Source organism: Aptenodytes patagonicus, chromosome 7, assembly GCF_965638725.1.
Source record: "Aptenodytes patagonicus chromosome 7, bAptPat1.pri.cur, whole genome shotgun sequence".
Classification (NCBI taxonomy): Eukaryota; Metazoa; Chordata; class Aves; order Sphenisciformes; family Spheniscidae; genus Aptenodytes; species Aptenodytes patagonicus.
The window spans coordinates 22,755,360-23,043,717 of NC_134955.1; the positions used below are offsets into that span (position 1 = coordinate 22,755,360).

The following is a 288,358-nucleotide window of genomic DNA, read 5'->3' on the forward strand; positions in this document are numbered from 1 at the left end:
TCAAATCAGATAAAAACAAAGGAAGCATATCTTTGGCTCTGAGTTTCTCAGCTATCAAGCTGTACATTCTAGCCTGTGTGCTTTGGAAAAAATATTTCTAGTAGTGCATCTATTTTACAGTCCTTATTGACTTTTTTGCCGCATTTCTTTGTCAGGGTGGCTTTAGTCTAGAGCAGGATGTCTTTCTTCTTTTAATGCATTATTATCCAACACTACAAGTCAGAGCAGGGTTTTTCCTTCATTGATTTTCTGTTGTTAAGGCATATTTTTATAAAGCCAAATGTTTCAATGTTTTCTTTTTAATTATGGATTTTCAAATATAAATGTGATAATGGCGAAGTCCCAAAATTCGCGTCTACGTTCTCTTTCGCTTGAGCCCATTAGCAGGTGCAAGATGAAGAAGTTTTTTCAGCTTGCTGTGGATGCAGCTGCTTTGAAGTTAGCTATAGTAACCCTACAGAATCTTCAGGTGTTTCCCTGTCTAGTCAATCATGCAAGTCTGTGGTTATTTTTTTATGCTCTCTCCACTATCTTCTTTTCTGACACCTGTCTTTGATTCCTGACAACTGGGTCTGTTTCCAGAACTGCAAAGCTGTTCTCATTCAAAACACTGTTTTCCTAATTCTGATCCACAGGAAATGGTTAGCAGCCTTCCGCTGTGTTGTAACTCACCCATGGTCTCAGTTAAAAGCCTGATGCAATGATCTGCCTGCTGGTCTGCTGGCAGGTCTGCAGACTGATCAAAAACTGCAGGTGACCTTCACCTACATGACACTAGACTGGTATTCTGTCTGGTTTCTTCTGTGGCTCCCAGCCTCTGAACATAAAGTTAAATTAAGTTATCTTTGCAGAGTCTTTTCAGGGTACAAAAATATTCAGGCACAGAGAGCTTAAGTTCACCGGGACAGGAGCTCCAGTCTCTTCTTTACAGTCTAATGATTTAACCTGGCAGGCAACAATTCACCTCTGCATCCCGTTTTCAGTAGTGTTGTGTGATAGACAAGCTAAAGTAAAAAAGGAATAAGACACATGAGGAATCTATTCAAAGTTAGACACAAAGGTGGGGAGAGGGTGGGAATTTTCCAGTGATTACACCCTGGCCCATGAGACTTAATTATCCAAAACAGTCTGATAACTAATGACATTTGTTTGCATAGCTAACTCCCCTGATTAGTTCTGGGGAGGTGTGTGGCTTTCTTTCCACTTCAGGGAGTTTCCTGTATAATTTTCTTCCAAAGGTGACTAACATCATATTTCTCTAAATGCAGCTGGCTCTGAGAAATCAAGCTCCGTGTTCAGCAACTGAATTTTCAGTCTCAAATGGTTTGATGGTTGCATCTGCTACAGGAGTTTCTTTCTCCTTTTCAATATGTACCTTGTACAAGTTGCTAGCTCACACTTCAGCCTATGCCATAATATCTTTAAAGTACACCTTTTTTAGAGTAAACCCATTCAGATGTGACACCTCATTCCATAATTTATCCATGTAAATCTCTGGCAGTGTATAAGAAAAGACAGAATTATCACAACCACTAGTTTAAATGGCAAAAACTCTTTTGAACACCAGTGTGTCCTTTTTGTCCAGAAATTATTTGGATTGTCATCTTACCTTGTTTTTGGTTTTTAACAGTTCAGCAAATTGTAGTGTTCATGCATGGTGATCTAGCCTATAAGTTGTTCTGTACACAGAATAGGTCATCAGTCGACAACACCAAACTCTACAGGTCAGTTAGTGTGAGATCTCTTCGGTAAAGTAATTTTCAGGACCTTCTTTTTTGGTGTTTGTTTTGATCATCTGGACACATTTCTAAAGACTTAATGGAAGAATTATTTTTTTTTTTTAAAGCAAAGGCCTCACCCTGCCATAGCATGAAAGTTAGGTAGGAAGGGAAGCTGAGTGAAACCAATAAGTTTTGCTATAAGCAAAGAAAGTAGAACATTAATAGTTCCTCTTTATGCATGTCATGTCTCCTTTGAAAGTAACTACTTGAAATGCTGACTGCAGCTCAGTATTAACATGGGCACAGAAATAGAGATGAGTTAATACTTCCACTGGCTTAATGTCATGCTGGACTAGCTGCATTTAAACAAACAGAACTCTTACATTTCCAGGATGAGATATGCTGCCTCAGTTCACCTACTATTTAGCCATGGACAGTAATGCAACATTTGCTGATGTCTCTGCATGTATATTGTGCTTTTTGCTGCCATAATAGATCTATCAGGTCATAATCAGGAGATCGTGCTCTAGTGATGTTATCTAATTTCTAACCTGAAGCTGCTGGTAAATGTGGATATGAACCCAAGAGGGAAATAGAGTATTGCATAGGAGCTGACAAAGCTCAGGAACTCTGTTTTTTTCCTTCTCAAGACATAAAGAGGAAGAACCCAGTCCTCATGAGGACAACAGCATGTGAGGTTTCCCAGACTCTGTGATCAGAGATGCATGCAAGGAGGTTTCTCATTCCAATGAAATCTTGTCGAGTAAATGTTAGCTACCCATGACGGAAGAATACAGGTTTTCATCAGGTTCTTATTATGATTGTAATGGTCTTGCCCAGTGAACTTTGAATTCAAAAGTAATTTTTTCTTGGCAGCCAGTATCTGAACATTATGAAGAGGCAAATGAGGCACCCCTTGACTTGCAACACTCTGCCTTACAGATTTTGAGAGAATATGTGATTCCAAACAGGGCAATCCAATTCACTGTTTCTTTCAGAAGGAAGAGAGAGACTGAGAGACTTTGGTGCATGTTTTAATGAGAGATTTTCCCACGTATCTTTTGCATACAGCTGTCCCAGTACCAGCATTTATATTCCTAATTCATGCCCTGGGATTTCTGAGTCTTTTAGGCTGTCAAAATTACTGAAAAGCTTGGAAGCTAATGACAGAAGTCTAAGATGAAAAAAGGAACCTATGGATGTTAAGCATCTTGCAATGCATGGAGAATTGGGCTAGAAGCCAGCCTCGTTGTTCAAGACACTGATAGAGGCCAATAGAGAATAATTCTTAAATCTGGCCTTTTTCCTGGGCTTGGAATTCTACTTCAGTCATGACTTGAGGTATATGAAAACCTGAATTTCCAAGTAAGAAACCCCCTTCTAGTGTTCAGAGGCCAATTTGTCCTTCAGTCAAAATGCTGGCTCAGTGGTGGCGGTGTTTTTAGCATGCGTTCCTCTGAAAGGAAGTCTGACAGTTGCGCAGAAAGTAAAAGACCCCGGTTCAGTGCTTTCCTCTGACAAGGATTCACCCTTCCAGGAAAAAAGCCATAGATAGACGAGAGGGTAAACTGGCACCTGGTTATCTTTACCTATATCATCAGAGTGAGCCACTATGTAGCCAAGAACACAACATTCAGAAGGAAAGACAGTCAGCCAGAGAGGCTAATGTGGAAGGGTGTCCTGGAGTTGTCGTTCTTGGGAGTAAGTCTATGCCATATTAGTTATTACTTAGAATCATAGAATCATTAAGGTTGGAAAAGACCTCTAAGATCGTTGAGTCCAACCATCAACCCAATACCACCATGCCCGCTAAACCATGTCCCTAAGTGCCTCATCTACGCGTCTTTTAAATACCTCCAGGGATGGGGACTCAACCACTTCCCTGGGCAGCCTCTTCCAATGTTTAACCACTCTTTCAGTGAAGAAATTTTTCCTCACATCCAATCTAAACCTCCCCTGGCGCAACTTGAGGCCATTTCCTCTCGTCCTATCGCTAGTTACTTGGGAGAAGAGACCAACCCCCACCTCACTACAACCTCCTTTCAGGGAGTTGTAGAGCGCAATAAGGTCTCCCCTGAGCCTCCTCTTCTCCAGACTAAACAGTCCCAGTTCCCTCAGCCACTCCTCATAAGACCTGTTCTCCAGACCCTTCACCAGCCTCGTTGCCCTTCTCTGGACACGCTCCAGCACCTCGACGTCCTTCTTGTAGTGAGGGGCCCAAAACTGAACACAGTATTCGAGGTGCGGCCTCACCAGTGCCGAGTACAGGGGCACGATCACTTCCCTACTCCTGCTGGCCACACTATTTCTGATACAGGCCAGGATGCCATTGGCCTTCTTGGCTGCCTGGGCACACTGCCGGCTCATGTTCAGCCGGCTGTCAACCAGCACCCCCAGGTCCTTTTCTGATAGGCAGCTTTCCAGCCACTCTTCCCCAAGCCTGTAGCGCTGCATGGGGTTGTTGTGGCTGAAGTGCAGGACCCGGCAGTTGGCCTTGTTGAATCTCATACAGTTGGCCTCAGCCCATCGATCCAGCCTCTCCAGGTCCCTCTGCAGAGCCTTCCTACCCTTGAGCAGATCAACGCTCCCGCCCAACTTGGTGTCATCTACAAACTTACTGAGGGTGCACTCAATCCCCTCATCCAGATCATTGATACTTCCCACAAATAAAGTTTATATTACTGTTCAGTGTTAGGTGAACAGTAATCAATATTTTCCATCAGTGGTAAGAAATCTGATCACACTTTTTAGCTCTTGTGATCTTGGTGAATTTTGCATTTGGGCTTTCTGAGCATATTCAGTAGCAGAAATCAAAATCATTTTACTGACGCAAATCATAGATCTACATGGAATCAAAATATTGAGATAAGATTGTTGATGATCACAGCCTTGAGCTGAGACCCCCTGAATCCTTCCTGGTTTGTCCTTGAGGTATGTATGAATCTATGTTTTGGTCTGGTTCTTTGTAGGCATCCATTTCTTGGTTTTGCTGTCTCACAATGAATCAGCGCTCTGCCTTTTCAAGGCTCAGAGAAAGGAAGGGCCAAACATTTATCAGTGAAAGTAGACATAACCCTCCTGCCTGCAGCATGTTTTGCAGAGGAAAGTAATGTCTCCTGCAAATGAAACATGGAAATATCTTATTTTCTTCCTTTCAGGCATAACACTTGGTGGGAGAAGGTGAAAGTGCTGTCTTCTGAACAATTGATGTAACTTTCTGCACTTTCTACACTTTTTAAGAGTAGCATTAGAGAAGTTAACATTTGAAAGTGCCAAGGGAATTGCAGTACATTGTGGCTTCACTATCTGTCTTTCTGGGTGGAATAATCATGGCCAGAGATGCGATATGTGCCAGTGAAGGAATTTGTCATATACTGTGTGTGATAGTTCACAGCAAGTGAAACCAAGGGAAGTGTTAAATTGTGTAGAGCTAGACTGAGATAATAGCAAAGCCTGTATGCATGAGTTACACGAGCATGATTATCCCCTTGTCACAAAGTTTTCCATGATTATACTGCATAGCTACAATGCATGCAAATGTTGTCCTGCTATAGCAACATGACTCATTTATTCTTTTAAAGACATTTCTATTACATCAGGGGGATCATTTTTGGAAATCTGATCATTTTCACTGAGTCAGTTAACTGTCTTGTCTTTTCCAAATGTGCCTGGTTATCTTCTAAGTAAGCTTGGAGAATGTGAGGCTGAATGACTATTGGTGGGGTCTGTCTGTCTACAGGCAGAAGATACCCTGAATGAATACATGGCTTGTATGTCATGCCAGTATTATTCATACACATACTATCTAAGAAACAGAGCAATTTTAGCAAACCAGTAAATATTTTTTCTGATAGTAAATTGAAGAATGCACACTAAGGAAGAGATAACTCCTCTTTCTCAGAGGACTTTCCTCGTTGTTTAGGCTTGCAAAAATAATTCTTAAATTGGTACAGAATAACTCCATAAACAAAGCCCAAATACTTCTTCGTGTTATACAAAATATGCTTCATGAAACAACAACTTTGTATCACAACTAATAAATCATAAGTAGTAAGATTTTAGAGGACTTTTTAAATGTTGATATAATAAAAATATGAGGTTGTCTATTGTCATGTTGTCTATTTCAAAATTATTTTTGTTTAGACTATATGGTCCAACGTATTTTCACTGAATTTCTGGAAACTTCTTAACTAGAGGTTTTTACCTAAAGTGATCAGAAGAAATCAGGATTATATCTCCTTCTATTTATGTATCATTTTATTGGAAAAGTTTATAACAGAAAGGTGTGTCTGTGTGAGAGAGCATATTGATGTGTGTGCTACTTAATAGAAGAGACAGAATTTCTTGCTTATGAAACATTAAGTCTGAAGTAGTCATTTGATATAAACCAGAAGGGGAAAAAAATAAAACCACTGGGTAAGTTGAAAAAAAGCCTGCCTGCATACTGTCCATATGATTTTTGTGTAAATGGACAATGATATACCCTTGTCACTTGAAAATATGAAAATTAGAGCAAGGCAGAGCTAGGTTTATAAAAAATTAAAGCTTTTCTTAAAATGGCCATAAGGAGAACATAGGCATTAGTTTTTAAATACTGTTGTGGCTTTGTTGTTTCACTGACATAACTATTTTGCCAAAAAAAAAAAAAAAAATATCTGAATGTTTACTATAGTCATGGTGTGCAAATGGCTCTTGACTGTCTTGAAGCTAGTGAGAGTTACTGGATGGAAATCCAAGAGCAGGGATTTTCCAGGCTTGGTGCTTGTTAACTTAGAAACACTGAATTTCTTCATTTAAATTGCTTAAACATGTCTCCTCCATCTCTGGAAAACTGAGTTACGCAAGTTTGAAGGCTAGCAGACCACTGCTGTCTTTACATGTAGTCTGCTCTGCTGCCAGTCCTGTAAACACTCCTGTGACATGAGTGGAGAGTTACAGAGTAGGAGGTATGCTCAGCGTCACAGCAGGCAGAGGGAACCGAATTAGTAACTTCTCGGTTATTAATTCTACTCTTACGGGATCATCATAACCAACTTGTAAGAAATAACAAGCCTCAGCTCGCTGGGTTGCCTTTAGTTTTACTTTCTTGCTTGCAAAGGCGGCTTTTTTTGCAGCTAACGGGAGCATTCTGGGCTTTGTATTAATCATAAAGTACTCATAAATTTTGTAATGAAATGATTCAGGAGGCATTGACATAGAGACTTAGAGTCTTTAAAGCTCTTACTCTATTCTAGGACACTTTCATATTTTTATTAACACCATTCTCTGTTTGCTTTTAGGCAAAATGAGATGAACCAAACACCTGTGTGAACTAGAACAGAAATTGCAACAGCACACAGTTATACAATATATGCCTGGCATTACACTGCAGGTATGTCAAGGTTAAAAATACCAATATAGAGGTCCTAATTAACACATGCACACTGTTTTGGCAATGAGCAGCTTTTGAAATATGAATTCACTGGATCAAACTCTCAAATCTTGTCTCCTCTGTACTCCAACTGAAAGACACATCTGCAGTTTGTTTTCTGCATTTATTCACTTTGTTTTAACATGTATTATGCCTATTCTCTCCAGAGAAGTTTGCATGCAAATCATCGTCTAAGATTCTATTTTTCTAGGCACTGATTGATTACTTTTGGCTGGTGTTTGGACATAGAGCAATTGAAAGAGCAAAGCAAGAGTTACATCACCCTGGGTTTTGTTCCAAGGAAGGTACACATGCTTTAACCCTGCTGATGCAGGCCAAAAAACAATGTACAAGCCTACAAGAGGACACAAGAACAGCCTGGAAAAAAATAGCATAGGGACTGCAGGTACCAAAATGTCTATGCGTGTATCTGGGGGCTGGTTTTTTATTTCTGCAAAGCAAACTTTATTTTAAAATACTCTACAGCAGAAAAAGACCAGTTAGGATCTTTAGCACTTGAGGAAATAATCACTTGTTTCCTACATACTTTCTTTTTTTCCCCTCAATGCATCATAAACTTGTTTTGGAAAATTTTTTTAGCTGGAAAATTATTACAGGAACAGCCAGAACCAAGCAATAATTATAGTAATGTATTACAAAATAAGGTATTGTTGGAACCAGAAAAGCAGCAAAGCAACCTGCTTGTGGCTTATTTCATGGGTGAGAGAAAGAGCTCAGGGTGTGACTGGGAAGAGGAGGTTTATGCCATGGAAATGTAGTAATCACCACCCACGAATAAGGAGCTGTTGACTAACGGGCAGTAAAGTTTTGGGGTGCAGATGACTAACAGGGGACCTAGTTTCATTCTCTACATCCTGTCCATGACTCTGAGAAGGGTTTTCCAGCTTTTTTGCCATCTGGCTGTGCATTTGGCTTTAGTCAGGATTAAATCAACTGCATACAGAGTGCTGATGACTACCTTGCTGTAACTATGCCTATGAATGTTCTTTTGCATTTAAGAACAGGCCCCAGAATTCTGGTCAGTTTCCAAGTCACTGTGTTCTTCCTCCTTAAATTCTCATGTATATTCATCTGAAATAAACAATTATCAAAACAATATGCTTTCAATGAATTGCTGTATTGTAGTGACAAACAAATTTATCTTTAAATGTAGCCTGCAGTTAGAGTCAATTGATAATGATGGACTGCTAAATAAATAGCAATTATTGCCCATTATAAGTACCCATATAATAAACATTGACTAGATATTGCTGTGTAAAATCGGTGGATGGAGGAAATGAAATTGATGTCTCTTGTATTTTACTTGGTAGTTTTAAAGTTGAGATGTAAATTGTACAGTATATCTGATACAAAAGCTGAACAGCATCATAAGATCATTTGTTTCATGCCAGTCAAAAGATAACAGCAGAATCATGTGAATCATTAGCTATCAGATATGAAGGGTATTAAAATAAAGTTCCTGTCTCTTAAAGAGGCAAAACTGGCAGTGCTTGGAACATAGCGATCAAGAAAAAAAAAATGTTGCTAGAATGAAAAGTAAACCTAACAGAAAAGTGAACTTCACTATTAGAGGCTACTATGTTAATTAAGTTTCTGTTGAATAATGCTGGATTGGCAGCTTGGAATATGAAGGCCTTTTTAATTAAGGAAAAAAAAATCACACTCACTTGAAAAGTACTTTAGAAATGGCATTAGATGAGTTGTCTTGAGTTCTTTAAGTAAAACAGCTAAATAGCTTGATTCCTGGTATTTGAAAGAGTACACGTTTCCAGGTTTTCCTCTCTTTCCTATTAAAGTGTCACATCTTGCTCATTCAAGGACGAGATATTACGCTGGATGGTCCTCTAGCCTAATTCCTTAATTCCTTTAAAACTTCTAATTTTTATATTCCATTCAGGATTTTATTTGAAAGCCCATATATGTGTGAATCACAGGAATCTTTACTAGTTCATATTTTGGGTGGGTTGTTACCAATATGTAACATGATTGCTCTGCCTTTAGTGGATGCTAATTAAGGGGAAAAACATTTAAAACACCTGCAGAAGCTAAGATTTTCCCAGATGGGTGTAATTTCCCATTCTGAGCTTAAGAGAATGCTGGTTACAATGTGATGTGGTGTAGTAACTATTGGCTGTATCTGCACTCAGATGAAATTGTGTCATTAACAGTCTACAGAGCCTTCCTTAGTTTCTCTCTCTCTCTCTTACCCCATGTGATCTGCTGTTTCAGTCTCCTTGTGACTCCCTGAGATTAAGCTTCCCGCTAATTGTGTTAGGGCATTCCCCAGTTGATATGGGAGGCTGGAACTGGAAAATGTCCTCTGTGGGACAGGAGTGGAAAATCTTCCACAGTGAGCTCCAGGAGTTTTAAAGCACAAGTTTTTTTCTTTGGCAAGGATTTCCTCATCATACTGAGTGGTACAGGAGGAATATTTTTACTGGATTTACATTTTAAAGAGCCCAGAAATTGTCTAAAAAAGCTGTAGCTGAGATATTAAAGTTGCATTTTAATTTGAAAGGGTCTCTGCTACTCTGCCCAGCAGTGGTGCCTCAGAGTGAAATTGGTCTTTGTAGGAGAAAATCACAGCAGAATTTTCTAAGCTTGCTTGGAGATGGTTGAGTGCAGGCAGAGCAGTTTTAGCCCTTTAACAAGAGGCCGTACTACACTCAAGAGGGGGGAGATAAGAGATTTTTTTGGTGAGAGATGATCCAAAGGATGAAAGTGGTGTCCGTTCAATTCTATCTTGCCAGCACTGAGGTTCTAGAGGATGCAGCCAGTTTGGCTGCTATATGTTGTTTGCTCAAATGTGAGCTTGGTAAATAATTAGGAAATTCCAGGGGAAATGGGGGGGTTTGGGGTGGCTTTTTTTTCTCTCTCCTTACCCTAGGTCATCTGTGAATATGCTCATCTCAATAGCTTAACACTGAGTGCTCTCTCTCCCTGTTGCTTATTTGCTGTGGCTTCCCCACAGAGCCACTGTCTTTAACCTGGCCATAAATATCCCTAGGTACCCCACTAAGTATCATAAGAAACAATTAGATCAAACCATTTGAAATTAATTAAGGAGAGGAAATAAACTGATAATTACATAGACATACAGTTTGAAGTGAACAGTATGACAGTCCCAAAGTCAAACATTCAAAAAATAGGAAATAGCAGAAGCAGGTTTGTCTGTACTTCTGTAATTTTGGCTTCTTTATACATCTGATTACAATGCTTTCTTCAATGCATGATCACATGCTTCCTCCTCTCGTCACCCTCCCAGGACCCCAGACTCACTTAGTGCATGACATAGACAGTGCTCACTTAATGAGCACCTTTTCAGTGTTTTGTTTATGCCTCATTATTCTATGTTTGGCGTTTAGGGACTGTGTCTGATGACCAAGAAGCCATGTGCTTTGAGATGACTCGTGCTTTTCTATAGTGCCTGAATGCTTCAAAAGCAGTAGTTTGACTTTACAAAGGCCCCCAAGACAAGCAAATCTTATCACCTCCAGGAGGTTTTACAATTAAAAGAAACAATTAGCTTGATTTGAGACAGTACAGTTATAGAACTGTTAACACCATGTGCAGTTCTGACAAAACTGAGACATGCAGGAAATCATGTTTTAGAATATGTAGGAGTAAACTGAACTTCATACCTTCAAAGTGTAGCACTCTCTAACTTCACTTACAGTTGTGAACCAGTGAGATTTCTTTTACTGGAGCTGAAGAAGCTTCAGTTCAGACACGCAGAAGTTAATATGCAGGCTTCACTTGTTTAAAAAAAATAAAATATTAGTTGAAGTAACTTCTCCAGTTTCAGCTAGAAAATACGTGGCAGAGAGAGGAATTCAGTTTAGTCTTTAAACTGAATTTTATTTTAATTTTAATTTAAACTTCAGGTTGAGTTCAACCCTGACCACACCTTTTTCTCCTGCAGTCCCTTATTCTAACTGCTATACACCTCCCAGTCTCTATGAGGATTATGGGTGCTACCAACAACAATCACTTTTACTTCAGAACTTTCCTGCCTTCCCGGAGTGTTTTGTAGCATGCATGCTAAATAAGGTATTGTGAAGGAGGAAAATACCTGATTGTGAAATTGTGAAGGTGGCTTCCTTATGCATATAACAGGACTGAATTATGATTATACACTGATGAACGCTGATATTTCCTCATACTGGAACCTTAATCTTGCAACCAAAAAAAAAAAAAAATGTTCTATGCAACCTGCTTGGTTTTCAAAAAGCAAAATGAAAAAAAGCCTCCAGAAGCACTGCCTTGTAGAGAACTATCTTGAGTTGTTATCACAGTCTTTGCATCAGTTAACTGTGATGTTTATCTGTGGTAGACTGATGCTTACAACCAGACCATCACTAGTGGAAAAATGAGGGAGTGGTAGATGACAGTGAGGCTCTAGCATAAAGTGACCATATTTCTGGAATGCATTTACTGTACATCCAGTGGGACAATGCTTCTGGCAGGAGAAAGGGATATGTCTTGAGAGAAACAGTATGAGTGTGGACATGGCTGCCATTTTTATTTCTTTCAACACAAAGCCGAGCTTTTCTATTGTTTCTATTCTATGCTGCAATTTCCCTCTTCCTTTCTGGCCTCTTTCCTTAGTGAGTCAGCCCAGGTCTGCTTCTCTTCCTGCCAGGTCTTTCAACAGGCTTCTTTCTGCAGTCCACTTGTATATGGGTCAACTCTTGTCCTCTCATTGACTCTGACAGCTTCTTTATTTCTCTGGGTTTTGTGTGGCTATATGAAATTTGGCAGTTTCAGGGATAGTTGTGCTTAGCCCCGTGCTTGGGCGTGCCCTGTGGAGGTGGAATATTTGATAATCATAGCTGCAAAGAGCCACTGGGTGTATATGAGATGCAGTTACTCTTAGAATTTTAGCAGCACTCATAGGATTGGAATATGTCATGCTCCTGATGCAACAACCACTCCCATGTAAAACTGTAAAGTATGTGGGTGTTAGAAGAATTGAAAGAAAAAAAGTGCCAGAAGTATGGATATTTGAATAAAACAATATATTCTTAATTTTATGTTTTGAAAAGACCAAACTATTCTGGTTGAAATTTTCCAAAAACTGAATTTACCTTAACACAGCAGACACCCAGAAAAATTTTGTTTCGAAATTTAGCAGACCTTTAAAATACGATTTTTTAAACAGATATTGTTACATGGCTTTAATAGGTGGAGCAACCAATAGTAGCTACTAAGCCATCAGCAAAAGGAAATATGTTTCTATCTACATAAGACTGACCTGGAACCCAAGCAACAATCTAAAATTATAGGACCCTGTGTTTTATTTCCAATCTCAGAGCCTTAAAACTTATTTATTTAAGGATTTTCTTTCCTTACTAGAAGACATTTCCCTACATAGCTAGTCTCTCCCTCCTTTCTTCCCCTTTCCCTGCATATAATAAAATGTTTTTCTTGATCTACAATATTGAAATGAAATTGACCCCTGTCTGGCATCCTTTCAAAAAGAGAGAGATGTAGGGAGGATATTTGAGCTATTAGCTAAACCTTGTATATAAAATTTTCCATTCTCTTTTAATAATGCTTTGGCATTTCCTTAGTCCTTTTTATTCTTCATAAAAACATGACCTAAAAATACTTCATGAAAAACTGAGCTAGATCCTCAAATGGAGGAAGAAAAAGGAAAGATTCTTGCAGGGCTCTGGAACATACAGGCAGAGGAAATGAGCCAGACTTCACGCTCCTTCAGTAGATTTTGTTTCAAAATGGCTGGCAAAGAAAAGAAAAAAATCTTGGAACTTCTCCAGATTTCTTAGGATTTCTGTGAGCAGCCAATGTTTCCTTTGAATTGCCTGAAGTAATTTCAAGGGGGAGCTGTACACTCTTACAACAAAAAAAAGTCAAATATACAGTAGTGCTCATAGTGCTAGTGCTCTGGTATCTGTTGCATGGTTATTTGTACATACATGTACTCCAGTATCGGAACTCTCTGGAAAGATTTGATACTCTACTCTTTCTCCCCTTCATTTTTGTTTCCCTTCTCTCCTTCTTATACATTTATCCTTTTTTATTTTCACTCTCTCTCTCCCATAACTCTTCACTTCCTCTCTACAACTTATTTTTATTGCTCACATTGAACCCTAGATTAGGTTGCTGAGTTTCTATGCCATTACTTGCAAGCCAAAAGACTGCCTCTTTGTTAAAAAGAAAAAAAAAGAAGAAAAAAAAGAGGGAAAACCCCCCCAACTCTCCACCCTGTAAAGATTCCATGTAGAGCTCTTGTAGGATTTATATTGTCCTCCATCACATTCACAGAGAGGCACATGCCAAATTTGTTTTCATGCCCATGAAGGAAAAGTTGGACTTTTTTGGAAGAAAAAAATTAACAATGCTACATTTGTATTTTCACAGCTGACGACCATACACTTCATGGTGAGTATGTTAGGATCTCCCTTTCCAGGTCTGTGTGCACAGTAATAAAACTGCAAGAAAATTCATAACATCAAATGCTGTGTGAGAAAAGGACAAAGACACCCTTTCTAACACTCTCCCTCTTCCAATGTCTCTGCAAAGGAAAATTAATTGCAATCTGTAGTCTGCTTTCTGAGACTAAGAAACTTGGAATGTTTCCTCTGTAAATCAACACTGCAATTGGAGGTTAATGCAAGCCCATAGGCCCTCTTTTTCTAAGCCAAATGGTCTTTGTCAAATGCTGCTGAAGGCAATTTTCTCACAACAGTGGTGACTTACTTTTCTTTCAGATACCTAGTATTTGTGCTTGAACCTTCATGATGATAATTATTCAGAACTTCATGATAAGAATGAGTCTAGGGTCAAAATTCTTTGCTTCTGAATGCAAATTTATGCAATTGTATCAAATTTGAGATTTGAAGGGCAAATTTAGAAACTTTGGATAATTGTACAGTAACAAACTGTTCAAGATTCATGGTACTTTCTTGGTTTCTGCAGATACCGTATCACCTCTGCTACCTTTTTCCATGTCAAGGAGTTGAAAAGAAAACAAACAAACAAACCCAAGAACAAAAAACAGTATTTTATGTTCCACATTCATACAAGATATTGTGCTGTGATCACTGTATGTTCTTTTGTGGTTAATGCTTGTGATCCACCTCATGTAGCAAGGCATCAGTTTATGATGTAAAAAAAAGATGTTTCCTCATCCCCCAAAGGTATACTACACAGTAAGAGACAAAGCATGAGTAAAGCCAGGAGAAACAATCAAGTAGTGGTTAAGTTAGTTGTCAGCATGAAGAGTATTATAATTCTATGACTTCATTCAGTAATGAGGTTGTAAATCATAGATATGACAGTGGGAAAAACTTCAGTGTTATTTTTAGATAATGCTTGTTCAGTAATGCAGGATGAATATTGTTTGTAAGTAAGTCGAGGGCTCACATAAAAAGCTGTTGATGAACTGCAAAAATTCTAGAGCAAGGCATGGCAGCAAAATGATTATGGTCTGGAAAGATTGACTTGGGAGGAAAATGTGAAATGATAACTCAGTGGGAATCGTGATAACAGTCTGCAAAAGCTGAAGCATGTGAATGCCAAAGAAGGAGAGGAATTTACTGTGATGCAAAGGAAGTACTACAAGAATTAATGAGGTGAAAAATTTGGAGGAAGTATAACTATGAGGCTGCAAAACGCTTTAAAGTAGACTTAAAAAATAAGACTGGACAAATGTCTAAAAAATATAGTGCAGGAACCAGCCTGCACATTGGAACTGGGTAATCTACTGTTATATCCGAGCCTTATAGACTTCCCTCTGCCACAATGTTTTTCTGCCAGTAACCTCAACACTTGTGTAGAGCTGGTATGTTGCATTTCTGACTGCTATATTACTGATTATGAACTGTGCTGTGATAGGCCATGTAAAAAACGTAAAGACCTAATGGGTGATCTACTTCAAATCATCTTCTATCCAATTACCCAGAGGAATCTCTGCAATGACAATGAGACATGAATTTTAAACTAGGGAACAAGGGAAGAAGGTGGGGAGAGACTTGTATGATTTTGAGGCTTAGTATTTGCTCATCAAAAGCATAAATCTGATAAATAAGTATATAACAAAACGCAAAGGAATATGATCAGTGGACAGAAAGACAGCAAAGGAAATCATGTACATGAAAATAGGGAACAGTATAGGTACTACTGAAGGAACTACACCTCATCTCAGAGACTGGGTGTGGTCAGTGAGAAACCAAATATTTATATACTAATACCGCATCCTGGTTACACAACGGAGGATGTTGAGATGGTAGGGGAAATGAAACTAGACGGGGTGGGGATAAAAGGAACATGGTGGAATAAGAATCATGACTGGACTGTAGGATTGAGGAGTATGCTATATACAAAAGCACTATTTATATATTTATCTGGTGTTAAGGGAGATGGATAATGCAACACACTCAGGATATGATCAAACATAAACAAACAAACAAAAGCCAAACAAAAAAGAGGTAGCATGGCTTAAGGAGAATAGGTTTGGATCAAAAGGAAATCTAATTAAGAATAGTAAAATAAGTTATTGTAGGACAATACTGAAACCTGTATAGATGTTTTCAGATTTCTAATGGTGTTAGGAAATACTTTGGGGAATTGCATGACTGTGAGATTTTTAGCTTTCTTGATAAGAGTTATAAAAGAAATGCCACTTACAATGACGGGCCTTAGACATTCCCAGATTTGACAGTTAACATATTTCTTCATGGATTGTTCCCTGAATTAGAAAGGGGTGATGCTATTTAGCTTGGTTTGGGTGCGTAATAAAACATGCTACAAAGATGATATAGAAGAGTTGGCCACAGAAAATACTTTTTACTTGAATGATGATCCACTTGTTCCACTATAAATTAAGGGAAGGATAACCAAAAGCAGATCTGTGAATAAGGCCTTCAGTTTCAAGAGAGAAAACCGAATAATTTTCTTGTATAAAGGATGGGGATTAGTTAGTCAAGTTACTTGAGCAGGAAAGCTGAGAAACTTGCATGTAGACAGTACTGACTCCTGCTTAATTAGAATGTTGTGGAACTATCAGGAATTCCTATCTCATGCAAGGGAAAACTTATTCAAGGCACTCTGTGCCTAAATAGATAATAGGTACCTCCATAGTAATATTACCATAAGTAGAGAGCTGGGAATGAATGGAAAATGGTCTGCTTCCCAAAAATACCCCATGTATTGGACATGAAGTATAAGGCTACAGTAAGAATCAACAGAAACCTAGTTCAGACAGACCTTGTTAAGAACATAAAGAATAGATTTCAAGAGGTCCTTTAGCCATATAAACTGAAAAGTTTATAAGGAAAAATGTTCAATGCAGTGAGGATGTGATCGGGAGTAAAGATATTTATCTATTATGACTCAAAACCTAAATCAGTGTCAACCTCTTTCCCAGGTTCCCAAGTTAGCTAGCATGCAAAAAATTGCGGGGACAAGTTGCATCTATTTATTATACAATGCTCAAATTAACGTTGAAGAAAAGCAAATGTTTTATCAACGCTTACAGAGGAAGGGTTATATCTACATATCTGTAGGTGCATTACTTCAACCTGAAAGAGAAGGAAGCCTTCAGAGCAAATTTGAAGGACAGGATCACTCAAAGATTGAAACAAGGATGCATTCAAACAATGATTTTGCAAATAGAAGGTTGTGCCACTCAAATCTTTTATCTTTTTCTCTAAAAAATCAGGGAATTACTTGGCAGTGGGGAAAATCTTATCTATTTGAATTAAATGCATCATATATAGGGCCACATTAGAAATTATTGATTAAGAAGGGAATGAGTGCAAGAATTGTAAAGTGGAGAAGGAGTTGGTAAAGGAGAAGAGAGGTAAAGAAGCACCTTGGGAGTGGAGGGTTGGACTGATGATGACAAAGACAATGATCCATTGTCATCACATGGTAGAACTGGATCATCACACAGGAAGGTTTGAATGCATTGAGGACTGCGGTAATAGAAATGAGATGAAATTCAGCAGTACAGTAGAGAAAACCACTTAATGGAGAGACTAATCACAAAACTATTCTGAATTGGGACTACCACAGGGGTAGGCAGCTTAGAAAGGAGGTGAATTTGGGTGAGAGAATGGACACATGGCACGTGAACAAGGAGGATAACCACTACCAAGAGACAACATCTTAAACCAAAGAATACAAGATCAAACAGATAGAGGTGCTGTGACTGTATGGAGTCTGAAAATGAGAGCAAGAAGGCTCTGGGGGAGCCCTCCCTTAGAAATAGTCCATAGTATTCATGGGACTTTTAAGATAGAGATCAGAATAACACAAAAAGTCACTTTTGTGACTAGGTGACTGTCTGAACAGGGAATTGCTTTGGGTGAGCTTGGAAAATCTTTCCAAACTTACAGTCTAAATGTGTATTCAATCTTTGTGAACAGTTAGTCCCTGGTTCCTCTCTCCAGTTCCCTTAATCTACAGTGCAGGAACTATTTAGGTCTTCCATATAAACACACTTCTCAGTAAACATTTCCCAAGACTCATCTTTCTGAACACAGCAGTGAACTTAGTCATAAATTGAGTGAGTTAAGTAGCATTTCCAGTAGTAGCCAAGGAGAAAAAAACTACTCTTTTTTCACCTCTATCAATCACTTTCATGGAAGAGCCTGCAGGTAAAAAACCCTTTCATTTTACTTTATTTAGGAGGTAAGATTAAAAGGTTAAAATGGCCTGTCATCATTTTAGATAGTATAAACCACCAAAATACTGGCTCCTCAGAGAACTGCTGGCCTGCTGTTTCTGAGGAACTGCACAGGTGAAAGTTTGAGAAAGAGGAGGTGACATGAAAATGTCACCTTATTCAGGTGACATTGTATAATAAATAAGCTATAAATGAGCTTATTTAAATTACAAGCAAAAAATGTCCATCCTCAGACATTAACTAGGTATTTAATTTTATAGTACTCTACTGCTGCTCATCTCCTTCTCCCCCCATCTCCCAACTGGAAATATTGGTTTACTCCCACAAGAAGTCACTATGTGGCACAAGAAGTCGCCATGTGGCACCCAAGCATAAATTGCATAGGTGATGAAATGGCTGACTTTTCTACACCAACATAGCTGTTCTGAGTGGCTGAAGTATGCAGAAATTATTCTCTAAACACTTTCCTCCACAGACCAAACTCTATCATGTCTGATGTACTTATCTTGCCTAGTCCAGGTATGTATATTATCTCTTGGAGACAGTTTGCCAGTCCTAGCATCTGAGCTAATGGCCTATGTGGAGTGGCTAAGTCTGCCTGGAATTTTGATGTGTAAATAGCATAAACAAAGATGCATCATATAGAAAATATTAAAATATACACTGTTGCTCTAAGAAAGTAACTTCTGTTCATTATTGCCTTGCATTTCACTTAAGAAAAAAACTTGCAGGAGATTCCAGATTATCAGTGCATTACATTGTCAGAAAGAGGACATGCATTATTAGCTACAGTTGAGTTTTGCTGTGGGGGATGCTGAATAGGGGAGAGAATTGTGTGTGACGTAAAACGAGAAAGTGGTAGAATTGCATGGTACTATCTAATCCCCTCAATGTAGGAAAATATGATCAAAGGGAAACAATCTAGGATGGTTGTGAGGAGGCCTGAAATAAGCAGGATAGATAAACAGGAGGGAGTACAGAACACTGTACTCAGGCTCACCTGCTCTGATATTTCACTTAATGTATCCTAGTACAGGGAGAGATTGTTTCAATTCACTGCTGATGTCTTCAGCTCAGTGTTCAAACTCCAGGTTAGTAAAAAAAAAAAAAAAGGAGGAAGTAGCTTCACTGTCACAAGGCATTGGACTTCTGCAAAAGTAACAACAGAATATATCTTGCAAGAAGTTTTGCAGGTTCGTTTTTTGATCATTTCATAAAGATTATGAATTGCCACAAAACTTGCTTTTTCTCTGTGAAAGTGAAAACCCTGAGATTCCTCAGGTTTCAGTGTAATAAATTTCATACAGGAGGAGTAATTAAATTTATATGTTTGAAAAGAGAGAAGCTGTGTCAAAAATTCAATCATTTTTCATGTAGCTACTGAAAATTTTCTAGAAAATGCTGGAGACTATTCACAAAATGTGACCGTTTTAGAGGTTTTGAATGATAAATCTAAGCCATCAACTTTCTGCCCATGGAAAACTTTCCCATAGGAAGAATGCATAATATCAGCTAAAATGATATAATTCTTGTCTGGAAGGAACATATCCAGGTCAATATGTAAAGCCCAGAAACTACTTTTTTACATGTTGCTTTGCTTTGGTAGATACAAAGTCCTATGCAAGGGTATTCCTAGGGGACCAGTGATGAATCAACTTGAGTGGAAGAAGTAAAAGTAGCAGTTCAGGCAGTGACAAAAAACAGTCTCTCCATTTTTTTGTCTCTGATTACCATTCTAGTAAGTAGTCTAGTGGTAGGACCAGATGGTGATTCTACAGAGGTGTGGCAAAAAATGGAGGAATGGAAAATTAAGTGCTTGCACATGTATGCATCTGATTCTCTCAGATTTTTCTAAGTGGAGAAGATTTGATGCAGTAAGAAAAATTTCCAGTCTGTTCATTTTATATTACTTTTCATTAAAAATTTCAGTTCCTTTTCTGGAAAACCTCCTCAACGCAGTTGCTTTTCATACTTATGCAAGTTGGTTTCATTGAGAGCAAGCAGTTGGACTGTATTGAGTGAGAGGGACACAAAAATAAATTAAATGTTCTTTTTGTGAACATGCAAGTTGCTACAATGGGAATTTCAGTGGTTTTATATTTATAAGTAGTGCCTAAATTCTTTGCATGAATCTGCATAGCAGGAGGATTTGATCATACTTACAGCTGCTGCATTCAGACAAGAAAATGTTTGTTGGTTTTGTTTTAAAAGTGATTGCTTTAGTTCTCTGTAGTACAAGTAAAAAGTTGTGTTTTAAAATTGACCTTCAGACACTTTATTAGGTCCAGGAGAAGAGTTGATAGAATTCTTTTATTATACATTTTGGATAGAATTTACCCATATCCTTTCTGGCCTATTTATGTCACGTGAACCTGTTTCTAAATCCAGGTTTAAACTTGCCTTGGTTAAATGCTATCTGATCACTGATTATGTCTGTGTACCTTTGGACTGCTCCATGGACAGTATCTGTTCTCCAGGTCATTTGACCTAGGACAATCAGGCACAATCCACTTTTGGGGTCGTCTCTGACTTGGTATCCTACAAGCCTTTGCACTTTCAGTCCTTTTAGAAACCTGGTTGAGTTTGGAAGAGACCTCTTGAGATCATCTAGTCCAACCCTCTTGCTCAAGCAGGGTCAGCTAAAGCAGGTTGTCCAGTTGGGTTTTGAAGACCTCTTCCTATGACCTACTGTTGAACCTGAGGTATTTTAACATTTTTAAAGATACTTCAAGTAACCATTAATATTTCTTTACAAGAAACCAAAGATTACTATAAGGCCACTTTGTTTGCTCTCCTAACGTGTCTCTGATGGTGTGTATTTGCATATAGAGAGATATGGCATAAAGAGGTACAACATTTGAGGGGGTAGCAAGGTGTGTCTTGATCTTAACTCATACTGCCTATTGGAACAGAGTTCTCTATTGGGCAGAAACCTAATTGTCCTACTTTGAAAGACATCTCAGAAGTGATGGCGCATAAGTGCAGTGTGGAAGACAAAGGCAACAGAATCCTTGAAAGAAACTGGCAGTGCAGATATCCCAAAATACAGCAGAAAAGACTGAGTAAAACGTGTAAAAGCTAGTGCTACCTCCTGCTGCTTACCAGTCTGAGATCAGCCTGAAATAAGTCAAAAGATTCAGCAATGGATTTGAGCCACAAGTGAGAGTGGTTTCTAGTTTCCAGACTATGTTCCTGCATAGTTGTTAAAGGAGAGCTTTCAGACAACTTCTAGTCTTGGTCTGTACCCAATTTTTAATATCATTTATTTGAAGGAGTTTTGCATGCAAACTTTGTTTTTTGGTAGTTGCAATAGTTTTTAACAGAACATTTTGGGATACTATTGAATACTATTTGGAATACTATTAATTGGAATCCAAAGCATATCTGAATTTTGGACATTTCCCCACTAGTCTAACAGATTTGGTAAACAATTATTACATGCTAACAATTCAGCACTTAACCCTCTGTTGTTTCTGGGTGGGTTTTTGGACAGAGGGGCAAATATTTTTGTTTTAATGAGACTGTGGCAAGGACTTCTCATCTGTTGCCAGAACATAACAGTGTGATCCTCTTTGGGGTAGTCATTCTTTAGGTTATATAGCTTATTATATTTTTGGATAAACAATTTGTAGTTGCAGAAGTGTGCAAGCATAGCTATTAAAATCTGGCTAATATAGGGCAATTTAAGTGTGAGGCTAAAACAGGTTGTGGTTACAGAAGATAACATAGATTGTACTGTACAAATGAAAGTGCAGCATAAAGCTTTATTTTTCCTTTGTCAGCTTCTTAGTAACCTAATCCCATTTAATCAAACCTGATAGAGACAGTAGCACTTTTCACTAGTTATTTCTAACTAGGAACAACTTCTACAGTATTTCTCTGTTCCTGAACTAAACAGGAAAATACAGTTTGAAGATTTAGTGTTTTCTAGGTAGCATATGGGAAGCAAGTGATGTGGTGAAGGGGAGATTTAGCATAAGTATTATGGTCCCAAACCACTGAAGGTCAAAAACAAGTATTACTTTCTTCCTTGGCACGACACCTGATACAATGAACAACTGTTTCATGCATTTGCAGAGTGAAAACAGAAAGACTACTGAGAGAATGCTGGAGCATTCTCTGTCTTCATTTGGATCATTGTCTGCCATTATTTAAATCTCAGCTGCGTCTTTGTACCCCTACTAGTGCTCCATGGAAAAGGACTTGTCAGTTCCCAGGATGGGAAAGACTGCAGTGATACAGCTCTGACCACTACATATCTACTGCATTTCTACATGGAAATCTGGGAGAAAGTCATTGCTGTTCAGGTGTGTCAGTATTGTTCTGCCTGCTGTAAGCATTTGTAAGTTGCTGCTAAGCATTTGAATCAAATAGAAACATGAATTCTGGAGCTGCTTTGGTGTAGAGGCATGAGAGGGGTGATAGGAACTAAACCTCAAGTTTTCAAGAATCAGGGATTATCGACCTTTTCATCTGTTAGCTCTAAAAAGCCTTTGGTTGCTATGGCAAGGTAGATTCTTCAGAGGAAACCTCATGGGTTTTTTTCCTCCCTAGCTTGGCTTTCTTTATAGTGGAAGCAAATGGCCTTTACGTAATTTAACTTCCTTTTGCTGGGTTCTTTCTGTCCAGCCTTACAAACCACAGAAGTCTTCAGCTGAACAAATGGGAAGTCCAAAATCTGAGAGCTCTTTGTTCAAGATAAGAGAGTTCTTTGTGAGATCATATTAAACATAAATACACAGTGTAAAACAAACCATCTGAATTATCTCCTCAAATGCATAACATATTAAGTTTGACATTTCTTGCAAGAAATTTTTAGTGGATTGAACAATTGAAGAGAACAAATAAGAAAAGGGGAAGGAAAGGGAGGGGAACTGAAACATAAAAAAAAGTCAAAGAGGAAAAGTTTTAGTTAAATAATCTCTGTTGCAGTTGAATAGATGAATTATACGAATGAAGAGGCTTGCTTTAATAGCTGGCGGGAAAAAGTTGATCTGCATTACTTTCCCATAAACAGTATTTAAGGACAATTTAACTGAGAACTTGGTGAAGGCCTGGAAGCATAAAAAAAGTCAAAAGTAGTTTGAAAATGTTTTTAATCTAGAATATCACAATATTTTAATAAAATGCCAGTGTTGATTTTCAAACTGATTTCTCAATCCCTTTGATAAAATTTGAATACAATCTTTGCTAACCTTTTTCCATTGGCTCTTAGAGTGAAAGAATCTGCTACGTCTTCCATGGATATGCGCTGAGTTTTCTGAGAGACAGCTGGGTCTGTCCAGCTCTTCTTATATTAGCAGCTGGTAATGAGTTTTGACAATAGCAGGAACAGCATAAAAGCATATAGAGTTGAGAATCTGTGGGAATCACTTCAGCAAAAGCTGGGAACACAAAGGAGAAAACGAACAGAAGAGATTTCGCACTTAGATGCAGCACATGCATGTTTATTGTATACATGGGTATTCTAACTGAAATCATACATGTTCAGTCAGTGTTACACCAGAAAATGAAACAAAATCTGACTAATTGAGAGATCAGAAAAAAGTAACTGTAAAAGGGAATCATTAGTACATGGAAAGGTTTCTAGAGGAGTCTCTGTTTTCTTGGCTCACTTGTTATTTAATATCTTCCTATTTAATGAGTAGGAGAATATAAAGTCATTTCCAACAAAGTTTATGTAAAACATGGTGCATTAAAAAAGTGGTCAGACAGATCAGTTATACACAGCAGTCTAGTTCACATGGTTGGCCTGTACCTTGTATTTTAGTACAGCTGCATGTAATATTTCACAACTGTGAGCAGAGAACAGTTTACTAGGCAGGAAACTGAATCCCATAAAGAGCAAACAGCAATGTGCATTTCTTTTTTTATGATTGATAACTAACTGGAAATGAGATTCTGGTACACACATATTATTTATGTCTTAGACCACTCCTAAATCTGAAATATTCTTCTCTCTTCTGGTTTTTGCTCCTATTGATTTGATAATAGGATCTTCTAAACCAAAAATATACTCAGTGACATTTTTGTTCTGTTTCTTCCTTCCAAATGTAAATATTTTCATTTTTTCCCATTCTGTTTCAACGAGTACATTGTTCCAGACTGATTCAGCTGTTTCATTTTCCTCAATGTCTTGCTCAATTAAGTATTACCTTTGCTTCCAAGGCAAAATCAGCACTTTGTTAGAAATGAGTCCATAACTTTTCATTATTAGGGCTGAACCATTAAAATTGTTTTTCCCTGATGGCTTGCATAGAAGCAAGACCAAAATCTTGGTAGCTTTTAAAGACCATCTACTAGTAATTGTTGTAGATGCTTGATGCACTGTTTGACAGTCCAGGTGGGATTAAGCTGACCTTTATACCATGTAATATTTTTTCTGGTAATTACAACAGAAGATAAAAACTGAAAATGCTGAGTGGACTAGGTCAATGACAGGATCCCTCTATCCTAACTACAAAATAAGAAAAATGTTATTATTTTCAAAGACATATTCAGGGCTAAATTCAAGAGTCCTGGCAAACTGCTTGGAATCTCCATTTGGAAGTTATTTTGTCTACTAGAAGGCATTGTCAAGCTTACACTCACCAGCTGCTGCACTTTATATTATAACTACAGTAATGAAATATGATCTAGCTGAGTACGTCAGACACTGAGTTAGACATTCTGAACCTCCAGTGCAAGGAGTCTACATCTCTTCCTTGCTGCAAAGTTACCAGCTATTTTCTTCCAAAACTTGTGCAATAAATATCCAGTGCGATGGAAAAGCCCATGATTATGCTATTATAAAAATAATGGCTAAAAAAGGCTGTGTAGATGTTCCAAAGTTAGATGTAAAATATTTATATGCTGGGGGCCACCCACCTGGAAAGCAGCTTGGCAGAAAAGGACCTGGGGGGCCTGGTGGACACCAAGTTGAACATGAGCCAGTAACGTGCCCTTGCTGCAAAGAAGGCTAATGGTATCCTGGGCTGCATCAGGCAAAATATTGCCAGCAGGTCGAGGGAGGTGATCCTTCCCCTCTGCTCAGCACTGTTGAGGCCACACCTGGAGTACTGTGTCCAGTTCTGGGCTCCCCAGTATGAGAGACATGGACAGACTGGAGAGAGTACAATGAAGGACCACTAACGTGATGAAGGGACTGGAACATCTCTCCTATGAGGAAAGGCTGAGAGAGCTAGGACTGTTTAGCCTGGAGAAGAGAAGGCTCGGGGGGGGATCTTATAAATTTATTTAAATACCTGAAGGGAGGGAGCAATGAAGACAGAGCCAGGCTCTTTGCAGCGGTGCCCAGTAGCAGGACCAGAGACAATGGGCACAAACTGAAACACAGGAGGTTCCTTCTGAATGTCAGGAAGCACTTTTTTTACTGGGAAGGTGACCAAGCACTGACACAGGTTGCCCAGGGAGGCTGTGTAGTCTCCATCCTCAGGGATATTTAAAAGCTGTCTGGACATGATCCTGTGCAACTGGCTTTAGATGGCCCTGCTTGAGCAGGGGGTTTGGATCAGATACCTCCAGAGGTCCCTTCCAACCTCAGCCATTCTGCGATTCTGTGATTTAGTTTGGGGACTGATGGGAGTTTAGTCATAACAGTATAGATTGAAAGAAACGGCTAAAAAAACTTACCTGAACTTTTACCCAACCTCCTGACATTACTGCCATGGCCAAGCTATTTCAATAGGCATAGGACTATTGAACCCTGGGGCTCGTGTACATGCATCCTAATAAGGCTGATATAGGTGAACCTCTCACAATGCATCTTTATTTCTTTATTTGCTTTCTCTGTTTTCTTCTTCAGATCAAGTGGTCTTCAACAAACTCTTCTTTTCACTGCTTTTGATTTCCCTCTTTACTCAAGCTGGTTAAATGGAGGCCTCAATATGAGTTTATTTCCTCATGTAACTTGCTGAAAGTAACAAATAGTGTTGATATGTGCTTTTTTCATCCTGTGCTCCCAGAACCAAGGGATTGATATTGTGTTCATCAATTAAACTGACTGATCTTGCAGTAAGGCTCAGTAATATACAATAATCTCCCAGCACTGCTTATTTTCAATGTCTTTCCTCCTCAGGCTCATCTGAGAGGCCATGATGCCTGGATTTCTTCCATCCTCATTGCTGTTGCTGGTGATATAATCAGTGTGAATTTCAATTAAGTTCATAATGAATGTCACATTTGGTGTGTGCATAAAATATGTATCACATTATTAACAGAGCCTGTGACCAAAATTACAAGATTGCTGTCCATTTTGTATGTAAAATGAAGAATCTGGGACAGTATGATAGATAACAACTTCTTAAGTATTGGACATCAGAAGGTGTTCTGGGAGAAAAAAAAACTTTGCTTTTCACAGCTGCTTCTGCTTATTTGCTTTTTGCATTTTACTTAGTGAATAATGAAAATACCCTGGATTCATATTTGCATTTACTGTATTTAAGACAATTTCATTTTTAGTCAGTTCTACAATGTTTTCTTTGTAAACATCAGAAGAGGCTGTTTAATTGCTTTTACAAAGAAGTTTTCTTCTTGTCATGTGAAAAGAGAGCAGCTGCTGTTAACGGCCTTGGTTTTATGAAAAACTATTCCCTTGCCCCAATATTTAATTCAGTGGCAATTAAAGCTGAACAAATTTTGTAAGCTAATATAATATATTTTCCCAGACCAACAGATATAATTAATGATGGACAGAAAATCAACATCTATATATCAAGACCGAGGAGCAATACATTATGCATCCAGTTTGCAGCGTGATGTGAAAATAAATAAAGTAGCATAAATTAATCTGAAGAAGAAATATAGAAACCCTGAAATCAAGCCTGTAAGTAGAGATTATTTTCATCCATATTATTTTTAAGTTCAAATAGATAGAACCTAATACTCCTTTGAGATCTGCTGCTAGAATGACTAAAGAAAACCTTATGCATTATCTCTTTCTTGTTTTATTATTGCTAATATGTTCTTTGAAATTGCTTCAGTTCACCTTATTGAAAGCAAAGATCATGCAATTACTGCAATTAATTAAACTTGTAAAACTTTAATAATTTTCTGGGAAAATGAATGTGTCAGTATCATGCACAAGTATTATTTAGCCAAACACAAGAGCGCTAAACAAACATAATAATAGAAAAGCAAAAATATAGCCATATAGACTATGAGAGCTACTTTGAGGCAGTAATTCTGCTGCTCCTGCCCTTCTGGGTAACTTCAGTACCTTGTGACTAAAACCATATGAAGCTTTGATTCTGGGATTCAAGAGCCCAGATGGATGTATATATTAAAAAGGAGTTGTTCTGGATGGCAACCACTTTACTTCTGAGATGACACAAGTGTGATGGAATTGGTGCATCAGATTTCCCTGTGAAACCTGCTTATTCTGGACTTAAGCAAGTTTTTGTGAACTTGTTTGTTGTTCTTCATGAAATGAATATAAGAAAAGTTATCAAGGGCATCAGTGGACAACATACTGAATTTCTGAATCATTACTGACTCGTTATTCAGAAAAAAATACCAGCTAACTCCAAGAACATCTTACTGTGGAAGTACCAGGTTTGTTCCTGAGACTTTTTTCTAAATAATGGCTGCATTCTTGGTCGCTGAAATAATTTGGGGCTTAACTTAATGTAGGCTGGCAGGAAAAGTGCATGAAGGTTGTCAGTGTTCCTGCATTAGTATTTATGTAGATAGTATTGTCTGTTTATAAACCCCTGATCTTCCCTTTCCCTGTACAAATATTTTTATTTATTGCCATGGAGGTAATTATGCACAAACTATGCAAAATTCCTACAAGCACTCCAGTGCATCTTCAAATCCTCTCAGCAAAGCAGTGTATCTATTTAAGCTCATATTTCAATTGTACACATCTGCATATGTCCAAAGCAATGTGGTTTAAACATAGAAATTAGTCTGTTGGTCCTGGCAAAGAATAATATTTTCAATATTCTGTGTTACCCACTGCTTTGCTGTGTTCTATTATTATTGTCATTCCCTCTGGGAGTGATTGTATAGGAAAACAAGCCTCATAATTGTTAGAAATTTTTTCTCACATGCTGTAAAATTCTGATTACTGTGTGCACTCCCTCTCAAGCCAATGGGACCACATACATCAGTATAGAGCACAAAATAATTTATTTGTTCCTCTTTAAAAGTGCTGTTGTAAGAGAGAACTGTGAAGGATTTTTGCAACACTGACTTAGTTATTTCTAATTACAGTAGAATATAAATTACTTTCTCTGGTCATCATAGTAAGAGAGAACTGATGAATAAATATTTTAACTTCATCTCTTCAAATGAGAAAATCCATTTTGGAGGAATTGTTTTGTTTGCATTGCACAGATGAATATCCAGTCTGACCCTTTGAAGGAGAAACTATTAGGCTCAACACAAACATTTCTGCACTGATTAGCACTGCTTCACTTTCTTGCTTAATCTAATAATTTCTTCCATTAAGATCTGAATATGCATAAATGAGAACATAAATGTAAACACATATTCTTATAAACATGCAATCAATTCAATTTCTAAATCAGAATTGCAAAGTTCTTTAAAATACAGAGTTCTAACCTGAGAGCTGGGAGGGATGATAACCACTTTGGTTAAAGTGCTGAGGGAAATGGATAGTTTATGCTCAGGTTTTGTGTTTTAGGCCAGAAGGATTGGGGAAGAAACAAAATAAAGGAAAGAACATCATATGCAATGGAAGAGGAAATTCTTTAATTCTAGTTGTGATCTCATTGGTGGTGGAAAAACTGACAGTCACTACTGCTTCGGGAGTGCACGTCTTCTTACAGTCTGCTACGCGTGTGGGGAAGAAAATGTCACCAGCATCAGTAACTCCCCCTCTGCCCATGTATTCTACACAAATACAGTAAATGTGTATGCTCTGAAGTGCAGTGAGAAAATATAGTGGGGAAAAAAATTGTCTTTCTAAAAAATGATTTTGAACATGGTGATAAAGTAGGGATCCAATCTCATATCATACTATGCAATGATATTTACAGGAATCAGGAGTCATAAAGATATAATCTTATGTATATCTTTAAAGAAAAGTGAGGGCATGTAAGAACATTCTTTGTTTTAATTTTTATTTAATCAAGAAGATAAAAGGGCAACAGACTAGGCAGAAAGTTTCTCTGAACTAACGTTAATTCAACTTCTTTTTTGTTCTCTTTTGACATAATTCTCATTAGTCTTATGAGTAAAACAGAATAAAAAGAAATTGTTCCTTTGTTGAATGAGTGGAAGTGCAGGTGAACACTTCTTGTACTAGGTTATATTATGAAAGATAGTAAAGAGTTATGTTTCAGAGATTCTTTAGCAGGTAAACAATTTTCTTTCTCTTTGGGAATTTCTTTTTGTCTTGAGCACTTTTGTTTGAACAAAATGTGCAGTCATCAATAGTTTCTGAGCAGCAGTTAGGAATAATTGAAGGTGCCTGGAGTATGAAATAGGCACTTGATGAGCCAGTATCATGAGCCATTGATGACTGTACAGTGACACAGGAACTTGCATTCAAGAGAGAATGTGATAGAACATGTCTCTTTATCCAGCACCTTCAACCATGTGCTATCAGTCATTACAGACATCCTGAGAATTACCACATGCTGAAGCTAGGCTGCTTACTGTGTGAAAACACCAGAGAATATGGCTAGAACACTGTCAAACACACCTTCTATTTAAAATTTTAAAGAATCTTTCAAAGAGAACTTATATGGACTCAATTTTTTACCTAACATCCTGCCAGAGAAAAATTGGTTTAACAAGAGTTTTGTAAAACCTAATTAAAGACTGAAAAAATGTGAAACACCTACTTCTTAAATTTAGGTACGAATCTTGGGTACTTTTCGTGATGGAAGAGGTGAGATTACTCGTAGCAGGGAGGAAACGGGGCCTTTTGGGGTCTGTAGAAAGGGGAAGTTCAAATATTAAAATAATGAGATGTCAGAAGTTTCTTCAGTGAGTTGTTAAGAGGAGATACTACACAAGGATGCAGGTTTTAGATCATGCACAAACGGAAAAAAAAACCCAAACATGTGCTTCTGCTGTAGTTAATATCGTCACTGTGGCATTATAGGTTCTAGTGAGACAGAGACAAGACCTTGAGATACCTGAAACCCTTTCACAAATTCAACTTTCTTACTTGCTGATAGGCTGGCAGGTAAATCTATCTTTTGAAATATTCACCTGAAATCACATTTTAAGTTGACTTTCCTTACTTTTTCTTTTTTCTTTTTTCCTTATAGATTTCTTTTCCTGTTTCCTTTAATTGCCAGTTTACTTTGCTCCCTCCCAGCTCAGCTCCCCATCTCTTTGTTGCTATAGTCTATCTGATATTTCCTAAGCAAAACAGGGTGTTCTCCATACCTCCCACAGTGCTAAACACTCAGTTTCTGACTGCAGGAAAGTGCAATAATGTGGTGTTATAGAGGAAAACTAATAAACTCAGGTATTCTGAGTCATTGGCAGAAATAAAGACTTTATTGTTATAATTACTTGACTACACTTTTGAGCTATACAGATCTGAAATTAGCTGAAAGCATGAACTTTTCATTCCATTTACGAGATGTCAGGAATCAAAGAATATTTTAATGATTTGGTTAAATAACTCTATATTTCAAAACATACTGCAGGTCCCCTAAGGATAACTTAGGATTGTATAAAGCAATTGCAATACACATTAAGCATGATAAAAGCTTTCATTTTTCATGCCTTAAACATGTAAGATTGATGTTTCTTAGCTTGGTGTTCCCCTGTAATAAACATTCATGTTTTTCCTAGATTTGTTTGGAAAAAAATGGAAGATGATCCCACAAAACATCAAAGAAATCTCCTACCTTACATATCAGTCTTCCATATCTTATTCGTTAAAAGTGTGATTTGGCTGGGCAGAATTTAGATTACAAAGTTCAGGAAAAAACACAGAAAACTTGTTTTGCCACTGCCTCACATCCTAAGTAGCCAATGTGGGGGATTTAAAGCAGTGTACAGTTATAAGCAAATACAATGGCAGCAGTTCAAATTAATTTTGCCCGGTTATAAGTAACAGAAACAGAAGAAAGTTGGTGTATGATAATGTCTCTGTGGTAATCAGTGATCAGCTAGCATCTCATTCAGCAAAATATCTAAACTCACAAATTTAAGGCCAAGAATAGTCCCACTGAAACTAGTCAGAATCACTGACATAATTTCTGAGGAATGTACTTTTTTAGATTAGATCCAGTACAGCACTTGAATACCTAATAATTAGGCGTGTCAGCCCTATGGCTCCCCAAATAGAAGACAGAACCTCACCCAGAGTTCCCTATAGTGTGGACAAGCCAAGTCAAGTATCTCTAAATGGGATCTATAAAGGGCATTTCCTATAGCTATGGCAGGAAATGTTGAGAGGAATAGGGCTGTTTCTAAAATCTCACATTCTTCTGAGGTTTAGGTAGATTTCTCAGTTTTCTAAGGAAATATTTCCATTCACACAGCATCAAAGCTCTGAACAACTGCTTGAATGTAGGTACCTAGCATCAAAAGTATATAGGTAGCTACCTATGTAAAGCAGTATCTGAAAGAATAAATTCCTAGTCTCCCACAGCAGAGAGAGAGCAAACTGGCTTGTTCTCTTTTAAAATACGGTCAAGCAGTAGCAGTAGTGGCTTTGCACTGGAATTTTCCTTGTCTTTAAAGAGCTGATCAGTTTTAGTACCTACCTGTCGTGGTTTAATTTCAGTCGGCAACTAAGCACCATGCAGCCGCTCGCTCACTCCCCCCCACCCGGTGGGATGGGGGAGAGAATTGGAAGAGCACAAGTTAGAAAAACTCGTGGGTTGAGATAAAAACAGTTTAATAATTGAAATAAAATGATAATAATAGTATGATAATAATAACAATAATACACAAAACAAGTGATGCACAGTACAATTGCTCACCACCCGCCGACCGATGCCCAGCCAGTCCCCGAGCAGCGGCCCCCCCGGCCAGCTTTCCCAGTTTATGTACTGAGCATGACGTCACATGGTATGGAATGTCCCTTTGGCCAGTTTGGCTGTGCCCCCTCCCAGCTTCTTGTGCACCTCCAGCCTTCTCAGTCAGTAGAGCATGGGAAGCTGAAAAGTCCTTGGCTAGTGTAAGCATTACCTAGCAACAACTAAAACATCGGTGCGTTATCAACTTTGTTCTCATCCTAAATCCAAAACACTGTACCAGCTACTAGAAAGGAAATTAACTCTATCCCTGCCAAAACCAGGACACTACCTTATTTAAACCTAATCAGGATTAAGAACCTCAAGGAAATCACAAAAGTCAGAACCAAGTTATTGCAGAGAGATACTAAGAAGTGGTTCTTTGATTTGGGTTAATGCCATAGCTGAATTCTACTGAAATCCTTCAGGAATCCCCTTTTCACATATTCTTGTAGTTTTGTTCTTTAAATATGTGATGAGTGATGCATAAATTTTCTTGTTTTACACACACACACACACACGTATAGAATATTATAAATATATATATATACACACACACAAGTGTCTGGATGACTACATGCTACTGTGGAGGTTTCAGCCTTCATTTGCATGTCAAAATGAAAATAGATACAAAGAAGCCTGATATCACAACTATATTTTTTTCCTTCTTTTTAAAAGCATACTTAAGAGAACCTGATGTGATGGACATTTACAACCAAATCAGAAATTATATTTCTGCTACCATTCCTCTCCTTTAAAAAAAAAGGCTCCACAAAAGCTAACACGATTAACAGTTGCATGAGAATCCAAATAGCAGAACAACTGTGCAGAAATACAGAGGAATATTTAAACTAAGCAATCCTTGAATGCCAGTTTGGTACTTTCTATAATCTGTTTGCACAGCTGAGACCTTTATTTCCCTTAAGAAGATGTTGAGGATTTCTGCAAGTTTAAAATAAATTGTAACTAAAAAAACCCCCAAACCACCACCAATGAAAAAAAACACCCAACAAAAAAACCCAGTGTAACAAACTGTGTAACTGTGTTTCCTTTTAATTAAGTTCTGCAGCTTCTCGTCTGATGTGCAACTTCTTGACTATAATAGAGAGAGTTCATTGCCAAGTACTTGGCAATTATGTCTTTCCTTCGCTTATCATGTAGCCACATGCAGAGGAAAGAAATGATTGGACTAAGGTGGATGTTGAGAAAAATGTGTTTGTTCATTTGGAAACTGGAGTTCACTTATAAACATCACAGATGGCTTCTGATTCCATTTAATAAGCTTTTGAAAATAATTAAACAAACGTGTTTGATGCTGAATTAAAAAATAAATTTAAGAAGTGAATTTCTGTTTATCCAGAATGAGTGTGAGTAGGTAGTGATTACGTGCAAATGATTAATGATTGAGACAATGCGGTCTAAATTGCTGGGTGGAAATGAGTTCTCTGTCTGTGTCATGGCTCATGTTTCCTCTCTCAAGCTTGTATCTGACTTGACATTATGGCTTAAAGCAGGTTGCTGAATTCTCTCCAGGCTCACCTTTTCTCTGCTGTTTTCACCTCTTTCTACCTCATAGCAATCTTCAGAGATGCAAATTCTGGTGTGTCTTTGATTTAACAGAGAAGGCAAGCTGAGGTTTATAGAAATTCTTGAGACTTTGGAGTTTCCTTTCCCCTTTAAAATCTGTTGGATTTTAGGGTATACATAGGGAGAAAAGTCAACATAGTATTTGGCCTAGTGAGGTGTATTGGTTTACGGGAAATAGTCTTACATTTGTAAGCATTCAACCTTAGGGATAGGTTTTGATTCCTAACCAAAGCTAAACTTTACAGCTGAAATGGGGAAATCAAGCTCCTTGATTTTAATACTTCAAGCATGGAACAGACCAAATTTCTAAGACTTTATTTTGTATCTTATTTTTCTTTTGTTGTACTGTTAAGTTTGAGGTCATTGAGAGATACATCCGAGTGCTGTTTGGATTGTATGTTGATCATAATTCTTCTGAAGACGGGCTGAACATCTGAATTCAGACTGCTTTCCACACAAACTTGCAGACTGGCTGATAGATAGTACTCAGATCTCAAAATGCTGAAAGGCTTGAAACTGTCAAAAATTGTGTTTGTCTTAGGAAAAGGTATTTTTACACTGATATGGAAAAGGAATCTTTACTCAGATCAAGAAATTACTTTTCTACCTCTAAGAGGACAAGTCCATCTTAAAGTTTTTATATTCAGGACAAGGGGCCAAAACCTAAATATACAGAAGATCAAACTGTGGCTCATGATCCTTTCATAGCTTCATTCTGGGACTACTTAGCAATGGGGAAGGCTCAGCTGGGACCAAAGCTTCTGGTGAATTTGAGTCTCTGCCTGTAGGAAAGAATGGCTGAGGCCAGTGTTGCTGGGTCCCCTTGTGTGTTCATCTCAATTCAACTCTGCCACAGAAAGGAAAAGGAGCCATCATCATGTGAACCTCTCCTGGAACTCCCCTCTTTTTCCCCAGTTTTCTGTAACTTGTCTTGTGGCTCTCAGTTTTATGAAGATATTTTTTTGTTGCTTGTATGGTCAGTGTTGCATGGTTAAAACCATGCACATGAATGAGCATTGTAAAGAGTCATCTGAAGGACAATATATAAGTACATTTTGCCTGAGATCTCTGTCTCTCTAGAGTTGATATTTTCAGTGACAAAGAATGTATCTCCCGACAGATCTTATACTTGTTCCTTACTCTACTAGCATATTTATAGGAAGAGGGCATTATATATTTCATGTTTCTGAGCTGCAGCTCAAAAATTATTCATTGACCACATTAAAATAATGCCAATTAGAAAAGAATGTGTTTAGCCCAGTCCTGGTACCCGTGTTTCAAATCCTGTATCCCTTTTTTCTATGATTTGTTTCCCTCTGTACTACTCCACTCATAAGAATTTATGAAACAATTCAGGGCCACACACTTATTATTTCCAATATTCCTTACGACTGCCTACCATTCTAAAAAGTGACCATTATTTGCAAAGTAATAGCTCAGTGTAGAAAGCACTGAAGAATTTGTAATAGCATGGCAATGAGAGTGTACTTGACCTGGAAGTTCACTATATTTCTCTTTAGGAGAACTCTTTTTTGTATAGATTTGTTTCTTTACAATGCCTGTGACTTGAATTCTCTGTTCAGTCAGGCATCAAACCATAGGTTTTCTCTTGTTTATGTTAAAAGCAATTAATGAATCTGTGAGGCAGTAGAAATTATTCTAAGATCTTGATCCTGTGAGGCTCTAATTGCATTGCACAGCCCAGAACATGGTGCTGTCTTTCCATGACAAAGGTGCTGAGTGGAGGAAAGTGTAGGTAAGTTGGTGTTTGTTTTGGAGCACACCATTACAAATGAACCTCATAAATTCATACTCAGATTATTCCTCATTTTTAACCTAGTAATTGGCTATCTACTGATAATCTCTCATCCATCACGGATGATAAAATGGATTCTTGAGGAATGTAAAGTCCAGGATGTCTGTGAGATGGCCAATAACACGAATAGAGATGAGATAGGTTAAAATACAAAAGTTCTTTCCCATAAAGTAATTAACTTGTGTTCCAAGAAACAGAGGAAGCTACTAGCTGAGTTTCAGCCTGAAAGCCGTGTGACTGAAAGCACCCCTTGTCTGCTGTAAAGTCTCTCAGGAGTGGCAAATCCCACCATGATGTGATTAATTCCTAGTGCTGGTTTCAGTGACTGTTCAGATGTTTCAAGTATAGCACTTGAGATATGGGATCCTCTTAAGTGAATCAGACTCATAGTTAAAAAGGTCTAGTCATCTCATCCATCATTCAGCAAGGATGAGCGTGTTCTCAGAAGCTATTCCACTATGTAGCTGGTATCATAGTGGGACCTTCCTAAAGTTCAGCTTAATTTTTGTCCTGTCTGAATTTTATCACTTACTCCAGTTGAGTCTCAGGAGGAATTTTTCGTAGTCTTGCTTGGCCAGACTTCCTGCTTGGCAAAGAGCTTCTTATTTGGCAAGGCCAAATCTGTTACTGAATAGGCTATTGCTTCAGCCTAAATCCATACCAGCAAAATCTGAAATCCTGCAGAGCCTTGCAAAAGAAAAAAAGAAGGGAGGTGGGCAAAGGACAGACTGTCCCAGACTTCAGTGGAAGATATCCCCTTTCTTATCTGAAAGGCCACAACCAGTGTTACTTGTGACTTATGACTAAATCCCGCAACGTGCTGTGTTCTTTAGGTAAGCTCACCTCAAGGGACTAGGGACATGATGTCAGCGTACAGTAGAAGAGGGCAAAGAGATGTACCAGCTGGTACTTCCACATGATGCAATGCCAAGCTATGTAGAGGCATGAGTTCCTGAAAGCCGTAGATCACTACCAGAATGCAGCTGGTCCTAGCTAGTTAGATTTATCTGCAAGGCTAATTAGCTCATATGCAATGCCGTACAACTGTGGCTACAATGTTTTCAGCTCTGAAGCAGGCTCAGCTGACAGCAGGCTAGAGCTTTCTTTGCTATGCAGATGTGTAAATACATGCTAAACTGCCTACTCCCTGAGGAAATAAGAGGACCTAGATTCTGCCACAAGAGTATCAAACAAAGCCATCCAGCCATAGGTTCAGTTTCTCTCTCTGGCCTAATATTTCCCTAACTGTCTAAGCAAAATGGAGCAACTTTAACACGAATGCTTGAGAGAGACACAGCTCAAGGGGACCAAACTGTCCACTAGCTAGTGCACACTCTTGGGAGAGCAGCTATGGTTGAAATGATCAAAGCAGGTAAAGGACTTAAATCCATGTCTTCCACATCCCAGGCAAAAAAACAGTACAGTAAAATACTCTGGTCTGACTCACTCATAGGTGTGTGTTTAGTCTTGGCTGCATTCTAATTCAGATCATCACAATCTGAATAATTAAGACTGTAACCTGTATTTGCAGTTAGAGAAAAATGATATTTCTATTCTCTGAAATTCTCATACTTAACAATATTGTGCAAAGGATCTGCTGTGCCCTCTACATGATGCACCCATATTTTGGAAGGAAATGAGTAATCTCTTGAGAGATGGAATCTGAATCTCCTCAGATGTTCAGTAAGAGTTTCTGGCTGCTTGTGACTAGCAGCGTACGGTGATCTTTACCTTTTTATTTCTCAGTTTTCTAGGAGTGCTTCAATTAGTTCTCTAATGGGCTAAGCTAGAAAAAGTGCAAAGTATTCTGGAATTGCTAAGTTTAGCAAAGACTGGGCCATGTGAACTAGGTTTCAGATATCTGTCTGTAGAGAAATATGTGATTAAGAGAGGAAAAACTAGCTAGGCTGGGATTGAAGAACTGAATTTGAATATGGGAGGGAGAAGTTAAAAAGGAATCCTTAAATAGTTGAGATAAGCTTTAGTATCCTTATATCTTTATTTGAACTAGACTGTTGAACATTCATAGCCTATCTCACATCTATGCCCCTTGAGATATGCCTTGTATAATTCATCACTTAGAGAGTAATACATTTCTAAGAGTTGATGTTGATGTAGATCTATCCTTCTTGGGCTAGCTAATACCAAACAGTGACTTTCTTCCTGTATAAGGGAAAGAAGCTTTTCAGGAGTGCACTCAACACATTCCATTTTGTTCAAAGACAAAAAACTGTTTAGTATGATACTCTTCTTGTGGTATTGGCTAGCAGTTCCTGCTTGCTAGATAGTGGTGTGCAGAGTTTATTATAGTATTAGATCTATCAGACTAACAGGACAGTTTTTTCTTCCATTACCTCTGCCTCTCCTTCCCATTCCCCTAGGGAAACTTTTCCTTAAATTCTTCTTTTTTTATAGAAAGCAAACTGGGTGGAGTATGAAGCCCAGCTAAATCTTTATGTGTATAAACATCTTAATCTTAATGTATCTTGCAAAAGATAGGAAGAGGGGCTTTTTAATGATGGGACTTCCAGGTACAATGGACAGCAGATAAACTGCAGACTCTCTTGCTAGTTCTCATATCCATTTGTATATCACTGAATTTGCTCTTGTATCATATCTTTGAAATCTCAGATGACTCAGACATAGATCATTTCTTGTAAATTCAGTGCAAGTTGGCTGAAACTTTAACATCTCAAGGAGTCTTAATAGCTTTCCAGATCTGACTTGTTCAAAATGCTGTTCAGACATGACCTGCTTAATCCTTCCAACACTTCAATAAAATGTTTAGCATATATAAGTAATGTTTTAGAGGTGAACAAATAACTCATAATACTTTATTTATTGCCGGTTGTACATTTCTGCAAATTAAAAGTTTGTGAACACATTGCAAATATTTTAGACATGCATTATTCAGAAGAATCTGGTAAATTCCTGAAAAAATGTTTTCTTCACCGATGAATTACAAATGATTGAAAAAGTAGTATGCAGGAATCAAAAAATGATATGGGGTTGGTTAGCAATGATGATCATATGATACTGTGTCATTTGATGATTAGTGTATTTATATAAATCACCATCATAGTGCAAATTTTGTAATTTACAATTGCATAAAACATTGAATTTCTTTTTTTCTGTATAGAATTTCTGTCCGGCTAATATCTCTTGCTGGTAGATCCTGTCACCTCAAACATCCCTCAAAAGGCAACCCAAAAGGAGTGCAACTGAATGCAAGCATATTTTCAAAATCATATTCAAGGTAATAGTTTTTTCTTAACTTCAGTAAGTTATTGTCACTCAATATTACTAAAGAAAAGACAAAGCAAATAAACTGCAAGTAATATCAGCTTTTGGTCAGTAAGAAACATACATTCTCCAACACAGCTGTGTTATTCTAGGTATGTAATGAAAGAAATAAACTTCAATACATAATTGAACTCTTACCAACTATGTAATAATATCCCAAATGAGTGTTTATTTTTCATTTCTAAAATATTGGCTTTCATTGTTACTTAAGCCAAGTTGTTAAGTAGGCAATGGATGTGTGGTCTAGTGTGACAATTCCCAGTTCTAAGATAAACTCACTGTGTTGTAATAGCATTCAGCTCCGCCCTTATCTATTTCTCTACCAGAAATTCAGGAACATGGAAATGTGCAAAAACAGACTTTCTGTCTCACTAATTTTATGAAATCTTATTATTTTCTGTGTCTCTGTCCCAGCCTCACACAAAACTCCTGCCTGCAGAGTCACCCAGAATTACCTTCTTTTGCTTATTTATATAGAGAAAGCAATTTCCCTCAGAAGTCATTGTTTATTTTCCTTGACAATGCCCACATAAATTATGTGGAGCTCAGAAATGAAAAATGCTTTCCTAACTGCCACCTCTACACACTCCAAGTGAGCTCCAAGGGGCAAACTGGGGGAGTTTCCTGCCTTGTACATTCTCCATCTGTGGAGGGGCACTTAGTGCTGTTTGGACCTGAGGCACCTTCTTGGGCTCCCTGTTTTCCACTTGGGCTCAGGGAGACAGCTGTCCTGGCTTTACCTGGGTATGCCCAGGCAGAAAGGATCAAATCTTAGTAAACAAGCTGCTGCTGTTGCACCAGGAGGAGCCAAGTTCATTGATTCCTGGCTATGTTTAACCTGCAGAACTAACAGCGTTTAAAATTTGGGGGGGGGGGGGATTGGAAAGGGGGAAATTATAGTTGCTGCTGATGTCTGCACATCCAACAAGGCAAAAAGCCTTTTGCCCGTTTGAGGAAGAAGATGCTACTGCTGTAGCAATGCGTTACCTAAAGCCATATAAGAGGGGCAGACTGCTTGATGTGTATTTTACCCAGCAAGTTTAGCAGTCCAAAACCTAGCACTGCTATGCCTGTCAGCCTCCTCACCCTGTTCATCGTATGATGTGCACACACCTGCACCTTCCCTCCTAGAGCCAGACTGGAACCAGCTATTATCTTTGTCTCTGAAAACAAACATGCCTATTATGGTCTAAAATTAGGATACTTTTCCTTCCTTTCCACCTTTCACAGGGGTCATAAACTGACTAACAGGGAGACTGATGAAATTCAGGAAGATTCTGTTTATACACAGACCAGGTCTGGTTTTAGTGTTCTTCGTAACTGGAAAAGACAGGCTTAACTATTCATTCCCACACTGCTATGTTTAGGGCACAGCCTAAATGTGGCTATGTTATATGTGGCTATGGCAAGACTGGCACAAACAGACCTGGTATGAACAGAAATTGTTCCATGAATGAATCCAACTAAAATTCACTTTATTTAGATAGGAATATATTTTATCAGTGGCTATAAATCTGGTGTAATTCCTCTATCCTCTCAGATTATATACATACAGGGAAAAAAAAGTAACAGTATGCAGAGTTATCATAATATAGATACTGGGACTAAACCAAACACTGTTCACAGCTGGCTTGACTCAAAATTCCGCAAAATCAGTAGAAAACTTCCCTTGACTTTGAAGGGCTCTGGTCAAGTCCATATTAGGCATAAGAGCCCCTAAGGAATTATCTGTAAGTACAGTTAACAATTTGCTTATGCAAGTGTCAAGTGTTTCCTGAGTCACGTGAATGTTCACATTTTGTAAAGTTCACCTGCTCTTCTGGAGCTTTAAATGTTTGATGTAATTATTCCAACATGCTGCATAGAAGGGAGAGTGGATGCTTCTCATCCATAGGATGAGAAACAAAAAGGAGAGAGGAGTGGAGACAAGAGAGAGAAGTCGAGGTAGAAGTCAAGAAGCAAAATCAAAAGGAAGAGAATGGAAAGACAGTGGGGGGAGAGCGAGGAAGATGAGAAAGAGCACATCCCAGAGATGGCCTGGTATAAGCTTGATTTACCTATTGTTACACTGCAAATGAAAGAAATGAAAGTGGGAATACAGAATGCTTAGCGCAAAGACGGCAGCTTATGCTCTGATACATTGATTTCCAGGTTCTTGTTGCGTGGTATGTGCTGGGAGGGCCGACAAGGGGGAGGGAGGGGCAGAGACAGACTGAAACCACCTACAGAGAAAATGTGTCTCCCTTTCTCCCCTCAGTTCCTGCTGTACTCCCCCCAGCCCTCTACACAGCTGCTTGTGGCTCAGTTAGTCACTAATGCAGTCAGCATGTCTGTGCTGCATGCTTGGACATCTGGTGGCAGCTGCTGTGTGCAGGTTTCCTGTCCCTCCCATCTCCAACAACGATGTAGTAACTAGCCGGGTATAGTGGTGTGAAAGTTGTGAATGGGGACTGGTACTGTCATTTCCTGACTGTGCTCTACTGGGAGCCATGTGGGTCAGCCAGGGACTGAGTGCTTTAAGACCGTGCTAGGAACCAGAAAGCTGGTGTGACCACATGGTCTGCCACAGGAGAAACCTTGCTGCAAAGAGTTTCTTATGGCCTACTTGAGCGATTCTGGCTGTTAAGATTTTTGCCTGTGTTGGGTTAGTGAGTTGTTTAGGGATCTGGGGCAAACCAGTAAAACAGGCTGATGAATCCACGCAGTAGGTGCCAGTCTGGGTTGCTGCCTTTTTCAGAAGTAAACAACTAGGAGCCATTGTTCGTCTTCCTAACTCTCTGCAGGACACAGGCTATAAATTACATCTAGGAACAAAAGGTTGATGGGAGTAGAACCGGGTGCCCAACTTCCCAAGGGAGTGCTTTGCCCTCCAGCCAAAAGAGTAGCTTTTCTGGCTTAAACCAGCACAGGCTCTTCTTACGCCTTCCCATCAGCACTCAGAACCCAAGAAATGTGTGCACTACAGGATTTGCTACACTGAAGCATTTACAACTCTTTCCATTACAAAACCTGGTTTCAGGGTTGATCATGGAAATTAAATCTGGTCTGAAATGCAGGAAACAAGGTTGCAGTCTAGGGACACAGGAGGAAATCTTATTAAAAATACCATATCTTATTGAGATTACAGTTAAATGGGTATAAAATTGTCCCTCCTCCCCCAAAACTGACTTACAGCCAGTCTCACAGACCAGCTGTAGTCTATGCAGAATGTACACTGCCATGACCAGAATTACCTAATGAGATTTGTGCTTTTTATATTCACCAAGACTATGTTCTTCAACTCCCCATAACAAGCTTGAAATTTCTACCAAAATATGTTCAGAAAAGGATTTTTTTTAACTAAAAAAAAGTCTTTCTGCTGATAATAGAAAAAAAAAGTTTCAAATTAGGAGCCTCCTTTTTTGAAGTTTCTGTTTTTTACAATAGAAATGCCAGCTATTTTGACAGAAACAAAATTCCATTCTTCCCCCCTTTCAATTGTTCCCATTTGATTGTGAAACAGATCTCCACTGGTGTCATTTTTTTCATCGTAAGTTCAGGTACATTCACTTTCTCGTCTGTCCACATAATAAAATCCAAATAAATATACATTATAGGGAGAGGCTGCCCCACTGAATTCAGTGGAATTTTGGCCCTTGACTTCAGCTAGGCCAGAATTTCATCCTCTATGGGGATTCCTGCAAAAACATCTTTTTATATCGCTGTATGCCATGCGTGTTCCTTTTCTAGGGCTCCAACACATGTACTCCCTAACAGGATTTTTATCAAAATTAATTGGTGCTGGCTACAGTTCACATATGTGATAAAATCACAAATGGCTTATTTTGGTGTTTCTGTACTATATTGCACCATCATAGATTCAGTATCCGCTGTGTCCATGGCTTCACAGAAAAACACTTTTTTAAATGCTGGGGTTTTATCCTCTTTAGTTGTATTGTTTCATTCTCTTGAAAACTTAACTCATTTGGTACCATTTATTATTTTACAAATTTTTAGTGCCAGTAATTTAAGTGCTTGTTGCCAAGGAGTAAGCAAATTCCAAAAGCTCAAACATTTAACTATGTGATTTGTGTTGTTAAAAATAATGTCATGGGAACTAATCCACAATGGGAATAAACTGATAGGCTCAATTTAAAGTGATGCTCTGCTGCATTTCCTGAGCTGAAGATTTGCTTTAGGATTTTTCTGTTCCTATATACTAAGATTATCCCAAGCTAAAGGAAAAGTTATGTATTTCTCACAAAGAAACCCCCAAAACCAAAAAAACTTTTCCCACAGCTGTACATCTCCTTTGACTAAATTTTCTGGGTAGCATCAGGCCCTGCACCCAGGCTAAATTTGAACTGCTGTCTACCTCAGGCCAATATATTTTAGGGGAGAAATTCCATGTTTGGGTGGGAAAGAAGGAAATATTTTTGTGTCAGCTTTATTATTTATTTGTTAATGGCAGCTCTTTGAAGTGCTCAGTGCATTGGAATGCAAGTGTGTGTCCTATGCTGGCGTGTAAGCAGGCAGACGGCATGTGCAATGGACAAACTTACATGTTATATACATACAGTTCATTAATTATTTCTGTGGTTTATCACATGAAATGACGTACTGTGATGAATTATTTTTCCTGTATACATCTGTCTTTTCATTTTGCATTAAGTATTAGCACATCCATGCACCTGGTCTAAACATGCCTAATCTTAGCCCAATTTTATAGGGCAACAAGCAAGAGAGAGGCTTTCCAAAGTGGAATAGCACCCACCCCTGCCAAACACATGCAGAAGTACTAAGAAGTCTAAGATGCACATCAAATAATATTTAGTATTGAGAAAACAACCTGTTCATAATCTGATGTCAGAAGGGCTAGAATTAGAAACTTCAGACCATGAAGAGACTACGAATTTCCACTCCTGGTAAAATAAGACTTCTGCCTCTGTACCACTTGCCCACATCCCTGAAATGGACATTATTCTCCATTTACCTGCGCCAAAGAAAACTTATTTTCATTTTTTCATTCCATGTAATTGTGAATACAGGACATCAACAGAGAGGTATTTTATGTTCATCAAGAAAATAAGACTCAAAGATACCTAATTTTTAATTAAATATTCCATTCTTTTGTTTCATACATGTAGGATGAATTTTAAAAGTCATTTAGCAATTGAAGAAAAAGATACGCTTAGTAAACTTACAACGTGTTAACTGTGCACTAGTGTTTTAAATCTCACTAAACTTCATTCATATATTTCGATGCCAAAATATCTATAGCTATAAACATACAGGAATTCACAGAACTATGTCTTTTCCACGACTATAAACAGTAAGGTGTATAGGAGATTATTTTTTCCTTGCTTTTAAAGCCATTTGTTTCAAAAGAAAAAGTAGCGTATTCACTCAATAAAACGTTTTCTCTGTAAATTCAAAGTTGCTAGCTTCTTAATAAAAAGATCCCCTGTGTTTTAAAGAAAGATTTTCACTTTAACCTTATCCCATCAGATATTCTAGACCTGTAGGAAAAGCCTGTTGGAACCTGTTGCTAAAATTTGGCTGATTGAGGAAAGGATAGCCAGCCATCTCTAAGTCAAAAGTCAAAGAAAAGGCAAAGTCCTGAAAACCTCTTTGTGTAACGTTCTTGTGCCTGTGGCTGGAAAGACCTGTCTGTATTTTTCCATTGTTTGTGTTAACAGAGATTAAAAATTAATGAGAAAATTCATTAAAAAGTGGGAGGATCGACAAAATGGTAATCTCATATAGAACTATTCATTTCAAATTTGCCAAGTGAAACTGAAATCAGGATGTTACTGGCTGTCAGTCATTGCCATATGTTGGTTGTTAAAGGTGGGATGTACTGGCTTTGGTGATCCCTGACCAACCCCTCATTCCACTGCACACAAACCACTGTTGCAATTCTGCAGCTCTGAAGAGAGGCTGGTGTATGGAGACACCACAAGAAATCGCTACGGCACACTAGAGACATGCCTTTCACTTATCTACAGAAGCTTTGAGGTTTTCACCAGGGATTTCATGTGGCATGTAGAGTCACACAAAACCCCACACTGCAATGAACATATGTACCTCAGGAACTGAGACCTTGTCTGAATGTCAAAGACTGTCATACGTTCTCATCCTGTTTCTCTGCTTTGCGAATTTGAAATAGGAGGAATAATTCCTTCCGTACCTCATACCATCAATACAATAAAATATCAACCTTAGTCCTCAGTATCACTGCTGGCACTGGCATTAGTTACCACTTTTGTTGGAGCAGCCTATGCAGAGAAGCCAAAGGTCAAATGAGCTGTGGGAGACTGAACCACCTCGACTTACCTTCTGCATGCGGTTATGCTCCAGGGACAAATAGAAACATTTTAGAAAGGTTCATTGCAGAGCAGGCATTTTGCTTGCTCTAAATTGAACTGCAAAAAGAGAAAATGGTGAGATGGGACAAAATAAGCAAAATATTTTGGGGAAACATCCAGGCAGTTGTAGATGCTTTGCTGGGGTTCAGAAACTCTAGTGCTTTATGTTCACCTGGTTTGCAATAATGAGGAGATTTTAAAATGCAGGAGGGGAAGCTTATAACAAACAGTGCCTTTCTGAGCTAATTCACAAGAGATTACACAAATTTTCCTGCAAGCGCAATAAGTATAACTTTAGACTGTACTTGTGTAAGAAGAGGAGGTTTAGTGCCTCTTTAAAACTCGAGTGTGGCTGCTTAGTCAGTACTAGCTCCCCTCCCACTCCCCTTCTTTCACTGCTGGGTAACTTTTGTTGCAATATGGGTGTGACTTTTGATGGAGCTCCCCCTCCCAGTTATGTCATTACTTCAGTTCCTTTGAATCAGAATAAAAAGTGCAGCAAAGTTCAGACTCATTGACTGCAGGCTTAACAACCGTCGGGGCTTTTCTTCTTTCTGCAGCTTGCAAGGATCTCTGTTTTTTGTAAAGCAGTTCCGAGGAAACAATGGCCAACTTCTCCTTATGGGCAACTTTTGGATTATGTTTGCTGAAGCTTTGTCTAACAGAAACACGTAAGTTTTTAATGAATGAAAACACTACGGTTGCTAACAAGTTTATGCTTCAGACAGCAAGAGCTCTTCTGCTAGAGAGCTAACAGCTCTCTTGTGTCTATCTTTATATAAAGTTTTATTATTTCTAAGAGTTATCAAGAGATGCTTTAGAACTGTAACCTCAGCTGTGCTGGTCTGTACAATCACGGAAAGCTGTGTATTGCTTGTAAAGGGCAATTCCAGAGCCATAAAAAGTGCATTGTAGGTCATTAAATTTAAACTAAGAACAGAAGTACATTAGGGAATATAGAATAGCTCTGGTAAAGCTCTGTTCAACAATGTGACTGCTGTTACGTACTTAGTTTGCTCTCCCAGCTCCGTTTCAGACAGTAGAGAAAAGAGGGGTGATTGGGGGGTGGGGATGGAGCTCCCCCAGCATACAACAACTGCATTCTTGAGTTTACCTGGGCTGAACTAACAGCTAATTCATACTGCATTTGGACACAGCCTTGCTAAACAGAAGCAAAACTGCAGTGATCTGTGACTGAGATTTGGAGAGCTTTTATGCCAAGCATGCTTGTTTCTGACTTCCTAAGGTTTCTTTGGGGTTGACGGATGAGATTTTGGAACAAAGGGGGTTAGAAGTGACCACAAAATTCAGTTGTTTATCAATTAACTTTCTGTAGTTTGGTTATCTGCTTCAAATATTTGTATTTTTAAATGAAATGTTAATACAGAGGAAAAAAATGTAAATTTTATGTCCAAAATGGCAAAATGCTTTTGAAATGTCTCAGGATGCAGGCTCAACCATGTTTGACGGAAATGTCCATGCTTTTAACAGACTCTCACTGTGACAGCAACTGCCTCGAGGCATTTTGTGGTTAGGGATAACAATTATGCTTCTACATTATTTTTCTACTCATCAGTTCCAGGAGTCTAACAATATACATTTTTCATGGCCATTGTCACCCAAGGGCTGTGTGTGTATATAATAATTATATATCTCATTTGTTTGAGCAGCAGTGGATACTTCTGTAATGGTTGCAGTGCTGCTGGGCTGTGAATGGGTGTGTCAGAGTGAACAGTTCCCAGGGCATCTGTGATAGCTGAAGAACCCTCATTGCTTTTCTTTCTAAAATTGTCTGTCTGTTGTACCAAAATGCTCTTGCTAAAATCAGGTATATGGATAAAGCCCTTAGAGAAAGGGCAGGAGTACTGTAGGCAAATAAAGTATGTCTGAGATGTGTTTAAAACCTTGACTTGGTCCAAGTCTGCATGCTGTATAAGTATTATAATTATTTGGTTACCGCCTGCTCAACTGATTTCTCGTTTTATGAGCTGCCAGGAGTGTCCTAAAGAAGCAGGGTCTGCACTGACTCTGCATGGGAGTAATGCATTTTTACAGTGAGACATAGCAGAAAACCCCATCACCTAGTCTTCAGTGTACTTACAAAAAAGTATGTCAAACTTCACATATGCCCCACAGGGAAGTTTCTTTAATGGCTTAGCAAGGTATTAGACTATAGCTACAATATATTTTAGCTGCTATGCAGTACATTCCAGCATGACTTTGTAGTCAGTAATGACTTCAAAACAGCAGTTGATGGTGGTTTTATTTTCCTTTTTAAACCAGTGATTTTGCTGCGTATCATAGAGTAGTGGCCATTGCTGTTAGGAAACACCTTGCTTGAGGACAAAATTCAGATCTGCTCTTGAATTGGAGTTTTGATTCTTTTAGTACAGAATTTGGCAAAATTAGAAAGGACCTGGGATTACTGTTAACATGATTACTAAAGGAAAGATGAGATATAGAGAGAAGCTGAAAAATTTATTCATCCTGAGTTCTGTGCTGTTGTGACCATACTGTCACTGACATGTGAGCGAGGTGTACTCATGGTATTGATGTGACTTTTGCTGTCTAAGGAGTCTGAATCCAGAAGGATATAGAAGCTGACATCTTGGTTAATGATGATTCTGGGGGAGATTTTCCCCTGTGAGCATTATATACTTGTAAAAATATTTCTTTCAAAGTTTTCCTTGATTAACACAAAGCAAATCCTAGAATTTTGACCCCCAAACTGGAAGAAGCTGGAATAGAAGTAGTAGTAAAGATGAAATGAAAAGAGGGAGAATGAGTCCACCAGTGGGAGGGAGGAGCTTAGCTATTAGCACTAGAGAGGTTGCCAGAGCCTCAGTACGAGGTAAGGCTCTGAGACAGGGCTACTATAACTATCAAGTCAGTCACAAAGGAAGGGACCTGCCTGCCTCTTAGCTTATATATCCATAATGTAAATTTGTAAATAAAGCAGTTTGAAGAAGCTCTTTGTGCTAGTTTATTTTCACTTAGTCCTTACAGTGTGTATCTTCACTATTTTCCCAAAACTGCAAAGTAACTAGACTTTATTAAAGTTCACTTGAACTTCCATTATTGTTTAATGGATAGGTTATATACCTGCCATTGAAATACTCTCAAACACAGAGCCAACAAACCATGGCAGAGGATTGTCATGCAGTCTTTGGAGAAATGTTTGTTGATTCTTTAGTTACTGGTGTTCACCACAATGCAGAACCATTACCTTGAAAACAGGAAGTCAGAGAAAGGCTTAATGAGGAAAGATAGCATCAAACGATTGAGGAAGAACTTTTTAAACTAAATGCTTTTAAAACCACTGGTAGCTCTAGCCAAGGTTAAATGAAATGTTCCCCCATACCTGGTGTGTCTTTCTTTCCAGAACAGTTTCCATTACTTTTATAGGCCAGGACTTGAAGACAGTATTAATATTGCAGTTATTCATATAGCACCTAAACATGCATGAGATTCTACTGTAGCAAGAATGTGCCAGCAGGATGAGATGTCCAGAGATGCTGATAGACAGGTATAAACAGCAGAGAGAATCATGAGCTCGCTGCTAAAATACTTGTAGAAAAGATGGGTTCTCAAGAATTTCATGAAGGGGTAAAAAAAATGCTTTCATTGAAGGACAACTGCCATTTCAAATGAAAGAACTTATGGAAGAGAGCACGAAAATATAGTGAGGAAAAATGTTGATCTCAAAGGGATGTTTGGTTGTATGGCAAGGAGCATGGTGGATTGCAGGAAGGAACTAAAATTAGTTATATAGACAGCATGAAGTCTCAAAGAATTTAAGCTAGAGAAGAAATCTGAAGTGTATCCAAGCAAGAACATAGTGTAAACCTCTGCAGACATTTCCATTAATTTGGATAGCAACTGTCAGGAACAGGGGAAAATAAGTGAGGAATAAAAAAAGATAGCAGCAGCAATCAAGTTAATATATAATAGGAGTGAAGCCTATAGATATGTGAAAAGTTAGAAAAAGTAAAAACTGCATTGCTGACATGGTGGAGGAAAAAGCTCTGGTGAGCTCTGTGGGATATGGGTTAATTAAAAAGCAAAGGGCAAACAATGCAAGATGGCAATGTTCTTGCCAGAGAATAGATGGTATTCAGAGGGAGTGGCTAGACAGCAGCAGTAATTAGGTTTGAAAATAGGTTGCTAAGAGACATTGTTTTTAAGGACAGATTAGATAAGGACAGACTAGATAAACACCTTGAAAGTGTTTATTTATTGTTTATTACCAGTTTGGGTATTGGTGATTGTGCTATTGGGTAAGAAGAGGGAGTAGAAGACCTCTGGTAACTCTATTTCTTCTTTGATAAAAGGATAATTTTAGTTCTGAATGTAGTTGACTGGTAGTGGAATACATTATAGAGAAGCAGGGAAAAATTATGTAGGGCTTCTTGTATAAGGAGGGAATAAGTCAGCCCAAGAACTTAAGAGTTTTTCAGAATTCCAGAGGTGCTGTAAGAAGGCTTCTACATTTGCTTTCTGGTTTTCTTGCCTCACGTTTCTGTTCCTGCATTAATGGATAAGTGTTTGAAAATACACTCAAGATAGAAGATGATAATTCTCAACCTCATATGACATGTATTCTGTTATTTACAAAACATTGATTATTTTTTTAAAAAAGAGAACCCTATGTGAGAGAGCAAGGGAAGGTGTTCTGCCAAACTCTCCTCTAAAATTGCTTTTTCCAGGACCAAGGCTAAATGTACGTAGTTACCTGTGAACTGTAACTTCACAGAGAGGATAATCATGAAACAAACATGACCCACCACAGTAATCTTCCCTACTTCGAAAACTACAACTTTGTACTGGAACAATTCACAGTGTTCAAAACGCATGTTATTTTTGCATCAGCTGGTAACTGAGAGCATGCTTTATCAAATTTCATTTTTCAGCACTAAATTGAATTCTTAGACTAGAGAAATTCAAACTTCCAATTGAAGGCCATCAAAGCGAGAGGAGCACGACAGAGGTTGGGTTTGTCACAACACATCTCTGAGACATAGATCATGGTTGCTACCAAGTAAAACCCACATCCACAGTCTATTTTGTTCTTTGCCTTTACCCGTAAGGGTTTCTTTGTGGTATATCTGGTGGTTTGGACTGTTCTCCATGGGTGATCAACAGCTATAGGCGTGAAGCCAGTTTGGTGTAGCTGCTAGTCATTTTCCAGACTAGACCAGAGGTTGATCAGCTGTTAACACGCAGCTGTCTCTCACTCCCAGGGAGGTAGTAATAATTTCAAAGCCATCAGACACTGTAATTATCAGTGACCATTATGGCTGCTGCTAATACTGGTGGCAGAGAGGATTGTGTCAGTCCTGAATATTCATCAGTTTCCTCCCCGCCAAATCACAGGCCTCCCTTCAGTGGCATCGGCAGTAATATCAGTAGCAGCTGGCTGTGATTTTCCTCCCTTGCTGCGGCTGCCGGAGCTGACCCTACCCAGCGGACGACAGAGCAGCTCGTCATATGAATTAGTTTGCAGGCAGTAATGTGAAATGGCAACTGAGAGAAAGAGGGGTTTTCCATGGAGAATCTTTTCAGTCAGACTGAAAGTTCAGCTAATGGCGATTTAAAGTTCAAACCTCAGTGACTGTTTCCTGCCTAACGAAACCTGCAGTCATTTTTGGAGTCTGTGCCTACAGTTAAGAACATAATTGAACTCTCTTTTGTACGCACTGGCTTTGGGACTTTCCAGTTCCTCTACATGACAACACTGGCTGCATTATATAATGCAGCAATCTTATTTCAGTACAATAACCTTGAACCCTCACATTGTGAAACAGAAAAAAAAAGAAGACAGAAAGGAGTTGAAGAATAATCTACAATTTTAGCAATTACTAACATGGAAGCTCAAGCAACCACACCAATTCAAAGTAAAAATCACAGAGAAGACCTAAATTTTACTTACATTTGCATTTTGAAAACTACATTGCTTCACTTTTTTCTTTCCTTCTATTGATGACTGAGCTAGGCTCAGTAGCTGGAAGCTCTAAGAGACTGCGTTGTGTCTTTGCAAAAAAAAAAAGAAAGAAAAAAATATCAGACAACCAGCAGCCATGGTAAAAATTCTGTCTCTGTTTCTGCTAATGATATGGTTCCAAAAGCAATGCGAGATGGTTATAAAAGAGATTGCTAGGGTACAGTACAGGCTGACAGCTGCCTAGGAAAAGGGCATTAGCCAGCGATCATCAACTACACAGTTAATGTCTGTTTTACTAAATATGTGCTTTCATAAATAAGAAGCTGCCCCTGACAGAATGTATAATAGTAAAAAAATTTCCTGTGACATAGCTTTTGTTGATTATATATGTCTCACAGTGGCAGCATGTTAGCAAAACAGGTTCTCAGAAGTATATTTCCCTAGGGGGCTTTTTTATTGTTATTTTTGTTAATGGATAGGTGTCTGTAAAGAAGCAGGGTGTGGTATGTGTGGGTAGATGTAACGAATAGTTTCTTGCAGCATTCCCATACGGAAGTGAAAGGTTAACTGGAGCTCAGCATATGGTCTATGACATCCAGGACCCTGTGGGCAGATGTGAGCGAGCTGTGGCCAGGCAGCAACCAAGCTGCTATCCAAATCGGGGTCTGAAAGTCAAACGCCAACCTTAAGTTGGCAGGCTCTCTGAGGGAACATACCTTGCTGCCAGGGAAGCTTATCAGCAAGGGATTGGTATCACGCTTGCCAGAGCAGCATGACTGCAGCCATTTTCAGAGAGCAGGCAGAGCGCACATGCTCACTCAAAACAGACTAAGCAAGCTGGCAGCTGCTCTTTCTACAGCATGTAAATGCAAGAGTTCAATAGTGCTGTAGGAATGATTGTGATGGTAGTGATTAGTCGTTTACCTACTCTTTGCCATCAGCCAATGCACATCTTACAGATAAGATGGAGTATCCCTATTGTGGAATGAGAAGACAAAGGCAGTAATACAGTACAACACTGCTAGGGGCAGCCGGGTCTTCCCAAGTCCATCACGGTGCTCTGGGTGAAGCTTCTGCACGAGGAATATAGAATAGTTAACTGGGCAGGTTCAAGGGAAAGTAGTATTTGCCAATTATAAAGAAACATGGATTCATTAATATTGAAGACACTGAGGGTGGGGCCTGAACTCATCTTAATGTTTTGCTTTCACTCACTTCCCTATTCTTCCTCCTCCTGCTTGATGAGGTGTCCTCCATTAATTTACATGTTCTTTCCCTTTTCCATCATTCACGCAGGCATGTAAGTGTAGAAAAAAAGCCTCTTTTGCTAATGAGTCTTCATATTTATAAATGTAGGGTTTTGTTCTCTATTCCTATATATTGTTTATGCATAAATTCAACATATAGGAACATTTAGAACATGGAAGTGAAATAACGTATTCTGTTCAAATCAATTTCTCCAGTAGCAAGGCTATAAAAATCAGATAAAACTTTTCTTTGTTGCTGTGACAGTTTTATCCTGTTTACTTCTGTGTGTGCTATCTATACACACACTGAAGACTGGTAGCTATTTTCAGTTCAATAGCACTTGGTTCCTGTTAGACAACAGCGAATGCGAAGCATAGTTTTCTTAAAAAGTTCTTATTCAAGACCTATCTTTTTAGGGATGTTTGAAGCTGTTTGGCAAATGAGAACTGACTTAAATCTTTTGTCCTACTGTCAAACTTAACACTTCTTTAGGTTCAAGAACTTTAAAATTGATTTAATAATTAACTTAATGTCTTAAATTTAGTCAAGTTTCTCTCCTGTTTGAAGCAATACTTCCTAGTGATAACTATCAGCTATCTTCTTGAGATCTTGGAGGTATTTGTACATAAAGGCTTGATACTCTGGGAAAGCCAAGTGCCGAAAGCCTAAAATGACCCAGCAAGTCAGAGCAGGAGCCAAGAACAGACCCACTGTCTCTAACCCAAAGGTGGGCCATCTGGTCACAATGCTGGAAGGCCATGTGGCCAGAACATTACAAGTCCAGAGAAGTCTGAGTGTCACTGTGCAGCAACTATGTGTATCCAGGTGGTACCCAGGTAGATCTTTTAAATGTCTACATCTTCTTTCGAACAACTTTTTCTGTTTCTCGCACCTATTTACTGTTTTCCCCACTAATCCATCTCTGTCTCTCTGGGACATCTGGCTGAAGCAGTCCAATAAATCTGATAGACTCTTGTCAGCCTGTGTCTGTGATAGAAGGTTATATCCATCTGATCCAGTAAAATTTCTGCTTAGCAGCTTAGTCATTCTCAAGGCAAACTGAAATGTAGAGGCCAAGTTCTTTTTCCAAGAGACAGGCCTCAGAGAAGACTCAAGCGACAAGAAAATTCTCTTATATTTTTTATGATTTTCTTTTGATTTCGGCCTACTGTGCTGGCAAGTCTGACTCACTGTCATTGTGTTCAACATCAGGCTAATAGGGCAGGAGCATCCAGTGACTTCAGAAGATCGGTATTAACAAAATACCATTCATATTGCACTAGCAAGAGTCACTTTGCCTTCTTGGGAGGAGCAAAAACTCTTCTAGCACAGAAAATAAAAATACTTTTCTTGAAATCTCATATTGAGCTCTAAACTCTTAAGCTCCTCTTTTCCAGAAGGTAACAAAATCATTTTATAGCCTGCAGAGAATAGATACTTGGTGGCTCCAGTTAATCACTGAATGGGCACAGCTAAGGTTTTAGACAGGCAGCTATCCAATTCACAATTCTTGTATTAAAAGCTGTAACAGGCAGACATTGTGAGCATGTGAGACACCTTCCCATGGTGACTGCCTAGAGAGAAGTTTCTTTCATGCTTTTGTGGCTTGCCTTAGAAAACCCTGTATCCATTTGCTCGCTGTTGTGGTGTAAAATGTTGCAGAGCTCTTCTCAGAGTGTGTATGATGATTTTTGTGTCTCCTGACATTTCCATTAGATCAGTCCTATTCATTCTTTTTCTTATGGCTGTATTTCCTGGCTGCTTGTTCGGAGGGAAAAGATTGCAGTAGTGTTGCTTTATTTTCTCAACATCTTGACCTGCCAAGTCTCACACGTTATCTAGCAGTAATATAGTTTGTGTTCATGCTGAACAGAGCACAGCATTAACTGGCTTTTAAAACACTGAAGCAGTGGCAATCTTAGAGCATCATGGAAGGGTAAGACCAGCACAGTTATTCAGTTTTTTCACAGCATATCTAGGCATAAGTGCTAGACAGCATTTTCTGTCTCTGTGGGTTCATGTGGATTAGAGAAAAGCCTGATCATCCAGTTTTCCAGGAGGAGGCATATCCTGTGACTTGGAGATTATTAAGACCAATGACTGAATCCAAATTTGTTTTCTGTTAACGCTTTGCTGAGAGTATATTTTTATCCAGGTAGTTTATATAACAAGTAGTTTGTGTTTCTTTCTGGAGCTGGAGATCTTTTTTCTTCTTCTTTTATGTTTCCTAACAACTCCTATTATTTATATACATGCCAGTGGGGGCCAGCCCTATGGTAAATTAGTGTAGAGTACACAATATGTTACATACAGAACAATGCAAGACTGGTGAAATGTTGCAACAGTGCCCTTAATGATCAGTGGAATTTCTATCCAAAATTTTGTATTTGCAAATGAATGAATTCTTTAATTAATTTCCTTTGCTGAGCAGAGGAGGAGAAGTTAAAAAAACTCTCTACCTGATGAGATTACCCTTCAAAATAAAATATGGGCAATATAATTTTCTTCAATTGCTTCTATATTGTCACAATCCCATATAAAAAATATAGCATAGCCACAGCATTGAAAGTCTTGGGCCCAGCAAGGGTGATATGCATTAATAACCTACAAGAGTGTTTGTTGATAACATCCGCATCTTCAAAGCTCAAGGTGGGAATTAGTAACAAAATGCAGTGGTCTCTCCTCGATATATCCTACAGCACCTTAAACATTTGAACATTTTGACATCAACATATGTCTGAGATGTATTCCTTCCACTTGTCATCTGCTCGATTCTTCCAAGTACTGTAGAAGAAGAACTTGAATTCTTGAGATTTAACATCTTACGCTTTCTCTCGGAAACAGGTGGTGTCTCTGATGAAATTTTGTTCTGTGTAGTGTTTCTTTTTCTTGCGTTACATGGAGTTCACATAAATATTACAACATTTGGTCTAGAGGGGGTTACTGTCTTATCTGGTGTGTTTCATCAACACATTCAACACAGTTGGAATCAGGCTGAATGTGTTTAAATTACTGTAGAACTTAAAATTTCAAGTCTAGATATAGTGTTATTTAACAGAGTAAAGATGATCCCAGTTAGTGAGAAAGAAGTGAACTGACAAATATGCTGATAGCAGACAAAAATAACTATGTTTTTTTGTAGCCCTTTGGAAGTCAGTGATTTTATCCCCACCTCACAGGTAGGGAAACAGAGAAAGCAAAATAAGTAACCCAGCAACATAGCTGTAAACAGAACATTTTCTCCTAAGTCCCAGCCTCGTGTTCTATCAACAAGATTAGTGCCTCTTTTGTTTGAATTTCAGAAAGCAGCTATGATTTCACATACAGGGCTATTTCAGCTGAAATAAGCATTATTATTATTATTCATAAGGAAAAAGTCCTTGCGCAAACATTCTTCTACTGGTGCAGAAGTGAACAAGAGTACAGAGGACTGGAGCATTCTCTAGAAAGCTGTTATCTTAAAAACAGGAAACTCTCTTCAGTTACTGTTTGGTAATCCATCATTTTGCCTGGCTATGCAATCCTTACTTCAGCTGGACAATCCATGTGAGAAAATACTCTTTACGAGCAAGAGCTAAGTATTTTCCTAATTTTTGAAACACTCTTACAACCCCTTGTTTGCAGACCTGCACTGAATTTATTAACAGTATCAGTCAAATACTTTATCTGACTTTATTACTCATACTCATAGCACTCAGGTCATGCCACTTCAACACCAGTCACAATCATATTACTGTTGACTCACAGCAATTGCAAGGCAACATATTAACACTTTTTTCCCATCCCTGACATGATACAGGTATATCCACAATGATAGTCATAGCAACATGTTCAAGTCCTAATGTAAGTCTGTGTTTTGCTTTTTAACTTACTGGTTTGGTATCTTGAATTGATTGCTATATTGGGACATATCCCAATATCTCCCATCCTTCCAGAGCAAATAGTTTTAAGAGTCAGCGGAATTAGCAGTGTTTCAGGGATCGATATAGTAAGGTGTGTCTTAAGACATGCTTTCAGACTGTTCAAGAAAGACAAATGGGATCTATACACAATGACTGGCAGCAGATCATCTGGAAAAGTGGTTCCACGCTGTGTCAGCTACTTCTGTTGTTCCTAAGAGAGATCTCTGCTTTGTTTAAAGAACTTCTTGCTTTTATTTTTTGCAAGTACGTGGCGAGATCTTCTTACTTCTGATTTCAGAGTCCTTTACTGGCTTGCTTTCCTTTTCAGCTCTGATACAAGCTTACTGGTCACAATCTATCTTTTGTACTGTATATAGCTCGCTGTTAATACTCATTGTCGCATGGTAATAATGGGTCACAAAAGATCATTTCTTTGCTTTGTCTAGTGTACTTGACAGACAACTCAATGAATTTTGCTACAAGAATGTAAGTAATTTCCTTGGGGGAAAAAATAATCTTGTGGTGCTTTATTAATAATAAGTTACTACCTAGGTAGGATTTTCTATTTATTAAGATGGCTTATTCCTGATTTGCTATTTGAATTGACTCTTGCTCAGAATGAATCTGACTTCGTGGTGCTTTCCAATGTTATGAAACTCACAGTACCTGAATTGAGGTCTGTCACTGTATCATTTGCCATTCAAACATTGATTTAATTCTAGATCTTTTAGTAAAATACACCTATATATCTCATTAAAATAGAAGATTACTAGTATCAACGAGCATCACAGAAAAATCACTGGCTTCACAATGATTCCAGCACTTTAGGGAGACAATGATGCTTCACTATTTGAGGATGATTACATGCAAACAGTAGTGCATTGCCCTTACATATCTCCACTGCCTAAATATATGTAGGATTTAATGTAGTATTTGAATTCACAGAATATCGAGGCCATGCTGCCAATGCCTCTTTCCCATTCTTCCCCCATCCAGGTGAATCTTCACTGCCTCTCATGAATTGTTAAGTTTAAATAAACTTAAATAAAAAAAAGAGGAAAAAATGTATTAAACCCAAGGCATATAATTATTCTCACCACATTTGTGATAGCAACAGCATTGTGTACATACTAATGTTAATTGCAAACTCTAGTTATTAAACATACGTTTTTACTAAACCAATTATAAAAGATTCAAAACTAAGACCGTAAGAATTATTAAAGAAATTTAACTGAACATCTAGCTTGGGATACAAATAACCTGTATGCATCTTAGGAAAGTTTCTTGCTAATCATTATTTTCAGTATATATCTCAAGATTCTTGAAACTGTAGTGTATGGATGGATAGAGTGATACAGAGTCCAGAAAATGGAAACATTTTGCCACCAAAAATTCCAGTAGAAGTTGCTGGCTGGCCTAGGCATTCTGATTACAGGCTACGGGATCCCTGCCCTTCTGGTATTAGGGAAAAAACAGAGTGAGTACTGGATGTGACAGTGTTCTCTTCCATCATCAGAAGCTTGCACTGATTTAAGGTAGTGTAAGACCTTTCCCATTGATTTCTATAGATTCTAGATGAGATTTGATTAAGTAGATTGTGTTAATCATTACATGTTTTTTACAAAGTGATCATTTCCAAAGGTAGCTTTTTGTTTGAACCATACTTACTTCAGATCCCAAGCCAAGTCTTTCTGCCAATGAAATTCTTAAGTTTGGGGGTTTTTTCACTCTTAGCCTGTCCTAATATTTCCAGAGTAAAATTTCAAGGTCTTCAGCAAGTGAAAATGAAATGTGCATTTTGTGAGTTTTATTTTTTTCAGTAGTGTGTAGTATGTTCCCCAGTGCTCCTAAGAGCACCATGGTTACCATCCCTCTATTGAAAATGTACTTATGGCTGGGTACTTCTTGGGTTTTTATGGAGAGGAACACATTGAGATCAACCCACTCTGCATCTCTGAAACTGCAGTAGCTTGTACACACAGCTGGATATGCAAATTTCATCTTTCATCATTTCCTGTGAATTAAGCTCTTCAGACTTCTTCCATGATCTGTTCTTCAGAGAACGCTTTCTTCCAAGATTGTTTCTTTACTTTCTCTTTCATATCCAGCATTTCTGATCTCTTCAAATCACACCATTTGTAAGGTCTTGTGGATAACAATGACCAGACAGCACTGCTAGCAGAAGTTACTCAAAATCCCACTGTGGAAAGAAAGCAGGGTTTCAGTGTAACATCACAAAGTGAGTCAGCTGCTTTTTGCTAACCGTTGATTCTAATAAGTAACCTTCTTCAGTGTTTTGTTTTGATTTGCTTATCATTCATCCGGTAATGTATTAGGACTTAGAACTCTTCCATATTCTGGAGACCTTCAGAATGCAAATGATACTATACTTTATTCCGTTTTTTTGTGAAAATCACAAATATTCAAAAGTAGTGTTTCAGCCATGTTTAAAACTGCAAAGTTACATACAAAGGTTACAGCTATATTCTTAATCTAAGAAATCTGAATTTAGTATGAGTCATTAAATCATGCATTACATGGGAGGTTTCAGTTCTCCAGTTTGATTTCTAGCAGGCCAAATTCAATGGATTATTGGACAATATTTTAATCAATATGAAATTAACAACTATGATCCCTGATTTAAGTGTTTAATATTGTGCTACTTTGTACTGTTCTGTAAGGTACGTCCTTGTAAATTCGTACAAGCAACTTCTACAAAAAGATTGGGTTTCATTTTAATTTTCCCAGACATTTGAAAAAAAATGGAGAGGTATTGTGAAAGGAAGTGGGAATGAGTTCATCTGCATTGTGGGGAAGCTGAGTTTGCCTCCTGTTTGGGCAGTCCTCTCCTGCCATTATTTGTTACTAGGAAGTCTGCATGGGTCGTTTGTCCTTTGACATGTCTTACATTGTGAGACAGATTCTTTTTAGTATGTCTGCCAGACTAATGTTGTCTTTGTTTTAACTGGCTGACTTTCAGAGCTTTTAAAAAGATTCTTGGGGTTCCTTTCTCTGCTGGTTTCTTGCAAAGTGGCCTTGTTAAAGTCAATATATGTTCTACTCTTATTCAATGTCTTTTTTTCTCTTTTTCAGTTTTGATCATTGCTTGCTTTTCCGTAATGAACTTACTGTACAAATGAGTTTAGAATGTTGAGAATACTTATTAGAGGTTTTCCTGTATAACTCAGAGGAACAGGGGAAATATAAAAAGCATAGTTTTTTAGTTTAAAAATTGTTTACCAAAAAATAATTTAAAAATTTCAATATAGTGAAAAATAGTTTCAAATCACACCTGGTATTATTATTGAGTAGCATACTGCAAATAATTAAAATTCAAAATCTGTCATTTAATTGGACTTGTTAATCATAGGTCTGATTTTGTATTAATTTCTTATCTAAATAACCACAGAACTTAAATCAGATTTGCTGTGACTTGTCAAAGCTTAGATGGAGCCTGAATGTAAAAGCTGTAAGAACACAATAAAATAACAATGTAATAGTTCTTTGCTCTTACAGCATTCTTTATCAATAAATCTAAAATTGCTTTATTAAGGAGGTTAGTTGCAAACTGAGGTAAAGAGATGAATTGTCTTATCCAGGTTATATCAGCAGGTAAATGACAGAGCAGGGAATAGGCATAAGGCGCTTTGAGCTCCAGGCTGGGGATCTGTCTGCTGAGCAACACTGTGTCTTACCTGCTTTTATCCCAAATGACTAAACGATTTGCTTTCAGTCAAACAATGAAAATCAGACTCCAACTATTATTCACCAGCTTTGTTTCATGTATGTTTCTTCACCTGGATTGCATGGAACTGATCCCAACTGATTTGCTTCACAGTCCCTGTTACTCAGCCTTTGGGATTAGACTATTCATTGTACAGCCTGAAGCTTTCCTAGTATCGACAATGATGATTATGTTTTCATCATCTCGAGGGGGGCATATCTGATAACTGTCTAATTCCAGGACTATGATTTCACTGCCTGCAATTTTTCCACTGAGGTGCTGCACAGCTGTATCGTGTTCTAGTGGAGTCTGAAAACTTTCAACTCACTATTGGGTGAAACTATTACAGAAAGAATAGTATTAATGTCAGCAGCAAGGAAGTTTACCGTAAGTGATGACACTGTATAGGCTCACTCAGGATGTTTACTAGAGCAACAGTTGCCAAGCACATAAAGTATGTTTGGAAGATGCATTAGCAGACTTTTTTTCTTCCCGCAGCAACTGCTGAGGAATGAAACATATTTCTTGTACTTACTTGCATTTTGAGTGACTCTATGAATGTTTGATTCATTAATAGTGCCACCCCCACCCCCACTTTTTAAAATTAGTAACCAGGAAAGCTATCAGAGTAAGAGACTGAAGATTTTTGCCCATCGGTGAACAGATACAGAGACAATGACTTTGGTGGCCAGTAGGCAGATTCGTTAAGAAGAACAATTTAGAAGGAAGTCAACAGCTTGAGCTTTGTCCCACATCCTGTTTCTAGTGTGCACTTACTGAAGTAACACAGAAATGTAAGGAATACTTACTAACGTTTGGTGGAGAAAGAAGATTCTCCTACTGCAGTGTATCCCTCTCTGGCTACTGTCTATATCCCCAGCCACATCTCTCCTTTTCATTTCAGAGATCCACTTGAGCCCACATGTATCACAGGGTTAGCATGGCTGTGTCATGACTTTTTATGTAGTTAACAGCATACAGGAGAGTGAGGAAGCTACTATCTTATTTGCCTTTTCATCCGGAATTACTAGGTACTCACATACAACTGGGTAGTAGGACCAGCTTTGGCACAACTTCAAAGAAAGGTCTGATTTTATACCTTTGAAACTATGGAGAGACATCTTCACTTTCTTGTCACCACACCCAACTACTAAGAATATGTTGTCTCTATTTATAGCAGGCACTCCTTGCAACATGCAGGTAAATTCCTTTTAAAGTGTTTTCCTGGACTTTATTGTCCTTAAAAAGGCAGGTGTGCAGAGAATTTTTTTCCCGCTGAATATCAGCAATCTATTAGGGTTATAACTATGTTTTTTTTCCCTCCCATGAAAATTTTCAAGACTTAGAACATTTTCCTATGCCAAACTGAAATGAAAATATGAAATTTTAAAAAATTCTACATGGAAATTTTGGACTGGGTTCCTTAAACCATCTATTTGTATTGCAACCATGTAAACATTTAAACTTAACTTTCTTAAATTGTTTTATTTTATTTTGTGCAAACTAATTAATTAAGTTTCAAAATGAAAGGCAGTTTCAAACTGAAAAACAAAACCCTTGTTTTGCTTTATTTAGCTATCCACAAGGGATACTTTGAAAACCGAACATATGGTTTATTCCCACTAAATCTGGAAATGTATTTCCTATAAATCATTTTAGGTTTCACAACTTGGCAATACCCCAAGGAAAGTATTTCATCTGACAACTCCAAAGAATTTGTAAAGACTTACTTTCACTGTCACTATTTGGAGAAGTCTTGATTATGTTGTAGGTGGCTTATTTCCAGGTTTGTTTCTCTACTTTCTATAGAGAATGGTGGCTAGCAGAGCAAGAATCTCATAACTGGGAGAACAGAAAAACATCACCCAGCCACACTAAATGACTCCACATGTTGCTTGATCCTTGGTGCTTTTTTGTTGTGATGGTAGAGGACTGCAGCCTCATAAACACATGCTTGCTTAACTCATTTGGATCCTGCAGAATTTGACTTCTAAATTTTGATCAGTGTGTGGTCATCCCAGTTTGGAGTCCAATTTTCCCAGCACAGTTTTCCCTTCCCCATCAATCCCTGAGGGATTCATTCAGGTATAGGTGTGTTTTAATGATGTCGACACGTGCCTATTAGTGACTGGGACTGGGATTAATGAATCATTTTACATAACCTAGCAAACAGCTATCCAGTGGTTTTCATCACTACTGACCTGGACTTTAGTCCAACTTCTGACATAAAGGTGGAAGCCTCTGTATCCTGTTACAGTTCTCTGGGCTGCGAATTGCTTTAGTGAATGGTTTTACCGATAGCCTCTAAAGAAATGGTGGAATACTCAGCAAATAATAATGCCATCCAGGCCCGTCTGTATCTTAGTGTTTTGGGTAATCACTGAATTATATTTTTGTACATTCAACTTCTCCCAGATGTCAAAATGGCGGTATTTGGGCTATCTTAGTATATCTGTTGACAAAATGTCTTGGATCCTGAAATGTTTCATGAATCCATTCCATATGAAATTTTGTATTCAGAGGGCATTTCCTCTAGTCAGGAGTAAAATATGCATACTTATTTAGCCATGAAGTAGTTTTCCTGAGAAACATTTAAAAAAACAAACATCAGCTGGAGATAGGTCTGAACTGAGAGCCGAGATCTGAACTGTCCAGACCTCCTCAGATCTTAGGACTCATAGGGCCCAATTTCTAGATTTGCCTGCAGAGGAACCATAGTTACTAGGAGTCTCTTTTAAACAGATGTTAATCTGTCTCCAACATGCCACTTTTCTCTACTTCATTACTAGCATGCATTAAAGCAGGTGCTAATATTCAAAATGTAGACATTAGTGCTAAGCTAATGGTTGTTCCTGTTCAGATTAAATAATCTGTGATTATAAGGAAACCTTTACCCATGGATATCTGCCTAGAGCTTGAAATCTGTTTAATAAATTTAGAACAAAATTTTTACAATAAATGTAAAAACTATATTCTATTAAAGCAAACAGAGAATGAAAACTATCTGCACCATCAAACCCCAGTTCTGTCCCTGTTTTCAGCCCCAATTTATCACATCCTGGTGACCTATCAATCATCTTGAACCACAAACCGAAAAGGAAAATCCCCATGAGAACAGCACACGAACATTTCCTGGTTGCCATACAGTGTAGACTGTGGTTTTACCAAGAAGTCTGTTAACAACCTTGTGTCTAAGTATTCTTCTACAGGTTTTTGTTTAAGAGGCAGCAGGGTTTTTGCAAATCTTCCACTTCATTTGCTTTGAGGTATCTCTGCAGTTGTTAAAATAACATTTTTTTTTTTAATATAACAGCATCCACCTTGAGAGTGAAACCTCTAGGTATTGTCTTGAAAACAATGAAAAGCAGGGAGTTTCAGTGCATGAAACATCCACACAGTGGATCAAAAATCTTTATGGAAAATCTACTCCAATGGGAAGAGTTTGCATGAGTCAGTGTTACTCATTATGCTTAAGGGTTGCAGAACCAGGGTGGAAATGGAGATTGCACCTGGCGTCTTATTGTGACAGCTTCTAACAAGCCTCTAGTATTAATAATCAGGGTGTAACTCACACTTTCATGAAAGGACAATACTCTTTAGTCTGTCTCAGCCAATTCTATCACACCAGTGGGCTCTAGGTAGCAAATTGTCTGTGGAACTGGAGTTAGTGATTTTGGCTGAAAAGTATTAATTGAGCCTGGTTTAGATACGTGAATGGCAATAGCAGAGAAGGGCTTGCATGCAGCTGCTGGAGACAGAACACCAGAAATCCCGGGAAAGACAGGGAGAAATGGCCTGTGTGAAAGTTAATGTTCTCCATGCTCATAAAACTCAGTGCAGGCTTAGGGGCATTCCATGGCTTTGGGTTGAGTCACCCAAGTCTCATGGTCTGGATGAAAGTAATGATGATGACAATTCAGGCATGTCTAGTACTTTTTGCCTTTTTAAAGAGCTATTATTAAACAATTTTGTCTTTCAGCTGTAGCAAATCATGTGGGTGTTGGGGAAAGATCATGGCCTGTCAGCCCTCAAAGCCTGCCAGCTGTAAGAGGAGGCAGAAGGGAAGGTTTGGGTGCTGTTTGTGATTCCACTGTGTCCCCACTCTGAGTCAGCTCCTTTGAAACTTCAACAGGGTTGAAGGGATCAGTGATAGTTTGGCACACAGTATGAGTTTTGCATTGCCTTGTCTCTTGCAACAGAGAAGAAAACCCCATCTTTTGCATAACTGTGTTAAAACCAGCTAAGTAACATCAACATAAAATTAATGGATTTGACCTTCCTGCACTATGGGAAAAGGTGGAATATGTGTTTAGATTTGGATTTGGCAATCATGTTTCTTCCTTAACTCAAAATTAGGCTATAAGCCTCAGCATGGAAAAAATAATTTAAGGTGTTAATTTAGTTTAGACTCCGTCTTTTATTTTTTATAAGTAAGTTTTGTACTGATATGACTAGAAATATTTTCATTAATTCAATTAAGGGTCCCCATTGTCTGGACGTTAAAATATGAGACCATAAAGTAAAAACTCTGTGTTCCCTGATAGCTCTGAGCAGTATGCTCTGCATCTGTATTTTGCCATTTTTAAAATGTGGTAATTACTGTTGTTGTGGTTTAACCTGGCAGGCAGCTAAACACCACACAGACGTTCGCTCACTCCCCCCGCCCCCTCAGTGGGATGGGGGAGAGAATTGAAAAAAAAAAAAAAGTAAAATTCATGGGTTGACATAAAGACAGTTTAATAGGACAGAAAAGGAAGGGGGGGAAATAATAATAATAATAATAATAATAGTAGTAATAATAATAATAATAATAATAAAGCAATATACAAAATAAGTGATGCACAATGCAGTTGCTCGCCAACTGATGCTCAGCCAGTTCCCGAGCAGTGGTCACCGCCCCCCGGCCAACTCCCCCCAGTTTATGTACTGAGCATGACATCATATGGTATGGAATAGCCCTTTGGCCAGTTTGGGTCAGCTGTCCTGGCTGTGCCCCCTCCCAGCTTCTCCCTGGCAGGGCATGAGAAGCTGAAAAGTCCTTGACTAGTGTAAGCACTGCTCAGCAACAACTGAAACATCAGTGTTCTCATCAACATTTTTCTCATACTAAATCCAAAACACAGCACTATACCAGCTACTAGGAAGAAAATTAACTCTATCCCAGCCGAAACCAGGACAACTGTCTTCACAGAGGACATGCTGGGTTTATGCAATTTGCTTAGACTGTGAAATGTCATGTGAATTTTAGGTACTGCTGTAGTCTATTTCCACACTCACTGCTTCACGAACAGCGTGTCTATACTACAGCAATGTTACAAACATTTTTAATAGTAGGTGTAGAAGATATCAAAATAAAAACAAAGCATGCTGTCACAACATTACTTTAGGGCAAAGTGCCAACTAATTGGATGGCCTCAAAACTGGTTTTGAGAATCGGATTGCCACGTTTTTGCCTGGGGTTTCCTGGACACCCACGTGATCTCCCATGCTGCTTGAGTGAGGCTTCCTGGGAGCTTTGGCCCTTCTGTGTGTTCGTGCAGTGCAGTTGGTCAGCACATGTGCAATAAGCATGATACTTCCCAGAAGTGTATGTGTATGTACGCTGTGTACAGTATGTACGCTGTAGAGCCAGGCTGAGCATTTCTGTGGAAAATGTACATGTGCATAACTGTAGCCCACAAGTAGTTCCATTAAGCCGAGTTGTGTAAATAAGCCTATTTATTTTCAACGGTTGGAGTTTAAGGAATTGGCTGCCTAATAAGTGGGATTCTGACTATGACTGGATTGCTGGGTGGTAATGGAGCAATGTATTGTAGTGTTTTAAAACCGTGAATGGGCTGAGGTTTGATGACAGCTGAATCAAATTCACTCTGAACAAAAGTGAACTTCACTTAATATTTCAGTGAATCTGGGATAAACTGTGAGATCAAATGCAACCCAAAGCAAGTGATGTGGTATCTGCTTTCATAGTGAAAGTTCTTCAGAAATTAGCCTAAAGTTATTGGAAGAGATGTTGATGTTCCAAACAAATCTAGTTCCAAAATCACTGAGCTTGTTACTTTTAAGTAATCGAATAGATCTTTGTGATCTCATCCCCAAATTTAATATTAAGTCTTGGGCTTCACAGAGTATGTTTAATTATTAACAAATTTAGGCCTGCCTTGTTCTACAGAGAAGGGAGAATCAAGAATGGAAAGCTAAAGAGAAGCCTTTTTCCTGTCTAGGTCATTTATGTTTAATACAGCTACTGACTGGACGACTTCCAAAATAATGTCAGGCTTTGAATATGGAACATTCGGAGCCAAAGTAGAAGTCACTCACGTGGCAGCTGTGAGAGCAGCTCCATCCCATAACAGTAGTTGTGGGCCACATCCTTCTGTGCAGAGTAGCTATTCATTGTGTTGTTGTAAGAAAACATCTACCAGGATCTGCAACCTGAACGTCTGTTGACTACATTTGTGACTTGTAGGTACATGTGAAGGTGTTTTTTGAGCATGCAGTGCTGTTCAGTGAGGGGTGTGACCGCAGAAGGTCTCTAGTCCATTAGCTGTCCCTACAACCAGTGCTGTGCACATCTGCATCTGGCACTCGTAGAAGCACTGCAACTATTTCAGAATCATGTGTGGGAACTTGCTGAGACTATCATTCTCTGTTAATCCAGTAGCTTCTCCTCAGACTCTGAAGCTCAGCCCTGTTGCAAGACATTAAGTCCTCCAGGAAAGAATAATGCATTTGTTAGTGGTCTCTTCCACACAGGTTCCTCATTCTTGCCTTCAGAACATCTCATGACATGGCTGTCATCAGAGAAATTTTAACAGAACTGTTTTTCCCTGGAAGAAAATAGCTGTGTCAAAATAAAGGCATTTTGAGAAAACACGTTAGTCGTGCATAAATTTTGCAAAACTAAAAATTATGTCCTCATGGTATTTTTTTATAACATATGATAATAAAAATGTTAAGAACTGTAATCATCAAGACTGTTAAACAGCTATGCAATGTATATCAATTTTGTCTACATTAAATGTTTTTCTCAGCCTAAATAGTTGGGGGGGCAGGTGGGAGAAGAGATATTTTTTACATTCTTTTTGTGGAAAGGCAATCCAAGTAATCATAATGATTAATTCTGTTGCCTATGGTAAAAGTATTTAAGATTGGATGCACAGCTTTTGAGCTCCTTTGGACAAGCAGTCATCAATACTATTGGACTCCTACCTATGCTGCAAATAATGGTTGTCTTCTCAAACACCATACAGTCTGGATCTAATCTGGTATTTTATCTCCTTGATTGTTTCCTATTACCTGTGGAAAGGAACATTCCTTGCAGTTTACACTGAGTAGATACAGTGTAGATAGAATAACCTCAGTTTACCAATGAACAAAAGCAATTGAAGGAAGAGTGCACGCCTTGATTACTATCATTTGCTTTCACAGCTATGCTATAGAAGAAAATAGACCATCAAGCAAAAATGACATTAGGAAAGCTGCTTGTTATTCACATAGAATGTGTCAATGCAAATGTGCCTGAATTGCATTTCGGGTCTTTTAGGTAAACAGTTATTATATAGCATCTTTTATTTCAAATAGATGGTACAGACACCCCCTTTTGATATTTGGAGAAGACTGGTCTATTTTACCCTTTCATGCACGTGAAACTCCCATTAAAATTAAGATAAAAATGAGTCATGCTCCTCTCTTCACTGGGAATAATAGGCTACTTCAATTAAGTGTGCTTTGCAGTTGTCATTCTAGTCTGGAGTTGCAACCACTTTTTTCTCTTGAGGGAAAGGTGGGGCAGGGCCAACGTTAATTCCCATTGCTTTGAACCATCCTGATCTTTCCCTGTTTTCTCCATGCATATGATTATTCTTATTCGTAGTAGTAGTATTAGTATTATTCCTTGGATTATACTGTTTTCCCACTGTACCTGTGGCATTGTGTAGGCAGTATCTTTCCAACATAAAGATGTACGGAGTGTGATCTCCTCAGAGCCTCTAGCTCTTACGCCTTTTGTTCAGTGTCTGTAGTGAATTGTATGAGGCGCTCCCCTCCCGTAGGCTTTGCGTGTACTGCTTGTTCAGGTTTCCCAGGCTGAAGGCCAGAAAACAAATTGCACAACATAACTATGGCACCTAAAAACTTTTTTTTTATTTTATTCATAATTTTTATCCTCATACTGCTTGCCATTGAAAGTTACTTCCGTGTGCAAACCTTTACAATAATATTAAATTAAAATCCATCTAAGACATCCTTTAACATTAAATAAGCTTACGACAGTACATATTGAAACTCTGACATGGGTTGGCAGTAAGATGTTTGTGTGTGAGCGTGAGCTCAGCAAGAGGAAGCCCTTCAAAATGGAGGGAAATACTGTCAAGATGAATGAATAGGGAGCAAGAAGTTCATTCATGTGAACTCTTATATAATGTGTATTTGATGCTTCTCTATCTGCCCCAGCAGGCTGAATAAGAAGAGCTTAAAGATTATCTTTCAGGGAGTATTTAACAGCATAATACTGTTCTTGTTCAGAATATCTGTGCGGCTCAGTTTTTGTCTCAGGTAGATCATGCAACATCAAACCAATGCAAGCTTTCTGCTTTTGTCTAGCTAATAATAGGAACACATAGCTTGAACTTGTTCTGAAACTGGTGATTGATGTATATGTTCATTTAAAAGGATTCACTGTGAAGGGATCACAATGAGATAATTAAGGAACCTTATGATCATAAAGGCTCCGATTATACGCCATTTCATCTTTAAAAAATTCTGTTATGAATGAAAAATTTTGTTTTCAAATACATTTGAATATTCAGTTAGTTTTGCAGTAATGTGGCTTCCAAGACTTTCACAATATATTTACATCTTCTGCACATTATTGTTCATGGTATATTAAAAGTGCTAGGTACTTCACAAAAACATGTTATATTGCAATTTTTGGGAAGGCTGAAGATTTGGCTTGTGTCTCAGCCCAAAGAAGGGAAGTATGAAAAACGTGATTGAAAGTGCTAGCTCTCTTTCTGAATGAATCGGTAGCTGCTACTTGTTGCTGGTTTGCATTGAAAGCACTATACTTGCAAATAAATCATTTCCAAGTCTTTAGTGAAGCATTAAGTACAACAATATGTAATTCCTTTTTTTCTTTTGTTTCAATAACAGAATTCAATGTAAGTTGCAGATATGGAGGAGTTTTTCATGTTGAGAAAAATGGTCGCTACAGTCTCACACGATCTGAAGCAGTCGAACTCTGCAGAGCTCTCAATAGTACCTTGTCAACGCTAGAGCAGTTGAAGAAAGCTCATGAACTTGGATTTGAAACTTGCAGGTAAAGAAATTCTTAAAAAAATAATATATCATGACAAGTCCATCCATCCATGCTATATTGTAATAATTACAGTTGACTTCATATAGCTGTTAATTAGATGGCCGTATCAGTCCTCAAGTAAGTTCTATTCTGTGATGAATAAACCATCTTTGTGCATGTGGATGTTTGCTCTGGGCCTGGTAATAAATAACTCCTTGCCTGCATATACTTTTTACCAATTATCTTTAAAAAATCAACCTCTTACAAATAAAATCTAAAGATAACAGAAGATTGACAGTATAATAAACTAATTAGGGAGATGTTCAGATCATACTGTATCACTGACTAATTGGTAAGATAAGTATGTGAAAAGTATTTATGATTTTTAATGACCTGATGTAAGGTCAAAGACTGAAGATGGTATATACAGTATAGGGAACTCTGTCTTGTGAAGAAACAGTAAAAAGCACCAAGTGGTACTGAGGGATGAACTCCTGACATCCCAGTGAAAAAATGGCCACAGTATTAGTGCATTCTTATAATCTGTGAATGGAGAATTTTCAGAAGACAGCCATAAAAATGATTAAAAAACCCAAAACCATGTTGTCAAGTGACTTAATTGTCCTCTGTAATTATTGATGTATAGGGCAACAAATGCGGATAATACAGACTCTTCAGTTTAGCAAAAAGCAGCTAGACCAAGAGACTGGAAGTTACTTACAGAATATTTTGGATTCAAAAAATTAAGTGAGTACTAATAAAACAAAATATGTAAGGATAATAATTATTGGCTGAAACAACTTACAAGGTTTGTAGTAGATTTTTTGTTACACCAAAATTTCATCAAGATGAAATATTTTCCCCAAGGATGCCCTCTGTTCAAACAGTAATCAAGTCGGGACAGTCCTATGGTCTGTAAATATGTCAGACTAGATGATCATGTGATCTTGCTTTACAAAATACATAACACACTTATTATGCAAGTCATCCTAAACATTCGTATGCAGAAAACAGATTGAACTCAGGAGCTGTAAATTTGAAGTTTGGTGGGTTTGGTTTTTGTTGTTTTTTTTTTAAATCAGATAACATAGATTCATGTTGGTAAACCATTATAGAGTTGAAATAAATTTCAGTAGATTTTCAACTTTATTAGTCTAAAATTAACAGCAAATATGCAGAAATGAAATTTATCTTCTGACTGACTGGAGTAGAAAAGTTCAGTGGACATTTCTCCAAAATTTTAAGACTTTCATTCTGGTACCATGAGAAATAGTACTAGCATCAATACTGCTTGCAACTATTTCCTGTGAATTATTTAATTTCAGTTTAGTCAGTGGTGCTTTACTTTTTTAACGCCTAGTGCATGAATGTTTTTCCCCACTGGCTTGCAAGCCCATAAGAATTGAATAAAGCTCCTTTCAAATTAATAGTATCCATACAAAGTAATTTGTAATCATGGAAAGCTACATGTGCAGTGCCTTGAAAACATTCTTATACATATAAATGTCATGCACTGCCATTGATGACAGCATATGGCACGTTCATTTTCACAAGCATTATGCCCTGCATGGTGGTGAAAGAGGTGGACAATAGTGCCAGAGAACAATGGACAGAAAATTCTTAGAAGATTCTTCCATGAGAAGTGGGAATGTCATTTAAAATAGTACCACGTGAAGACTAGAGGCAATTCTTTACTCTGAGGGAAAAGTCCTGCATAACATAGTAGGCATGTTCTTTCTCTAACATTAGCATATGAACATACTTAGCATTCTGAATTGTCCAGCACTACACAATATGTAGAGACTAAGGATCAAATCCTAACTAAACACCTAGGGATAGAGATTTCTAGTGCTAGTAATTATGAGTATTCTGCAATGTGGAAAGTCTTTTCTGAAGTTAAAATATAAAGATAACTGAATGAAGGAGTAGGGGGAAATGTTTTTTGCAGCGGGAAGCTGTAGTTTTTCATTAATGTTACAATTGTCCCTAATTCACAGTTTAGCAGAGGACAGATTTGGACATGTAAGGCACATAGCTAGGATTACTTCCTCCCTTCCTTCTGGCCAACCCTCCCACCCTCTTACTTTCATTTGTTGATCCTGTGCTAGAAGTCCTTGTCCGTAAGGCTAGGCTCTTATCAAGCTTGAGTAGGAGAGAAAAAATACTACATATAATCATCAAAATACATGTGGAATGGTGAGTGAATAAGATGAATCAACAGACCATAACACAAGTAGGTGATTAATAAAGTGTCAACATTGTAGGCTCAGTTGGAAGTGTGACTAAAGCAGTTTATAATTCTACCTACAAGAGAGTTTCAGAATTGCAAGTATCTGCACATTAGACATGTAACTGCAATGGGGCTCACAGATAAAAAACTGCAAAGCTATGAAATTTACTCCTCCCTGATAAATTGTACCTCTCAAGAAGTAAAACAAAACCCAAACCAAACCCCAGTTCTCGTTACCATTCTATCACACCTCCCAGCTAAATACATGGGAATTAATCAGGTGTTACAGGATTGCAAGATAGTAATAACGCATTGTGCATTATGTAGCTCTGTTAACCACAGTCTTCACTGAAATATGTGCACTCTGTACACAATAGCCGCATTGTTCGACTGAAAGATACAGTAAGAATTTGTGGATGAATGAGTGTTGTATCTGAATATTTTACTAAGCTGTCAGCTTTTGCAGAAAGTGATGTCTTACAATCATTCTCTAAATTTGCTCAGGTACTATAAATTGAGCCCTCAACATTTCTGTGTGAAATGTCACTGAGCACTATGTTATGCTCAAAGCAATGAAAATATGACTCCCTGAAGAAAAAAGAAGCCAGTCTTTAGTGTCAGATAATACAACCTCACACTGAATAAAAAGTGCACTTGCCTCCCAGTCCCTCACTTTCACTGCCTTGCTCTGGAACCGATCGTCCCAGCTAATAAGATGCTCACTTAATTAAAATGTGTTTACCTCTAAACATGCAAAAATAGTGTTGAGTGGCTGGAGACTGATGTAGCTACATGTGAGAAAGGAACACTCTTCATATACAAAAAGTATGCATAAACGCATGCACCTTTTAAAAATAATGTAAGATGAAAATAATGGCTTCTTCGTAGCTTCTTCATGTTTGAGATATCTGGAACATTTATGCCATCTGCTATAATATGTAATATGGTGTATTTTCCTCTGTTCTTCACAGGTATGGTTTTGTAGTGGGGAATATTGTTATCCCACGAATCAATCCCTATCATCTTTGTGCAGCAAATCATACTGGCATTTACAAACTTTCAGCAAACACAACTGGTCGGTATGATGCATACTGTTATAATGCGACAGGTATGTATATGCTTTTATGATGTATTTTAGATATAGATTAACTAACAATAGCATATGTAATCTCCTATTTAAGGTACTGGAATGAGGGCTTCTATATTAAATTCATCTGTTTTTCAGCTGAGAAGAAATACATTTTGTCAGCCTCTAGAAGTGTATCTATAATGCCAGCAATGAATTTGACCCATTTTGTCATTAGTGTGTTTTGAACTAAACCATTTTCTGCCCTTGGGACTAACTTAGTAGCTTCAGAATGGTTCATTATAATGGTTTAGTGCAGTGAACCACTGCAGCAGTGAAATCTAAAAGACAAAACTGTTGTAGGCAACAGTATTTGAAGATAAAATCTGGACTAACTTCAAGTGTCTTGAATTTCAGTAAATTATTACATTCACAGTGGAAACAGACAGATCTTACAGAAAGGTATAGGCAAAATTCATTGCTTATTTGAATGGCAGTGACTTTTTTTATTTTATTCTTGGTGGACATATCATTAAAAATCATCTTTGCATTGGCATAGTATCAGGTGAGCTGCCATCCTCTGTCACCCATGGATGACTCTTCTCCTGCTACAGTGATGTCCATCCCCACCAGAGCTTTATAACTCCTCCCGAGTCTTATACCCTCCCGGCACTATGAGCAGGTGGCTCACACACTGGCCCCAAGCGTGGCACTGCAGCCCGCTGGAGCAAGCAGTGCTCACCAGACCAGGGCACACTCTGCCTGTGCAGAGCCCTCCATGGAGGGGACAGGGTCCCTGCAGCTAAAAAGGATTAGATCTGCCACTGCCACCACAACAGTGGGGCTGTCTGCATTGAAACTGGGTCATAGGGCTATTTTAACTGACATTGATTGCAACCATTTTCTGGAATGGTTATGGAAATGGAGAATCTCGTCGTTAGCTGAGAGAACAATCTTGAAGTGCCCCACCTGTGAAGGAGCAAAAAGGGAATATAGGTAGAATAACGTTTGGTTTGGAAATTTGTTTAAAATTGTCCACATCTGAAGCTGACGTTTTGTGATTATGTACAATTAACATGGGTATACATGTAACTTTTTTCTCAATTTTCTCAAATTAATATTTTCTGTTTTCCTTATTTTACAGAAACAAGGGACAAAACGTGTGAGCCAATTGAAAGACTAGATACTTCTTTCCTCAGTAATCAGGGTGAAATAGGTACTGTATTAGATTGTAGGTACTGTATTACTTGATTAGAAAGACCTGCCACTTGTTTCATTTTTAGCATCTGGTTATCTTTTTTTATATAAACAATTGCTAATATTAAAAATCAAGCCAAACATAAGAAAAAGAAGTCAAGAGATGTTCAACAGCAATTAAAGCAATTAGTCATTTGTCTTCCCCTAAATCCTATGGAGCTGGGTTTGTCTCAAGGTGTGACCAAACATTTTTATATAGGTATTTGACATTTTTTAGCACCTCAGAGCTGCTAATGTTTCTTTGCCATATAGGACTTTGCTTAAGACAGCAACATTTCTACATCTCATTTGAACTGCTGGTTAGAAAAGCAGCTGGAAGTGGAAGAAAACTCTCATAATAAATTATTTGTCCCAATTCTAAAATTCTGATTGACTTTACAGAGGCCAAGGTTTTATGTTCAAAATCAAACTGTCTGATCAAAATATCAAAATATTTGATGTAGAGTAGGCCCTATATGTTTGACAAATATATATATTAGCATATATACATTAGATATAGTTTAGTGATGTATGATCTAGACAGATTAGATAGGATGGCAAAAATGGATGAACTGGTATTAATCCACAATTGTTTCTCTTTATTTTTTTGTTACAGGACTTAAACTGTTTAGCATTACTGAAATATAGCTATGTAGCTCCTTTATATTATCAGCTGCTTATTTTCCTCTTTCCAACAGTCATTGACAATGCAGATGGCTCACGTTATAATGCAGATGGCACGCGTCATAGTGGAGAGTCCTCAACCTCAGGTGCGGATGATGAAAATGTAGGTAGTGGATCAACACATGACACAACTCCCATGGATACCTCCATCAGGAGATCCAGCCCCTCATATTATGGAAGTGCTACTCCAGTCTCACAGCTGCCAGATCATTCTTCTGGAGGGGGTGAAAAAGAAATTCCTAGAAAAGATTCTGGTAAGGACAGTAGGTTGCCACTATATCCCCTTTAAAATAACTAAGTTAAGGATTACATTGCTAGTTAAAGGATATCATGAGGGAATGAGGAGCACCGTCTCTAATTTGTATCCTGGAGAAGTAAAAGGACAATGTGTGTCTTTGAAAGAAAACAGAAGCATTCTGAATTTCTAAGGATTTTTTTGATTGCACGGGAGTACAAAACAGCCACACATCAGCAGTTTCCCACATAAACCTTCCCAGGATGTTGAGAATAGATGGTTCTAAGAATTGATCTTATTCTTATTAAAATATTTATTTCATTAAAGGCTCAAAAACATGTCTAGAAGTGAACACAGAGAGGTTAGGGAGGCTGAGGGTATGGGTATATGGAGGTAAGGATAACATTCTTATCTTATCTGTTGTCTAAAAGGATGAATTGACATTAAGTAATAAGAACAAGGGAGGAATTTACAGTACAAGTGATTTCTCTTTGTACAAATACAGGGGTTTTTTTAGGATATCTTCTTACTATAGCATATTACAGAATGCAGAGAGAGATAAAAATGTCAAATTAAAATGTTATTAATACCTTCTTCCTTTAGTTGGTAAAGCCAAATTCTATTTTCATGAAGCCCTACCAAATACAAATGCCATACTCTTTTCTAGGGCATTCTGCAGGGTGGCAAATTAGTGAATTAGAGTGCCTTGCCTGTATCTTGCTTCCTTGTGAAAGTGGCATGTATTTTATTTCATCTTTTATGATGTCACTTGTGTGGCTGAAATTATCAGAGGTCTGAAAGACTAGTTCCCATTGAACCTAAGGGATACAAATATAATTCATCCTCTAAGTACAGTAAAGTTTACTGTGTGACCTCTGACTATAGGCTTTTTATCAAATCACCAGTAACTTACCAGTGAAGGATACCCGTAGTTTGCATCATTATCCTCAATAAATACTGAAATTAAAAAAAAAAAAATAGCAGAAGCATTAGGATTATAAAATGACTTTTCACTGGTGGTATACTCCTGACATGTTATGCTTGTTTTTCCATACAGTTAGCATCATGAAAGGTAAATCCTAACATTCTCTTCCTAAGGAACTAGGATCAGAGCCATTCCCCAAGGTGTATGCCATGTATTTCAATTGCTTGCCATGACAATTCTTATCAACTCTGCTTACATGTAGAGTTTAGATTTTTGGAGTAAAACTCAGAATATATCTCAGTAAAGAGGGGAATACAAATTTGTAGAGCATTCATTGCTCTAGAATCCCTGTCCAGATGGTATACAGGTACAATTAGAGCTTGAATCACATGAACAGATCATTGCCAGAATGTTCATTATCGCTGTAATACATACTCCTCTTGAAATAATCTGTTTTGGTGATATCCTTACTATGTTAGTAAAGTAAGGCTATTTGGGATTGAATTACATGAAGAACCTAGTCTGTATCTTTCTTCTCTCTTGGACCAATAAATGAAGGAATGAAACTTGCAGTATAGAATAATTGAAGTAGTTGCGAGTACTGAGTTGCAACTCAGCTAATGAAGTAGTAATGATTCATCCATCACCATACAGATGATGAAGTTTCTCCTGTATCACCTGACATCTCTTTGGTGACAGCAGCTGATGATTCCCCTGAAAAAGACGGTGGACAGTATCCTGCGAGTACTAGTAAGATTTATGTATTATAATAAGTACATCAAATATAGATTGCATTAAAACTGCTTTCTTCTTTCAGCAGGGCATTCTGGTAAGTGGTGAAGCATACGTATCTCCAATTTTGGAAAGACATTGAAAGACAGTACTTTCCAGACTGGTTAAGTCAGAAATAAACTTCACTCTCTGGGACAAGGGGAGCAAAAGCATTTACTGTATGTTTACTGCAATGCTTATACATGGGTTCAGAAAGATTGTTGTTTTGTGTTTCCCACTGCTTTTTTATCACAACTATTTACTCTATGAGGCACCACAAATTAGTGCAACCAATTATAACTTGAAGCCAATTTATTTCCGAGGCAGAAAAGGACATTTTTGTCAATTTGTGATGAAAGTGTCTGTGATTCTAATATATTTATGGTTATGAATGTGGGTAATCTACATCAAAAACATGGCCTTGCTCACCAAAGCAGTGCTTTAAGTGGCAGTTTCACTTGCCATGCCACTTGCAAAAACTAATTTTGTCCTTGTTGTTGGCAATATGCATGAGAAAAAATTGGGGCCTGTGGTGGCTCCATAGCTCTGAGGTCTCAAAAGAACAGTAGCCATTTTCTCTGCTTTGTCTTTAAATAGCTGTACTGCGTGGGAAAAACTGCTTGTGATGTTTTTATCAAATATGTAGTGCACAGCAGCTACAGCAAATAAAAAAATTTTAATGTCATCTTACATGTTTTAAAGTGGAACATATATATACATATATTGACTCTAGTTCTTAAGTTTAAAGTGATAAAGACCTTTGCCCCAGAAAATAAAGTGAACCTAAAGGGAGAACATTTTAATGATACAAAGGAGATCTACAGAGGCATGTTGTAGTAAAGATTGAACTGATAGAAATGAAAGTTTCTTCCTGCTGACTCTTTTTTACTCACCATGGAAGCCCGTGATAGTGAGGAATTTGCTTAATTGTTTGTTGGTTGCTGATAGATGGTCAAATGGTCTATGGGACGTGGAGGGACGGTGCCCTCGTTACTATATTTAGGAATCACAGGATAGAGTAAGAATGATTGTATGTCTTACACAGTTAGCAAAAGCTTTACTAAAAGACAGATACCATTCAACCAAGCATCTTGTCTCAGAGGATGTGAAGGTTAGTAACACCTTATAAATATGTAGATGGAAAAAAGAAATATCAGGTTGATTTTCCCAAAAACCTTGAAAGCAAGTAGAGAATTTTCTGGTGCTTGTTTCAAGTGAAAGATTTTGCTACAAAGTACTGCCTGTAACGGGTGGGGGTGGGGGAGGAAATCCCACTTGGTAACAGTGGGGAGTTTGTCTGGTTGACTCTGATGGTGATTTTTGCTCCATATTTATTTGCTTTTGTATGCATGTGTGACTTAGTGCTTCCTTGTACAGATGTTACTGTACCCATTGCAAAATCTGTGCATTGTTTCTAGACAGGAAAGCTTCCAGTTTTCCTTTTACTACTTGATTATCAAATGTACTGATCCTAAATATGTATGTCCCTTCCTGTTGCTAACAGTTCTCCCTCATGGGCATGACTATTTTACAGAGGGAAAACTAGAGGTATTTAAGATTTTAAAAGATCAAAATAACTATAGAGGTATGTAATAGAAGATGTCAATACTGATATATGTGTTATCACAGAAGTGATAGCATTGGCATGATTACTTATTGGTTTAGGGTTGCTAGATTGATTCTCTGGAAAAAAAGATTATGAAGGTACTGCACCTGGGCTTTTCTGATAGCTTTAGCTCAGCGACATCACTTTAAAGCCAAACAGACCCATTTCATTTAATTTTACTGCATTACAAATGAGTAATATAGCACTCCTTTCAGAAGTTAAGTATAAGCTATGCATCTCCATGAGAAGTCATCAAATATTCAGTAGCCTAGGAGAAAGTTACATGGAGAACAAACAAAAAAGAAGATAAAACCATGCCCCAATGTCTGCTATTTACATTGTGCAACAGTGCAGGCTCATTGGAATATCCCGGCCACAATTTAATTTCCCAGAGAAAAATCCCCCAGACAGGAAAGTAGAAAATTAAGAAATAAGTAAAGAAAACTATTCAGCATATATCTTCAGATAGATGGCTAAAAATATATCTATCTAATTCTATAGTGTGTGAAAGTGAGAAACAAAACCAGTGGCTCTCCATCTATACTACACAACATTTGTAAACTTCAAGTTTGGAGAAAAGGTGTCTAGCTTGATCAAAACACTTCTTTGCTATGGGTTTGAAGTGATCAATTGCCACAGCTCCTTGTTCTTCAGATGATCCCCTTTCATTATTGCTCTGGCTTTGGACATTATTGGTGATGTTCTCCATCAAGTTCACAGTTCAGATTAATACACTGCCGGCACTTTGCCATCAACTTTCCTCTCCTGGCTGAAACAAGTTTTTCTCTTTGTTATTAACAAGTTATGATTCATCTGTAGATGTGCCATGGATCAGATGTCATAAAATTCTGTTGCTGATTGATGAGATACTTCCCTAAGTTATCAGAGCAAGTTACTCAAACAGTAACTGCGACTGATTTTGTTCATCCATATATAATAGATATTTTTATGCTTTGGTGGATTTTCCTTTTATTTGGTTTGGAGCATTCCCTGAAAAAATCTCATCAATGAGAAAAGTCTTATGTCCATACTTTCGCTGATCTGACAGGAAAGCATCTGCATTGGTATTTTGTATGTGGAAGGAAGCCACGAATACATATTCATCACTTAAGAAAATGAATTCCTAAGGCTGGTTGTGGAAAGCAGGTAGAGGTGAGAATTTTGATGTGATTACAGCAAGTCAGATGGCAATTATTTAGTTATTCAGTTATTTTCTTGTTAACCAATTTTTTGGCATTATCTTTTTGTTCACAGTTCCATCCCAAAGCTCCAAATCTGAGACCACCTGGGTTTTGATGGTCTGTTGCTCAGAGATCAGATTTTGAATGTCCAGGTTTCCCATTTTCTGACACCAGTGTCGGAGTAGTACTATTAGTACTAAGTTTAGGGAGCAATTAGTGACTATGAGAAGAGACTATTTATTCAGGCAAGGACAGCTTTTCAGAAAGGCAAAATCTGTTAGGTTTTGCTGCCAAAATATCTTGAAAAAGTGCAGTTCTGAGTTTAAGTCCATACACTTTGTACACTTTGCAGTTTACAGATAGGCAAAACATAACTACTGCAGACTGAAGAACATCAGTTTATCCTGTTTGATCATTACAACTTTGATTCCTAGGTCTTGCATTTTCCAATTTTCCAATATGCATACTTTCATATATTGCACAAAAATTGATCAAATCTAGTGTCTTTGATGTTAGTCTTCAAGGTATTTTTCTAAATTAATTATTTAAAGATTTTATTCTGAATGAAAAAGAGTATGTGATATCTTTTCTTCATCTTCAAGATATAGAAGTAAGATGGTCTAAATGCTGATAAAAATATTGCTTGTGAGGAATTGCCAGAATAAAAATATTTCCAGAGAAACATTTTGAAGTAGATTTTGCTTTCTTTTGGTGAATATGTGTATGACTTGAGGTGCAGCTCTTCTTGCAAACCCTGCTTCTCAGTTTATTGATTCATAACTTTCATAGCAGAGAGAAAGGTTTAACTATCAAATGGCTTGCCTGAGGGATTTCAGTTTCTATGGTGTGCATGCTTCTATTAGCTTTGAATGCTTTTTGTCAAAATATTGGGGTGTATTTCACATACAGTACATATTTTGATCTGTCACACCTAAAAATGCTATGCAAAATTCATTGACTTTACTGGACCTTCAGAGCTGGCAACACAATCTTATACTTTAGTAGAATGTTTCGAACTTCACTTACACTAAAAGCATTGCATATTTTTGCTGTTTAAGGAATGTAATGATACCACGGGTTCATACATTCTCCTTGCACTCACATCCATCTCAGTGGCATGAGCGTGCTCAGGGTGCCGGTGCTGGTGGACTTGACTTTGCTGGAGGAAAAGTGCTTCTCAAGAAATAATAACAAGATCTGGGTTGAATGAACCATGTCCTAACAGCTCCAGGGCCTCATCATGACAACCTGGAGAAAGCCACCACCCAAGCTCGGTGGAATCTGTTCTCAAACCACTGGTGGTGGTCAAATCCTGGACAGAAGGTGCAAGAACCCACGCAAGCAACCAAGGGTAAAGAACGTCATGCTAAGAGGGCGCTTTGATTAGGGGCTGAATAACCAGAGCACCAGGGCAGCAAGCTTCAGAAGCATTAAGTGGAGTGGGGTTGAATGTGTGGTATATGTCCCTGCTTTTTGTTACCGTGTGTTTGAAGTGGGAAAAGCAAAGTACTGGGCTATCTCTCACTGACTGTACATTTGGTAGCAACAGGGCAGTTGTCCACACTGTTCATGTACTGCGGAGGTATTCTGCGTGTCTGAAAGGGATGAGTATGTGAGTCATTTTATAAAGGATGTACTTGGGTTTTTCTTTTTTCCTGTTTGGAGGCAATTTAGAAGTAGACTATTCCAATGAGAAGGACTTGTGGGAGAAAGGAAGAAAATGTTTTCAAGCCAGTACACTATGCTCACTCTTGCTAGAAGAGGACAGAGTATGGTTAGTGCTGCAAGCATGCATAGGGCACTGAAAGGTAGCTAAGAGCCATGTTGGGGCAGCTTCAGCAGGGCCATGGCAGAGTGATGAATCCCTGGTGGGTGGAAGAACCAGGAGGGGATATGGACCATGGGAAGCACGGTGCTGTACACTCTCCTCTGTGATTATAAGGCTGCATGTAGGGGAGACAGGAAAGCATAACTGCTGTCAGCAGAAGACCTTGTGGGTTAGGGCTTCATGGCAGATTTAACATCATCACAGCAGATGTGACCTCAAGTGGCAATGGTTCAGATGATGAAGACTCTTCAGAGGAGACGATTTACCCAACAGTGTTTCCAGGCTGGGACAGGAGTGTGGCCAAGGACGAGTATGCTCCAAGTACTAGTAAGGAACTTCCTTTCTCTTCGGATGGTTTCTTTCTTCTTTTTCCTGTCCTACCCGATGTTCCTCCTCCTTTGCCACCCATATATTGTGTGAAGATTGGATGCTCTCCCGATCAGCTCTTGTTTCAAACACATCTCCCGTGCCACAGGAAAACCCATTTAGATCTTGTGAGGTTCGTATCCTTAGAAGCAATATCTACCATTGCTTCTAGAATTGATGTCTTGTCTCCACTCATATCTGATTTGTGGGCTTCCCTCGTGGCATGTTGTGTCTCAAGAAATAATTCCTCTTTGGAGGAAGTTTCCAGCCTCTATACAAGTGGCACAATTATTTCTGTTTGCATGCCAATACCTATTTGGCTTGCCTAGCACAGTGGATGAAAAGGCTGTAGATTCCTGTAATTTTTCGAAACAAAAATCTCTTTCCATCCTTAAATGCCTGTCACAAACCTATGGAACATTACTATTTGAAATGCTAGGTTCTGAGAAAATATTGTGCATTGGTAATATGATAGGAGTAAAACTGCACCTCTCTCTCCATGCTATGCTGATGCCTAACTGGAAAGTGTTTCTGGTGTGGATTTTGCTGACAGCATCAGGCCAAGGGGAGTGCATGTGTCTTTCGAGTGGAATGGCCGTAGTTCTGAGCCCAGGTCCTTGGCAGCATTGGCTCCATGGGGTTGTCAGTAGAAGAGAAGGCTAAACCAATGGGTGTGCTTATCTCTGGGTGTCCTCTTTGCCCATCATGGATACTTCTTTCACCTTTTATACGTGGTTTTATGTCATTTTGGTGGTTGTTCCTCATTCTGGAGTCTATCTAAGGCTATCTGCTCTCTCCTGCTGGCAAAACCTGTGAGGAACTGATTAACCTTGTTGAATGTGAAGGGCTAGCAAACACCCACAGGGCTTTTGACGACTCCTCTCAAGGGACCATGTTCTTTCTTGGGACTGCCACTAGTGCTTGCATCTGGCTGTTTGAGGAATGTAATGATACCACGGGTTCATACATTCTCCTTGCACTCACATCCATCTCAGTGGCATGAGCGTGCTCAGGGTGCCGGTGCTGGTGGACTTGACTTTGCTGGAGGAAAAGTGCTTCTCAAGAAATAATAACAAGATCTGGGTTGAATGAACCATGTCCTAACAGCTCCAGGGCCTCATCATGACAACCTGGAGAAAGCCACCACCCAAGCTCGGTGGAATCTGTTCTCAAACCACTGGTGGTGGTCAAATCCTGGACAGAAGGTGCAAGAACCCACGCAAGCAACCAAGGGTAAAGAACGTCATGCTAAGAGGGCGCTTTGATTAGGGGCTGAATAACCAGAGCACCAGGGCAGCAAGCTTCAGAAGCATTAAGTGGAGTGGGGTTGAATGTGTGGTATATGTCCCTGCTTTTTGTTACCGTGTGTTTGAAGTGGGAAAAGCAAAGTACTGGGCTATCTCTCACTGACTGTACATTTGGTAGCAACAGGGCAGTTGTCCACACTGTTCATGTACTGCGGAGGTATTCTGCGTGTCTGAAAGGGATGAGTATGTGAGTCATTTTATAAAGGATGTACTTGGGTTTTTCTTTTTTCCTGTTTGGAGGCAATTTAGAAGTAGACTATTCCAATGAGAAGGACTTGTGGGAGAAAGGAAGAAAATGTTTTCAAGCCAGTACACTATGCTCACTCTTGCTAGAAGAGGACAGAGTATGGTTAGTGCTGCAAGCATGCATAGGGCACTGAAAGGTAGCTAAGAGCCATGTTGGGGCAGCTTCAGCAGGGCCATGGCAGAGTGATGAATCCCTGGTGGGTGGAAGAACCAGGAGGGGATATGGACCATGGGAAGCACGGTGCTGTACACTCTCCTCTGTGATTATAAGGCTGCATGTAGGGGAGACAGGAAAGCATAACTGCTGTCAGCAGAAGACCTTGTGGGTTAGGGCTTCATGGCAGATTTAACATCATCACAGCAGATGTGACCTCAAGTGGCAATGGTTCAGATGATGAAGACTCTTCAGAGGAGACGATTTACCCAACAGTGTTTCCAGGCTGGGACAGGAGTGTGGCCAAGGACGAGTATGCTCCAAGTACTAGTAAGGAACTTCCTTTCTCTTCGGATGGTTTCTTTCTTCTTTTTCCTGTCCTACCCGATGTTCCTCCTCCTTTGCCACCCATATATTGTGTGAAGATTGGATGCTCTTCTCATCAGCTGTTCCTTCAGAAATTTCTCTGTTGTGATTGGAAAAATCATATGCGGTCAATATTGATACAATGAATATGTCTTCTCTCACTACCTAAAATTAACTTCTCACTTTCATGCCTATTTGAATGCATGCATTCACTCATGATTTTCCAAGAAAAAATATTTACCTTTTTTTCTATTTTTTTCTTTTTGGGGAAAACTGTGTTATTTTAACATAATTAATTCAGGTTCATGTTATTTGTAATCTACATCTGTACAATAGTAGACTTCCTGTCTGTGGAAGATGATGTTCAGGCACAATTTGGGAGGCCAAACCCCAAGTGCCCTTTTCATTGGGAAGTGTCAGCAAAACAGTCTCATATTTGCTACCTTCCACACTCTTCCCATGCACTCTTCTAACATCATCTCATTTGTTTTGTGACCTCAGATGTTTAGGCATGATCCAATACCACAACTCAGATATTTTAATACATAGCCTTATTTTCCTGATATGAATAAGTCCCACAGTGATTATCTGATAGCTCTTTTTTAACTAAAAAAGCCGTCCATACCTAAAATAATCTTGTCTCAAAACCAGAAAACCACCACATATGAGGATCAAAGCCAAATGCTGTGTGTCACTGAAGCACACAGTCTGCTGTTTGGCCTTATGACCAGGAATGGCCCTGGCCCTGGGGGGTTTTTTCAGTGTAGATGTTGCCATTAATGACTATACTCTAACGCTCTTATTTGTACAACGATACTAATCTGTTCCTTTTTTGTAATTTAATTTAATTTAATTTAAGCACATCTTAATGTGTCTTTTTTCTGTGCACTTATTTACTCAGTAGTGTTTATAAATCACTGTTTATAAGCATTTTTTTTTTAAAAAGTTAGTGGAGTATTTGGTTTCTTTCAGCAGTGGTCTTCATTTTTAGAAGAAAATACAAAATGAGGAAGTCATCTTGCTTTGCAATTTTTTATTCTTTTGCCTAAGTTTTGGGTATTTTGGGTGTTAATTTATTTATCTTTGAGACTCTGCATTGGTGACATATTCCACATGGTGTATTGCATTCCAACTACCTTCTATGGCCTAGTGGTATCTGCATGCTTCATGGCTGAAAATGTATACAGTCTCTGATCATAGACTCTTATGGAAGCTTTATTTTATCTGTTCAATTGTATTATAACTTTCTTGACTAATATTGGCTTCCTGGTGGCTGTCAAGGTGCTTTTGTTTTTTTGCTGACCATAGCTTTTGAGCTCATTGGTGGATATTCTAACATGAATCTGAGTACTTCTTGAGTACTTAGCAAGCATGTTTTACATGTATTCAGACATCTACCATATTCTTTAGGTCCAGCATTATTCATCAAACTTGAGTTTAAATGTCTGTAACTGCTGTAATGGTTTTACACTACTTCTGCTATACGTTATTCTTCTATTGCTTGTTTTTCCCATTCTTCTTGGGAAACCTTGCATCTGTCCAATGCAAAGAAAAGAACGACTGGTTTGATGTAAAGGGATTTGATAAGAGAGTAGAGAGACTACAGTTAAGCTATGCATGAATTTCCATTTTCCATCACCTTTATGGCACACACTAACAGCAGAGTAATAGTGGTAGGTGTAGAGCATGGTCAGCATTGAATCCTCCATTGTCCTAACAGCTGTGGATTCGCAACACGAAACACTTCTGGAAATCTCCACACAAGATCGTTGGAACCCTGCCTATACAGATGAAGAGGAGCAGTATCCTAGCTCTGCTGGCAGGGGTAAAGCAATTAAGCATTTCAGATAATATTCAGATTTGTGACATAATTCAGTGAAGTATAACACTGTTATGGTGTAGCTGGTTGTAATTCTCATACCATTAGCCTCAGTTCAGTATAATACCTTTCTAATATTTGTACTAGAGCCCTTAGAGGTGACATCTATAACATTCATCTGTCATTCCAAGTCTATCTTTTGCATCTAATCTTCATTACTTGCCACTTTTCCTCTCGTCTCTGAGATTTTTAAACTTGCACTGCCAGTAGTGTAATAAAACTGAGCAGATTGTAACATTTAGTGACCCACCTTGGTGAAAAGAAAAAAATCTCTTTTTTCCACTTGAAAATTTCTGTTGTAAAATCTGAAGACAAAAGACAAAAAAGGGAGCTAGTGATTCAAATACATGAAACTGTGCTACAAAGGATAATATACTAACTCCAGATGAATGTGAACATTTTGCTACCAGTGTTAGTGCCAGTAGCCAACTGAGATACTGAAAGTGTGCTCATGTTCTTCAAGCCTAAAAACATCTGTAGGCAAAGGCTTACAGAGTACATTGTCCAGCTATTTTTGCTGTGTACCTAAATAGTTTCCAGTTAAAATTTTTTGAAAAGCATAGCTGGATATGAGCTTCGGTTTTAGGATGTTTTGGCTATAATGCAGAGCTTTTAGGAGAGGTGCAAAACTGAATAGCTGGCGGCACAGCTATATACGGCTGGATTGGGGGCCAGCCTTTTAATTGCATAAAATTAGATTGTACTTAAAAGAAATACATTTCATTGGGACTTCTGGAAAGCCTTCTTATCCCTCTGTAAAAAATTTTTTACATCCTGTGGTAGTTCTTTGGATTTATATGATCTGCCTCCAATAGCTAGATACCTGTCTTTCTGGTTCCAGGATTGTTTTGTACAGTGAAAGTTTATACAACTGGCATCAGAACAGGTGCTATAACCACCCAGAAATAATTTTTGTGATAACTTTCTTCTAGTTCTGAAGTATTGTTAGATCAGTTGTATTCATACATTAGTTAATTTTAACTTTTTTTTTTACAAGATAATCTATATGTATTAGGTTTAATTACAAAAATAATGAATTACATTTGCATGAGTGCCCTCTTTATGAACATTTCATTGCCTGAATGTGAAGATAGTTTTTCCTCCAGTTTTGCTCTATCTGGGAAATAGCGTAGGTTTCTCTAGCTTGTGACTTATGGCATATGTAACAGGTCCAGCTCATTCTTTGCATGCTCTGATTAAGGACCTTTGCTTTACCTTTAATATATCACTCATGGAAACGTTTGATACCTAAGGCAAATACATTTCAAACTGAGTTCTAATGCTTATCTTAGTGTTATAGGTATTCTTTTTTTTCTTCTGTATCTTTTCTAAGCCTTTTCATGTTCATTAGAAAATCTTTTATGGTGGTGGTATTTCAGTTGATTTCTGACTGTATCTTCTGCTATGTAAACAACAGCAAATTAAAGAGTGAGCAATGAATTTGTTTTATCAGTAAGAGCTTTAATTATTACTGAGTTCAAAACAAGTATGCTTTTCAACTTTGAATATATGAACCTGCTTATTTCATTCATCCAGTCCCAGAAGAAATGACAATTTCCTTGGAGCCAGCCTTGTAATTGTGTAATTGAGACATTAACTCAAAAGAGGAAGTTCATCATCTTTTTCACTTTTAAAAACCCGGAATACACAGACTCAACAGTTAAGTTAGTATTAATAAATATGCACTAGAGATGCAAGCTGTTGTTTCTATGTGTTCTTCCACTACTTCTCCTATAGCTTTTCTCTGCCATTGGTCATTGGGATACTTTCCAGCACACTTAAGTCTTCTTCCGATCCTGGTGATGTGGTTTCCAAAGGACTTTTGTTTTCTTTCCTCTTTCATTTCACATCAAATGCAACAATGAAAAGAAAAAGCCCAAACACAAAAGCTAAGCACCCTTGTTGCGTAGACCATGAAGATGAGAATAATATGACTAGTGTTGGGTATTTTGACCATTATTGATTCAATCGTCATCTTAGCAGCACTAGTTACAAGTGAAAATGAAAAACGTCAAGGACCAGCCCAACATCCACTATTACACAGTGTTCATTCTGGATGGATCAGTCAAGAACAAAATCCTGCAAACAATACTGGGAGTATTGAACAACATGAATTTACTGTTGCAGGTGAAAATGATATTGAAAAGGAATCTTCTCATACAGGTAATATTACAGGTCACATTTTAGTAAATTATCAGTGTTTACTAAAGGTTTAGGGTTTTTTTAAAATTATTCTGTTCTTCAGACCTGTTCCTGGAGGCTTGTTTTCTCTCCTATTTGGATTGCGTGTTGAGACCTGTAGTAGATAAATTCTGTAACTGTCTCCTATGTTTTGTGTTCTGTCATGAAGTTACAAGGTTTTAACAGGCTGTCTACAAGGGTTATATCTGTAGGAAACAGTGAATGTTTAAATGGAAAAATAATAATGTCTGTTGTATTTTTCACATATTTGGGAGCTGTGTTCACTCCCCTGTTGCAAGTCATTATTGGACCTAGGGTTTTTTGCAGTTTTTTGTTAATATGGTGATTACATCTAAAAATTTTTATCTAAAATATCTACTTACCCCACTTTTGAACTATGACAAGATGATACTGGTGATGAAGGGAAGAAAAAAATGCATAGTGTAGAATAAAAGAGAGGCTTCTCTCTTCCATCAGTTGAATCAATTGAAACATAAAATATCAAATTATACTATAAAGCTAGTAACTGAAAATTGACATATATTAGTTTCTGTTCCTGTGAGTGTACTAAGTTTACTAGTTAATGACTGATGTGCTGTACTAAGCACTGCCAACAGTGAATTTAACACAGTCATCATCTACTCTTGCAGATTATCAAATACAGGCCACTGAAAACAAGCATATCATAAACATTATTTGAGATGCTGTATAATGTGGATCTATTCCTTCAACTAAATGTAATCTTATTAGCAAAAGTTTTGTGTAGCTCACTGCTTCAGCAGTCCCTAAGCCCACATTCCTCTAAGATAGCAACCCCAGGTGTTTCATCAACATCCTTTAAAAATCTGGTGATGCAGTACAATGTATTACTGATACATATAAATGCTATGCTATGCTATGCTATGCTATGCTATACTATACTATTCTATACTATACTACTATAGCAATATAATTTGGCCTAGTCGCAATTAAAATTTTAACACACTGTGGCAATTTTCTTGGGTGTTTTTGATTGGATTAAGGGGGTTAAGGAGGGTTATGCTACTTATAAGATTTGGGTACTCTTTTGCTGTGACTATCTAATAAAAGTTACAGATTGGTTGATATGGACAATATAATATTTTTCTAAATAACTGCAATATCAAATATTCTCTAGTTGAATGTTGTCTTATTTATTGTGTGCACCATTCACAAATCTGCAACATGTGCTAGCCTTCCCCTCTGTCAGACTTCCTTGTCTAGTTTTCTGGAGATGCTGCAACTAATAAAACAGTGAGATTTTGAGGGGAAAAATTGGATATAGTCAATACACTCAAATTCTGTGATTAAAATCTTACTGGTGGGTCATATTCTTGCAGTTATTTCTGCCTCTGCTGTTCTTAATTCTGCATCAGTGGATATTGTTTTGATATTCAACCAATACAAACTCAACAGCATGATTTGGGGAAATACTTTTGAAAAACAATGAGATATCTTGATTCTGAAAATCATATGCTCAGTTTGAGGAAGCAGTCAGTCCTATTGGTGACAGTAGGCAGCTTTTCTAAACATAAACCAGAATGAGAAGCAAATTCGCTTTACTTCTCTTTGCCATTAAATGTAGTAGACATGTGAGCAAGGCCTGTCATAGAGACAAGAACCGAAGAGGAGAATAATATGAGAAATGGATCTTTATATACTGAGTTCATAATTGCTTCACCATCATCATAACAGCTATGGCCTCCAACCACGGGGCCAAACAGAACAACTCAGCGCAAGACCCATTGGTGTATCCAGGTTGGGACAAGGGAGAGGATTATGCCACACAACCTGCTATAATGGATAGAATTATTCCTTCCAGAGAGAATAAGCATGAAAAAGAGTCTTCCACTACAGGTACTAGTAATAATGTCAATTATGTATATTTCATCACTTCTGTCTCTTAGATGGCCTGTCTTGGAAAGATACTGCATGAACTTGTAGAGAGGAGTAACTTACTGATCTCTTTAAGACAATGACATAAATTATAGAGTGATTAATTTTCTCTGTGCTCTGCCTGGATGGTGGTGAGATAGAAGTTTTCAATTTTAGCTCTGTGTAAAACAATTATTTTTTACTTACCAACACCACTTTTAGTGCTTCTGGAGAAAGTGTTCTTCTTAGTTCTTCTTCTTAGTTTAGTGCTTCTTTTAGTCATCTGGAGAAAGAGTGTTCTTTTCATAGATTTTATCAAAACATTTGTCACTCTGGTTCATAGATTGATGAGAGAAAGGAATTTACAAAATTGGCATGACACAACATCATGATGCAGTCTCATATAACACATACCCTTTATACCATGAAAATAATGTTCTAAAAACATGATATGAGAAACACATGACTTATTCCTGAAATAAGAGGAGAGGTAACTTTAATCCTTTCTTAAACAGACAATGATCAGAACCTATTTTTGATTTTGTGACAACTAGTTAAATTTCTTTTATGGTTGTTGTGTGTTCCTCTGATGGTATCTCTTCTGTCTCATTGCTCCTGCCGTTATACAGCATTAGCCAGCTATTCTGAAAAAGCAGGACAGCTTAGGTTACGAAGCTGGAAAGCTAATGACAATGAAAATAAATAGAAAAGCCTGTTTCCTTTTCTTCTTTATGGTCTGATTAGAATAAAAAACATAAAGTCTACTCTGCATATAAGGAAGAGAAGAACAGTGTGGGTGGTGGGTTCAGTAAACCCCACACTGCAAAGTAATTCTAATAGGTAAAATCTTTCAGTAATGCCAAAATTTGAAGCTGATTCTGGGAGGAAACCTAGTCTTACGACTACCATGAACAGAACAATGAATTATAACCGTTTTCTGTAACTTGTCACCACTCACAGAGACTTGAGCAACAAAAGAGAATCAATGCCTGTAGAAAGGGTTCTTTACTGTCAGTACTGATATCTGTAATGTAAAACACACTGTAGCAGCACTTGGCAGTGTCCCTGAAGCTGAGGATCTGTGGTCAGCCCGGGATGCAGTTCAGGGAATTCTCCCTGACTCTCCCTATGTCCTTTCCCTGTGTCCACTGTCCTTGGGAATCTTTTGGATTAAGTAAAAAAAGTGGATGAGAATAGCAAATGAAAATGTCTGATCAATACATTGAGAGAGCAGTGATGATGTACAGGAGCACAGAAGGTCTCCCTTCTCTTCCCCTTTTGTGGTGAGAAAAGGGTAGCAGTGGTTTAAAGTGAACAGGAGACTTGAACATGGTGGGAATGGGAGGGGCATGGCAGCACACACATGGAATTCACAGCTGATTAAATCATTGTGGTAACAGCTGTTGCCTCTCTTGATGGTGCCCACCACGAAGACCCAACTCAGCCACCCCTGCCTTCAGATAATGAACCAGGACAGGGCACTGATGGCATTGCACATCCCACAGATGCCCCTGGGGATGAGGTCCTCCACAGGACCACAGCTAGTACAAACAAAGCTGGTGATGACTCTCCTCTGATGGGTACCAGTAAGAATAATGGATCATACTCATTTCTCATGCCTGGTGTGAAATGAGACATTGTTTCTTCTGAAATTGACTCCTTTCCCTATCTTTCTCATCCTGGGGGTCTCCATTCTCGGTGTGGACTTGCAGTGCAAAAATCTGTGGTGGGATCTGTGCTGTTGATAGAATTACCTTCTGGACAAGGCATAAGGGACTCCTTGCTGGTACACTTGGTGGTTTCTGTCCTTTGCTGAAGCATGTTTCTGGGTGGCCTCCTGACTGTTCTGCAAGACACGCACTTTGGTGATTCTGAATCTCCAGCCCCATCTTCCTTTCTTGTGCATCAGTGGGATCAGGCTTGATATGCTTTGGCACCATGACTGGTGTGGTGGAGGTGCTCTGGTGGGTTAATCAGATGGCTTGCTCCTGTGACTCAGCAGCAGCACCATCACCAGGGATTGCTGTCCTGGTGGTGAGGGCAGGGAAATCATAGAAGAATTACATCCCATAAGTTCTGCCTTCCAATCCTTACTCCTGCTCACTGGTGGATTGCCAGGCAAGACCGCCACAGATCTGGCTGCAGTATTGATGCTCGCTCCTGAGTAACAGGGTCAGGTTGTTGCTGCTGTGGTCTCTTCTTCTGAAGGTCTTCCCTCTCCATCTGTCACTGGGATCTGTATATGTAGCCAACATCTCCCTCCAACATGGTGAGCATGTATGTGGTGCTTAAGGGTTGCTCAGAAGCCAGTGACAGAGTGGAAGAAGAAGGGGAGGCCTTCATGTCTTCTCTCCTTCTGTGCTTTGAATGAGGAGGATGGACGTGCTTTCTGGCTTGCTGTGGTACAGGAAAGAGGGAAATAATGTGGGTGGTGGTTTTGTGAGCGCTCACTTTTAAAGCTGATCATGACGTCATCATAGCAGTCACAGCGTCTGTGGACGATGTTAACCGAGAGAAAGCAACCAAGGAGCCACTGGCACCTGGCACTCCACCTGGAAGTGAAAGTGAACAAGCAAACACCACAGACGGTTCCCATGTCACTTTGACACCTGGAGTTTTTCCAGACATTGAAGATCATCTTAACCAATTGCAGACCCCTCTTCCTACTAGTAAGAACTACAAATTATGAGCATTTTCATTTATCCATCAGTCAGTTAGTATTTTAGAGAATGGCTATCATCCAAAAACAGGTGTACTAACCATAATTGTAATTTATTGTCATATTATGATTTCCTTTTTGTTTATTATTATTGTTTATGACCTGCTTATAAGATGTCGTTAAAGGGAATCTCTTCCTGTGCAAAGCAGAGGACATTTGCAAAAAGGCTGAAAATAGTGATTTGCAAATAACCTTTTCTTATATTCTGTTATCTGTATGTGGTAACACAACTATTAAAGTGAACAAGTAAACTTTCTCCTCCTGCCCATGCATACACGATAGGATTTTCTCTTTCTTTTTTGCTGGGCACAAATGATAGCTATGTAACGCTTAACTGTCTGTCATTTTTCCCCCCATACGTATTCCCTCTGCACTAATTGAATATGTATCAAAAGAAAGGTAATTCTCTGTGAAACCTTTTTTTCTAGGTGTATTTGTTGTTGGTATCTTGCCAGTGATTACTTATAGCTATGTTACTGGGCTGTAACTGACATTTCTTTTGTGAACAACTCTTTTTTTTAAAGGTTTATTCTTCTGATAGAGGTAGTGAAGTTAACAGTAACAGTGTTTACTTATTACACTACATACAGCCTTTCTTTTTTTTTTATGTGTGGTCACATGCTAAGAGTACAGGAAATGAAGGGACTTTTCCTTATTCCCAAAAGCAGTTTCCATACAAACAATCATCCTAACAGTAAGGTTTTTCTCCAAATGCTACTTCTCATGCACACTAATCCAAATACTATTTTTATGCAGTTTCTTGGAAGTTGGTGGAACCATCCCAGGGTAGATTTTGGCCAATGCTCTGTGGACATTCTTTGCACATAAGCAAGATTATGTACCTATATTTTTATAGCATTATACAGCAAACACTTTAAAGATAATTCTGTTATTAATTAATTGTTAATTCATACATTGTCAGGTAGAATTTGGCCTCCTTTTTTTTTTCGGAATTTTATATAAACGCAGCAAAATCAACCCTATCAAAATTGCCTGAGATAGTATTTTGACATAGGCACAGCAATATAAATGCAAAATATGTATTTGATAGAATTTTATTGGAAAGATAAATCTATTTTTAATAAGGTTTCCTACTACAACAAACTCATTTCTTGACTTTTGCTGCCCTATTTACTTAATTAATCCAAGCTGCCTCCTTAATTTTATGTGCAGACATTACACAACATGAAAAAATGTTTGCTACCTTTCTGTTTTGAGCACATAAAACCTGTAAGAACTGGTTTGAAGATCATTTTCAAAGTGAATGTCTGCATCAAATCTTTGCATTGTCAGTGCCCTGGCAAAGGCTCATAAGCCCATATTCCCAAAACTCTTCCTTTTTTCATTTACCTTCTCCTGGTGCTTTTTAAAAACACAATACAAGGGAATTACTAGGACACTACCATCATCATAAAAAAGTTTATTTATTGAAGCATTCATTCATTTGTAACATTGCCCCATATAGCTCTAATGGAATGGAAAAGATTCATGAATGTATTGGCAGACTATAGTTACAGGCTTTTTTCTGAACAAATGAATGGCTTGATGTACTATGCTACTTTGTTTCACTTGCTCTTTCTGTACAGCAATGTTTAAGCTGTGGTCTGACATCACACTAATGACTGATCTGTTGTCAAAGTGTCCATGGAATAACAAATCAGTCCACTGAAGGAACCCAAAAAATAACTGTGAAAAAGAAAAAAATCTAGTATATCATCAAAATGAAATGTAGAGAGCTTATGAGGATCCCTCCCTGCCACTTGCAAGCACCTCCCCAGAGCCAGAAGAGCAGGGGACATGACTGAATCCTGCTGCTGCTTCTCAGTGCGCAGGGGAGGGGAAGGGTGAATTTAGCAGTTCTCGAAACACCCTAATTTTAATAAATGTCTGCATGCCTTTCTAAGGGGCTTTCTGGTGGAAAAGCTCTGACGTTTCTCACGGATGATATAAAGCACCTTAAAAAAAAAAATCTGCTGAGATGTAGGGTAGACAAGTGAGTATGTTCCTCTTGGTCAGCTTTCTTGGAGGCTAGATCAGGACCTCAGTTGCTGAATTAGTGCTCTGTCCTCTGTGGTGAGATAGCACAAAACAACTCACCAGTCAATAACTTTCTTGTTAATAAAAATAATGAAAACATCTGGAAGATTCATGAACTACTTGCTGGCTAAGCTTAACAGAGGGAAAAAAATGTGCTTCTCAGTTTTGTGTTTGCCAGCTGCTACTAGGAAATGAGATCAGAAATGCTGGCTAGAAATGAGTTGCAATGTGTGTTAAAGAAAAAGAACTTTACAGCTGATTAGAGTAAGTGCTTAATTTGCTCTATTAGAGTCTGGAAGAATTCAGAGTGGTGGAGATCTGTAATATCTTTTTTGTAGTGATAATGAAGTAGTAGCCCCAAATGAAATCACTATATCTATAGTCTGCTGGTAATTTTAGACTTGGGATACCCATATGGCAACAGCGTGGGCCAGAAATGTAATTGAATAAAATTTCAAGCAGTATGGCCAGCATAGAAAATACTTGAGACTGGAAGTATGCATTTTGATTTAAAATCTAATACCGTCTTAGAACCAAATTGCACAACTTATTAAAAAAGGACAAGGGGATCCACCTCTAAATTTACAGAGAGCATTTTTTCTATTAGGAAAAATAATTTGAATTTTTAAAGTTCCACTCTATGCATAGCTATGAAATTTAAAACCATTCAGAGAACTATCCTTCTATTTTTATGGAAGCATTTTAGATTTTTAGAGTTTCAGATTAGCGTTTTAGAAATTCAGTTTTAACCTGTGTAGGAATAAAATTAAAAGTTTCAAAATTTCTCCATATTAGTCATTTTAGGTTTAAATAAAAAAGTAAAAGTACTTTTTTTTTCTCTTCTCCTTCTTCTTTTCTCACTCTCTTTTCCGCATGGAACAAACAAGATGTTTGACTTGTATGACAAAAACCTCTTCAAAAAGTTGCCAACATTCACAGGCCTTTACATTTTCTCCGGAAAATTTCTAGGCAATTATAATTGCATTTTGGTTCATGAAAGTATAGCATAATCAAAACTGAAGCATGTAAGAGGGACAAGAGGGGAAAACCATGAGTTTTGTTATTCAAAATAATAAAACTAAAACTAGCCGTAGTTCAGGTGAGTATGATGATTATAGTCTATGTAATCGTTTTCAGTATAAATACTTTTTAATGACCTCAGCATGAACTTTCTAGAATATGGTTTTTTAATTGTGAAAGTCATAGTCTTTGTAGCTCGCTGTTATATATTCACTAAGCATATTTGGCCTAACAGATAGTTTTGTTCTTTAGGATCTACCTCCAGTATATATGGTAATCAAGGACCACACAAGGGACATGATGAATCCACTACTTTCCCTGGAGAGACCACAACAACAAAAATAGTTTCACAACCAAGGTCGGCCCAGGTACCAGGTAGGTTTTTGAAGCCATATGTTTTAACAGTTTAAGCACAGAATTGTATTAATATGAACTGAAGTAAGAGATGAAAATGTAGGTCAAGTACAGTTGTTCAGGCTTTGTTCTGAATCAGATAATATTCAGCATTTTCACTAGTAGTCTGAAAAATGGAGCATATTGTAACTCATAATTTTCTAGCAATATCAAGATGAGAGAAATCATGCATTTGGAGAATGGGATTAAGATTCAAATAACCTTAATAAATTAATATGAAATCAGGCAAAATTTAGTAAGGCTATATGCAAAGTATCATACGCATGAGAATGTTCGGTGAAAATAATAGCTGAGACGAGTGTTGCAGAATAGGGCTTGCAGATTAAAATGGAGTAGAAAGAAGCCAACACCATGATACCATTGCAAAAGAATGCAAATATATTCTGGGACATATTAACAGGAAAGTCATTTTTAAAGCAGAGAAAGTAATTATCCCACTCTGCTTAGGCCTAGCAAGTCCAGAGCTGAAGCTCTGTGTTCGGTTCAAGGCATTGCATTAATGACATAGAAAAAAAAAAAACAGAGAAGGGCACAAAGAAAATTTTGGAAATGTAACCTTTGAAGCACCTTTTGAAGAACTCATTATTTTCAGAGAAAACTGAAGGGAGATATGAGAAGAGTATGCTACAAAAAGAATGCTTATCAGTTTTTCACCATGGAGTAACAATAATTAACTAATTAGAAGAAGTAATTTGTTTCAAATGAAACATAGGAGACTTGTTAAACAAGGGAAACTTGTTTCAAACAAACAAAATAAAGGAGTTAGCTCTTAGGAGAGGATCTCTGTCTATAATGGTAGTACAGCATAAAGAATAGGCTACTGGGAAGGTTGTGAAATCTCCTTTACTAAAAATGTTAAGAGCAAATGGAATATTCCTCAGCCATCTTCTTATTGACCCTGTTTCACTGGAGTGAAAGGTAGCTGATATGACCTCTTAGGGTCCCTTCCAGTTTTGTAGTTCTTTTTTTTCTTAGAGTTTGCCCCAAAAATACCCCTTAAATTAAGATTTTAAATTAAAAAATGAACATTTCACTCTACCTGAAAGTCATCCTGCTTTTGTGTCTGGAATTGCAGGTGTATCATTGCTAAGCCTTTTCTTTTGCTTTTGGAGTAAATCAGTGATACAACTCCTCTTCACCTATGCCCACCAAAGTACAGTGCTGATAGGTGCTAACAGTGATGGGCTATTTCATCTGAGTTGGCCTGTGTATAGCTGAATGATGAAAATGTATTCGATTTGCACAGAAGCACTTTGTAAAACAAACAAACATTCATGCAAGCTAGGAAAAAAGTCTGACAGTTTAAAGAATGTAAAAGAGCTTGTTGTGTTCCTGCAGTTCTGCAAAGTGGCAAAACTACATGAAATATGTTAACACACTCTCCTCCCCTCCCTCAACTCTCCCCACAGAATGGCTGATCATAGTTGCCGCTCTTGTGGCACTTGCATTGATTCTTGCAGTGTGCATTGCTGTTAACAGTCGGAGAAGGTAAGGTAGCCCCTTTACTTTTTCAAAACACACTGCCTTGCTATTTTCTTCATCGAGAGGCTTCAAAGCTTTTTGAAAGAGCAGAGTAGCATAACACAGGAAAGAGCTTCCTCTGCGAAGCTCTGTGACTTGGGGTGTGAGGGCCCAGTCACCGTGTCCTGCACAGGTCACACATCAGCCTTCACACTCACGTGGAACCACGTGAAGTCAGTAGCTGTATAAACCATTTGGTCTTTACTTGTAGATGGAAACTAACTGTATATAGATCACAGATCGTAGATTATTCTCTACCTATTACTTATTAATAGGATAATTCTGTCCACTGAGAGTTAAAACTATGTGAGATGGACATAGACAGTAGCAACCACAGCATGAGCTGACTATAATCCTTCATCATTAACAGTGTTGTCTGTGTACAGTGTGAAGGGCTGTATTAGACAATCGCTGTCACAGGATTTATTTGTTCCTTCCAAAGAAAAGGCACCATCACAGCTGGCAGTCACAGGGTTATATTCTAACATTGCTATCAGAGCACTCAATAGCTTTATTTACTCCACTTTACAGATGAAGAAACTGAGGAATAGAAAGTTGCAGTGATCTGTGCAAAGTTAGCCAGGAAATTTGAAAAAACTGTAGCCTAAAGAATAGGCTATATGTTCTTAACTCTTTCTTTTCTCTGGGGCCTATACTGAGGTTAATTCTCAATTGTCTTAAACAGCTTTTTGCTACATGAATGTTAAAGTTGAACCCTTTAACAGAGTAACTATTTTCTACTTGAATGTTGAATTTGAACTTTTTTTGTCAGGGTAACCATATAATATGTGGAGATTTTTGTTCAGGAAGCAGTGAGCAAATTTATTCCTAGTCTGCTGGTTGCAGGAAAGCACATGTTAATGCTTCTGTGAAATAGTGTCAAGGTCCTCCAAAGCATGGCGTGGGTGCTAGAATAAAGCACTGACACCATGGTGAGGGAGCAATGCAGGCAGTCCCTGCCCATAATGCAGAAGGCTTCTATGAGACAAAACAGTGCAAACTAAATGCCAAATTGTCAGACAGAGTAAACTGATACAGTTTTGCTGAAGTCAGTAGTGGGATGCCACCTGGTATGTTTGCCTTATGACTGTATCCAGAGTATCAGTGCTTCTCTGAGAGTATTATCAGAGAACTGTTGAAATAAGAAAGCTATAAAGCACATGGTGAGACAGAAAACTCTACAACTTTCTTTCTGTGAAGTGATTCTGGAGTTACACAGCCTGAATTTGATTATTGATTTATATGTTTATATGTTACTCTGTTACGCCTTTAAAAGTAGAGACTACCATTGTTTCCTCCCTCTTAACACAGAGTCACCATAGCAACAGACAAACAGGGCCACTATGGCTAATTATAGATTGCATCTGACAAGAAATGAAACAATCTCAGAGCTGTAAATTATGCACTAGATACCATTAATGGAAACCATATCTTTTACTTAGAGCTTCCATGCAGCTGGGAGTGAGTCACAAAGAAAGAAAGTGCATGTGGGTGCATGTATGTGTACTAATGCATGGATTAGACCCTAGTAATATGTGTTAATCACTGTGAGGAAAACTTTTTGAAGCAGAGATGTACTCTGGTATGCTTGAAACAAGTGGAATTTTTTCTTTCACTTTAGCAGGATACAAATGATAACATGAATAAGTCAAGAACCCTTTTTTCATCTATTCTGCTAAGTGCTAATAAGCTGAAAATTCATAAAGAGGTAGTTGCTGTGCAGTCAGCACAGTGCACGTGAATGCCAACTAATCCGAAACTAACACTGCAGCAGTTCTATGAGAGAACTGGATAGCTGAGAAAGGAGGATTGAGCATTTCAGTGTTAGCTGAGCAGTAAGTTGAGAACATTTCAAGCATTAATTTATTTGAAAAGTGAAAATGATCTGTGGTTTTATTTGTGTAATCCTGTCAGTTACACCATTTTTTAAACGAATGCTAACTGCAGCAGCTCCAGTTTCAGTCTCATTCGGATTGTCTGAAAAAGCCTAATGAAGTGTAGGCCTTAGTTTCAAGGTAGTTAACTTCCTGATTCAGAAATCAATAGATTTAGCCTTTCTAGTTAGGAGGTCAGTATGGCAGAGATTTCAAGTATTTCAAACAAGCAATTGGGCCTTCTCAGTAAATAGCAAATTGCTTGGCAAATGGCAAAGTATTTCCTTTTTTTTTTTTTTTTTAATTGGTGTTGTCATAAGTTATCTTAACCAAAAAACAAATGGCCCAGGTTCAGTGTGGTCCTATTTAGTTAGTTATTCCTCTTGTTGCAAAGAAGACTGCCTCCATCTGGTGCCTGTTGTAAAAAGGGTTAGGATCTCCTTCCAGAGTCCAACAGAAGATGCTGCCCAGTCTGACCATCACATCAGGAAAGACACTCTGAACTGCTCTTTTGAGAGGCTGTGGAGCTCCACAGCGCCTCGCTGGCCTCTTTCGGCATTTCATGGCGGCAGAGCAGGTATCATTCCCAAGGGTGTGTGTAACTAGCACAGCGAACTGAGCTACTTCAGATAAAATAACCCTCATCTATCGGTCAGTAAGCATGAAAAAAGTAATATTTCAGAAGGATAATAGTATAATTAAACTGCCAAATTAGTCATTCAGGCAAAATATGCTTCATTTAAGAAGAAAGCACTTTAAAGTACAACTTCACAGAGACATTGTCCCTCTTAAGAAAGCTGTGCTTTGTATATTCAGTTTACACAAGGCTGTTCGAGGACAACACTGGGATGTTCAGCACTGTGTAGCCAAAGAACCATCTTAACAGTCTGGGGCAAATCTGACAGCTGTGTAACTAGTACTTTTTTACTACCCTGAAGAATACCCAGCCCATGTTGACCAGCATGCTTTCGTTTTGGGCTGGTGACTTTTTAAAAGAGAGTGTGCATGTGTGTGTTCATTCAGAGCTACATACAGAGTTTATTGCGCAGCACTGCAGTGAGTGTAACTTTAAAAGCACAGTAGCTATTTCCTACCTTAATATCATAAGGAGGTATGCTGTTGATAGTAGCAAAAGTAGTTCTCCATATTTCCTTGCTGTTGGCAGGCTTCTAGGCCTGACATGGTGTGTGAGCTGGCACAGGCAGGATGCAGAAACAACCACAAAACCACGGATGCAATGCAAAGAGTAAACTTATTTTTGTTACCTTGCCAACCAGGGGATCCCCGAAGCAGCACCCGGGCAGAAGCACACAAGTGGAGAAGCAGGCACCGCAGAGCTCGATCCTTACTAGAGGATTACCGAACCTGCTGGTTTTGCCTGTATTTCAGAGATTCCCACAGGCGTAGTTTACCACTCTGCTTTGATCTTTCCCACAGCAGGGCAGGAATTTCAAGCATGGTCAATAGGGTGCCTCTAAGTCTTATCACAGGCCTATGTTATCTAAACACAGATGTTCTACTTGTCCAACACACAAGGCCAAACAACAATTAGTATGATATATGTGTGTTTCGACACCCCAGCTGCAAGTCACTTGAGTGTGTTTACAGTCCTCCTCGCCAATCTTCCATTATTTTCCCATACATGCTAATACAAAGAAGGAAAAAGTTATCTCGTATAATGAGGTGAGAGCTTGATCCAAATTTTCTGCTATCTCAAGAACTTGAGCATTTTCAAAGGTGTCGTCCCAAGTCTGGATTTAGAATGACGCTGTCCTTATAGTGGGATATATACAAAGTTCATAAATGTGGATATATCCAAATGTTAGAAAATCTTTTCTAGCTTTCAGTAATGAATGTGATTCCTATCTGTAGTAATGATAGATACAAATCGAATAAGTGAGCTCCTGCCAAATTTTATGCAGATAATGGTGGATGCTTTAAAAAATACAATATGCAATATGGAGAAACTTTATACTTTGCATTGTATAAGTCTGCACTGGCAGACACAAGTTTCATTTCCAAACACCTTTTCCTAAATACTGACTTTCAATTTTTTTCTTATTTCTGTTAGTCTCCATTTCTAGTACTTATTTTCTTTTTATTTCTTTCTAGATGTGGGCAGAAGAAAAAGCTAGTGATTAACAATGGCAAAGGGGCAGTGGAGGACAGGAAGACAAGTGGATTAAATGGAGATGCCAGCAAATCACAAGAAATGGTGCACTTGGTTCATAAAGAACAGTCAAATGACCAAACAGGAGCATGTGACGAATTCCTGACCGTTAATGAAACACAAAATCATCAGGAGCTTGACATGAAGAGTGGAGTGTAATGGTACCAAGTTGCCAAGTAGATCAGAGCTGAGGAAATCAAAATCACATGGAACTTGGACAGGAATTCACAGATGCACTGTGCTACTGATGTCTTCTGAACATAATTAAACATAAGTTTTATTCATTTTTAATCACTTTAAAATGATGTCTGAGTTACAAAATTGACATTTGCTTTCTGCAATAAGCCCCCACGAGTTGCATAATGTTTTCAGTTCCCAGTTCCTACACAGGGGACACTCACTGTGTCCTGGGTGTCAGGAAGGATACAAGTTTACATCATTGTTCCCCAGATGGAGGGTCTTCGCTGTGCGGAGCTACAGAAGTATCCAGTCACTCCATCTTACAGGCATTTAAGGTACTAAACTTGCCATGGTACTAGAGTAAGTGAGGAACAAATGTCAAGAGCAAAAATCAAGTTTAAACCAAAAAGGCCTCCTATGCAATGTCTAAAACATCAGAATCCTTCAGAAATGCCTTCCAGCCAGGAAGAGCAGTAGGTGCATTCAGAGTCTGCCAGTATAAACAAAAAGTGACATATTATAATGATTTACAGCTTGGTCTGCAATGAGGGGAACCCAGAAGGACAAAATTTATTTATCTCTATTTTTAAATGTCTATGGGCATACAGCAAGTCTTCTTGGGAGGGGGAATAAAGAGATGAAAACATGAGCTGATAGATAATAAACTTCTATACTTTATTATCCTAACAATCTGTACAGTTATCCTTGAGTTTTTGAGGTGTTCATTGCTCTTCGCCCTCTCTCCCTCATTGGTCACAGTTTGTGCATGTTTTTAATGAGTCTGTTAGTTAGGATAATGAATAAAACAGAATGACCCCAGCTCTATCACATGCACAAATCAAGCAATTGGAGATCATTAGGGAAGATGACAGTATTTTATTCCTGAAAAATAGGTCTCTATCTTCTTCTGCTCCATTTTACTTAGGAGATGCTGAGCCTAGTAAAACTTGTTTCCCCTATAACTATTATGTTACACCAGTTTGCTGATATTTTAAAAGTTGCCTTTCTGTGATCTCGTTCACTTCCTCTGAATTCTATTTCATCCACGTTTTTCCCTCTGCTTTTTAAAAATACCAGATGAAACATTACTTGCTTATTGGTACCAGAAATTCAAATTCTACAGAAAAGATCAAAGAAAATTAAAGGAAGCTCTCCCAGCCATGTAATATAGTAAAGTAGCTGCTGCTGCATTGTTACATGCTTTTGTTTTGTCCTTATGTGTCTGTTATGTCAAGTATTTGTATTAAGCTATGATGCTGTGCATTATGTTGATATGAATTGTCAGAAAGAAAATTATTTACTACCAGTGGTCTGTGCCATTTTTAAGAAAGCGTATTGGAATGGAGGGAAAATGATAACTTCTAATTGGTCTGCCTCAAAAAAATGCAAGTAAAAACAATCTAAGGTAATTGCAACCAGTGGTCTGTGTCAGTTGTGGGATGGGGAATGTCCTGTAGCAGGGTTATTCAAGTGTTGCTGTTCACTGACCATAGCACCTGTCTTTGAAACTGTTCTGCTAAAGCATGTTATTTTATGTTCTCCATCTGAAGCAATTTGGAGGATGAGCATTCAGCTGGCTAAATACTAACATTAGCTAGCACTGATCTTTACTGGAACATAAAGCACAAGACAGTTGATTATATTTCTCAGTCACAGCTCTCCAGCAGTTTCCATGTGTTTCATCGAGTTGCTCAGTGCCCTGGTATCTGCAGGCAGATCTCCTCAGGGGCAATTTATGCCTGGGCAAAAGGTCCCAAGACGAAGTGTGATTTTAAAGTACAGATAGGATGTTTTCTGACTTTATGTAGGTCAGCATGTTTCATCTATGAACAGTCACACAGCTTGTGGTCCAAAGATGTTCAAACAAGCTGAAGCTAATGGGGTCAAGATGATTTACACTATCAGTACTTGTGGTCCACTGTCAAACTTCTCAGTCCTTTCATGTATTTTAATACCGAACTGTGTAGTGGGAAGTCTGTTGACTCTGTGCATTGATTTTTGTTTAATTCCTGTAATATTTTTAAGCAAGCTTTTCTATTTGTCATTATAAATCAAAATGATCTGCTGAAGGCTGTGTTTAAACTGGTGTTATGTACTCATTTCACTAAGTATGGAGATCCAGAGTAAGAATTATTCCTCTCTTTAAATCCTAATTGAATATAGGTCTCAATCAAAAGGAGATACTTCATTATTTTGAAGGCTAAATTTTTCTTTAAAAAAAGGAAAAAGACTGTGGCATGTTACTCATCTCCCTATTCAGATGTTTAATGGAGAAATCCACAAACATTTATCTAATGTTCAGTAGCTATAAATGCACAGACAACATTGGTTGACTTCTTTTTGTATTTTTAAATAGGGAGATGCTCAAGTTCTCTTTACAGAGGCAATGCCATTATTTTATATATGCTGATTCTTTTTAGATTATGTCATGTGATTCATGTGTAATTAAGTTTCATTATAGTTTCAAAACTAGATGGCCATTTCATATGTGTAATATAGTATATATTTTTATTAATCTTGGTTTTATTATTTGAGGGGTTGTTTGTTGTGTATACGTATTTTTTTCTATAGAGCACTTGATATATTTGCATATTTATTTAACAGATATGAAATTCTTTCAGAATGAAAGAAAACATCATCTCTAGATCGTAACTAGAAATAGTATTGCTAAAAACACATTGAACTGTAAAATAAGCTTCCAAAAAGAAACTTGATTCCACACTGAGGATAAAAAGTAAGACTGGCATTATTAGTGGGAGAGAAGTATTCAACAGGATAGTCATGTTTAGCACTGGTGAGCCAGGGGTAATTTTTTCTGCCTGCAAACTCTAAGCCAGGCTCAGCTGAATGCTGTGTGACCTTGTCTGCTCTGCCAGCCTCCCATAGGCTCTCCAAATGCTCTGGGAGTTAGCAATTAACTCAGCTTCCCCCTAGAAGCAGACAACTTGGTCCAATTTAAGATCAACCCAGTAAGATCTTGACGACTACTCCTGGCTCACTGAACCAACAGCATTTGGGAAAGCGCAGCGCCCAGCAAGATCCAGCCCTTCCTTCAGGGTGCTGACAGACAAGTTGGATCTTGGTCTGCTCTTGGTGCCTGAGAAGAATGAGGATCTCTCCTAAAAATGCTGAGGAGATCAGGTTGGACCTAGAAGAAACCCCGTGATTAGCTTGTGTTATTCCTTTGTCTTGAACAGTTTCAAATAAAGGTAATCCAGACCACCTCTCTCATGGAAATACTGTCTAAAGCAGTAAGCATATTTAAGAGAGGGATTGTATGTTTTATGAGAATGTAATATTTTCATCAAACAATCCGGGGTGATTGTTTCAGCTGTATTTTCTTGAAGATCTTACAAGGAATGTTTGATTAAAGCAGAGAAAGGATATGTGGCCATCATGACTACCTGCATGGATGTTTTAAACCCTTTCCACAACATCAGTTCAAAAATTATATTTCCGCACAATGTTTCTCATGTGATAGGGATGTCTTTTGTGTGTCCTTTGTCAGCAACAACAGCCTCTGTACTAAGTAGTTTAAAGCATGTTGCCTGGAATATTATTAGGAGACAATTACCAAGTGTCCCTTTAGCATATAGAAACAATGCTTGGCAGGGACAGAGGTCAGTATATCATCATGGTTAGGGCTGGTCCTAATGGCTCTTTCTGTAGATGAAGGAAAGAAATTAAGTCCTCTGACAACTGTGTTCTGCCTCAGCATACACAGACGCCAGGATATTTTGTAAGCCAGCAGTTAATGGGTTTATTTTACGTTATATTAGGCCATTAGCCAATAATTATTTCTTAGCCTTATTAAACAATTCATGGTTCTGACTTCTCTGGTTGCAAGAGATTTGATTAGTCAAATACAAACCCTTTGGGTAACCACAGGTACTGACTAGTTTTCCTCTGTGGAGGGGAAAAGGACAAAAATGTGGCAGGAAAAGCGCTGCGCTGGGCTGTTCCTTGGGTTGCAGTTCCAGTTATGTGGGAGTGGGTGACAAAACTCTTGTTCCTTATGGGGAGCAAGAATTGTGCACAGGTGTTTTGGCGGTGGGAACTCCGGGGGATTAGGGACAGAGGGAGGATGCAGTCACTGGGAAAGGAAGTAAAGGGAGAGTGAAATTTCTGTGCTACTACTGGGAAAGTCCCTTCAACACCAGGACTTTGGCACTTGAATGTTTCACAGCTCTGAGAAGGAAAAAAGAATTGGCCTTTTCCTGTGAAACCCCCACCTCCAAGTCACCCTCTACATTCACCACCTCATTTGCAAACTGATTTTGAATAATTTTCCCCTGGTAGCTTATTTCTCATTATTACTATGCCATGCTGCATGTGGCATCCACCAATACCATGCTGAGAGCAAGCAGCTGTGACAATGAGAAATGAGAGGCAAAGCACAAATTTAGCAAAGATGAGTAACAGTGTCTTTTGTACAGCACAGAGACTGCACTTTTTGTCTTCCCTGTCTCACCCATTTGGAGTAAGGTTAGCAAAGGCAAGATTTCGAGAAATTTCTCTTCTTGCTCATCTTCCTGTTTTTAAAGTACCAGACTTACACGGATCTTCACATAGGTCAAATGTGCTGCTGCACAGTTTTTTGAAAAGTTGAAATTGAAGAAGCAAATCCATCATCAAAGAAGCCCTCCTGACCTCAAGAGAGCTGATTATTGTTAAAGTGCAAGTAAAACAGAGGCAGTGAAAGCTTTAAACACAGCCTTCTTTCAATTTTGTCTGGATGGTTCCAGCAAGCATTAGAAAGGTTCTTCCTGAGTGACAGCTTCAAGGAGTCTCAAACTTTTTATTAAAACTTCTTACTCTACAGGCAAAAGGGTTTTGTATGAACAAGTGGATGGATGAAACCCATTTTCATACATTCTCTGCCACATAAATCTGTGCATTGAACGCTGATGTGAGTGTCATTAGTTTTGTGTTTTCTTTCAGAAAAAAAGAAAAATATTAAAATGATGAAGTTTTGGATCAAAACAAGTCCACAAAGACTGTCACATGAAAAGATGACTATTTTTTTGTTTTCAGAAATAGACATAGTTCTAGTTAGTTTTAATCCTTTCCATCCCAGATGGAAACACAGATCTAGCTGTGCAAAATTACTTTTTTTCAGGAAGATTCACCATGCCTAATACATAATATAGCTTTCCCTTTGTACTAAAATGCAATTCTTACAAGTAATTTATTTTGCTTTGGAAAAAATGTAAAATTACAGTAAAATAGGATTTGTCAAGTCAAATAGGATCTGACATAAATTTAAGTGCATCTATCAGAAAACCCTCAATCATTTTTTAGAATATTAGGGAAAAGTCTCACTCTGAAACACCCACCTAACAGACTTTAGCTCAACAGCAGCTTTCTTCTGGTGCTGAACCTGAGGCAAGAAGCTGCCTTGTAAGCGGTGCCAAAGGCACAGCTGAAGTTAGGGGCATGTAGGCTGGCAGTGGGAAATCAACATACGGCTCATAGGCAATGGAGGCTCTGTACATCAAAGAGGTTCCAGGTCTGCTGAGTTAGTCCTGAAGTCCTTCAAACTCCCAGAGCAACCCGGGACAGAGGAGGATGTGATAAGGCATTTTCCACCTCTTCTCCAGAGGCTGTAAGTTTTGTACCTGGCATCTGAAAGCCTTGCCTCAAGCAATCGTGTTAGGGTGGGGTCAACTTTAACGCCTATATGCTAGTCCCATGTTGCAGTGTATAAATGGTTTGGTTACAGCAGAGTTTTATCTTTAAATCTAAATTTACTTGCAGTCATTGGTGTACATCTAGCTTCTGGCACCACATACTCAAAAGGCTTTTTTTTTTTCTTCCTGGCTTAATCTGAAAAAAAAAAGGTAATTTTCAGTGACCACATTTTCCTTGCATGAATCGAGACTCCATGCTTTCATTTTACCCAGAACAAACAGTAATAAACTGGTATGTTTTGCTTCATGATTGGATGTTAAGTCTGAGTTTATATTCACCACTTTTTATCAGCCTACGCTTTTTAATGAGCATCTGATTCAGGGCTGCTGCTGCAGACTGCTAGCAGCACCCTTACCATAGCTAGCTCAGAGAGACAGTTTTCAGCAGCTTTCAACCTGAGCCTGTAGGATGAGTTTTTCTAAGATGAGCCCATCATAGCTGAGCCCCGTAACCAAGACACAGTGATCACAGCTGACAACAGCACAAGGGAGCAAAAAGTCTTCCTGCGAGTGCTCTGGACTACAACTGTCAATGATAGAAACCTCATAGCAAATCTCTAGAAAAAGTATGTTGGGTTCATTTTACTTTTCAGATCTACAAGTGATTCACTGTTTTGACTTTGTTCAAGCACTGGCAATGTATGTCTAAATGCTGCCTGTCTATCTGTACCCTAGTGTGCAAGTACATGGGATTGGTTTTACTGTAAAACTGTTTTACAATCATCCACTCAATTAAGCATGTTTTGTTTTGCAGCAGTAGGTCATCAGATTCACCAGTGGAGACAAGTTTATAGTTATCAGGTACTTCCCTGCAGTTCTTCTGTGGTTCATTTTCTAGTTAATGTTTCTTTCATTCATCAAGAGAAAGTCTGAAAATGAACTCTAGGTAAGGATGCTTGTTTGTTCAGCTAGTGACTTAAAAACCAAACTTACCCTTTGTTCAGGAAGGGTGACTTCCCTGCCATGTGCAGAGGACAGGTATAAAGCCTACCCATTGGTTACACGCCAGTCAAAAATGGGAGAAAACAGGTTCAGAGACAGCTCAGAGGGTCAGCCTGCTGCTGATTAACTGCAAAGGTGCAGGTCTTCCTCAGGGAGCCTTTTTTAGAGTGGTCTTCATTCATATGCAGTAGTGCCTTCAAAAATCATTGCTAAAAAGTAAGCTTAACAAAGCTTATTTGATCCTGGCAATTTAGGTAATACTGGTAACCTAGGTGAAACAGTGGAATGAATTTTGAGTGAATTTCCTAGCCCGGTCCCTCTTCTTTCCCCTTCACAGAGTTGGGAGTCAGCTGTCTTTTCTTGCTTGCACATCTCCACAGCAGCATTTCTCAAGTGGTGTCTGTGGACCACGGGAGAGTGATCTGTGGAGCACCTTTGGGAACCCCAGTAAGAAAACAGCCAAATGGAGGTAGATCAGTGTTACAAATGACTATGGGAAAGGAAAACATATTTTTAGTTCAGTCACGAGTGAGAATGAATAGCACAACACTGTGAAAGACAGACCCTAGGTTGCTTTTCTAAATACTTGTCCTTGTACTACGGAAGTGCCATAAACAGTGTGAGGCCTCGTTCCTCTGGATCCCATCCCTGTGCATTTCGGTGGGCGGCAGTCAGCTTTGTAATTTATCTGTCTACGCAGACACATTTTGCTTATCACCACAGAACCTGCCTGCCTTGCTAATGCCGCCATGACCACAAGACCTGATCTTGCATGCAATCTAGTTTCCTTCCTGTGCCTGCTGTAGCAGAAGAGTGCTTTCGTTGCATGCTGTCCACACAAGACGACAGTCGCCTGCGGAGGCTGTGAAGTTGCCTCAGCTTTGTGCGTCTGCACAGGGCTCTGCACAGCTCAGGGGAGCTTTGGCAGCACAGTGGCACTAAACGCTGCTGTGGTATTTATATATTCTTGCAGTATAAATGCTTGCTGCAAATAACCCTTGCTAGTCCAACTGAGTGTAATTTTTAATGTTGTTTTCCTCCTAAAGCACTGTAAGTTGGGGCCACCTGTTTCTTTCATATCCTTGTCCTGTTTACATGTACTATGTAATACAAAAGAGAAGACTGTTTAAGGTTTAGCAGCACTGAAGTGTTCTCTTGATTTTTCTTTCATGCCTGAGAGGGGATATAGAAATATCTTTTAATATGGGTCAATGACTCACTGTCTTTTATAGCACCTTATAGCAGATGCTTTCCTGTAGAGAGGGACACATTCCAGATACAAAGACACTCCTGAAATAATCTTTTTCTCTAAGGCTGAGGACATGGAGAAAGAGGGGCACACAAGGGGCTTGCAAGGGCTTAGAGAATCAGCCTCTGGGGTATGCATTTTCAAAAGGGACAACTTCATATAATTGCAGAATTGGCTCCTGCATGGGTTGGGTTTTTTAGGTCATTCTTGCAAAACATTGCTTTGAAAAAAGCAATAAACATAGGTCACACTGTCGAGCCTTTCATTTTGGCATGATGTGTAACAAAAGAATAACCACCTTTTATGGAAGGAATTTGAACATACACAGCGCACATAAAATATGTAAGTGATGAATCCTGAGCACAACAAACTTCAGGGGGGAATTCTACATCAACAGTGTGCATTTATTAACAATGCTTGTTGATGAGGCCAGATCAGGACGTTTCTGCATCTGGCAGAAAGTGGCAACGTGGTACAGAAATGGTAGCAGATAGCTGGGGCCTCAGATTTATCTTTTGCCCAAAGATCTTCCTAGCGCCGCATTAAGACTTGGTTCGTTACTGACTCAGAGGGCAGATTGCCAGCTGAAGCACTGCCAAAGCCACTTCCTGGCATGCCTGGATTTTCATTGGAAACTTCTCAAGTGGCTGCTGGCCTCAGTTAGATTAGTAAGAAGTAAGCCCAGGGTTGTGCAGACTGTTAAACCTCACAACCTGGGTTTCGGTAATGTGTCTTGATTACGCAACGGTAGTTACGCTATTTCTGTAATGTGTGCTACTCTGAGCATGAATGTCAGAGCCTTCTCTCCATACTTAGCAATTGCCAGTCCTCTGGGCCATGGTTCACTCCATGAGCATCTCTTAATTCATGTATTAAATAGAGTTGATCTCTTTACAAAGTGCTCCAGAGGTTCAGCTACAGGCTTTATTTGTTATTTTTTTAGAAAGGCTATGAGGAAGAGATTTATTTTTTAGCAGCCAGGTGAGGGAAGTAGGTTTCTAAAGCAACTGCAACCATTGCATTGTATCCTCCTCTTCTAACATCTCTTCCCACTTCTCTAGATTTCATTGCCAAGAACTGTAGTTAGTGCATCCTGGCCTTTGTAGCAAACGAGCTCAGTTGCAGCCGGCACCCTGGAATATTTGGAGGATACAGTGAGGGGTGAGATTTCTAACACTTTGGGAAAGTCAGGTCCATCTTCTACCCTGCCTGCAGTTTTCAGAACAGGCAGCCTCTCACATCAGACTGCTTTATCTAAACTACCCAAAGCATTCCCATATTGAGCCCAGGCTGACATTAAAACTCACAGATATAAGCCATGAAAATTATGAATCAACATTTATTGATGATATGTACATAAGAGGTACAACACTTAGTGAAATATTATATTAACGACTATTTCCAGTATAGAAAGAATGTCTAGTTTGTTTTATACATGAAAGTTACAGATATCAGTTCACACCATAAGAAAGCATTAAAAGCAAATGACTACCAATCGTTGTAAGGAGGAAAGGATCTGAACTACAAAAATAGACTCAGTCTATGAGGCATTCCAACTACAATATACAAGAACAGAGCCCAGAGTTGGGAGAAATTTTATCATCTGCATTCATTAGTTTTTAAACAAACTGTGCTATAGATACTGTACAATATGTCATTTCAAAATCTGGGGAACTTTTTGAGTGTAAGGAAAAGACCTCTTCCTTTTTATCCTTGTTACATGAAACATCTCAAAACATTCCAGCTTGTGCCTGGTCACTTTTAAGAGGGGGCAAGGGATGATGAATAGGCAGCGCACAGTACTGTAGTGTGCAATTATTGCATTCCGCAGCGGGAATGCAAGAAGCATCGTAATGGGACTCACCAAGCAGGATACCTCCTGTGCTTTGGGGACTGATTTTGATCTCTTTCCACTTACAGGGGATGATTATATTTATGAGATCCAGGCTGTCCCAAGCTCTTTCAGAACCACCTTCAGGTTTTGCCCCAGAAAGGTCTTATTTTCTCACAGATCTGAACTGTAGCCCTGATTTCAGAAGATTTTTGCCACTGACTATATAGTTCATATGTCTGTTTTATGATCAGACATAATTTTTGTAAATAACAGGCCTGTACAACAACCACAGTAGCTCGAGAAGCATTTAGCTTTGCATTTAATTTCCAATAACTATTAATATCTTTTTTTAACAACAAAAGAAACAGTGCACCTTCACCCATGAGTGTATTCATCTTTCTCAGAGACTGTTCCTGCCAAGGGGATCAAGCAGAGATTCCTACTTTGACTTCTCGGGCACTCTGGAGAGAATCGGCAGCCCCTGCGGCCTGCAGCACTGCCCAGTCACAGCCATGTGACTGTACTTGCTTTGCTGGCATCTGTGGTCAAGGAGGAACTGGAAGTGACTCAGAGGGAACCTGCGATGCTGTGGCATGACTAAGGGCTGAATGATGCACAGTGCACAAAGAGTCAAAAGCAGCCAGGGCATCCAGCGGGAATGCAAGTTAGATGGATTTCCCCTTATTTATTGTGCCAATTTAAACAGTGACTTACTAAACTTCTGGTGATGAAGAGTCCCAACATTTCAAGCAAACAAGAAGAAAACAAAACAGAAACTAATCATTCTAGGTGAACATTAATTCTTAATGTCACAACAACTGCATTCACAAGGCAGCAAATCTACGCTGGAATCGCTTACACACATGCAGGTACTAACAAATACCACATTGGTTAGACAGCTGAAAACTAAACATATTTACAGTAAGTTGGCTGCATACATAATTCTGAATGTTATCAGAACAGGATACTCCATAATAGACAGATAAAGCAGTTACTAAGCTGTGGAACCTAATCAGTTGAATGGTCAAAACGAAACAAACCCAGATATAAATGAAGAACACAGAGTAGAACAAAATTTTAAAAGACAGTCTAATTTTCTACTATGGCTCAATACACAGAAACCAATTAAATTAAAGCACTGCTACACATACTGTATACACCATTTCACTGAAATTACATGTTGATAGCTACATTATCTACACTAAGTGCAGAGAGGCACTGGACATCATGCTCCAACAAAATGTCAAAACTTCTATCAGTAAGGTTTTACAGCTATTAGTAATTCAGCACTATTCTACCTGCAGTTCCTATGAAGATAATACCTGGTACGTCTGATTTAAAATACAAGAAAGAGATTAAAATAGAAGGGTATATCAACACATTTCCTACATGTATATCTACTAGAAATTTAGTCTCCAAAACCTCAGCAGAATAACATGGCCCCATAGATTTCTGAAGAGTTGAAGAGATACCCGGTATCAGCCACACTGGGACAGCAGTACTTGCTATTCAATGTTTTCTTTGTTTTGAATCACAGTCAAAGAGCTAGGAGGCCATAAAAGATTTTTTGTGATATAATTGTTATGAATATTTATATTAATTTATTTTTATTCCTCTAAAAACAGTTCCTTGTTAATTAAATAGAAAATATTATAGCCACAGCCTTAATGCCAACAGGTATTTGCCTAATGGGAACAGATGAACATAATACAGAAGCAACTCTCACTTGTCCTGATCAAAAAAATATAGTGGTTGTTCTCTTTAAAATACATAAGAAAGCAGGAGGTATTTGTATGGATGCTACCCAATTACATTGGTCCCATGGTGGTTCTGTTGGTCCTTTTTCAAGAAGGCAAAGGTAGGTCGCCAAATCATGAACTCTTTCTGCAGGCTGAACTCATACACACTGTATTGCAGCAAGATGGACTGGGTACCTGATAACATATTTTTTGCCTACCCAGATCTCCAGTTTTCTATAAACTGCATTTTGAGTCAGTCAATTATACATGATCAGATCCTAAGAAAGAACTGCAGGATTTGGCAAAGGTAACACCAGGAAAAATGACAAAAATGAGGGACAATTGCCCAAGACAGTCAATCTAGAAGATTGTTCAGATTATTATAACAGTGTTCTATAATGAACTGCAGCATTTAAGGACATCTTGAAATTCCTATTTGCTTCTTGCATTTTGTGCTTTGTTTATAATTCATCACTAAGACAAAAATATTTCATCGATCCTAAATGTTGTAAGAAAACTGGTTTTGTTCTAAGGTACAGATCACCTTTAAAGGATTATCCCCCTACCTTATATAGTCATATAGAAAACATTATAAGAAAATATCAGTGTGTCTGTAAATTACAGATACTAGGTAATTTAGTTCAGTCTACACTGTAGTTTCCAGAGAACAAGTACAAACCCCTAAAACCTGTATTAATAACTAAATCGGTATTGAGCATATAATATTTAACAATACATATGCAGCTTTTTCTCATGCATTCTACAAGCTAGAGTTCACACCAGATCATAAGAAATGGGATATATTTAAGAAAGGAGCAGGATATGTTGGATGGAAGATTATGCAATTATCTTTAAGAAGGAAGGACAGCCTGTAGTACACAAGAACTCACAAGCCCACACAGAACACCAAAATGGAAATGCTATAATCTACAATACTGACTGCAAAATCAATTTGTAAACACAGTTTGCATATGGTCTTTGAAAAACTGTAGAAAAAAAATGGAGAAGAATGATACAAAAATCCCTGCAAACTATACTATTTATGTACAAAGCAATATACAGGTACCAGACAATCCAGGTTGTGTGATGCTGCCTATGACAGTTTCCCTTTGTGTGACAGTGTGTGCCACAGAGCATCATTAAAACCAATTGCAGGACTCCTGAATTTTGAAAAATCAGACTAGAAGGATTGGATGCTCTGGCATCGATCAGCATTGGCTCTGCAGCTGAATGTAGTTAGAACTGAAAGGGGATCAAAGGTTGGGTGAAGTGAGAAACCTCACAGGTCTTCTTGCCTCCCCAAATCCTGTATTAGCCTGTTGGTTATTTTCATCCTGGACTAGTAGAGACCTACTCAGTGGCTCAGTCATATGCTCTAGGTTTTTTCAATGTTTGGAGCCTGGGGTTTCCGTAAGACTCATAGTTGCAACTGCACAACCACCTTATCCATTAGTATTTGTATCAACCCAGTAATGGGAAGTCACCAGGTTTCCCCCGAGCAGGGGAAGTCGTCTCTGGCATGGTGGGCACATGCAAGGGATGGTTCCTCAGAGCCTTGTGCCAGGGAGCCCACTCATACAAGAAGTAAAAGAATTACCAGCACCTGGGCATCAGCAGCAGTTTGTCTCATTCATAGCAGCAGATTTCAATTCAACATCAAACACAATCAGGAGGAAAAAATGAGGGAGGCACTCATTGCACAGTCTGTACCCAGGCACTGTTGCTGGGAACTTTACTGGGAGTCCTGCCTTATGTGTGCAGAACTGCAGAGTGTGCTTTGTCCGAGGACCATGGAGAGACACAGCCTTGGTGTCTATGTGGGAAGAAAGATCAATGACTTTGGAAAGAATATGCACTAAATACATTGCTTCAGCTAAACTGTGAGCAAGAACATAACACTTTCAAAAATAACATGCTGAAGCTGAACAATTTTGTTTACAGTTGGACTGCCTTCTTTAACACTTCAGTATTGCAAAGCCTTTTTTTTTTTGCAGTACTTAAAGTTACACTCTATATATCATTACTCAGACAAAGGGAATTGGGTAAATATTTTTCCTTCAAAGACATCAATATGATTGGAGAGAAGAAAATAACTCATCTTCCTGAGAGTGCTTTCTGCTGGGAACAGGAGCTTCTACATAGTTTTATATGGTGAATTATAGCTGAGGTGAATTGTCCCAATGGACTATACACCTATCATAATAACTAATATGAAAAATATCTTAATTGTGGCCTTAGAAGTCACAGTAATAAAATCAAGGATAGTCTTCTGGCTCGTAACAGAATAATATTACAGTACATTTTTATAAAGTGCCCTTATTTATCCTTCTGTAAATTAATTCAAATGCAGCAATAAAAATAGACGAATGGAATTTAATGAAATGAAAAACAGTTATACCTTTACATCTCCACAAAAGGATTCTTCTGAGCCCAGTACTAAAGCTCAGAGCCTTTTTAAAGATAATTATGGAAGTGAATGTCAGAGGTGAGGTTTAATACTGCTTATGGTTTTGGGGATTTGTGCGATTGCTGCTGTGTTGCTACAACAAGGCTGCAACAACACAAGTGAAGGCGAGGAAGCAAAGAAAATCCAGGCAGTTGCCAGAATAAATTTGTTCACTGTTGCTGCAGCTTCTCAGATGAACAGTCTGCTCTTCTGAGTATCTAGTGCCAGAAAACTAATGACACTGGGAATGATGGAAAACAAATCAGAAATCTATATTACTCGTACATTTTAAAGTGGCACAAAGTTTGGCATTCCATGTGCTTTGAGAAAGAAATGGAGATCAGCTGTATCTCAGTGAAGAAATGGAAAAAAAGGTAATGATAGTGATCCTTATTTTTGTGCTGAGTTTTAAATTCATTTCTGGACTTGTAGCATAGAAACAATTAGACAAAAAAAGAAGCATCTTAGCAGAAATCTTTTGGATGTGGGAATCAACGTCATTATAAATAGCAGACAAAGACTATTCCCTAGGATGGCATTGTGAAATGCCTTATAACTTAACAGAGACAAGAAGGGACTTGACCTTTCCTGGAAGCCTGTGACTCCCATAGATTTCAGAGGGGCTTTCATGTAGTCAGAGCATTGCAGGCACAGGTTTTACTACAGTAAACACAGTTTTTCAAAGACATACTGAGTTTCTCACCAATTCAAATGGAAGGAGCACATCCCATAATATGGTTCAAACGGCTTAACCCCTACCTATTTGAAGCACCTTTGTGTATAAGACCCACGCATGTTTCTTACAATGCTGGTGCAGCCTTTGTCTTCTAAAGGAATCAATGAAGAAACAAATTCAGTAGCAAAGTGCTCCACCTCTTCTCTAGTGTTAATGTACAGTGTGCTTTAGTTTCAATGAACAGATATTAAGAGAATGCCAACCTAGCTTCAGCAGTAAATGCATAAAGCAAATGCATAAGCATATACTTAATTAAGCATGCAATTAACTGAGTCTTTGCCTGGTCTAGACTTTTCCATGTGCCAGTGTGCTGTCAGTAATCCAAAGGGCAAAGGGTATCACAGTTGCACAGACAAGGGTGGGGGGGACTGACAGAGCAGCAAACAAGATGAATGTAGAAAAAAAATGTTAATTCGTTTAGGAACTACACAGAAAACAAATCACTTTCCACTGTGCTTTTCCTTTAACTTTGCCACCCCAGCACTGTGAACAAATACAAAAGATTTGCCAGATGCAAATTAATGCATCAACACTCCTAGTGAAACTAAACAGAGACTGGTCAGTAACCAACACTGCCTGCTGAAACGTGAGCCTTGTATTAGCTGAAGTGGCCGGTCCCTAGGTTATTTTCTGTTTATTTAGTTAAGTAGCAACCCAGCCTCATGTGGAATGAGCAAATCGAGAAATGCAAGCCAAGAGTGAGTTATATTTTCCCAGAGAAATGGAAAGCTTTTTGATGGTTAAATACAGCACTGCACTGGAGTAACACTATATTAAATATTCAGTCAGACTAAAAGCAGAGGAGTATACCAAAACCAACATTTCTTCTTCTCCCACATCCACATTTAAATAGAGAAATACCATTGTAATTATCTTTTGAAATGTCCCTGAGTTACTGTATCTACAGAATTACTATTTTAAAATCACAGTCTGCTATTCTAGTCCTGTCAAAAGACCCAAATTTATTCTCCCTTATGTGGGTGGGGTTTCTCTAGCATCTCATTCCTTCCTCCCTTAGTCTCCATCCAAAGAAGCACTCTTCAAAGGACAGTATGTCCCAAGTGGATAAGTGTAAGAATATTCTAAGTGTTTCTCAATATGTAATTTTGTGGAACTGCCTAGTCACATGTTGCTGGCATTCCTATTTGTTTCCAGCTGCTAAACAGTTTCAAATGACAGCTAAAAGTGTATGGACCAGTTTTCTAAAGCTACTTTCAAGGCAAGCAATCAGTGTGGCTGCTACAGTGGAAAGTCATCTATTAATGGGCAAGCTGTGCCATGAAACTGGAGTAAACACTGCGTGTTTTTCTTGGATATAACCACCACCCAAGTCACACCAAATTTCACTTGATGTGAGCCAGCACCCTCAGAATAGGGAACACTGTAGAGTACCTACACGCTGTCCCAGGCACATTTCTGGCACATAACCCAGTGGTAAAAATGCCTTTGAATGCAAATTGGGAGAAGCCACAGCTAGCTATAGGTTAACTCTGGATATGCTAATACCAACAACTGAAGAAAAGACAACCTGCCTACCACTTCTCTGAATATCCTACAATTCGATCCCTCACAAAAAAAATCCTTAAGATGCTTCAGGAGACCTCTGGAAAAGGTCTCCACCTCTAATACATGTTAGAGGCCTACAGAATTCACAGTGGTTCGTTATTTGTTAAATTATATAGGCCATTTTGCTTAGGATTGTAGCCATGGCATGCAAGTGAGGACAAAAATGCCATGACAAGAAAAATATTCCATGACGACAAATGCTTAAATGAGGGATACTCTGACAATGGACTTGATCTTGCACATGACATTAGTCATGCAAATAGCCTTGGCTGGCTCAGGTCCGTGTACATTTACAGAGATATTTATATGAATGCAGATGAGCAAAAGCAGATTAGCTTTATGTTTTAATAGCTTCTACAGAGCCAAATATCACTCTACAGTTAAACACATTATTCCTGTTTAAACCCATGACAGGTCTGAGAACAGACACTGAATGGTCTATATCCATAAATGTTTCAACTCTGTTTTCTGCCATTTTTAAGTTCACTGTATGCTCATATTCTGATTCATTCCGAGAACCTCTGAGAGCTCCTCCCAAAATTGCACAAAGCTTGTTCTATGGGTAGAGCTTCCCAAGGCCATGTGGCTCAGCTTTGCTATAGAACATTGCTAACAGTATAATGGCATTCACCAGTGTCTTAAAATTGCTGAGCATTAACAAGCACCTTTAAAAACACTTCACAGGGTGATTATTGTGACTGTAATTTGTTCTGACAGGATGAGTCAGCTATACTATGTTGACAAAACACCACCTCGTTAATTCAGATGCCATGTGCTCTAAGAAACATTTCTCTGACATTAGAGAATTACATGAATTGTTACTCTGCAAAAGAGAGAGAGATGTGTATTCAATGTGCTGGTCTAAATCCTGAAATTCTGGTTTATTCTTCATTCAGTCCTAACCCTGGCCAAATTCTATTAACCTTGTATGGAATTTGGCTTAGCAATGAAGATTTAGCCATTCTCTGAAATATGACATATACTTGAAAGATGGCTTTCACTTCATACCAAATGCTACTGATGATCACACATTCAAAAACTCTCAATTTCTTAGAGTAATGGATTCAGAATTTGTTTATAGCTTATCATCAAGTACCCAATCATGACACCTGTGATCAATCTTAGTAGTACCTTACTTGAGTAGTCCTGTCCACATAAGGAATCCCTCTGACATCAGTGGAGCAGTAAGGTGCTACCTACTTTGATTAAGATAGCATAACTGAGCCCACGGTATTCTGTATTTTGTACATCAGGCATAGATTTTGTGAAGGAACTACCCCCCCCTTGCAATAATACTGCCTTGTATTATATGATGCATCGTGGTCACAAAGCAGCACAGCCCCATCATAAAATACAGGCTGCACCCGCCCTGAGACAGCTGATAAAAACACGTCACATGCACATACAAATCTAAGGTCTTGTCTTGATGCTAAGCATTAGTTGTACTGATCTAACAAAATGTCTGGGATAATTTATTGACTTCTATACATTAATCTTGCCCCTGGATCTAAGTTCAGTTTAAAGTACAACTAGGCACAAAAATACAGTGCTTGTTATTATTAAAACAAATAGAAATCTTTATGGACATTTTCAAAAGATATTTTAGCCATACAGTGCTAAATAGATCAGGTATGCCACAAGAGTCACCAAAACACTTGAAGGTTTATGTGGTGTTATGTTTCTCTTGTATTTCTGACCCTGAGTCCCTGTAGTGAACCGTACTGGCACACTGATCTTCCCATTTTGCAGCATTTACATTCTCTGTGTCTTGAATGAAAGGGGAGGAGGGTGAGAACACATTGCACTGCATGGAGTATTCTCCAGCTGCGTCATCCAAACAGTAACACAAGAGAGACAGACGGTTATGGATCATTGCTTGGCAAAGACACTACAATGATTTGATGAGAACTTTGCTAAGTTTCAGTTAAGAAATTAAGTAAGCAGAAACTGTAGATGTTAAATAGAAAAAAGAGAAATCTTCTTTAATCGTGATATCTTTTGCCAGAAGATAGCTTCAGGGCTTATTAAAGATGGAGCTAGGAATCTCTTCCCCTAGTTTTCACGTTTCCAAGGCTCTTCTTCAACAACACTGAAGTCTGCAGATTTGCCATTGGTTGCCAGTGTTACCTGCAAGTAATTATCATCAACAACCGACTTAAAGGCCAAGGCACTTTGACAAGAAAAGTCATGAGTTTTATATGGAAGATCATAATATTTACAGGAATTACATACACCATGTCTTATTATGTACGTAAAATGCATTTATTCAGAATTCACAACACTCCCAAATAGTGAGACTCCTGTCCATTTATTATACTGACTAGAAAACATTGGCAGTAGAAAAAAAGTTCCATATTTTCTTAGCCTTTGCTGTAGTTGTTTTTTAATAAGTATTTCAGATTCTATTCCTTTCTATCTCCTATAGATTTCTCTGGATTATTTCTAAAACAGATTACTTTTTTTTTAATGTACAAAGTCATATTTTTTCAGTGGAATTCCTTAGCAAAGCAGGATAGCTGATGCAAGGACGTGAAAAATATGCAAGGCCAGAATAATCATAGATGTGTATCTATACAAACTCACCTACAATTACACCCACCATTAAAGAAATGGAGGAAAAGATATGCTGTGAAAGTATTGTTCATCATACCACTATTTCTAACAATGTAGTGAAAGATTTTGACTATAGTCAGACCAAAAATTCATAGTAATGCTATGTTTGTCTCACACAAATACAGGAAAACATCACTCTTGCCAGTAAAGATATGTACTAAAATCTGTAGGTTTTAAGTACGGTAGAAGACCTATAGTGATCTACCAACTCACAGTAAACACTGGCCAGTACATTGCATCCCAGAAATCACTAAAAATAAACCCGTGCTTCAAGAAAGATAGCTCCAGCCAAATGACTTAAAAAATTTTAAAAAGGTAAAACACCAATTTAACTTTACAAAAGTGATCTAGATCTTTATAATTGTGAGAGAACCTTTCATTTAATTCTAAATGGATGGCTCACTCTTTCCTAACTTACCTTGTAAGTTAACATCCTCAGCTTCAAATGAAAACTTAAAGACAGAGCTGAAATTCCCCATGCTGGATAAACTGGATGCATGGAAGCATTGGGACATGGAAACATGACAAAATGCACTGATTTTTGAAACAAAGTCAAGCTTTTTCTTAGATAATTGAAAGGGGGAAACATGCAAATACAGCAATGAACAGCTTATTCAGAAATGAAAATCACAGTCATGTGAAATATGATAATAAAAATATACAAAAATATCATGCAGTAACAACCACTCTACCCCCATATAAAGGTAACCTACTTGTTAAAAAAAATACATTGACCATGCAAAATTATAAACTACTAGCATTATACATGGAATATATTACAGAAAGTAAATAGAAAGGACATACTAGTAAATTAGCTTTTCCAAATTGTGACCAGAGTTGCAGTGAGCTTTTCAACCCACCAGTGCATTTGACAGGATGAAGAGATGTCTTCAGATTTAACAGCTAGCTGTTTTGAAGCCCCAAATCCTACACTGTTGCTTTTGCTACTCTAACACTTGGGAGCTGTAGACCACTTCAACATGATCCAAATGCTTTGCAAATGTCAGCATATAATCATAGCTTATAAAGTAGACCGTAACATCACATCCTTTTGGCAGCTTGCAGACAGACACATGGACAAGACAAGTGACCTGCTCAAAGTCAGTCTTGTGCTCGATCCAGTAAACCCTGGCTCTTTTCATGAGTTTAAAAGTGCAAAATGAGATTGCAAGCAGAGCAAACCTAAAACAATGAAAAAGGACAAACACTTCTAGCTCATAAATCACTGGTCCCAAATATTAATTAAAGGGTGTGCTTAGGATGACATACCACATCATTAATCCACATTTTTGAGGTAAGCTAATGCTCAACTGAGGGAAATTATAAGAGAAACTGAAGGAGAAAAGAAAGTGCAGCAAGTGTTGCATCAACAGGCTACTACTTTCTAGCTTGACTTCGATCTCTGTGGAAATCTGAGATACTGGAAGGAGATAAATCTATCAGTATTTAGTTCCATGAATCTGATTCAGACTGATATATGGTAGCTGAATTTGTCTTAAACCCACTGAAATTAGCATAGTCTATTTCACTGAAAAACAGTTTTCCAAAAGTTCCAAAAGAAGTTAACCAAAAAGTGTATGTGTGTGCACGTGCTTATTTTTAATGAAAAAAATCTTTTATCAAATGAGATCTTTCTTTTCAGGGAGTTTCTTTATTTCCTTCAAATTTTTATCTTTTCTGTGTCCTTTCCTTTTTTGAGAAATATAAATTAATGATAATTTTTAATTTTGTATAAGCATGTAGTCTCTTTCAATTTCAAAATTTTTTTTCTTTAAATTTTTCTCATGGAAAAAGAGAGGGTCAGAAGAGGAAGGGGAGAGCCATATCAGAACAAAATGTTTGTTTTCAGTTTAAAAAATCATTTTATTAAAAAATGGGAAAAATTGAGGATAAGATGGAAGTTTTTTCTTTCCTGAATTCAGTATTACTTTTTCCCCTGGAAATTCAGGTTTGGCCTGACATTATCTAGAAGTAAGCATTAGAAAAAAATATATTCTAAAGAACATTTCCAGCCAGGTTGGAGACAGGTAAAAGTGATAGAATAGGACTTATATTTCCAATATATATGGTGATCTGCTCATGGACTTAGTGTAGGCATTCACAGTTAGATACTGGCTCACTTGTGGCAACTGGAAGATGCAAGAGAAACTGTTTGGATAAATGGCTAAGGTAGGCTCACTGGCAAATTCACTGTGTCAAATACAGTGTACAGGATCAGATCAGAGTATTAATAAATAAAAAAAAAAGACTATGAAGTGAAAAGTCCCAGCTTGTTTCACTCTCTTTCTCCTCCTTTTCAAAAATTTTCTCTTGATTTTTAAGCTGCCCCATATCCTAGTGGTGGGGCTTAGTAAACTTTTAACCACTAACCTCCCCAAACATTTTCTCATTCCACTGGTGGGATTTCTCAAGCTCACTTTGCTCTGATCAAGATGTTATTATGACTATTAATAATCCATATTAGTTACAGGAAGGATTAGAGAGAGAATACGATGTTTGTGTCTTAATGACTCAGGAACGATGATAGAAGCAAAGTGTAAGTATGCTGTATGAGTGCAGGAGCATTCTGATGCTAAAGTGCATTCAACATGTCCATCTCTGAACAGCATATCATGGAAGGCAGTCAGCAAATGACAACACCTGTGTCCAAATTGCAGCTATCCTTCATTTGGGTTGGCAATTAAGTTCTCTGTTGCCATAGAAAATTAAGTAAATGTCCATAGAAGGTGATGCCATATTCTCCGTGTCTTGGCATATTCCATAATACGCTGCATCTTGCCTTTTGATATGTAAACAATGTACATGATTTTTCCCCCTCAAATGATAACTTTTAAGAAGAGTGTAAAAAAACATCTTTTGAACTGCTCAAACTCATTCAAAATGTCTGGGGTTCATGGACCTTGTTATCACATTGTTATTTGCAGAATGATTTGAAAAATACATGCAGGTTAAAAAATAAGATAAAATAAAGCATGCAGTGCTATATACATGTCTCGATATCCATAAATGTGAAAGGTACCTTGCACTCATCTACTATGACCGAGTTGTGAGCTGCAAAAACACATTGGTTTGAGTTGTTTTCCCTATGATTTTTCACATCGTCATAGATTGACTGAGTCTTGGTCATTTCAATGTCTTCATGCCCTTTATGATGGGAATCAATGGTGTCAAGTTCTGCCTTGGAAAGGTGGTAGACAATGCCAGCACCAAAAGAATCCCCCACTACATTGACTGACGTTCTCATCCGGTCCCTACAAAAGAAGCAAAAGGCAGAGGCTGAATGGCATGAGAGGAAGAAAAAGTAGGCATGGCAGCCCTGTTAATGTTACAGTTACTGCATTTATTTCAGAAAGTTTAAGGCATCTTTAGAACAGAAAGATGGGAGCTTTCAAGGGAAATTGAAAAAGCTTTCTTTCCCAGGGGACTTGTTCAGACAAGGAGGATGTGTAAACTCCCATGTCCCAGCTGCTCATACTTATGGATTTTGGCAAAGAACTTGCACTAGAGACACAGCCAAACTGCAGAGCTGTGCTTGACAGAGATCTCCCCAGCGCCTGCTTCTGGAGCTGGAGGTTTCAATGTCAGGGTGCCAGGCTCACATCATTGCCCTTCGTTTAACTCTGAATTTATCAGAGCACTGAACTTAATGCAGCCAGAGAAAAGGATTTTGGATCTGATTAAGCATTCTCATTTCTGGGACGGATTAACAAATGGCCTCTCCCTTTATTCTCAGTGAGCAAACTATGGGGAAAAAAATGCCTGAAATATCTCCATAAGGCTCAGGCCATCGAAGCTCCTCTCCTGGCATCATCTTTAGAGATGGTCATCTGTTAGCATGGCAGCATGCCCACTCACACTACTATATGCCAGAGCTCAGCATAAACCAAATATAGGTCACGGCCTACAAAATGATGAGCCTGTGACAGCATTTCAGTAACAAGTGTCCCTCGTTGTAGGAGGGTGCCAACAGAGGCTCACATGCTTCCTTACAAAGAAATGTGTTTCTTGGCACTTACTGGACAGGATGCCTTTGGACAGACACGCCACCTTTCTCCTGTCTTGTTTTTAGAGTGTGGCTCTATCTATCAGCAACTCATAGTTGTGGATTTTCCCTGATTTCAGAATTTTGCCCCAAACTGGCCCAAAATTCTGCAAAAATAGGAGATGGTCTTACAAAGCACTGCAGGACTATGGGCTCCTACTATCTTTCCTACTGCAGGTAGGCTGTACAATCTAATTTGCCTCTTCATATCTGAACTAAACATAAGACTCCTAAAAACCTTCTGACTGAGGGTTGCAATTTAAAGCTACTGCAGCAACTGAGTCTAGCTTTGTCAAATAGGTCAGAGAAGCGATTAGACTGATTAATTCTCAGAGGTATATCCACGAAGACTCATTTACACAAAATGGGCAGGTTGAACAGTGTGGACATTTGCCAAGTGACAGAAAAGCCAGAAGGTAAGACCTCATTTCCCATGACAGTGCTTAATTTGAAAACACCCTTTCTAGTATTTCTGGTACTAGATTTGTGTGACATCTCCTTTTCCTGTAGAACACTGAGAAAAAAACCCTAAATATATAAACCTCAAACTGATAAACATTCATTACACATTCATGGCCATACAAACTTTTGAGCCCTTTTTAACATCTTTGCTCTAAATATCTGTAAATCTGCCTTTCCCAGCTGTGGAACTGTATTCCCTTTCAATTTTCTCCTCTCCCTCTCTACTTTATCATGCTTACATATTTGGAGTTTGTAGTGTAATATCTCAGTTCATTTTTATTTTTTTGTCATCAAAAGAATACCCAGAAGGAAAACCCCCCTCCAATAATCCCCCCCCAAACCAAACAAACCAACAACCCATAGGAGGAAAACATCCTTCCAGTTTTGCTTCACACAAATGAAATGCTTTATATGGATCTCATCCCATGCCTGTGAAGAGTGTTTTAAACCTGGTCAGAGTGGCAGAATAGGAAAATATGACTTTCTGAGTATAATTTTTAATTAAGACCACCAAATATACTGAACCTGGCAATATAGCTCCACAAAAAGAACACCTGCTTAATTTTTTTTTATGAGTGGTATTAAATTTTGAAATGATTCACTAATGCCAGACTATGGAGGGATAGTATAGGATGCCAAAAAAACAAGGTGGAGAGAATACATAAATGTAATTGAGGCACAATTCAAATTCTGAAAGAGTCATTTGAGGACATGCTCCAGCCCATATGCATGTACTACTAGCCAAGAGATTCAGCGATACAAACTGCACACTGCTGCAGAACATGCTATATACTGCGTGAACCGAAGTAAACAAGTAAGTTCCTTACAACAGAAAGGACAAAGTCTTGTCTTATCAGGAATCAACAGCAAAGTGCCACTGACCTCTTTTGGGCCAAAGAACACCCTAAGAAGAACAAAGACGACTGTACTTACTCTTTTGTTAAAAACAACCAACCAATTAATTCCAACTATGCTGGAATGATGTAAACAAAACCAATATAGGAAGGTTGCAGTCTAGTAAATGACTTGCCCCAACACAGCTACTTCTGCATTGTCCATAACAGCTTCTGAAGAGGAATAATGGGACTGAAAGTAAAAGTTCTCTCTCAAAAGCCAACTCAACATCTGGTAAGAATGGGCTTTGGAATAATTGGGAAGTAATTCTTTAAATCCCGATAAGGGTTAATGCCTGATTTCCTCAAACTGGCATAAATCAGAAGAACTGGAAGCTTAACAATGTAGATGAAAGGAATAGAAATGAGAACTGAATCAAGCCCCCTTGTTATTGATGTCATAGTACCTATATAGCATGCTAGTATGCAAAAAAGTTACTCCTGTTCCCTGAAAGCTTGAAAACCCGGTATATCAACCTTACTAGATTTTAGAAAGGAGATTAAAATCTTATCACACCTGCTAAGTCAAAGACCAGGTGACATGTTTAACTTGCCTTACCTCTTTGCTGTTATAGGAAAGAGCTCCTGTTTTCTATAGTTTAATTCGATATATATAAGGCCCTGTTCATAACATCCAGACATCAACTGGGTCTGAATATTCTGACTTTAGATCTAAGCCAAGGAACAGAGTCAGAACTCAAGCAATCTTTTTCTGAGTTACTGAATGAAGGTTTAAATACTGGATCAGCTGTCCAAGCCCATTTTCTCTGATTCCTCTCTCTACACTGCAAAATACCACTGTCTTTGAGGTTGTGCTATGATATTTGCTAAGTTTGTCAGTCTCACATCTGGAAAGTAGCCAGCTTCTGGCTAGAGCAAAAGAAGCTGGTTTTATTCCAGCTGTTGGCATATAATTACTGTCCTATTAAATGTCACTGCTGTGTTGTGCTTAGTTTTAAACTGAGAAACTATGAGAGTTGTGAAATGTTGGGAAACTTGCCTGGTGAAAGAGCTCACACTGTGTATGTACACATGGGAGGGGGAAAGGTTGAGCAACCTAATCTCTAGATATTGGAGAGGCTTAAGAAGAAATTGATACAGAAACCTTTTGGCTCCAATTTGAAGGAGAGAGTGCCAAGTTTAAGGACAATCAAAAGTCAGCTTTATGTTACACCATGATCAAATCATGCAAAACTGGTTTGGGTAAGACCACAGTTTCAGATGATGGTAGCATTGTAAAATCAATTGATGTTCTGATATGTTCTGATGTTTTCTTTCATCAGAAATACTGAAAAACTCAGAGTAGGACATTTCTTAAAAGCTTTCATTATCTGGAATTGAAATGTTATAGAAGAGCTATTCCAAATATTTCTACACGGCTGGCTGCATTTACACTTGTTCCAGAGAAGTGGATGGAATAGGGTCTTAAATATTTTATTAACTTTCTCTTCTACATTCTATTAGAAATACTGCTGTAACGTTATTTGATGATCTAAAGAAATGGAAGAAGACAATGTTTGTAAGTAAAGAAAATGTCTTTTTATGACCTCTCATTTCAGATATTCTTTAGGTCTGGTTTGTGTGCCCAAAAGCTTGCTCAGAAGTTGGCTTGTGTGCCTTTTCTTAACATCAGCAATGTCAGCAGCATCATTTTCCGTTATCTCATTAGATCATCGTGGCTACCACGACACAACCACTGGAAGATGGAAAATAAAGGTATTAGCTGTTGACGTATGTTAATTAGCACCACACTTCCACCAACAAACTTTGTCTTAACTTTGCAGCACTAGTGGCATGACACAGAGCTTTTCACCTCTTTTTTTATCTCTTTTCCCTTTTCCCCCTACCTTTAAATTCTGAATCACGCTGCAATTGCACTGCTGATTGTTAGGCCAGAAGGATCCAAACCCAACCGTTTGTGCTGAAAGGTTCTTTTGCCTGCCACTTATTTTGAAAAGATACCTTGAAATATTTCTTTCAGAAGTACTATCCTTCCTATACTTACATTCATCGCTGCTACGGCTCCACAGTATAGACGTTTTTATTTCATAAGCAGGGTTGGATAAGCCAGCGGTAACAATGCTGCTGAAGCTGAGCCTGAAATGCAACACCTACTAGTGGATCAGAACTGCTGGTAAACTTACAGCTCTGAGGTTTGCCAGTGTGGGCAGAGCTTCTCAGTCCATAGGAATATTTTAAAATGACATTTCCCTAAAAAACCCAAACAAACCACAGGCTCCTTTTGCACATCCTCCTATCAGCTGCAGAAACCTACCTATTTGCCTTACTTTGAGAGCCAGCAAAAATTATATTTAAAATGAGTATAAACCTCCCTTTTGCTCTCTTCCTCCCAGCTGCAGATTCTTATGCTGCTTTCCTGTTTTCAACCATGACTTCATAAATATAATAAACCCACAGAATATCACATTTTGCCCTATGCCAGCTGTACTCTGACTGCTGAACCCTGCCTCATTTCACCATTCTGAGTCATGATATCATGATATTCAGTTATATATAAAATATGTAAGTCACCTTTTCTCTTTGCCTTCCCAAGCTGTAAATTCCTCTTTCATTTTTCCCTGAAGCAGAAATCAGAGCTGCATGCTATTCTTCACAACTCTTAGTGACAAAGATAGGTAATAACAGATAAAGTATAGCAGTGGATCCAAAATACATGTCAAAGGATTAACCAAGTTCTTGAATTCTTCTCAGTAAGCCAAAAGATAATGACAGAAAATTAATTTTCTATTTTATCTTCACATTCTCAACTCTGCTATTCCTTCTTGCATAATTTTAGTAGTGTATCTGGGACTGATACACAACAGAAACATACCTCTTTACTATGTAAAATAATATTAGGGGAGAGATGACTGTTGACCAGAATATACTGTGCTGCAGCAGTACAGGACAATATAAAAGCCTCTAGAGGCCAGTACAACTCAGAGGACTACTCAGTGCCTGTCAGCTCTGCACAGGTGACAGAAATATATCCACATTGTCAAATGACAACATGAGGAAGGATGTGGCTTGGCATATGCTCTGTCTATATTTACAGCTTCTGTATTCAAACGTTGAAGAACAAAAGCCTTGGAAAACTATCTGGGGGTTAGCAGTTTCTTGTTGGAGGACCTGCAATGGCACTGAAGGACTTTGATCTCAAGTTCTTGAAAATGAAAGTCAGTCCTTCCAATTTGAGGGATCTGTCAGTAAAATCAAACCAGGGAATGACCTTCTCTCTTTCAGTTTGCTTCCTTATATTCTGCTCTAGAACAGTTTCTTTCTTAAAAGTATTTTACTTTCTTATGTACAAAAAGAAATAGGCTTTCCCCACTATGAGCATAAAACATTTGATACTACAAATACCCAAATCACCCAGTAATGTGCTGACAACATCCTGATGGAACCTGCATTTTCAGCATTCGTCCTTAATTTTAGACCAGAACTATAAGAAACAGAAATATGAAAGCAAAGATCAGAAAACTGCTCTTGAGCTATGTCTGTGATGGAGAGGCATCACTGGGAAGAAGAAAACATATGTGTGTGAGCCCAAGGGTCTTACAAGAAGATCCTTGGCTTATAGAAACTGACTCCAGTAGCTCTATAACAATTTGTACCAGCTGAGAAGCTGCTTTCAGTGTCTCCTACTTCATCAAATAGCCTATTTCCTCCATTGTTTCTGTAGAGGAGAATCTTATAGTTCTTTAAGATCAACGGCTGAAAAGCACTATGGACAAGCATTACTTCACTACTTTTTCTGCACTGAGCAGTGGAGTGAGCACAACTTACAGAAGCCAGTCAACAGCAACAAGCAAACTGATGTCCTGCGTAGGGAGACCCACTGCAGTAAGGATCAGAAGCATAGTGACAAGTCCCGCGCTGGGAATACTGGCAGCTCCAACACTTGCAAGGGTGGCGGTTAAACTGCAAAAACAAAGATCAAATGGGGGTAGCAGGAAAAGGAACATACACTTTCATTGCATACTCATGTGATCATTAGGAAGGTCTTATTTTTAATGAGTTCTTCCCAGAAAACTAACGACTATGTGATAAATCATGGTAAGCTCAGGCCATAGTTTTCACGCTTGTGTTTCTCCAAAAATATTTATTGGGGAAGCCAGATCTATGGGGTTTGTTCTCAGAGTTGTTAAAAGAGTTGTCTGAGAGTTTTAAGTTCTGTAAGTTGGTTATGACATTCAAATCTTTGGCCTGGTGCTGTTTTCTGAGCTCTACCAACACATCCAGGGTTTTGAATCCTGAGTTTTGATCATCCAGACTTGCTGAAGTTTGATGGCCACAGGTAGAATTTTCAGGGTGGTTCATTTCTGTTTATTTATGGTACTTGAAGACTGAATTCTGAGGTAATGGCTGAGAGAAAGTGGTTATTATCAAGTACAGAAGTGTAAAAGTCTTGGTATCCAAAACTCCCACAGTACAAGCCAGTGGTGTACCAAGCCTAGATACAAATCACCCTAGATGAAAAAGCAAAATTCATCTGATAGTTTCATAAATCCAAACCTGTCCTTGTTTTTGCCTCTCATTTTTTGATGAAGACCAGTAGAGTGAATGTCTGTGCTCCAAATGTTTGTAAAAATACAACACAGACCATAACAAATATCAACATCATTGGGCAATACTATGAAGAATGGAAAATAAATTTGTCAGAGAACAAGCCAAGGGGACAAAAACAGGGAAGAGAAGGAGAGGGAGAGGGAGGGAAAGGAAAAAGGAAAAGGAACAAGGAACAAGGAAAGAAAAAGTTATCTATGTCTTTTTAAACACAGAGATGAGTAACATGGTTGTGCTTCCAACACAGAAGTAGGGGAAAAAGGTCTCTGGGGGGGGAAATCCTTAGTCGTTAGCCACAGAACTAATCTGTGAGGATGTTAGCCTTATTTAGAGCTGGCAGATGGCTGGGTCTGACCCAGACAAACCAGGTTGCAGTGTGTTTGTGAGGTGTCTGGGTTAGAGTGCAACCTGGCCTACTAAACACCCAGATAGGTCCAGCAGGTATGCAGGCAGGATGCCCTGCTCTGCTGTCAGGCTCTGCGCGCGGTGCCAGCTCCTCAGGCACTTCCAGCCTGAACTGGTAAGGGATTGCTTACAAGCTCTGTGAGGAAATGCTCATGCCAACCTTCCCACAGCAGCGCTTACAGGGCTTGAGGGGAATGAAGCTAGCATTGTTCAGGTCTAAACAGAGTCTGGCTTAGCTACCATTTCCAAGATCACTCTCTCCCAAAGAAGACAGGAAATCAGAGGATCTACATGACCAATATGAAGTAACTAGAGCTGGTCAAAGACTAATTAAGTCTTCGTGAGTTTATGTCTGGGTCATTTGAATATCCTCAGTATCACAAACTGGATTTGACAGACAAAACCTAATAACCTTTCATTCATTTGTATTGCCACCTCAAGAGATAGTTCTTGTCACATTGTTGTTGCAAAAATGCTATACTGCATGAAGAGGAGAACCAGTGGTTTTCTTACAGATAGCCCAAAGTTGCCGCCTGCTTAGTAAATGTGAGTCACAAAACTGACTACACCAGCCTTGAAATGGTGAGCTCAGGAAGAGCTAATGGGTCAGTCCCTCAGAAGAGGAGAAGAGGAGTAACTCGGGATCAAGCCTACCAAATCTCTTGGACAATAGCTGATTCCTGACTTGAATTTCCCTGGACTAAGTTTAGTTTAATATGTGGCATCTCTGAAATGACTGTTTTCAGTCTTAGCAACAAATATGCACCATGCAGGTCTAGCATCTGCCTTCATTAGAAGTAGTCCTGAACCTTTTACAAACCTTGGCTTTACTATTTCAGGAGTTGGGGCAGGAGGTAAAGAAATGAAAAATGTGGAACTAGTATAGCTAGTAGAATTAGACATCCCTTTGCAGAAGTTTCTTTAGTGTTAAAAGGGTTTAATAAAAGAAAGGTGGGTGGGTGAAAACTACAGGAAGAAGGCAAACTTGGCAGCCTTCACTTTCGGTCTCCATTTCAACTAATCAAAATGTTAGGCCTGGTGTCTTCATCAAGTTTTCCATTGTAAATTAACTTTAGCTGCAGCAGTCATAACTTTGCCATTGTTTTTTATTAGTCACCCTACCTAATAGGTCTTAAAACTCCATTACAGTAAACAGTCTTCAATCACTCTTATCCATGTTTAATGGGTACTTTCCTTTGTCCTTCCAGATATCCAGCTTAGTCCTAGATATGACAATTTGATATGAAAAGACTAGAGCTAATATTTGCTGGGTTAGAGATAAAAAGTCTGGGAGTATCCAGACCATGCTGCAGGCAATCTCACCCTCAGGCTGCGCTATTCTCAGTGTGTTTTGTTTGCTGTTCAAAGTCACAGAAAAAATACAGGCAAACATAAATACACGGATACATCTTTAGGTACACTTTTTTCTTCCAATGTATATAAACAGATACATTCTAGAAAGTTAATACCCCATATATCACTTGTAGCATCCCTCTATACTAAAAAAGGCATTGCATTGGACAGAGAATGCTCTATTTCATATTGTATTGTCAACTGCAGAACTGTGTAAAACACCACCAGCATGCACTAAGGCTGCAAATGATAGAAAACGCGTCACCAGAGAACCAAGACCTATGTATATGACATTTCTTTGCATATCATTATTAGAAATCCATGGATTTCACAGGGAATCCCACAGCTATGGAGAAGACATCCAACCCTAAGCTTCACATTTTACAGTCTGTAGAAACAAAGCCTACAAGTGTTTTGAACTGACCTCACAGTAACTATCTGGCCTCCATCCAGCTCAATTCCATTCATCTGTGCTATGAAGATGGCAGCCACAGCTTCATACAGGGCAGTTCCATCCATGTTAATAGTTGCTCCAACAGGAAGAACGAACCTTGTTACACGCTTATCAATGCCTAGGTTTTCTTCAAGACACCGGAATGTGACAGGTAATGTTCCAGCACTGAAGGAGAGAAAGCAAAAAAGTAGAGAAGATCTAATTACAATATAATATATACACATAAGGGAGTAAAGTCAGAAATTCTGCTATCATCTTTTACATTTTCTACTTCCATTTTCTGCTGTGATTCAAGCCTTATTTTGCCAATTTTTAAATTAAGCCTACATTTAGCTGGAGGTGGGACTGAGACCAAGACATGGACATGACTTGAAGTAGGGATGAGAGCTTGAGAGTGTAGATTATTTTTTCAGACTCATTTATGAATTATTTCTTGCATTTTGTTCAAAAAGACAAGTTCCAGATGTTTTCTGATGGACAGAACTATGAGCATAGGGACAAATCCTAAATTTCTTTGACTGTGAATTTGGTCTGAATGGAGAAATCAGTGTTGCATTAAGGAATGAAAAAAACAGGCAAAAAGATACAACCCGTGGAGTTCCCAGATGCTGGAGGACAGGAAAGGATGTGAAACACAGCTGGAGGCTAGGAAAAGATGTGAAAGACGGCTGGAAGAGAGCAACAGCTCCTTGCACAGATCCACAGTGCCTTGCCTTTGTGGGAATACTTCAGGCTATTACATTCACTTGCTCAAAATAAAACACCTTCATCAAAAAAAATACTGCTGAAAATAGAACATACTATTTTTCCCTGTAGATGCAAATATCTTCTACTTCTTCCCTTCCCTAGCAGGTCTGCCTGCCTTAGGCAAAGGACTTACTGCAACAAGCATGAAACCCAAAACAGGAACATGTTTTGGTTCCTTACTTTTCTGTGTTATCTCTGAGGTCAAGTCCACCACTAAATGAAGTTGGTTGTTGCCTGAGAAGCTGTTCTGAAAAGAAAGCTGACCTGGCGAAATTCCTTTCAATGGACATTTCATACAGAAGCAGCTGGAGCACATCTGTTACGGTTTATTTGCTTGTCTTCAGCTGAACTGGCAGAATTTCTCAAAGATTTTCACTATTGTATCCCACTAATTCTGGTGTCGTTGCCCCTACAAAAATACTAATTTGCTCATAGAAGAGTAAAGGACTAGACTCACCAAATTTTCTAAGCTAAATACTTGCAGCATATTGTTGCTAGTGCCTTGCACCTTCAGAGTCTTTCCAACTCATTCGTTCATCCATCCACTACCATAGAGATGCTATTGGGTACAAAAATGTAATCTTTCCATTTTACAGATAATTAAACCATAGAAAAGGGAGATTAAGGAATGATTGAGATACCAAACTATAAAAATGTAGTGTCATAATAAACGTCCTAGGTTACCTGGAACAAGTACATGAGGCTGACCTATCTCACATGGGATCTATGGAAAACCCAAACCCTTCTGGATTGGCAGATGCCTGAGTCACTTCCTAAATGACTCCTCTTGTCTCACATCTATGGAAACATGAGTTAGAAGATATGAGCTTCTAGACCCCCACCTTGTGCTCAAACAACCAGACCATTCTTTGTTCACAGAGGTGATTTTTTTAAGAGATGTCGATAAGCCAGATACATGGTACCAATGATCTGTGTTCCAGCCCTTTTACAAATATATTTGTAATTATCATTTATTTTACTGTGTTTTTAATCAAAGGTAATCAAATGCTTAATATTCTGTGGATTTAGCCAAATCAGAGAGAATTCATATTTTATAAAAACAATGTAGTATATTCTTTCGTAAGTTACTCTAGCAGCTATATATATAGCGGATAGCAGAAAATATCTAGTGAGTCATAAACCAGCAACTACTAGTCAGTTTTCAAGTCAGTTCCAGGATCACTTTGCCTCCTATAGCAAAGATATTCCTATATCTTATTAGAAGAAAAATAAAATAGAAAATGTAGTTCACTGACACACATTGAAACTCAGTCAGATAAGGTTCTTTTTCTTCAGAAATACAAGTCCCACCTTACCTTTACTGTTACAAATCAGATCACCAGCACAAGGTGTGTACCAGCCATGACCTACCATTGTTGCAATGGACCCCAGCGGGCTCAGCAGGCAGGGACTATGCAAATATCTTCCCCCTTCAGTTCTGCCACCATGAGCAAGGACAGATGGGCAGGCCATGGAGACAAGGTTTCTTTATTAGCAGAGCACAATATGTAGATGCCTTCCATGGTTCCTCAGCCTGGCCAAAGAGCTTTAATAGGTCCCTGAATAGGAAGCATTTGCAACGTCCAGAGGTACCAGGTTAGACCATATGATGGTGATTGTTGTCATGTGGTCACTTGTCTGTGGTGCTACAGACTGGTCCACTTCTGTTTAGCCAGTAATTCTGATCTGGATAGCAGTCAGGTGGTAAAGCTAGTATCCAGGTAAATCCATACGCTGGAATCACTTAGAATCCTCTACAATTTTCCACTTTGCTACTCCAGCAGAAAAACATTACCTCACTTTTCACTAAAAAAAACCCCACAAATGTTGTGTATGGACACTGTAAATTTTGTATTGGAAATCTAAGTGGAAACTCGAATGCTTCAACGAACAAAAGCCTTACGGAAATTGTGGTTTAGTGAAACTCCTGGCCAGACTCTCTCTCCTATAATCCCTCGTTGTTTATCACAGAACCACAGAATTGTTGAGGTTGAAAGGCACCTCTGGAGGTCCTCTATTCCAAGCACCTTGCTCAAGGCAGGGGCAGCTAGGGTAGGTTGCCCAGGACCATGCCCAGACAGGTTTTGTGTATCTCCAGGGATGGAGACTCCACAACTCCTCTGGGCAACCTGTGCCAGCATTCAAGCACCATCACAGTAAATCACAGTAAAAAGATTTTTCTTGTGTTTCAGTTTGTGCCCACTGCCTCTCATCCTGTCACTGGGCACCACTGAGAAGTCTCGCTTCATCTTCTCTACACTGTCCCATCAGATATTCATGCACATCACTAAGGTCCCCCTTAAGACCTTAAGGTCTCCCTCCCCTGTTAATCAGGGGAGAAGTTATTCAGCAGAGTGGTTTGGGTTGACCCAAAGAGGCAGATGAATTACAGTTCTCTCAAGACATTCCTGAAATCAAGACTGCTCAGTTTTCTGATGGTCAATTTTGAACTAGGCTTTTTTGTTTTCACCTTTTTAATTAAAACGGAAGATTTAATTTTCTTCAAAAATAAAACACTTATTGAAGAAAAACACTTTAAAACTGAAAAATATTTTCAACACAAGATCTCTGACTGCCCCAATGCAAAGCATCAATTTATTACCGAGCTGAGTTGCCTACACACTTTGTTGCATCTGTTCTGTGCATTAGCAACAAGTCTAAAATGCTCAGCTCTTCAATGAAGTCCCCTTACCCTGCCAAAATGGATGAAAGAATAAAATGAGAGGGTTTTTTCATTTCTTTCTTGAAACCTAGCACTGTTTATTTTTTTTTCCCCAATGCAATGAGACTGGTCTTAAATTGCTTTCAAAATAAATAGAATTATCACTGTTTCCTAGTTGAGGAAACAAGTACAGAGGTAACACAATTTGCACAAGTCATTTGGCCAACACCAGAAAAGAAAAGAAAAAGTGGGTCTCCCAGCTCTCTGCAGTTGGCTGTACAACCTCTCAAAAAAATCCCAAAGGCGTGTGGTTATTTTTATTAAATAAATAACATCTTTATGCCACAACATGGCTGGATTAAAAATAGTTTTTATTCAATGGCATAAAATGATTTTGCAGTGAAGGTCAGAACAGCAGATGCATTATGTCTAAACAGCAGCTAACAATCTGCTAAAAAATAAAGCAAGCTGTTATTTCTCATGTGTACCTGGAAGCTGTGCCCAGTGCTGTGATCCATGCCTGGAAAATCCCAGCAAGGAATGAAAATGGGCTTTTCCTTGTTATCACAAAGTAGAGCAGAGGCAGGAAGATCCCTCCATGGATGAGAAGACCCACAATCACAGTGACCATGTACATGCCAAGTTGTCTAGCAACTACTTCTAAGTCCTTGATTGCAATGATTTTTCCACAGATGAGGCAAGCAATGCCCAAAGGGGAATACCTGGAGAAAGAGAACAAGCATAGACAGAACTAGTCTTTGCAGCGTAGTCATAAAAATTGTGCTCAATAGAGTATAGACTGGAGAAGAGTAGGGGGCTCTCAGGCTCAACACTGCGATGCAGATTAGGAATTGATGGAAATTGAATGGAGAGCTTTCACATCTTTTTAAAAAATAATGGCCATCTCCAGCAAATTCCCCATCTACTTAATTTTATTCCATCCCATTGAATGGAATATGCATTTCCTGAACAGTCTTTGATCCTGGAATAACATCGTACAAGAATACTATAATGTTACAAAGGCTTTGCTCATTAGGAAGAGTGGTGTAGCATTTGTTCTTAATACATAACTTTTACAATGCATTGCTTATCTGGTTTCAGGGAGTTGCATTATTTGCTTCAGTTAAAATATTTGTTTAAATGAATTGCTTTTATCTTGAAGGCTGCAAAAGTTTCCATTATGTTCTTTCAATAATTTGGACAAATGCTTTTTAGTTTATGGATTCTTCATTAATTATGTGCTTTTCTTACTTAGGGTAGGGTTTTTGCCACCTCAGTCATGTGATTCCCTGATGGCATAAATGGAACTTTTAAATAGGATGATAACGGTAGCACAGTTTGGTAATAAAAAAAATTGAAATGAATGGATATTATTTAAAAAATGTAATAATCAATCAGCTATAGTGAAAAATGCCTGAAAATGCATGGATAGAAGACAATATTTATACCTGCACTGGTAAAGGTTAGTATATTACACAATTTTAAGTGACATTCACTTTCTCTATCTGTTTTATAAAACTTAAGCTGGGAGAAAGTAATGTGTGTAACGTGGAGAAACAGTAAACAATGCCTCTCTGAAAATAAATGGTAATGTATATTTTCAAAAGTGATTAGTGATTTGGATGCTTAATTAAAGACAATACAAAGGAAACCGACTTTCAGAATAAAAGTGCTTCATGTTTTCTGTAAGAAACATCTCATGGTCTCTCAAGCAATGTGCCCAAAACCTGGAAAGCCCTCAGTCACTTGAAATGCAAGGTCAGCTGTTACACCAGTTATCATAAAAAGCCATGTTTCAATGAACTTGACGAAGCATATTTCTTATAAAGAACTACATGGTGTCAGAGCCAGATGTCTGATTTGTTTTATGTTTGTGTAGCAATGCCACGCTCCTGACAGTCTGGAGTTGCCATGGGAGTTACAGCTCTCAGTGCAGAGAAATCATAAACCAAACAAAATGTAACTCTGCATAAAGAAGTGCATTTGTCTTTATAAACACACATAAAAAAACCTGCTTCTGGCCACAACGGTTTTTTAAAAATTCTAGACAGAGATGAACAAGTGGAATTCCCAACATCAATCTCCTTTCTCATGAAAAGAGAAATAAAAAGCACATCAGTAGAAAAAAAAATTTTTACAGTGAATTTCTTGAAACTTGAATGATTTCCTGCCATTGCAACACTGACTACTAGAGAAAATTTATACTGTAGGCAAGGTATTAAGTCTTGGGTGTACCAACTAGGGCTAAATGAAGTAAGAGTAAATTCTAGCTCTTGGAGTGTTATGAGAGTATAGTCACCGTCTCTCTATAGAGTCAAGGTTACAATAACTATTGAAAGCAGTAGGGCTTTGTGAATAAAAACAACTGTGTTTTTATGCAGCAAGATCATCTACAGAAAACCAGAAGCATAACAGGAATGCAAAGTCATTGCTTGAAGTTCTTTCTTTTGTTCTACACATTTCCACATCGCTGTTGCTATCTGCATCACTCTTGCATAACAGTCTCCCTTTGAAACGCTGATGATGCTGAAGAGACACTTCAGGCACCCTGCTCCCTTTTCTATAAACTGTGTCCATCCAGAACCTCAGAGAAGAGGCATACTGCAGCCTTGTAACTCAGGAAATAACTTCCAGGGACACCAGGGAATCACAGGGAGCAACGAGCCATGATACGTGTGTTGTACTGGAGTGGCTATTTCTGCTCTCAAAGACCTAGGAGATACGAAACACGGTAGTACAATGCCAAATGTAGCAATGCATTTTTATGTTCTGAAAAACTGGTTTTGTGTGATATGGCCGCGCTTGGCACTGCATACAAATAGCTCTGGGGAAGCCCTAGGAAGAAACATCTCAAAAAAAAAAAGTGAATCTCCTTCCAGAAATGTAAACAAGGCCTCAGTCTTAATTGGGTAAAGTCACTCCCTTGAAAACAAGCCAGGCTCCATTATTACGAATGGGTATACTTCAAAAACAGGACAGATACCTTTCAGTGACCCCATTGCGGCGAGGTTGTAAGACACAGATTCTGCAGAAACTACGGGTGGAGGGACTACACATCACTGAAAACCACTGGAATTTTATTTGGTGATAAAGTATTTTTACTACAGAAGACAGTGAATAAAGCGTGTCTCCAGGCATCTTTGTAATTATACCTCCTAGGTAATACCCTGGGATTATGCTAACCTCCCAGGAAGATTTGGATGTTCTTATGTGGGGTGTTCTTGCTTGCTTAGGTGTCCTTCTATGTAATGAACTTCCATAATCAATGTGGCGTTTGAAGGCCTTTGCTGGTACCTGCATGTCTTGGATTTCAGTAAACAAAGAACAGAATATCTTCAGAAATATTTCAAATTGGGTCCTAAATAATCCTCACCAAATAGAAATAATGCTGCTGTGGTTCTAACATACCTGTCAAGGCTTTAAAAAATGAACCATTTAATTACATTGTTTACTAACAAACTGTGGTCACTATATGCTATATTAGGGTTTTATGACCTTTTTTAAATCTTTTTTTGTTCTAGAAGTTAGAACTTCAAACTTACCACATGATCATAGTTACTAACTTCATTACAATCTCATTCAGGATGTTGAAGAAATCCACCATCATCTTGGCCTGTTCTCCCATTTTCCCCATAGCAATGCCAAAAGCAATAAAGAATCCTATCAAACCTATTGGGAAAAAATTGCAAGACAAAAAAAAGCAAGTAAAACCATGTTTTTTAGGAAGTTTTTGCACTTAGTCAATGTCTTGATACTACCTGCTAATCCAGTTTTCAGAACTACAGTGTATTACACATCTCTTGGGACTTTTTAATATGGACTCATTCTCAACTTTCATGATCATATTCAGAACATCTTTCATTCTTCAATATTTTACTAAATTCCAATTTCATGGCCCAACTATGTTATTTTCTTTTTTCCTGAATTGATCCGATCATCAAAACAATACCTATACCATAGTCTTCTCAGTGCCATGCAACTGTTTGTTAGAAACCTCATAGCCCCTGGCAAATGGGAGAGGCAACACAGCACCATATCATGACTCTTCTTTGTTGCTAAAACAGTAACTAGAGACCAAGAGCGTTTTTCTCAAGCTTCACAAAAGTCCCTTGACAGATTCAACCTACAGACTAGTCAGTCCTGGAGTACAGGGAAAGGCAAAAGCGGCCCAAGACCATAACTTTTGCAGGCCAGGAGTATTCCAGTTAAATGAAGAAGGTGGCGGGGGGGAGGAGAAGGTGGGTATTGTACTTTAAGCTAAACCACAGAACTCCCATTAAACAGATTAACCTCACTGAAACCGGCTATCAGTGGATACATAATCACAGAATTCAATTCAAGTAACATTTGGCTCCTAAATTTAAGTGCTAAGGTGTGAAAGTCTGGAGTATTGGACTATCAGTGTGAAAAACCAACTGAGTGCATCTGTCATGTATTACTTTGGAGCTGTGTCTCCAATGCTAACCTTTACCATCCAGCAATTTTCAGTGTCCAGAGTGGGATTATTAACTGATACTGATAGATGGTTTGACTCTTCAGCCACCCTTTGAGGCTAAACTTTCAGTCATGATATGAGTTCAGTATTTAACAAATGTGTGAACTCAGCTGGGAAATTCCTATGGAAAAACCCATCAGGACACAAAAGCATTCAAGAGAAGGGAATTTCAGCTACCAGTACTCTGGTAAAAGACAGGCTGTCCCATATCCTCACACTGGGTTTAGCAACCAGACTTTTTTATTTTTTATTTTTTAATCCAATCTCCTGGATATAAAGTCATTCTTTAGCACCAAGCTATCTTTGTTGAGTCACTTGAATAGGGAAGTGAAGTGTATATTTGTGTGCTGCAGAGCATAGAGAAATGATGAAAAGCTTTTCAGTCGAAGACCAAGTAACTTCCTGGAATTCAGACTCCGCATCAGAAAATGTTAGTAGGTGGTTTTGTTCATTAATTCCAAATGAGTTGCTACATTAGTCATAAGAGTCAAGTTGGTTCATATTTGCAGGAATTTGCCTGGCTTGTACAGTTTATGCAAGCTGGATGGCAATTCCCCAACATTTTCACTTCTTCATTCAAAACCAAACCACACCAAACCAAAAAACTCTGCAACATTTGAGAGTCATTGGTCAAAATACTACAGCAAATCCCCCATCTAAACTGTGTATTTCCTTTCTGCAGGAATTGTATTCAAGCCTTCTAGCTCTTTTCTTATCCATGACAGAGCTTGCACAAAACAAGTCCAGCACTAAATGTAATGCATCTCACATTAGAAATACTGTTTCATTTTAATGCATAAGCAGAGCTCCAGGAGAGAAAAAAGCAGGTGAGGGTAACAGCATGAGCAATGAGCTGCTGCCTCACGCAGGGTGCAAAATGCCAGTTTGCAGCTGTGAAAGAAAGTGGCTTCTTTGCCCACAGATCTTGAATGGAAGGAGGAGCCGTGGAGGAAGGCAGAATACAGTGGCTCCTGGCTCCTGTAGAGCAGTCTGCTTTGCAGAGAAACAAATCATCTCTGATCAGCTTACTGGTGCTATCTCCCCTACGTCTAAGCAAAGCAGCCACTGCCAAACAACTCACCAACACCTGGAGAAGCTCTGCAGGCACAGCAGCCACTGTGTCAGCAGAAGCAGCTCATCAGCTGTAAAGAGTCTGTAAGGGGCCATTTGCCCCTAAAAAGTGATGGCCTAGTGGTAAGATAAAGCAGTGGTTCAGGTACTGCCACATACTGTCCCACTTTGAGGAAAACACCTATAAACACAGGTGTCAGCCTCAGCCCTGTGGACATGCTGCCACAGAGCATGTGTATCTTCAAGTGTAGGCATGCCAATGAGGCTACAAGCTGAGGGCTAATTTGTGACTGACTTCACCCACATCCAGAAAGTAAGAAGGTGAAGGAGGAGCACTCCTCTCTGGGCTGACAAAACAGTGAGTTTAGGCACAGAGGAGAAAATAGAAGTGGTGTGGCAACTTTTCGTTCCCCCCCGCCCCCGCCCCAGTCTGAACAGGTGCTTCAGGAGGGGGTGGGAGATAGGTAAAGCCTTCGTACCACCCCCACTTGCTGGGTTGTCCAGACAAGCAGTTGTTCATAATTCACAGCTGGTAAAGGTCAGCAGCCAAGATGAAAGAAGGAGCGAGTTGTGACTCAGAGATGTGTCAAGCCTCTCTGTGATTTTTCTTGGGTGGGTGCGGTTCACACCCCACCTCTCACTTCAGGCTCTGCCTCAAGCCAAATTCTAGTTCAGCGTGCCTGAGACACCTACTGGAAACAACTGAGCTCAAATTCATCAGGGGGTGGATAAAGCACTGGCTCTTGAAGCTCTCCCCCATACTGTTTTGCCAATATGCGTTAGCAGTAGTCCAGGTAGGCTACTTCTAGGATGAAAGGATATTTTGGGTATCTCCTACATGCTTCCCCACTGTACTCCAATTAATACCTGCAAAGCTGCCAATCCAGAATAATTCCCTTGATCGTTTCTGTGATACAGTCATATTTCTAGTAAGACCATTAGATTTTCACCTCAGAGACCAATGGGCAACCAGTAGAAGATAACATTTGATGATTATTTGGGGAGACTAAATTTGCACTGAAGAGCAGATCAGACAACACTGGCTACCCAGTCACAGCCAAAAGCTGTGTCATACATATGATGTACATATTTGACAGGCAAAAGGTTTTCCTACCCAGGACATTCATGCCATCCTTAAATTCAAGTCCCTTCTTAATGACCAGCTGGGCTTCTGGTGGTGCTTCACGCACTGTCTCATTCATCATAGCAAAAGCAGAGTCAGTGACATTAGGTGGTTCTTCAATGGGTGGTGGCACCAGCACTTTCTTGGTGACAGTTTGGATCTGAAGGCAATAAAAAGGGAGGATGAGAATGGAAACAGACTGAATGTAATCCATATGGGAGATCAGGAAATAATAATTAAAAAGTCTTCATTTGAAATTCCAGGGAACTATATTTTTAAAGGATTAGACATGCATTCCGCAACCTCTTACCCCCTCTTCCAAAAACATTTGTTTTTCAATAGTTCCAAGCGTCACAAAGTCCTGGGAGTCTTCCTCATGACACTAGTGTGAAAAGTATGGCAAATACTTGTTCCTTACCAGTACGATGTAACATTTTAAAGATAGTTAGCCCCTTTGTCCAGATGGTTCACAAATGGTGCTTCACAGATTGTATGTTACATGTTGATACCATTTATTTAGCACCAAAGGCAGGCACCTCTAAGATCAGTCACAGCAGCAACTCTGCGGTAAGGCTTGTTATTCAGGATGGTCTGCCCATCAAGTTATCGTAGTTTGATGGTTAACTTGAATCAAAAACTTAGAACATTTCCAACACTTCACTTGGTGACTACGAGAGCTCAAAATGGAATACACACAGTCCCCTGAGCTCTCTAATTAAAATATCGTGAGTGACAGATAACAGAAAAATTATCAAAGCTGCTAGATACCTATTAAATCAAAACTGACCACCTCAAAAAAGAAGACATCAGCTTCTGAATGGATCTGGACTCCTCCTGGCACATAAAGGCAGGGTCAAGGGAAATTCCTTCCTGAGAAGGAATGGTAGGGGGAGAAATGGGCTTGAGTTTATGGCTAGGAAAAAAGGGAGCAGGGAGTGGAAAAAGAGAGATCTGTGACTTGCTGCTTTTAGAAGGGAAGTTTTCCTCCCACTTCACACCTTGAGCCTTTCCCACTTTTTCATGGCTCTGGGACAGGCAAAATGGTTAGGAAGCTATGACTGGTTTACCATGGTTTCCCATCTGGTCCCTACTTTCCTTGTTCCTAGAAACATGTTTGAGCAAGGCATCAGAAATGGTGCATTAGCCTTTCAAAGAACATTTGCACGTCTTTCCTGTTGAGATGGACATTGTAGTACTGTGGATGATGATCCAGATTAGTTTTAAAATACCTTACATCTCTCCTTTCAAAACCTGCTGTCTAAATCTAGAGAGGGGGATGTAGACAGAAAACCTACATAGCTTTGTATGAGAAATTCTTCAGTTGTCCTGAAACAACCCAACATTTCTGCACATTTACATTTTTTTCAGAGTTAAATTTTATCTGAGGGATGTTGTCAACACAGTATTTTTTATGTGAGGTATCCAGAATCTAAGAACAGAGTCACAGAAATTAAAACATTAGACTCTACACACTCACAAATTCCACTACAGTCACTTAAGTCAAAGGTCCTCAGCCCTTCTTTGCACAAGGCCACAGTCACTAAAAATGCTGAGCCTAACATCAAGTTTAGATTCTGACAACAACATCTGAGGCCAGAAAATCATTTAAATGTCACAGTCATATTTATAGATGATAGTTCCATTCTCTTTCATGGCACGTAAGATCTTAAGTCTCTGCTGGAATAGCAGTTTTCATTATAAATTAAGACTTTCTTGTGGACCATACAAAAATTCAAGAGATATTGAAATCCCATGATGGTTCAGAGTTCAGTTTGCAAATGAACTGTCTCAAAATTGCAAGTGAATCCCTTCATTGCTTTCTGCCTGGTCACAAGGGAAGGCATGTAAAACTCCCCCACAGACCACGGCTACACAGTACCATTGCTGTGCACCCTTCAAAATCATTCTTCACAGGATTTCTGCAAAAAATTGCTTCCTCCTAAGGCAACCTGGAAACACTGAATACTCATGGAGATAGTCTGTATAAATGTAGGAGGAGAAAATAATGCTGACACCATTAAAAGCAGCTAATTTTCCTCCTAAATACAGAGAGAAACAAGTAAAGCCTAACTCCTTACTGAGGAGTTAAGGGCTAATAGAAGGCACAAGTTCCATCTGGAAAGGAGTGTGACTTACTTTGTAAATGAAAGGTGGCTTTGTGGCAGAGGCTTTCACTGGCAATTAGTTTGGAATCTGACAAAATTTAAACATTGGAAAGCCAAAAAGCTCAGTAGCTTTTTTGACTAAGTTTAAAATCAATCAATGGAATTGGTGATCCATAACTAGTGAAGTGACCTGAACATTGATATTACACACACTGAAAAAGCAATATTAAGGTTCCAAGAAAACTATCTGACATGGGTAGCTTAGTTCTTCTTTCTCCCACTTTTTGTCCCTTTGTCGAGATATTTGACCACTTTCAACTGACCAGAAATTTAATTCTCCTCTCTTCCACAGTTCAGACGAGGGAAAGAAGAAAAAACAATAAGCACCCTGCTTTCCCCTCACTCAATTTTGCAAAAATACATTTCACATTACATGTGATGTTTAGCCACCCACAGTTTGACCACATGACTGACATTCCCATGATGATTTGGAAATTTGAGAATGTTCTTTCTTTAAACCCCCAAGGACTATGTGTTTTTATGTGGAAGTCCATAGAAGTGAAGCAATCCAAGCCCTTTTGGCAGCTTAGGTTGCCCTCTATTCTTCCACCCCCATGGCTTCTTCTCCCTTTCCCCTCTTCACTTTATTCTTTGGCCATAACCACAGCTCCAGCCATCATGCCATTTCACATAGGAACACTTAAGAACAGGTTTGGTAACAAACCCTGTTCCATCAAACAAACAAAAAAAAAAAGTCTGCATTATTGCCAAACAATTTAGTTGTAGGAAAAAGCAGCTTACATACAAGAAATAGGCTTTAGCAGAAATTAGGAAGCATGCATTTTTCATTTATTTTACCCCTCGAAGTGAAGCTGTTTTGATTAGCATTGGTGAAAAGCTTTTAGACAAAATTATCTACCTACAGAGCAAGAAACTCATGGTGCAAGCATCCTTCTTTCCCAGCATGCTTCAAACCTGGCCTGATGGAGCCACCTGTAGGTGGGTCAGCCACTTGACAGTATTATCCCCACCTAGTCTGGACTCTAGTACAGCAATAGAAGTTATGAGAGGTTGGGTTTTGGGGTACACTTCCACTGGCAACCAGTTAGAATGAAGATCATCCATCTATTACAAACAGGGCATTGCAGAACCATCAGCTCTGTAACTAACAACCAAGATCAAATTCAACCTGGGTGAAAGATCCCATAATTCATAAGCTGTTCAGCCCCAAGCCAGCATTCATTGTATAAAAAGTGAGGAAAAAAATTAGAATTAATTAATAACAAACTAAAAATCATCTTCTTTAAAAGAATCTATTAATTTAAATAACTACAACATAAAACAAAGCAGCTATAAATAATGTTCTTTCAGTTACCTGCTCAAGACTTAAGACCTGTATTTCTCTTTGCATCATCATTTCTGTCATTCACCTAAACAATTACATTAACTCTACAGACATCCCTGGTAAGTGAAAGATGTAAAAAATACTACCAAGGAGTAGAAGAATTTACCTGCTGAAAGCATGCTTGGACTAGATTTTCAGGGAACAGGTTTCGGACCAGATCCAAGAAAGCATCCAGACTAGATACTTCATCATTCTTCTTCCCTTGACCAAGCTGTTTCTTGAGTTTCGGATTCCCTGGATGGATGGCTAAAACCAAAATCACACCCAGCACAGCAGCAATAATAGTGGTGGACATGTAGTAGACCATGGCTCTTGTACCCAATCGGCCACTTGCTTTAGCATCTAAACCAGACAGTCCTGCAGGTGTTTTATTTTAAGAAACAAACAAATATATTGAGACTCAATATCCAATTCAATAATCATCAGATAAAATCCTTTATAATTTGCAAAGTTTAATGACTGCCTACAGGTACCTACTTTTATCCTTGTGAAATTCACACCACTAGATAGATTACTGAAACTTCTCCCTCCAATTCTTACGTGAACAATGTCTGCTTCTACTAATTTGAAGAGAACCATTTAAGATTCCATCTAATTGCAGAGGAGGCATTAAAAAATAGAGAAGATATCATACCACCCTTTGCCCTTGATTGCTGCAAACTGGTCATGGTCTGGCTGACACCACAGGTTTAAGAAGGCTAGGCTCACTAGTGTCATGCCATCTTATTTGCAAGGTCCAGTCCAGGAATTAGGTGAAACAGCATGTTAAGAAATTTCTGACGCTCATGAAGGTAGTATGTGTGCATGTGCTTGAAAATAAATTCACTGGAGCATCTACGTATTAAAACCAATGAAGTTAATCAGAAATTAACTCTGAAATACACACTGCAACTGCAAAATCCCTGACAGGATCATACTATTATTCTTCCTACGTCACAAAAAGCAAACCAGGTGATATCTGTAGCAAGCATCTTAAAGTATTTATGGCTAATAGATCTTACCTGTGATTAAACTGGAGATAATTAAAGGGAGGATCAGCATTTTTAGCATCCTCATAAGTATATCTCCTGGGAAGGCTATTAACATGATGATGTCAGGGTCAATAGGTGTTGCTAGACGAAGAAGACCCCCACACAGTGCACCCAGGATGACACCTGGAAGAAGAATAAAAGAGAGCAGGCAAGTAACATAAATATACCTGAATGCGCATTGATTACCCAGAAGAACAGCCTGGAAGAAAAACGGTTACACAAGGCAGCTGATTTTTGGTACAGAGACAGATTTTGGAAGGCTTAGCCTTCTGATTAATACAAGGCTGTAACACGCTTACCATGTATCTCATGATTAAAGAGAAGTGGTCCTGATGCTGAGCTTACACCTAATGTACTATTCTGCTTCTGCAAATACAAATTAGCTGCAAACAACGTTATTGAGGTTTACTAATACTGTGTAGGCCTTGCAATACATTGAAGGATAGTCAAATATAATTCATATCATCATTCTACAGCTGGCAAAATTGAAGCACCAAGAGGTGAGCTGATTTATATAAAGCCATACTGAACTGACAGAAGAGCCAGGGTTAGGACCCAGCTCGTCAGAGTATGACATCTAGTTCTCAACATAAGAATGGTACCACTTGAAAACAAGGTCAGCATGAGTAGCTATTTTACAGCCTAAGAAAAACCCTACAGGAAAGCTAGAATAGTCTTGTGAGGAAAACAGATTCAAATTTCATTTGGGCAGTTTTGGAGGGGAGTGCCTGATCTGGAATACTGCACCTATCATTGAAGAAAAGTTGATTCTCAGTACTCATTTATTACTCCCTCCCTTTGATGGTCTGCATCCTTCTCTTCTCTTTGCGCTAACATTCTCAAATCACAAACAATCCCTTCATCACTTATTTAGATTTGTACAGTGATAACACCTAAACCCTTCTCTCAGGATTGAGGCTGTTAAAACAGTCTGGGGGGAAAAAAAGGCCATGTTTACTTTCATAACATGGTCTTTGTGAATAAATATTTCATGTTTACATCCAGGATGCCTTTGTTTTCCTGATCCCAAGCCCAAGTCTCAAGTGTAATAAAACTTGACAGTAAAGCCTGAGTTGTGATTTGCAGCAACTATGACTCTTTGAAGTATCAGTTTGATACAATGGAAAATATATGTGTGTTTAAAACTTTTTCTGGAGCTGCATCAGGCACCTTCTAAAGATGATTCAAAGCAAATACTGTCTAAACTCTTCAGCAATATGGGTATTGAGGGCTGAAAAATATGAATGTGAAATCTGCAGCTCAAGACCAGCTGCAGCTGGTCTTTCAAACAATAACAAAATAGAGTATGTCTATGAATTTGCTGCATTTGGCTGTTAGGCTTTCAGTGAAAAAGAAACAGGCAAAGAGCCAGTGCACCACAATAAAATGTCAAACTGTTCCATATTGGGAAGCTGCTAAAGCCAGAAGCAATATTCAGGATGAGATCATGGAGCGCTGGCTTACCGCTACAGAGAGGGGGACAAACCTTAAAAGCAGTGGAGCATGAACTGAGAGATAAAAGATGAAGGAAAGGAAATTTTGAAAAGTTTTTGTCTTTTTTCAAATAACTGAGAGGAAAAAAGTGTGTAGTGCATTTAGTTCTACTGAACAACATCGGCCTGACTGGCCTTGGGACTTAGATCACACTCCATTCTAAAACTAGATATAGAATGTATCTCAGTGGTGCGGATTTGCTCTGTGTTGTGTCAGTAATACCCTGCACACCTGAACTAAAGTGACAATGCCTATGGTCATCCTATTTACTCTCTGGCTGTTCAGCTGGAAGAGCTGATGACCACAGACTCTGTCTGTGGTACTGCATGAACAAATACAGATACACACAGAATGTCCAGACTAGCAGATGTAGCTTACCGAATACAGTAAGAGTCAGGAGCAGATTCCTGTGGAGCGACTGGCAGAACTGCACACATATGTTCCTGGAACTGTGCTCCACTGGACTTAAATGACTTTCATGCATACGCACTTCTACTTGCTTAGGCATATTGTTGGCACTAGAATAAAAAATGAAATCAAGTAAAAGTTATAGCACAAGATGCCAAAAGTGAGAGGAAAGTCTGGATTACTTCCATCATATATAACTGGGGAATCTGATGCATATTCCATCACTTCCCACATTTAACAAACACTGTATATTTACTGCTCTGAAGAAGTCTCTGAAATGGGAATGGTTTGTCCTTCTAAAAGTGTAGCCTTTAAGGTATTTTTTGCGGTTATCTCTCAAACAGTGGAGATGTAAACAGAATTAATCCACTGGACACATCATCCCAACTGTTTCATGGACTAAACTATTGGTCTTGAGCTGGAAAATTTGGTTTCCCCAAAGATCATGGCTGTCTACTTAAGTAGGAGAGATGGCTGAAGAACAAAGTTTCTATTAGCAGGAAAATGCAGATTTTAATACCTTATTTAATTCCAATTCAGGAAAAGAGTTTAAAAATGAGGATTTATTTGCAAAACAAAGCATTCCAGAATATTTTGCTTAATCTTCCCAAAATGTTTCATTTCAACATTAACATTGTATTTTAATATAATCAGAATGCTGAGGTCAAAAGAATCTTTTTTGACTTGGTTCTAATGAGACTTGAACAGCTGCCACTGAAAATTAGTCAGAAAACTATGCATTCCCCAAGAAAACCTTTGGTTTCATTGAATTGGCAGTGTTTAGAGGAAAAAGTTTTTTTACTAACTCTGGTTTATATTTGAGTAAGTGATATGCACATGAGCGCAGGACTTTGAAAGCCATGCCTCTAACTTTCTCAGTGCCTAAGAAATCATTAGCAATAGACTCCCTTTTTATATACAAAATATTAAAATGTACCTGAAAAAAACCTAAAAATACTACTACAAATAAAACATACAGTTTCCCTAAAAGTTAAGGCTGTCTACTTAAATATGAGAAGTAGGTGAAGAACAAATTTTTTATTATCAAGAAAATATGTATTTTGAGATCTGGTCTTATGCCAGATTAGGACAAGATTTTAGAAAAAGGAAACCAAATCTTCCTCTACAACAGTAGACTAGGTCTACAGACCTAAAACAGGTCTAAAAAGATATACAAAGTTTTGATGTTCTCAGTACTAAACCATTTCCAGGGAATCAAAACACCTTTTTGTTATATACAGTATAGCAGCTTGTTGTCTTCATAAAGTTTCTCAACAGAAAGTTACGATTAGACCTGCAATAAGAATTCAGTCATTTTGATGCAAATAGTTGCATGATCTTCCCTTTCAGTGAAACGACATTTCTTTCCAATACATTAAAAAAGTAGAACCAGCAGAAAATGCATTAAAGGGTACTCTTTTTTTTAAGGGGGAAAACTCCTCCAAATGCTGTAATTTTTATTGTGTACCTTTTTAAATGTTTTACAACAGTGGTTGCAGTGAAATGTACTGCTGCTGATGGAATAACAAACAAGAATATCAGTGCACATTCTGACAGCTTAATCGTGAGGCATGCCTACTTCTTGAAGACTTATGAATGCAAGTATCAGAGATGCATAAGGATTAGCCAGGGGATAATGTGCATAGCAGTTATTTGAGGAATTATGAGAAGGATGAGACAGTGTCTGCAGTTTTCATGCACATGGGCCACAAAGCCATGAAATCACTGGTGGAAGCGTGCCACAAAATCAAGGAACTTGGGATCCAAACCTTGCAACTGGGCATTACATCTAGTTTCACTTGCAGTCTGAACATGAATGTATAACTTGTTTAGACCTATTATTCACTATAGGTTGATTATATATTCCTCTGAAACTTTGAAATATGGACAGCTGAAAGTAATTCAAAAGAAAACCTTAGAGGCTCTTCCATTAGCAAATAATGAGGCAGAACTGGAATGGATCAGTAAACAGAAGCACTTGATGATGTTGTATGTCTTTCTAGGATTTTTGCTTTGGGCTAGGCTTAGTCTGGTTTCCTGGACCCTTTCCCACCTGACACCATGTCTATAGCTTCATACTGTCCAAAGGAAAGCCACCTCACAAATATCTGCTTCCTCAGCTGTGGGCCTTTTCTCTAATTCACAGACAATGGAAGCATATCATTCCCCTGACACCACTGCTGAAATAATCCTCCCAAGCAGAAGCAGACCTCTGGTCCTGCTCTTGTATTCAAGCCTTATTTCTATTCCCATCCATTTCTAAGTGACAGCATGGTGTTTGCTGGCCAGATCCCCCTTCCACTCCAAGTCTGGTCAGCATACAAACAAAGGTTCATGAAGGGAGGGGATGGTGGACCTACTCCCACAGCTTCGGGATTATACCCCAAGTGAACTGAAGCCAGCCCCGCTTGAGAGGTCAAACAACACAGAGCTTTTACATGATAGCAACCATCTTCAAAAGTTCAGCCACGTAAAATGTAGATATCCAAATACCCTCTGAGAAGAGAAAGAAATGAAGACACAAACTCTTAAAGGACATTCCTAAATTTCCAGGAACGTAGTACCATATTGTGTGCTTCCCTCAAGTGCAAAATATGGGGTTTACACTCTCCAGCTCTTCAAGATTGTAAGTGAACCTTCAGCATGGACTGAAACTATGATAGGTATGGGGTTTTTAAAGAAAAAGACCCAATACTAAAATATGCTAACCATGCAGATCTGTTACAAAAAGCGCTGACAGATGAATATCATCACATGAAAAACGGTACCACAAAGGATAATAATCTAAGCATTTGCACTGTTAGCACTGCTCTTAGCAATGAGATTTTTATCACCAGAACAGAGACAAAGTATTGTTCCAGGCTTTTGAGTATGTTGCGGGGGGGAGAGGAGGGGAAACAATAATGAAATAAAAACCTTCTGCGAAGGATAAGAGAAGCTTCTTGTGTAGCACATGAAAAAACAATATTTTGCACCAGAAATTTTCTATCCAATTACTAGAAGATGAAAATGTGTTTGACCTCTGAATCATGGAAATGAACTTTTCTCTTATGGACTGAGTCACCCTCCTTGTGCTGTTTTTGTGCTTCTATTTGCATCTTGTAAATGATATTTAGCTCCAGAAGAATGCAGAACTTTTTGCACCTAAAACCTGCAGTCACATAATGAGATAACTGCACGAAGTTCCTGTTGAAGTCAATGGAAGATGCACAGATGTAAGTTAGGACAGAATCTGGGCCCTTATGGAACGGATCCCCCTGGATCTGTCCTACTTCTCTGCTGTCTGTCACTGACATTAGTGCACGCTCACATGCACAGCTTTCTCCACACCATGAAGGCCACAGTGCCATGTTAAAGCACACAGGGAAGGAACTTAAATATGTATAAGGCTTTCTTGTGCTTCAGATTTTCTTGCTGGAGGAAAAAATTAATGCATGACAGATTGGAACTTGACTGTACCCCAACTCATGGGCAGTGCTGGGTCTCAAATGCAAAGCCAGCAGTGTACCAGCAACATGAGCCCCTCCTACACAACTGAACACTGCTAATATAATCTCTATGTTAGTGGTACCTCTGTACATAGGCAAGTATCACAAAACAGTGCAGAATGCATTTTAGCAGCTGTGATCCTTCAAACATGCAAATTATTACCTTGGTCAAACAAATCATTGTTCCACTGCGCTGAGCTTCTATGGCTATTCAAACAAACGAAGCATTCTGAATGCTCGTCTGAAACCCATCAGACCAAAACCTCCTTTAGTCTAACTTCACTGAAGCCAGAACATGATAATATAAATTAATTCTGCTCATTATTTTCATATGTCATAGTGACAAGCAGCCAAACAGCCAAGCCTCAAAATAGGCCCACAGAGAACTGTAAGAACTGAGACCTTCAAAGAAGATAATATTTTCTGCCAACTACAGGCACTTGAAAACATTGACAGGACTTATAAAAAAATGAACCAAATATTGGAAAATATGTAGTCACATGAAACAGCACATACCAAGAGCTAGACATATGTGGTGGCTTTTGAATGATTGAGTATGATCTTCTGCCTAGCCCAGTGTCACCTATCCTTCTCCCTTTTGAGGCAGCACTCATCCCCAGAAAAGGAGAGGAACTCCTTTGAGCCCAGGAGATTTGATTTTTATTCACCTTAGGAGAGTACAGAAGTCTCTCAAAGTGAACATAATCTGTATTTTCACCGACTTCAAATACGCCCTACTCTGCCAAGGCAATATCTAAGTGCATTAATAGAAATGAGTATCAGAATTAAACTGCAATTTTACTGCCTTTTAAGCAAAGATGCAACCTCTTGCCTGAATAATCAAGAAGTTAGGTACTTGCTCTTTCCACTGTCCCTCATCCCCACAGTATGCGCAAGGTACAAGAAAAATTATTTGTGCTGTCCATAAGCGCTTGATTTTAGATTATCTAAATATTTACAGTTAGTTTTGCATGTGAGATATACAGTGCTATATCAGATAATCTATTTATCTGCAACTTTTAAGCTGTAGTCTGTTTCTCTTGCTGGTTGCTATGCATAATGGTGTCAAAATGCAGGAAAACAATTTATTAAAACACCAAGGTCCCTGGGATTTTTTGTTCCTATTTCCTCCAAGCATTTTTCTTAGGTTTTATTTTACCTTCCTCTGGGAAGGTCTGCTGTTCTATTTCTTTTCAACTGCTTCCTTCTTTCTCGTATTCCCACTGAAGTTTCTAGGCCTAAAAGGTTGGAAAAACTGTTTGCTTCTTTTCCTTGGTTATCAAATATAACTCCTTTCCTCACAAAAGTTAAGGGTTAACAATGTACACAGTGCTTGAGTGACAATACCCTCTTATTTTCAGTCAGTTATGGGGAAAGAACTCTGCATCTCCCAAATACTTACCCAGCTTGGCATAAACCTAGAGAAGAGACTAGAGGGAAAAAATAATCTTTCATCTCAATGAAAAATGTAGGCAAAGATCATAACAAGGCTAATGAAAACAGATGCTGTGGGCAGAGTAAATTAGCAGAGACCGTGTTTAATCTGTATAAGGTATTTCAGCTGTGTCAATTAATCAAGCAGGTAATTCTCAATATAAAAGTCTGCTTTGGTTAGCACTGCCTAGAGATTAATTTGGTCTTTAGGTTTGGGGGGGGAGGGATAGCGAGCTGTTTAGAGGAGAGGTTCTTGTTAGCATAGCAAATGGCTGTTTTAGAGTAGGACAACAGAATGAGGATAATCATATTTTTGGGACCTTGCAAAATAGCTCTTGGGGGTTTATTAAGGGTTATTTAGTAGAGACTCAGGGTTTCAGCAAAATATTAGGAAGGATTTAGGGAAATAGCATTTTCTTCCTGGAATACCATTAATAAAGCACCAGTTCATGTTTTGTAGCAATTACTTCAATCTAGGTAGCAAGAGTTATTCTTGAGAAAACAACCTTGGACAGACTGGCTTAAGTTTCAGTTCAGAACATCTCTTGAGCTAGATGTTTGCCATCAAACCAAACACCACTCTCTTCTGAAGCAACGAGTAAACAGCAGGCATAAATGTCAGTACTTGTTCAGTTGTTCCTAGGAGGACTGGCCTTCTTCAGGGAAAAAAAAAAGGAGGGGGAGGCAGTAGAAAGTTGAACTAGCTTTCTTGACCTCAGGTGTCTTCTTGCCAACCACCTAATATTGAGACAGGTGGTTCAAATGCAGTCACAGCTGAAAAGTGATGGCAAAAATGGTATCAGGAAGTTTGGTGCATAGTAATTTTGGTGAATCCTCCCTGACAGAACTTGTCCTAGCAATCAGTGGAATTGCATGGGGGTAAATGAGAGCTTAATCTGCCCTGAAAGACATTTGTTAGCAGCAAGGCTTGGATCAGGGTTGTATCTCTTCCCCCTTCCCTGGAGAGACAGTGTAACACCGATGATTCAGGATCATGTGCTGTGTTCATGACAGGGGGGGGGAGTATGGATCTGCTGCACTCCACACAATCAGCTTACTCCTATCCCATATGTAGGAAAGGGTCTAGTCTGGCTGCTAGATAAAAGACAAGTGACTAGAAAAAATTAGGAACATCACCAGGACAAGAGGGATTTCCCTAGCTGGATGTGAGGAGTCCAGACTGCCTGCCACAACTCTTGTGAAATTAGAGCTCAAGCATCAGCTTACCAAGAAACTTCTAGTTTGAAATAGAATTGTCTGCTGCTTAAATTAATTATATCAAGACAACAGCTGCTGAGCTTCTTTTGGGAGACAGTCTGGGACTATATTGTTCCACTGTGCCATGGCATGTGCTGTAGTGTGGGGGTTTATTTTCTTAGATTAGATATATTTTTCAAACCACAGTGGAGCTGGTAAAGCTTATCATATACAACCACAATATGACAGGCCATGCAGGAGAAACAGCTAAAATACTTTTATTGTGCAAAGTATACATTAGCTTTGGCATTGCTCCTGCTGTGTGATGTCCAATTGTTAAACGTTGTATTTCACATCAATAAAAAATTCTGGTCAGGTCTCAGCCTCTTCACAAAAATAAAAAAAATGCAAAAACAAACATACAAAACTACTACAAACAAGAGTAACATAAGCTTTAGTCTGCATTAACATGGGGTTTACTTTAAGCCTCTTGCTGCCACTAAGTCCCTCTATTGAATTTTAACTGCATTATGTAGATTTTTTCTTGTTATTTGTAAGACATCAATGAATTCTGAGTCAAGATTTAGTCATTTACCATGGAGCCTGATTTGGCCTAGGGACTGGTATTACAAGCAACACAATGAAGCATGACTTGCCTTTTTGCAGTGGGAGAACTTTTCTCCCTGGATCATTTTACAACATGTTGTTTCCTCTGAGTTAGCATTTAGTATACATTCTGTGAGTTTAACATAATCATATGAGTGAGTTTAATCATAATCATATCAGGACAACCAGGTGATCAGGCCCAGTCAGCATAGGTTTATGAAAGGCAGGTCCTGCTTGACTAACCTGATCTCCTATGACAAGGTGGCCCGCTTAGAGGATGAGGGAAAGGCTGTGGATGTTGTTTACCTGGACTTTTGTAAAGTCTTTGACACCATTTCCCAGAGCATTCTCCTGGAGAAACTGGCTGCTCATGGCTTAGACAGGTGTATTCTTTGCTGGGTAAAAACCTAGCTGGATGGCCGGGCCGAAAGAGTTGTGGTGAACGGAGTTAAATCCAGTTGGTGGCCGGTCAAAGTGGTGTTCCCCAGGGCTCAGTATTGGGGCCAGTTCTGTTTAATATCTTTATCAGTGATCTGGATGAGGGGATTGAGTGCACCCTCAGTAAGTTTGCAGACAACACCAAGTTGGGTGGGAGTTTTGACCTGCTTGAGGGTAGAAAGGTTCTACAGAGGGATCTGGGCAGGCTGGATTGATGGCTTGAGGCCAACTGTATGAAGTTCAACAAGGCCAAGTGCCGGGTCCTGCACTTGGGTCACAACAACCCCATGTAACACTACAGGTTTGGGGAAGAGTGTCTGGAAAGCTGCCCGGTGGAAAAAAACCTGGGGCTGTTGGTCAACAGCTGGCTGAATATGAGCTGGCAGTGTGCCCAGGTGGCCAAGAAGGCCGACAGCATCCTGGCTTGTATCAGAAATAGTGTGGCCAGCAGGAGTAGGGAAGTGATCATCCCCCTGTACTCAGCACTGGTGAGGCTGCACCTTGAGTACTGTGTTCAGTTTTGGGCCCCTCACTACAAGAAAGACATTGAGGTGCTGGAGCGTGTCCAGAGAAGAGCAACAAAGCTGGTGAAGGGTCTAGAGCACAAGTCTTATGAGGAGCAGCTGAGGGAACTGGGGTTGTTTAGCCTGCAGAAAAGGAGGCTCAAGGAAGACCTTATTGCTCTCTACAACTACCTGAAAGGAGGTTGTAGCGAGGTGGGTGTCGGTCTCTTCTCCCAAGTAGCAAGTGATAGGACAAGAGGAAACAGCCTCAAGTTGCACCAGGGGAGGTTTAGATTGGATATTAGGAAAAATTTCTTTACTGAAAGGGTTGTCAAACATCAGAACAGGCTTGCCCAGGGAAGTGACCATCCCTGGAGGTATTTAAAAGACATGTAGACTTGGTGCTTAGGGACATGGTTTAGTGGTGGACTTGGCAGTGTTAGGTTTATGGTTGGACTCAATGATCTTAAGGGTCTTTTCCAACCTAAATGATACTGTGATGCTATGATTCTATACTTAAATAGCTGACCAGCAGCATCCTTACTGAACCTGTAGGGAAGAGTGGTCTGCGTGAACCCACTCCTGTCTCCAAATTAGTTAGCAGTTACATGTATCTCTTTCTTCTGATTTTTTAAAAATATTGTTCCATGAGGTCATTCAGGAAAACAACTCTTCATGATCTACCTGAGTTTGCGATCTTTGATTGCAAACTTAGGCTCCATTTATTTCCATTTTTAAAACCCTATTAGAATTGGCAGGAGGTTTCTGCTCACTAAATGCTTTCTTTAACAGTTTCTCCAGCTTTTGAATCTGGCTCAGGAAGTTTAATTGTACAGTGGAGAAAGGGTAGTCTAGAGGCCTTTTGAAAGCAGGAGCAAAGGAAAATGAAGTATAACTTGACACAATTTTTTTACAAGCACATAGTCCTTTTTACATATCTATCCAGGTCTTTCCACAAATACTTATCACTGTGGAGCAGAGATGTCTTTTTTTTTTCCCCTGGGTTTTCTTTATGTCTGATTGACTAATGTATTGACTTATGTATTAACTGGGCTACATCTGAACAATAAGAAAGAGAAGTAAAGGTGATGGATCTGCTGGGCAGGAAGGAATTGTTTTCTACTCACAATCACGCATCCTGTGTATGTCCACATACATGGCTTTGAATAATCTCTTTAGACAGACTGCAGTGCATGGATAAAGCCTCTTCCTGTGCAACATTTTTCCTATTAACTTGCAACTTAGATTTTATATAGCAGTTTATGGCGTATTATATGGAAAAGAAAATGAGTCCCTATGGAGAGGTTGTGAACTAAAGTTCACTTTTCATGGAACCCTGCACCATAAACAACATGAAGCCACCAGATCACATTGAATCACATTGGTTTTGTTAGAAAGAAGATAATTGTATTTTACACGAACAGGTATGTAACTGCATACCTAGAAATGCTTTGGGAGTGTCAGGTAGGCAGGGGAGAAAGTAATCAGGATAACACCTAGGTGTTTGAAAGGAAGAGAGGTGGAAATTTCTGCAGTAAATTGCAAAAAGGAAATCTGTAACACCAGCTCTGTACCCACCAGGTGGTGGGTCTGATGGTAGGGAGCCATGGCAAGCTTTACAGGTATCCTTCTACCAGGCAGCCATGAACCTGCTGGCTGCAGGACCCCACAAAGCAGTGCCTTTGGGCGTCTCTTACCTTGTCATATGAAAACCTGATTTTAACACCTCAAAGAGAGTGTGTGTCAGAGTGTCTGTGTGCGGGCATGTTAGCGAGTTAACTAACTTTCTAATTTAGTGGCATGACAAAGCCTGACAGAAGGAGATTAAGTTACAGTTCCTAAGAACAAAGCCAAGGTAGTTATCCAGACCTCACGCAAGACAGGTGTCCCATGGACTTCCAAGGTCCTTGGCAAGGAAGAGCCCCAGCACTTTACTAGGACAAAAGTTTTAGTGATGGGAAATCCACTGCTTGCAGAAATATCTGAAAGACCCAAAGTTGTTTCTTGCATCTGCACACGCTGACCAGTCTACAAAGCAGAGTGAGTGACCAAAGACTTATGTTATGCTCCTCTCCTTGTGAGCATCTCCAGGGTGAAATAACACTGCCTTGGTAGAGATTAGCTGTTGTTTGTAGGAGGACAGAATTTATAATATAGCTCACATTTTAGCAAAGAAAAAGCTTCCATAATTCTTCCTATTTGCCAAGTCCTCTGATTCATACCAGCTGAGGATCTGGACAGTAATTTTTTTTTAACAAGTCTTTAAATTTGGCACTGACATATTTATGTGAAGCTCTGGCTCTGTCTGTTTACTGTCTCTGCTTTTCTGATCCTAAATCTCAAGCCTAATCAACCTAAAAAAGCAAATCCTACTATGACATGGTAAAGATTCAGATTTACTCTAAATTTCAGACCTTAAAGGGATATCAGTTCTTTGTGGAAGGAGGGCTGCCAGTTTGTTTCTTGTTTGGAATAAACAAGATGCATTTCTATCTACAGGGATTGTATTCTATCCATCATCCAGCGTCTAAAGCAAGAAAGTGTGTTTTAAACCATACAGTGTAATACCTACCATAAAGATGATAATTTATTTATGTAATGATGCACACGTGGAATATCTTTTTTAACTGACAAATTTCTGATAGGGCTTTATAATGGTGTAACAACCAGGGAACGTGCATGCTTCATTACCCCAGAATTAAGTACTGAGGCTGAGATGAAGAGTAATAGAATTAAGGATGAATCCTGTTATTATTATGGCAAAGGATATAATAACGATGTGCTTTGTGCAAAAAATTATCTACTTACATGCTCAGAAACTCAGAGACGAGTAAGATCATGATCTTGCATTTCCTTCTACCCGGGGTGTGCCAGGTAGCGCAAAGAAAAAGGCTATGAAATGACTGGGAATTAATGTAGTTTTCAAGGGCACTGAGCAAAGATTAAGCCAGTGAGAATGTGAGAAGATCAGAAATGCAGCAGCTCCTAGACATGCTGGCTAGGGACAAAAAGGAGTACAAGTGTGGGGGTGTTTTATATAATTCAGAGTAGTTCACAGAAAGGCAGACTGACCAAGGAGCTCTGATTGAGATAGATATTAAGAATTAATTTTGTCATGACAATGGAAAACAAAATGCAAGTTCTCCTATTAATTTATTTGTTGAGTGATGGCCACTTTTTCCTGTGGTAAATTCTCACAGGTTTGTCACTGAAAGCAGCTACACCAGTGATTTTGGACCACATCACTCGCACAGAACAAGTTTCTAGTGGCCATGTAAACCCCCATGGCTGAATTGGTGCATCAGAGCTCTACAATTAAGGAAGTCAACTAAATCTGAAAACAGTTATTAGCATTCATGTAGACACCGTTAGGGATAAAAAGACCCAATCTTAATTGCTTAATTTTTTTCTCACCAAGTCTGTATATTAACCATTTATTAACAAAAGTATGATATGTGTCAATGAGCAGAAAAAATACAAAAATGAGGAAAACCCTCCTTGCTTCTCCTGTAATGACTATTGTTCTGGGTATCCACTTTAAAAGTTCCCTATAGCTTTGATAGCAGCATGGAAGTAACCATCAGATGAATTAGGAGTCTTATTAAAGTTTTAGTTTGTAAATGTTTTCTGACAAGTGACTGGACAGCGCTAGGTTTGCTATACACATTCAACCAGAAAAATTAGAAAAATCAAGATGGAAAAAAAAATCACAGCTCCTCTCTGACTTCCAGTGCCTAAAGTCTGAGATAGCTGACCCATCACATTTTCAGTGTTTTCCTCTAAACCCTGCAAAGGGCACAAATAGATCCAAGTTTGACTAGACTTCAGATAACCTTAATAAAAAGCAACCAATTGACTAAAAAATGCATTCAGTTCCATGGGATGTTTCTCAGCGAGCCAGCACATAACATTGAATCCAGCACTAATTCCATTCTGTTCTAAAACATTTCTCAGTGCTTCCTGTGGGGGAAATCTCTCTTCCAGAAAGTATTGTGGATAGAGTCAGAAACTGTTTGCACGAAGAGCAACTACTAAGGAGACTACAAGAAAACAGTTGAACTTCTATGCAGAAAATGTCAGAATTTGGATTAGTGTACGGAAACTCAAAGTCCCAATTTGCTCCTACATACCCTAACAGATGTTAATACTGCTTCAACTATAGATAATGGTGTTTCTTAGCTGTTCTCCAAAATCTGACTTACAAGGAAATTTTAAACAACTATAAAGCTTATTTACCACTGCAATCTCTGAGTGACAGAAACCTCTATGAAAGTGGCAGAGGTCTCGTAGCATAGCATTATAAACAGACCATATTCATTCACCAGTACAATGTTATCTCACAAGCTGAAAAACAAAAAAGCCATATTAAGCTTTTTTCCTCACCATATGGCATATTCTATCTTAAAATGCATCCTTTTCAAGAAACTTCTAGTCATTCTTTTCTCTTACTCATTTTGTGTTTTTTTTTCCAGAGTCCCTGCTTCTCTTTTTATGCCAATATGCTTTTATTATAGCCAGACATTCAGATTGCTTTAATCGCAACTATTGCTCCGACAAAATTGCTTTGGCCAAACTCTGCTCACGTTCTTTGAAGACAGTCTCAATAAAAATTACTTGGGCTGGGCCCTGAAAAAGCAAAGAAACTTAGTTTTGAAGACACACTAACTTCCTGTAGAAAGTTAAAGAGATTATAAAAATCAAGTATAGCATAATAGAATCACTTGTGACACATTATTTTAGCTGTACAGCTCAGCATGCTCCTTGGAGCAGTATTTATGATCTCACAGAGCAAGCTTTGATGACTGCATGCCATCTGCTGGAACCAAAAAGGCTTCTTACAGAGGAAATCCTAAAAGGCAGCAATAATTTTAATGAGTGTAAAGCATCTTCTTCATTGTCTTATGTGCCTTCGTAATTAGGGCTTGGAGCCTTTTTTTCATACTGTACCTTTAAAATAAATGAAAAACAGTAGTAAACACACTGCGACCACATTCTTGGGAAAGGAGCGAAAAGTGTCCTATTCACATGGAATTTATTCTAGTAGCTGTATGAAATGGAATGGACATTCAGATAAATAGGTTGCTCAGGTGATCTGTTTATAATGTTCCCTCCTTATCAACATATCAGAGATGTCTGCTAGGAAACTACACCCAGAAAACCAACAGTATTAAGATGGGAGCTCATAAATACAAAATAGCTTTCACAAAGAAGTGTTTATTTAGGATTATGGGCCTGAAGATGGATGATTGGGTTGTTTTCTACCTTATATATTATACATGTGATGCCCTCAGGGCACACGTCACTCTGTCAAAGGATCTGCCTTTGTCTCCCCCAGGTCTGCTTACACTCATTTTACAGATGCAAAAGAGTTGAGAGAATTTCAGCGCTGGCAGGAACAAGATTATTTTTGGCATTCCATAAGTCTGTATCCTAGCAAGACATTTTCTTGAACATTTTATTTTTGCTGCTTATTTAGTATTGTCCACTTGACTGTAGTATAACATTTTGGGTAGCCTCGGCTGAACTACTTCAGTTCAGCCTGGTGGTGCCTTCTTAAGGAGATGCTCCACTTCAAGACAGAGCAGCACAGTTACTATACATGTGTTGAAGACAAACCTTTATATTCAAATGTTGTGAGGCTCAACAGCAGGATGCATTGCTCTGAGCTGCAGCAGTTGGTTTTCTGCATGATACAACTACTGTCACTGCATGAGGATGCAATAGGTTCTGTGAAAACTAGGATGGATTTTCTAACCTTGGCCAAATTCAACCATGGAAACTTGAATTTTTCAAAGTTAGTGGAAATCTAAAAAGGTTAATTTTCCAAATTATTCTGTGCTCCTCACCCTAATGTCTTTTAATATGAAGACTGAAGCAGGTCAAACTAGAGGGCTGATTTAACCTAGTTTGAAATCTCTGACAGTGACCAGCTCTAGATACCCAGGACATGACTGTAAGATGAGCATGTAGCACAGTATTTCCCAAAGTATTGTCCTGGCATTCATCAGCCTGTGTTGTGGATTTTAAGTGTCTCAGCATAAACCGTAAGACTTCTTCAATACAAAGTTAGAAAAAGAAAGTACAAGCACACATCACAAGCCTGAGATGGCATTAGGAACCTTTGTAGAACATGCTGTACAAGTAGAAAGCTTGCAGAGTTTTAGCTTGAATTATGCTGTTACATCTCAAATCTTAAATTACAGGACAGCCGTAACCCCAACCACATTTACTATGTCTATGTTTTCCATGGTGAATTCCAAAGCATATTATGTAAACATCATCTCCAGCAAAATGGTGACACATTGCAGGGTGCTTTAGTCCAAGGAATAAAAAGTCTAAGCCCAATAATGAACTCCCATGAGCTAAATCCTAAGGCTTTTATTGAGTTTTTACTGAGATTTCTACCAAAGTCACTTGAATGTTTACCTAACATTGGAGCTATGGAAAATCTCATTCACTTTTAGAGGAAATTATTGCCAAGAAATAAAAAAAGCCCACACTACTAAACGTCTAAGCAATGGATGTCTTCAAGTGAGTTTGAAAAGGGCTAGTAAAACTGTGTGAAGCATGACACCCCTCAGTGTCAACTGGCCTGTCCCTGGGCCAATGTCAGAGTAAATACACAGAACTGGAGGCTCACTTTACAGCACACATCACACCCAAACACAACCTTCTGGTCTTTTAATCTAATGAATAGTGATTTCCTGGGACACAGCTGTGTGTTAATTCAGCAGCTCTCACACATGTCCTTAAAGTTAAGTATATGTTTATCTGGTTGACTGAACTGGTCCCTAACCAATGAACGGCAGGAAGACACAGCCGTAGAATTTACTAGGCTATTTCTTGTAAAAAAAAAATTACAATAGAATTGCAAACTGAAAGTAATCACTGCCTAAATAATGATCAAGGGAAACACAGACTTTTTACTGACGGCTGTACATATCCTAGCTTATCTTTTTAATGCTGACTAAATATTAGGCTTCTAAGTATTTAGGGACTTTGAAGCCAATACCACTTTAAAAGACCCTAATGTTTTTTTCATTATATGCAGATCATCTAGAAAATTCTGACTATGAGAGGCTTTAGCTTACATTGCTTTTATTTATTGCATTTGCATTTTGTTGTTTGAAAACTTTAATAGCAAAGGACATTTCTAACAATAATTCATCACCGTCACATTGTCATTTGTAGCCAGAAGTGAGCTGGAGTTCTAGCTGGCCATACCACTTCTGACTCCTGGCACTCTCACTCAAGCTCTGGCTGTCAATACAGTGTACCACAGGTGTCCTCAGTGCAAGCCAGTACACGTTTTGATCATTTACAATTACAGCTTATTCCTCAACAGTTTATTCGGTCAAAAACAACAAAGTGGGGAAGCAGCCACAGTGGACACACTAAACATACAATGGACTAGGTAATGCTGTGGTTGTGCCCATGTTCTAGGGCAAGACGATGCTCAGGTTAGGCTGAATTTGTAAACAGGCATAGATCAACAAGATCATGGGGTGAAGTTACGATGCAGAGTTTTATAGCACCTTACAGCACTTGCATGTTGCTTTCCAATTAGTGAAGAAATCAATATTAAAAATCCAGAGTACATGACTTAGCTCTGTGTCACTGCAAACAATACAGTATGTGCTAGTTTAATTGCTTGCCTTCAGCTAAGTATTTAGTATACAGATTTAAGTGGGAAAATTTGACACTTTCTTTTGCTTAATAAACCTAATTGATGAAACATTCTCTTCAAATGCTCTTTAAAACTCTGCTGCCCTTTCCACGTATCCTGTGACCATATGCCTTTCAGTCACTGCAGCCTTCATATGGCACTGGTCACAGTGTGTTTCAAAATACACAAGTGTCCTTGCGGACATTTACGTGAGCACTGTGGCCATCCCCAAACATGATGAGTCTGTTTAATCTCTGGTACTTTTCTGCCTGATTAATTAACAGGGGACACCAATCAAAGGACAGAAGTTTGTACCACTGGAATACCTGAAAGGCTCTAGGAATGAAAAATCTGTTATAATGCATTTGTGTGTCTTTCCTCAGGCATCACGGAGTCGCTCACTTAAACTTACCATGTATTTTTGTTCAGTTCTCTTCCCCACTCTCTTTCTGCCCAGCTCAAGTCTCATACACTAACCTCACTACTTTCTGATTACTTAAAACTATAGTTTTTCATGGTTGTATTTATTGTAACAAAATTAAACAGGCCAGTCTTGCCATTCTTGAAATACTTAACTCAGTTTCTTCTGCTGTTAATGCTTTTTTAGGCTGTTGGTGCAGCCCAAGTATCACCCCATTGCTCTGTGAGTAGCCAAAGGTCATTACCCAAGCAAATGTCTCCTGTGACCATACGCCTTTCAGTCACTGCACCCTTCATATGGCACTGGTCACAGTGTGTTTCAAAATACACAAGTGTCCTTGCGGACATTTACATGAGCACTGTGGCCATCCCCAAACATGATGAGCAAGCTCCTTCAGCTGGTGGAAAGCAGCAGATTCATCAAAATCAAAATGTTTGCCCCAGAGAAAATACCAACGGATTAACTTCTTGAAAAGGCACCTTCAGCATTTTCTCTGACCAATTTCTCCCTGTCTCCTGTCCCCTTCATCTGTCCCCATTCCTCTCCTCTGCAGTAGCAGGTGGCCATTCCCCACTCCTTGTTGTCCCCCGCTGCCTGCCTGCAGAAAGACTCCAGCTGCGCTGTGCTGCACGCACAGGTGGGCTTCCCAGCACTCAGGTAAAAGCTACTTTCTAGGAGTGTATGAGAGCGACATTTGGGAAATTTCAAGCCAGAACCAATGCATCGCTCCTCTTACAATAATTATTACATTTATTATATTTCTTGACAGGTTCACTTGACCTTTCAAGGGGCAAAAGTACAGTTTGTTTCAATTGGCTGCAGCAAACTCTCCCTGCCAGCTGCAGTAAAGATAAAGTCCATTGGAAACAATACTGTCTTCAGCTTTCCTGGCATGGTATGAAGTTTTACTTCTACCAGTCTTCAGAAGGCTTTTGCCCGGCAATCATGGCACCACCTACAAAGAGAAAGATCTCTTCTCCCTGTTGCTACACAGTAGAAATCTGTTGGAGATGAATGGGCATACCTTTTGCTGGTAAAAAATGATGTGTTTCTTCTAAAACTAGCATCTTATGCATTGATATATAGTGCCAGAAGGCAAACCAGGCTAAACCAAAATCCAGTTTCCTAAGGACTTGAATTTTTGGCCCAGACTAATATAAATTTGGGGACACTCAGGACTTCCTCTATTTTTTTTCAGTTCTGGGCTTTAATTGTCAGGTGACAAATCATTTTATAATATAATTCACTTTATTTTAAGCTTGGATTTATTCCTATTCTGCCTCCTTCTTCCTTATTCTGCTTTAAACTCTCCAGCAACTGGAGCTTAAAATACTAATGAAAAAAAGCATCTTCAACTGAGCAGGAGGATGTGATTCTTTCTAGTAACATGAACAGCACAAGGGCTCCATTTCAGAGGAAAGAAGACTGATCTGAAATGGCCCAGGTAATCCGACGTGTCCACTTTTAGAGTGACAGGAGCTAGAAAACATGATTTATGGTGAAGGTATACTCCTCGCAGCTTTCTTGACGTACCTCCACACTTGATTCCCCACAGCGGTTTGAGAGCTGGCGCAGACTTGCAGAAGGCAGCAGAGGCTTGGGCAGACGGGCACTGAAGAGCACCTCACATTGCCACACTTACTGGTGTGATATGAGTCCAAGTTACCTAACAGGGCTTGCCTTCACAAACCAGGCAGTGAAGGATTGCAGCTAGTGAGAACGATAATTAATGACCTCTGCATTTTTGCCTCTGGCTCTCGGGTTTAGTAATTTGATCACTTTCACGGCAAAGACTAACACAAAAGATTTTTATACTCTTAACGTTTTCCATGCATTTCAATACTGCCTTGCTTGCAAATTTATTAGTAGCATAAATAATGACTCACAGGTGTTTTGCAAGGGATTATTTATAACAGGAAGCATAGGTGTTAGACAAGAAAATACAAATATTATTCACCTATGCTTAAAAATAAACGTGAAATGTGAACAGTAAGGGTGAACACACATGCTATAGGCAAATAAGTGGGGAAGTATACAACAACAGAGCAAAGTTACAAAACAGGACCTTACCCTGTTGTATTCATAGATGAGCTCCCACCTTTGAATGACAATATAGGACCTTTGCATTTTAACTGTATATTTTTATCAAATAAAATGCTTCTCAGCTTCTCCTTCTTTTAGCTATTCATCTCTAGAAACATGGAGCTTGACTATCCACTATACTAGAACAGCTTGGCGCTAATGATGGAAAAGTCAATGGCCACAGGATGGTGGCCAACAACCCACTCCATTAAACAAGACCACTGGAGTATCTCGGGCTCCTCCTTACCACTGACATAACCTTGGCAATTCCCCAGGCCCTCCCTGATCTCTCTTCAGGTTGCAGACTGAGACCCACTAAGGTCTCTCCAGGGCACAAAGTGATATGCTGGGGGCACAGGGCAGCCCTGTGCCAGATGAGGAGAGACCATGCTCAGTTCTGCTAGGAGACTGCTCAGAGGTTTCCTTAAGGCAGCTTAACCTCCTCTTGTTGAAGGTCTGGCCATGCTATGCCCATTCAGGTACACGCAACTCATTGTGAATAAGTTATAAGCCAAAAACTACTCAGAGAAATAGAATAAATATTCCTGAATTAGAAATACATTAAGCAAAAAAACTTACTCCCTCCATGACTAATCCTCTCTATCTCTGTAGTCAAATATTTGCGTCTTGCTCACCACGTAATACAAAAAGTTCTCTAGCTAATACATTCATTCGGATTCACTGGGACATGTCCTAGTAAGACATGACAATGCTCTGCAACCCAAGCCTGGCCTTGAACTTATCTGAGAAAACAAAGCTTTAGCCCTGTTCCAAGAATGACCTTCCCACTCTGTCATTCTTCTTTGCTTTTGAATACTTTCACATTTCCAGGTTCCAGAAGACAGACTTGAAAGCCACAGGAATCTCTTGGCAATGCCTGAAGGAGCTTGTTCAGACCAAGCAGCTTCAGCAAACATCACCCCAGTTTCCTTCTATGTAAACCCCTGAGTAATTTGTGCTCATGCATTCCCTGTTAGCTCATGCATCCCTAAGCCAGACAGAATGGAGGTGTGAATTTTCCTGCCCTTGCCTATTTTGGCCTTATCTGTATCAAGCAGAACTTGGAGCCTGAGTTCTGCTCGAGTTACAGCACCTCCTGCAAACCTCTGCGTATGGTACTAACTCTAACCGGCTGTCCTGGTTTTGGCTGGGATAGAGTTAATTTTCTTCCTAGTAGCTGGTACAGTGCTGTGTTCTGGATTTAGGATGAGAATAATGTTGATAACACACTGATGTTTTAGTTGTTGCTAAGTAGTGCTTACACTAGTCAAGGACTTTTCAGCCTCTTATGCCCTGCCAGGGAGAAGCTGGGAGGGGGCACAGCCAGGACAGCTGACCCAAACTGGCCAAAGGGCTATTCCATACCGTGTGATGTCATGCTCAGTATATAAACTGGGGGGGAGTCAGCTGGGGGAGGGGTGACCGCTGCTCAGGAACTGGCTGGGCATCGGTCAGTGGGTGGTGAGCAATTGCACTGTGCATCACTTAGTTTGTATATTCTTTTATCATCATTATTGTTGTTTTCCCTTCCGTTTCTGTCCTATTAAACTGTCTTTATCTCAACCCACAAATTTTACTGTTTTTTCTCCAATTCTCTCCCCCATCCCACTGAGGGGGCGGGGAGAGTGAGTGAACAGCTGTGTGGTGTTTAGCTGCCTGCCAGGTTAAACCACAACAGTCCTTTTGGCATCCAATGAGGGGCTGGAGTAGTTGCCGTGCCTGTCACTGGGGTTTGAGTAGCCACAGTGCCTGTCACAGGGGTTGGAGTAGCCACAGTGCCTATCACCGGGATTGATCTCTGGATGGTATTCTTAAATAACTGTTTAACAAACAAGATCACAACTTGAACCACATTCAGGAGACATAGCAATAGGACCATGCTGGTTTGAACATCCCAAGGATATTCAAAATTCTCAAGAGCTGTTGTCACTAGCCTGAACGAGAAAGGAAAGGTGAAGGAGCAGGTGAAAGTGTCCCCCTCCCCCGTCTCCCCCATAGATTGGTTCCCCAAGGAGAAAAGGTAAAAGGTGTAATTATTAATAGTTTCCGAAAAGTGACTCCCGAGGTACAGAGATAATGGCAATGCTAAGTACAAATACAAAAGTACAAATACAGAAATTAGTCTCACAACCAATAATTTTATCATATCATAAACCAGCAGTGTTACACAGTGCAACAAAATGATATCCCTGATCCAGCTCCCAGAGGTGATAAACAGCACAACAGGGAACACATACAGCAAGTAAGGTTTTACATAACACAACTTTGAGAGCAAGCACGACAACTTTGAGAGTAAATTAATCAACATTGTGACCAGCGACTGTTAAACCAATATGATGAATGCTTAAAACAAATTTGCCTTAACACGCTTTCGTCAGACCTGTCATTATCTCAGCCTTTCATGCCCCACGTTGGGTGCCAAAAGGGCTGTTGTGGTTTAACATGGCAGGCAGCTAAACACCACACAGCTGTTCACTCACTCTCCCCGCCCCCTCAGTGGGATGGGGGAGAGAATTGGAGAAAAAACAGTAAAATTTGTGGGTTGAGATAAAGACAGTTTAATAGGACAGAAACGGAAGGGAAAACAACAATAATGATGATAAAAGAATATACAAACTAAGTGATGCACAGTGCAATTGCTCACCACCCACTGACCGATGCCCAGCCAGTTCCTGAGCAGCGGTCACCCCTCCCCCAGCTGACTCCCCCCCAGTTTATATACTGAGCATGACATCACACGGTATGGAATAGCCCTTTGGCCAGTTTGGGTCAGCTGTCCTGGCTGTGCCCCCTCCCAGCTTCTCCCTGGCAGGGCATAGGAGGCTGAAAAGTCCTTGACTAGTGTAAGCACTACTTAGCAACAACTAAAACATCAGTGTGTTATCAACATTATTCTCATCCTAAATCCAGAACACAGCACTGTACCAGCTACTAGGAAGAAAATTAACTCTATCCCAGCCAAAACCAGGACACCGGCTCATGCCAGAGCCTGTTACACAGTTTCCTGTATTTTCTATATGAAGAAGAAAAAACATTATTCTGATTGCTCTTTCTCCTCTTACACATCACTTCGGTTGAAAACAACTTGGCTTGTTATTGCACTTGCAGGAAGTGTGCTACAGATTGTCTGGGATGATGGAATGCACACCTGCATTAGCAGCCAATCTACTTTTAAACTCATTAAAAGGGAAGTTGGTTTGCTTTGTTAACACAGTATTTTTCTAGCACAGACACATTTTTGTCAAACGTGTTAAGCCCAGGTTTGTTTTTACATTCAAATAGGGTTTATCTGCATGTAGCCTAAAAGAAGGGGAGGGCTAGGAGAATTCAACAGAATGTTGCTACAATTTTTAAGGGTAAAACAACACAGTTGATATCTATCACTCACCCATTAGACATATGTGAAATATTGCAAACACTTTACAGCCCTTAGAGCTGCTAAGACACTCATATCTGACTTGCCTGTTGCTAAAATTGTTCTCAAAGTATACACAGTCTGCTCAGCCCATCTTCTGCTAGCTAATGATGTGCTATCTTTACTCCTGGAAACTTTATACCCTTCACTCTGGTTACACCTGACAGGATACAAATTGATAAAGGACAAGCCTATGTCTTAAAGGCATAGGCCAATTACTCTTTACCAGGAGCAAGGATGAAATGATGTTCTTTGAGTACTCCACAACTGTTTGACAGAGAAGGTTTCTTGCACCTTTCTCAGGAAAGGTGCTGACATCAAACATCCTATGGGCTGACATCAAACATTGATTTAAGTAGATACAGCAGTAAATAGGCTTCCTAAAATTAAAACCGTTGCTGGCTATAAAGTTTTCCTTCTATTATTTTCTCAGAAATAAGAGCAAAGGGAATCTTTTACAGTTCACCTTTCTACTCTGGGATTACTAAAGCCTGCATGAAGCTATCCAACAGTAGCTTGGGCTTCTTTTCTATGGGTACAGTTGAGGCCTATGCTGGATTTTCTATCTTTGAGGAAATAATCTTTCTCTGACTTCTTTGCCCCTGCCCTCCTCTCTGCTCTCAGATCATGTTGGCAATTCTGGCTTTCGCACAATTAAAGCACTTAAGCAGTTTAAAGAACTTCAGTGCAGGATGTGCATGCATACATGTATAATACCACTTTCTCTGCTTTCAGTAGAGGACGCAGAAAAAGTGAAAACACATCTAATTTAGCACACAATCTGTACAGGGAAGATTTTGCTGTACCTCAGTGTCCCCCATATTTAAGTCACCAACCTTCTGGAAGGAAACCCTGACAGACCCAGCAGGATTCTTCATAACCTTGCCAATTTATATTAGTGCAAGGTAGGTGCAAACCATTCCTGTGTTCACAGTTCTCTGCAGGTTTACCCTAGCAATACCATTTTGTTTCCACTGTGCATTCCCTGAAGCCTTACTCTGGGCTCTAACAGCATCCCCATCACACTAGGTCTGATGCATTAGAGCTTTTCCTAACGTATACAAAACTTCCTCAGAAGTACTTCATACTGCCACATATCAGGAAACTACAGAGAGGAGAGGAAACTATTCTAAACTAAGCCCCCACAGCTATCCTTGATGCCAACAGGTTCTGCCCTGATTTTACACTAATTACCATTAAAATCTTTGCAGAATTTTGGGCAAGAAGTAGAGCCCAGAATCTGCTTTTGATCCTGCTTTATCAAGATCTGCTAAATGTCAGAAGAACCAGAATAGCATTAGAGAGACACCTTATAAAAGTGCACAAGTTTTAATGGTAATTCTTACACTTGATTGTTGCTGGGTCTTGCACCTCTGACCTTCCTAACAAACAAAATTTCCTAATGCTGTTTCCCTCTTTCTCCTGTGTCCTAGACCACTTTTGTCATGATACCAAGAGTCCAGATTTCAGTATTGGGTTTGCTAACAGCCGCTGCAGCAATCAGCAAGACCCAGTCTGCTTTAAGCAGGTTCTGCTGTTTTGAACAAAGTAGGCATGGACAGACCACATAGTATTTATCTTGTGAAGGCTATCTGGACTTCTTCTCTGATATGCATTTGTACAATACAGGGTCCATTAGGCACCAAAAGAGTTTAGCTAAATTCCAGTATTTTGTGGGATCAGTCTGTGCCCTGAATGCAATTTTAAGTACTCTAGCCTCAGAGAATCTCCTTAGTGTTAAGTACAATTGAAACTGTCTTTGGTCATTTCCTAAATCCTTTCTTTCCTCTCTGTTATGGGTGATATGGCTACATGTAATCTTGTAATGAGCCAGAAGGCTCTTCATTGAAAGCACAAAGGATTCTTGAATGATAACAGAGATGGAGGATTTCTTACACAAAAGGAAGCATCTGTCCTAGCTGGAAAAGGAAAGCTGACTACGGAAAGCCCCCTTTTGTTTAATTAGTAAATGGCCATAGTGTCTAATTCAATTATTTGTGGTACACTGATATAGTAAGAGACTACCAGTGAACTGAGTTTATCAACAGTAAAAATAAGAAAAAACAACTGTTAAATAGCAGAAGCTGATGTTTGTGTAGAAAGATTTTAAGTCCAGCACACACTTGTCTTCAACAGTAACCCAACATATTTCATTGTTTTCCAAAGGCCAACTCCTATGTGTCCTGTGGCCTGAGCACTTGTTCCCTAGGCAGTTTCCCTAGATGACTGATAAGTATTATTACAAGTTGTTTACGCTGCGTTTTATGTCACTTGAAGAGGAAAGGCACTAGAAATCAAAGTTATTCATCTAGGCACAAGATAAGTGTGTAACCAAAAAGCTGCTGCAGCTCATCTCAAAGTGCTTCAAATATCTTCTGGACTAAAAGCCTATTCGTTAGACTGTATATAGCCAATAGAAATTAGTCCATGATCACCCGTTCTTCTACATATCAGCTATCCCTCTATACCAGCCCTCTCTGCTGGTACTACATTTGGGTCACTGCCCCCAAAGATTGAAAATCATTCTACAGCAGCAAATTTATTGCAATGACTACTTTGTGGCATAACCTCACCCTCTCTGTATAAACCAGTCCTCTGCCACCCATTTCAATATCCCTGGTAATATCTACTTGGTTTTTATCTCTTCTTGTTTCTAGTTCTATATTTAACAGAAAGAAGTGTTATTGTCATTAAGACTGTATAAGATGGACACTGTCTAATTAAAAAGGGAAGTCCCTTACTTCATTTATGTGTACGTTAAAGATCACATTTCAACTGCCTTTGCTCTTACCTTGGAATATAAAAGGTTGATCCTCCACACTTCCCAATGAGAAGTTTTTCTGCTTAGAAGAGAGTCTAAGAACAAAATTATTCACAGGTTTTCTACAAAGTCACTGGACTAGCATGTTACAGTCTAGACCCACTTACTTCTACTAGAAATAATAGCTCTTCAGACCAATATTCTGTATAGTAATGCCCCAGGCTGTTAATAAGCATCACCAAAAAGAAAGCTCACCTTCATGCTGAATCCTGAACCACGTTTTTCCTCTTTATTAATTAGCTTTTCCAAGTTAACCAAGGTCAGTACATCTCTTTTTTGTCTCTCACTTGCCTGCCCCTTTAATCTCCTTATGTTTCATTTCTTTTCTGAGCTGCCACCTCTCACACACTGACAGAGACATACAGTTTATATGACTTTTTTTTAAAGGCCTCAGCCCCCTAATGAATTGTCTTGGGTTTTTTTCTTTGTCTGTTGGGTTTTTTTTTCCCCTGTCACTTCTACAGAGGAAGAGATTATTTCATTCTCTTGGTTCCATAGATGTGTATGGGAAGGAAAGACCTGGCTCTATGAGTGACCAAAATTAGAAGTACATAAAGCTCAGCAATAATCTCTTTCCCCAAATGCAAAGGAATTTATTAGATGGGACTTTACCATGTCTCTCAATTGAGTGCCTATTTACTCCTTATTCAGGGCTTAGTCAAAATTCAGGGCTTGAGAAAAATCCAGTGAGAGAAAGTTCAGAACATATTCCCAGAACAAAATATTTCAGTTCAGATATGCTAAAATGAAGGTCTTTGGTTACCTCAGGCCCACATATTTTTATCTGCATAAGGCACACTAACATGATTCACTCTTCCTGTCACAAGACCTAATATGACCTTTAGCCCAACCTATTAAGAAGAATGGGAAACCATCTGGGTACCCAAATTACCACTACTACAACAAGACAACAACATACCACATTGCGACAGTTTGATAATTCAGCCAAGGTAGTTCTGATCCAAGTTTAGTCTGAAGTGATTAGATTTCCATAGGAGGAAAAGAAAGCATGCCTCAACATTTCTGTCTACACATTCCTTCCTCACACAGACTTTCCAGGCAGTTTAAACATCTGCTATAAAATCAGATTCACAAAACTACCCCGATTTTCTTAAAGGCCCTTCATCCCTGGGCCATATCTCTATGACAAAAGAAATGAAACATCCTAGAATTCTGGAAACCCTAGGTTTTAGTTTAATTGTGACTTACAACATTATTAACGTAATGTTATGCTTTTGTCTTTGAATCATCAGTTGTCCAACACAAATAAAGCAATACATATGTGCCCTTCATGCGCTCTTTGCATAAAATATATGCAAGAAAAATCCCGGGAGGTCTACCAAATGCAAATATGCAAAACCAAACCAAACATGTCATCACTCCTTGCCAGGAGACACGCTTGTAACACCACTCCTCAGCACAGATCCTCACTGAGAAGTTAAATTAGCAGTAGATTTACAATTTCTACTCTTCAGATTCCTGACTAGGGGCCACATGAATTATGATGAAGGTCGAAGTGTAGTGGATCTTCATACTGAAGCAAAAAAAAATTACAGCTGCTGATTTTGCTCAATCTTGCTAAAAAATATATATATCAAATATATACATTATATATATTATGTGCAACCATATATATATATATAAAATATTATATATATATATTATGTTGCAACCATATATGGTTGCAACCATATATATGGTTGCACATAAAATCTAGGAAATATTTTCCCCTCAAAAGCAAAATCTATAAGCAATTAAAAATAAAGTTATAGTGGAAAAGTTTTAGCAGCCTTAAGGGTTACTGTCACTATTGTCAGGATTAATATTAGCATTCCTAAACCCAAAAATGGTTATGTTAAAAAAGATAATGTTAGAAGTTGTTAAACCAGATTAAATCAGAACAGACATAAAAATTAATGTTAATATTTTAAAAGTATACCAATAAGCATGTTTATCATCTGTAACAAACCAAGCCAAACAGGAGAACTCAAATTATATGTAATACAATAAACAATGTCACATGTCCACATCTTCCAACATCTTTTTTTTTTTTTCCCTGGGCAAATCTGTCATTGTGGAGGAATATTAAAGTAGTATATGTTAGAAAAAATTCTTTAATGCAGGAATGCTATGGGCTCTACAGGTTCTCAAAGAGCTTTTGAAACTCTGCACATGCAAAGTAAAATGTCATAGGAATTTTTTCATAGAAGCGCAAGATGGAAAGCAGCACATAATAGAGCTGTATTGAAGTTGTATTTGACTGGACAGGAAAGTTGGAAACTCATTTGCAAGAAAATTAGACAACACAAAACCGCAATCTTTCTTACATTCAAACTTCCTCACCTCTCCTACAATTTGTACTTGACCCTGACTTTTTGCAGGCAGTTCCTTTCACACATACCTCTTAGAGAGAGCTGAAGCAAAATAAAGACTCCATAAGCAACATAAGAAGGAGAGGGCACTGAAAACACGCTACTGAGTTACGTAATGGTAACCCAGGTCCTTCAAGTCTATCTCCGTGCAGCAGTTGTGAAGAAAAGAACAAATGGGATGCAACGAAAAACAAAACTTTGGTTTCTCCACTACTTGCCAGAAAGACAACAGAAGAACCTAAGTTACCCGTTCTATTTCATGGTTACTATGCTGGATTATATGTTTTCTTGTATAAAATGCTGCATCCGTTCTATGTTACTTAGTAGATTTAACCCATAGACTAGTTATGAACTTAAAAACAAAAGAAAAATCCCAACTGCAATTAGGATTTTGAAATTAAATATATACTAATAAATTTACTATGCTTTACCTGGTGTAAGTCCAGCAACTTGAAATTCATATGGAAAATTGGGTTAAACATAAACAATCAGAGTTTAAAAAAAAAACAGAATTCAATGTTTCTATTCACTGTTTGCTTTTGTCCATCTCCTTATGTCCAGCAGCCCAACCTACAGGTTGTGAGTTTGGCTCTTTTAAATATGAAATGCTTCTCTTACTTCCCTTCAATGTAGAAGGGGAAAAAACTTCCAAAGAGGAACCTTTACAATAGAAACATTCACACTTTAAATGCCTTTTTCTCAATGTAGTGTGAATGGTGCTGTGAAAATGGACCTTAACATAAAGCTTAAAGTGGAATTTGGCCAGAACATCACCTGCCCCTGTGCCTCTCATTTGCCAGTCACCCATGGCTTTAGCATGCGTTCCATAGTAATACACAGGCTCCAGCCCAGTGGTATGAAGAAAATGTGTATCACAGGTAAGTGAAGGAAAGATAATTAATAACCAGACATTTCTTGTCTGTTGCCATTTTCAACAAGCAAATATTCAGCCTTTTCACATCACCCCTGTGTGAGGTGCTACTGGGGCAGGAAAGCTTATTCCCAAAATCCTTTGCTAGAAGAGGATGTAGGGCACTGCAGTGGTGAGAAAGGTCTTACAGAAGCACTGCAACTGTATTACCCTGGAGCGATGCAAAGTCTGTTTTCCTCTGCAGCCAGTCGTCTTCCCTTTTGTCTCTTCTGGCACAGGCTGCGAGACACCATTGTACTACACAAGAGAGCAGCAGCAGCAGCAGCTCACCTGCGCTTCCTCTTCCCTTTCCATTCACTTAGAAGCAGGCACAATGGGGCTTTTAAAATTAACTTTCTTACTAGGGCATGATCCTGAAACCATGACTAATGCCCAGTGAGACTTATTCACCTGAGTAGTTTTAGTTTACGACGTGGTATTTGAAGCAGGAAAAGTGACATGTCTGGCTAGCAAGGGCTGTGGCATTCCTATAGGTCTGAAGGAAGATGGGCATCTGGTTTGGTCCTACACTGTCCGGAAGCTTTAGAAGAAGGGCTGTCTCACAGTGCATGTGTATTTAATTCTCCCTGCTCCTTGCTAGAGATTTTCAACCTTAATCTCCCTACAGCCTGAATTAACATTTTTATTTTACTGCAACTAGTCATAAAAAGGAGGGGGAAGGTATATTTATCTTTTTTAATGGCTGAATTTGCTGTACCTATGCCAAGCAACCTGTAACCAAAGAGAAGTATGAAATGGGGGATAAAGACTTAAAATGAGAGATTAATAAATAAGTAAGAAAGTAAAAAAGCAAACAATACGAACAACTTGAATGAATGCCACCTTTGTTCTTTGTAAATGCATGTGAATGTCCTAACTCCAGTTTCACAACTTCTCATACTAACGTAAAAGGGGTGTACACAAGGAAAACAGAAAGAGGGATATTTTAATGGGAGCTATTAACTTCTAAAGATAAGGACAGGACCTCATGAAGAAGGACACTTTCTCTTACTTGACTTTAATATACAAGGAAAAAAAACTCCCCAAAAGCAAACTTTTCCACGGGTACACTCAAACCTCAAATCTTTGAGGGGCACAAAGCTTGTACTATTGTGCAATTATAAGTGCTGGAGTGAATAAAATGTTATTTATGATGGAGTACCTTTGGTTTAGATCCTGTTTTAATAAAGTTTCAGGAGGTGCATCTGTGACTGGCACTCAGGATAAAGGTTAGCAGACAGCAAACACATGACCTTGCTGTCATCACTCTCTGCTTAGTTGCTGTTTTTTGTGGATTTCTCTCAATTGGTTACCGATGGAGAAATAGGTACAACCTTGATTCACACTTCAAAACAAACAACAGGAAGAACAAACATGGGGGGAAAAAGAATTTGCTAGGGCCTGTAAAACCTCTGAGCTGATGCAAACTATTGCAAGCCTGAGTCTGCCCTAGTCCAGACCTGGTGAGCTCTAAGACTGTCATACTTTGCTCTTACAGACTTCCATGGGTTCATTCAGAGGACGAAGAGAGGACAAGATGGATGGTTTTTACAAGGATGCTTTCGCTCTGTGATCTATGTTATATGCTTCTGCTCATGCTCGTAACAAAGTTTCACCTCAGATTTCAAAGGAGCAAGCCACTACCTTGCAAGATCTTCCTTATGCTCAACCATTACAGACTGAGCTCAGCAGGTGGAGGCTCAAGCGCAGAACTGCTTGGGCTGTGTGATATGTGCAGCTTCCTAGTGCTGGGTCATGTACACAAGAGACGGTGTCATGATCTCATGGGCTTGTCTGAGATGGTAATGCTAAACGTTTTAAAGAAAGAGCCTGTCTGGTGACAGACAGCTCTGACCCAAAGTGTCTTAAAGCTCACTCAGCTATCACTGGATGCATGCCCCTTGAGCAGATGCCTCAGAAGCCCTTTTCCACAGCCAATAAAAAGGCTACAGACAGAAAAAGTAACTGGATATCACAACAATCAGAATTTATGATTGTCATAAAAACTGCTTGGGACTTGGGGCAGTTGGTATAATTTAAATAGGAGTATAATAGATTCAAATTACACCTTCCTGGGCTAGTATTGTGGTCCTGCACTCTAAGGCACATCATGCTTCTGCATGACCCAGTCAGTGGTTGATTTCTCTGAGTCAGCTGCATGATAATTATGATATTATATTTTAATGAAAAATCCAAAGCTAAAGTTACACAAGGTGAGTTCTTTGCAAGCAGTAGCTTCTCCAAAGTAAGCAGAAAGGGACTTGAATGAAGGCCCCTATTATTCCATGCCAGCCAACCAAGACGACCAGGTGCAGAAGGCAGCACACCATGCATCCTCCTACATGTGTGAGCAGAGCATGTTACCCTTGGGTACATTCTCCTGAACTGCACAATCACTTAGAGCTGCAGGGCTCTAACATGAGTGACTTGCTAAAGGTTAGACAAGTTGAGACAGAACCCAGATCTCCTCTCTTCTTCTAAGACTCCATGCTTTTGAACCTGAACCAAAGCAGACTAAAGTTAATGGAGGATTCCTATTTCTTTTAGTGATTTTCAGAGAAAGTACTGAAACCTCAGGGCTGTCTGATCGGAGGATCTGGGCTCCTTGCTCTCTGAAAATCTTGAGCTGCATGCCAGGAAAGAAATTTACCTGAGTAGGAAGAAGGAGCTATCCCATTCTTGCTTTTGTAGATATAAATCTCATTCACTCATTGCTGGTTTTATGCACAACCTCTCCTCAGTTGCTCAAGCAGAACAATGCAGCCAGCAATAGATTTCGTTTTATATCTTGCTTGGAAAAAAAAAAAAACCCAGATGCAAGCACATCTGGAGAGCATGTCACCCTCCCTCTGGACATAAAAGAATGACAGTGATGGTGGGAAGACTGCTCAGAGGCTTGGCTGTGCCCCACAGTACATTTTGTCACACTCAGCAATTGGGTTCTTTCTCAGCAAGCTACTGATGGCAACTGTAATATCCTGGCATTTGTAATGAAAAACACAACACTTAAAGCTGAGGGTACACAGAACAGAGAAGCCTCCACCTAATTTCTTGCACTCATCTTAAATACTGTGTAACAATTGCATTCAATGTACATCTGTGCCTTAGCACTCCCTTACACGCAACAAAGAATAAGAATGTGGAAAAAAATCTGATTTCTTCATCCCCTTCTCATGTTATTGGCTTCATTACATAAAGCTCTGTCCAGAAAGGCAGACTAAATTGTTAAGAGCAGTGATTCTGTTTCTGTCTAATATGGAAGTTGTTCCCTGCAATCTCATAGATACTAATGCATTCTTTCCCTCCCTGCGACACCTCTTCCAAAGACTTACACTACACTCCTCAGCTCAGTTTTCTCTAGCTCAGTTATGAAGCTTTCAAGTAATAAAAAAAAAAAATCATTCTGTATTGATATACTGTACAGGGGAGCTTCAAACCTTTTTTTCAGCAATTAGGGTCTGCAATGCCATCAAAGAATACTCCCATCTCCAAACTTTTGTTACTGGAGCATGGAATAATTGGCTATGCAAGTTCCTTTTGGGGATGCTGAGTGTAGATGTGTAATGTCTTGGGGGGAAAAAAGTTTCCATACAATACTGTCAAACAAATACCTAATTACTTCCTTAAGCAGAACACCCTCTGACTTTTGGGGAGTGTATAGCTTAGCTGCAAATGAAAGAACAGATTTATTTTTAAAGCATGCAATATTAGCGTGAGCTGAGCATGAGCTGAAATAAACACAGAACAATCAGTCCCCTTGTTTCAGGGAGCGCTCTTGCAAACAGAAGAAGAGGAGGTGCCCACATGATTTACTACCAGGCCACATACAGTGAAAGGATCCTGTTTAGTTTTACACCTGCAGTGTGCAGGTTATTCAAAACATTTGCCTTTAGAAATGTTTTTCATCACAGCTTTTTGCTGGTATGTTCTTTTTTTCTAGACTTCCCAGTCTGGGTTTGAAAAACAGACAGGATCTCTGCATTTGTTTATTTCTTTTTCATTGAAAAAATACAAAGTTCATGAGAATCTGAAAAAACTTATTATTAAAAATACATATAGTTGTCAGTTTGAAAGAGACATAAAAACAATCAGTCCAAGAAAAAGCTACGTTCTGTGTCCTACACAGACATATTTTAAAGGCAGAACTACAATGGCTATAGGAAAACACAGAGGAGTTGTTACATTTCTGATCATATCCTTTTCCCTTTAAGGTTAGTGGAAGCTTTACCCATAGGCCTAGCCTTTTTAAATTGAGCCAAGAAAAAAAAGCCAAAACCCCACAACTGATGAACCCTAGGAAAAAGTGTCAACCAGCCAGAAAGAAGTTGTGTGGCAGACTTGATAGAGACTGATCTTGGACCAGAAACATACACAGGAATTTTATGATACCTGGCAGCTATTTCAAAGGCCTAACTGAAGATAGTTCATTGTAGGCATCACCAAATGCCTTGCAGGAGACAAGACAGCTGCTGAAAGACAAAGATAAACACTTTTATCAGTGTTTTTCTTCTACCGTGAATTTGAATCAGGATATTAATTATAATGGCAACTATTAGGACAATTTGGCACTTCTAAGGGAAAACAGTGGAGTAAGCCATCTCAGCTTTATTGACACTAGTGGAGATAAGCTAGTTAATGATGAATACTAATTCATGAATGCTAGGTCACTAGCATTTTTTTAGAGTTGTAACTCCTTTAGACTTGTCCTTGACTCTGTCATGGGTTCACTGTTACTTCGGTGACCTGCTGAACTTCTCTGTACCTCCTCCGTTCACCTGCCAGCACAGTAAATGTAACGCTGTCCACAACAGCGTTGTTAAGATGCAGAAACATGTTTGAAGGTGACTACAGAAATACAGCAGTTTTATTGCTGTTTTATTTCAGCTTCGATAAGGAAATCTGATTGAAGGGGCACAGGGGAAGCTGCTCCCTGGCAGAGGAGGCCAGCAGTGCACACACTGGGGGACAACGCCAGAGACCCATCAATGCAGTGACTCAAACTGGCTGATGCAGCACTGAACACTGTGAGACTCATGGCAGAGCCTTGAGGCTTCTGCCACTTTATGCTCGTAGACAATCTCCTGAGCCTGGAAATCACACAAATAACTGCCTCAGAACAGAAACCTAGGAGAAAGTCTCAGAGCTCAGCAACACAGTCTTTATCTTGGGCTGGTGGTAGCAGACAAGATACCTGTTTCAGTAGTCTTTACATAGCCCAGAGCTCTCCGGAGACTGTTTTCCAATGAAAGCAAACACTGACCATTACTGTATTCAAGGTCCTTGCATAGCATCCCTTAATGATTCTAGCTGTATAAACTAAAAGCCAGTGTGGGTTTTTTTACCTCCCCTTTCTCCCAGCAATCTTCCAGAGAGCAAACCAGTCTGTAGTGCATCTTTCTCATTTCAAGCACAGATATGATCTCTGCAAACTTGTATCCAAATCCTTTTATGCTATCCACCTTTTGCCTTGAGAGGGAAAACAGATTTTAAAGACCTGTATGGCAAATGCTAAGGCATCATTATATTCAGTTGAGAATTTCTGATGTTTCTTAAGAACAATTTTTCCCTGTTTTATGACCTCCTTCTGTCTCAACTCTGGATTTGACATTGACATCACTTCTAGGTAGCATTTATTTTGCAAAGTTAATATTAGGACTCAAATTCCTTCTATCTCAAAGATCATCAACATGGGAAGGTCATGCAAGGTAAGCTAGTGTGTGAGTGTCAATACACCCTTACTTTGCATAATTGCCTGTGTAGATATAAGCATTCTCCTCGAGAAGCTGGCGGCTCACGGCTTAGACAGGTGTACTCTGCGCTGGGTCAAAAACTGGCTGGACGGCCGGGCCCAGAGAGTTGTGGTGAATGGAGTTACATCCAGTTGGCGGCCGGTCACGAGCGGTGTTCCCCAGGGCTCAGTACTGGGACCGGTCTTGTTTAATATCTTTATCGATGATCTGGATGAGGGGATTGAGTGCACCCTCAGTAAGTTTGTAGACGACACCAAGTTGGGTGGGAGTGTTGATCTGCTCGAGGGTAGGAAGGCTCTGCAGAGGGACCTGGACAGGCTGGATCAATGGGCCCAGACCAATTGTATGAGGTTCAACAAGGCCAAGTGCCGGGTCCTGCACTTCGGCCACAACAACCCCATGCAGCGCTACAGGCTTGGGGAAGAGTGGCTGGAAAGCTGCCCAGCAGAAAAGGACCTGGGGGTGCTGGTTGACAGCCGGCTGAACATGAGCCAGCAGTGTGCCCAGGTGGCCAAGAAGGCCAATGGCATCCTGGCCTGTATCAGAAATAGTGTGGCCAGCAGGAGTAGGGAAGTGATCGTGCCCCTGTACTCAGCACTGGTGAGGCCGCACCTCGAATACTGTGTTCAGTTTTGGGCCCCTCACTACAAGAAGGACGTCGAGGTGCTGGAGCATGTCCAGAGAAGGGCAGCGAGGCTGGTGAGGGGTCTGGAGAACAAGTCTTACGAGGAGCAGCTGAGGGAACTGGGGTTGTTTAGCCTGCAGAAAAGGAGGCTGAGGGGAGACCTCATTGCTCTCTACAACTACCTGAAAGGAGGTTGTAGCGAGGTGGGTGTCGGTCTCTTCTCCGAAGTAACAAGCGATAGGACGAGAGGAAATGGCCTCCAGTTGCACCAGGGGAGGTTTAGATTGGATGTAAGGAAAAATTTCTTTACTGAAAGAGTGGTGAAACATTGGAACAGGCTGCCCAGGGAAGTGGTGGAGTTCCCATCCCTGGAGGTATTTAAAAGACGTGTAGATGAGGCACTTAGGGACATGGTTTAGTGGGCATGGTGGTGTTGGGTTGACGGTTGGACTCGATGATCTTAGAGGTCTTTTCCAACCTCAATGATTCTATGATTCTATGATTCTAAGCTACTCTAGGTGCTCTCTTCCAAAGCAGAGTCCTAGACACAATACAGAGAAGTTAATGCAAACCTTAATGTACTTCTTAGTAACTTTATTTTGTAACAACCCATCCCGTGTTTCCTGTTTCAGAATGCTATATCCCAGTCACCCCAATAAAAATCAGAAATGATTTGCAGGAACTATGTTACAATGATAATAATACATAGGCATTTTCCATAGAACAGACATCTAAATCTCACTCATACAATGACATTTAAAAATATTGTCCTTAGAAAAAGTATATAAATGACCTGACCCTCAGGTTTATTACACCAGTCTTAGAGAAGTCTGATTTTGCTGTGTCTATTTCTCCTTATGCTGGCGTCAGATGATTTGTACTGGAGTCAATGAGAACTGCAGCGAGAATGTAGGACCATCAGTTCATTGGATTCACTCTCGGCATTGTAGCAATGCACATTAAATGAAAATTAAGGCAAAATCCTGAAGCACTCCTAGGCCAGAGTCACCACAGGCTTTATTCCTCCTTTTTAAAAGAGTTACAACAGCATAAAACTAAACTGACCAACAATGCAGCATTTTGCTGTCTGCTCAATTAGTTTACTTAGCTGCCAATGGATAATCATCTAAACATTTTCTTCTCATGCTTTACCGCTGACTTAATAAACCATTGTGCTTTTATTGTCAGATTCTAGGACAAATTTCATCAAAAAGTAGGGTGCTTTAATCCCGACAATGTACTAAACTCTTATTTTGTTGTAATCATACTTCCCAAATGGTGTCTTTACAGAGGGAAAACAAAGAGGAAGCTAAGATAGCCTAGCAAATTAAATCCCATTTGTGGCTAAGCAGAATAACGAAAATGAAACACATTATTAGAAAAGCAGAATATGCCACCTAAATTTGCAACAAGCTTATACTGAGCTAGACACTGTCACCCTTATTCACAATGAGGATCATCAGGTTTCAACTCAAGACTCTTCTCAAAATGCAGCCAGTATTATAATGTAGAAGAACAAATAAAGTAAGATTTTCTAGAAAGAAAACAAATATTGAAAAATAAGATGGACATCACTGGCCTTACTGTCCTAATAACAACACTCCCTTATGTGAGCATGCAGGACACTTCATGACCCACTGAACTGTGTGATTGATTCCATCTTGCAAAGTTCTTAACTTTTCATTTTCCTATATCCAAAGGCCAGTTTGTGATTTTAAGAGCGTACACTGAGGTGGAGACTACAGACTATCACTGCATTTGGCCCAAAGTGCCAGACACATAAACACCATAATACAGCAAAATAAGGCTAGTCCCCAAAGACATCTTCCTGACATTCTTCAGTAAAAAGCAAAATAACTTCCATTTATGATCTGGGAGTTAAAGTAGGGTCTCTGAACAGATGTAAAAAAGTAGAGTTTTGACAAAACAAGGGTTCTTTTTGCAAGGTGTATACAAGAGAGGCCCTGAATCTTCCCTGCTAGTGAAATGGAAACAGGTTATGCTGAATATAGCAAACCATCATTAAAATACCACATTATAAAACCAAGTGACTGATAGCTTTATTATGGTTGGAACAAAAGGGGAATTTTATTCTGTGGTTGTACAGTGGAAACTGAGTACTGGACTGCATCTCTTGTAAGCTTTCATATAACAAATGTAACTCTTCCCATAAAAAAATAGGTATTTAAATTAAGATATAACACCAAGTGGGGATCAGAAAAGCATTCCATTATGAAATAGGCTGCTCTATGGGACAGAAACTATTTTCTATCTGTGGCTGTAGTAGATAGAAGGAAAAGAACTTAATGTTTAGCAAGGAGGCTAAGGTTAGGTGTTACAAAAACTCTTCCACTCTGCAGAAGGCTGGGGATGTCCTTCACTGACCCTCTAGTTTAAACAAAAACCTGTCAGAGATGAGACTAGAGTGACTGATCCTGTCTCAGATGAAGGATGGAAAACCTCCTTACGTCCTTTGCAGCATTATTTCCTGACACTATAATGGTTGGGTTACTGTGTTGTTTTGGTTTCCACTAATGTGCAATAAGCATTAATACAAAGAGCAAAGGGCTTTGGTTGCTTGATTGCATTTAATCTCTTACTAATTATCGGTCTGCCTCAGACAGTGAATGTGTTTTACAGTTTGTGCTGGGCAGAGGAGTCATGCTGCTCTCTGTGAACCAGGTTTGATGTGCTAAATCCCTAACAGTGGTGTCAGGGTTGTTTGGGATGTAAAGCACCCTGCCACTTTTCAAATATCAAGGCATTTTTAGGCACCAAAGATTTCAGTGGTGTTCATTAGTGGGAAGATTCCCCCTGACATGACTCTATGTATGCTTGTTTAATAACATGATGCCATTTAACCGTTAAAAATAATGCAGAATTTCTGTTTTCCTCAAAAACCCAGGGTACCACCGCACCCCATCTGGTGCAGAGGTATTAAAATTCATATTTTACATATCTCAAAACAAGACAGGTGTTTATTCATTCCCACATTGTGATTCCATGTTGTTTTAAGCACTGGTGTCTATTGTAGTCCTTGTACCTATTCATGGATAAAAGCATGACAGTTTATTTTTAGTGAACTTTTTTCCCAAGAGTTTTATTTTAAAGCCTGACTAATCTTTGCTGCACCACAGACTAGGCTGATCTCTTGATAATCTAGCTTAGATTGGTGGTGAGCTCCAAGAAGACACCAAATGCTTTTTCAATTAATCCTCTTTTATATCTACCCTTAGAAGAGGGTAAGGAAGGCACAGAAAAGAGCCAGAAGGCATGCAATGCTTCCTTGGGATCCTAGTGCAGCCTGGAAAAGGTGGGGGAACTACATGCATTTAGTTGTCTTCTGTTTCTTACCATGGTCTTTTTAGCAGCTGTACAACACATGAATTTGTCTGCTCTGCCTGCAATTATTCACTGCATCTCAAAGAGACAGGAAAACATGCATCAGATTTGCGTGTTCAGATTTTCTTACTTTTATCTTAGCCTCTCTAACTAGGATGTTGGAAAAAAGGAAGGGCTGAGGGAGAAACTTATTTCAATTTACAGAATGGTGCATTTTTAGATACGTATTATTGTTAAATTTTAATACCTAATAAAAACAGTGCCAAAGCCATCAACAGTCTGTGAAGCCTTTCTACCGGAGCCTGTGATTGGCAATTCCACAGCCTGAACCTGCGAGACAGAAAGAGGGAGACAGACAGACAGACACACACACACCCCTCTTCTCTGTTCACAGCCTTGCAGCTGCTAATTCCGAATGCCCCTTTCCTTTGTATTGGGAAACACGGTGGTATGATTATTGTAGGTGGCATAAAGGTAAGGGTCACTTGGCCATCATGCAATAATTAGGAGGGATTTCTCCAGTGTGAGGGAGGTCCCAGAGGCAGAAATCCACACACATGTGCACAGCAGGCATACGGGTACAGGAAAGGCCATTTCACACACACACGAGTTGTGAGGAGGACAAATAGCCGACTCCATCTGTCCTGAAGTGACAACCTGGACCTTGGATTACTCCCAGCTGGGTAGAGGTAGAGAACCAAGTAAGTTTTCCTAATCTGTGCTGAAGTAATGGCCACATGGAAAATGGGGCAGCTCTGTCAGGAACCTCCCCATTTCACCATGTCTCAGGCGCAGACCTTAGTCTGATTTTCTTCAGTAAGAAAAAAAACCTTGGCTTTAGCTTCCTGATGTGCTCTGCAGACAAGAAGAATGCAGCCTTTATTCTTCCAAGTAACCTCACAGGGACTGCTTATGAGAGCAGGCATTGCAACATCAGGCTTGAACTCTTCTGCCCCATGCTTAAGTAATCCTCCTTTCCTTTCCGTTTCAGGGAGGGAACTAAGAAGATACAAGTACAAGAAATCACTGGACAATTCACATTTTTTGGTGAAATGACACCTAGATGTACTATTCAGCTTGAGATGTTTATTGAACTCTGGGCAGTGGAATGTCTCATTAAGTGCAAGTAAATGTCTCTAAAAAATTTGACTAAATCTTATAAACGAGACTCTAGCTGTAGCATTTTGCCTTTCTTGGGGCATAAATTTCAGCTCTTAAATCGCCTGGCCAATCCCCCCAACACCTCTGCAGGGAAATCAGCTGAGTGGGGTAGGGCTTAACACACGCCAACCTGCAGAGAGCCCGGTGGCCATCAGCTGTCTGCAAGGGATGGCTAGGCTGGCTGCAGGATGGAGGAAAAGATACAAATGTTAGGGATGGGTGGGGAATAGCGAAAAGCAGCATTACCCTCGTTAAAATCAGAACTTCTGGTGTTTTTGGTAATTCTCTATTTTTATCTCAGTCATGAAGCAATGACTTTGTCCAAACCAGTACGTTAAGCACATCAGAGGCTCAAGCCTTTCCCGTTCACCCATACGCTGTTGCATTCCAGCCTTCCCTTGGGAGGTCTATTACAGCCAGCCCCCACGGGCTGAATGGTAATCAACACAGAGCAGCCAAAAAATACATATTATCCCCAAGCCTTGTGGATTTTCATGAAGGTTTACTGATGTTTATTTTTTCTTTTTCTTCTGTTTTATCTTTTTCTTTCTGTTTTTCCTTTTTTTCTTTTTACTTTTTCTTCTTCTTTTTGCCATCTGATTTGTAATGTTTCCTTTTTCAGTCACAAGCAAGAGGGAGTTGCCTTGAATATTCCTGAATCATGATTCTATCTGGGTTTACTGAATAGCTAAAATATCTGCTAAGGACAACCCCACTGCTAATGTTATGGCCCTCTTCCTCTCCGCGGTCTAGTTTTCAGTGGATTACATTTCAGGATCACTCCTTGGCCTTAGTAAATAGATCATGTCCTAACACAGACTGCACCCTACATGGGGAAGGATATTTTCTTTCCTGCGAAAAGGCGGCTTTTGGACAGTGGTGCAGATGCTGTAGTGATGAAGAAACTGGAGATAAACAAGTGCTCTCCTTCCTATTTTGCACACTGAGTATGTCCAGAAAGAATCTGGTGGAAGGTCTCAAAACCCTAGAGGACAACAGGATCCCACTGTAGAAAAAGGAGGGCTGGATTTTTTTAACTGCCATTAGTGCCTTTGCACCTTTCTCCTCTGAAATAAAGCTCTAAACCAGATATCCAGTAGGTCATCTGGGCGCTTCCTAGGCAATTCAGGTGGTGTGCCTTGTGACTTATTAGAATGATTTGTCCAGCCTGCTCATTAAAGTTTTAAGGAATTTATCTTCCACTACTTCCCCTGAGAATCTCCAAAACTGTGTAATGAATCTTGTCATTAATACATAAATACATGCATACATTTTGATTTTTTTCAGTAAATTCAAGGTCATTTTTCCCTTGTTTTTTTTCCATCTGAATGTCCCTAATTATGTCTCACAAGGACCAAGCAAATTAATTTCCTTCCTGTCTTGATAGTACAAATACTTGTCTCAACCTGCAGCGCTACCTCTCAGCTCGGAGCCCAGCAGAAGAATGTCCTCAGATAAGCACAGGCAAGTTACTTAAAACTTCCACTAAAATCACTGTTTCTCCTTCCCATAGCAACAATGGTAAAGGCTAGGTCTGCTTCTCCCTCTAATTTCAGCAGCCCAATACAGAAAACTTACTTCTAACAAAAACCTGACAAAAAGCAAGAGTCTGTGCTTTGAACTTCGAGTTTCTCCAAGAAGCCTGCTCTGCTGCCACCCATTTGAGGTCAGGTGTTTGGCCTGATCTGCTCCCAGCTTTGCTGAACAGCTGAGGTCTCCCATTCCCTCTGAAATGGGATCACACATTTACCTCTATAAAGTTGCAGTGAAGCATGATCTGGCTTGAACAGTTGGTAAAAAAGCTGCCTACTCTTCAGTTTATGGCTTTTCCTAGAAACGATCGATGCCACCTGCCAGGTGTCTCAGCAAAGTGGGGCATCCTACAGCTCTGATTTCCTGGTTTTATCTTTTTTCCAAAGGACTCATTAAGGGCCTGTGGTGGACAGCCAGGCAGATACAGCTCTTGTCAGTTCGGCTGATGAGGTTATAGTATCTGTACTAGACCATCAGCTTTGTATTTCAAACCCTGCACGTAAAACCTGTCTTTGCTCTCATTCCTGCATATCAAAGCCTAGCTGGAGTGTGAAGAGAGGAAAAGAAGAGCTGCGGAAAAATCTGCACTAATAAAGATTACAACAATAATTATCAGCCTACAGTGATGTCTGAGTATACCAGCCATCACAACGGGAAAAGTTGGGGTTGGAAGGAGAAGACATTTGTGGACTTTGATTAAACTGCATAGCCCTATGGCAAGCTCTGAATTTGGCCCAAAGACACAAGTCCCTGCTCACAAGGCATGAAGGTGGAGCTACGCACAGAACCCTACCTCAGCTACACATTTGGGAAAGAAGGGTCTCCCTCCAGCCAGAAGCAGCAGCCTAGTGAAATACCTACATACAACCCTTCCAGATCTGACATGAAAATTCCCCTATCTGGGACAGATCATTTCATAGAATCATAGAATCATAGAATAGTTCGGGTTGGAAGGGACCTCTAAAGCTCATCTAGTCCAACCCCCCTGCAGTGGGCAGGGACATCTTCAACTAGATCAGGTTGCTCAGAGCCCCCATATTTCGGGGGCATATTAGTCCTAGGTGGAAAAATTTATGATGTGATTGATATTTACTCAATTATCTAGTTGTTTCAACAAACAAGTTTGGGATCACATCCCCAGTATTTTTGAGCATAACTACATCTTCTGAATTTCCTCCTTGGCATATCCGTTAAATACCTGTATTTTCCTAGAACACATTCATAGACTGTGAATAGTGGAGGTTAATACCTATGTGTTTCTTAAATCACATTTTAGAGACTCTCTGCCATTTTTGTAACAAATATTCAACACTACCAGAAATGTAATTCTGGTAATCACCAATCAAATGCCTTAGTGAGAAAAGACTAAGAATAAAGACAACCTGAATAACCAAAGAAAACTGATTGTACATACTTGAGAAAAATTGCTAAGTAGGATCACATCTTTAAGTAGTTTTAAAGCAGTAATGTGAAGTCCTACAACAGCAGTTATTCAGAGCCTTCTGAAAAATAAGCATTGTGTCAACCAGTTTTGTAAGCTTAAAGGAGTTGTCTGACTGTTCAGAGAATAGCTGCTGTCTTTGCCAATACCAGAACACAGAAGCACATGTTGATCTTGCTATTAAAGATGGAAAATATTCTATCCTCAAATCATGCCACTGGCATGTTACATTTCCAAGTGAATTGTCCTCTTATCCTCATGATGCTTTTCGTACAAACCTAAAAACTATTTCCAGGAAATGTTACAAAAGAAAATGTTTGAAGTATGTTTGGGGGGGGCGGATCTGAGCAAGGAAAATCCATTACGAAAATTCTTAATAAATAGTGGAAAAGCAGAACTTCAGAGCTTATCAATTCAGCTTACTTTTTCTTAGGAAGTTAGAACACTACAGTCTTTCCCTACATATGTATTGGTTGGAAAAAAGTTTGTGGATTACTGAATGTATTAAAAAACCTTAAAATCTTCTGCAATACTTTTATAACCATGCTATTTCTGCATAGAAAAGCTGTATCAAAAACTAGCAGGCATCAGACACATTTTCCCCCTAAATTTTGATTTTTATAGTTACCACCCAGATTCTAATTTAAAACAGTAATTTATTAAATGTCAGGAGGCATTTTCTACACAAAATTTAAACCAAGTGAGTTTTGCATTGGAATTTTGAAGCTCAGAGGAAGAAATTCCCTTTTAAACATAACCCATTCTGCCTGTCTGTTAATGGTTAGATAAACTGCTAGAGCTGCTTAAAGCTTGAGAGTAGATGACAAAGCTCTAGGAAAAATATATGAAGAAAAGAAAAAAGATCTTATCGCTCACATAATGTACTATGAAATCCCAGTGCTACAAAAGTCTTGCACTATTTTCTCAATAAAACACATGACACCACAGTGCACAGCCATCAGGAACAGGATTTTGCATTTTCTGCTGCTGAAAACCATTAATAATTTACTCCTGACTGACAGTATTAGGTTGCCATAGTAATGTCTGAGCTCTCTATTCATAAAAACGTATTTGGGCTGCTTTGAACATGAACAGTGCCTGTCTTGACAAAGGATAGATGTGTATACACTAAAGCTGAGGTTGCCCCATAAAACACACAGTCTACAACTGACTGAATGATGGATTGTCTGTATAAATTTCAGGCAAGTAGGAGGTCACATCTCTGCTCATGTAAATTGACAGAACTGCACTGAAATCAGTAGGGTGATGACCACTGAGCATGAGCAGAAAATATATCTCACTGTCTGCACGGTCTCCTGGCTGAGGTAAACTAACAATAAATACTCTTCGTTTCCATTTTCTTTCTCACTGCATTTCCTGGAAAACAGTTGCTGGGTTTCATGTCCACATTGTAATAGGATCTATTTCTCCTAACGGAGCACCAGTTGCGCGTGGGCATACATGCACACGTACAACCACCCTCAGTGTGGAGTTAGAACGGCTCCAGTCTGTGTCCTTTGGCCATAAAAATCTGTGTCACATTTTTGCACAGCTGCTTCAGTTCCCTGGAGCATGAAAGTAAATCAGGAGGAGTGGTGACAATGGATGCATGGGATGCTTTGTGGTGCTGCCCGTGATTTCAGAAGGAGGGTCTTGTAGCTTAGGCCATTTTTACCAGCTTGAAGTAATTATTAACAACTTATAATTCACTACTACATAAGTTGCACACATGTAGTCAGCCTTGCTTCTCTAACAGGGCCACTCCTCTATGATGGATGTAGCAACAGCACAGTGTAATATCATGAGGACTCTTATTTTGGGAGAGGCAGAGTGAATTTTACATAGCGGAGGGTGTTGGTGTTGCAAGCGAGTGGAACCAGATCCCTAAGGGAGGCGAGCTGGGCTCATCCCTGGACCCAGTCCAGCCTGGCTCAGCTGTGACCGAAACGCGCAAACACTAATGGCAGTTTGGTGATATGTGTGAAACGAGTGATTTCAGTTCCTAGGGAGCAGTCCCATAAACCACAAAAACATTACTTGTGGTAGACACAGCAGGGAGAAGCCAAAGGATGAATTGCCTGTTGGGACTGGATTCACTCCCTGCAAAAGACAGGATGAGATTTTTCAAACATACACAAATCAAATGCTTCAATATTTGGAGGCCTCTCTGGAAGACCATTCTGAAGCAGCACTGAGACCTTCCTACCCATGGACAAATACCGACTGAAATCTATTCTTCTGGGTTGCTCATTTAGCATCATTCATCATTAGAATTCACTCTGACCTAGAGTAGACATCAAGCATGCTAACATGAAGTAAAGCCATCAGGTAACTATGGTTCAGATTAAAAACTAAGGCTAGAAAAGAAAAAAAAGTCGGAGAAAATGCATATGACTAAGCTCTGAAAGGCAAATGAAGAGGAAAGAGAAGCTCGGCATGTATGTATTTGCGATGAGCTGTGAATAAGGTAGTAGTGAGAAGAGGGTAACAGGTGAGAGAAAGTTAATTCATATTCTCTTATGTTGCACTAGAATATGACTATCCACATTAAAAGTATTGTATTAAATGCAGTAAGAATTGGTATTAGATACAAGTAAGGTATCTAATTGTCTAGACAGGATTTTAGTTTCCTAGAGAATGGGTCCTGTTGGCGGGTAGGCCTTTGGGTTCAGGTTCCTGTCTGGAGACCTGATGGAGATGGGATCTCAGCTCTGCAACAACCATGTCTTTCCTGCTCCACCAGGCAAGGCGCTCTGAGGTCAGCCTGCAGAAGGGCTGGTGCACCACAGCCCTGACTCCCAGGGCTCGAGCAGCATACAGCAGGCAGAAACAGACTCCTTCTGCTCAGGCTGACCAGAAGGCTTAGCAGCATACCAGACACAGGCTAATAATCCCAGCTGACACACAAGGTACACTAGCTTAGCCACAGCACTGGGCTAATGCAGCTGCACAACTCTCCTGACTGGAGCTGCCTCACATCCCTCCAGCCCAGAGCACAGGCAGAGTGACCACAGCACAGCAAGGGTTTGAAAGATCTGCAACTTGAGGCTAATCATATGAAGAAGCAATAACAAAGTTTCAGCTCTCCAAGTCCATTTCTGACCAAGCCTAGCTCTTTCTGTACCTCAAGCATCCACCTGCATATCCCAATCTGAGTTTTACCAGCATGTTACTCTAAATCCAGATACAGCAACATTAAGCAAATAGGGAGGAGTAGAGACTGATCTTTCTCCACTTCTTAAAAAAATGTGATTAGCTGGGTTTGATGATATGAACCACCACTTCCTTTCCTTTCCTTTCCTTTCCTTTCCTTTCCTTTCCTTTCCTTTCCTTTCCTTTCCTTTCCTTTCCTTTCCTTTCCTTTCCTTTCCTTTCCTTTCCTTTCCTTTCCTTTCCTTTCCTTTCCTTTCCTTTCCTTTCCTTTCCTTTCCTTTCCTTTCCTTTCCTTTCCTTTCCTTTCCTTTCCTTTCCTTTCCTTTCCTTTCCTTTCCTTTCCTTTCCTTTCCTTTCCTTTCCTTTCCTTTCCTTTCCTTTCCTTTCCTTTCCTTTCCTTTCCTTTCCTTTCCTTTCCTTTCCTTTCCTTTCCTTTCCTTTCCTTTCCTTTCCTTTCCTTTCCTTCTCCTTCCCTTCCCTTCCCTTCCCTTCCCTTCCCTTCCCTTCCCTTCCCTTCCCTTCCCTTCCTTTCCCTTCCCTTCCCTTCCCTTCCCTTCCCTTCCCTTCCCTTCCCTTCCCTTCCCTCCCCTTCCCTCCCCTCCCCTTCCCTCCCCTCCCTTCCCCTTCCCTTTCCCCTTCCCCTTCCCCTTCCCCTTCCCCTTCCCCTTCCCACTTTGGAGACCACCTGAAGAAAATCACAGATGTAATTTTCAAAATACATCATATTGTTTATTATGAAGCAGATCTGAGTATTACGAATTCTATTTTTTAAAAAGGTGAATCTTTGCTGTCCATCTGCTGGCAGAATTGAATTCCAGGTTTGTATTTTTCTAACACAGGAAAAAATGTCACTCCACAACTGCAACTTGGAAGTGGTATTGTCAGTGTATTCCTAAACGGAGTTTCATTAGCCTATTTATGGTATTTCATAAAAAAGAAGTCCACTTACCATCTGTGAGCACTTTCTCCACAGCCTTATTAGGAAAGCATCTACTTGGCTTGCTTTGGTTTTCTCAAGTAATTCTTTTTTAGTGCTAATTACACCCTCCCATACAGCCTTGTGGTGTCCTTGTGGTTATATATTACTGTATGGCAGCATTTACTGTTAACAAAATGCCCTGTGAAGGGAGAACTGGGAACGTTAGCTTTTTAGCCCCCATTTCTGCATATCACATAAATGTTCGTGAGCTCTGGGGTTTTTTTCCTCCAAAAGAGCCACAAGCAATTGCACACTACTTGTTTTCATGAGTGTCCTGCTCCTTTTACACCCCTAGCGTGAGGGAACTGCGCCATAGAGGGAACAAGGCAAAGTTTGCAACAAGCAAAGGCCTGTCGCTCTGACACAGCTGCATTATATTTCTAAGATAAGTAAGTATGAGTCAAATTAGTTTTGTGCATAAAATCCAGCAGTTTTATTAGCTGCCAGGCTCAAACTTGCAGAGTGTCTCGTGTACTGCTAGTTGGTAGTGAGAAACAAGGAGTCAAAATCAATTCTTTAACCCCATCTCCTGGCCTCATCTGGGCAGTCACATTCAGAACCCAGCCAAAGAAAATGAAGCTGCTGAAACTCGCAGTGAATTGAAAGAAGATGTGATTTTTTTAGGACGGCAAAGCCTTTACAACTCTAAGGCCTGCCTGCACTGAGAATTTATTACGGTGCAGGCAAAGATACCATGCTGGCTATCCTACACTTTCAAGGTATAGTCAGCTACTTCACTTTTGCTTTGGGTAAGTGTATCTGTGTGAGGAATTAGTGCAGAGTAGCTAGTGCACAGCCAATTAGCCAAATAGCTTGCTTCACAGTAGGCAAGCCCATACATTTCCAGACAGAGTGCTAGCATGTTTGTGAGTAGCTGTGAAGGACTTCAAAAGAAAGGCTTTCAGATCAACAGCAAAGCATCAGAATTTATGCGTGACGTATCACATATTCTATGAAAGTCTGGACTTGAGCAAAAAGACCAGCATATTCCACTGACGCTACTTTCTTCCTGCCAGCCACACAGGCAACAGTCTCACTGAAGAAAGAGTAAACCTGAAATGAAATTTTTCTCTATTATAACTGACGAGAAGTGATTGTCAGAACACAGGCAAATGGTCAGAGCAGTCTGTACTGGCAAACCCAAATAAACTATGCATAGTTGGCCAGGAGAGCTGCAATTAAATGTGTACCACCTTCCTCACATTCCTTTGTAATTCATTTTTATTTGTTCTTGCAATGAGTAAAGATTTAAAAAGTAATAAACGGGCAGAATACCTACCTTTCACCTATTAAAAGAAGTATTTGGATAGCACTGTGAAAATCCGACAATGCCCTCTTTTCCTCACTTCCTTTTCAATAAAAACCTCACATTTGTATCATGAATTGGCAAATATCAAGTCTGATTCTAGTTCAGGTGACCAACTATTGCCAATAGTCTGAAGAAAAAATATGATATAGAGGCTTATAGTGTAAACAGAACAGAGCAGGTAGCCAGAACTGTTAAATCCTACTTCAGTTTTTGTCAGGGCGTCACTATTTATCTGTTCAAAAAATTGAGAGTGAAAAATTTTCAGGTCTAAGGCATGCTAGAATGTATCGGCAAACTTGTGGGACACTGCATGTGAACATTGATGTCCACATGAATGTGGGTATTTGCACTCACAGTCACTGAGAATACACACTCACACAAGAGAGTCTGCTTACTGACCCTGCCAGGGACCATCAAGGAGTGCAGTGCATGTACGGTGTTCGGTACAAGCTCTATCCATACAGGCACTAAACAGGTGGTAGGAAACGCCCACTTTGTATGTGGATGAGTGAACAGGAAAAAAAAGAAACTAAACATAACAAAAGTGTTATGGACAAATAATAACTAGCTGGCGAAATATAACTTTTCATTTTTCATTTTTGCACAGGAAAATTCATAATGCATGATCCCACTGACCTGGAAGGATGCACTTTAAACAAAACTTATATGGAATCCATAGATAAAGATGGAGACTACTAAGTGTTGTTACCAATGTTGAACAGTAAGACAAAGGAGGTCTCTCTCCCTGCTGGGGGAGTCACTGATCATTATCCTTTGCTGAGTTGTGAGTGGATTTTTTTAATGAGAAATCAGATTCAGAATTGTCCACAAAACAGATAAGCTAACTCGCCGCATTTTCTTTTACAGTGGGTATTTACTGTAATTTTTCTAGCTATATACTGTAGGCCTGCATGGGATCTGATGCGCCTTTTTGTCTGCCTTACTATTGTTTTCTGACTTTGTTTCTGCTAATCCACCTAATCTGTGTGGGACCTCATGGCACTTGAAAAAACAAACAGGAATCACTACAGCAAGTTAATGCTGATGGTTTGAAAACACTGACAGTGGAACGACTTGTGAGGGACAAATGTTAGCTACACTAAAGGATTTCAGAAGAGGACTAGATTTAAGGCTAAAATCTGGAGTCTCTTCTGTTCCACATACATCATTTGAGTATTTCAAAAGGAATTAAGGGTGTAATTCTTGGACCGAGGGATGCTCATCTGAGAAGACACTGAAAGATATAGATAGGGCTTAGCCAACTCCTATACCACCTTCTCCAAAGACTCTGGACAAAGGATATGTTGAGGAGGAAATACAAGATAAGGATGTCTAGTACACTCACTAACCATTATAAATGATCCCAAAAGCTGAAAATTAAAACACCTGCTAGAATATTCTAATTTATACTGGGATGGGACTGAGAAGATCACTTCCACAGAGCCCAAATACTTCTTTTACACTGAACTCAGGATATGGTAAAACAGTGGAGAGAATCTGTTGACGAATCTTTAAGAAATGTGTTTTGATGCCAGTAATACCCAGACAGACAAACCAAATGATAGCTATGCCATCTCCACTTTAATGTAAATTTTGCAGTATATCAAATGGGGCAATTTAAAACCATGCCATGTTTGTCAGTTATGTCCTAGAGACACCTGGCAACTTGGTGGCAGGTCACCACTTGGACATAGTAGTGACTGCATGTTTGCATGTGTTTCTTTTAGTATGTGTCTGTATAATATCTTCCATGGCTCAGTAGATGTGTGAGCATCTTCTTTAAACAAGGAAGACCCTTGGCAATAATTGTTTATGGCCAATTTCAAGAAAACACACTATTCTGTTCTTCTTTCACACTTTGTCATGTAAAAAAATGCCCTACTGGGGTGTTACCTTGCTTACCTAATTGCTTATTCAACTGATAGACTAACTTTTTTCTGTCTCCTGCTGTTCTGTCCTGCTAGGCAGAATCTGAAGTTATGTCAAGAGCATAAGCCATGAGAAAGAATCTACCTGTTGAAACATGACATGTTATGCCAGAAATTGTTAAAGAAACCATTGGCTTCAGAGAGGTTTTGACTTTCCTTTTCCTGAGTACTTTTTTGTAATAGTCCACAAAACAAGTAGTGATGGAAGGTTTGCGAAATGCGATAAGCTGGTCACCTGCCAATAAGGATCTTTCCATTCTGGCTTTTGATGTACATTTGGCACTAGTGTTTTTTCTGTCACTGGGAAATGTCCTATCTATCCTTCAGGTATGTACTTTTGATGTCTAAAAACCTAGTTTTACAAATCAGTCACCGTTAATAAACACATCAGTTTCACAACAATGCTTAGAAACAGCAGTTCTGAGAAATGCAGTCTGCCTCTAAAAATAAATAGTCATTGTCAGGTTTTCGGATATTTTAAGCTTCAGGGGGGAAAAAAAACCTGAGAGAAAGCAAAAGGAAAACCTAAGCATTCCCAAGCAATTCAACAAATCTGAAGCCAACCTGGTATTTTCTTTTCAGAAGAGGGAAGCCACTGAAGGTCCACATGAAGAAGCAAGTTCAGCTCCTCATCTGGCCTCCCTCTGCTCTAGTCAGGCTGCAAAGGGGCAACCAACATCACCTGGGATGAGAAGTGTGGGAAACAGATAGTTTTGCATTACCTGACTGGCCATGGCAACAGGACAACTGTCCTATCCACAGCCGCAGATTCCTGTGTGACGGGGAGCAAACCTCACACCTTAGCTCTCGATCTATGAAGATGAGAATACATTACTTCTCCTAAGCTGTCTCTGTTTTCTCTGTTTAGACAGGAAGATAAATTAGGAGACATTAATCTTTCTGTACACTTCATTTTAGCCCCAAAGAGGCACGTCTTAGGCATTCTGGTATCACAGCATTACTAAGAAATAGATTGGAAAAACAACACCTCGATGTGGCCACTCTTGATATGCAATGGATGAGGAGGTTGCCAAAACTACCATTCTTCTTGATGGCAGAAGGAGTATAGAAAGCAGGGAAATTGGCTGGAAGTTAAAATCCTCCTTCTCTTTCCTTTCTCTCCCCCTTGGAAATAATGAAGAAACAGTATATGACAGCTACTGTGATTTCCTTATGGTGTATAAAATTATGGAAATACTTCACTTAGAAGATGATGTATGGTCACTGCGTAACCCAGGGTAATTACCAGGCATTAACACACAGGTACAAGACGGTAATTAATTTGTCTCCCCCTTTTCAGTTCTCAGTCTTGAGGCCAAGTCTGACCTCCAGGCACCAACTGCTGTTTCTGCAGCTCCCGTTCAATGTGCCTGTCCAACCCATGCCCCAGTCTGGCAGGTTCCTCATCATCTCTGACCAGCTTCCAAGTGACGACTTTCAGTGCTCCCTCTGCAGATGTAGAGCTGGTGGCTTTAAGGTGAGAGCTCTAGCTTTTTCTTCCCATCACCTCCAGCACTCAGTGGGCAATGGCTGTCAGGAGCAGCCTAGTGATCTCAGACATGTGCTGACTGCTGAAATCCTCCTGTATTTGCACAAGGAGAAGGGATACGATGGCTGCTACACTGATTCAGGTATCACAATGATTTCATACCTTCAATGCAGGGCCTGGATAGAAAGTATTATGAACTGTTACCATCCAGTAGAATTAAACTGTCACTTAACACTTTTTCAAGTCAATTATATCAATCCTACACTGTCGTTACATCAATTTGTCAAGGAGTCTAAGCAATGAACCAGTTTCATACGCAGGTTGAATAGCATGGCATACAGTGGAAAATCACTTGTACTTATCAAAGCAGATGGCAAATCTAGATTGAGTGATCCAGACACAGGGGAAAACTTCACTGATGAAATATTATTGTTCTTCATGTTTTTATTGTTAAGGGCTACATATGCTGGCTCCGCAGGATATTTTGGGGGCAGCCCAAAGTTCAAAACGGACAGGAATAAAGATACTGGCATTCAAGCCTTTCTATGACTACATCTTTACTATTCCCTCAAGATAGGAAAATGCATTCTTTTATCCTGATTTGGACAATACATCCAGATTAACTAACACCATTGTTATTTTGAATTAGAAACATTTCTCTGTACGTTACTGAATAAATAAAACCTACAAATTGAGTTGGTTTCGGACTCCATCTTACTCCTGCTCTCAACGGGGCCCCTACGTCAGAGGCCCATAACAACTGATGGTGTGGTTTTTTAGCTAGAAAAATGCAGCACACAAAGAAGTTCTGGTAATAAACACTGCGATGCTCTCGCTGCAGTAGTTTGCTGGATCTCTGTAAGAGAGTGCAAGTTGTCTGAAGCAGACAACTGTCTGTCTTTCTACTGTAAATGTATGTAACAGTTAACGTACAGCTGGGCTCTGATCCTCAGCCCAGGCTTTTGGACACTGCCAGCACAATGACGAACAGCAAGATCTCAAGCAGATTGATCTCCTAAGACACAGAGGCTTCCAAAGCACGCACAACTACAAAACTGAGGTACCTAAACTCAACAGCCTAACTCATTTGTGGAAAGGCAAAATAACATAACCGTTTAAGAGCACTTGGTAACACAATACCACCATCTAAGGCAGGAAGCTGGCGAGAATCCAGGTGGCCAGAACAGGATTTCTTTGGTTTGAATTTAGCTATGTATATTCTTGCTTTATGTTTCACAAAATCCTTAACTGCTACTGATAGTAACATCTCATTGCTAAATATTATTGAGGAAAAAAAGAAGTGTCTTGGCAAAAATAGCCAGGCATGATAAATAGCAACCAACATATTGGGATTTTACTCTTTGCACTATGATTTTGCGTCTACTGCCAGGTTACCTAAAAAATGGGGCTTACACACCATCCTTGAGGGTTTTATGTTTCCCGCTGCCCAGTAAGTTTTTCCACCTATTCACTGATTTCACGCGAGACACAATCAGGAGATCAGCATCTGAAGACATTCAAGCCTCAGTTACTGAGTGAGGGTGAAAACCCCCTAGACCTCCTTGACTGAGGAGAGAGGCTGCAGCAGGAGTTCAAGCTTTATTCAGTTTGCAAGGGTGCCACCATGTGACACAAACCCGTTCCCAGAAAAGGGAGACAGGAATGTCCTCCTCAAGGCAGAGACAGTGACTGCTACGTGGCCCTTCTGCCCTTAACTTCAAGCCCAGTACCACACCTTTCAGAGGGTCCTCCAGGTTCCCATCGGAAAGGGCTGTCGGGAACCCCCTTCAGCAGACCACCAGGGAACATACGCCTGCAAACGGGACAGGAAAGAAAGCAAGAAGGAAGGCAACAGCTAATCCTGGAAGCAGTGGAAGGCTTCCTACTGAGGCGCTTTGGTATTACAGTGAGACAGGTTTTGTAATGCTTTTGGCCTACACAGCTGGGAAGGTTCCTCCAGCAGTTTTTATATCAATAGGAATAGTATCTCCTGGCAGTTTCCAGCATGGGACACTGCCATCTGCCTGTTCTAAGTCCCCCTAAAATGTTGGGTGAGGGATTCTGATCTGTTTTTCGCTTCCTGTCCTAGATTGCTGTGATATAAATGGCAGCCAGGTGCTAATTAATTCCCATATGCGTGCGTGCGTGGGGATGCCATGTGTTTATATACATGTGCGCTTTTAAGGACAAATCTTTTCTCAGTTACTATAGCAAGAGTAGCTCTTACACAGATAAGGACCAGATGCTTAATTAATGAGATGATAGCTTTCTGCCTCAAAGGAAGTATACTACAACTGTACATACACAGTATGCTGCTTCTGCCATTGTATGGGGCCAAGAGCCCTCTGCACATTTGGCATGAATTTGCAACAGAAGCCTCCACATTCTGTATGACTGGAGACTATGGTTTACCTCCAGCCATGCTTTGCCCCAGTCTGTGCTCCTCGTGATGAGTAGGCCAAGTACTGTTCACTAGTGGCTTACGTACGCAAATGTCTCAACAGGCCATGGCAGCACTGCAGCTTGTGGCTGCAGAAGCAGCCGTGCTGCCAGCATGCACGAGTATCCAGAAGATGCAAGAGCCTGCCAGGAACTGCCCAGTGGGGAGCACTTACCTGAGGAGTATCAGTAACCAGCTGAGGGTAAATTTATAGTAGCAATTTAGCCTGAATCAGGAGCAAGCTTCTGGAGTGAACTTCCTGACGATGCCTACCTGCTGTGCTCTGGTTCGCATTTCTGAGCTGTGTTGGGGCAGATGCACTGAATTACTTTTGGATTAAGCTACACAAGGAAATGCACTCTAGGAGCACACCTAAGGCTCTCCACATACTAACCAATGTAGTGTGGACTTACCAGGACCAACTATTCCTGTTAGGCTGGACTATTATTCATGTATACACAGCCTGAAGCCAACCTCATGAAAAATCAGTAACATGGACATAGTATAGTACAGTATGGTGTGCGAGCAGTATATGGCATCACAGCCATATCCAAGAACTGAGATATGAAGATACTACATGGAGACAGCAGCATATCGTGTATTTGTGGTAAGTTAAGGTTGGAAGGGACCTATGGAGAGCCTCTAGTTCACTCTCATATCCCCAGTTACATGTTACATATGTGTTGGCATTTTTTTAGATTAAGGAAGCCACGGTCCTACATGGTTGGTAGTTAGTAAAAATCACAAATGCTGGCCATAATTTTCATACTCTAGAAGAACTAACGATCTTTTTTTCCTTGGAATGAGAAACCTGTTGAGAAACAGGTTTTCAGGCTCTGTATGGGCCTGACCTGGGACATAAAGAGTACCCATGTCTGCCTCTGTGCTAGCCTGGGACATCCATACTAGCGCTCTCCTACGCTCAAGCTAATTAGCCTGGCTAAGAGGCAGTCATTAGCCTGGATACAATGCTGGGCTAATACAGTTACACCACCTTCAGGATCTAAACTGGTCCCTGATCATGTTGCTCCTCCAGGTTGGAAAGATGTACCAGAGGTGTCAGTCAATCCCTCCAAGAGGGTGCTTGCTGCATCAGACACACTTGCCCAAAGGAGTAGGAATGGACAGGTTTGTGCACAGCACCTGCAGACAGGCTTTGTGAATGATGTGCAGTGTGTCAGAAGCTTAGCTGTGCACGTGACTTGTTTACCAGTGATCTCTGTCATTGTCATAGAATCATAGAATCATAGAGGTTGGAAAAGACCTCTAAGATCATCGAGTCCAACCGTCAACCCAACACCACCATGCCCACTAAACCATGTCCCTAAGTGCCTCATCTACTCATCTTTTAAATACCTCCAGGGATGGGGACTCCACCACCTCCCTGGGCAGCCTGTTCCAATGTTTCACCACTCTTTCAGTAAAGAAATTTTTCCTTACATCCAATCTAAACCTCCCCTGCCGCAACTTGAGGCCATTTCCTCTCGTCCTATCACTTGTTACTTCGGAGAAGAGACCGACACCCACCTCGCTACAACCTCCTTTCAGGTAGTTGTAGAGAGCAATGAGGTCTCCCCTCAGCCTCCTTTTCTGCAGGCTAAACAACCCCAGTTCCCTCAGCTGCTCCTCGTAAGACTTGTTCTCCAGACCCCTCACCAGCCTCGCTGCCCTTCTCTGGACATGCTCCAGCACCTCGACGTCCTTCTTGTAGTGAGGGGCCCAAAACTGAACACAGTATTCGAGGTGCGGCCTCACCAGGGCCGAATACAGGGGCACGATCACTTCCCTACTCCTGCTGGCCACACTATTTCTGACACAGGCCAGGATGCCATTGGCCTTCTTGGCCGCCTGGGCACACTGCCGGCTCATGTTCAGCCGGCTGTCAACCAGCACCCCCAGGTCCTTTTCCGCCAGGCAGCTTTCCAGCCACTCTTCCCCAAGCCTGTAGCGCTGCATGGGGTTGTTGTGGCCGAAGTGCAGGACCCGGCACTTGGCCTTGTTGAACCTCATACAATTGGTCTGGGCCCATCGATCCAGCCTGTCCAGGTCCCTCTGCAGAGCCTTCCTACCCTCGAGCAGATCAACACTCCCACCCAACTTGGTGTCGTCTGCAAACTTACTGAGGGTGCACTCAATCCCCTCATCCAGATCATCGATAAAGATATTAAACAAGACCGGCCCCAAAACTGAGCCCTGGGGAACACTGCTCGTGACTGGCCGCCAACTGGATTTAACTCCATTCACCACAACTCTCTGGGCCCGGCCGTCCAGCCAGTTTTTGACCCAGCGCAGAGTCCACCTGTCTAAGCCGTGAGCCGCCAGCTTCTCTAGGAGAATGCTGTGGGAGACGGTGTCAAAGGCCTTGCTGAAGTCCAGGTAGACCACATCCACAGCCTTTCCCTCATCCACTAGGTGGGTCACCTGGTCATAGAAGGAGATCAGGTTGGTCAAGCAGGACCTGCCTCTCATGAATCCGTGCTGGCTAGGCCGGATCCCCTGGTTGTCCCGCTCATGCCTTGTGAGCGCCCTCAAGATGAACCGCTCCATAATCTTCCCTGGCACCGAGGTCAGGCTGACAGGCCTGTAGTTCCCCGGATCCTCCTTCCGGCCCTTCTTGTAGATGTCCCTTGTCAAGATCCAAACTTAACTCAGCTGCTGGGCTTAGCACAGTAAATGACAGGAGAAAAGTACAATGAACGGTTGGAAAGGCAAACACCAGGGTTTCCTGCCTCGGGGGAGATGAAGTCCACCATCTGGAAACCACATGCTATGGCTTGAGGAGGCCACAAGTAAATCAGAGGTACAGTCACTCTCAGATTTGAAGCACAAATCTGGCAGTGGGGCTAAGTGAGACTAACTGGATTCACACAGAAATGTGAACTAGCAGGTGATATAGCTCCCCTTAGACCTGTTTACCTGTCTTCCCTGGGATAGATATACAGGGATAAATTAATACATTTACACTTTTGTCAAGTATCAGTTTGAATGCAGGTTTTACTGCTACCCTCTCTAAGCGTTCTAGTACTGAACTGACCATCTTCTCACTCACACAGATTTTACACTTGGATACATCACTGATTATTCTGCATATGCTGAAGGGATGATTGATTAAATTTAAACTTTAAATATCTACTTCAGAGGTGCTGTCCATTATCTTCTTATTGGGGATGCAGCTGATAATAAGCTATCACAGAATAAGAAAAAGCTCAGTTCCTGGACAGAGCTTAAGGACCTTGACTTTGGTAACGGCAGTTGCAACTTGCCTACCCAACAGACAGGCAGGCAGCCCCTATGCCTATATATGGTTACCAGTATTAAAAAGCAATGCTGCAAACCTGCCATTGTGAAAATCAACACCGCAAAATACACTAACAGGTTTTGAGATTGACAGAGAAAAGGCTCAAAACTTCCTGGTCATTTTGGAAGCAACACCAGTGAACCAGCTGAAGAGAGAATCAGATATGCCTTTGCATGCAGCCAGAGAAGAAACGTTCTACTCCAAACTAAGCAAAATAGTACTGAAGCATAGAGACTTAGCAAAACCTCTTCTGAACTGGCTGTCTTCACAGAGACCCTAGGTGAATCGTCAGTGTCTAGTGACCAGGAAGGAGAATTATTATTAAAAAAAGACAAAACAGAAGCCACGAAGGACTAGAAATAAAAGAATGACAACAGAGATGGCTGAAAGTGTAGGAAGTAGACCAATATCTAACGGTAAAAGAGAAAGCCAAAAGTTACTGTGGAAATATATGACAGAGGTGGAATTAAAATGCCCCAGTATGACAGAAACAGCAGCAAAGTCTACTAATAAAACTGTTGAAGAAAGGAGACAGTATCTGAAAAGGAGCAATGAAGCATACATATATATGCACACACACACACATATATACACATATACATAATGTATATTATAGTTGTAGGCAACTCCCTTCTGAGGGGAACAGAGGGTCCAATATGCTGGACAGACCCTCCTCTTAGGGAAGTCTGCTGCCTCCCTGGGGCCCAGGTTAAGGACATCACTAGGAAACTTCCTAGCCTGGTACGGCCCTTGGACTATTACCTGTTACTGCTCTTCCATGTGGGTGGTGATGAAGCCACAACATGTAGTTCAACGGCAATCAAAAGAGACTTCAGGGCCTTGGGACGGTTGGTAAGGGAATCTGGAACACAGATTATTTTTTCCTCTCTCCTTCCACTTGCAGGCAGCGACATTGGAAGAAACAGACGCACCCAGTCGATTAATACATGGCTCCGTGGCTGGTGTTACCACCACAGTTTTGGGTTTTTTGATAATGGGATGGCCTACACGGCACCAGGCCTGCTGGCATCAGATGGGATTCACCTTTCTCAAAGGGGGAAGAGGGTCATCACTCACAAGCAAGCGGGGCTCATTGACAGAGCTTTAAACTAGACTTAAAGGGGAAGGGTGTTAATATCAGGCTTGCCTGCGACAAGCTGTGGGATGACATGCCAAGGTTAGAGGGATGGGGTGCTAGCGAGGGCCCTCAGCCTGTTGCTCTGAGACATGCTGGCTACACTGGAGCACACTTGTCTTACGGAGATGAGCCAGGGGCTCCTGAGGTAATAGGAGCCAATAGGGAAACACCAGTGAAATACCTCAAAGGAATTAAGGGGTGTTCCTCTAAGAAGGTGGCACGGCCAACAGCCCAGCTGAAGTGTCTCTACACCAATGCACACAGCATGGGCAACAAACAGGAGGAGTTGGAAGCCACCGTACTGCTAGAAAGCTACTACCTAGTTGCCATTAGTGAAACTTGGTGGGACGAATCCCATGACTGGAGTGCAGCTATGGATGGCTACAGGCTGTTCAGAAGGGCCAGGAGAGGAAGGAGGGGTGGAGGGGTTGCCCTCTGCATCAAGAAATGGATAGAGTATGAAGAGCTGTCTCTGAAGAATAGCCACAAGCAGGTTGAAAGCTTATGGGTAAGAATTAGAGACTGAGGCAACAAAGAGAACCTTGTGCTTGGTGTCTACTACAGGCTGCCCAATCAAGGGGAGCCTATTGATGAAGCCTTCTTACTCCAGCTACAGGAGGCATTGCGCTCACAGGCTCTCATCCTGCAGGGGAACTTCAACCACCCCAACATCTGCTGGAAAAGTAGCACGGCGAGCTGTAGGCAATCCAGGAGACTCCTGGAATGCATTGAGGATAGCTTCTTAAGCCAGGTTAATAGACAGTCCTACCAGAGGGGATGCAGTACTGGGCCTGATGGTCACCAACGCAAGCGAGCTAATCGGTGATGTCAAGATTGGAGGCAGCCTAGGCTGCAGTGATCATGCACTGGTGGAGTTCGCAGTCCTGAGGGATATGGGTCAGGTGAAGAGTAAAATCAGGACCCTGAATTTTAGGAAAGCAAACTTCAGCTGTTCAAGGAATTAGTGAATAGGACTCCCTGGGAAACTGCCCTCAGGGACAAAGGAGCAGAACAGGCCTGGCAGATCTTTAAGGATGCTTTCCGTAGAGCTCTTGATCCCCAGGTGTAAGAAATCAGGAAAGGAAGGCAAGAGACTGGCATGGATGAGTCAAGACCTGCTGGTCAAACTAAAGGACAAGAAGAAAATGCAGATGCAGTGGAAGCAGGGACAGGTATCCTGGGAAGAGTATAGGGATGCTGCCCGGTTGTGTAGGGATGGGGTCAGGAAGGCCAAGGCACAGCTGGAACTGAACTTGGCAAGGGATGCAAAGAATAGTAAGAAGGGCTTCTACAGGTATGTCAGCCAGAAAAGGAAGGTCAAAGAAAGTATACCCCCGGTGAGCAAGACTGGCAAACTGGTAATAATGGACGAGGAGAAGGCTGAGCTACTCAAAAACTTTTTTGCCTCAGTCTTCACTGGCAGCCTCTTTTCCTACACCTCTCGAGTGGATGGACTGCAAGGCAGGGACTGGGGGAGCAAAGTCCCTCCCACTGTAAAAGAAGATCAGCTTCAAGACCACCTGAGGAACCTGAATATACATAAGTCTATGGGACACAACAAGATGCATCCCAGAGTCCTGAGGGAATTGGCTGATGTAGTTGCCAAGCCACTCTCCATGATATTTGAAAAGTCACAGCAGTCAGGTGAAGTCCCTGGTGACTGGGAAAAGGGAAACATTGCACCCGTTTTTAAAAAGGGTAGAAAGGAGGACCCTGGGAACTACCGACCTGTCAGCCTCACCTCTGTGCCTGGGAAGATCATGGAACACATCCTCCTAAAAGCTATGCTAAGGCACATGGAGGACAGGGAGGTGATTCGAGACAGCCAGCATGGCTCCACCAAGGGCAAGTCCTGCCTGACCAAACTAGTGGCCTACTATGACGGAGTGACTACATCAGTGGACAAGGGAAGAGCTATGGATGTCATCTATCTGGACTTCTGTAAGGCCTTTGACAGGGTCCCCCACAACATCCTTCTCTCTAAATTGGAGAGATACAGATTTGATGGATGGACTGTCCAGTGGATGAGGAATTGGTTGGATGGTCGCATTCAGAGGGCAGTGATCAATGGCTCAATGTCCAGATGGAGACTGGTGATGAGTGGTGTCCCTCAGGGGTCCATATTGGGACCAGTACTGTTTAATATCTTCATCAATGACATAGACAGTGGGATCGAGTGCCAAGTCCCTCAGCAAGTTTGCAGATGACACCAAGCTGTGTGGTGTGGCTGACACGCTTGAGGGATGGGATGCCATTCAGATGGAGCTGGACAAGCTTGAGAATGGACCCATGTGAACCTCATGAGGTTCAACAAGGCCAAGTGCAAGGTCCTGCACCTGGGTCGGGGCAACCCCCAGTATCAATACAGGCTGGGGGATGCAGGGATTGAGAGCAGCCCTGCCGAGAAGGACTTGGGGGCACTGGTGGATGAAAAGCTGGACATAAGCCAGCAATGTGCGCTCGCAGCCCAGAAGGCCAACCATATCCTGGGCTGCATCAAAAGAAGCGTGGCCAGCAGGTCAAGGGAGGTGATTCTGCCCCTCTACTCTGCTCTGGTGAGACCCCACCTGCAGTACTGCGTCCAGCTCTGGAGTCCTCAGTACAAGAAAGACATGGACCTGTTGGAGCGAGTCCAGAGGAGGGCCACAAAAATGATCAGAGGGATGGAACACCTCTCCTATGAAGAAAGGCTGAGAGAGTTGGGGTTGTTCAGCCTGGAGAAGGCTCCAGGGTGACCTTATTGCGGCCTTTCAGTACTTAAAGGGGGCTTATAAGAAAGATAGGGACAGACTTTTTAATAGGGCCTATAGGATAGGCAAGGGGTGATGGTTTTAAACTGAAAGAGGATAGATTTAGACTAGATATAAGGAAGAAAATGTTTACACTGAGGGTGGTGAAACACTGGAACAGGTTGCCCAGAGAGGTGGTGGATGCCCCAACCCTGGAAACATTCAAGGTCAAGTTGGATGGGGCTCTGAGCAACCTGATCTAGTTGAAGACGTCCCTGCTCATTGCAGGGGGGGTTGGACTAGATGACCTGTAGAGGTCCCTTCCAACCCAAACTATTCTATGATTCTATATAAATTTAAATGCCTACAGGAATAGCCCAGAGTTTAACTCATGTGTTGAGAAAATAGTAAAAAAGGCTACAGAGCAGAAAGCTGCTGGGAAAAATTACTGATTTTTGACTTGGTGTTTATATTATAAAAAAGTCAAGAATTAGATCAGTCACAGTCACACTAAAAAAGATATGTTTCAAGTTTGTCAGCAAAAGTTAAAAAAAAAAAACCCACAAAAAAAGACAAATACTGTTCTAGTGAAACTAAAATGTTTCCTTAATACACAGTGAGTGTTTTCCTTTGTATTTGAGCCCCTACCATTTCATTTTAGTCTTCCTTTTTTCAGTGACTTTTTTTCAATTGAAAAATAGGTTTGAAATGAAAATGTTTGGGCTGAAACTAAGCATTTATTTTTAAAAAGTAAAAATTAAATGTTTTTCATTTTTAAATTCCCCTTCCACCTTCTTTTCTTTAAAACAGTTCAATGAATTTGATTTCTCAGACATGTCAGTGAACCTGAAATACTGCATTTTTGTGAATTTCACACCGTTCTCCTAAAGATGCCTATAATTAGCAGGAGTGTGCCTTAATTCTTTTATGCCTTGGTTCTTTTTTGTTCTTCCTTGTAAGGATCCCCAATTTGGAATTGCTTACACAGGATCAAATATGTTCTAGATAAAAGTTAGAAAATATTATGTTCTTTGAAGCTAGTCTATTATCTTTCCCAAACACTGAGACATGTATTGTAGCTAATTGTCTTAAAGCTTTAAGTACACGGAGACACTTTGAAATTAATATAGAAGTAGGATTAAATATATAAAAGCACACTTATTTTTATTGCTTGTATGCCTCTGGAAATAGCATTTTAAACTAACAAGCTGGAGGCTAAAAGCATGAAATATTGTACTGACTTGGCGAGAGAGGAGTTTTCATTAACAGATGGACAATAACAGAGATGATGGATTTGACAGATCCAACCAGTGTTTTCAAGAACTCATACAATTAATTGGTCTAAATAGCAGGTATTGCAACATGTTGGGCTGGGGAAGGGAATTAAATCATACAGAAAATGAAAAGGTATTAAATGAGAAGGTACCGAAGATGAAGGCCCACTTGTTAGCACCGCACCTTCTCTCCACACCCCTCCCAAGCACACAGACTGCTCCTGTAAGAAGACAACTCTGCAGAGATAGCCTGGCACTGCAGGCTAGAGTTAGTGTGGGCTCTGCGTCCCCCTGCATGCACAGCCCCGGCGCTCGCACTGTTGCGTACCCTGAGAAGGAACCCGCATGCCAACCACACTGCTACGCAGGTGAAACAGGATGGAGTTTTAATGACAGCCTTTTTTAACTGAAAAACTGTGACCCTTTAAACACTGCTCAGAAATTTACAGTTATTAGCGATCGTGGTTGGGATAGCCTGTAGATCAAGGGGAATTAGGAAGACGAAGAAGAAAAATTAAATGCAGTATACAGAGTAAAAACTCAGATGACAAGAAATCTGCGGGTGTGCTTGTTGTATATACTGTGGCAGATCCTGAAACCCCACTCTCCTATGTAGGTGCCTGAACCCTACCATGAAATGCAAAGCTAGTTTTTCTGACTCACCTAGGTGTGTCCTCTTGTCTCTGGGCTAGCTGTATAATACATGTTGGTAATGTCCCTTTCAGGCTTTGTCTTGACAATGCAGCAAATGGCTTTAGGACTCCTACTCCAAGATCCAAAACCACCACAGCCACATGACTAAAACATTAATCCTGTATAATAAATTAATTCTTAAGGTTCAAATTTGTTCAAAAAATGTTGACAGGTTAACTTGCATCCACAGGGCTTGATGCCAGGTAAGGTATTTATTATTGTGCCTCCTGTGTTAACTTTATGTTGAATTGACTAATAATCATCTTTCTACAGCTAGTATAAAACCTGTGTAAGTTCCATACTATATGCTGTGGCTAATTTTAGAGAAATCAAATCATACGCTCCCTGATCTGGACCAAACTCATATTGTTTGGTGATCAGGTAGTACAAACCATATTCATGACCATTGAACTGTAGCTTCAGAGACAGTGAAATTTGGGATGAAGATAGAGAGTATCTATAGAAGAATAATGTAGGAACAATCAAGTTTGAAGAGGAGGAATGGACCACAGCTGGGGTTTTTTGGTTTTTTTTTCCTGTTAAGTGAGATATTGATAAAGTCAAATATCAAAACAGGGATCTCTGTAGCTCGCGTGCAGTATATCTGCTACTCTGAACAGAATGGGAGCTCTGCATCTGTGCCATTTCATATTACATAAACACCATTTATATTAAGTGTAGGTAAAATTGTGGAGCAGTTACAACTATTTCACTAATCAAATCACAACGCTAAGCAATTACCCAGACTTCTGTATTTTCAAATGTAATAATGTTTCAGCGTACTATTCTACTTCACTGGATTTATTTTGTATCAGGGTGCATACACACATGCACACACAGACTTGCCTGTTAACTGTGTACCATATATCTGTAAGGGTTAACATTTCTGTTGTTTTCATAAACCTGCCCTGGGACTGTTCTCTAGCACCAAGACCAATGGAAATGAAAGAGCCCACATCAGTATTATTAAACTCTCCAAAATATAGTGATCACATCCAAACTGCCCACTGGGAATGGCCACTGGCCCATGCTGACTCCCTGACAATCCCTGTGAACTGGGAGAGGGCTGCCTGGCCAAAGCCATGGCAGGACTGCTCTGAGGCTGACCTGCACACAGAGGGTTGAGCTCCTGGCTCAGACACTTGCTCTGCCTCTGTTTAATTTACTACTATAGATGCAGTGATAGTGTCTCCTAGTGGCTATATTCTTGAAGGAACTGACCCAAACCCAAACTTCGCATCTGAAACTCCCACTCTTCAAAGGTATACAAAATACAAACACGTCTCTAGATTTTGAGAGTACCTAAAACAGCATCACTCAAATAGGTAAAATAAAATAAATAATTTAAACACTCAAGGTTTAATATCTGAGTTACAAAGTCACATGCTGATTTTACATCTAAAACCTATCTCTAGGTTATACAAATGGTGTGTTTTTCTTTTTTAAAAAAAGTAGCAAGGTATTGCGTTCTTTCCCTTTTGAAACAGTAACACTAAAGAGAGAGATGAGAGCCATAACAAAACCATGTGAAGCAAGGTGTTCAGGGCTTTGCTCAAAGGTCTGAAGGCAAGCATGGGCATCAGTTGGATCAGAGTCAATCTCATTTAACCTTTAGGTCCTCTCAGACCCTGTAAAAGCAAAGGAAATGCTTAAATGCTCTGCTACGGTAAGTCTCCATAGGTTCAACCTACCACATACTGAGCCCTATGCCAGACACCACAATCTGTGAATATGAACTAATGTTGCTGGATCTTTGAACCATGCTAAGGACTCATGAAAGGCGATGCCGGCAGAGATCAGAAGGCCACTTCTCCCAGCAGCACCCTGTCTGCAGTCATAGTCAGCAGAGGATGTTTGAACAGAGAACATAAAAACAAGCAACCCTGAACAGTATCAATACTTGGTTCTAGCCCTTCCTTCTTGAATTAGCTTTTTTCTGTTTTCAGCATCAGCTAAACACCAAAAATCCATCTTGGTAATGAGATCTGTATCAGGGGATTTTGTGAAAGGAAGACTTAACGGTCAAGATAAAGACAGCGTATTCAACAGTAAGCCAAAGCCCTGCTAGCTGGAACTACAGCAAGGTAGACCCAGAGGACACATGGGTCTGATTTTGCCATGTTGGGGGACATTTCCTTTCTCATTTTCAACCGATTAAGTTTCCCGTTGTCCACCATCCTCTTGGAACAGAAAGATTTGGGCAGCAAATTTCCATACATGGATAAGCTTAACCAAATGAGGCATTGAAAGAAAAAAATAATGACTGGAAAGGCACAGACAAGGAAATCTTTCCTAGCAAATCCTGGCTCTAAGTGACCACTACTTCTTAACAATGGAGTACAGATTTGCCTTCCTCTGTGGGGCCTTTTGTTGTTCGCCAAGTATCCTGTTACACCCCTGACATCCCCACTTTGGAGATTTTATGTAAGCTCTCCTGTTAAAGAAATAACACACTGCAAAAATGACTGTAGTTAGAGTAGTTCTATCACAACAAAATAAAGCCTTTATATACTTCAGATCTCAACTAACGTATCTATCTGAACATCCCAAGAGCCACCAGACATAAACCTGGAGTGCATACAGTTTGTCCCCACCTCCAGCAGGTCTTTCTCCATGTATCCTGAGATACACTGCTCTGCTTGCAGCAATGGGCGCTTTCTGCTACCTTTTTCCCACTGTGCCGGTGCTGGTGGAAAGCCTTTCTTGAACAAGGTCTGGTCAGTATTCACTTTCCCTGATGATCCTTATGGTGCCTGAGTTTGCTGACCTTTAGGCCAGAGCGTAACACTTATCTCCATCCTCAGCTTTTTACCTGAGGGGAGGGAAAGATGACAATTCAGTTTTGGAAGAGGTTCTCACTGGTAAAAAGGGATTGACAAGTGAAATGCTTCCCACTCAACTTGTTTTCCACACCTCCATCAGCTATCACTGAGCACTATTTGAATCACACCAAATAAAACAGTTTCAGCTTGTCTTAGTCTAGGTAAGTTTCCTAAAAAGTTTGAAAGCAAAGCCTGAACTTTTTGTTTCTTTTCTCACCTTGACAATTTAGCTCTGTCCAGTAAGGAAAGCAAAAGCATGCATCTATTGAAGCCTTTCTGTTTCTGGTGCTCTGATCTTTTTTAGCCCACCTTTTCAGACAACTTCTTTTAAAACCACCTCTCTTTCTACACACATTTAAAACCTCCTTTCATCCAAAGTTTACAAATCCCTCTAACACAGCCACCTCTCGTCATGTCTCCTCTTATTAAACCCCTGCACAACAGATCCCACGTTCCCCCACCAGTCCAAAACAAGCATAGACCTCTACACCTGCCTTATGTGGGAATGAAAACAGCAGGTGACCGGAGCACCCAGAGGGGAGCAAAAGTTGGGGTAGTCCAAGGATACAGAAGGCACGGAGAAGACAGAGCTGCAACCCTACACATGTAGGCTGGTTCCTCCATCTCCGAGCTGCTTCCTTGTGGCTCCAATTATTTGTTGACAGTATCTAGTTAAGTGATTTCATTGTCAGAGGAAATGCTACAGAGCAGATTAAACTGCTGGGCTGCTACCAAAACAGGAATGTACAAATTTGGAGCAGAAATTCCCCATGAAGGCAAGGCAGTAGCAAATGGTAAGTTAGGTACCTGTCTCTCAGTCCCGTGAAGAGTCAGAAGAGCCCCACAGATTTGCCCTCTGTCAGACCTGGGGGATTGTCCTTTTTCTAAAGCAACCAAAGCTTTCTAACCTTCTACTCCTCCCAAGCCAACTGCTTGGGGGCCACGCCGTAGAGAGCTAGTTCCTTCCTTTGTCCAGGTAACGGGACACTTGCATGCACACCCTCCCAGACATGTGTTGGGTTATTTAAATCAGCTCAGCAAGTCCTTCAGCCTGAGAGACACAAAAGCAATATAAACAGAGCTTCCTTTTGCACTCTGTCCTCAGAGAGTCCTATCCAGAGCAGATCATGCTGATACAACCTGACAACATCCAGGGATAAAGGGGAAGCTCACACCAGACGCAGTCTAATACTAGCTAGTATTCTAAGAGGGCAACCAGAGATCAAAGAAACATTTTCTTTTCTTTCCTACTACCAGTTACTCTGTAAACTGAACAAGCCCCCAGCCCCATCAGAGTGACGAAGCGGCTGATCCTCGCAATCCTGTCATGGGTAAGGAGAAAGGTTTCCTTCCAAGGGACACTACCAGGGCTGAACTGTGTTTGCTTTTCTTTAAAGCCTCTTGTATAACCCTTCTCCCTTCCCAGCATTTCTTTTGCTAGCACTGTAATGCATTTGGCACAAAACTGCAAAATTGCAAAACTCCTCAAGAAGTCAGATTTGTTTGTTGCCTTTTTAAGGGGGCGGGTGGGGGAACAGCTCCTCGATTCTTTTTGAACTATTGATTATTATTTTTAGGAGGCTGCTCCCCCCTCCACCTCTGAGTTAACCATTCACTTGGACTGTTCTTTCAGGCAGGTTGTTTAAGCTCGATCTGCCCTCCGGGGGCTAAATAAAGAAGTGATGGGAGGAAAACCAAAACCCTTCCAGTGGCTCATATTTGAAATTCTTTTTCACTCTCTCTCTCTCCGCTAAATGGGGCTCGTCTGCTTCTCATTTCCTCTTGCTCCCTGATTATTCCATTAGGTAATGGCGAGGGGCAAGGATTAACAATGAAGCAGATGACAGGAAGCTGTTACCAAAAGCACAATGCCAGACCCCCCCCTCATCCTCCCGTTCCTCCCTCCCAAGAGACGGTCCCCCTCACCCTTCTGTCGATGCCATGGTCCCGAAAGCCCCCCTGTCTTCTCAAGAGTCCAAAGGGATTATTTTGGACAGTAGGGCGCGAAGGAGGTTGGCTCTTTGGGATAACCCTCGCTCGCGTCTGGGAAGGAGCACGCAATTCCTTGTAATCCTGGGGGCTCCACAGGGCGAGGATCCGGCAGCTCCGCTCCTCGGCTCTACCCCACCCGCCGCCGCCGCCCCAGCGAGGGCTCTCCGTGCCCCGGGGACCGGCGCTGCTGCCCCGCGGCCGCCCAGCAGTGGCCGGCGGGGCGAGGAGGCGCTGGCACCTGGGCTGCGATCCCCGGCGCCCTCCCCTCGCCGTGGGGTGCGTGTGTGTGTGTGTGCGTGTGCGAGAGGTGGGGGTGACTTCACATCGGCGCGGTGTTGGCTGAGGCTGGATTGGAAGGTTTTAGCCCTCGAGCCGTGGATTTGCAGTCTATCCCTCTCTATTTTAGGCACGGGCTGACATCACGAGCCGTTGTTACTTCTATAAATCCCCCCAACCGCTCCTTGACAGAAGCGGGGGGGGGGGGACGAGGGGGGCGGCAAGCCCCTCGCAGGGGGAGGGCCGGGCGCTGCCGACCGCGACCTGCCCCGCTCGCCGCGGACCGCCACCACCTCCCCGGAGCAGGCCCGGCCCTCCGCACCGAGAGGGCCCGCCGGGACTCCGGGAGCCGGCCGGGAGTGACGGGAAGGAGCGAATCACACACACACACCCGGTGGGTGTCCGGCTGCCACCTCATGCACCTCATGTCCCCTGGCGAGCAGGCCGGAGAAGAGTCCCGCAGCCCGCCCGGCCGAGGGTCACGCCGCCGCCTCCCCGCCTGCCGGGCCGCGCCCCCCGCAGCCGAGGCACCTGCCCCGGCCACGCCGCGGCGGCAGCCTCCCGAGGCTGCACGGCCCGGCACGGCGCTGGGCGGCCGCCCCTCGCCGAGCCCGGCTTGTTCAGCCCTTCGCGAGAGCCGTCCTGTCTCGCCGGGGCGGCCCGGGGCTGGCTGCCGGCCACAGCAGGACCGAAAGGCCGTGGCGGGCGGCGAGCGGGGCCGCCCGCCCTCAGGGACGAGCAGGGCGCGGCGCGGCCGCACCGAGCGCGCGGCGCCCGGGCCCTGTCCGGCGACGGCGCGGGGCGGTGCTGCCCCCTGCCGGGGAGGCGGGGGAGGCACCGCGGCGGAGGCCCCACCTGCCAGAGCGGCGGGACCGGGCGGTGGCGTCCCCGCAGCCTCAGCCTGACCGCGGAGCAGACCCAGGGCGCGCCGGCCTGGCCCAGCCCCGCGCCGCCGCGGCCCTGGGAACAGGTCGCCGTCCCGCGGGTGGCCGCAGCGCCTCCCCGTGCCCTCTGTCCGGTCGCACCGCCCTCGACCGCGCCCGGGCCCGCCCCGCGCCGCGTCCCTACCTGCACCGCCCGCCGCCGCCGCGCCCCTTAGCACCGCCCAGCCCCCCCGGGGGGGTGCCGCGCGTGGCCGCAGCCTGGCGGGCCCGGGGGCCGGGGGAGGCTGAGGTGCGGGCGGGGCCTCCTGCCGGCGGGGCGGCAGGGCGGTGCTCACGGCAGCTCCTGGGGCGCGGCCGAGTCCTGCTGCGGCGGCCCCAGCCGTGCTGGGGCAGGAGCCGCCGGGAACGCGGCCGGGAGGGCACGGCCGGGGCGCGGCCTGGCCACGGCCACCCTGGCAGGCCCCTCTCCAGAGCAGGGAGGGTTGGACGGGCCGGATTGGACGGGCCCTCACAGCAGCTCGGCTCACAGGAGAGCACAGGGATGTCCTGGTGCGACCCCTCCTCCTGACTTCATCACTCTTGGGAACCGCAGCATGGTTTATGCTGGAATTTTCCAGATCCTGCTACCAGCCACAGGCTGACCTGGCAGCCCACTTGCCTGGCCTGCAAGTTGCAGCCAGGCCATGTTTGCAGTGTAGGGCAGGAAGTTCTCATCTCGTTCGGTAATGGTGCTCTTGTGGTGGGGCACAGGACACTCATGCCATGTCAAGACACTGCCATGCACCTTCGCTTCAGTTTCCCTCAGATGAGGCTCTACCTGCCAACCTCAGTGCTGTCTTTCCATCCAAGTCTGACCAACCTAATGTCCTGTTTCACAGGGAACAAACATTTCTGCCATAGCCTGTTCCCTCTGCACCAAGGAGGCGACACAGAAAGCCAGCAGCCATGTGGGATGCTCCCTGCTACAATAAGGAGCTGCGAGGCTGCAGGGGATGCACAGCCGAGTAAAGGCTGCCTGACCCTGCCCACCGCTTCTGCTCCCCCAGGACGCCTTTCCTGCAACCAAGCTGATTCCAGTACCTGTCCTTAAAAATGGCAGGATGCCGCTTAGTATGCATTCCCTAGTCCTAATCAAATACACATTTTTTCTTGTAATCTTAGCATGGAGTTAGGTTTTCAAGGAAAACAAGTTACCAGGGCAATTCCATTAGAGTCACTGAAGGTATGCCTGAGAAGAGCATGTACTTCAGTATGTCCATTTCCTTACAGTGCTATTTTTCAGCTAAGTACCCTGGCTTTTGGAAGTAATTTAATGCACCCCCAGCCCCAAAAACATACAAAGGGAGAAGTATAAATCTATTGGAGTGAGTAAGAGTGCAGAGACTGTTTTGCTCTCTTTTTTTCGTAGCAATATCTACGGCCTTTCCAGAATGCACAGCTCTCTTCCTCAGACGGAATATGTGTTGCTATCCACATTGTGCTATTTCACACCCTTTCTCCAACAGATGGCATAGATCCTCACCTGTTTACAAAGAGATGATTGAAATAGTTTTGCATCTTAAAAATAGATCCTAGCTATCAAAGGGATTAGTGATTCCAGCTCACAGGTTGGTTTTCATCCCCTATTTTTCCTCATTATATATTAACCCCTGTTCTGCTCAGGCTGTAAGTGTGGAACTACTGTGGGTCAGCCTGCCAGACAGGATGGACAAGCTTATTTGTAATTCCTACGAATACTAGGCATCATACAGGTGCTTGGATATGTTGATATGACTGCCCACCCATACATGTGAATACATATGTCATATAACAATAGAAATAAAACATTATGTTTGCATTTAGAGATTAGCCAGGATTGAATCTAGGATTCAAACATCATTGAGGTCCAGAAGTAGAACCAAATGCTACAGCTAATTCCTCTTTCTATAAAGAACTATGCTAAAATCTGAATCCTGGGGTTGAGAGAAGCCTGGCCGTTTTCTTCTGTTTTCTTTGAAGAGCATCATGACTGTAAAAAGAAGGGGGGCTGAATTCTGCTGTGCACGCACAGCTGTAGCAACCTCCTCCTGTGATTTTCATTCCATGAATTCTTTCAAGTTTCTCTTCAAGAATATACTTTTGCATGATATACAGCCAGTGAAAAACTATATTGTTGCTGCCCAAGCCCAGAAACTTTCAGCTATTCCTTGCCAGATCTGTGAATGGTTTGAAGCCAAATGGGGATAGGATTCAATGCTGAGGAGGAGTTAGAGGATCAGTAAATACTAGGCATGGCTGATCTTTAGTAAAAGGAGAACAGTGAGGGCTAAAGCTGGAATTAACGCAGACTTTTGCAGATCTGTGTGGACTGCCTTGTTCTCTACTGGACAAATCCTAGAGGGAGAAAAAAACCACTTAGGGCCTCTTCTTCTCTCTCAGTTGTAGCAGTGGAGAACAATAATGCTATGGAGAGCAATGCAGTCATGGTGTCATAACAGAGAAAAGAACCAGCTCACAGACCTTTATGATTTCTGGTTTAGAAGATAATTTCTCTTACCATTAGAGTGTAGAGACTCTCATTTAACGTAATCATGGAAGAGCTCTGACTGGGCAAGCCAGGCTCCAATAAACAATTGTATTCCTTTCTCATTTCATTCTTCATTGACGGTGTTAGGAAGAAACACATGTTGACTTTCTGCAAATTTGCCCTTCTCCAAAACTGTCACCTAATTTCCTCTAGCCCCTTCTGTCAGCGGGGGAGTACCACACATTCACTGGCATGTGTTCCTCCCAGCAGAGGAATGAAACACATCTTATTTTTCACATTTAATTAACAATTTTTGTTGCTGTTGTTGCCATGCAGTTTGTCAGCCAAACTTAATCTCCTGGCAGGAGGAGACAGACAAACAAGATAAAGAGAAGCAATATACTTTGGTTGTAGCCCTTCAACTTTTGGTTCAAGCAACATCACCTGGTCTTACTGCCAGTGAAAATAAGAAAAGTGCAAAAGCATAACACATTAAGTCTTTCTGCCCAGGAAAGCAAAAAATAAATTACATGGAATGACCTCCAATACTAATTGCCCTTTTAGCAGCAATTTTCAGATTCAAAAGTAGGTGGAAACTACTGAATGCTAAGAAACTCTTAACAAGATTTCACAGCATCAGAGAACCAGACTTGTTGGTTCTGGCTGAAATCAGACTTGTTAGCTTACAATTGCCATAGTCATGCAATACGCTAGGCAGAACACGACTTCAGGATCTGAGTCCTTCTTGGTGAGAGTACTAAATCCTTTCATCAGATCCCCAGACTTCACATCCAACTATTGCTGTGAGCTGGTTTGGGCACTGTAATAATTTGGAGGTCCTACAAATTCCAGGGTGTCATAGATGACTTATCCAGGAGTCATTACTGATGGGAGACGTTCCCCTGTCCCTCCTCCCCAACTTTTTCTGGGGCTCATCTCTAGTCTGTAGCCACAACTGAATAGAGAATGATTTAGTGAAAGAGCTAAGGACCACAAGAGGACCAAAGTCTCTCCACTGGACAATGTGCCCAATGGGAGAATCTTACACTTTGATGTCAAACAGTCCAGCCAAGAAAAGCCTCTGCTAAGTGTGAGACCTGGACATTATTCTTCATCCTGAAGAGCTACAGAGGAGTTGTTTTACCACAGAAGTATGTGAACTGATGGAAACCAGAAGTTTTCCTGAGGTTTTCACAGGTCTTTGAAATATTCCACATGGAAAAATGTTTTTAAAAGTATGTTTCAGGTTCTGTTCAGAATACAAGGTGGGAGAGAACTCCCCTGTACATTTCATTGCAATGATACCTGTACAATAGCAGCACTGGATTATTAAGAAAAAAAAATCTTGTTATTTATGTAGTAATTGAATTTTGTTCTAATTCTGCCTTTCAGTGTGCCTGAAGAGTCCCAAGTGAGAGTCACATGCAAATAGACAAGGGCAGTAGAGTCCCTAGAGTGTGACACAGATAAAGCAACAAGGAATCTAAACAATCTCAGACATAGGTATGTAGGTTAAAAAAACAAACCATGGTTTATTTAAATGTGTTAAGTACTTGGGAGGGAAAAAGATTACATTGTACTATGGCAATACAGACAGCACATACCATAACAAGCTCATCCATCGTAATGAATTCAGGCTACTCTTTCCAGCCTCCTAATCCGCTCAGTCACACAGATCTTTGGGAGAGGCTCGCAGTCGATTTCTCTAGGGGACTCCACACTACAGATTAATTTCAGTCAGAATTTGCTGTCCTGTTTCTGTATGTCAGACTCAGGAGCAGAGCATCATCCTCCTACCTGGAGAGACAGGTGAAATATGGCAAAACTTCTCATGCACTAAGACCCTCTGTCATGGGTTAAGTAAAAGTAGCCTGATGGAACATCTGATCCTAGGACAAATTACCAGGCTGTCTGCTTTAACCTTATCCCAGACATGGCTCATCACTGGGATGAGAAGCCTAAAGCAGCAGAGACTGAGAAACATATTATGATAGTTATAAAGTGCCATTTCCAGACACAGCTTTTTATTTCAGGTTCTTCTCAATCCAGTCTTTGAAGGGAAGAGCTTTGGTGTAGCCACTGTAGAGATCTAGGCTGCAAGTTTTATCATAACCCCAGCTCACTAATCCCATCAGGTGCCACCTTAGCTCAGGAGATGCTTTTCCTGGCAAAGTTATGGCTGCAATCCCACCAGTCTCAGCAGGGCAGATATTAGAAAAGGCTGTGTGGTCTTGTTTGGCACAGAACATGCTGTCAGTGATGCTGACTTGTATCCCATTATCCTCATACTGTTGCTCACACAACAGTGAATCCACCATCCGAACAGCTCCCATGCGGATTGTGTCAGTCTTGTATCCGGGCTCTTTAATGTCAGCCAATACCTTCCAGCCAGTAACCATTATTTTTAAATCCTCTGTGGATGAAGTCAAGTCATGAGAAGATGACAAGCAAATGGGTTGAACACGACTGCTGATTCTGGCTTTGTCCAAGAGTTTTATGATAGCTATGTCAGAATCAAGTAATATAGGGTCATAATTGGGATGCACTATGATGGCAGAAATCTGGGGAGGAAACAGAGTAGGAAGAATTGTAGAGTTAACAGCACTGGCAAGTCAGCAGCACTCTTTTCATACTACTATAATACATGTTAGTTTATTTTGCATACTTCGTCTCTACCCTCCACTCCCAAACTGTTCTTTCACCATATGCTCACTCAAATGAGAAACATGCAAAAAAATCAAGCATCTTCTGACTTTTTTTTTGGCTTGTTTTTATTGCATGAAACTCTTCCTAATGAAAAACAGACAAGGATATTATCAGCAAAATGGGGAGTTAATGTGCAGTTCAAGTATTTCCACTGTTTACTGAAAAGATTTTACCTGCCATATCATTTTCAGCCTGTAGAATTTGAAGGGGGGGAGGGGCCTTTGAATTAAAATGTTATCTTTTTATTGAAATTCAGCGATCTTCCCACCAAAAAAGAATACTAGCAATACATTACATAATGTTGGGGCCAAACCTTTACTGCTAGTTACCTTGATGAAACACTACAAGAACAGATAGGATTCCTATAAGGAAATACTGTAAAAAATAATATATTTCCTTACAGGAAAAGTCTGAAAAAGCTGGAATTAGAGAAAGAAACTAAAAGGGGGGGGGAGGGAAGAATCAAATTAACTATGATTTCTTGGATAAAATCCATTAATTAACTTACATACCCCCCTACTCCAGAAAAAGAGACACACAGCCAAAATTGCTGTATTTCTCCTCATTTTGACTTCAACCTTTCTAGTTCTACTTGAAAAAAACAAACCACTCTGGTGAGCCTGAGGTGCTATTTTTGGAGCTGGAGTCGTATATAAACTTATTTTGAGTTTAGAGCTGTACAGCTTTGGGGCTGAGATGTGAAATACGCTCATGGCATCAAACCAGGATCTAGAGCACATAAATTATGCTAATCACTTTTGACAGTAGCTGGCATCTCTTCTACTTTTTTTCTGGCAATATCACTCAAGACATTATGGCCCATGGAACCTGAGCTATTTTCTCAGTGATCTTCTGTGTTAGGGGGTGAACATGAGAGTTGGGCAGTGTCAGGGGAACTGAATGAACTACAGCATGTGTATTCCTTGTGCCATGACAGTTCTGTCACAGTTGTGTCTCTAGATATGCATTTCAAAGAACAATGTGTAAAACAATATATTGCTCAAAGGATAACCTTTTTCTCCCCATACAAGATGGATGTGATCAGTATCTGTCTGTGCTCATCATTTTCCGCTCCCAGCAGACTTACTCACCCGCAGGTTCTGGATGGTCTTTTCATCCCTGTCATCGTCTCTGTAGAATTTCCCCAGAACCACCTTGAGCTCTGCTGTCTTGAGCACGATGGTCTTGCCCAGGTCAGTGACACAGTGAGCTGCCACCACCACAGTGCGCTCGTTCACCAGGGCCCCACTGCAGATAAGGATCCAGGCCCCTTTCCGGAGACTGTTCTCCTTCACCCCATTGGCCGTCCGATAGATTGCTGCTTGCCAGGGCCACCTGGTAGAGGTCACTGCCTTCTGAAGGGTGATGTTTTCTGCTTTTCCACAGACTGAGGAAACATGAACCAAGAATGAGGTAACGCCTTTTCCCCACCAAAGAATCTGAATATCACTCTTGATTCCTGCTTAGGATGTGCAAAAGAAACCAAACTGCAATGGTTAGCATGAGGGACAGCTTTCTAATTAACCTCTGTCTCCAACCTGCAAAATTATAATATAAGACTATTGTATATAGATTTTTAAAAAATCTTTCAATTTTTCCATTATTATCTGAATTCCTGGCTGAAGTAGGAATGTGGATTTAGCACTTGAGCAGGTGAATTTTCATGACAACCTTATCAAGCTGCACTATAATGAGATGACTGCATAAAGAAATGGGAAGAACACCCCTGATTCTTGCTTATAATAAAACACCATAAAGCCAGCAGTACACTAAAACCCACCCTCGGCAGTCACAGAGTAATTGTGAGGTCCTCTCCTAGAACTGACCTTAGCACAGATGAGTTCATGCCTATGAGAACATACTTATCTTGCAACAAGAACCTGGAAGCAAATGCATCTAAATCAACAGCCATCCTGGGTAAAAGAAGTTGTTCTGCCCTGTTCTAGGAGTATATTACCTGGGCTCAGACCTGGGGTAAAATCTCCTGTATTAGGAAAGGTTTACTTCAGTTGAAAGAGTTACATCATGTGGTCACATCTTTTAGTCTCCCTTAGGACTTTTTTTTTCCTGGGATGTAGTGTGTGCATGCTCACAGTGAAAAGGATTTAATGAAATACTTTTCAATATATGAGATGATCTGAAAGCAAACCCACAAACAAGAACTCTAAAAATTGCTTGATGTCAGGATCTACTTTTCACAGTTTGCCTGATGTCAGTAGTGGGTTATACCAAATCTTGTGATGTTCCTACCCTGACTTACTCTGTGCACTAGTTCTGGGTAAGATTTTATCTGGACTTACAGTTTGCAACATGATCCCTTCCTTAGCAGGGTATATTAAAGGAAGAGCCTCTTTAAAATGCAGACTCTCCATTCTATTGCTTAAACTTTGATGTTTTTGTCAGCTGTGTGCCAAAGCATAGAGATGAGAGAAAAATCACATTTGCAGTAAATAATACAGGAAAACATGAAGTGATAGTAGGAAAACATTTTTAAATCAGGAGAGAAACTCACTATACCTTTTGCTCAATGAAAGAGTAGAAAAATTGATGGCAAATTACAGTGCTGAAAGCTTGATCCCTTTACCATCACCTGCACAAGTTCTACTGGTGGATAAAAAGAGCCATATATCCTCCAAGCTTTATTGTTCCTATCTCCCAGCTGGAAGCATAGGCAGCCTACACCGCTGGGACTCCCTAATTACCTAAAATGAATACACATCCTGTTCCCCCATCCACCCAGAGATGTGTGCATTTTTTTTGCCTTGGAGACTCACTTGGAATACACACAGGGGCTCTCCCACTCCATTTTCCTGTCTTCAGACAAGTCCTCCTGCTGCTACCCAGGCGGCGGTAGAAAGGAGAAACGCACTCATACTGAAGCTGAGTGTGCAGATGCTGGTACCCTGGGGGCAGGTCTCCAAATGGCAGTGCTGGCTTCTTGGTTGGATAGATTTCAAGCTTTTGCTTGCTGAATGCAGATGAGTAAAGTTGATGCAAAGGTGTTTCCCTGTTTCAAGGCACAAAGAACACAAGGTAATAATAATAATAATAATAATAATAATAATAATAATAATAATAATAATAATAATAATAATAATAATATTATAAAAGCGATCTTTACCATAGCTTTATCACCAGCTGTTTTAGGTATCATTTAAAAGCATATGAAGTTTGCTTGTGAAAGAATAAGGCAAAAATATCATTCCAACATAGTTTAGCAATACTCCCATTTACATCCCAGCTATTTTATTTACATATATATACACACATATATAAATACACATATGTTTATAAATTTTCTATTTGTGTCTCTTTTTTTTTCATTTTACAGTTTCTGGATTGCAACCAGAGGCAACCATTGCCTCTGAATGTGGAACAGTTTTTGCCATTCACAAAAGGCGTGAGATACCATGTTTTTAAATAAAGAAATTACACTGGAAGTTGGCATTGCCGTAATTAATTCTCACTAGAGAGGAGTTAGGCACATCTTTTCTCTAGTGAACATTTTAATAGGCAGTATTAGGAATCAATTCAGATTAAATCATGTTGATAAAGTTGCTTGACTTAGCAATTAACAGAGATAATTGCCTCACCACAGAGATTTCATAATTGCAATAATCACTAAGCTTCCATTTAGAAATTGTACTGATTAGCTGAAACATGGCACATAATTAAAAAAATAAATTATGCACCAGCCTAGATATGGACCATAAGCTTGACTACAGTCATACTTAAATCTGCATCACTTAGAACGTGTCCCTTGTTCTAATGCTTAAAAGCACCTATCTACAGAAAAAACTATTTACATCTGAAAAATTCAGCAGGAAATTAATTTCACTTGAGATTTCTGGTACTGCCTGCATCCAGAAAAGCCATAAGAATCGTTTTTTGCATGGTAATTCCATTTTTGATCACAGAGAGACACAGACTGCCTCCGCCATATAGAATCTGTGAGGCAATACATAACAGCACTTAAGGAAAGTAAAGTTATTAAGAACAAGAGCAATGGCAAGTTTCTTGTATTTTGGAAGAAGGATGAGAGCTGCTGTGGTCATGTTTAGACTGCCAGGGTCCCATTCCCTACTCACATGTGACGTTGCAATATTGCATAATCCACACTTTGCCTCACTATTAATCTATTAAATGGAGATCCTACTTCAAGGGATAAAAACAGTCCACGAACATGAGATGCCATCATGATGCTATGGAGGTGGGGGCATGTATGCGCTCTCATACACCTGGTGTTAATATCTGAAACATTTAGCATAAAAAAACCTGTGTTCAAAAGTGAATTGGAAATCTAAGCAAGAAAAATCCCCTGATGGCTACTAAAGCCTCCTGATGGCTTCTCAGGGCCATCTCTACAATCATACATCACAAAGCTGGAGAGTGGCAGAGTGTTTGGGAACATGCTTGCCTTGTTCCTAAAGTCTTCTCTAGGCACCTGCTACTGGCCATTGCCAGAGATGGGATTTCGCTTGAGCTGCACCTTTATTCTGACCTGGTATGGCTGTTCTTAAGACCAAAGATGAGGACAGTTCTTGCCCTGCATCTAAAAATAAATGAATCGTATACTGCAAAAAAAAAACTGAAATGAGGAATGACTACTTGGACAAAAATGAACTTGAACATTGCAGCGTAACTGTTTCAGATTGGGCTTATTTCAAGAAATCAGCAGAAGGGTAAGCCCAGACAAGGTCCGATCTTTCATTCCTTCCTCCCCACCTCCTACTCTACTTCCTCCTCTCCCCCATGCCCACCCCAAACTCAACTTTATATCAATTGTGCTATATTGCTTTGGATGGTGAAACTTAATGGGAGCAGATTACATTGCTATACTCCCTTCTCTCCTTGTGCTCTCCCCACTCATTTCTTCACTAAGACGGCATGAGTTTGTATTTTAAGACACAGTAGCCCCAAGGAGCTGTTCTCAGACTGTTCTCATAGCCTGTCACAAGCTTGCAAGCCTAATTCCGGTATTGTCCAGTAGTTTGCACATCTCTAGCTGTGCATTTCTTCCTGGCTGCCTCCAGCAGCTTGCAAACCTGTGCTTAATCAGACCTCCCCTCCCAGCAGTTCTCATTGCTCAGTTATCAGTGGAGTTGTAGGAACGGTTGCTCAGGCAGACTAAACACACAGGGTGGAAAGGAGAGGAGGGGAAAAGCAATCACATTTTTTCTTTAAACTGTAGTTGAGATATTGCATTCTCACCTTGACTGAACCTGCATTGGAAGCACTTTCTGTCTCACCAGGTCAGAGATCTTTGGCTCTCTGCAGGCTAGAAAACATATAATGTTGCACAGTACTTTTCCACATTCACAGCTCAAGTGTTATGGTTCATACTCATTTCCACTCTTTCCTCTCACTAGCTATAGTGGACTGGATTAAGAAAAGAGGCAGTAAGTTACATGCATTAAAATAAAGATAGGCCCTAACACCTAAAGCCTTGGAAAAATACTTCCCCACACATCGCCAGATCTATTCCATTTACAACGGTGGAAGCAACTGAACGTCTTCTGCACTGGCGCTTTCAGCCATGGAGGAAGATTCGTCCATCAGTGTGTCTGAATGCCAGATTTACACCACCACAGCCGATGGTTTGGAATCTGAGCAAACTTTTGCAATAATGGAATTATATATAAAATACTTAATTTCCTTCTGTGTAGCCACACACAGCTAATCCCAGTGACTCGGCATACAGAGAAAGGCTGCAGGATGTTACAGACTTCTAAGAGTCTGTTTGCTTGTGCACCCATTGGAAGGAGCTGGAGGTTCTGATTCAAAGGAACACCTCAGTTACCTGAATATGCACAAAATAACAGAAGGGAGATCCAGGATTTCTAATGTACTTTAAGAGCAGGATAAAATATTCAGGTTTATCAGTTCAAGTAACTCTGCCAGGATCTCCTTCCTAGTGCGCACAGTGGAAGAAAAGGAATCTTGCAGGATGGATTTTATCTGTATGCCTGAGCACTTGTATTCTGTGGGATTTGACAATATCTAGCTCTTTGTGATTCCTGTATATATTAACCTTTATGTCACTATCAAAGTTAACATCAATAAAGACGCTTTCCACAAATTATTATCATCAATAAAGATGCTTTCCACAGATTATTATATGCTTCAGGGAGAGAGTATTTCCATCTAAAATAACAGAATAAAGCAAATTCTACAGGGGACAGACATATTTCCTTATATTATCATTACTTCAGTTAAAAAAAAAAAATCCATTAAAATATGTGTCAAACAATTGCTTTGGGAAAATGAATTTGGCAGTTCCCCAGCCCAAATTCATTCATCCATTCATGGTTTCAGACAAGCTTAGAGTAGCTCCAGGTCAACAGCATAATTCCCTTTTTAGCAAAGTATTTAAAGATGTGTTTCAGTGTTTTGATGAATACAGATAGTTTAAGCATGTCCTCAAGTGGTTTTCTGACCCAAACCTTCAAGGCTGCAATCTACAGGCTTGGCCTTTTACACTCATGACTGGTCCCATTGACTTAAAAGGATTGTGAGAGGAGAGCTTGGCCTTATGACAGCAACTCTGATGAGACAATTATTTCCTTCTATTTCAATTCCCTCCTGATATTCTTTGATTTTGATCTTACACAGGTTTGATCCTAGAATGAGGGTAATAAGGGTCTTAGGGAACATTCCTTTCCATGTTTAAAGATGGAAACATCATCTGGAATTGCTGGCATCTTCTCTGGCTGAGTTTAGCAGCCAGTAGAGCTGGCAAACTACCAATCTTAGTATCAGGTGTCAGTCAGACAGTTTATTCTCAGCAAAAATGATTGTTTGGTGAGTGTAAATTATATAAAACAAACTCCAGTAAAACCATAGCAGCTTTTGTGAGTTGTGGTAAGAAAGTTTGTAAACTACCTTTTATGCAGATTGGCTGCTTCCCTGACCATTCTCCATCGTCTTGGCAGGTCCTCTGTTCATTCCCACTAAGAACATACGAGTTGTTACAAAAGAAAGCAATGACTGTGCCAATTTTTGCATAGCGTCCATTCAAGAGGCCAGTGTCTTCTACTACTCTTCTGTAGCCATTGAGTGGGCCACCAGGATCTGAGCAGTTTTTTTCATCTAGAACTAATGATAGGGGAAAAAATAGTAACCATTTCATCAAGTTCACAGCATTATTTTCACCCATCATATCGTTTGTCATTTCATTCAGATGTTACTACACAATCTACACTATATTACAGATGCCTTTGGGATGTCTGTCTTTGGAAAGATCAAATCTTAAAGAAGAAATTATAATATACAGATGTCTGTTTATAACACACACTTTAGTCTTCACTGAAAGCATAAGATTCTCAAATTGTTAAAAAGACCTTAAAACGTATCTGACAATCCTGAAAAAGAACCTTGACTTTACATGATGTTAATGTCCCATTAACATTAACAGGGCTACTTCAAGAGCATAAAAGGATGCACTTAAACTATTTGCAGGAAACAGGCCCTTGGCATTCTTTTCCCTTTTCTGTACTTTCAGTACTTCACTGGACTTGGATAATAAAACTAGACTACTTAATTTTACTTTTATGTTTGGTTGCATTTTGGTTCTTAGCACTGAGAGAGATATCTCAGTAATCCAGGGAAATACGGGAACTGAAAGAGAACATATATATATATTTACTGATACTAAAAATTTAATATGGAAAGCTTACTCATGCTAGGTTCTGCCTATAAAACCTCTTTTACTTCCTCCTTCCCAATATTTTCCCCTTCTTTTTATGTGTTGTTGTGTTTTTTTCTCTCAATAAACTTAAATTTTTGGCCTAAATCTGGATGACAGTATTCCCTATGTGATGCTAATAAATGCTTTTCGCTATATTTTTCACTCCTCTGCTCTTTGTATTTAGCAGCTGAAAAGGTACTTTTTTTTTCCCTTTGGATTTCATCTCAGTTTTCTTGTCAGGCTGGCAGTAACATGCAATTCTGTTTAATTCCTCTGTCTGATGTCTCATTGCATGATAACCAGTGAACATCTAGTTTAGACAGCTAGTGTTACTGCTGCTCTGCTTATGGAGGGCTGAGAAGACTAAGACATATCAATTGACCAGAAATGACCTGTTCATGTTATTGCTTCAGACTCAGCTACCTGCTGAGCCTCACTTCACAAAAGCACCAATATATAACAAAGCACTTAAACATTTATTTAAATCCCTGTGGAATCAGCACAGTAACAGTGCATAGGTATGGCCCTGTCCTGTTCCCATATCTTCATGTCACCAGACAGCCCAGCTCAGCAAAGCATGTAAGCATGTAGCTAACCATAACAGTACAAGTTCAATGAAGAGCATATGCTTTTAACATTGAGTATATAATTCAAGCTAAGCATTTATTTCAGTGCTTTCTTTAACAACATTGGATTTTAGCATATGCTGAAGGTTATATATGTACTTAAATGCTTTTCCACGAGTCATATTCAGTAAACAAAGAGGACGTCTGAACTTCCTCTCAACCAGGAGAAAGGGAGAAACAGAGCCCTGTCTCCTTTTAATTTGGCTCCATTGTTCTTTGTACTTCACAGGCTCTCTCACTTGTGAACCATAGATGACTGATAACTTGATAGCAGCTAAAGACTACAAGGAATCACCCACAGTATAATGCTTTATTTGCAAGTTGCTTTCTGCACTGGTATCTAACCTAGTGGCATCATCTGATGAGTAGAGTGCTTGTTTCCAAATGTACCTAAGCTTGACCAAATAAGTCAATGAAGGTCTTCTCTTATTTCATCCTATGCCTATCAGTAACTTGAACAATAATTCTCTTCTTCCCTAAGCTCAGGGTTATGACTTTTTTGATGGATGAAAACCAAAGAGAAAACATCTGTGAAGGAGAGACCTAAATTATACCACCTAGCACTTCAGTAACAGCCAAGTCTAGAGACAGATCTTTCAATAGATCTTTAGCCAGGGACATCATGCAGCAGGGACTTTACCACAATCCTGATATTACACTTACTGCAACTGGAGACGTTCTCTCTAGATAGAAGAATGCCTATTGCTTGCTCTTTCAGATGAACTTATATACAGCTTTTTCACAACACTCCCCCCAAAATTTACATTGTTTGGACAACACACTTGTAAAAGCACTTTTCCAATTGATACAAATTATTCTGGAATATGGAAATAAAATTGTGCAATACAAAACAACTAAAGAAAAATTAAAAGTCTCTTTGGATGAGAAGAAGGGGCTTGGAATTTCCCAGCTGAATCAATATGAATGGCAGGCATGCCAACTTGCACAGCCAGAATGAATGGAAGTTTCTCTTTTATCAATTTTTCTCTAGGATGGGAATTCTGTTGAAATAAGTCTCGTCTTCATGCAGTAAGCCCCTAATCACCTCCACAGAGTGCACCAGACTTCTGCAGAGAAGGTATCAGAGGTACATAGTAATGTAAGTAGCTATCCATTGTTGCACAATGTCCCTCACTTGGTTTTGGTCCTAGGCATTTTCAGTCTGTGTGTAAGAAGGATGTATGCCTAAAGTCTTGGAGGAAATTATTTTTCAGTCATTTGATGTTTCAGTCAGACCTTTATATAGGCAAGTCTTGCAGGCTTGGGCTCCAGCAGAGTAAAATAAGAATCTCTACTGCTTCTTAAAGACAGGAAAACAGAACATCATGTTAAGCCACGGATCTACCAAATTTCAAGTGAGATTTGGATAGTCTAGTTTCATGTGAATACATTGGCTGAAACATTTGATAAGAATCAAAACTTAAAGTGACCTTACCACATTCAGGATGATGTGTTGACCAAATCCCATCAAGCTGACAGTAGGCAACACGGCTGCCTTTTAAGCTGTAACCTGCGTTGCACTTGAAGTAAACCTGGGCCCCGTATTTAAAGTCATCTCCTTCCACAATACCATGAGCGGGAGCACCTGGAGTCCTACACATCACCACTGACAGTTCAGATATTTCAAAAAAATCCACTTTATTACAAAAACAGGACTGTGTTAGGATGATTCTTTATTTTAGAACATTGAAAAACCAATTAAAATGGGCACAGGAGTCAAAATTACAAGACAGGTATATGCCAATCTTTAGAAAGTTGTTTAGACATCAGTTCTACACACACTTACATATATGCCACTTTTCAAAACGTATCTAGATCCATTCAGTTCAATGGGATGACTCAGAAGTGTGAAGTGATCATGTGCATAAGTGTTTGTATCATTAGGGCTCATTTGCTCAAAATATTAGTACTTGAAGCACTTTCCATCTTAACAGGGTTTTGAATGAACTACCATGCTTGGTCAAGAAAAAATTTAGATCCTTAAAAGCCTTATATTGAAATTCTTTTAAATTCCTCTTTCCATTTTTATGTAGTTTTTCAGATAACCTCACTGAAATATTAAAGCATCATTATTTGTGTAGATCAAACATTATCATAATGACATTAAAAAGGAACCTTGATATTTACCAAACTGTGATATTTACCCTTTCCACAGGGTTTGCTCTGTAGGGGAAAATACTTACAGACAATGGTCTATTTAACTACTGCAAGTAGTAAATATTAGATTAAACATCGTAAGCAAGATTTCTCTGAGAGCATCAAACCAGCCATACTAAATTGGAACAAAGGTCCGTCCAGCACAGAAACCTATCTTCAATGGTGGTAAACAGTAGATTTGATGGGAAGAATATAAAAACATAGCAACCATACAGAATACTTTCCTGGCATATTCTGGCAGTGTTCAGCAATCTGGGGCTCAAGGACTACCTGAACTACAATGGTATTTTTGGTATAACATAGCCTGGTGATTTTTTTTAACATTAATTTGTCTGAGAATTTCCTAAACTCAACTACATCCTTGGTGTCCACAATATCCTGTGGCAATGAGTTCTACATACTAAATGTTTTGTGAAAAATACACTGCCTTCTTTGGTTTGGTTTCTAGCCACCTGAAAATTTCAGTTGCTGCCCTGCTTTCTCCATTACGAGAGACAGAGAACATCCATGCCCCATTCACCTTCTCCAAGTCACTTTATAAGACCAATTTTCTGTATGTAGAAATTATATATATGTATTTCTGTATGTAGAAATTACGACAATGTAGGAAACACAAGTTTTAGTATCTACACAGTTATCCATTTCTCTGTGTGTCTCTGGCTTTGCCTGGCCATTCATTGTGGAAAACTGCACAGGAAAGGATTCAGTGCAAGATTTAGATATGTGTATGGGTTTTTTACCTGGGAGCTGTGGTACTCCGCTGAAGATAGATGAATGCTAAAGAGATCATCCCTACTTTATGCTTTTAGAATTTGACTTTTTCTGTTTTGCCTCGTAGCTAGTTGCTTACTAACCTACAGCCAAATTTTGATCCTTACACTTCCAGAGGAAAAACTTTTCTAAGGCCTCAGCCCTGTAATCCTTACACAGAACACACATGAATGCATCTATTTATATGGATTGTGGACCATCCAATTATTCACATAAGGAAGAGATTCTTGAGTAACAGTCCTAAAGCAGCAGCATTTGCAAGAACAAGGCTCCACAGAAATTCCCCTCATTTTATGGATTACTACAAACATCAAACAATGAGTCAGCAGAATCATTTGTGCACTAGTAAGCACAAGTCTTAGAAAGAAAAACCGTCTAACATTTAAGCATTTGAGAAAGGCCCAGACTCACTGCTCCAAATCACAACACATCCAGTTACGGGAGCTCAACATTTCCTCTTGGCTGCAAGTGTTCTACATCAGTGTCATCTTTAGTGAGAGAATAATGATAAAAATTCAACAAAACTCATTCCTAGCCCTTGACGTTTCTCATGTGAAATATAGGCACACATACATATACGTGCATATATAGGTGCATATGTGTATACACAAGCACATACATAAAGGAAAGGGAAATAATGGGAGCACAGATTTTCTAGGTGTTTTAAATTCTCAGAACACTTGTCTTCCCAGTCATGATCTGTGTATTCCCAGTCACTCCCTCCATATCTTTCTCTGAACAGCAATTCATTTCACTATATTTATATTTCTCTCTTTCAATGTAAAGTCACACTCAGCTTGTCAAATGCGAAAATAAGGTGATTAGAAACATCTGTGCACCACTCAGAGTTCTCCTTTTTATCACAAATACAGGTTTTCTGTTTTGCTTGTGGTCCAGTTCAGCTCTGCAGAACAAATGTTTTGATGCTTTTGTGTTCTAGGTCCATCCTGGAAAAAATGTCACCAAGCTACACTTACTTTTTTTTCCACAAACTATAAGTATTTGTTCTTGTTCAGTCTCCTCAGTGATTAAGATATTTAGTTTTGATTTGCTCTGGTTGCCAGACTTTCTTTAGATTCTCTGTGCCAGTGTGACCCAGCTGGAACAACTCTGGTTTTATTTATGATGTAAATTCAGTGCTTCGTGCACAGATTCATTTAGTACTGGAACTGTGACCTGGAGTAGAGGATATGGAGGCAGAAGGTCATGAGATCTAATCATAGCTATAAAACTGTAGCCATGGGTAAGTTGCTTCCTCTGCTGTATCTAACAAATGAGAGCACCCCTTTCCTCACAGGGATATTATAAGCATTAGCTCATACCCACTTGTGTCACAGAGTCACTGTGGGGTTTCTCTAATGGCAAAACAGCTAAGTATTATTAATAGACGTGTCCCTTTTGTTACCCATGCCTTTTTCTACTGGTTGTCTGTTCTCTTGTACCACAGGATCTTTCCTCATGGTCTGTCCTATCCTTTAAACTTCGCCACTGGAGGCACAGCTGCTCATTTTTTCTTTGGATCATTTTATAAGTTCATTCTTTCTCTTTACAAATTAAATGTGTTTTGGAATCCTGAGATGTTCCGTGCATCTCAGTACCACACCTGAGCTTTCTGTTTTCAGCTATATTATCTAGCCTGAAAGTCACATACAGTTACTTTAGTACCTGCCTCTAGTGCTTTGGTTTCAGCTCTATAGCTTTTTTCCCTCTTCAGTTTGACTTGCCTTTTATCCCTTTCACCTAATATGTTTCAGGCAGCTCTTCTGCACCTTTTCCCTTTACTTGTGAACACTTCAGACAATAGAGTTTTGAACAGTTGTTGTGAAGGAAATCCTAGCCCCTGTGTGCTTCATCCAATTCTCTCTTATCTTTTTGTGGATAGCTTCCCATCAAGAGTGTGAATTTGACTGGCTCTTACATCTTTCAGAATGTGCAGTATACTCCATTGAATTTTAGGACAGCCTCCTTTGTTTGAGATATTTTATTGAAGTCTTTCAACATTGTCTCCTGGTGTAAGACTATATCCAACTCTCCAACAGATGTTTCTCAGAAGTCAAAAAGAAAGGAAAAGAACATTTTGGAAATGTCATTCATACCTAGCTCTGCCCTTACACACACTAGCCATAAAATCCAACCACCTGAGCTGACCCAATTCTCTTCAGTTTCTAAGCTCTCTAAGATATTTATTTGATATGATTTCAGATTCCCTTGCCTAGCCAGGATGGGCCTGATCCTGCTATCTACTGAGTATTTCTGAACATCAGTCCTCCTTCTCTGCGTGGTCCAGCTTTCACAGTCATGCGGGCTGGATCCCACTCACAGCCCTCACCTACCCACAGCCATCCCCATCCCACCTTGTATCCACCCCCAGCTATACCTGTGCCTGGTCTACCCTGACCGCTACAGCAGAGACGGGGCTGTGAGCCGTTTGGACAGCACTTCCTTGGGAAGCAGGTGGTGGGCTGCCCAGGAGCACTCCATGGGCTTGAACCATTCCTAGGCCACTAGTTAGACTGCTCTGCTCCATATAAAATAAATGATTCCTACTGCCCTGTGAGTCTGGCTTCCTACCTGTAAGGTGTCTTAGATGTGTCATTTCTGCTGTGTTTGGCTATAGCATTACTTGTCCATAGCAAAATGAGAGAGGAAGGAGTAGGAAAATCTGTCTTGATAACCCATGGGAGGACTTTCTCACTGACACAGCAGTGGTTAAAGAAGAACTGGCATCCATAGGTCTTATCCTACTTAAAGGCCTTATCAACATTTCCCTAGTGTTAGTGCAGTGCCCTCTGAATAGCAGTCACTGCCCAGCTTTTCACAAGATTAATACCTTACCTTTTCTCTCAGTGCACTTTGCAAAGCAGACAGAGGAAGAAGCAAAAGACAAGGTAGAGAGCTTCAGACAGAATTATCTATGAAATGTACCATGAAGTCAGAAATACTCACCCCAAACTGTAAGGTTTGAGACAACCCTGCCAAAATGGAACTAAGTGTGTCAGGATTTCAGGTTGCAGTGCTCGGTCTCTGCACCTTTCTCTCCGCAAACAGAAGACCAAAGCCACCAGAAACCCACAAAATGGACTAGGTGGCTGCAAAATTCTACTATGATATGGTAATGGACAGCCAAATATGAAAGACATTCATTCAACGTCTGCTAAAAAAAGCCTGAACAACCCAGAGACTCCATGAGGGTCAGGCTGATCCCATTCTTCATGTCATAGTGTCATCACACCTATAAAGATTCTGGTGAATTTATATCTAGAAAACAATAGGAAAACTGGAGAGATTTCAGGGAAAGGTGAAACTAATGTTAGGGAAATATAATCTTGAGAGTGACTAAGAGCTAAGAATGACCACCCTGGTCATGCAAAAGCTAAAAACTACAATAATCTAAAAGCTAAAACCAGAAATGGTACAGTAAAATGTTTAAAGGAAGACAAAGAGGTATATTCAGGCAGGATAAAATTAAGAACAGAAGAATTCTTACTCAAGAAAAACTCTATAAAAGTCTCCTTGACAAATGTTTGAAAGGCATGGTATGATGTAAGTGGAAATGATATGAGTCTCATCATTTGAAAATTGAAACTCCAGCAAAAAAAAAAACTGGAACAGACTTTGGAGAGAACAGGGCGGCACTAGCAAGCCCATTCTGAGCTGAGAGATTTTTTTGGTTTTAATTTTTCCATATTTTGCTACACAATGTTGTTCCTGGGAAGTTCCACAATTAATCTATACAGGCATATAGGTAACCCTTGTCACTTTAGGGTCTTGAGGCGAGTTTTGGCCTGATACAGCTCTGTACAGTTCATAAGAGAGCATAGTAGGAAGGGATAAAACAAGGTGGCTACAGGCACTTCTGGCAGAAATGCTCAATTGTGACAGCCCAGTTGTTAGAGAGAGAATAAAAACCAGAGCTGCCTCAAGTGTCTATATAACAAACTCACAGATTCCTGATAAAACTTATTACCCTTCTTGCCTCTTACTTTGGTGTCTTGGAAAAAAGAAAACAATATTTCTGTCCTATATGAAACATTAAAATGGCTCCACGTTTTACAGACAACTTTCTGCAATCTGAAAAAAACTAGACTAGAGGAACAGTAAGTTCCTGAATTTTTAAGTAAAATGTTCCATTATTAATAATAACAGTGAAAATTCCTCTCCCTTTTAAATTATATGTAAGAGACATTCCTTAGATCTGAATTATCTGCCATTTAGAAATAGTTTTCATGCTCATTTTATCACCAGTGAGATAAATTAGATGATCTCTTGAGCTACACTTTTCTCTCTTCAATGTCTTTCTAATCCTGCCTGATGGAATTATCATTTGCTTTTGTCCCAGGGTCCCTTCATTAAATGAACACCATTTTTTTCTGCTGCCTTCCTCTCACCCACTTCCTCGTTAAATAATATATATCTGTTCACACATATCATACATTATCTCTAAATTCTGCACAACCTTTCAATAATATATTGCATGCCTGAAATAAATCTAATTGCTCATTGCTGGTGCTAATAAAAGGTTTACATTTCCATTTTTGTCTCCCCTGAAATATTAGGTGCAAGAGCTTGTAGTTGTATGGAATTTTGTTCTTAATTCGCTTACAGAATTTTTTAATACTGTTACTGCTAAAGAAATTTATCTTGTTGCATATTCCCAAGTCAGAGTTTGACTTTCAGGCTGACCTGTGCTAATGTATATAGCACATTTTGACTATCTAGTAGTGGCTCTGGGGAACATTTTTCTATGTACTTGTAATATTGCTTTCACATAAGGTGTGCGTGCTGGCATGCTTAGTGGAGGCCAAACACTGAAAATGGCCACAGAAACTGCACTTGATAACAAGTAGGGGAGTAGAGCCGCTTCTGCTGTTACGAATCCTAGCATATGTCTTCTGCAGCGAGAGAGCGCTATGGACTTGCTTTCGGACCCCAGGTGCCACCATCCTAGCCAAACCAGTCTAATGACTGTCAGAGAAAGCCTGATAGAGACTGAAACTGAAGAAATTTAAATAACTATCCTCAGAAAGAGGACATTTTGTCAGGAGGAAGCCTAAATTATATTCTTTTCTCCAGTGAATGCTATCATGACCCAGCATGCTGCTAAAAGCCACAGCAGCCCCTGAGCCAGAGAAATACTGCGCAGGGAACCTCAGCATCAGGATTTTTGATCCTGAGCTTTGGGGTTTCCTGGCTCCATAGCAGTGACTGCCATGTGCTCTGGAGCCAGAGAACCTGGAAGCCCCAGAAATCACAGCTCCAAGATGCTGTTGCTGGAGGCAGCATGACATTTTTTTTTTCTCTCCGATTAAGAAAATAATAATTAAAAAAAAATGCCAGCAGAAAATAAAAATTTCTTTGAAAATTTACTGCTATGAAACCATTCTAATAGAAAACTCCCGGCCAGCTCTATCTACATGCACCTCATGCAGCTCACTGATATTTGCAGTCGCTGCCGATAGCCAAGCCTGCTGAAGTCAATAGTGGTAAATCCCATCAGGTTTGTCTTTTGGCCTGCAAGTCTCTGATTTGATCAAATTCTTTTTCTTGGTTTAACTTTTGTTTCAAGGGCAAGTCTGATTACATGACTACCTGAGTATCATTATGTAACAGTTCTTAAAGCTTACAATCTCTGTATTTCCCAAGGTTTTTATAAAATTAGTGTCTGTCTGCGTTTTACTGCTGGGGAAGCTATAGCATGGAGATATCAAGTGATTTACCTGAAGGCAAACAGTGAGTGAGTGGCAGAGCTAGGAACAGTCCTGTCATCTCCTGATATTCTTACTACATTTGCATTTAAACTGACCCAGCTTTGTGCAGAAATCAGGATTAAATAATTATACCATTATGTAATCCACACATTATTCTCAGCAGCAGTGTTTTGTACAAAGGTGATGGAGCCATATGGGAGCAGATAGATAGTTCAGTGTGCCTGAATGCAAAGTACAGGAGTCAAGGAGGGAACCAGCCATGAACAGCTTAGCAGTTACTGCTGGGTATTGTGATGCCCTTTGCAAAGTCCTGTGAGTAAAGGTCTTTTCTGAATTCAGACTTACAGAATTTGTTGTCTTCACTCATGAGCTCTGTCAGTCCATGTAAATCTCTGATACCATTTATTCCTACATTATCCCTTCTTGCCCCAGCGTGCATCCACAAAGTGAGGACGCCTCAGGTTCTCACAGGGTTTGCTGGCAGAAAAGAACAGATGTGGGGGAGGACCCAGATGGCTCTCCTGAGACATCATCCCTCTGCAGCTTGGCATAGCAGCCCAGAGACAGTTAATGCCTAACACATAAGCCCATGGAGACTAGCTTTAGCCAAAAGCATAAGGACACTGGCTGTCAAAATGTTTTTGGAATGGCTGTGTCCTCAAGGAGGGAATGAGGTGAGGGATTTCTGGAGGCTGTGGCTCAGAATGCTCAGGAGAACTGCTTTTTTATTCCTTCTCATAAGCAGTGAGCAGGGCTTTCAAGCAAGGATATGAGTTTGGCAATGGATTTGATGAAACAGTCCGCCAGCATTGGGAGGCATCAGGCCATCCTGCCATCCTGAGGCAGTGTGGCTCTGCACTCTCCTCTGCGCAGGGCTGCCAGACCTTGATATATCAGGTCAGACACAGTATGAGGCAGGAGCCCTGACTCCAGACTTATGCTTTAGGAGTCCCAGTGTTCTTGTCTGGCTCCTGTCTGCCTTCAAGGTTCTCTGCATGCTGGGATCATGGGCATATCATAACTCTGCTGATAGCAACATTGGATTCATGAGGTTCTGCAGCACGTCAGAGAGCAAGCTGTGTAAGTTGTGGTGGGAACGTCCTTCTCTGTGACACTGCTGACACTCTCCCTGAGCCTGCAATCATTTCAGCACAGGCTTTGTTCCTACAAGGAGCTCAGTTCCTGATGGTATTTTTTGATGGTACTTACACTCAGGAAAGAGCCTGGCATCATCTGATGCTGCTCTAAAGATCAACTCTCAGCTCAAGCTCTCTTGAATAAATCGTAGCAAACACTGTGGGATCCACCCTAAGGACATTAACCTTCCTGCCATGACCTCCCTGAACCTACCACCTCTCCTATGCTGGAGAGCGCTGGTGACTAGGAAGCTGCACACTGACAAGCAGCGCAGCTATTCTCCTCCAGACCCTGGCAAGAGCTGGATGTGAATGAGAGCAGGAGAGGCTCGATGGCATTAGCTTTGCTATGTGATCATCATTCTTCTCCAGAGCAGGAACAGACTGCTGGGAGCTGAACCACTTTGGAGGACACGTGGTCTTGGTCAGGAATCTCTGAAGGAAATGCTTTCCGGGGGTGGTGTGTGTTTACACAGGCCATGTCTGAGCGGGCTGGTGATGTCTAGCATGCTTGCTTGTCTTCTTTGTTGCCCCTCAGAACTTTTACTTTTTGGAGCTGGCAAGCTCTGTGTTTTAGGTGAAAAAAGAGTGTGGTTGCAACTTTCACAACCAGCAATGAGAAGAGGGTGAACAAGAAAAGCGAAGAGTGCTAAGGTCTGGGTTGAAAAAAATTTTTTTTTAAAGCAAGACTCTCAAAGCAGAGAACAAATACATGCAAACACTGCAGCAGATCCTGTACAGGAAAGGGCAAGGAAACCACTGTGATAAAAAGGTGTTCACAGTGATGGCAGTGTTTTCTGGAATAAGGAGACTCTTGGACCTCGAAGAACAAGGATGCTTTGAACAGCTACAGCCACACACCCAAGCAGCACTGTTCTGCTTGGTCATGCCTGTCACCACAGACTCAGAAATGAGTGGGTGAGGCTTTAGGCGGGGCTCTCAGAGGTACCTCCAACCTCTACGTTATCACAGGCACTTTAGCCGGCAAGACTAAGATACTAACAGCCAGCTCCACAAAGGTGCCCATGTCACGGTGATTTCAGTAGCTAAAAGAGCAAATAGGTGCCTAAATGTCACTTAGGAACTGGCCTTCAGTATCAAATACAAGTCCTGGAAGGGTAAAAAGGATTATTGCCCAAAAGTGTCCCGCTGCATTGCAGTAGCTTCCATTCAGGTTGCTAGCAAGGGAGGATTTGGGATATACTATCTCTGCCCTCACTCACTTGTGTTTCAAAAGAGAGGTAACTCTCCACCCTCCTTCATGCCTCTTGTGATGCCCCAGGACACATTTGCCCAGCTCCAAGCCCAGCTCCAGCCATAGCTCATGCAGAAATGCTGGGACAGGCAATTCACCACAAAGATTTTTGGCCTTAATTTATCTCCCATGAAAGAGTCCTGGAAGTTCAAATCTCCTCTCATTGTTGCATTTTGCCAGTCCTCACATTAATCCTGGAAATGTCAAAAGGAAATCATAACAAAAGCAGCTGATCAGCCAACCCCAAGTACCAGAGAGAGTAGATTTCCAGTCCTGTTCTCTGGGCCTCTTCGCTTTTGCAGTGGTTCCACCAGCTAGGAAAAATTACACAAAACTATGACGTAATCCCTACTGAAATCCAAATCTTTTCATTCCCTTCCAGCCAATTGGAACACACCCCTGATGTTTTCCAGCTCCCTGCTTCTGTGAATGAGACAGTATCCATGTGAAAATATGCTTGGATCACCCACTGTGATTTATTCATCCGGAGGCAATTTGGAGGTTGTTGCTTACAATTAGCCACTTGATCTTTATCAGCATTGTTCTTAGCCCTTAGAAAGCTGTGTCTCTGGATACAACCTTTCCGGTACTTGGACGGCCTATTTACTTATACAACTGGACCTGTTTGTGCATGGGATACTGGAGTGAGTGAAATCCTAACGATCCTCAACATTCACTTTATCAGTGGCAAGAACTATTATTTAGAATAAGTTCCCCAATGTGTCCCTTGAAAAACATCACAATATCACACTGCAGAGGAGAGCACTATCTGCTCAGGGGAAAGATTGTAGGGCAACAGAGAAGCTTATATGCTCATTATTATACCAAATTACAAAGGAGAGTAAATAATCTTGAGGTGTTTCATTTTGGAGATGTCAGCTTTCCAGCTAAACAGGTACAAGCCCAGGCAATGCTGGATGAGAAAGACACTCTAAATGCATATTGCTTTGAAACAATGTTTGTGAATGTGCATTAGCTGTAACAGGAAAACACCATTTAATCATATAGATTCACCCTAGCATAGCTGACAGAATAGTTTATTCAGCCTTTTGCAGGGATCTGAGCTGGATTTCAGACAGAAAGGAAGATCTGGCATTGCCTGTTTAAGAAAAAGAGATGGAAATTACCAAGTATTGAGATGAGAGTGTAGGGAAAAAGAAAATGAAGGGAACTAAAAAGCGGGAGAATACTAAGGAAGTAGCAGGGCAATTTGGTTGGCTGTGAAATGCAGTTCCTGAGCTTTTGAAGAAACCAAAGAGGAGTATGGGAGCCATAAGAAAGAGCAAGTGGGATACTGCCTGGTCGTTTGTGTCATCATTCCTACCGCCTGGGGCCATTCTGCCTTGGCAGTGCTTTGTATCAGCTGCAAACAGTGTGCAAGACAGTGAAATCATGCCCACGAGCACAACAAAGGTAGCTTGCCTCAGAGTGTAAAATCCTAAAGGAGGAATGAAGTCTTTGAATGAATTTTGGGGGGGAAAGAACGAAACTGTCAGCATTTAAGCATACTGGTTATTCCAGCAAACTTTCAAAGTAGTTTTAAGGTTACTCCAAAGCACTGCAAGAACGTGCAGTCTGTATGCTTGCACCCCAGAAGCTACAAACAGTGTATCAGTAATCTTCAGAGAGGACAAGGAGTGGTTAGAGGCAGAGACCCCAAATCTATAATCTACTCCTGGCCCTTCTCTCATTTCTTCTAGCTCCAAAGAAACCAAAAGATACATCTGCTCCCCCTCAGCTAGGAGGCAGAAAACATCTCCATCAGCAACTTATAACTGTATACCAGCCCCCTGTCATCTCCAACCTTTGCAAAAGGTGGGGGTGAGCCTAAAGTGTGCCAGTGATGCAGACTGGTTTTTTGGCCTGCATGCAGATATTCTGTGCCGAAGAGCTGATTTATGCCATACATTAGAGCAGACCTTTCAGGAAGACTTAGTCTTCTAAGCGATTCAGTGGTGAAACGACAGGGAAAAGTATCTTTGTCCCATCCAGCATGGCAAGAATACCTGGAATGTAGCTTGGTCCAACCTGTCCTCCTGCAACATCGATTCATCCTTCCACACAGCAAGTCATACCAGGGAGAATCCTGTGTATGGTTTTACCTCTAAAGCATGTTAGCAGACTGAGGAAAAAGCTCAGGATTGTTTTGGGGTGGCGCAAGTGGAGATTCCCTATGAATCCTTTTAATGTGGCTTAGAAATACACCTCTTTTCCTATGGCAGGCCTAATCCTTGGATGGATTATGTTAACAAAGAGGCAATTTCTGATTTATTTAGATGATAGCAATGCCAGGGGCTATGCTCTGGGCAGAATACCATGGGGTTTTACCAGACATGTTTCACTTTCTGAAAAACTAAAAAACTGGCTAGTTAATAGACACTGAGAAAATAACAAAGGGACAAGACGAGTTGTCAATAAAGCAGATGTCCTGTCTCTTTCAGCCTTGCTGTCACTACACTTACTCACTGGAGTTTCAAAACACTGTAAAAATATTATGAGATCAAACAGTGCTAAATGGTATGAGCAACCTCCTCCCAGAGACTGCATGACTTGCCCAATCCAACAGTTGTATTGACAGAGCTGAAGGAAAGAGCAGTCCTAGGGACCAGTTTTCTGCAGGCTGGTTCACAAGCAGCAGTTGTTTAGTGATTGCCTCAGATGTTTGTAGCAATTTCCTTCCTCAGCCATCCACCTCATTTTTCTCTTAGGTGTTTCTGTCCTCCTGAGGGGCATCTTGGCTGTTTGTGTAACTGGAGCTTTAGTTTATCGCTCAGTGAATTAAGACAACCCAAAATTGATGTTAGGTTACCTTAAAGCACCAGACATAATGTTTGGTGGTTTGGCAGTTGCTGTGTGAACAGTTCCAGCATCCTTCTAACCAAGGGAGAAACCTCCAGGAAATATACTGAAGTGAAAACTGGGAGCAGAAATGTCTACCTCCATTTCTAGCCAAGCCTTCAAATTCATGCACTAGGCACTAAACAATACAAATCTTGCCTCATACACACATGATTCTCCTGGAAAGGAGTATACTGTGGGGCAGTATGGGGCAGCAAGGATAACATCCTAGAAAACGTCTAGCCAGCATCACAATGTTGTTCTGATCAGCTCAGGAGAACAAAATAGGGCATTATCCCACCAGAACTGAACTCTGAAGGTGACTTAAAAACCTCTCTGAGGACTGCAGTACTATTATCTTACCTGGCTTTGCAGAGACATGAGCCAATGAAGCTTCCTCTATGACTGCACTGGCCATGTCTTCACTGCAGGATCATCTCACCCTGCCTGAACTAACTGTCCTTCTGAACAGTCTTGCCCATAAAGAGCAGTTCAACCAAGTAATAGTGCTCAAGGCACGAGTGGCGATACTATGTTGCCTCTCAAAGGGAGTCCTCGGGAGGTTCTGGAGAACAAGCCACCTCTGAGAGCATCCTGCCTGTGTTCACACTACAAGGTTGCTGTATGACAGGCTAAAGGGTGGTGCTGGTTTAAGCTTTAGCCTGTAACCCCTAATGGGTCTGCAAAACCTGAGAACTGCCACATTCCAGTTAAAGGTTTTTGCTAGTGTGTGGGTCTCAAGGCAAGTGAACCCTTGGATTGTGATAGTGAAAAAAGGCCACTAGCCTTAACTCCTTAATAGCTCCAGGTATATATGTGCTTTGGCAGCAGCAGGAGTTGGGTTCTTATTTCCCACCCTATACATGCAAGCCTATAGGGAGGACAGTAGAAATGTGATGGAGAAAGAGTGGCATTAATCTCATCTCTTTGACACAGCCACCAAAAAAGCCACCTTGACACAAGTGGGGAAGAACTCTGTCCCTTTAAAAAAGCTGTAATAAGCTATTTTCCACTGGAAAAAATAAGCAAAACGCAACAACCAACCAGAAAAACCAATGGCAGGGCTAGGAGTAAGGAAATTAAGAGTCCTATTTCTTTTTGGAACATTTTCCCTAACTGGAATAGGACTGATTTCCAGGCCAGAGAGGCATTTGGTTATACCTGACGTTCTCCACTGTAATCATGCAGCGTAGGCATGGTCTAACACATGTGGGCTGCAAATGGCACAATATATACCGGTATATATAGACTGATTATGGCACTCCTTGAAACCTATTACTGAGAATCTTTCTGACAAAATTTTGAAAAATCTCCAAGCATTCCCTTAGAAGATTCTGCATTACATGTCCATGGTTAGATAAGAAAACTAGGTTTAATGTCCAGAACCTTTCCCCAGTGCCTCATCCTAGACTCTGCTGGGATTAAAACTCTGTCTAGCCTATACCAAGCACTGACAGCTGGGCTCATTTCTCCCATAGCAGAACAAGGCAGGGGGTGGGGGAGTGTTAATGCTTTCTCCCTATCTTAAATATCAGTCAGTCAGTCCGTTAAGGGCGAGGGCATCCCTAAGAACCAGCCCAAGTCACAGCTATAAGGGGCCAAGAAGGATGGAAGGGGATTATATCAGCAGTGGAGAAGGGCCTGAAAGCTATATTCAGAGGCCTGTTGGAACATAGTACGGCCAGCCCTAGCAACATCAAAGGCTACAGCAAGGAATTAGTTTATACAGCTTAGTCAGTTGGATTAGACCCTTCATTAGGATGCAGAACAAACCTCTTCTTCTTGGCAGACAGGAGCGAGAAACAGAATAAAAATGGAAATCGGATCTGAGCCCTGAATTCCCCATTCAGCACGAGTTCCTCTTATTTGCGTAGGAACTCTAGTTCGCTTGGCTTTGTTCGAAATAAAGGTAACAGGAAATTTCAGGGCAGGATGAGGTCAAGGTCTCTTGCTTTGGGGCCAGCAAGCCCTGGGAGGACTCTTGAGTCAGAACACCCCGTCCTAGGAGGAGGACAAGCAGAGGGGGAAAGCATTTGCCATGGGGTACCAGCAGTACTGCCTCTTCAGCATCTTCAGCAGGCAAACTCAACACTGAGACTTTGGAAAAGACCTTTCTTAGTTTGAGTTGAACAAGTAGTTGTCACGCTGTACAGAATCATTGACAGTCTGATACTCGAGTGGATGCTTTTTAGCATGCAGAGCACCAGTCAGCTTGCTACTTTTTCCCTAATGTGCATTTTTTGAGGAAGTTGCTGCTCTGTTTCAGGGTGTTGCAGGCTAAGAGAACAAGATGATCTGGTTTTGGGGTTTTTTTAATGCCTCTGATTGAAGGATTATTTGCGTTAAAATCCGCAGAGGTCAGACAGAAAAGCCTGAGTTTGACCTCAATCATGTCAGCATGGCTAAGTGGTCACTGGGAGGGGTATGCAGGTATACTGCAAATTCAGTTCAAGATCAGAAAGAAGCCCAAGTATTTAAAATAGGAATTAGTTTTCTCTACTTACTGTATCATCATAACAAAGCATGCTTATGTGTAAGAAGGTATTTGTTGCTGGTCTCTAGGACTTGTCTTTATTGTGTTTTAGGGCAGAAGAAAGAAGGAAAGATCTCTACTCTATTGGTTAGCATTTGTTTTACAATTTCATATAGATTTTTTTTTTTTAAACAGTCTCTGGAGTGAAATCAGACCTATTTAGATAAAATATTTCTTGCCCTGATACAGAACTGATTGAAATACTAACAGCTGTTAGAAAGATACATGCCTGCATTTCACTTCATGCTGTTGAAGCATTTAAATCATGGTATTAGCCCCTCAAATTGTAAACAAAAAGACAATTTCCTGGCTGCCATACTAGAAGAGAAAAGAGAGTTGTAAGTTTTAAGTTATAAGCAACCTGTGCCTTTAATTATTTTATAAATATTGCAAATTGTAACTGACAGAGCAATTAGGGTTGAATATTACCCCAGGAAAGCAGCTTGACCGATATTGATCATCCTGTTAAATAGATGAAATTTAGTTTAACAGAGGAAAAAATAGGTTCCTTGTGGTTTATCTCATTAAGGTGATTTCCATAATTCCAATAGTGATTCCCACATCTTTAAAACTAAACTTGGTAACAGACAAAAAGACACAGCTGCATTGAGATGGTGAGGGACTTAGAAGATTTCTGATTCTGTCATGAAATGCCTATTGCTGAATTTGTTTAATTTGGCCTTAACTTATTCCTCAATTAGATAATCACACAGTCTCCCTTCCTCTGAAGTATGTCCCTTGGATTTCTTTAAAACCCTTGTATCGCTCTGGGTACCTTCTGTTGCACCACCTCAAATCTTCTACATGCACTTAACATTAAGGGGCTCTAATTTTCTTCTATCTATTTTTCATCAACATAAATCCATTGACTTTAATGGGATTGCACCTGACCTGCTCCAAGAAAACCAGACTGAAAGAATCAGCCTCATAGTGTCTGAAGTCATATTCAATATTCCAAAAGTGGCGATTTTATGATTGTTTTCTGCAGAAATAAATTTATTTCCCTTGGCTCCACTTCACAAGACAGCACTGTTGCTGCAAGACCTAACAGACAGAAAGATTGTGAGCATAACACGATCTCCCTTTAACATTTAAACTGCAATGCTGTTCAGGAAACTACATGACTAATTTTTAAAGAATTGCAGCCACAGATATTTTTTCCAGTTCCTCCTTTTGCTCTTAAAAAACAAATCAAACTGATTTTCTGCCTTTTTCCCCCCATACATTGGAAAATACTTAGGATACATTTTGGCAAAACTGAAGGAAATATCTTAAGAAAAAACTTCTTTGAAGCCAGAGAAAACAGTTTTGCCGTGATGTTTTCCCACTGTGAGGTTTGCTATTCACATACAAGGAAAAAAAGGCAACCTTTATCTATGATATGGAAAGCAGTAATATAGGTGCTGGAAAAAATATTACCTAGCATAAGCAAACGGCAAGCATACAGCCGCAAACATCATAAAGTAACAGTATTTTATCCACCTAAACTGTTCTTTCACAAATCAAACTATAGGATTCCTGTCAAGTTAAAATTTTACTGTATGTATTTTTAAGTGTCTCCTCCCTTTTATTCTGTTACTACCTATACCCTTCATTGTTTACAGTAAGACAGAAGTCTCATCCTATTGTTTTTTGACTACCTCCTCTGTTGTTTGCTGTGTGTGTTGCATGGGTGAAGTTTCTACACGGGAATTGCAAAAGAAAACTAGTAAAAGAATGTGAGCTTCATTTCTTGCCTTGACTGTAGTGTAGAGCCTGCCAAAACTAGGGTTGAGGTTTGCTGGAAATGTAATTAATTTGAAATTTAGGTTGGTTCTGAAACAGACAGGAATCTTTTTTTTTTTTAACTTTCTCCTGAAGACAGGAATGGAACTAATCTCACTGAGCAGTTGCAAAGAGCTCGGGAGTGTCCAGTCCCTAAATGACCTGCTAAACAACTACTCACAGGAAAGAGGCTGTTAGCAGAAGAACCAGCTACATTAGCCCTGACGTCAGGAACCCTCAATTTTCAGCAACCCCTTCCCTACAGAAAACATACCAGGAATCTATGCAGTCTGCAGAATGTGGCATGCTGTTCAGAACCAAAACTTTTTCAGGCTTATAGAAAATGTAAAACTACCTCTCCTCTGGTCTGCTGGGAGAAAAGTCAAGTCTTATGAGCTACTTCTGGATCTGTAGAAATCGAAAGGTCTTTTATCTCAAAATGATCCATGTAAGGAGGTACAATGTCATTATGATTTAACCCTCCTAATGAAGTAAAAGCAATTCCAGGAGAGAAATCCACTCCTGACAATGGCACGTGTAGGGAAAAGATTTTGAAGTAGTGAGGTTTGGTGTATATTGGCTGCTCTGACATAGAATTTAAAACTCTGGAAGCAGGCAAGGCATTGTGTGCCTTACGGCCAGACTAATGCCACAGCAGGGCACAGTAAGCCAAATATGATCCCAAGTGGATTTCACTAGTATCACTGAAATCCTCCAGGGTCAGCTGGAGCTCTAGCTCAGTGACTTTAAATATGGTACAACGCTCCTTTCAGCTGGTAGAGACGATATAGCCTTTATCATAGCATATATTGCACAATTCTTACTCCTCCTTGCTCTTTCAAGCCCTGTTAGATGAAGACATTTGCTCAAGCATGAAGAATTAAATCACTAGAACAGACAATTGATTTGAACTCATTTGAACCCAGTTATTTTACAATTCGCTTGGCAGGACAAAACCAGTTGTATGACTATATGTACAGTGAGGACCACCAACACAGATATGGACAGAACATATATACCCTTTTTCATTTATTTTGATCCCAAGTCTCTGTCATTCGTGGTGCCAGAACTTTACCTTTCAGGTGGCTCTGAGGGAAGACAAACTTCTTAGGACTGACTCTGGCTAAAGCATCGAGCACAGGGCTCAGCTGGGATATGTGCTTTTAGAAGAGAACAGCTGATCCACACACAGTGGAAAATAGCAGGCAGGTGTATCTCTATCCGATAAGGCTAGTCCATTACAAGATTTCTTGTGTGTTTCCCAGCTCCAATTCTGTTTTACCTTTTTACACATAGATATAAAGCTGCAGAACTATTCAGTGGAGGTCTTCATAAACTGCAAGCAATGTGTCTTAAAAAATGCCACAAGAATCTCAGTGCATTCTCTGGCACTGTGACTGACCTAACCTACATATTAATGACACTCCTAACAATTAGTGGCCTGCATCAGTGGCATCCCTGGAGGATGGTCGTACACACAGTGCTTGTACTCACAGTTTTCACAGCGATTCCCTGTATAGCCAGCCAGACAGGCACATTTGTAGGTACCGCTTTTGTCTAGAATGCACGTTCCATCATGAAGACATGGAGATGAAGAACAAGCTATAAAAGAAAAGCAAGAACATTCATGGTCTCTCATAGGATGGGGGTCCTATCTATTTTTCCTTATGATGGTTGTGTCTTGGGGTAAATTACATATTCTGGTTAAAAGTTAGGAAGACACAGTAAAGGGCCTAATGCATGTCAAAAAGCCTTCTGCTCTTCTTTCTTAGTTACTGGAGAAGGGATCTTATAGGGATGGGCAGTTATTTTCCCAGCCTTCATCACCTTACTCTTACCATTTTCCTTTAACTGTAGTCAAGTGGTGAGAAAGGTTTGTGGAAGAAAAATAATTTACAGCAAGCTCCAACAGTGTTTAGAGCTTAGCCTAAATTAAAGAAGTTTAATATCAACCTACATTTCTCCTGCCATTCATCCCAGAGTTTAGGGATAAGTTCTGGGATCCATGGTTCTGGTGGGTTTTTTGGGTCTCGGATCTTGTCATCCCAGACTTTGGGAGTTGCTTTGCCCCTGAGGAGCACTTCTTTGGTGTTGGATTCAGGAAGCTCTGAATGGTCATGATGACCCTAAGTCTGCCGGGGAAGCTCTTGCACACCACAAATCTGGCAGTGATGCACATCAAACTGTACATATTAACATAAATTAATATCAGAATGTGTAATTGCACCATTTAATATCAGCAAATTCCACTGTGCAATAGCACATACCCTTTTTTTTTGTGCCTGCTCTAAGGGGAGTGAGTAGAACATAATTTACTCTCAAAAATACAAAGAAATAATTTCCCCTTAGATTAGTTTCCAAACTGAGTGTGGGTTTTAACAGCCAGAAAGTAGAGCCAAAATATCAAGATTTAGATCCAGTTTAAGATTCAAGTAACTCCAACATCTGAGGATTCAGGATCTGATGCCCTGCTTCAAGTCCATCTTAACAAAACAAGACTCTGCAGTAAAGTTCACATCTGGATCCATACCAGAAGTTGAGTTCAGTTTCAGCTCACATTGACTACAAAACATATTCCTTGCCATCTTAAAGAATTATCCAAGCATGTTTGATAACTTATGGATATAAAAGGTCTGCTTTCTAATTCATTTACAGATCGTCTTTGTCTTTCCATGCTAAATATACTGATTACTTCGGTTATAACAGAAATATGCATCTTTGTACCAGCCGTTGAGTTTTGCAACTACGAGCAACCAGCCCTGGGGAACCTATGGTGAGGTTGTGTACTATTACATTTAAAGCATTCTCTCTGCTGGAGTCCAGAATGACAGATAACAGAATCAGCAGTTTTCCTTGCAAAGACTTCGCTTGAAGCATAATCTTTGAGTCTCTTATATTCAATGGCAAGAGACAAGAAATATATAGATGCCAAATATGGATTTCTCTGGAGGTTTCATGTGGTGATGTAAAAGCAATTCATACATGGCTGGGCAATGAATATCTTCCAGGTCTCATTGAAGACTAAGGTCTGGCTAAGGACAGTAATTAATTCATTAAAAGGAATATATATGTGGCAATTGTATCGTATCCAACTAATGTAAAATATCACTGAGAAAGGGAAGGAGAAGCAGAAGAGCCTGTACAGACTGATATTTTGTAGTCACTGGTTTGAAGCCAGTGAACTTTCAGCTTTGTCCTTGCCCCAGCTTTGTCTCATGATTCTGTAAAAGTAAGCATGTCAAGTGAACAAGGATAAGTGCCAGATACTGTCTTTGAAAATGCCTCATACTCAAGAGCACTAAATATTTTTCTTTTTAAAGGAGTCTTTATTTCCTGGCTTCAGTCAAACAACATGGGACAGTACTGCAAAAGGTTAAAGCCCCTATGTTGTGTCAAAGATCACTAACTTGGGGGTACAGAAAGTAAATCATAGAATCATAGAATCATAGAATAGTTTGGGTTGGAAGGGACCTTTAAAGGTCATCTAGTCCAACCCCCCTGCCATGGGCAGGGACGTCTTCAACTAGATCAGGTTGCTCAGAGACCCGTCCAACCTGACCTTGAATGTTTCTAGGGATGGGGCATCCACCACCTCTCTGAGCAACCTGGGCCAGTGTTTCACCACCCTCAGCATAAAAAAATTCTTCCTTATATCTAGATGCAGTAAAGCACTATTGAAATTCAGTAACAGGCTTTCATCTAACTAGATCAAGCATATGTCTAATCCCTAAGAGACCCTGATGCCTCCTCCTCTGGCCCCCCATTCTTCTCATCTGAAGTCTGTTGAGTGACTTCTAGTCACTCATGCCAATTACTGGTTCCCATTTGACACTTGGCGTGGGATGGGACATAACACCTGCTTCCAGACCAGACCAGGCAGCGCAGCAGGTTGTGTGGTTTCATCCTTTAATAACTACACATACAGTGACCTTTCCTAAAGGGGATATAGGCTTTGCAGCTTATTTTGTATCAATCAAAACCTTTCTGGCAGTTGAACGAGTGACCTCTGTGCAGTCAGTGCCACTGCTTCAGCAAGCTATGACTTACAAGCCAGCACAGAGTTCAGAAGAAGGGAAGACAGAAAGGGAAGGTATTCAGTTCTGACAGCACAAGACACTTCTTTAGTCCTCTCCATTACACCACAAAGGTGCTGGGGACATCAGATCACGTCCATGGCCTGGTCCACATCCTGTAAGCACAAGTGCTGCTGCTGCTCTCACCTGCAGCACAGGGAATTGCTCTAGCAAGCCCTGTGCAATCTGTTCTGGGAACCTTGGTTTTTCCACAGTGCTGTGCACAGAGGGAAATTTCAGGGGAAATGCTTCAGTTTGTGATGTGCTGCCAGAGCTTTCGAACCTGTGCTGCCCCCGCTTTCAATTCTACGCTGCCCCATGCACACCGTATTCTTCCCCTAAACTGTCCTGCTGTCCAGGTTAATGCTTCACATAAAAAGACACTGGGAGTGTTTTAAAAGCCTTTTCACTGCAGCTACGCATTAGGCCAGAACAGCCTCATAATAAAGTGCACAATAAGACCTCCTCACAAACTCTGAGAAGCCCTTTGCAATGTGCTCTGTGTGGATTACCACACTTGCAACCACCCAGCCTCAGAATAATTACCACTAAAAATGGGGCGGAAATAAAGTGCTCAACAGTATTTGAATACCAAGTGTTCCCTGCTGGGCAGAGAAAACGGAATCAATTCAGCTTGCACCATATGGAAAATGTTAGTTCCCTGAGCGTAGGCAGCCCTTATGCAACATAGCCCACACCACATTGTTCTATATCACCTCTCCTGCTGTAAGCCCAGGCGAACTATCAATAGCTAACTGCTCCTACTATGTTACTAGCAGGTTCTAAAGGTAACATTTGAAGAACAGAGCAGGCTAAGAAATGGCATAGGCACTGCATCGAGCCGTATGCACATTTCAGATTGCTAATTACACCCCTGACCATTGTTAACAGCTGATCCACTGTAGGTTTGTGTATTTATATAAGGATTATATGAACTAACTAAACTTCCTGAGCCAGATATACCCTGGATGACCTCATGAAATGTGGGTCACCAGGGTGTGAGGAAGGCAAGTTATGGTGAGTCATAGATCCTGCAGGGTTTATCTATGGCAAAGCAGCACACTCTGATCAGCCTTCTGTGCCAGGAGTACTCTGGATAGATTTGACCAAAATTCCCTACATAGCTAAACAAGGAAGATCCAGGAAGAGCGTAGAGGCTGCTTCAAATGCAATGGCAAAATGAGGAGCCAGCTACATTTTCAATGTTATTTTGCAGCCAGAAAGAAACGATGGGAAGCAGTGTGAGGGACTCAAGCACTGAGTACTAACAAAAACAGGAATTCTGGAGCCCTGCTTCTGTCATTCATAACACTGAGTTCATCACAGAATGGGAATACCTCTTTTTTTTTTTCATAAAGAAAATAATCTGTCCTTTGTACGCACTTTTATTTTAAGCCCTAATAGTATGATACATGACCCAACACAAGAATCATGTCGAGGCATTTTCACTGAACTAATTATGAGGCTTTGCATCAGGTTTTTGCTAATTGAGACAGTGACTCTGCTCCTGCACACAGCATTGAGCAATTCTGCAATTGCAGATACACGACCCTTCTGTGCTCTTAGTTCTCAGATTCAAACAGAAAAGTCTCACAAAACAGCAGCTTTTCTGTGCTGGCTGATGTGCTTGTTCTTCACGCAGGTAGAAGGAATTCAGTCTTTGTTAGAAGAGCCTCACATTCACATGCCATCTGATGGCTTTTGAATCTTCCCTGCACTGACTTTGTGTAAGTTGCTGTTGGCAACACAGCATGAAATTTTTTAATGAAGCAAAACAGGGAGAGAAATTAGTGAAATTGAATTAATGAGAATGAGTGGCATCTTCCACTTTTGGATTATTTTACCTGTAATTTCTTCAAAGACAGCATGAAATCCATCAAAATTCTTGGATCCATCAGACTGGAAGAGGACATGGAGTGAAGACCCAGTGCTTCGGATGGGAGGCGGCCTCTCATTTCCACAGAATTTCTTAATTATTTGGCTGTCCAAATTGTCCCCATCACGGACCTCCACATAGTCATACTGGCACATGTAGTCAAACTCCAGGCTCAGCATGGAAAATCTTGGAGAACAAGGACACACAGTCAGACTGCATACTCTCACCTGTGCACGCTGACTGATTTATTTGGATGTTTAGTTATGTTAGTGCCTCCTCCCCCCTCAATGAATCAACAAGTCCCTAATCACATGAATCTCACTTCATCTCAATTTCTGCATCATGATCCTTGGAAGCCAGCTCAACTCTACACAGATGCTCCATGAGAATATTTAAGTGGCAGAACGGTGAAGTTTAAATTGAAGTCATATGGTCTGTTCACATGCATCAGGTCCCTAACCACATTACAATGTTAGAACTTTCATCTAGGGTCAGGCACTGTAGGAGACATATTTCTATCGTGGCTGTTGCCTAAAAATTGTTCTATTTCCCCTAAATAAAGTTCTAAGTACCGAAAGTAACAGTATCAAAGACCAAGGCTCAAAAGCTATTTGCATTGTGATGTTCAGAAGTCAGCAATTAGGGGTACAAGGAAAGCTTGGGGATGTAACAGAAGCAGAAATAGGCAGAGAAAGGGAATCTGAAACAACTACAGCACGTTTTGCATTAGAAAGCAAAATGGCAGTAAATCCCCAGTGTCTGGCACTTGCTCTTCTTTTGAGGGTAGAAGTTAGTGGTAGAGGGTAGAAATTAGTGCAGAAGTGAAATACTTAAAGCCTTTTCCCACAATGTCTGTCTTTCCTATCTTTGATCCAGCTACTGCGCGAGGCTCTTGTTTGTTAACAGCAATGTTGTATGCTGCTGTTTTAATTCAGTGGGCAGAGAGCCAAAGCATCCCACCAGAACATGAATGAGAAACAGAGTGAGAAACACCAAGTGCCTCTTGAGCAATGGTCAGAGGTGCTGGGCCCAGCCTTGGTACAGCAGATAAGGATGAGAAGATCTGGGCCTGGGAGAGGCCATGCTACTAACTGTCAGCAGAATATTTTATATTTATATTGACTACACAAACTTGTTGTGTACTCAATCTTCCTGAGAACTCCTAGAGCTGCAGACGTGTATTTAGGATTAGGCTAAATCTCCCACATCGCCTATTCCAGTGTGGGCCTAGTAATTTGCAAAGACTGCATTTTCACACCAAAGGGGTGAGACAAATTTTGGATCTGCTGCTGGATCTCACAGTCTGAAGAGGCAAGAGAGTACTGGAGCCTATTTCCTGCTCTTCTCTTCGTGGGACTCAGGCCTGCATGTTAAGGAGGCCCCCATGTTATGTGAAATGACCTTTCTTTGACAACTCATGAGCTGACTTAAGAGGTCTCTTCATTCAGTCAGCTTTGTTCAGGTCATATGGTTGGTTTTAGAGCATCAGGAGTACACTACATACAGAGAAATGAATGAGCAGTTGTAGGAAACTACACCAATGGAGCAGAGCCCCTTATTTTTTAAATCATCTGGTGGAATGTAGAATAAGAAAAAAATGACAGCTGCTTGTAATATGCATTAGAGAGCTTTGCATAAAATGCGTGAGTTGAATTCTAGTTCTGTCAGGTTTGCCAGAGACATCCTCACAGGCATCAGGTTATACACTACATCTTCAAAACATTCTTTCACTGGTGGATCATATCCCAGGGATCTACCCTTATGGAAGTTATAGAGCAATACAAATTAACCCATTCATCCTTGTCACACTTATCAGGCTACAGTTTATCCTGACTCAATCCTAAAAATATTTACCGGTTCTTTGAACTGGTATATTTCTGATTAAAATTAAGTATGTGTGTAAGTAGAGAAGGAAAGTTTCTGGGATGCCCACCATGTAATGGGAGCAGTATTATTTATAGATGTAAAGGTAAACTCTGTCTAGCAGTGTGTTCCTGAACAAATATCAGGAGGTACTCACACAGAGTGAAGACACAGAATGAAAAGCCATACACAGGATGCTGGTTTTAATTGTTTGCTTTCTCTGCTTTAAAAAATGATGTAAACAGGGTGGAAGACGTGAAAGGCATAGGGGGTTCTGATTTGCTTTTTATGTAACTTAGCATAGAAGCAGATACACTGCACTGATGACATGGGATCCCATGATTAAGACTCAGACTTGGCAGGTCAGGAAACCTGCCAAAGCTTCGCAAAACCTCTTGGCTATGGACCAGTTGACGGGACCCTTTACAGACCACGTGGTCTGCTGCTGTTTAAATCACAAGTACAGGCAATGTAATGAACCTCATTTCCCTCACCTGTGAAACTGTAACTATATCATAATTCTCTTGGATATTATGAAACTAAGCATGCTAATTTAGTGCTACAGGTCATCAGATACAAAATGGAATGCAAAGTACTGTCTTGATTTCATCAGTGTCTGCAGTGTGAATATATTCACCAACCCCTCTGAGGAAAACTTCTAGCCAAAGGAAAATATTTAAAACTGCATCTCTGCTGAGACATTAAAGAAAATGATTGAAAGCTGTGAGCTACTTCTACTGTGATATGACATCCCTGACATGGCTCGGGCTGAGGGAGCCTATACATCACAACCCAAAGAAAAACAAGGCTGGAAAAAAGCAGAGAAAACAAACTACCACCACAATCTGGGCACCATTTATCAAAACAACTCTGCTTAGCCAACCCCCAAAGGACTGTGTGGCACAGCTTGAAGCAAGGGAAGATTTATTGGTGCTCCTGAGAGTTTTACTCTTCCTGCCCTATGTAAGCAGAGACAAGCCACTTTGTTCCCCTTCTGCATCACACTGTCCCCATCCCTGCCCTCGCAGGCCATCAGAGCAGCAGCCAACAGAATTTGTGCACAGAGAGAATGAAGAAAGCAGTTCTTTTGTTAGCAGTTGTGCTGATTCAGCACAATGCTGGCTGTGCATTACAGCTCTAAGCGGAGTTAGCACCCACAGAGGGAATCGGTGCATTTATACGAAAATGCAGTGAGGGCAACGATTCAGCATGGATGGCAGATCCAGGAGGAAGACTCTTGTGGCCTGCTTACTTGCACCTGCCCTTCTGTGTAGGAATGGCCTAAAGGAGAAGCTTTAGGCTAAATGTACCAGTTTTCCACAGTATCTAACTGCTGAAGTACCTCAATGGCCACGTTTGATGTGGTCCACCTTGAAAACCTCAGCTGATTCAGAACACACTCCAGGGTTACCTTATGTGAGGTAGATATAGGTCCTCGTGTTCTGTGTTTGCCCTGGAGGATTCCTCCTATGCCTCCTGACCCGCAGGGTGGCAGGATTAAGTGTGGACATTCAGGACACTTCCTGATCTTTCCCTAGAACTGCCATGTCATCTGCTGATATCTTTATGCACCCAGACATCAAGCTCAGCTCAGGCTGGGCACAGGGCTTTAGGCTTCTCTGACGCTACCCAGCTCAGATAAGTGCAGTTGCTGACAATAGAAAGTTGGTAGCTCACACTTCCCTCTTGGAGACTTTCACAGTTGGAATGTAATGTTATGTCAGAACAAGGAGATGCCTAGTATGGTGTTTGTTTGATAGTAGGAAGGATGGACACGGGGAGAAAGAGAAAGGAACTCTCTGCAGGATGCCCCTCATGTTAAAGTTTTGCATCTTCTGGTAACAGCAAAGGTAAATGGAGTGAACTCTACAGATCTCACGTGACACTAACATCTTCCTAGCATGCATGTGGGTGGCCCTCAGGGTCTACAATGGAGGTCTGATTTCTCCAAAGAGTTAGTACATGTTAGCTTACTTTACAGCACTCCCCATTCCTCTGCCTTGAAAACAGATGACAGTCTCCTTAGCGCAGCCACAGCAAGTACTGCTGTTCGATCTGGTGTCCTTTGTTAAAATAGCCTTTCCTCCCTTTCTTGTACCTTGTGCCTAGTGCCACCTGGCTGTCAACTCTTTACCCAGAGACGGGTGCATTCACTAGTGATGTGCATGCACAGGATCCATTTCTGGTCTCACACCCACCCCCATAAAAATGAAGACAGGGTGATACCTGTAGCTCCTGAAGCACTTTTTAAGCCTTACAGTTGACAAAGCCTTGTTCAGAAATGTAAAAAATACCAGGTTACCACCTTCCTGAGCTTGTGCTGTGCAAATCATACACCTAGCCAACATCTTTTAAAAACAAGGTAGGTACAGCTCATACCTCCTGAGACTAATGCAAAATTGTGTCATGAGAACACAAAACTCCTCCTCACAGCATTGCTCCCCTGTGTCTCCTACACATTTCTCCAGAGTCAAGAGGCTCCAACGCTATCCAGGCAATAATTACAGCTGCTCATAACTACACAATAGGCTTGCATTTGCAAGTCTGAAAAAAGGGCATTACTAAGGGAATGCCACAAGCTCTTCTTTTCTATTCAATTGATTTCTCTTCTTATTATTAAATATTAAGTCTCTCTTTAAACATACAGGAAGAAAGCTGTTTGTGTATCTAGCATAGTTCTTTTGCCTGGATTTCAAAGCTGGTGAAATATTGATGTGAAGGCTTTAGCTACTGTTTTTATTATATTAGCTAGTGGGTTTTGAATACAATCCCCTGCGAAGCTTCCTGCTGCATGTGTGAGCTCCCTGCTACACACACGTGAAAACAGTATTAATTACCCCAACTAGGGGCTCTCCTGCACTAGGCAGGATACCCAATCAAGAACTGTGAGCTTGAGTCAGCAGGGGCGTGTTAACAGGTCTAATCATACGCATGTCAGAAGAGCGATGACTGGCAGGAGAACCAATCACATCCCCCAGACATAGGAATGGTAAGAGGAATAACTGAGGCTGGTAGAGGACAGGGCTGGTAAAACGAGTGAAAGAAAAATAAGAGAGGGAAAATGTAAGCTAAATGCAAGGCAAGTCCCATGGGCAACTCTCTCCTGGCATGAGACATCATATCAAAATGTTCCTAAGCTTTTCTTCAAAGAATGTCTTAGTTCAGCCTGGCACACTCTTCAGAAAACATTGGGTGCTTTCGTGTCAAGGTCTTGAAGAGATCTCTAGAGAGATACATTGTGCCCAATATCTGAGAAACTCTCCTTAGCATCCAGCTGTCCTAAAGGGGAATTGAAGGCACAGCATTGATGATAGGTGCAGTGGCTGCCCATCACAAGCTAGACCAGGCGAAAGAGCTGAGGTACCAAATGCAAAGGGGTGGCAGTACCTTCACTGTCCCAGGGCTCCCAGCTGTTGACCCTCATTGACTCTTGGTTATCCACATGGCCCAATGTCCACCTGAAACCAGTGCTGGCTAAAAGTCAGTATGACCTACCTTAATTCAATGTTAAACCCAGCTTGAACATGAATAGTCCATTCACATCGTGCGTTCAGTGGGTAACCCTCCAGCAAAATCTGACCTCTAGAAGCCCGAAGAACCTGCCCACACCCTGGGGAGCAAAAGAAGAAAAAAAATCTGTGTGAGGGACCTTCAAGAGGCATTTGCAGAAAATACATGTAGAAACAACACCAGAATGAGACGACAAGGTGGCTTAGGAAGATACACACTTTCTTACAAGGCAGTATATAAAATAATGGGACAGCCACGCAATGGCTATAAAGAGTTATGACTCCAAGTATTGTCTAGGCTAAGAGCACCCCTAGAAAAGTTTTAGCGGATTGCTTCTCCCTGGTTTGCAACACAGTCCCATGAAACCATTTCTTATAGCTTTTGCCCACTCTTGATTAGCCCACCCACCCACCTGGCTGACACTCCAGCTCAGAACAGTTTTGATGGATCTCATGTTGACCTGTGTAATCACTGAAGCTGAGGAAGCTGGTGGGAAAGTGCCAAAGGTACAATGAACGCTTGAATTAGCTCAAGTGAGCGAACCAATGAGAGGAGGAGCTGTTGAACCCAACATCATAGTTTCAACTCCTTCACAAGGAGACTCTTGGAGGAAAAACAGCTGATGTATTCCTAGAGGAGACATCTGTTTGTCCTCAGGATCTACCACATCATCCTTACATGTTAATGCCACCATGCCAATGGAGACATATAACCATCACAGCTCCTCTACCAATGACTCAATGTAACACATATATAATATACAACCCTCATCCCTTCTCTCAGGTTCATTCCTATCCTTCCTCTCCTCCTGTCCCACTCTGCCTGTGTTACTCTCAGCTTTTCACCATACTATGAAATGTACTTCAGTGCCCAGCACCAACAGAATAAGATTAAGTACTCCAGTCATTTGTGCCCAGTCTGAGAAAACCATCAGAGGACAATGACATGAACAAACAGCAGACAAGGTCACACACTAGGGAAGCAATATCTTTTCATGGCTATCCTGCAGCTGTCCCTAGGCAGCTGTTCAGGGATAGTTGTCCTAATTCCTCATCTTGGATGCTGAATATTTTTAGCCCAGAGAGTTCTCTCACCTTCGGTAACCTCTCCCTTTCCCTCAGCTATAAAATATGGCTAAAGGTATTTTCCTCTGTGGAAGAAGGAAAGTTGTTTAGTGATTTTTGTAGAGCCTTCTGTGATCTGTAAATGCAAGTGCTAGCAAAATGCACAGTTAAATCATTATACTCCAAACAGAGCTAATTTCTCCGTTTCTGTTTTCCTGACTACATCTTTCTGAATGGAGTCTTGCACATGGCTACGTTCCCTGGTAAGCCTTCTGTTGCTTTGCTGGGGGATGAGGCTGTATCTGTAAGCCAGAAATTGCAATCACCGAACCAGGGGTCTCTGATAGGTTGCACACCACAGTTAATGAGGATAAGTAAAAAGACAAATGACCCAAAAGACCTCCACAGCAACTATCTCACTTCTTTTTACCTCTTTAGTCCAACAGAAAGCCCTTCTCCTTCCATCTGTTTCCAAAGAGGAACCCTAAACTTTTAATCAGTAACACAGGATGAATGTTTCCTACTGAAATGGTGGGTTTTAACACTTGCTTCAGGGCCCTTCCTTCCTTTGGGAAAAGATGGTGACAGTGACCTGATTTGGTGAAGTACCAAGCATCTGTGGTTCCCATTGATCTTAGTGTCTGGAAATCAGTCCTGCTGCATCTGGTCTATGGAGAAACGTGAAAACTGCAGGTCAATTACTCCTCTTTCTTCTTAAGAAAGTGTTGCTCAAATGAAATACCCTTTGTTCATTTACCCTTGGTTACCCTTAATTAAGCATGACCCAAGGAAACAGAAATCCTGCTCAGAAGAGTTCCTCAAAAGTGTTTCATCCTCCTCTGTGGCTTGCTTAGTTCCCTCTGTAAAAGGCAAGGATTAATGACTGTGCCCAGCAACCACATTAGGATTCAGCGAGTACAGCAGGATCTGCTGTGGTGCACATGATAATAATGCTCCTTCCCACAGCAAGACAGGACCTTGTACTGCCACTGGCTCCTGCCTCAAAAACAACCTGAGACAAAGCTACTAAAAATCTTCAGATGATTTGACAGGGGACTTGGACCACCTTAAACAAAGTTTCCCTTTCGTCCCAAAGGGCTTTTGAGTTTCTGATGCCTTTAACAAAGGAAAGCCAAAGAACTGGTGCAAAGAGGTACTGTGCACAGAATACTAAACGCACTTTTCTGTTTGCAGTGGTACAGCCTGAACTCTCTGAACACTGGTGCCAAGGAAGTAGGTTTGGCCAGCAAAGCAGGTGGTCCAGAGGCTAAAGAGGCGCCTCCAAAAGAACGTTCTCAGATTTGCTACTGCCCCTCTCTGCACGAAGTACCTTTGCGATCCAATCAGATCTGTGCTCTTGTATCTCCAGCCCTTCTAGCAGAAGTTAGGCTGACTCCCCAGACCAACAGTTCAATCATCTGTTGATCAAAAGGAGTCTTTTCTCTTCCCATTCTGAATCTGTGGGAGACCTGGAAAGCTCTCAAAAATAATTTACATCCTAAACACAAATGCTGGCAAATTCTGCCTCATTTACAAAAAAATAATCCACTTTGGCGGAGTGTCAACATCCTTGTTCCGTTCCTGTTCCTGAAAAAAAGGCAGCTTTCAGGGCCACAGTAAGATTTCCTCCAAGACTTGTTACTAACAGAAAAGAAAACAATTCAGGAGACCTCTGAGTTGTAGCCCACAGAGACCCATGGGTCGATGGAGGGAGGGGTCCTGAGGAGACCTCTGGTAAGAACCCATTATCTGCTGTTCAAGTGCTACAGCATCGATATGGGCCTCCTTCAAAGGTCAAGAGGACTGAACAGCGGAGAATGAGAGTAGAAACTGGTAGTAGTACTGGTATTCATAAACAGGCTGATATGGGAAGGCAGCTGTCGCTTGTCACGCCTTGTTGCTACCTGTTGCTTGTTGGTCACCAGTATTATGTGAAACACTAATGTTTGCAAAGTCTCTAAAACTACAAGTACTGTTGCTCATCATGGGGACCACATTCAGACAGCAAGGCTGAGGACAGCTGTTAGATAACACCACTTTCTCCCCCGCTTTGATGGAGTATGTGTTCTCAAGCGATGTGACAATCAGAGGTTGACAAAGGCTGTTGGAGTGCATGGTACAGAGGAAAGGGTCCTGCAGGGTCATTTTTCTTCTAGTTTTAGATTCTGATGTGCCTTTTAGGGCATGATAGTCCAATCCAATAAACAGTCCCATTAGGAAATGTCCCAGTACCCAATTAACTCTATTCAGTGTGGTTTTTTCCTAATAACATTCCTTTGGACTACCCTATACCATTTCTTTTTTTACCAAATTATCTGGTCTCCTTTAGCTGTTTTTCAGCCATGTCCATGCATCTGGCTATGCCAGCAGACAGTACAACCCAGATGGCCCCACAGGCCGGCCCATGCTACTTCTTCCTTGCCGTGGCCCTCCAGGCACATCACCACTTTTGCTGGCAGTTCCCAGAAATCACTCCGAGGGGCTCACCCTGCCCTCGCGATTGTGGGCAGCCCCTTGACTGCTGCCCCCTGGCTGGGGCAGCACCACCAGCCCATGGAGCCGGACAGGGCACCCCAGAACTGCTGGGCCACCCTGTGGGCAGGCCTCGCTGCTCCCCTTGGAGTAACCAGAGCCTGCCCCACAGCTGCCCCCCCACACCAGTGCAGTATTAAATAGGCATTAATCCTGTCCATAGGCTAAATTGCAGCTGCGCGCTCCTCTGTATCCCTGGCACTCATCCCCTCCCGCCTACACACACGGCCATTTCCCCATCTGGCTGACAGGAGCAGGCCTGGGCCCTGGGGCCGTGCGTCCTCCTCCAGGGCCCCCGGGCGCCACCTAGCGCCCGCGCGGCGGCGGTGCCGCGCGGCGCCGGCGGGTGGGCCGCAGCGCCTGAGAGAAATGGCGCGGCGGGAGGGCGGAGCGGCGGAGGCTGCGCCGCGGGAGGGGAGTCCCCGCAGGCCTGGGCCGGGTCGGGCCTTGCCCGGGGCGGTTTCTTAGGGCGGTCCGGTAGTGAAGGGTTGGAGCCGGAGGGGTGCCCGCTCGACGCAGGGTTACGGCGGAGCCCGCCCGAGCCTCTCGCCGTCTTGGCCGGGGCCGGGGCCGGGGCCGGTGTTCCGCGGCAGCGCCTACCGCGCCCCGCGAGAGGGAGACAAAGCCCGGACGAGTCCGCCCGAACTCCTGCCGGGTGCCCGGGAGCTGCCTGCCCGCGCCTCCGGCTCTCTCCTCCGCACCGGTCTGGGCAACTGCCCTAAAGCGTTCAGGCATGGGCGGGGAGTGTGAAGTCTGCGGGTAGGTTGCCCTCGGCGCAGGGGCAAGGTAGATGTGGGCCTCGCTGGGCAGGAGGACGTAAAATCTGGGGAAGAAGCTTCAGCTGGGGACTCCTTGCAAAGGCACCCCTGCCAGGAGGAGCCCTCCTTTCTGGCCACTGCGGCAAAGCTGCTCCCCACAGCCACCGACCTGGTGTGAGGTGAAGCTTTGTGTGCAGCTTGTGCGCATGACCAGCTTGGTCAGGGCAGGTCCCACGGGCCATCCATGTGCTTACTAGCAGAGGGCACCGGCATTTTCAATACAGGATGAAATAGGCAGATTACATTCCCAATTACTGTGGTTGCACTCCCTTGTGTTCCTGGGATTTATTGGCACTCTGCGCTGGCAAGGTGCCCGGGGCAGCCTGCAAAGTTCCAGATGTGATCCTGCGTGCAGGTACCAAAGAGAGATGCCTCCTCCTTCACTCTCCAAAATGTGTTGTGTTAGCACATCCACTGCTCCAGCAGCCGGTGCATGCTGTCATTCAATGGCTACTCGCTGGCCGCCCTCCAGACCCAAAGCCACATAGCTGTGAGCCTGCAGGCCAGCACCCATCATGGTTATAGGCTGCTTTCCGGACATGCAGTCTCTGCATGCCTGAGCCTACTGTCAAGGCCAAAAGTGAGATAGCCATGAGAGACAGCCTGGAAGCTCAGGAGTGTGCTGGGATCACAACTGTCCCCTGTGCTCCTCTTTAAGAGTGGAAGAGGCAATAAAGCTATCTGCCCATCCGACCCTGCCTCTGAAGTACTGCAGAACCACACAAAAAAGACCACATCCTCAGTGTCACACTGCTTCCCTCAAAAGAGCAAGTAGTAGGAAAAACACTAAAAGACAAAGCTCTGCAAAATTTCAGTATTGCAAAAATGTTCAAAACAGTGTGAAGGTGTATGCTTTAAAACACAAGTAGGCGGAGCAGGCTGAAATACACTGTAGGCAACTGATCTACTCAGGCAGAGGGAGGAAGGATTAGATGAACTAATGATTCTTTCTTGCCTCTGCTCTTATAAAAAGTGCCAGGGGAGCTCTAGCATTGACCTAGAGCAAACGGGACTTTAAAGGACTACCAGAAATCCCACCGTAAACTGCAGGAGACTCAGTTTATCAACTTCCGAAGCACCAAGGTTGAGTTAGCCCTGTTGCTGAAACATGTTGATTTCCTATATTCTGCTGTTTGAAGCAATGATTTTATTTTGTTTGCTTTCACCTCCTGAATGGTCATGGGCTGTGTTGGGAAAGCAGGTTCAATTGTTGCTTTAAAATCAATTACTAAGAGGAGACAAGACTAAGGTGTGTAGAATAACGGACAGAACAGGGTAGGAAAAGCAGACTCTGCTTTCATCCCTTTCAGTGAAATGCAAACAAAGAGATAGTCACTAAAAATTGAAAGAGGCTTGGTGAAAGGCTATACCTTCACCGGTGGGAAATTGTTAAAGGAAATACTAGTCTTAAACTGTATCCAATTAGCTTATGGAATTCATTATTGAAAGATAGCATTGGGACCAAACAACTTAGCAAAATCCAAGAAGCAGGAGCTTTTGTATGCTGTCAGGAACAAAACCTTCAGATATCGCTACAAGAGCCTGAAATACTCCTGGTCCATCATGACACTGTTAGCAGTTGCAAGATACTGTTTTCCAGAGCTGCCTTGGAGTGCGTTGGAGCTGTGGGAAGGAGGGAGGGAGCACCGGGACTTCCTCAGGGCTGGTTCTTCAGCCCAGGGGTTGAAAGAGAACAGAGGAAAAGCTCTTTGATACAGCTTGTAAATGTTTATGCTTTGCTGAAAGCCTCTGGGGAATCAGTTATGCTGAAGTATGTCTGAGAAAGGCAGAGAACAGAAGATTTCCAGAGTCACAGTAGTTAAAGTTTTAAAATAAACCAAAACAAAGCAGAAGTTTAGCAGGGTTGTAACCTCCTGTAACTGAGACCCCGGGCCAATCCCTAGCAGATGAGCACTGGGAGAGTTTTCCTCACTGTAGACCTGCTTACTGCCTGGTTGTGTTTGCCCTCTCCTGCCTGTGCCCTTTGCAAGAGTCACTGTACAGGAATAGCTGGAAAGGCACAGCATGGCTCTGGCTCCATCCCACCACTCCCTGTCCCTGACATGCCTCCCTGCTCGTGTAGGACACTTACTCATGCAGTCCCCTCCATACCAGCCAGCTCTGCACTCTTCACAGTAGATCCCCTTGATGTAGAAGTCATCAAGCGTCCCTCCCCAGGAGCCATTGCGGCAGGACTTGCAGTTCTCAAAAATGGTGCAGCCTGAAAGGAGAGCCACTGCATTAGAGGAAAGCCAAGGTGGATTGTCCTGCAGGGAGAGGAGTAGCCTCTCTCTCTTTTCCACAAAAAATGCCAATGACATTAGTGACTGCTGCGGTGCTGACAGCTTCCCTGCTGCAAACCGTACCTAACCTCCACCCCCAAACCCTAGGCAGCTCAGACTCTGAGATTTGGAGCCAAACTCCCAGTCTGGCTTGCCCAGACCTCTAAATCTCATTGCTCTGACTGTAAATGCCTCTTTCAGGAGTCTGAATGTGGATGCTGGTGCTGCTCAGGCCCAGCCCAAGTGATTCTGATGTCTTCTAACCTGGTCCTGTCTCCTCCTGCTCTCATCTTTCACTTTGCCCTTTCCTCCTTGCTAGCCGGACTTCCAAGTCGTCTCACCCTTCTTGCTTTGGGAATGCAAATCATCCTAGAGCACCTACAAAACACTCCTGGTGTGAAGCCAGCTGCAACATCACCCTTTGGCAGCTCCCAAGCCTGCCCAAGACACCCTGAGGACAACACTGCTCATAGAAAGTGGGGTTTTTTCTGGCAGCGATGCTACCTGCTGCGGGGGCACCTTGCCAAGTGTCTTGCTGCTGTCAGCAGAGTGGCAGAGGGAGTTCCTGAGGAGATGTGGGGCAATCCCATGCCCCAGTGAGATATGCCTGCCCTTGCCGCTCCCCTGCCCAGCAGCTACCATTAGGTGCTGATGCCTTGGCCAGAGATCCAGTGTGAACGCAGTGTGGCCCTAAACATACCTGGGTGGATTAAGCAGGAATCACACTCATTCTCCTCATTCCTGCAGCAGGGAATGGTGTAGCCCACTCTTTCTTTCCATCCTGGGCAGATGCACTCGATTTGGTCGTATTCGCAGCACTCCCGACACATGATATTCCATTCGGCGCCCGGGCAGTTTTCATTGATCACTGTGTACTCTGCAAGCAGGGAACAGAGCGGGGGACACACAGAAATAGTCCATTATCTGCCAAGGATTGGCAGGATCAGTAGATCCTGTGATTTGTCAGATCATGTATGGCATGAGGCTGGCCGAGGTCTTTGGCCCAGGAAATCCCAAACTACATGGTAACGTGGCTGAAAAGTCAGCTCGGTTTGGGTGTCTAAAGAACACACAGGCAATTTTGCAGTGCCAGCCAGAGGAGGCAAACAGACCAGAGGGAAGGAATATGTTCACTTCAGTCTTTTCTCTGCAAGGCCTTCCCATTTCTGTGGTGAGAAAAATAGTTTAAAAAAACACAGAGGATGATGTCACATGAGAAACTCTACTTCAGATCACAGGACTGATTTACAGCCTCATATATAGTATAGATTATTTAAACTATAATAGCATGTTTTGGTCGTATTTCTGTTTGTGAATTTGCTACTCTTGAAGACTAGGGTGTCCACCAGGAAAGGCCAATTTTGAGGCTGGGTTTTAGCCGGTTTCACTCCCTATTTTCACTCAGAAGCATACAGTGTTACACTTGGCTTCACTGCCAAAGGAAACAAGATTTTTCATTATTTTTAAAGGTTCATTTTGTCTGGCATTTCTAATATGGTAACATTATTAATATCTTTTTATTATTTAGCATAACCTCATATGATGATATTTAAACTATGCTGGAAGTGCCCTTTTAGGAAACGACCTCAGACTGTGACTCTGGACTGCCACAGTAAGTGCAGATCCCCTCTTTCTCCACCAGTGTGCTGTCTAAATTCTACAAAGTGAAATCTAATGAGTGCATGGTGCTGTGAGCGTGTCTCCTAACCAGCTGACAGACCTGATGACTGCTTTCATGGAGTTTGATGGTAAAAAGAGAGAGAGCAGACTAGAAAGATGAGACATGAAGGAAACATAATGAGACTATCTCTTTCTTCTTCCCTCTTTCCTCCCCTTTTTTCTTTTTTTTTTCATTGTGGTTAGGTAACATCCTTTTTCCTTTTGTTTTAAACTCTGAGTAACATAGCTGCCTTGTCATTGCAACAAGCCATACATCTCTAAGGCACAGCACTCCCATCCGCGCCTGTACCTGGCTCCCTTCTCACACTGCTGGTTTTTGTTTCATTGTGCCTCATAACCTAATTACTGTGTCTGCTGGAGCTCCCTACTACTGAACCTTGCTGCTCTGTCTCACTTGATTCTCCATGGCCTCATGAAGCCAGGTTCCTGGAAGCTTATTTTTTCCCCTGTTGATATTTACTGGCTCCATAAAAAAGGGACCACCAAACTGTTTCTTCATTTTTTTCCCTTTGGCTGGGAAATGAAATTCAGCCCTTTGTGCTCCTCAGAACTGAGCCTTTCCCTTGTGCCTGGTGTACTGACAGGGGAGAGTCCACCACCGCTCTGAGTTTGGAAACCAGGCTGCTGTTTGTGCTGAAACTTTTCTATTCCCCCTCCCTGCCACCATAATCATTCCAAAAAGAAAAAGAAAGCTGCTTCTGTCATTCAATACGGTTTTGTAATTTTTATTCCAATAATAAAGTCTTGCATCAAAATAACCTTAGTGTTTAGCAGTTATATAGCCTTTTGCCTGTAGATCTCAACGTGCTCTACAAAGTCCTTTTTCCAGATGGGAAACTGAAGCACAAGGGAGGTGAAGTGACTTTGCTCAGGGTCCCAGAGAAAAACAATAGCAGAGCCAGGAATTAAACTCATGCCTTCTAATTCCCAGAACAGCAGTCAATCAACTTGGCCAAGTTGGGACTTCTTAACCTATGGCTATTATTCTCTTTTAATGAAGCCATTTATCTATGAACTACATCTGATTCAGATTCCAGAGCAAATTGATTACACGTGTCTAATTATCTTATTAGACCTGACACTCAGTTTGATACATCTCACCATACATGACTGAAAATAGCTGTTTCTGTGGTGTATGGGGGTGGGAGTCTCACTCCTTGTTGAAGGAAGACTCCCCAAAGTCTGAGTAATAAATAACTACTCAACACTCAGGAGCTTTTGCAAAGCTTCCTTCAAATTCTTGTGCTTCCCAACTCAAGCTAGATATCTAATTTCTCTCAAAATTGCTAAAGCTTATTAATAAAATGGCTATATCCGTTTGGGTTGTAGCTGTAAATTGGCCAAGGGAAATTGCTATCTGTAAAATGATCCAAATGTTCACAGGCAAAGTTGCACTGGGGTGACTAAGGCATGTCACTATCCTTGCAGGAATTCAAAACCTGGCGAGATAAGGCTGCAAGCAACACAATGTAACTTCCAAGTTAGCACTTCACTGAGAGAGGGACTGGACCAGATGACCTCCAGAGGTCCCTTTCAACCTAAATTACTCTATGCTTCCATAAAATATTACACATGTATTTGTATGTGTGTAGAGAGAGTGTGTGTGTGCATATGCATATTTATTTTTGTATGTAAAGCTTGTGTACACAACAGGGCCAAAAAGCAGATGCCACACTTATTCTTGGTGAATCGAATGGGTCTATTTGTAGCGTAAGTTGAGTTTAAGGTAATATTTTGTGTTAAGATGGAAGCAGCAGATCTTGGCCCTTAAAGAATTGTAAAAATAAATTTGCTGCCACCTAGAAATGATGTTTGCTCACTTCTTGCCCTTGTCTCAACTGAGACAATGAAAATAGACTGTCTTTTGATTTACTAACAATTTAATTCCCTTTCAGGTTCTCAGGTACTGCAGTTTGGGCAACATATATAGCCTCGACAAGGAAATTTGTGGATTTGAGATTTTTTTGAAGTGATCCTCTCTAGGATTTTCTTCACAGAAATCACGAAATCTATTATTCTGAAGTTTTGTAGAAGCTATTCTTGAAAGAAATTTGTGTGAAGACTTCATGCACCTCTTTAATAACAGTAGGATCCCTTTTGTTTTGCATAAGTATCTCCAGGCTGCTGAACAAAAGGCAAAGGAAACCTTTCCCTCAGAAATTTAAGAGGGAGATGCACAGAGCCACTAGCATGTGTAATGAATATTTGTTTGTGTTGCTGAGCTCAGCCTGGGCTCTAGGGAGGAAGAGGCATAACCCCGCTCCCCCTCCTGTGTTTGGGGAATGGTAACCACTGGCAGCTCCCCACACCCACACTTGGCCATTATTACCCCAAAACAGAAGAGAATGAGGGAGAGAAGAGCGGGGGAAGATTTATTGACTGAGTAAAATACTGGAAGCCAGGCCTTGGCCAGCTGTGGCAGAGATAATTTGTGGGCCTGACTTTGATAATCCTCCAAAGCAGGCAGTCTGGTTTGCAGGCAGTGGCTGTGTCTCCCAGCATCAAACACAGTCCAGAAAGTGGCTTGACCTGATTTTGGGAGAAGCAGGAAGAAGCTGCTTGACAATCCATGCAAAATATTTAGCTGAAAAGAACAAACAAGTCTCTGGACAGGCAAATAAACAGTGGATTAATTTATGGGATTTTAATGGTGGAAGAAAAGCCCATTAAATCCAGGCATAAACAGCACACATGGAAGCAGCTCAAGACCATGGAAACCAAGCAAGAAATGGCTGTGCTGGGGAGGCACGCAAACCTCCGGGGAAGGTGCCAGAGGGAAGACCTGCTCGGCTCGGGAGCCTGGCAAAGCACAACACAACATTTCACCCGACACTTTGAGTCCAGCCTGAGGGACAAGTGAGGTGGGAGATGAGCACTGAGGCATATGCAAAGTGGCTGGTAATTCTCATGCGTTTCCAGGTTCAGATGGCAACACATTCATGCTTTTCACAGACATCTGCACCTAGCGACACTGCCTAATCCCTATAGCACATTTCAGATCCTAAAGGCTGTCAGTGATGTTTTTTGTAAGATGGCAGTAGGAGGGAATATTCCTAGTCAATGTCCTCCCTGTTAGCAGCACCAGTCCAAGGGCTGAATTACAGCGATGACAATTCATCACAGTGATGCTGCCAACTCCCTTGCTCTCCAGTGCTGAGCCGGGGCTTTGGAGGAGCCAAAGGCTCCTCATTTTGGGGAGCCCTCCCCGCTAACAGGTGGGTCCTGAGCTCCCTCTGTGAAAACCTGCATGCGGGTGATGAGCTGCAGCAAAGAGAAGATGCAGCAGGGCTGTGTGGAGGGGTGGGCTGGCTGATCCTGCTTTGGCCTCTGCCGAGCCGGCGCTGAGAGCTGAGCTGCTGAAAAGCAGATGAAGAGCATCTACAGAGCAGCTGGTGCCGAGTGAAATGCACAGCCAATCTGCTGAGTAGTTTAATGCTTACTGACTTCCTGTGTCAGTAACAAGACCTCAGTTTCTCCACAGATCCTCAAGACTGCAAAGGCAAAACTTTCAGCCTTTGCTCTTGATTATGACTTGGCTCAGTGTTTGCCTTTTTAAAAGTGGTGCTTGCCTGCCTGCCTCTGTACCATGAACCCACAGGAGCCAGTGAAGGGAAGGAGTGGAAGTAGGTTACTCCTGGTGCTGCAATAGCTTGAAGGGTAAATAGTTTTAATCTGCTGGACTATCGAGCTTCTACTGTTACTCACTTCCTTTACGAACTTGCAGCAAATCCAGCTCTGATTTGGCTTGCCAGGCTCACTCACATCCCTCACTTTCTCTAGCCCAGAATTCCTTTTTGCTTCTTATTTTTGCTTCACCTTTTCAAAACGTGCCGACTTCCTTGGCCAAGATGTGCTTGGGCAGCCTGGTGTGCAGCAGAGGAGCTTGAACAGTTAGTGATGTAGTCATCATCTCCCTGACAAGTGTGTCTGTTTTTCCTATCACCCTCATGGTCTGGGCACACATATGACTCAGCCATCTCTGTCCTCACTAAACCTCAAATACTATCTTGTTCCAAACTGCAGGACTTGGGAAAATGAGGTGATAAAAAACACACAAATTCTTCTATTAGTACTTGGGAAGGGTCGTGATGGAGGTTTGACAGAAATATTGTTTGAAATTGAGTGGAAATGCAGCCTTCCAAAAGAATAGTTTTTACTGTACCATTCTGGAAAGTCAGAAGTATCCTTGGAAGATAAGTGAAGGCTCCATTAGCACTCAACCTGAAGACTGGAGATATGTTACTTATTCTTATGCCAGTGAGTTCAAAGAGTATGCCCAAGTAATAAAAAATAGCTGCAAGGATAAGACCATCTTAAAGCACTAGTTCTATTCAATACAGTGTCTGCTGGAAAGGATAGTGATGAATCCTGTGGGATATACAATAAGCCCAGTCAAATCTCTCATTCAAGGGAAAAGCAGAGACCTATCAGGGATGGAAAAAAGTCTGATCATCAAAGCAAGCTATGTCTTAGAGCTCAGGGACAAAGGAAGAACTGCCAAAAGCCAAGCTGAATTTGACCTTGCAAAGGAAATTAAAATAATAGCAAAAGGTTCTTCAGCCATATAAAGAAAAAAGAAATAAGGAAAGACAAAGAGAGACTCCTGTGGGATGGGGCTGCGGATGAAATGTAAGACCGTGGTGGAGAACATAGTGAGTTATTAGCTTTCATCTTCAGGGAGGTTGTTTATGGGGAACCTGTGAGCAAGGGTTTCAGGGTGTGGAAACAAATAAAGTGTGATCCACATATTAGTGAGCTTCTAACCAACTGCAGTTTGCACCTTGGGATATTCAAGTAAACCAACTTCAATTTTGCTTTATCTTACTAGGTCAGGCTTAAAGCTTTGGTGATTTGGCAACGAGGCTGGTGAGGGGTCTGGAGAAGAAGTCTTATGAGGAGCGGCTGAGGGAACTGGGGTTGTTTAGCCTGCAGAAAAGGAGGCTGAGGGGAGACCTCATCGCTCTCTACAACTGCTTGAAAGGAGGTTGTAGCGAGGTGGGTGTCAGTCTCTTCTCCCAAGTAACTAGTTATAGGATGAGAGGAAATGGCCTCAAGTTGCGCCAGGGGAGGTTTAGATTGGACATGAGGAAAAATTTCTTTACTGAAAGAGTGGTGAAACATTGGAACAGGCTGCCCAGGGAAGTGGTTGAGTCCCCATCCCTGGAAGTATTTAAAAGACAAGTAGATGAGGCACTTAGAGACCTGGTTTAGTGGGCATGGTGGTGTTGGGTCGATGGTTGGACTCAATGATCTTAGAGGTCTTTTCCAACCTCAATGATTCTATGATTCTGTGATTCGGGAACAGATTCACAAGCACATTGCTGCCTCAGGGGCGGGTCAGGCAGCTCATCATGGTAAAACTTCAGGTTCAGCACACTTGTCTTTTGCCATGGTGAATTTGCCAGTCATAGATACCTTGCTAGATAGAAAGAGGATTTCTGTTCCAAAGGTCTGAGAGCTGGGAAAATTATATGGCTAAGAACTAAGGTGAATTGAAGCAAGCCTGATTACACCAATTAACTCTTGTGTCTTCCACTTCTTTAGAAGAATTACTTTTTTAGGCTGCAGTTCACTTTAAGCTGATATAAGCCCATGCTTCTGCTGAGATGGGACACTTTCCTCCATTCTCTCCCTGACTTCCCATTCCCACTCCCTATCTTTGTGCTGGCATTAGCTGCTACGTGGAAGGACCAGAGGACTGATCCAGCAGAAAACCTATTTGCCATCTCCATCCATCCTTGGCTTAAAGAAAAGTTTACAACCTAAATGTGCTCTACAGTCCTCCAAAAGACAGAGCACCTTAGGACCCTGCTGGATATATGTATTTATCAGAACTCCTGAAAGATGGAAGAAAGTGCTTCATAAGGACATCCATATCTTGGTCTGAACTGATGGAACTTCCCATCCCACGAGTCCATTCTGTTATCCTGCAAAGATGAGTTCTTCTTCCATGCCCCAATTTATCCATCAGCACATTGGTAAAACACTACTTAAGCTCAAAGAAGTATTATTTCAAATTGCTTTAAAAAGTGCCGTGCAAATTAACAGTGCATTGTAAATAACAGCAGATATGAACAGGTGCATCTCTAAAATTAGAGGCCACAGAGGATGACTTTTTCAAAGTGATTATTCAACCAGTTCATGTTCCACAGATGAGAACATGCCCCTTTTTATTTGATTGCATTTTAATTTTTCAGCATGATGCTCAAAAACAATTACTGCCTTCTGCAGAAGAAACGAGCATTTGAGTATGAAGGAGCAATTTCTTAAGGCTCTTATTAGGGAATGTTTGGCCATGTAATAGTTCTGAAATGAAGCTTTCTCATTTAAAGAAAAAATAGCTCCAACAGAGGTGAAACCTAGTAACAGCTAACATTTTCTTTAGGTCTGTCTTATTTTTATTACTGTTTTATGCTGCTCCTTTCTTACTCAGCTCTACTGTCATTGCACGGATGTGCAAGCTGGGCCCCACCCCATAGGTATCATGTGTGTGAATGTTAACATTAACAAGAAGAAATGCTCTGAGCACACAGGAGATCTAGAATTTGTCAGCTGGAAATGAGAAACATGTTTGGTGAAACTGTGGCTCCACTGTGATGAATAGTAAGACTCTCCATTTGATTTCAGTAAGGCCAAGAGGAATAGACCTCGGACGGGAAGAGAAATTTTCCCTTTAAGAGGCTTTTACTAGGGCTCTTGGAAAATGGTGTACCCCAAACCATTAAGGAAAGTGCAGGTCTTTATTCTTAACCTCTTTTTGCCGCAGATAGCCTATTGTGCAAATTGTGCCTGTTTTCCCAATAGATGTGTTAAGAAGATGAAAGGAATAATGCTGTCTTTAAAAACACTTGCTTCTCTTTAGATATTATGTACCTATTATTCTTTTTAGCAGCTGGGCTAATTAAAAGAGGAGCTAAAATACATCCCTGTTTTAGTTTTACTTAGTGAGCTTACTTTATAGGTCGCAGACCTTTGCCAAATAATTAGACTGCTTCTCCTACAGAGTCAGTTAGCATCCTTTCCTGGCCATTAGTGTGTGCTTTCACACAGTGGTAAGAGTGGGACGAAAAAACAGAAAGGATTTCTATTAAAAAAATCAAAGCCAGTGGGTGAACACAGGGGGAAATCTACTATACTAAGCTGAATATGTCCACTTAATAAATGTGCATTAACTCAACTGTCTTTTTTAAGTCCCAAATGCAGGATTGTGTTGAAAGCAGACTAAACTACTACAGAAAGTATATTCTGTTTAAGAAACGCATTGAAAACCTGTCTAGTGTAAGTACAACTGTGTTCTGCTGGATAAGACCACCGTTGTCTTAAGCTCTACCTTTTTAACAATTGAGATCATGTTTCACATAGAAAAAAAGGCTAATGCACTTTCTCCTTTGATTCAGGAATTGGGGTCTGCCTTATGTTTTCGAATAGGAGGGTCTCTATTCCAGGTTTCCTGTTGTCATATAGTGTTCAGCAGCTACAAATTCAGAAATAAATAGTCCTGATGTTGTTCCTGATAGGCCATAGGTTTGCTTCATCATGCTCCTAGAGTAGTGCCTTTTTTACATTTGTAAGCTTCTATTAACTAGGCTATGACAAACAAATCATAAACTCCCAACACTTCTGCTCCAAGGAGAGAAGAATTGTTAGTTCAATAAAAAAATTATTTTTGAGGTCTCCATCAGGTCCTTAACAGGATTTCCCATGCAACTTCCAAAGCTTGTATCTCTCTCCATACTGCCTTGTTTTGCTTTGTCTGTGATAAAAATCAAGTATCTCGGTGTAACTAAAAGGAAATACAAATAAAAATTGTGCTTCCTATTTGTGAGGTCTAGACTTTGCCCATGTAAGTGCTATAACAGTGGGTTAATGCAAAAACAGCATTAACACAAATAGCTCTAGGGTTTTCTGTTTCCAGTCTTAACTGAAAACAGGACTGTCAATTTGGTCTTTCTACATGTTAAAGCCTCAGTAATCCCACTGCCCCTCAGCCAGTGTTGCCTCAGTTGTGATGCCCAGCTGGTTGTGTCATTCCCACCATTTTCCTCTTTCAATAAACCTGCATGCCCTGCAGCCCCTCCTCTTGCCTGCTGTACCCACTGCTGCGGAGAGGACTGACAGGTAGCTCTAGGGTAGGATGCTTGTTCCTATTGGAAACTTCCCATTCCCTTTCTTCCTACATTTCAGCAGCCCTTGTTCCCTCGTGGTAAGCTGTAACATGCAAAATAGAGCCATACTCCACACCTCCTGAGTCAAAACTCTGCTCCTTTCCCCATTTTCTTCTACCAAACCCTTATATCCCCTCCTTTGCTTTTAGGGACTGGCAGGTTGGGCCACAGGCCCAGAGAGCTGTGTCAAGTATTCATGCCTCCACCACATTTCAGATCCGGTTCCAGTTTAAACCTCGTTCTCTGCATGCATCTTCCCCTTGCCCCCAAAACACCACACAGCTTCCTTCTACTGTGTCTTTTTGTCATAGTTGGATTTAAATTACAGGCCATCTATGCCACTAGCCAGGATGTTTTTAGCATCTAAAGCAACCTGAAGAAGTCTGCCCTAAACCACCCCCTCCTTCGGTTTCTTCTCTGTAATTATGAGCTGGCATGTGTGATCTTACTGGCATTGTGGCCTTGTGTCTTTATCTGAGAATGGCTGTGACAGGATAAAATAGCCAGGGTAAGGCTAAAACTCAGAGGTTGCCACATTACCCTTCAGGCCTTGATTTCTTTCTGGGATAGAGGAGCTTATTCTGGCCAGAAAAATTACTAGTGTGATGAGGAAGAGATTTTGTTTTCTCTATGCTGCAAGACAAGGAACAGGAACAGGTAATGTCACTTTTGAGTTAGCGACAGCATTGATGAGGTTAGAGAGCGCAGCCTTTGCTAATGGGGTCTGGGGTGGCAAAGATGAATTTCTGCAATAGGGGAGAATATTTGGGAATCTGTGGAGAAGAAGCAACTGCAGTATTGAAATTCATGCCCACATAACATGAGAATGTGCTTGTGTCATAAACACGGAGGAGTGGTGCTGGACCTGTCTTGATTGCTTGCTTGCTTGCTGTAATGGTGTGAGACCTGGAACATGTTGGCAGTTTACTTACAGTTAATGTTGCCCAGATAGAAATAGTCCACACAGCAGCAAAACCCCTGAGCCTCCATCTCAAGTTTTACTCCTTACAGCTCCCCTGGGGTATGTAGTCCAGCCCTAACCAAGGACTGCAGATGCCCTCAGGCTGCCAGCCCTCTGTCCCTGCTGATAGCTTGCCTCCCTGCCCTATGGCCTCCCTCCCCGTTTGCCCCTGCACCACATCCCTGGTCATGCAGGAGGGAGAGGGGCATCCACGTCCCCAAGGGAGCTTATGCTGCTGGCAGCACCCGCACAGCCCTGCGGTGGCGAGGGCTCCCTCTGGGCCGATGGAGAGCCAAATCCTGGGCACCGGCAGGCTTGCAGGGACTCCTGGGAGCCCCTTGAGGTGGCCTCGGGGTTGACAGTAAGTAACCACAGCTTTTCTCCAAAATAAAAAGCAAGCCTCTTTCCCGTTGTCCATGCTAGGAACCTAAACATGTGAACTGAAGTAACCCATTTGCTAAGATTGAATGCATCTGGATGCGTCTGATTGCATCTGGCCTCCACTTCTCCAGACAGAGGCTGGAGGGGGAGGGGAAGAGAGGTTGGGAAGGGTTTAGATAGGCAGAAATACACACAAACAGACATATATTTTTAAGGAAATATGAGTCACTTGCACTTCAAGTTTATTCCAAAAATCAATTCCCAGACCTCCCTGACTTCTGCCCCCAACACTTGAGGCAGGCCCTGTGCAACTGGGTGTGATAAATATGGATAAAAATTGGATACATCTGTGGGGAGGAGGCAAAATGCTATTTTCCAACCTGCCCTGACATGCTAAGGCCACTGCACTTTTGAATCACTCTCCTGTCTCAGAGTGCCCCTCCCGCCCCTGCTGGAGGGGAGCTCCTGGCCCCCTCCTCATGCTGCCAGCTGTGTGCTAGGCAAGTGCCCTCACCGGCCACTCCACCAGCAGCAAGGCAGGGGAGGCACAGCGAGGAAGGAGAAGAGGCAAGGGGGACAGCTGTCCTCCATGTGTCCCCCAGGCACTTCTCACACTGCTCCTGGCACGTGAGGAGCTGGTGTCGGGGGGGAACCGGCATCCTCCCTCCCAAGCTCGCAGCCCCACAGCCCTTGTGTCCCATTGCCCATCGTTGTCCTTCTTCCTGCCTCCCCCTCATCACTGCTGCCGAGGGGGGGCCCAGCAGCCCAGTGCCCGCCCACTCTGCGGACTGGCTTCTCACCATGGGAGAGACATGCTGCCCCCACAGCAGGAGAGATTTGTTGCCCACCTAGCTGCTTGACAGCCGCAGCCCATGCACAGGGCTGCTCCGCCACCAGCAGGGCTATTTCTGTGCCACCCCAGCACATGCCATGGAGCCACCTCACATGGCTGAGGGACAGGCCACCGTGGGGACAAGTCAGTGCATGTGGGATGGAGGTGTGGAGAAGCTCTTTGTGCTTGTGCCCCAGGGGAAAACTCTGGCAGGAGGTCAGTCTCCCAGGATGGCTGCAGGCACTGGTGGCCAGCCTGGTGGGCAGACATTCCCAGTCACCACCTGTCACCTGCACCCTGGGCCCTGAGGGGCCGGCAGGGAAGGGCACTGCAGAGGCAGACCCTCTGCTGTGGCCCCTGGCGAGGCAGGCTCTGAAGCGCCGTCCTTGACACTGATTATTTAGAGCCATTGCAATCGAGTGCCTGTGTACCTGACAGCTTCCCCGGTAAGAGGCACTTACCTTGCTAGGAGTGCCACAATCTGTGGCAGCTTGAAGGGTGGGTGATTTGAGGGCACCTCAACTCCCAGTCCTTAGGGCTGCAACTCCTCAGAAAGCAGCCTGGGATGCTGACAGCTAGCTGCTGCAAGCAGCTCCAGCCACCTCCAGGTGTAAACAGCCCACGTTTGTGGCCATAACAACAGCAAATTTGCACTCAGCAGTAAATGCTTTTTGCTTAACCTCGTCGAGAAGAAACTATACATGCTGGTTCAGCAGAAACTGGAGCGAGGCTTGAGTATAAAAAAGATGATTCTGCTTTAACAAGGCTTCCCCTTCGAAAGAATAATATTGGCAGAACTAAAGCCCAGATCGGAAACAATATGTGGCTTTTGTTTTCTTTTTTTCCTTCACTTTTTTCCTCCCTTGCCTTCATTCTTGGTGTTGGGGCTGGAGCAGAAAGTCTCTGTCTTGCCAAACTAAACAAATTACGCTTTACAATTCAGAGACTTAAATGCCACTTTTTATCATCATTTCCTTAGCACTGAGTGTTGAGAAAATAAAGCAGTAGTAAGCGAAGTGATTGCAAACCCTTTTCTTCATGGCCATTGGCAAACAAATCCAGCCAGTTGTTTCTCTTTAAGGCTATTAAGTTTGCCTGGAAAACATCCCTGGGCAAACCTCCCCCCACACACACTCCACGCCGGCAAGAAAAAAATAAAGCAGAGCCCCTTCTTTCTATTATTACCATCCCTGCAGATCTCTCTACTTCCCATGACAGTGCATGAGATCAAACCCCTCTGACCACACTGAAGGAAAGGGACTCATTCAGCCGTGCCGGGAATGCACACACTCACTTACGGTACCTCTTGGCAAGCAGGAGATGAGCAGGAGCTGGAGGAGAGTGAGTCCTACATGTGTCCAGGGGGCTCGCTCCATACTGCCCAGGCCAGTGCAGCGGTGTGACTGCTCAGGAAGGGAAAGCAGGCAAACAGCTTTTACTGGGACCTCACCAGCTCCAGGCTGCGAGGGATCTCGGATTTCAGACCTCAGCTCGATCCCATCCTCACCAGAGGGGAACTACCTTCAAGAGACTTCTCAGGCGTCCAGAAGCATAACGACGTCACCCCAAACCTCTCCAACTGCTGCTTTAACCCTTTCTGGACTCTGGCAGCCGATCCCTTTTGTGATGGGTTTATTGGCTCAGTGCTCATCTCTGAGATGATAAGTGATTTGCATCTCAGAAAGAAAGATATTGTAAAAGGAGAAGAAACAGAAATGCGAATATCTGTTTATATGAGTCATTGCAGTTGCTGTGGGTGAGCTGAAGTTACAGACGTCTCCAGAAGGAGGCACTTCGTACATGCTCCCTTTGGGCTTGCAGGGGTTGATGCATCCCCAGGGTGCTGCCCCTAATGGCGGGGCTGGGCGTGGGGTGGGTGCAGAGAGGGATTCCTGGCCCATGCCTCCATGACCGGGCAGCCTGGCCAAGTGACATGTTCCACTTTATGACGTGCTGTGCATTTTTATGGTGGGGCAGATGAATGAATGAGGCTCACTAAAAGTTCACTCCACAGTGGATGAAAACCACAAAACACAAAAGGAATCACTTGGCATACACACACTCGAGCTAGTCAAAACCTTTTTATGGAGTCCATTTCTGCCAGGAAATGCAGTTTTGGCAAAATTGAATGTTTTGTCAGAACATGTTGATATTGAGGAAATGTTCAATCCAAACAAAGGAGACCATTTAATTTGGATTTTATCTTTTATGTCATATTTTGTTTTGCCTTTTCTATTAGCACACGCTACTCATTTTATCTGGTCTTTAACCCATATTTCATAGCAGTATACTTTATTTTTTCTAATATTTTTCTTGCACAATTTTTCAATACTATCCAAAGGAAATATTTCATAGTTCTAAATCAGACTTTCTCAATTTCATTTCTGTAGCAAGTTTTCAAAATTTACGTATATTGTGAGGGGGGAAAATTGAAATATTGGCATTTGCTTTGGACTAGAAACTCAAGTATCTCAAAAAGCTTTAACAAATATCTACAGCTGTTTGTAAAGCTCTTAGGCATGTTGAGCAACCTCAAAAATTTGAGAGCAGTAGCCAAGGAAACCTTGAGTAGTTTACTGCAGTGGAAAATGCATTACACCTTCAGGTGGTCTTTCACGGGGTGAATTCCTTTATCCAGACATCTCTCTAGGTTATGCTTGTCTGTCTACCGACCTATGGACTTTTAACTGTGAACAGTCTTCGTAGTGTTTGTGCACCTTCCATATAAAACAATACCAAAGTATTCATGATCATCTTTTTTCTCTAAATCTCTTAACACTGATGCAAACCTACCATTAAGAATATTAATATAAGACCTGAGATAGACGCCAATATTTTAACCATTATGGCACATGGTGCTACTCAGAACATGTCAACATAACATGGTACTTGAAGGACATTTTGCACTTAGCTGCCGTTTGACTTTCTGCGTGGCTCCCAACAGTGGAATCGATACTAACTGCAAATACAGTAATGATCAGTCAATAAACATATAGTTTCCACTTCTCAAACAGCATCTTTTTAACTATTTCAGTATGATCTATAGATACTAATTGTGGTGTGTTAACCTTGGCTAAGGGCCAAACTCCCACCCAGCCACTCACTTACCCCCCCTTCTCAGCAGGACAGAGGGTGAAGATAAAGACAGGGAAGTTGGTTACCAGTTACTGTCACAGGCAAAACAGACTCGACGGGATTTACTGCCAATTAAATTAGATTTGGGTAGTGAGAAACAAAAATGAAAAGTAAACCAACACGTTGTGTCCCCCCTTTCCCAGGCTAAGCTTCACACCTTCACTCCTGACTCTTCTACCTCCCCCCCGAGTAGTGCAGGGGAACAGGGAATTGGGGCTGTGGTCAGTCCATTGTAGGTTCTCTCTGCCGCTCCTTCCTCCTCACACTTTTACCCTGCTCCAGCAGGGGCTGTCCACAGGCTGCAGTCCTTCAGGAAATACCCACCTGCTCTGGCATGGCATCCTCCAGGGGCTGTGGTGAGGATATCTGCTGCAGCGTGGGCTCTCTGTGGGCTGCAGGGGAATCCCTGCTCTGCCTGGAGCACTTCCTCCCTCTCCTCCTTCTCTGACCTTGGTGTTTGCAGGGCTGTTTCTCACTTTTTTCTCTCTTCTCTGCCTGTCCAGTGTTTTTTGCCCTTTCTTAAACATGCTTTCCCTGAGGCACCACCAACCTGGCTGAGGGGCTCAGCTGTGCCCTGTGGCGGGGCTGTTGGAACTGGCTGGAACCAGCTGTAACTGGCTGTGTCAGGCATGGAGCAGCCCCAGCCTCTCCTCACAGAGGCCCCTGCAGCCCCCGCTGCCAGCACCTCGCCAGAGACACTCGTACAGAAATTTAGTTTCCACACACCCCTATAGTAGCTCCTGTTCTCCACCTCTGACATCACAAGCAAAACATTCACAGCTTTTGTAAAAGGTGAAGAAACCAAGGCTGTCGAGTGGAAATCTCTCTCTGGGCACAGGAATCATTGCAACAACGGTCCATAGCAATCTGAAACCGGAAGTCCTAAGAAGTGGACTAAAGCTTTTCCGCTGATCCTGGTGTGTGAGCCGTCCTCGCTGAGCCAGCCCGGCTGGTGCCCTGGGTGTTTGGCAGCACCGGAGGAGGCTACCAAAGCTCTCCAAGTCCCACTGGGCCCTATTATGGTTCAGCTACCACGTTCTCCCGGAGCCCTTGATGGGCATCTCGTGCCCCAGAGCCCTGAAACCCTGCCTTGGTGGCTCCCTGCTCCTTTCTGATCGCTCACACGTATGCTCAAAACTCTTTCCTAATTCTAGCTTTGTGTTCCTCTAACAAGCCATTGCTTGTCAGTGGCAGGAGGATAGAAACTAAGGAAAAAAAAATGAAGCCCCCCAACCCAGATGAAAACAGTGAAAACGGGGAGACCTTACCTCTTCACAAAGAAACACAAAACTATTTTAATGTATGTGGAATCATGATTAGAATCATAGAATCATAGAATCATTGAGGTTGGAAAAGACCTCTAAGATCATCGAGTCCAACCGTCAACCCAACACCACCATGTCCTAAACCATGTCCCTAAGTGCCTCATCTACTCGTCTTTTAAATACCTCCAGGGATGGTGACTCAACCACTTCCCTGGGCAGCCTGTTCCAATGTTTCACCACTCTTTCAGTAAAGACATTTTTCCTTACATCCAATCTAAACCTCCCCTGCCGCAACTTGAGGCCATTTCCTCTTGTCCTATTGCTAGTTACTTGGGAGAAGAGACCGACACCCACCTTGCTACAACCTCCTTTCAGGTGGTTGTAGAGAGCGATGAGGTCTCCCCTCAGCCTCCTTTTCTGCAGGCTAAACAACCCCAGTTCCCTCAGCCGCTCCTCATAAGACTTGTTCTCCAGACCCCTCACCAGCCTTGTTGCCCTTCTCTGGACACGCTCCAGCACCTCGACGTCCTTCTTGTAGTGAGGGGCCCAAAACTGAACACAGTATTCGAGGTGCGGCCTCACCAGGGCCGAGTACAGGGGCACGATCACTTCCCTACTCCTGCTGGCCACACTATTTCTGATACAGGCCAGGATGCCATTGGCCTTCTTGGCCGTCTGGGCACACTGCCGGCTCATGTTCAGCCGGTTGTCGACCAACACCCCCAGGTCCTTCTCTGCTGGGCAGCTTTCCAGCCACTCTTCCCCAAGCCTGTGGCGCTGCATGGGGTTGTTGTGGCCCAAGTGCAGGACCCGGCACTTGGCCTTGTTGAACCTCATACAATTGGTCTGGGCCCATCGATCCAGCCTGTCCAGGTCCCTCTGCAGAGCCTTCCTACCCTCGAGCAGATCAACACTCCCACCCAACTTGGTGTCGTCTGCAAACTTACTGAGGGTGCACTCAATCCCCTCATCCAGATCATCGATAAAGATATTAAACAAGACCGGCCCCAGTACTGAGCCCTGGGGAACACTGCTCGTGACCGGCCGCCAACTGGATGTAACTCCATTCACCACAACTCTCTGGGCCCGGCCGTCCAGCCAGTTTTTGACCCAGCGCAGAGTACACCTGTCTAAGCCGTGAGCCGCCAGCTTCTCTAGGAGAATGCTGTGGGAGACGGTGTCAAAGGCCTTGCTGAAGTCCAGGTAGACCACAATTAGACCAGATTAGTTTATTTCCTAGCCCTTATTTCTAGCAAACAATTACATTATTTAACCTAGTAAGTCCTTTTAGGACTGAAAGTTGGCTTACAGATATCTGAGGCTTAGATATCTCTGAGGGGGAATCTCATGAGGACATAAGCCAAAATCTGGTTTTGGTGTGTGAAGTGAAGGGAAATGCCAGAGCACTGAATGAGTCTGGACACAGGGAAACAGAGTGTTAAGGCCAGACATAGAGGACCTAATACTTAGGTTTCTCATAAAGGCCAGAAGCATTGGGGAAAACATACCCACAAGGGCCACAACTATTCGTTTATTTGAGGCAGTTCCAGTGGTGAGACGTTCAACACGGTAGAAAAGGAGTAGCTGAAGTTGTGTCTTTGTCCTGTGCAAGGAGCAGCTCTGTGGGGACACCTTCTGTTTTAGGGTGGAAAAGTGGTCTTTCTGTTTTATGGAGGAGTGAGCTAAAAGGGAAAACTGGTAGATCTATGATATCTTTTTGTTTTTCTTGTCTCTGAGGGAAGGTAGTTATGCTACCAGGAAATATAATTGCACTCAGCATTACTCTACAGTGCTTAACTTAGTTTGGCACCTTGCAAAATCAGTTTAGTTGGTGGATCCACTGCCACCTCAGAGAATGGCTCAGCAGCCAAAGAAGTGAATTCAGCCATGATCCCACAGATTTGCACATGGCCTATTTACACGAGTTGTCTTGTGGGATGTAGCTTTAGCCCAGGAATGACTCTGGGCAACTTACACAGTGCTCCTGAATGCACTTACTGCATTCCTATTAAGAGGCAGGGACCAAACCAGGCAGATCACACCAGCCAAATATTTCAGGCTGTATGTAATCCTCCATGAAAGCAAGCTAAAAGCTCTTAACCATGTGTCTGTGCTGCTGAGGAATCTTACCGTAGCATTTGGCTGCACTGTTTGTATCTGCCCTATTGCTGAACATACTTAAGTACAGGTTTGAAAATTACAGTCCACTGAAACTGAATTGTAAAACAGAGTGCTGCAAAAATTGATAAAGTTATCATATTTTAATAATAATTTTAAAGTACCTCACAATCCATTTCAACCTAGAGTAAAACAAGCCCTTTGATAATTAATAATTGACACTGAGTGAATAATTAATGTGTAATTAATACCACTAACTTGTACTTCTAATAATCCACCATCAAACCTGAGACATGAAAACAATGTGTGGTCCAGTCTGCAAGAACAGAAAGGACGTCATCATTTTACAGTGTGGAAAAACTGAGATGCAGGGAGATGAGCTGAGGTTCATATCCTGAAACAGTGGCAGGTCAAGAAGGGAACACAGTAACTTCACACCTGTTCAGTACTTGAAGCTCTGGATTGTCCTGCTTGAGAGGACTCAGTGAAGAATAATTAGGGATGAATGTATAGTTCCGAATAAAATCAATTTGGACTTGAAATAAAATCACTGTCTCAGAGCAAGAAGGACTTTTTTTCAGTCTTTGAAATTTTAGTGAACTTTTTTTATTTTCACAAACTACTGAAATCTCTTGTTACTGTTACTGGAACGTTACCAGAAAACTTTCTTCCTTTGTGACTTCTGCTCAGATGATTCCACCCCAAATGGCCCTGATGATCTTCTGAAGCTCCAGAGGTTCTGCTGGAAGGAAATCTGTGATTTTCAATGTTATTCATTTACACTACTACAGATTGGATGCCTTCACAGGGCATCCTTCTTACAAGAATATTTGGACCCCATTTCTCTCTCTTCTCACAGGCAAGATTCCCACTGAAATTAGTGGAGTCTTCTGCCAAAGAAAGAGTTTGAATCATCTGAGCTCAAATGTGCTCTCAGCAGCATTGGTGGAGTTAGGTCTTGAACTTTAGTGACTGCCCAATAATACCCATCCCACTCAAACAAAATCTGAAGAAACCATTTGAAAGACATCGTAAAAGAAAATGGACCCATTGAGAGGCTGGAAAGGGCTTGTATCTCAGAGGGAAAATAAGGTTCAAATGAAACTCAGACCTGGAGCTTTAAGAATAGCAGCAAGAGCAGTTAATGAAAGATTAGCACTAATGTTTTATTCCTCCCCTCAAAGCATTATTGTCAAATAGGAGATTACAAACTGTTTGCCTTTAAAACACAGCTTTTAAAAGAAATCCCAGACCTTACTGTAACATCTGAGGAGCATTTTATAAGTTTCTAGGAATATTAAGAGTATATTTTGCCCTTTGGGCTTCAAGTTCTGCCAAATGCGTGCAATGCAATATCCAGCATTTATGAACCAGAGTAGAATTGCGGCAGCCTACCTACACAGGCACCTATAGGCAAGGGCACTTTATGCGGCTTTTTCTGGCCTGAGCTCCACAAACTATTCCCATCTCTGTGTGGGATGTTAATCCTCAGTGACTGAGGCATCACAGTCCAGGGAAGCTAAACGGGTGAGAATGGGACAAGCCAAAAGAGCTAGGAGCTGTAGTGCCAGCACACATTACAGCCTCTGACCTAATGGGACTTGTAGTGACAATAGTAAAGCTTGTATTTGTTAAAAAGATTTTGTCAGGAAAATCGAGGTAGTTTAAAGTTTATGATTCCAAATAAATTTCTGGGCAGGTGATCAGCAAAATATGGTCAGAAAAATATGACTGCTTAATGGCACCTAACAAGCAATATGCTTTTTTTCAGTTGTTATTTCACGTCTTAATCTGTCTGGATGTTTTTTTCAGTGATCCTTCTGTGTTTCACTTTTGTATACAGTCTATGATTATCTTCACCATAGCAATGTGTAAGAAAAGAAGCAGGTGGAAGATTTGGTTTGAAATTAAAACTAGCCAGTAGTCAAGCCTACTTAACAATCAATCAGACGCTGATATTACATTCTAAGGGGGTAACAAAAAAGGACTGCAATTACATATTTCCCTACATGGACATGAACAACCTGTAGATTCGTTTTTGTGATATACATTTGTTTCATAGGTTAATAAATAAGGCTTTCTAGGTTAAGGAATAAAACTTTTAGTCTGTATAGCAGATTCAAACTGATCACCCATACAACAGAGACACAGAAAATTAGCAACTGTTTTGGTTTTATTTAAGTTAGGCTTATGTTTTATGGTCTTGGGTACATGTGAGTCATCATGGAAGCCAAGAAGAGAATATGATTTTGAGACAGAAACCTAACCATGCTCTACCTAGAAGGCCAGCCTAGCTCTACAGCATGAAGTCCAATCAGATGAATGTGTGCATGAAATAAAGATCAGAAAAATGTATGTTGGAAGTAATTGGTGGAAGGTCAGCTTTTCAGAGGTGCTGAATGTCTGATTTTCCAAACTGGAAATGTAAAAGCATAGCACTTCTGGAAATATGATTCACATGAGCTGTTACAGCATTGCAGTTAGATAATGGAGTGATGGACTTGAGCAGTGCTATCTAACAAATTAAGAGCTTAGTTTGAAGTGCAGGTTTTTTGTGATGTCCTTTTCTCCTTTCATTGAGCCCCATAAAAACTGAAATTAAGGCTCACTTTCTCTGTCCCTGTAGGTCAAATTTGCCAAAAAGTCCTTATGAATGTTCTGTGAAAAAGTCTAGTTAGGAACAACTGTGAAATTCTAATTACAAGGAGTAATGAAATCATTCACCTTTTATACAGTTGTCTTACATGTCATACAAGTAAATAATCAGGAAATGTACAGTAACATGCCATGTATCTTCCCGATGCATCTTTTGGGCGTTCTGCCATCCATCATTTAACACCCTCTTATACTAATCATTTCCCAGTTTTTCTGTCCTTCTCCCATGAATGACATGACTGACCTTGACAAAAAGGGGGGGACCTGAATCGGATGACAAAGACAATAAAAATATAATGATTCAGAAAGAGAGAGCAAGATTGCTCAAACTAATAGATGAAGTGGCTGAGATCTTTCAGAGCAGTAGTCCATTCTGAGAACAATTGGACAAGGTCACCAGGGCATTGCAAAATTTGATCTCATGATATAAAAAGATATACTGATCAAAATCTCAGGCCAATATGCAGTCATGTCTTCCATTTTATTTAAAAAAAAGTCATCAACATCTTCAACTAGTGCAAAACCAGGTGCTGAAAAGCAAGTTGCTGAAAAGTAGCATCTTGTCTACCTCTTCTGTCCCTATCAGACATTGATGTGGCAGTTGACAGTCCCGATGATCCTGATTCCACATATTTATTCTCCATGTCATCCTTGTCATCTTTGAACTCTGGCATGCCAGACCACTATTGATGTTTCACTTAAAAATTTGAAAAAATAAAATGAAAAATGTTTCCTAATAATTTTTCTTTTATTATTTTTTAGGCAGTGATATCAGGATATGAATCAGAAAGACCATATGTTGTAACATACTGTCCCTCAGTATTTAAACTGTGTAATTCTGAAGCACAGATCCCATCCACCACCCTTACATTAATTCCTATGGGAAAATTTGTCTTGCTATCTGTCAAATCACTAACTGTCACACTTTTCAGGAATGCATGTTCAGTGAGTAGTAGGATATGTTTGTATCAGGAAATCCCCTTCTATGTATCTAATGCCACAAAAAAATGCATCTTAGTATAATTCTGTTACTTACGGCTATATAAGCTGGGGAGATTTAGAAGACTTATAAGCTGTTAATCAAGGAAAAAGACTATACAGAAAAAACATGAGCTAAAAAGTTCATTCAAGTTAGTGGAAGACTTTGTATAGCTCATAAGACCTCTGTTTAAAATATCCATGAAGATACTACACAGTACCGGTCGCAATGGTATTTTAAGCTCTGACCTAGCAGAGACTTAAGCTTGTGCTTAACTTTGGTTAAATCAGTAATCCCACTGAATTCAGTGGGGCTAAATGACACTCTTA

General features: G+C 40.7%; 3 protein-coding genes across 31 annotated transcripts; 1 reads left to right on the forward strand and 2 right to left on the reverse strand.

The window, feature by feature from the left end:
- Window positions 1–45,333: 45,333 nt before the first annotated feature.
- Window positions 45,334–102,428, forward strand: CD44 (CD44 molecule (IN blood group)). Of its 26 annotated transcripts, none has more exons than XM_076344338.1 (18): window positions 45,334–45,482; window positions 68,780–68,945; window positions 72,126–72,262; window positions 73,365–73,436; window positions 74,155–74,394; window positions 75,955–76,050; window positions 80,084–80,209; window positions 80,891–81,013; window positions 82,160–82,285; window positions 82,967–83,089; window positions 84,846–84,950; window positions 86,985–87,167; window positions 88,899–89,060; window positions 90,479–90,664; window positions 91,559–91,747; window positions 95,107–95,229; window positions 96,678–96,756; window positions 100,776–102,428. In XM_076344338.1, exons 1-18 carry the CDS (start codon window positions 45,416–45,418, stop codon window positions 100,990–100,992), a joined length of 2,520 nt encoding a protein of 839 aa, XP_076200453.1. In that variant the 5' UTR covers window positions 45,334–45,415; the 3' UTR covers window positions 100,993–102,428. The 26 variants fall into 26 exon arrangements, with proteins under 26 accessions (XP_076200453.1, XP_076200458.1, XP_076200459.1 ...); XM_076344343.1 differs by having other exon boundaries at window positions 91,562–91,747; XM_076344344.1 differs by having other exon boundaries at window positions 90,479–90,658.
- Window positions 102,429–110,215: 7,787 nt separating this feature from the next.
- SLC1A2 (solute carrier family 1 member 2) lies at window positions 110,216–215,680 on the reverse strand. 3 transcript variants are annotated; one of them, XM_076344368.1, is made up of 11 exons: window positions 215,661–215,680; window positions 148,515–148,654; window positions 146,613–146,765; window positions 145,718–145,968; window positions 142,093–142,261; window positions 138,955–139,081; window positions 135,901–136,134; window positions 131,974–132,168; window positions 129,012–129,146; window positions 122,848–123,079; window positions 110,216–119,342 (listed from the first exon to the last, which is right to left on the reverse strand). In XM_076344368.1, exons 2-11 carry the CDS (start codon window positions 148,642–148,644, stop codon window positions 119,268–119,270), a joined length of 1,701 nt encoding a protein of 566 aa, XP_076200483.1. In that variant the 5' UTR covers window positions 148,645–148,654; window positions 215,661–215,680; the 3' UTR covers window positions 110,216–119,267. The 3 variants fall into 3 exon arrangements, with proteins under 3 accessions (XP_076200483.1, XP_076200481.1, XP_076200482.1); XM_076344366.1 differs by lacking the exon at window positions 215,661–215,680 and adding an exon at window positions 214,928–215,399; XM_076344367.1 differs by lacking the exon at window positions 215,661–215,680 and adding an exon at window positions 213,809–213,977.
- Window positions 215,681–220,174: 4,494 nt separating this feature from the next.
- On the reverse strand, window positions 220,175–279,338 carry PAMR1 (peptidase domain containing associated with muscle regeneration 1). 2 transcript variants are annotated; one of them, XM_076343397.1, is made up of 12 exons: window positions 279,181–279,338; window positions 266,559–266,735; window positions 265,669–265,797; window positions 259,148–259,262; window positions 253,758–253,975; window positions 249,335–249,442; window positions 231,114–231,284; window positions 228,248–228,460; window positions 226,577–226,643; window positions 224,140–224,372; window positions 222,457–222,752; window positions 220,175–221,220 (listed from the first exon to the last, which is right to left on the reverse strand). In XM_076343397.1, the coding sequence occupies exons 1-12, from the start codon at window positions 279,251–279,253 to the stop codon at window positions 220,684–220,686; spliced, it is 2,337 nt and encodes a 778-aa protein (XP_076199512.1). In that variant the 5' UTR covers window positions 279,254–279,338; the 3' UTR covers window positions 220,175–220,683. The 2 variants fall into 2 exon arrangements, with proteins under 2 accessions (XP_076199512.1, XP_076199510.1); XM_076343395.1 differs by lacking the exon at window positions 231,114–231,284.
- Between the last annotated feature and the right edge of the window lie 9,020 nt (window positions 279,339–288,358).

Bases quoted from the DNA above. Each gene is read 5' to 3' on its own strand.
- CD44 (XM_076344338.1), top strand. From the start codon at position 45,416: ATGGCCAACTTCTCCTTATGGGCAACTTTTGGATTATGTTTGCTGAAG. The intron at 82,286-82,966 runs GTAAAGAACGTC...ACATCATCACAG, and splicing joins ACCCACGCAAGCAACCAAGG to CAGATGTGACCTCAAGTGGC. The intron at 87,168-88,898 runs GTAATATTACAG...TCATCATAACAG, and splicing joins AAAGGAATCTTCTCATACAG to CTATGGCCTCCAACCACGGG.
- SLC1A2 (XM_076344366.1), bottom strand. The intron at 145,969-146,612 runs GTAAGATCTATT...AAACACCTGCAG, and splicing joins TATCTCCAGTTTAATCACAG to GACTGTCTGGTTTAGATGCT. The intron at 136,135-138,954 runs GTAAGTTTGAAG...CTCTTTCTCCAG, and splicing joins TTAGTAACTATGATCATGTG to GTATTCCCCTTTGGGCATTG.
- PAMR1 (XM_076343397.1), bottom strand. From the start codon at position 279,253: ATGGAGCGAGCCCCCTGGACACATGTAGGACTCACTCTCCTCCAGCTC. The intron at 259,263-265,668 runs GTAAGTGTCCTA...TTTGCTCCCCAG, and splicing joins GTATGGAGGGGACTGCATGA to GGTGTGGGCAGGTTCTTCGG. The intron at 222,753-224,139 runs GTGAGTCTCCAA...ATGTTTCCTCAG, and splicing joins AGCCCCTGTGTGTATTCCAA to TCTGTGGAAAAGCAGAAAAC.